This window comes from Onychostruthus taczanowskii, unplaced genomic scaffold (assembly GCF_017590055.1).
Source record: "Onychostruthus taczanowskii isolate IOZ18803 unplaced genomic scaffold, ASM1759005v1 scaffold30, whole genome shotgun sequence".
Lineage (NCBI taxonomy): Eukaryota > Metazoa > Chordata > Aves > Passeriformes > Passeridae > Onychostruthus > Onychostruthus taczanowskii.
This window is the reverse complement of record NW_024500350.1, coordinates 281,481-569,692: the sequence shown is the minus strand read 5'-3', so window position 1 is coordinate 569,692 and position 288,212 is coordinate 281,481. Positions and strand designations below refer to the sequence as shown.

General features: G+C 45.3%; 2 protein-coding genes across 4 annotated transcripts; both read left to right on the top strand.

Annotated features, from left to right (window-relative positions):
- Window positions 1-93,781: 93,781 nt before the first annotated feature.
- On the top strand, window positions 93,782-190,932 carry LOC121338283 (protoheme IX farnesyltransferase, mitochondrial). 3 transcript variants are annotated; one of them, XM_041409119.1, is made up of 8 exons: window positions 93,782-93,910; window positions 95,073-95,197; window positions 96,650-96,974; window positions 104,070-104,194; window positions 157,734-157,804; window positions 173,295-173,527; window positions 186,920-187,395; window positions 190,802-190,932. In XM_041409119.1, the coding sequence occupies exons 1-7, from the start codon at window positions 93,868-93,870 to the stop codon at window positions 187,360-187,362; spliced, it is 1,365 nt and encodes a 454-aa protein (XP_041265053.1). In that variant the 5' UTR covers window positions 93,782-93,867; the 3' UTR covers window positions 187,363-187,395; window positions 190,802-190,932. The 3 variants fall into 3 exon arrangements, with proteins under 3 accessions (XP_041265053.1, XP_041265052.1, XP_041265051.1); XM_041409118.1 differs by lacking the exon at window positions 190,802-190,932 and adding an exon at window positions 188,962-189,203; XM_041409117.1 differs by lacking the exon at window positions 190,802-190,932 and having other exon boundaries at window positions 186,920-189,203.
- A 10,919-nt stretch (window positions 190,933-201,851) lies between these two features.
- On the top strand, window positions 201,852-228,117 carry LOC121338284 (heparan sulfate glucosamine 3-O-sulfotransferase 3B1-like). The gene is made up of 2 exons (XM_041409120.1): window positions 201,852-202,402; window positions 227,112-228,117. The coding sequence occupies exons 1-2, from the start codon at window positions 201,972-201,974 to the stop codon at window positions 227,728-227,730; spliced, it is 1,050 nt and encodes a 349-aa protein (XP_041265054.1). The 5' UTR covers window positions 201,852-201,971; the 3' UTR covers window positions 227,731-228,117.
- The last annotated feature ends 60,095 nt before the right edge of the window (window positions 228,118-288,212 follow it).

The window sequence follows — 288,212 nt, the reverse complement described above, 5'->3', positions numbered from 1 at the left end:
CTCATAAGTTCACACAGAAACACCCAAGTGTGACAGCTGTGACACAGCTTGGCACTGCTGTCATGCCATGGGCAGAAGGACAGGTTATTGCCCAGCCGGATGAATAAACATCCAAGGAAAGGCTCCAGGCACTACAGAAACTGCTGAAACCTTTGGGCAGCCTGGCCTTACTGCCCAAAGTAAGGACAGTATGGACATTCTATCACTTTTCAACACCGAGGATTTGTCCCGCTCAGCAGCAGCTGCAGAATCAGCGTCCCCAAAGCAGAGGGAGCAACACAGCCAGCACCCAGCTGTGGGGCCAGCCCAGCCCCCAGGCAGCACCAAGTCCTGCACATCCCCAGGGAGCCGGTGGGAGGCAGCCCCAAGACAGCCCAATCCTTCGGGAAGGTTCTCTCCAATGTCTCTCTCTCCCCCAGCATGTTATTCCCTGGGCAGAGGATTCAGATTCCTTCCCAAATGCTGCTCATTCACTGTTTGCTAGCAGAGCTCTGCATGTTCCTGCTGCCAGAGCCCAAGGCACTGGAGGGGACAATGAGCAATGTTTTCCCGTTGACAGGCTCAAACCACGTTTCCTGCCTCAGATCTCAAAGGTGCTGAACACAAAGCAAGGACACGGGGGAGCTGCACAGCCCCGTGGAGCACAAACCCCACCGCACTGCCTGCACCGAGCTCCTGAGGCTGGAGAGGAAGGGAAAAACCCCGGGCAAGGATGGAGAGAGGAAGATGAATGGAAAGGAAGAAGGGATGGGGGCAGCGCTAATTTTAACCTCCAGACTTTAACCCATCAAGACCCAGGTGGCTGGGAAGGATAAAAGCACCGTTCCTTGCAGGGCAGATCACCAGGAGGCACTCAGGGAAGTGAACCCAAACTGTGCTTAATGCAATTGAGCTTGAAATGCACAAAACCTCCAGGTAGCTGCTCTCATTCAGACCTGAAGCACTCATGCAAATTTTAATGGATTCGCTTTAAAGGTGCAGTGCTCACAAAGGTAAATAATGGGGTGCCGATGATTGCGAGAGGGGTACCCCGTGCTGATGATGTCAGCATGGGGGTTTGTTCCCTTTAGAGGTATTTTTCCAGTGACCCTCATGGTCCTGAGCTGGGAATTCCCCATTTTTCTTACTTTTTGAGAAGCTTCTCAAACGTCTGTTCAAATGGGTGTTCAGTGGTCTGTGCACTGTGCAAGTGTACACAGACAAAGCAAATATACATTCCATTTTCTAGCAGTACTGCTGCAGTGGTTTTGTTCTACAGATCGGCAATTACAATCTCCCATGCAAAACCACCACAGCTGCTAAAGGCTGAGGGGAAGTCAAGCACACCCAGACTGTAGGAAGAGGACAGAGAACTCTCTCCCCTGGCTAGTGCTGCCTTCTTGGGGTTCAAACCCCCCTGGGGCTAATTTTGGAAAAGCCACAAGGAGAGGGAGGATGCAGGAGCAACTTTAGGCAAGCCACTGCTATCTGCTGTAAAAACAAGCCCAACTCCCACGTGCAAACAGAGCAGGAGCCCTGCTCTGCTGCCAGCCCCTGCTCACGGGGCTGGCACAAGGTGCCCACGTTTCCCCTCCCAGGTTTGGACATTGCCACGGCTGGCAGCCAGCAGGAAGCGCTGCCAGGTGCAGAGAAAGCAAGGAAGGAAATCACAAAAAAAGAAAGTTGAGCAAGCCCTGTGCCAGGCACAGCTGGAGCTCTCTCTGTCACACACCTCTGCCAGGCCAGGAGCTGCTCTCTGGGCATGGACACACAGATGAGCAGGGACTGCGGCCATGGCACAGAGCCCAGGGCAGCCAGGACAGGGTTCAGGACCATTGCCACTGTCACCAGCCCCAGCAGTGGCACAGACACCTGCAGGTGCTCAGGTAGATCTCATTTGCTGCTCCTTGTCTGCCTCTCCAGTTTTATGCTGGGATTATGTTCCTGGAGCATTTCATTTGAAATAAAATGTTTTCTGTTTTCTTTCCTGCCTAGTTCAGTGCAGTGCCTCAGTCACAGCTGACCACTTCCACCTGTGGGAAATGGATTTGTACAGAGTTTTAGAAGTTTAATAGAAAGGTTATCGAATGTGTATCTGTATGTAAATTTTGAGATAAGAAATGTTGATTTAGAAATGTTATAAATAGGATTGATGCTGAGAGAGAGAAATGGAATTAGAAAAAAGTTTTAAAGGGTAGTTTTGTAAATAAGATTAGCTATTTTAGAGAAATAGACTTATGAAAGATGTAGTAAGATTTATGAAGAGTTTTAGATGATTCGTTTTAAGGTATTTATCGTATATTGTTGTAAAAATTTGATAGGTTAAGAAATGTTTATGGTGTTTTGTAATTAGGAAATAGGTGGTTTTTAAGAACTCTCTACAAATCCATTTCCCACACCAGCAGGGCTTTAGCACATCAGGCAGGCATCACCTCAGAGCCCCAGCCCTGAGTTGGAGAGGATGAAAGCTGCAAGCCCAGTCAGGGATCAGAGATTCAGGCTGCACTGGGAAAGCTGCAGGAAGCAGCCAGAGCAGCCAAAGGCCTGCAGGGCCTGGAGAGGCAGGAAAATGGGGATTCAGCTGGTTCTTTTACAGGTTATCTCTGCCATCTCAGCTTACTGGATATCAGGGAGGAGAGCACAGAGGGAGGACAGTGTGGCAGAGTGCAGCATTCCTAAATCAAATTATGTTTAGTGAAGCGTTTTCACATGAGGAAATACAGGTCCAATCAAGTGCTCCAACTCAATCAAGTGTTCCTCCATTATATTCACTCTGTGCTTTTACCCCCAGGCTGCACTGAGCCAGCAATGAGAGTATCCGAGCCTCCATGGACTGTTAGCTCTAAAAACCTTTCTTTTTACATTTTTATGAGTCTTGATGATGGGGAAGAAAGGAACCGTTGGCTAAAAATGTCCTTTTCATTTGGAAAAAAAGTTAAAACAAAACCAAGGAGATGCTCCTCTTTCCAAGAGAGGCACTCACACGCTCAGTGCTGCTGCCTTGCTCTTTGCCAGGTGTTTCTTTGCCTCCTCACTCCATCCCCTCTCCCAGCTGGGCACACAAGGAGCTGCCCTGCTCAGGCTGCAGCTCTCAGCTGCTCCACATGTGCTGCCAAGCACTGTTTTGCCACTCCCTGGCTATTTCTTACAAAAACCTCTATTTGCTCAACACAGAGGCACACAAATCACTCAGATCCTCCTGAGTTACTCCTTTTCTGAGCCAGGGACCCCACCCAGGGCACAAAGCTCATCACCACGCAGAGCAGGGCTGGCAGTGGCAGCAAGGGATGGCTGTGACAGCACCAGCACTTGGCCCCTGCTGCCCCAGTCCCACACAGCCCCCTGAGATGCTCACAGTTTCCCATGGGGGATTTATCATTAAGGACAGTCCCTCTCCTCTGTGCTGGCTCTGAACCTCTCTGCCTGGAAGCCTCAAGCTGCTGGAAATCCCTCCCTGCTCCCTAGGCTCTCTGCTCACTCTTTCACACTCCTGAGCTGAAGAATGAACAGCAGCTGGCAGAGCAGAGTGAGAGGAGAGGCAGGACTGGGCACTCCTCACCCTCCTGGGAGAGCAGAAGGAGTTTCAGATAAATATTAACTGTTCCACAATCCCCTGCTGGTGTTTTCCTTCCTGGACCCCTCCCTCCCATTAATTTTGCCCTCTTGACCCTCCCTGAGAGCCCCAAACAGGGGGGGCACTCCATACCTGAGGTCTGTGGTTATTCCCTGCTGGGGAAGGCAGAGCTCCATGGGCACTGCTGAATTTGCTCCTCAAATCCAGAGCCATTTGGTGAGACCCCAGCTGGCTCAGCTCAGCTCTGGGGTCCTCAACATACGAAAGACAAGGACTTGCTGGAGAGTCCAGAGAAAACCATGAAGAGACCTCGAGGGCTGGAGCCCTCTGCTCTGGAGCCAGGCTGGGAGAGCTGGGGGTGCTCACCTGGAGAGGGAAAGGCTCCAGGGAGAGCTCAGAGCCTAAAGGGGCTCCAGAGGAGCTGGAGAGGGACTGGGGATGGGGGGACAGGACACAGGGAATGGCTCCCGCTGCCAGAGGGCAGGGATGGATGGAATATTGGGAAGGAATTGTTCCGTGGGAGGGGGGCGAGAGGCTGGGCTGGAATTCCCAGAGAAGCTGTGGCTGTGTTTTAAGTAAATGGGAATTCTGGGGATTTTAGGGAGAAATCAGGTTCTTGCTGAGTGGGAAGTGAGTGCTGTGGCAATCATTGTTTTACAAATAGGCAGCTGGGATGGCACAGAAATTAAGCAAGCTGAAGATGGACTAATTAATTAAATAAGTTGATGATGATCTGGAGCTACCAGACCTTCTGGGAATGTCCATTCCAGGGCATCAGAACCCTTGGGGGGATTCCAGGATGCAGCATCCCCCCTGAGGTGCTTCACTGCATTTATTGTGGCCACTTTTATTGAGGCAGAAAACCAGAAACTGAGGCACGTTCCTGTACCACTGATTTCTATTTTACTGCCTGTTTTCCTCACAGCAGAGCTCACAGAGCCAGGTGCTGTGGGAAAAGCACGGAGATCTCCCTCCTCACCCCTTTGGGGGCTCAGTGAGACAGACTGGAGATGGATCAGAGGAGTTCCAAGGGAACGGGAGGAGCAGCCAGGGCTCAGCACATCCCCTGAGTGGCACACAGCCCAGGGCCCTGAGCACCAGCATCCCCCAGCTGTGCACTCAGGCACTCCCTGTGAGTAACACCCGCAGCACGTGGGAGCCCCACAGGGCCCTGCCAGGCAGCTCAGAGTCCACGTGCCAGCGTTACACAAGTCCCTGTGTGTGTCCCTGAAGGAGTCAGGCACCTGAGCTGGGAGCAGCCTCACTGCTTTAACTTCTTGCTGCCCAGAGCTGGGATCACTCCTGCAGAGGTGGAACCCTGGTCTCTGAGAATTTTGGACTTTCTTGCTGACAGGCACTGAACTTTTCCTGTATATTTGACCTGAGGCAGTGGAGAAGACTTCCAAAATGGAATGACAGACCTAAGATTATAGACGTGTCAAGCCAGGGTTTGTCCCCAGGGAGCTGCGTGGGGACACTCTGGCAGGAGAGCTGCACAGCTGGGGTGACCAGTTTGGTGCCTCAGACAAAGGGGAATAGAGAGAGGCTGCCCGAAGAAATTGGTGTGACCTCATCTAAGGACACATCTAGAGCCATGAGGCTGCAACCACAGGCTGCAGTTAACCCCTGTGCTGCTCCAGCACAGCCACAGGCACCTCTGTGCTGCAAACAGGGAATCACAGCAGAATCTGGGCTGGAAAGGAACTCCGTGGGTTCACTGAGCCCAACCATGAACCCAGCAATGCTGTGTTCACCACCAAACCGTGTCCTGAGTGCCACACCCACACCACTTCTGAACATTTCCACAATTCATTGGGCAGCCTGTTCCAGTGCCAGACCACCCTCCCAGTGAGGAAATTTTTCCTGGTACCTAATCTCAACCACCGCTGGTGCAGCTTGAGGACATTGCTGGATCCAGGTGCTGCACTCCCACCTGGACCCCAGGGTGCCAGCAGGAAGCTGCAGACAGATGCAGGACAAGCTGAAGGGCTGCACCAAGGTTCACAGGAGGCTCCCAAGCTCAGTTTGCCACACTGGCACGTGCAGGGCTGTGCTGTGAGTGGCAGTGCTCATGTCTGAGCTGCAGATGTGTGACAGTTGTGACAGCACTCCCCTGAGGACAAACCCCTCACACCTAATGGTTTTTATAGCATTCTGAATTTGCTTATGTAAGAGGCATCATACACGCTCCAGTGGGGAGCCCCTGGCTCCTGACATTCCTTTTGTTTATCTCTCTGCTCTGGTTAACCCCCAGCCTCAGAGAAACCAGTTTCTAGACTTGTCCTCTCTCAGACTCCAGGCACAAAGAGAGGAGATGGTCCTCAGGACAAGGTACTAAGTCAAGGGATGGAAACAGCAAGATCTGTTGTCATATCTACCATGAATTTTGAGCAATCCAAATTAGTGAACCCTGCTGAAATCCTGCTGTCCCTGTTAAAGCAATGATGCCAATTTAAACTATGCCCACAGCTATGTGTGTTCAGCTCCTCCACCCACCTGGCCTCACATCTTTCCATTTCAGTGCCCGTGGGGAAGGATCCCTGACTCACAGGCACTTCTCAAGGCACAGCTTTCAGGTTCTCTGCTGCTCCATTTTCCCTGGCTACAAAATAGGAACATCAATAACTGTTAAAGGGGAAAAGCCAAGTAAAACAAGAATTATCTGTGCCCATCTTGAAAATTCACAAGTAAGGCTATAATATTTTTATTTTTGTTAATCCCAGGTGCCAGAGACCTCTGGGGTGCCCTGCACAGTGTGGCAGTGCAGTGACAGTGGGGTCAGTGGGGTCCTAGGGCTCGTGCCCTGAGCAAAAGCTCACAGGCTCAAACCACAATCTGCACCCTTGAACCACCTCACTTCCCCTGCACCCCCAGCCCCACTGTGGCTTCTGGCCCAGCTACCTGGGCTACCCTCAACATGACGTGTGAACAAGGGGCTTGAGCTGGTGCCAACAATATCTGGGTGGGAGTCCCTCCCCTTTCTACCAGGAGAAACATTTAGACAGCACAAACCAAGCTGTGCCAGCAAAGGTCCCAGTGAGTGCCCCTTTCTAACACAGCCCAGAGAGCTGCCCTTGACTTCCTGCCTCTCCAAATTATGCCCTGCACTTCCAAAAAACACCGGAACAAGCTGTGGCTGATCCTCAGCCAGCTGCTGACAAGGCAGAAGCGGGGCTGTGCTCTCTCTTTTTGGGTGGAAAAGCCCTGCCTGCCCTGGCCCTGGCAGGCTGCCCCTGCTCCACAGCAGCGTCACAGCCACACAAAGGCTGTGAAACAGGAAAGCTGAGGCACCTGCTCCCCTCCCAGCCCTTTGGGACCTCTCTGAACAAAGCACCTGAGGCACAAACAGCGCTGGGCCAGAGCAGTGCTGCTGAAACACAGCTGGAAGGCATCGTCCCCCCTGCCTTCACCTACACGGGGAAAACACGCTGGTTGAGCTAAATCACTAACTCTGCCTTTTCATGGACTCTCTCCTTGTGTTACCCTTGCCAGGGAAGTTCCTTCCTCTTTAGCAAAAACTGAGTTGGAGGCTGGAAACAAATCAAAGTAGAGCACAGCTGGCTGCCCGAGAGGAACACGATCTCTGTTCCTTCCACTCCAACTGCTCTGTTCTGGCTGAGTTGTGAACACACAACTGCTCCACATGGCAAATGTCAGCAAATATTTCTCTGCTTCAAATTCATCAGGTACAGTTGTAGGAAAATGGGAGTAACTTCCCTGACACGCCATACCTAACTGGTGCACTCAACCCCTGGGAGTGGTGGGACAGCATCCAGAGGAACCTGGATGGGCCCATGTGACCCTCAGGACGTTCAGCAGGGCCAAGGGCAGTGTCCTGAACCTGGGTCAGGGCAATCCCAAGCACAGGTGTCCTGGATTGCCAAGCAAATTGTATACTGTTTGCCTTCTGTGTGGCAGCTGTCTCCTGTTCAGTGGGCAGTTTTCTTTATCTCTTCCACACCCACTCCTCTCTCAGCTCTGGAGAGAGCTGGGGGTGACCTGGGCTCCAGGGAGATCTCAGAGCCCCTTCCAGTGCCTGAAGGGGCTCCAGGAGAGCTGGAGAGGGACTTGAATCCCACCCCAGGGGCTTACCTGGGACTGCCCTGCAGCTTTGAACCAAAGCAGCCCCACAGCCCTGGAGCTGAGCACTGCGGGATGCCAGCACCACACAACCACTTCCAGAGTGACAAGAGAATCTGAGTGGCAGAATGAAGCCTCCAAAAGAGATCAGCATCAGTTCTGCAGGTTCCTATCCTCACTGAACACCCCAAGGCAACACGTGGATGCTGTGGAGCTCTCTGGATCCCAGGAGCTGGTGGCTGTGGAAATGCACGTCACCCCTTTCTTTGTTTAGGGTGGCAAAGAGCCCAAAGCAACTGAGACCCCTTTGCAATGCTTCATTTGCAACCACTGCTCAGTCATCCCAGCCCCAATTTATCTTTTACAGGAATAAAAGCTTCTGGGTGCAAGGCCAGATGTGCAGAGGGGAAAATTTGGACCTGAAACAAGGGGAAATTGAGCTGCAGTTATATGGAGTCATAAATATTTACAGCAATGTAAACTGGAGGACTGAACTGTTCATTTGATTTTTTAACTTGAAAAAAAAAATTAAATTTACAAGGTCTCTCACCAGAAAAGTGGAAAAGTATATAATTAGAGTCTAAGGAAAACAAGCTTGAACAAATGTGCTGTGTCTGTCAGTGTGGATTCCCTACACCCCAGTTCCCTTTGGAGCTGCACCAATTCCCCCTTCTGTCCTGTCTGCACATGAGAGCAGGCGGTGCCAGGGCTGAGGCAGCAGCTTTGTTTGTGCATATGGACAAGATAAACACACTCTGCAGCTCCAAACTGCCAGCTCTGTGCTGGTGGCCAAGTTCTGAAGCATCAGCTTGAAAATGCAGCTCAGCCCTCCTGGCCTCTTGCTGTCATGAACCCAGGAGTTTGTGTCACACACCACCAAGACTCCCCACTAAACACCACTCAATGCATTTTTGCTGCCACTGGGCATCAGTTTGGGCTGCTCTGACCATAATTCCATCCTCCCACTGACGATGGTGATGGCGCAAGGCTCCAGATGCCAGCAGCAGGGCAGTGACACAGCGTGCCAGCCCCTGCCACCCTCTCCTGTGCCACAAACAGCTGTCCCTGTGCTGGCCAGCAGTGCCCAGGAGGGCCAGGCAGGCAGTGTCCCAGCTCCCAGGGTGTTCAAGTGCACGTTCAAAGCAGCCATCCCTGACTAATCCCCATCCCACATGTGCTGGTGGCCGCTCCCAGCAAAGCACTGAAGTCACTGCTCCAGGAAGGCACCCCCAGGGTGGCTTTGTGCTGCCACCCACGCCGAGGGAAGAGCTGGAAAGCACTGTTTTGATAAGTCCATCTGGGAGCTGAGGCAGGATGTGAGGGCTGAGAAGATGGATTGAAACAGCAAATCCAGCCTGGAGGGAGCAACTGGGTGGCAGAGAGAGCAAGGGGACAGGAGAGGATGAAAGCTGAACTAAGGGTGCTGGGGAGGTGAGTGGGGTTGGGGGCACAGGGAGCAGAGAAAATGATGCAGCAATGGTGAGGGGAGGTCATCCAGGCTGGAATTAGATGGTATTTAAGGTCCCTTGTCTCATTCACATTCTCTGAAAAATCCCTTCGCCCAGGATTTTTCTCCTGGGAAGCTGAGAAGCCTCAGAGAAAAAGGAAAACAATTTTTATCTCATTTGCTTCCCCTGTGTTGTGCTCATGTGTAAAATGTGCTTATAGATTGTTTGCCCAAAGGTGATTGCCTTGTTGGGTTCTGCTGTGAGTTGTTTTTCCTCTTTGGCCAATCAGGGCCAAGCTGTGTCAGACTCTGGAGAGAGTCACGAGTTTTCATTATTATCTTTTTAGCCTTCTCTAAGTATCCTTTCTGTATTCTTTAGTATAGTATTATTTACTATATATTACTTTATATTATATATATAATTTATAATTTTATAACTTTATATTATATATATATAAAATATATATATTACTTTATATTATAGTATTATAAAGTAATAAATTAGCCTTCTGGGAACATGGAGTCAGATTCATCATTCCTTCCTTCGTTGGGGCTCCCTGGGAATCCAAACCATTCCAGGATTCTCACGGGCACTGCTCAAGGCACAGCTTTCAGGTTCTCTGCTGCTTCATTTTCCCCAGTCACCAAATAGGAACATCAACAACTTTTAAAGGGGAAAACCAAATATGACAAGAATTATCTGTGCCCATCGTGTTGAAATTTACGGGTAGGATTGTAATTACCACAGGATTGTGTGGTGTTGGAGAAGGAAACACGAAGGAAGATTTCAGTGGCAGCAATGCTAATGAAGAATAATGTCTGGGATGTAGAAATCACCTTGATATGGAGACGCACTGCTTCCCACAGGGCTTTGAACCAGGGAGCAGCACAGGCTCATCAGAGGGGCTGATACAGCCAGCAAAAGGGGCTGCCAGAAGGAAAAGCCCAGATCTGGGCTGCCTCAGCTTCCCTTGGAGTATTTTAGATGAGAACAGTGACATTTTTCACTTGCAGGCAACCCCCAGGGACAGCCCCAGCACGTGGCACACACAAACAAACAGAGCACACAGCCTCAGGTACTCCCAAGCACTGGGAATTCTGCTACTGCTTTCCTGAGGCTGGGAAACACCTTCTGCAAGAAAAACAAACCCTCCCACCTGCTTCCTTCTGAATCAGAAGCAGCTTCCAAAACATTAAACTGCAATTAGAGCTGCAAATTTAGCCACAAGCACTTATAATCCATAAATCTGCACATCCAATAAAAAAATAACAGCTAAGGAGTGTCCAAAAGAGCTACTAATGACTAAAGTAGATTTCAACCACAGACCATTCCTGCTTCCTTGTTGTGTTGAGTTGAGTTGGGTTGGAGCTCGGTAATTATTGTCTCTGGACCTGTTATACAGTAAGAAATATTTTATATTCTCTCTCTTTTCATAGTTTGTTGGGGCTTTTAAAAATAAATTTAAAATATATATATATACACTTCACTTTTTTTTTTTTTTTACATGTACTACTTTCTTTCTCCAACATAGAGAGCTCTGCATTTATCAGCAGCAAGCTTTTCCTTTCAAACCATGGTAGAAAATAAGAAAATAAGATTTCTGAGTGTCACCTCCTGCATTCCCTATTTTCCCTATTCCCTATTTTTCCTTTTTTTTTTTTTTTTTTTTTTTTTTTTTTTTTTAGTTGGATGAGGAGGTTTCAAAGGGAGAAATCCACACACTTACTGGGGCTTGTCTGGTCGCTGAGCCTCCGAAGTCTCCCGCTGGAGGTCCGGGTGATTCCTAAGGCAAGAAGAAGGTTGGAATGAGCAGTCCATGTCAGTGTGGGGTGTGGAGTTACCTCCCTGCTATCCCTCTGTGTCTGGCAAGGCACAGCTCTGTCAGGAATCTGCTTTGTACAATCATCTCTCAGATCCAGGGAGATTTACATGTTATTTTAATCAAAAAACACCTCAGGAGAGACCTCCACCTTTCCCTGAAGATGTCAAACATTGTTATTCAAACACAGCAAACCCACAAATGTATTTAGGTTTTCCAGAAACACCAGAGGGAACTCTAGAAATCATCATGTGGGACATCCATGTTCACCTCTCGCTCCAGGATAATTTATCCTAGAGAGAAGTGCAGCATTTCCTGAGGCAGATTTCCTTACTGGGAGAGGAGAGCACAGGAATTTAGGGATTTGCAGATCACCATCAACTTGTTTAATTAATTAATCCATCATCAGCTTGCTTAATTTCTGTGCCATCCCAGCTGCCTATTTGTAAAACAATGATTGCCACAGCACTCACTTCCCACTCAGCAAGAACCTGAATTCCCCTTAAAATCCCCAGAATCCCCATTTAGTTAAAACACAGCCATATGAAACTGTGCATGGATTTGTGCCTCACTTTCTGGTTTTTTACCTCAATAAAACTCAGCAAGAACACAAATTATTCTTAAAATCCCCAGAATTCCCATTTACTTAAAACACAGCCATGGCTTTGTGCCTCACTTTCTGGTTTTTTAACCTCAATAAAAGTGGTAAATGCAATAAATGCAATAAATGCAGTGAAGCACCTCAGGGGGGATGCTGCATCCTGGAATCCCCCCAAGGGTTCTGATGCCCTGGGATGGACATTTCCAGAAGGTCTGGTGGCCCTCCAGCCTCTGGGATCCTGCTGGAGGAGCAGGATGGCTCCAGGGTGGACACCAGCTCCAGGACAGGGTCCATCACCTCGGGCAGCAGAAGCTGGAGCTGCCAAGCCACAGGAGCTCCTCAGCTCATTCCAAACCCTGCCTCAGCTCACAAAAACCTTGGGTCAGGGTTTCTACCTGCAAACAGGTAAGAAACCCCCAGGATTTGAGGGTGGTGATGTCATTCAATTATATTATTTAACTTATCTTCTCACCATCTACCAGATCTGTTGGACAAGAAGCAAAGGGATTAAAGCAGCATGAATTTAAGATGCAGAACTGCTCTAAACTGTGATTTGTAATGGAGTCACAACCTTACCAACATTGTCAGCTAGAAGAGCACATCATACAAGGAAAAAAAATACATTAAAAATAAATAGATAGATATAGAAAAAAGGCAGGAAAACTTTCATACCAGTAAGGCCTGGAATAGAGGGAGGGAAGGGAAAAGAGCTGCCTGGCAGCTGGACATGGAAAAAGCATTTCATGCTCAGAAGCCTGTGCTTGTGTATATAAATTTATATACATATATATATATGCACATGTGTGTTTGCTCTGTCCCTTTCCTTTTCTAACAGAAAAAGCCTCTGTGCCTACAACGTGATGTGGTTGAACCACAGGGCTGCTCCTGGGAAAGGGCAACAGAGGAGAGCCCATGGGCAGCACCACCCAGAGCCATGCCCCTCCTTGGAAAGGGCCTTTCCCTGCCCCCAGAGAGGCAAAAACAGAGCCAGGGCTGTGCCCCCCTCACACCAACACCCATCTGTCTGCTCCAGAGCTTTACCTGCATTGCAGCTGGGCAGACTGGTGCTACACCCATCAGCCAGCCTCACTTTCCATCACTGACAGCAGGACAAGGGCTGAAGCTTCTGGGAACTTGTGCATTATAACAAGCATTTTAATTTTTAAACATGTTTTTGCTATTAAACCCAGTCCCTGAATCTTTTCCTTAATTCTTTTCTCCTCTCTAAATGCCTACTGCTTTTTTGGATGCTAGCAAGAATGAAAAGCCCTATTTCCTCTGCTGAACAGAGGAACATTTTTAAACAGCTCAACAGATTTTTAAACAACTCTTCTTGAGCCAGGCTGCAAGAGCAGTCACATCCCAGCTCTGCTCTGGGCAGAGAGACACCACCTCTGAGTTCCCTGTGTGCACTTATTCCCAGCCCCTGAATCTTTTTCCTAATTCTTTTCTCCTCTCTAAATGCCAACTGCTTTTTTGGATGCTAGCAAGAATGAAGAGCCCTATTTAATTTGCTGAAATAGATTTTTAAGCAGCCCTTCTTGAGCCAGGCTGCAAGAGCAGCCCCATCCCAGCTCTGCTTCGTGCAGAGACACCACCTCTGAGTTCCCTGTGTGCACTAATTCCCAGCCCCTGAATCTTTTTCCTAATTCTTTTCTCCTCTCTAAATGCCAACTGCTTTTTTGGATGCTAGCAAGAATGAAGAGCCCTATTTAATTTGCTGAAATAGATTTTTAAGCAGCCCTTCTTGAGCCAGGCTGCAGGAGCAGCCCCATCCCAGCTCTGCTTTGTGCAGAGACAACACCTCTGAGTTCCCTGTGTGCACGAATTCCCAGTCCCTGAATCTTCTTTTAAATTATTTTTTTCTTCTCTAAAAGCCTACTGCTTCTTTGGATGCTAGCAAAGAATAAAAATCCCTATTTCCACTGCTGAACAGATTTTTAAACAGCTCTTCTTGAGCCAGGCTGCAAGAGCAGCCCCATCCCAGCTCTGCTGAGACAACACCTCTGAGTGCAGTCAAGGTGCAGTGCTGAAACCCAGCTTTTAGAATTGCTCAAAAAGCAGAGAAAACCATCCCTGATGGGTGGCAGGCTGAGGAATGCAGATGTGCAGCCATGCTGAGCTGGTTAAAACAGCGTCCCGTGTTCAAAGCCTTCATTCAGTCTGCGGCGGGGCAGGACGGGAGCTGAACGAGGAGCTCACAAGCTTGGACAGGATCACATCGAGGAAATCAGCTTGATTCCCTTCAGCAGTGGAAAAACACACACAGGACCTGGAGCATCCAGCACAGCCATGTCCTGGCTGAGCCTTTCTGGGGCTTTTATCCTTTCTGTTTGTTTGTGTCTCCCAGGTTTTCTCTGGGGAGCTGGAATTATCATTCTCACCCTTTTCTCAACCAGCTGAGTTGATTTGTTCTGTGTTGGAGGCAGCATTAGGAGGAGGTTTTTCGGTTGTTAACAGTGACAGCTGTTGCTTCACTGTTAACAACATTAATAATTCATAATAATGCTGTTCATCCCCTCTTAGACAAAGGGAAAATAAGGAGCAAACATGAAATTCATCCAGGCAGCTCAATACCTTGACAGAAAATCTACAGAGAGGAGGGAGAGCTGCAGAATCTGAGCCAAGCTTGCTATCTGTGATGCCCCACTGCCCCTCCAGTGGGAGGATCCAGACACAGTCCTGGAAAGCAGATAAACAGCAGGGAAAGCTGGCAGCCTGGCAAAAAAATAAAATAAATAACGAGAAAGCAACAGCTAAAAATATGCTGCTGTGAACACACTGCCAAGAAGCCAGGGAGGGGGCAGGAGCAGAGAGCATCAGCTGCTGAGCCTGTTCTGGGGTTACCTCTATTTATAGCCTGGGAGCAGCAGTTTGAGCCCCACGTTTGTGAAATGAAAATGAACCATTTCCAGTGCAGACACGGAGTCTGTGAGCCCTCCCTCAGCGCCTGCAAACGCCCTCAAGCCAGGCTGGAAAGGCACTGGAGCACACTGGACTGAGAACCACAGTGCAATGTGCTTTATTTAGCTGAAATTGGGAATTCTCCCCCACCAGGAGGAATTCAGAGCGGAAGAGCCCAACAGTTAAAAGTCAGTCAGGCCAAGAGTGGCTCATTCAAACCCATGGATGTGCCTCAGCAGGACAAAGCTCAGCTCAGCCCCACCTTGGCTCGCTCACTGAGCTAGTTTTTTTTCCCCATTTTATAATCAATGACTAATTCCCTCCAGATCCACAGGCTGGAGCCATATGGCCCAGCAGAAAGGCAGCAGCACCCAAAACCTCTGGGCTTCTCTGGGGTCTCCTTCACGACTAACAAAGCCCAAAATTGCCCCTGTGATCATGTCAGTGCCAGGCTCACTTTTAAATTGCTCCCTCCAGACAATATTGGACCAGGTTTTCTACTGTTTCCTGCTCCTTGCAGCTGCTGATGTAACACAACGGATGTAAAGCACCCCAGAATTGAAATGGGAGCACCTTCTGGGTGCTCACCCTGCTGCAGGGGATGGAATCCAGGTTGTCTGGAGAAATGTCCAGTGGGACTTTTCTAGCTGAGTTGGCTGAATCTGCACCTAGAGCTAACCAGGGAATTGCCAGAGATGCTCATTTCCAACAAAGTCAGTGCATACATTCTCCAGAACACACCAGAGTTTTTGGGTGATGCACTCCAAACCTTCTGGGTACATGTGTAGGAATGTGCTTCCTGTTGACAGAGTGACCAAATCATCCTTTGTCTCCTTAAAAAGGCAAAAAGCCCAGAAGTTTCTCTCCTTAATTTGGCAAAAAGACAACTCATAGGACCTTTGGGACTTCACCTCAAACCTAGGGCTACCCAACTGGACAGAGGCCAAAAAGTCCTGCCTAAGCAATTCACAGAAAAAGAAGAGAACAAAAGAAATAATTGCTTTTCTGGGGTGTTTTTAGCAACAGCAAGAACCTCTTGCCCCTGGCTCGGTTCTTCTCTGTAAGAGCTTTGTTATTTTGCCTTTTATTAAAACTTTTCTGTTTCCAACACTACCTCAGAAGCCATCCTGCTGATTTTATGCTATTTGGGGTGTGATGGGTCCTCTGAGAGCTCACAAGACCTGGCTCAAGGAGAAACCCATCATACATGTACCAGTGAAGAGATCCCACGTGAGACTGATTTTCTCCTCACAGTAAGCCATCCGTGCTTACACTGCCATGATGTAAAACTCAAAAGGACAAGTGAGCAGTTCCCATTATCAACAGAAACCATGCAGTGAGGACAAACAATGGAGGATGCAGCTCAGGAACTCGCTCTCTCTACGCAGTCCAGTAAAAACCAAAACCAAACAAACAAAAGAACCCAAGCCAAACAAAGGTGGCGATGGAAAGGGATGGGCCAAACCAGCAGGAGCCATCCCACACTGTGCTGGAGTCAGCAAGGAGGCACCAGCTCATCTGAGCAGCCAGCGTGACCCTTGCTTCTGTTACACGTACTGACTGCAGGGTCTGAGCTCAGATAATTCAGCTTCCTTCTCCACCAGCACAGCACTGCAGGGTGTCCACGCAGCACTGGAGATGTCTCCATCCAAGAAGAGAGCTGCTCTGGATGTATCCACACTTCTGCTCGCTTCCTGAGCTGTACAGCTCCAGGAAAATCACAGAGCCACCTCGGGATGGTTCCAGCTCTGGGGTGGTGGGGGCTCCTCAGCAGAAAAACCCTTCAGAGGGGTCACAGCACCTACACACCAGCAGCAGCTTGTAAAGCACAGGCTGGCAGGGCTGACTCCCCCCAGGGCAGGACCTGCAGCCCCTGCACACACCCAGCCCCACCTTGCCCTGTGCCATCCCTCCAGGCCCTCCTGCTGTCACCCAGGAGCACACAGAGGACAGCAAGGATGTCACTGCCCTGCCCAGGTACCAGTGCAGACTGCTGGGACAGGGTTCTCCACTCTTTGTCCACTGTGCAGGTCCATCTCAACACTTCCAGACCGCTCAGGGTGTGCAATCCCTCTCGCTGTGCCCATGGCAGAGAGTGGGCAGTGAATTACCTTCACTGACAGCTGCATCTCACCCTGCTTCACCCAGACAGGCTCTGAAAGCTCCAGGGATTAAAAGAAGAGTGACTGGAGAAGACCTGGAGCTGTTAACAGGAGGAAATCCCAGCCATGGATTGATCCACACTGCACAATCCCTGCCTCCACGGCTCCTCCAATGCTCCAGCTGCTGCAGGTGAGCTGCAGAGCTCCAATGCTGGCACAGGACATCACCTCTGAGTGATGGAGGTGTCACATGGAGGTGTCACTGGACCTGCTGGGGACACAGGGACTCAGGGGTCTGCAAGGGAGGGATATCTGGGTGCAGATTAGCAAAGGAAGAAGAATGTCTATGGCTCTGAGTCCAGTGAACCACACAATTACAGCTTCTCCTCCATTAACTTGAATCCACTTGCAACATTAACCTCAAAAGGAATACAGTTTAAATAAAAAAAGGGGGAAAAAATTCATGTTCATTTCCAATACTAATCAGAAACATGCACTGAAGAATAAAAGATGCTTTTCCAGATTCTGTGTAACAGAAACTCTTTACAAAGGAGCTGAGCACAGCTAGAAAAATAAAAAAACTTCAACCCTAGTGCATGGTTTCATTCTGGATCAAATATCTCTGGCAGCAAACTGAGCTTTCACCAGGATGGAGAGATGCTGGTGGGGTGGAGGGATGCTGGTGGGGTGGAGGGATGCTGCTGGGATGGATGGATGGATGGATGGAGGGATGGATGGATGGATGGATGGATGGATGGAGGGGTGCTGGAGGGATGCTGTGGCCAAAGGGCACTGACTGCAGAGTCAGGAGTGCTCCACTACCTTCTCCAACACAGCCTAGATGCACCAACAAGCTGTGTCCAGGTCCAAGGTTGAGCACAGTCGGTCTAAAACACCACCAACTTCCCTCCCATGGGAGTTGGAGCCACACAACCCTGCTCATCAGCACATGGAGCCATGAGTTCACATTTAAAAAGAACCCAGCTTGAGTCAAAATCACCCTCAAGGAAACCACCCTCAAATCACCCTCAAGGAAAACACAGGAAAACTGGCATTAGCAAGATGCATCTATTCCTACCACAACACTCTACTTTAGCAGGTGCCAGATGCATTCCAACACTAAAAAAATGTTCCAAAAGCTTGTGCTGATGATAAGAGGCAGCAAGACTTGTGCCTCAGTCTTTGCAGTGTCAGAACGGCTTCCCCAGGACCAGCAGTGCTCTGGCCACAGCAAAGAGCTGTAGGAAGAAGGACCAGTCCTGCACATGGTGATAGAGGGTGACAGGGGACACAGCACTTCAACCTTGGCTCAAATGGAGGCTTTGGTTCAAATTGTTAACTCAAATTAAACTGCAATAATTCTCAGGAAATCAATTTTTGCATCCATAAAGCTCAGAGGCCAGAAAATTGCCTTGGCTGAGCCACAAACCCCACAGCACACACTTCTGTCTGGTCAGCGTGGATTCAAGCTCGTGCTCGAAGTAAGTCTTGGCTTTTTGGAGACGTTCAATCTCAGTGTCAAGACTAAAACATTGGAGTGTTTTCAAGTGCTTTGGCAAGTTGTTCAAGAGCTAAAATGGCCTTCAAACAATACAGAGACTCCCCCTTCTCCCCATGAGTTTATTCTGAGGTGAGTAAGCTCAGTCCTCAGATATTCACTTCATAGAAATAACAAGATCATTTCACCACCCCTCATGATCATCTGTTCTTTACTGACCACAAATTCCTCACAGCTGATACTCATTCAGAGATAGGCTGGACAATCATGAAAGCACTAAAAAAAAATTAGCACAAGCAGTTTTTCATACAAAAAAAAAGTGTGTTAGTCATCATCTGTGATCCCTCTGGTTGGAGTGTTCCAGTAATCTGGGCAGCGGCGAAGGTGCCACGTCACCACAGCAGATGACTTGTGCAGATGAATATTCACACCACCAATATCCACACAAATTGGAAAGGGACTGCAAAAATGGGTCTTTTATATGTGCTGTCAGCTCTGCTGGCTTAGGGGATTCTTTTACTTAGCAGCAGGAGGCAAGGGGAAAGGGTTTGAGTGGGGATAAAAACTGCTCTCCTGAAGCTCCGCTGGTTGGGATGGAGCTGGTAACCACTGTCAAGTCTAAAATCCCTCCAAGTTCACTGTTGATGCTAACCAGATTTCCAGAGAGATCTTGTCCCTCTAAATTTTCTCTGTCTTCACCACGGTCCTTGCTTGCTCACAGTTCTTATGTGCCAAAATCCAAGAGACAGAAGCGGGACCCAAGAACTGGAACTCAATGAACAGGTGCCTCTTGGCATTTTCACTAAATGAGGGAGTTTTGAGCTTGTAAAGTCATGGCAGGAGTAGCTTGGACCTGGTCCCATTTACAGAACCTGCAGTATCCCAGCAGAGGTGGGAAGGAGGGAAGGCATCTGAACCCATCCAAGCTGCAGCTTTGCTAAAGAAGGAAATAACTCTCACTTTAATAATCAAACTCTTACATTAACCAGCTGCCACAACAGCTCCAGCAAGCTAGAAACGTGTTGGTTAATTAACATTAATAACAGAATTGTCCCCAGGAGCCTGAGTGGACAAGGGGTAAAGCTCAGCACTCAGAGCACTATGGAAACAAGAGAAAAACAAATAATCAGTGCTCATCCTTCACCCTCCAAAACCCCCCAACATTCACAGCTTCCAGCCTCAGGAGTGCACCTCACTCCCTCAGGTTCATCTGGCAATGGCCATGGGTTAGCTGGAGAAAACCACGGGCAGATTTGAAGGAGGGGAAAGGAATTTAAAAACTCCAGTGTGGTATTTCCATATGGATCAAATACTCCCAAGCCACCCTGCAGCTCTGCTCCCCACTCCCCCAGGCCTGCAATGCTCTGCCTGTGACCACACAGGAGAAGTCCTGCTGCAAACCTCCCAGCCCAGTGTCTGCCCCTCTGCTCTGCCCCAGCACCTTGTGCAGCTCTAGCACACAAAGCAGCAACGTGGTACGTCAGATCACAAACAAAATAAAATTTAAAAGTCATCCTTACTTAGAGTTTAAATCAATTTCTTGCCATCTTCTTCTAACCTCAATGCAATCACTTTTTTTTTTTTCTCAGTCCCAGTGACCGCTCACAGCTTCCCTGCTTGTTTCACACACACAGAACTCCCAAAATTGTGTTTCAGAGGGTCCCCCTGGCAACGAACACCACTGGATTTATCATGGGAGCCCTGCAAGCCTGGGGCTGCCATCGGGATGGAATACAGACCCCTTCTGTTGGCCGGGCTCTGCAAGGCAAATGTTGATTTTTCCCAGAGAAGGGTGGGGACGTACAAAGGAGACAAGGCCAGAACAAAGAGGCAGCAGCACGGTGGCTGAAGGGCAGCAGACGACAAAGGGCAGGGGTCAAGGGCTCTCCTGAGCCTGGCTGACCCCAGGGTGACCCATGGGGTCCTTGTCAGGACACCTAGAGCAGAGCCAGGCACTTTGGAACACCCAGCCCCAGTGAGAGCTGCAGGAGAAACAGGGCAGCCTTTGGGTCTGAGGGCAGTGTCTGACTCTGCAGATGGGAAAAGGGGAAAGCTCAGCCTGGGATTTTCCTTAGGTGCAAGTCTCAGTCTCACCCCAGGCTTGGACAAAGTGTCCTCTTCCTTCCTGCCCCACGAGAGATGCTCCACTGCAGCCAGGTAACACCTGGGTGAAGGAACCAGCTCCAGGCAGAAGAGCAGCCAAGGGCTCATGTGAAAAACCAGGGCACAGGGAATATTTCTCTGTCTGCTCTGGGGTGCCCTGACTCCCAGGGCAGCACTGACTCTGACCCTCATTCATGGAGAAAGTTTCCTAGACTTCAAGACAGACTGGAACCCACAAAAGTGTGAAATAGATTATAGAGTAGTGTAGGTGTATCACTTGGTGAGAAATTTAGGTTTTGGGATTTTTGGTATGTTGTGGATGGGAGTAAGATGGAGGGCACAGGGTGTTGCCCTGGGTTTCTTCTTCATGCTTCTTCTTCCTCCTTCTTCATGGGTTTGGGTGGCATTTTGTAATTGGGCAGAAAAGTCCTCATTGCAGCTCTGTGGGATCAGTTATTGGGTTAAAAGGGGAAATAATCTAGGTGCCAGTTCTTAATTGGATAGTTTAATCTTAAAAGACAAGAGATAGTTAACAAGAGATAGTTAGCCATTTTTGTGCCTTGCTTATGAAAAGCTGCAGAACTCATGGTTGTGAGGCTGTTTTACTGATAAGAAATAATAAACACCTGAGTCTGAACATGAACTACTGTCTCAAGTACCTCCAGTCCAGACCCAGAGAAACCAACAACTGGGATCTCCACAGGCTCAGGGTCACTAAATCCCTTCCTAGCCAGAAACTCAGATGAATATTCAGGGTCTAGATCCACAAAATGTCTGGCCACTCAATCAAGAACAGGCTACCTTGGAAGAGTACCAAGATGAAGCAGACAATGGCCACTTTTCCCTCCACACAGATAAATACATTCTAAATATGTTTCAGGCTGCAAACACTGCCAGAGCCCTTCCACCTGAGCAGCCCCAGCACAGCAGCAGCCTGAACACACACCCTCAGCACCACACAGCTCACACAGTGATGCCCCTGGGCTGCTCTGATGCTGCACAGAATTGCCTGCAGGTCAGCAAGCCCAAGCTCCCAGCTGTGGTTCAGCAGCTTCCTGCACAACCCTACACAAAAAAACTGAGCTCAGAATGGCAGTTTCTCCTTTGTGACATAATAAATATACATTTATCTTTGACCCCAAGCCCAGTGGCATCTTGATTCTCTGCTCTTATGAGCTGATGCTGCCCTGGGCAGATGCTGAGGTGGAAGGACCAGCTCAGCCACAGGGCAAAGCCAGCTGCAAGCAGAGGAGTCAGAACAGCTCAGCCATCATCAGAACTCCAACATGACTCCCTGCACGTAATTTTCCTCCTCCACATACTCTTCCCTGCCTGTAAAATGAGGTGTCAAACACTTCCCCTGGTCAGAGGAGTTGCAGGGATATATTATTTAATGTTTTTACATTTTAGCTGTACTTTAAAGAATGACTCAGACACTATCTATAGATTCCTGAGATAATGTCCGCTGTCCTTAAACGGGAGAGAAGGGAAATTACAATTTGAGACTACAACGAAGCCCTGGCCTCATACAATTGAGGGTTTTCTCCTATTAAATCTACCTCAGAAGTAGCCAAGGCAACCCAGTTTCATAAACTAATAACATTCTTTGGTGTTTTTCCTTGTATCTTACAATTATATTTAATAGTGGCCGCAGCAGGGAAGTTGGAAGAGAACTTGAGCCAAACTTGGGACATATTTGAGTGCTTAATGCTGCAGATCAGCTTTCACTGGAGTTTGCAGAAGTGCCTTTACAAACTTCAGTATAATTCCATCTGGATCATTACAGGATGACCCTCAAGCCACTCGTGTAACTGGTTTTGGGACCACGGTTGGTCTTTCTGACTTGGAGATGGAAGAGAAAGATCTGTCTGTGAGGGGCCAGTCAACTCCAAGATTAAATTTCTTGTGTGCTCCCCTTCTGCCTTCAGACTCTCTCTACAAACCATTTCAAGGCATTTAATGAAGGGCCAGGTTCTCACAGGTTCCCACGGTCCATGCTGTGCCCCAGAATCCATCAGAGATCCCCAGCACAGAAGCAGTAAGCTCATGTAAAAACAAGATGTGGAATCAATATGTAAGTGCCAATATCCTGTTGGGTTGTCCTTTAAAATCTTTGTAAGGGACAAGGGGCAGGCACTGATCTTTTATCTCTGGTGACCAGTGAGAGGATCCAAGGAAACAGCAAAAATCTGTGCCAGGGGAGGCTTAGGTTGGATATTAGGAAAAGATTTTTCATCCAGAGGGTGGTGGGGCACGAACAGGCTCCCCAGGGCAGTGGACATGGCCTCAACCCAGCCAGAGTTCAAGAAAGTTTGGACAATGCTCTCAGGCACAGGGAGGGATTTTGGGGCTGTCCTGTGCAGGGCCAGGAGCTGGACTTGATGAACTTTGCATGTCCCATCTCAGAATATTTTTTGATTCTGTGAATAAAATAATTGTAGACCCAGCACCTCCCTTTCTGCCAAGCCATGCTGTAGAGCAGAGCAGCAGGAAAATTAGGAATGGGTTCATTTAAATAAAGCCCAGATAGAAAACCCACCTCTTGATGCTACTCCATGATTACACATGCCCCTCTCCAGGTACCAAGAGGTCCCAATGCAACTCCTTCTGCTAATGGGCTTCTCCAGCTGCCAGCAAGGGAAAGCAAAGCACCTGGCACCACCAAACAGTCCAGCCCTGGCAAAAGGCAGAGTGAAATCACTCCTGGCATAGGTGAAAACCATTCCAAGTCATGGAGCAGTGCCTGCAGCCTCTGAGGAAGCCTTTCTGGAGAGAAAGAGGGCTCACACAGGAGGCACAAAGCCTATTCTGTGGGTCTGGTGAAAGGCAGCATTGTCCGTGGAACGTGGCGCGCTCGGTGTAACGGAGCTGGCAGCGGAGCCCTGGGCACCATCCAGAACCCCCCCGAGTCACTCGCCCAACAATCCAGATGTTCAGTCTCCACTATGCAAATCCTTGCCACATAAAAGGCACTTGCTGCTACTCCTGAGTGACCCAAACCCTGGTGCACTGACCCTGGCACTGCCGAGCCCCCGCGCTGTGCCAAGCGGGGATTCCAGCGGGGCAAGATGCCCTGTAAAGGCTGGCCTGGAACAGAGACCAGACAGAGCTAAAGAATAAAGCAGGGATTTATTAAAAGGCCTTAATGGATCCACCTTGGGCAGCATAAGAGCCCAGCCAGGGCTGCACCCAAGATGAACCAAAATGGTCCCAAAATGCACGAGCGCTCACGGGGTCTCTCCCTGGGATCAGCTCTGCTCCATGTGCACATTGTAGTTCATTGCCCAATTCCAGCTTTAGCCCCTCAAGTCCCATCCTGCTTGTTTTTCTCTCTTCATTCCACGTTTTTTGTGCTCTTGGGGCTGAGATTTGGATCATTTGTCCTTGGTTCCCAGCTGGAGCAGGAATTGTTTTGTCTCCCTACTCTGTGCAGAGAGCTCACCATCCCATAATATGAAGCTCAGACCCACAACTAAAGCAGCACAGAATCTGAAAAATATAAAAGCCAAAACCTGAGGCATCAGGTGGAGCTCCTGAACAGGCACCTTGTGCCATAAGGAGTGAGAAACCTGCCCTGGGGCATGCACAGCCTGCTGCCAGCCACACCTGAGAGGTCCTTCCCTGTCTGGAGCCTCAGGTCACTTCTGATTATCAGAGTTCATTACAGGAGCTGACCTCTCACAAACAGCATCTTCTGCAGCCTGAGCACTCCAGCACCTCCTGTCCAGAGGGGATCCATGGCACTGCCACATCCCTCCAGCCCAAACCAACTTTTGTACCCCTGGCAGGAGCATCACCCCGGCAGGGACCTCCCTCCCCTGTCCCGAGCTGCAGGACTGACATGGGGCAGGACTGACAAGACAGGATGCTCTGGGGGGTGTCAAAATTCCAGCCTTATCTCCAGAGGCTGAGATCATGAGCAGAAAATGTTTCTCTGTTGTCTCAGCCAGCTTCCTGTTGGCACCCCTCTTCCTCTCCACTGAAGCACCTCTCTGTGAGCAGTTTCAGAGCCAGAGAAGAGCATTTGCCACGTCTGAGACATCACATTTGTGACAGTGCCTGTCCTTAGCATGCCCCAGCTGCTCCTCAACCAGCTGTGCCCCAAGCAGGTCAGGGGCAGCAGCCCCAGCTGCAGGGGGATGCTGCTGCCACACCAAGCAGCCACCACATGCTTGTGGCTGGCTGAAAGGTGGCAGCCACCTGCTTTAGTGCCTGAAGGAGGGATGGGATCATAACCTGAGATCTCCAGAGGGTTTGGCTCCTCGCCCCTGCAGTACCTGGAAGCCACAGCCACCAGGAGCTGGGCTCTGCAGCACTGAGTCACCTCCAGCCCCAGATGGAGGGGGAAGATGTGGAATCTTTGTTTCTTTTTTGCTGATGTCGGGATTAAATGCACGAGATGGTATTTCTTGTTTGGACTCAGATGTTTATTAGTTCTTATCTATGTTACAGTCTCACAGACCCTGAGTTCTACAGCATTTCACAAGTCATCCTTGGTTGTGCTGCCCAAGGTGGATCCATTGAGGCCTTTTAATAAATCTCCACTTTATTCTTTAGCTCTGTCTGGTCTCTGTTTGGATGTGAGAACACTGTCCAAATGCTCCTTGAGCTCAGAGAGGCTCGGTGCTGTGACCTCCTCCCTGAGGAGCCTGATCAGTGCTCAGCCACCCTCTGGGTGAAAAACTGTTCCTCATATCCAACCCAAACCTGCCCTGACTCAGCTCCAGCCGTTTCCTTGAGTCCTGTCACTTGTCACCAGAGTGAAGAGGGCTGTACCTGCCCCTGTGATGCCCCACATGAGGATGTTAATGACCACATCCTTCCTGAGCAGGGCTGGAGCTCCTGCAGGTGTCACCATCATATTTTCTGGAAGAATCTCCTTGCCCAGGATTTCTCTCCTGGGAAGCTGAGAAGCCTCAGAGAAAAATGAAAACAATAGTTATCTGATTTGCTTCTCCTGTGTTTTGCTGCTGTGAAATGTGTTTGGACATTATTTACCAACAGGTGATTGTTTCACTGGTTGCATGTGAGTTGTTTTTACCTTTTGGCCAATTAACAGCCAGCTGTGTTGAGACTCTGGAGGAGAGAGTCACGAGTTTTTGAGCAGTTTCTTTTAGCCTTCTGTCTGTATCCTGTCTGTATTCTTTAGTATAATATAATATAATATAATATAATATAATATAATATAATATAATATAATATAATAAATATAATATAATATAATATATTACCCTTCTAAGAACATGGAGTCAGATTCTCATTTCCTTCCAACGTCGGAGAACCCAGCAAATACAAGATGTAGGCTGTGTGCACAAGGCAGGGCTCTGCTGTGGATCTCTTGTCCCCTTGCAAGGGGACAAGGTGCCACCTGCCACCTGTGTGTGTTTGCTCAGAGAGAAGCACAAACAAACCCACCCTGGCACCCCCTGCTCCCCCAGGAATTCAAACAAGGGCAGCTCCAGATGGGAAGCAGGAGAGCGTGAGCAGCCCTGGGGAAAGCAGGGCCTGTTTGGGCAGAGGAGGGGGTGAGGAGGGAGGAGAAAAGCTCCTGGATACCTGGGGACATCTCTGCCAGCACAGACCTGGGCAGGCTGGGGGCTCCCACCAGCCAGGGTGGGTGACACTTTCTCCTTTTCAGCCTTTCCTACAGAGCCTCCAGCCTCCTGCAGCAACCCCCTGCCACCTCCCTGGGCTGTCCTGTGTCCTTGTCTTTCCCACCCACTGATCCAGGCTCCTGTGTGCACCTGACCTGTGGGAAGCACTTCTGATCCCTGTGTGCCTCCCAGGAGCAGCCTGTCCATCACCTGGAGGGGCTCTGCACACAGAAATCCTGCCACAGGGCTAGGGACGAGGACACTGCTTATTTTTAGGCAGGACTAAGGTGAGGGTTTGCTCCTGGCTCAGCAGGAGCTGTGTGGCTATTCCCTGTACCAGTCTTCCAGATCCTGCTCCTATGTTACAACCTCTGCCAAGAGCAGCCCCAAAACCATCCACCAAGGAAGAGGTGCAGCCTATAAAAGGGTTTAATGCAAAACCCTGCAATAATCAGCACACTGCCATGGGAGCCTTTTCTGCCTCATCTCCATTCCCATATTTGTATTCAGGGCCCAAAGGAGATGAAAGGCTCAGTGAGATCTGAACATTAATCCATACATGTTATGAAACATCTTTTTACCATTCCCTCTCCATCACAGCTCGAGCACAGGGCTCTTGCTTTTCCCACGATGAGCTCTAAAACCAAAGCCAAACACACAAAACAGCCACAGACAGCCTCCTCCCCTCTCCCCTCCACATGTACTTTAAAAGAGATGTATTTAAAGCACTGCTGCAGGATGATGATTTCCCAGAGAGTGGCTGGTCCATGAAGGACCATGCACAGCAGAGGAAGCTCGGAAACCTCCCCAGATGGATCAAGCTCTCAAGGGCTGAGCTCATCCTTCCCCAGATTAACTCATTGCTCACAACACTAACTGCAGGAATCAGCTGTCAGAGCATTTCACATCACTGCTGAGAGCTTTATCTGACAAAAACCCACCAGGGGAAATAACTCAGAGCCTCTTGCTGCAGCTGCCAAGCAGGAGACCACCCAAGCCACAACATCCCCAACAAGCCACAGCACCAAGAGCCTTCCCCAGCCCTCAGATGTGGGGCTCCACAACTGGGGCATCTCACGTGTCAAACAGCAATTTGGGAAAGTGTTCACAGATGCAGATGGAGCTGACTGGAAATTAATGTCAAAGGGTAATTAGCTGCAGTAATGGAAGTCCTTCAGGTTGGGTGGAGCTGTTCAGTAGATAAGAGCTCTGAGAGTCATAGCTTACCTGCTAACAAAAATAAATCAGTAAATTTAAAAAAACAAGCACTTGAAACCCTGTGGTGTGGTGGTTCTGAGACAGTTTGGGCACAACTCAAACTCACATTTCTCAGCATTAGCACCAATTTTATAAAACATGCTCTAAAGCACGTGAAGGCAGGACACCAGAGGGGGAAAAGCCCTGCATGAGGCAGAGTGGGCTGCAGAACACATGAAAAAGGCCTGGATTTAAGGATTTCACAGTGTTTCTAGCAAATGACCTCAGATAAGGACACTGCAGCACATGTGACTTCTATCACTAGAGCACTGAAAATCAGTGAGCTTGAAAACCTTCCCCAAAGCAAAGAGAACGAGGAGAATTAGGCTTGGACTGGTGACATCAACTGCAATGCTTCAAATTAAATTCCACGCTGGCAAAGAATTATGTTCCATCCTCATTCCTACTGATTAAAATGTACCTAGATTTTGCTTTTGAGTTTGAAAGTTAATTGAAAGTCATCTTGGGAGAGTGACAGAAGTGGAAATGCAGAGATCAAAGGGTGACCTTTGCTCAAAGACCTTTCCAGGGTGCTGGTGGCTGAGTCCCCCATCTCAAGCTGGCCAGGCTGAGGGCTCCCACCAGCCAGGGTGGGTGACACTTGCTCTTTTCAGCCTTTCCAGCAGGCAAACCAGAGCTTCCAGCCTCTTTAGCTCCCTGCAACAACCCCCTGCCACCCCCTGGGCTGTCCTGTGCAAGTCCCTTGTCCTGACTTGTCCTGCTCCAAGATCTGTTCTCCTCAGCACCTCCTCTCCGTACGTGCCCAGGCACTCACAGCTCAGCACTGAGTCACCCCGCAGGGCTGAGGGCATCTCATCCTGCTTCCTTTGTTTACTCTCTCCACCACACAAAGCTGTAGGCAATCCCTATTTCCCGGGATAACATCAGGCTGGAGCAAACGTGCCCCGGGGGCTGCTCTGGGAGTGTTCCCAGATTCCCTGGCAGGGCCACCAGGGACGTGACTCGGGATGAGCTGAGGGAACAAGGCAGTGTCAGGGACCCTCTGTCCCCAGCAGCTGCTCTGGGCTCAGCCCCATGAGGCCAAGCCTGTCCCAAAGGGAGGCAGTTTGTCCCTCCAGGAGCTGGAGCTGAGCTCCACTCTTCCCTCAGTCCCCAGAATAGAAGCACTCCCACTCCAGGAAATTATGGATTTTCTGGAGCATTACTGTGACCTTTTTAATTTCCATTCTGCCTTTAGCTGTCTCCTCCCCTACACTCCTTCTCTAAACAAATCTTGAAGCTGTACAAAGTGTTTCCTGTAAATAATACTCATCTGGCATGGACAAAGGGAAGGAAAAATACCGTTTTGCTGCTAGTTCCAACTTGCAATCATCCCTCCAGTTTAACTTCCATCTGTTTGACCAGGCAGCAAAGAAGGCAGCACAGTGTTTGAGGGAAATGGAGGGGACAGTGACATGCTCTGGCCATCAGATTTGAACCTGAAATGAGAAGCTGAGGTCATGGAAATGGCTGATATTGTGCTTCAGAGTGTGCAGCGCAGTGACCAACACTGAAACTCAGGCAAGAACTTCCCAAGGAGCCCCTTCCTGCCCAGCACAGTCACTGTTCTCACAAATGTCACAGCACTGGACAAAACCTTTCCTTTCCCAGGCTCTGGTGCCATCCCCCATGGATGCCAGCCCTGGGAGAGGCTCACCTGAGCAGTGACACAGCAGGAAGCAGCTTCCCAGGCTGTCCCCTCTGGAACACAGACCTTTAAAGGGTGCCTTGGGCTGTCCTTGTCACCAGCCACTCACTGTGGGAACAGACTGAGTCACCAGTGGCTGAGCTGCCTCTCCCACCACAGCAGTGCTGCCGTGATTCCACGGGGAGCCAGGGCTGCACAAGCACAGCTGCTTTTCCTCAGGATGCCAGGGGAACCCCCTGGTGTGGCTGTGACACCCCAAGGGACAGGTGACCCCTGCAGGTCACCTCTGCCTGCTTTTTGTGAGCTCCCAGGGGTTAAATCCTCACAAATCACTGCAATACAAAGCCCTCCCCTCTTCCACAGACCTTTCCTTGGATTTGGATCACACCTTGTGCAGCAAACCCCAAGACACCCCTGGTCTAAGAGGTGCAGTCAAAGCACCCCACTCGCTGTCAGCTCTGCTTTTTGGGATGTCCCTGCAGCATCTCCCCATTCCCTGGGCCACCCCTTCTCCCTGCTCATCCCAGGTGGTGACAGGAAGAGGATGGGTGTTTGGGGAAGCAGAAATCACCCCACTGGGCCCCACAGGAGCTTTCATTAAGTTCTGCAAAAGTCTGTGTGTTGTGGTTTGTTATTTGTCTTTCTCCCCAGGCTGGATTTCCTTGCTTCTCCAAACTGTTTTCCAACAGATGTTTTTCCTACCTGGAGCAAAGCTTTACCCCTGCCCACAAAGGCCACCAAGCCTGGAAGGAGCAGAACACCCAACCAAACCCATCACAGCCCTGATCTGGCCACCCCAGCAGAGCACAATGCTGCCACAGGAGAGTTTTTCATTAACAAGGTTCCATCAATCATCACAAGCTAGCAGAAACATGTGATGGCACATTGCATTTACATCTCTGGCAATATATTCTGTCAGCACAGGAATAAAATAAAACAATTGTGCCTTTGGATTGGACTTCTCACGGTCCCACCTCGGGTCTTGCAGCAAGGAAAGGCTGAGGAAAGTCTGCCAGGACTGATGCCAAGTGCCATCAACAGCTCTTGATATCTGCTAAGCCACAGAAACCCTCTGTGAGGCCCTGCAGAACAGTCTGTCCAGAGATCAAGGTGCTTTCATCCAGCAGAGGCTACAGCAATCTGTAACACTCAAGAAAATTACAGGCGTCAGTACCACAAGAGAGGACAGGCAGATTAGAAATCACATTCTCTGAAGAATACAACTTTTTAAGAGCAATCAGAAGAATGGTTCATTGTTTTAGGTATTAACTGCACAGTGCAGAACTGAGCAGTGCTGCCTCTTGGTCAGTGTTGGTTTGGGAGCAGCACTGCCCTGTTCTTATAGGAATGTGAGAAATATGGCCTCTTCCTCTGCCACACACCAGGCATGGAGAAACTCAGGGGTGTGGGCTGGGAAGGACATGCCTGCTTTTCTCTGGATCCCCCAGCACCCTGGACAAAGGTGGCTGCTCTCTCTGAGCATCTTTGAATGTTGTTACAGCTCAAGCAACAATCTCTGGTACCAGCCAGTGGGAACATCAAAATTCACTGTCCTGCATGTGTGCAGCAGTGGGGAAGTGGCAGAGCAGGGAACAGCACAATGTGATGGATCAAGGGGTTAAAAACAGCAAATCAATTAAGGGAGTTGGGGGTGAAAACCCACCAGAGAAATGTGTAACTGTTGTGAATATCAGCAGTGAGCTGCTCCTCGCTGGTTCAAAAATGAGACAGATGGACAAGTTGGAGATGTGGTTGTCCAAAAAAGAGCAAGGGTTTGCCATGCAGGAACAGCATTTTGTTTGTTATGGGGCTTAAAGCAAGGATGAGGAGCTGTGGATGTTTGGTATCAGGCAGCTTTCTTGTGGATCTGAGTGATGCAGATCATTCCTGGCAGCTGACCCAGCCAACCTGCAGAGCTTTCAGCATCCTGAAAATCGTGCAAAGCCCTTTGTCAGTGCAGGAGCCTCCTGCTGTTTTGGAATTATTAAAAAACAAGTTCATTTTATAGTCCTGGGGATTTTCCTTCCTGCTGTTTCAGCAGCACCAGGTAACAGCACCACAAAACCACACCAAGAGCACCCTGCACAGCCTCAGGTGTTCCTGGGGAATCAGTCCACCATGGCATTGCCATGGGCTCCAAAACTCTCTCCTCACCCTTCTTCTCCCTTTCACATCCCCCTCAATCTCACTGGCCCAGCAATGTAAGTTTTGGGGAATAAGAGCTAGCTGAGAGTTTGAGCTGAACAACAATGGCTTTTTTTTAGTATTTCAAAACAAATTATTTTGAATTTCTGTTCCAAATGACAATCTAAAATTAAATGAATGTTTTTGTTGGATCCAAGCAGTATTTTTTCCTTGATACTGCAGTTTGGCCAGCGAACTGGAGAAAACAAAAATACAAAAAATCAGGTCTAACAACTCTTTTCATTTTTCCCCAGCTCAGACACAGGCTGTGCCAGCAGTGACAGGAGATGGGGTCAGGTTCAGGAGCAAACAATGGGCTCTGCAGACTCGGGGTCATCCCTGCCCCACCCAGCAGCTTTTATGGCAGGGTGGTTAAAAGCCTTTGAGGGAACCACACCAGATCTCTCTGCAGTATCAGCCTGAAAAAGACCCAATCTCAGTTTTTCCAGCTCGGTTCAGACCAGCTACAGCCAGATATGGACCAAGGGCCCCCAACAGACAGAGCTTGGCCAGTTGTGGGGGTCCCAGTTGTTGGTTTCTCTGGGTCGGGATTGAAGGCACTTGAGACAGTAGTTCATGTTCAGACTCAGGTGTTTATTATTTCATATCAGTAAATCAGTCTCACTACTGTGAGTTTGGCAGCTTTTCATTAGCAAGGCACAAAATGGCCAACAATCTCTTGTTCCAAGGTCTTTTAAGATTAAACTATCCAGTTAAGAATTGACACCTAGATTATTTCCCCTTTTAACTCAATAACTGATCCCAAAGGGCCCACAATGCAGACTTTTCTGCCCAATTACAAAATGCCACCCAAACCCATGAAGAAGGAGGAAGAAGAAGCATGAAGAAGAAACCCAGGGCAACACCCTGTGTCCTCCATCCTGCTTCCATCCACAACATACTAAAAATCCCAAACCCTAAATTTCTCACCAAGTGATACACCTACACTGCTCTCTATAATATATTTCACACTTTTGTGGATTCCAGTCTATCTTCAAGTCTAGGAAAATTTCTCCATGAATGAGGGTCAGAGTCAGTGCTCTGGGTCAGGGCACCCCAGAGCAGACAGAGAAATATTCCCTGTGCCCTGGGTTTCCACAGCCAGTGACAGCCCTTGAGGATTATTTTGGGGGGCACGTTTGTGCAGTGCTGCTTGGATGAACTCCCTCCCTGTGCTGGATGAGGACTCGCTGTGACACATGTCCCTGTGCTGCCACAGCTCTTGGCCAGCCCAGCAGGAGCTCCCGTGCTTCTCTTCCCTCCCTGGATGTCCTGGAGCACAAACCAGAGCCCTTTGGTGGGGAACAAACCCTCCACACACACCTGTCCAGAGGTGCACAGCATCTGCAGGAGCCCCGTGGTGTCACCTCCAGGGACACGGTGGGGCTGGGCAGGAGGGGACCCTGGCACACTGCAAACCAACAATCAGAGGACAGAGCTGGTCCCCCAAAGCTGCCCAGCTGGGATGGGATCACAGAATGGTTTGGGTTGAAATGGACCTTAAAGAGGATCTCATTGCAATCCCTGCCATGGGACACCTTCCCCAAGACCAGGTTGCTCGGAGCCCCATCCAGCCTGGCTGGAGCATTTCCAGGGATGAGGCAGCCACAAATTCTCTAGGCAGCACCAGCAAATCCAATTTATTTATAGTCTATTTCCCATGTTTTATAGGGAATCATTTTACAAGTCACAATATGGGAAAGTCCTCCTTCAGTGGTGGAATCTCAGCCCTGCTGTTCTTCCTGTAATTTTTCCTATAGCTTTAGCTTATATATGAAGAGTTATTTCTCCCTAAGTGCCTAAGCAATAAATTAGGAGTCTGCAGCTCAGGTAAGGGTTGGTGACACATAACCACTATGAATAATTCTGGTGGTACTGTAATTCTGGTGATCCTTATTTTAGTGAGTGCCAGCATCTCACATAAACCTGAAACTGAAACCCTCCTTGGCCAAAACCACTCACACCATCCTTGAAAATACCTAAAAATCATCATGTCATTTATCACAAATCCTGTCTATTGCTTCTTTGGCCTATGCAATTTGGCTTGAGTAATGGAAAGTGAGAATCAAAAAATCCTTAAAAAGTAGTATTCCAGGGCAAGTTTGCCTTCAGCAACTGAAATAACAGACATCCCCAAGGCATACATGTAAGGGCTGGCTTCAGTGGAAGTCATTGCTGTGTAAAATCCCTGTTTCCTGCTCTCCCCTCCTCCTGCTGCTGCTGTCAGGAGCTCCAGGAACAAAAGCAGTGCCAGGATGAGCCACACGTGCCCGTGGCTATGGCACAAAGGTCTCACTGAGCCTCTCTGCTCCCAAGGGGTGAGGCATGCCAAGGTAAACTCTTCATCCCGACCCACCTACCTGGTGTGTGCTCAGAAGTCAGAGCAGATGGGTTGGGATTGCCCTTGAAGTGCTTCAGGGAAGGTAAATCTTGCCTGGGGCAGGGGAGAGCCCAACAGGAGAGCATTGCTGTGCCCATGGAGGAGGATGGAGCTGGAGGCTCAGCCCTGGGAAGTCAAACAAGGTTCAGGGGAACCCAGACCGCAAAAAGAGATCCAAAGTATGCCAGAGAGGGACAAATCAGGCCAGACATAACAAGTACATAGCCTCAAAATGTGTTTAGATGTTCACTTTTTCCCCTGCCATCATTTTCAGGAGTTTCTCAACCAGGCACTGCATTTCCATCCTGCCAGAGGCATCATCTTTTGCAGCTGAGAAGTCACTTTGTCACACCCCCAGCTCCCCTGACAGACCAGAGGCTCTGCAGCACCCTGCACATCCATGTCTTGGAGAAGCAATCTGGATTCCCAGGGAAATTCCCCAAAGCAAGTGACCACGGCTGTGCCCTGAGCTGTGAACACACCAGCCACGGAGGGCTGGCTCCACCTCTCCAAGGTGGCCTCCCCAGTGCCATGAGTGATTCCTTCACCTTCATCCACCTTCTGCCCAATAGATCAGGGAGATTTATTGGGAGCAGCACCCAAAGTGAAGCCTTTGCAACCCAGAGCAGCTCAGCCTGTGCTCTTTGCAAGGTGTGAGGTGTTTGTAAGGAGTGTAAACTCTCCTGTTGCTTCCCAGCAGTGTGTTCTGGGCATGGCACTTCTGTTCTTTTTGTTTAAACAGCTGCACCAGGGAAATCTCACAGCAGTGTTTCCAAAATACAACCACAGCCCCTTGGAAGCAAAGGTAGTGTCCAGATGTCAGCTCAGCTGTACCACCAAGGGTTTGGCTGCCAACCAGAGACACTTCAGGGGCTTTGCAGTGCCCCAGCTCCACCCCAAACAAGCAAAGCAGCTAAGGAGCTTTGGCATCGTCTGCAAGGAGTCACAACACCAGGTCACAGAGCTGGCAGCTTTTCCATGTGGCACACAGTTTGGGGGGATTGGGTTTGGGCTTTGTGTGGCACAGTTTGGGTCACTGGGATGGGGCTGTGGCCCAGCCTCATCCCCAGTGGCTGCAGCTGTGAGGAGCAGGTGAGCAGCACTGGCAGCAATGAGCCATGGAGTGCCCAGGTGTGCTGAGCAACCACCAAAGGGAGCAGAGGGCACCCAGGGCAATGCAGGAACACCAGGGGTGTAAAAGGTTGGGAACAAGAAGGGCAGATGTTTGCAGCCTTCTGAAGTGGTCTGGTGTTACTCTGTTTGGGTGAAAGCCTCCTGAAATTGTAGAGTGACAGTCTGTGCATCGTGGCCAGCTCAGCTGTGACATTTCTCTATGTAGTAGTACAGAAATGTACAGTTGTATCCAGACCTCTCCTTGCTCTGCTCCTCCCTGCTCCAACCACCTCAGGAGGCCACAACAAATAACACACAGTGCACAACCACTACTGCCCAATTTAATCCATTACAACGTGCTAATCATCACACTCAGACTGTCTCAGGTTCCCGGCACACAAGCCCTAATAAACGCTCCCGGCAGCCCATTTAGCAACGCTAATGAGAGAAGAAAAATGTCCAAGAGAGAAACACTGCTAATTAATTTTAACCATAAACAAGCAGCAGCATCACAGAGTGAATTTTCTGAGTGGAGGCAAAGCCCCATCTCCTGTGGTTCATGAGCTCAAGCAGAGTCCTGTGGCAATGATGTGCCTCAAGTGACTGGCAGCTGCCACCAGCACCCTGAGGAGAGGCCAGACCCACGATTTGGGGCATTAGGAGGACACTGGCACAACGACACCATGTCCCCACAGTGGCCAGGGCACAGCCTGGGCAGAACTTGGCTTGCAGAGCACAGCCACAGGCTGGTGCCTGGAGCAGCGCAGAAATCAGCTGCAGAGCAAAGTCCAGCAGCTGGAGGAGCTGCCAGAGGCACCGGAGCTTTATGGGGTGAGCAGGGCACCTCTTAGAGGAGACTTGTCCACTCCGTGGTGCACCAGGCACTTCCTGGGCAGGATCTCACGGGGAATTCAGAGGAATGACACCAGGCATGACTGCACACCCTGTGCTAGCAGGGAGGAAGGAGCAGAGGGCACAATGCCCTCACCCCATAGGGCAAGCCTGGCAAAGCCAGGAGGGGGAGAAGGGAGAACAGAGCCCCCCAGCAGGAGGGGATCCCATCCCTCACAGCCCGTTTGGAAGCGCCCAGGGCAGGCAGTGTCACACACAGTCCTGCTCCCCTGTCACGCTGTCGCTCGGCGCTGGATGTCACCACCCCGCGCTGGCACAGGTGCCTGCCGATAACAAAGTGCGTGTCCCCAGTGCCGGCCTCTGCCTGGAACAAGCCTCCCCGCCGCCTTGGCTTTGCTTTTTAAGCCTTTTCCACTCGTTTATTCACAGTGAAACAGCTGCTCGCCCCTCCGCAGAGCGCTCACAGCTTGGACGGATGGTGCACTTCGCACCTGGGAGGTTTTTAACCTTTTCCATTTCCAACTACAGACACAAAGGGAGAGGCGAGAGCTGAGGGAGGCTCACCTGAATACGAGGATTTCTTCATGCCGTCTCTCCGGGCTGTGACATGGGAGCAGGGCCGGGGGTGCCGCGATCCTTTCGGAGGCAGCGCCGGGGAGGGGACGCGCACGGAGCCACCGCATCCGTGCGCGGCTCCGGCCGAGGGGCAGCTCCCGCTGCTGAGCACACACACCTTTGCCAGCCTCTCACACACCGCTGAGGGCTGTTCCAAGTCTCCTGGCACAGGGGAAGAGCAGGGCTCAGCCTCCCCCGCGGCTGCACCTTAGCCCCGCGGCACGCAAAGCATCCCCGGGGCCCGGCCCTGCCAGCTCCCCGCCCTGCAAATCCCAGCGCATTCAGCCGCCGCAGCAAAGGCAAGCCGTGGAATTTCACGCCCCCAGCCCGGCGCACCCCATGGGTTTGATTCAGCCCTTGCTGCCGGAGCAGCTCGGGTCAGCGCTGCTCTGCCGGCTCTAGTTCAAAGTGCGTTAGTGACCCGTGAAAACGCCTCTTTCCTCTCCAAACCCGCTCGTCCGGGGCTCATTCAATGCTGGGAACCGAGCAAAACTCTTGTGCAGGCTCACACCTCGCTTATGCTGCTGGCAGAGAGCCACGGAGCCCAGAAACAGCCCCCAGGCATCGCCCCAGGTGTGGGGAAAGGGATGTTACTGTTCCTCGTATGCCAGGAGGGAGAACGGGCTCCGCATCACTCCCCTGCGAGACGCAGGTTGGGCAATTAATTACACAAATGCAATCAGCCGGGGGCATTGCAAACACAGACAGGAAGAAAATCATAGCTGCTCTTAATTTGCTCTAAGGGCACGGGGAAGTGAGCACAGGGAACCTGAACTGCTGGAGGAAGGGCCAGGCTGCTCCATGGAAAGATTTCCACAGCCCCCATGGTGGGTCACCCACACACGGAGGTGCAGAGCACAAGTCCTGTTCGTGTGAGGGAATTCCAGCAACTCTAAGGAAGGAATGGATTCCATAGGAAGGGTTCCTGCTTGCTTTCAGACTCTTCCAGAGTAGCGAAAAAAGTTTTCTGTCCCCAGCCCCAACCCTGGCATTGCACGGGGACAGAGAAAGGCAGCAGATGAGCTGGATTGAGAGGATATGGTCCTATCAGGATTTCTTACCATTTCTCAGACATAGATTATCTCCTCTGTAACAGATCTGAGAAAAAGGATTGTCTGAGTCTCTCTCTGGCTTTAGTGCAAAACTGGAAGAGCTGGCTGAAGTCACTGGGGGATTCAGTGCTAAGCAGCCAGACTTTGCACTGGAACAGCTCAGGAGCACTCCACATTCCCAGGATTGTAGCAACAACAGGGCTGCAGGACAGAACTGCATCACTGCTCCAGTGCTGGGGTCTGCAGGGGGGAGATGTCTGCAAAAACTGTCATCAACAAAACTTCCAGCAAAATAAAACCTCTTGAAAACCACCGAAGGTTTGTTGCTTAACCAAGCACACCTTTAAGGCAATAGTAATGATACATTACCCTTTCCACAGGTGCTTTTGAAATTATTAGTCACAAGTCATGGGGGAGAAACAATAGAGCAACGACTTGGCACACCTTGTACACCAAAGTAAGGGCAAAGTCAGGAGCAGAACCCACTCCTGGTCACTGATCCCACTGTTCTGCTCCTGCCTGCCCCCTCTGATGGGCACAGCTGTTTGACACTCAGCACTCACAGGGTTCAAAACCTTACAGGAGTTCAAAAGGCAGCTTTCCCTTCTTGATTATGGGGATATGAGCACGTGTGTCTGCTTTAATGTGCAATTACACGTGCACATGTGTGCAATGGAACACAAACCCTGTGAGGAACCACTGAGGGAGCTGGGGGTGCTCAGCCTGGGGAGAAAGGAGACTCAGGGGTGCCCTCATCCCCCTCACAGCTCCTGAAAGGTGCCTGTGCTCAGCTGGGGCTGGGCGCTGCCTCCAGGAGCTGACAGAACCAGAGCACACAGCCTCCAGCTGTGCCAAGGGAAATACAGGTTGGATATCAGGAAAAAGTTTTTCACAGACAGGGGGATAAAGTTCTGGCATGGCTGCCCGGGGAGGGGGGGCAGTCACCATCCCTGGGAGTGTTTAACAAAGCCTGGATGTGGCACTGGGGGCCAGGGTTTAGTTGAGGTGTTGGGGCTGGGTTGGACTCGATGATCTTGAAGGTCTCTTCCAACCCAGTGATCCTGTGATTTTGTAAATTCATGTCCAGTCCTGTGCTGGTGTGATTACACGTGCAAAGGGTGTCTGTGCCGTCGTCCCAGGGTTGCTGTGATGGGAGCAGCTTGTTCAGAGCCGTGGCTGTTTGATCAGCTCCACTGCACAAACATAAACAGCAAATTGTGGGACAGGCGTCCTACTGCAGGGCCAAGCAAACACATGAGACAGAAAATGGCTGAAGGGATAATTTTCTAAAATACTCCCTGACAAAGAATCCTTTTCTTTGCCTGCCTGGCCTCAGAATTGCCCAGAAAATCAGTGGCTTGGCTCAGAAGGGCAGGTTAATGTTTAACACAATGCAGAGCCCACAGGCTTCAAATAGGTAAGTCATTTAGAGCTTTTTTTTTTTTTTTTTTTTTTTTTTTTTCCCCTTGCTCTTTCGTAAGTCACTGAGGGAATTTACTGTTTCTGAAAGCAGGGATTTGGAGTGCTCAGCCTGGCTGCAGGCACTGTGTGCACACATCCTGGCACCCACACCCCAGCCCTGAACACCCCCCTGCCAAACACATCCCACCCTGGCACTGGGGTGCCAGCACAGCACTGGCAGAGCCACAGAGCTGGCCACCCTTCAGGGAGGCTGTGTCAGCCCTGCTTGTCTCCACCTCGGGGTGCCAGCTCCACACAGAGCAGTGACCTCGGGAGGGATGAGCCTGGCCAGGCTGCTCTGAGCCTGTGACACCTGCAGCACTGGGGCTGCAGATGTTGCACCTCCTGCAGCAGCTGCTGAGCCTGGCCCAGCTGTGGTGCCCTCAGCAGCTGGTTCTTCCTGCAACACGTGTTAGAGTTGTTGTAGAACAGAGGCTGGACAAGGTTAAGAGAATAAAGTGGGTATTTGTTAAAGCCCTTTAATAGTTACATCTCGGGCACTCAAAAGCCTCCCAGAGGCTACACCCAAGACGGACAACAATCACGAATTTTCAGACAATTATAAGTTTGGTCCATTTACATATCAGGGGTTAATTGTCCAATTACAGCTTCAGGTAATGAAGTCCTATTCTCTCAGTTTGAACCCTGCAAAATTCGCTTTTGTTTAGATTTTTTGGGGCCTGAGGCTGTAGGGTGTCCTTAAGTTTCAGGCCCAGAGGAATTGTTTTGTCTCACCAAAATGTGAAGGCAGTAGCTAACACTTTATATGGAGTGTAGAGTTATACACTGACGCAGTACAGGATTTGAAAAATATAAATGCTGAAATCTTAAGGCATCAGCTGCAAGGGGTCTGTGCTGTGTCTCCCCCAGCATCCTCCTCCAGGGAGCCACGTTCCCCAGCATGTGGGGGTCCTGCTTGCAGAAATACAATCTCCCAAACTAAACACAGCAGAGATCAGAGGATGGAGAGACAAGCACTGCCAGCTCCACACCGTGGGCTGAGGCCGGCAGCCAGAGGCCCAGGAAAGGGTCAGAGGGAGAGAGAGAACAGCAGAGGCAGCAGCACCCAGAAATGCACATTGGAGTGAGGAGGAAAGGGTACACATAAGGAAAGGATGAGCCCCATGGAAAAAAAGCTGATTACAAGGACTCACACAAATGTCCTGAGACATTCAGGAATGCTGGGCTGTGTCACTGCTTCTCTGGCTGACTCATTCCATCTCTCTGACCAAGTTTCTCTCACAAAAAAGGAGCAGAATGGAGTTTTCCCAGGGAGAGGTATGATGAAGCTCAGGGTTCCTGGGGTTCCAGGGCATTGGCTGTGGGCAGAAGTGGCTTTCATGGAGAGAACAGAACTCCCTGGATGTCCAAGAAGAAGGAGAGGCAGGAATTTACACTGCAAAGACCTGTCCATGTGCAGCAGAGCGGGCCTGAGCTTGGGGAACAGCAGACCTTGGGGAACAGCACCTCTGATACAGGGGAAGAACCTCAGGTGTCAGGACTATAAATCCCCCCTGTCCCTCTCCAGCTCTGTTTGTTTCACAAATGACCCTCCAAGCTCCTTTCCTGACCAACCACTCTTTTGTGGCTGTGATGCTGGAGAGGAGATGCAGAGGGTTTTCCACCCTGCTCTGCCCCAGCAGCCCAGGGCTGGCAGGCAGCTGCCAAAGTGGGCAGGAGGGAATGGTGACACTGCACCCTGGCCTGGGGATCCTGAAAACCCAGCATGGAGAGTCCCTGGATTCAAGGGAAAGGAAGCAGGAGACCGCCACACAGGAGCTGAAACCTTGTGGGGTTTGGCTAAGACCTGGGCAGGTACCAAGGAGGGCTTTGGGCACTGCTGCCTCACCCCAGAATCCAAAAGCTGGGATTCTCTAAGCCAGCAGGAAGGGCCAGGAGTTCATTCATCCCACTGGATCTGCTCACTGCCACTGGAGGAGCTCTGTGCCAGCAGCCTGGCTGCTGGTGGCCCAGCTCAGCCCTGCTCTGTGCCCTTGGCAGGGCACAATTCCCATTGCTGGTGCCCAGGACAGCGAGGTGCTTGTGAGAAAGGACAAAAGCCTGGCAACCAGCACTGCACACCGGCAGAATCTGCACTTCTCTCTGCCACCTTCTTGAGGAAATTAAACTCTCATGGCACCTCTGATGGCTCTCCCTTTCCCCTGCAGCCCTAGCAGAGCATTCACTCACACAATGCACCTCTTGTGCCAGTTAATCCATACAGTGCACTGCTTACTTACAGTCATTACCCTCATTTAGTTATTAAAGCAAACACATATTTTCATTTTTAACAGCTCTGAGAAAGGGTTATCCAAACTGGGATTAAAACTCTGGGCTGTCTAACTTGTTACTGCCTCAACTTTTCAGCTGCAGGAATGTTGGCTGCTCTGAGCTCAGTGGAGCCTTATAAAAACATACCTGCCCAGATTTTGGAGAGGGAGATAGGAATCAGCTCCATGATCAAAGTCCCTGATAGCATTCCTGGATCATACAGGCTGTTCATGCAGAGCTCTGCAGGACTGATTGGCAGTGACCTGGAACTGCTTTCTGCAGCACTTGGGGATAATTAAGTGGAATTCACATCCAAAAACCCTCCAAGCCTTGACTTCATCTGTAGGCACATATGAATCATGTGGCTGCTGTGATGCAGCAGCCTGAGTCTCAAGCTTGCAATTAGGAAATCAGGGGCAGGTTTATGGAGTGCATTTGGGGTGACTTGTTCCTCATGAGCACCAAACCCACTGAACCATGGAGATGGGGTGGTGGGATATGTGTGAGAGCAGCTCAGGTCTACATGGATGGGGAATAATCTCCTATTGGAAATCACAGCTGAGATCTCAGCTAAATCTGTGTAACTTAACACATGAACAGGCCTATTTCCCTGTCCTCAGTGTCACTGGGGACAGTGTGGCCACCTGTGAGTGCCTGTGTCCCCAAACCCAGGATGGCTAAACGTAAACAGCAATGGCACAAGCCACCACCATTGCTAAAACTTGCCACAGGCCAGCCCTGAATCACATCTTCTTGCCACTGGCCAGGATTTCATGCAGCTCCCTCCCCTTGTTGCTCCACAGCAGGAGAACACAGATGTTCAGCCTGTCAGCATCAACCCACAATGCTCAGATGCAGGAGGCCAGGCAGCTGTGGTGACCTCAAGCCTCATCACTCTCTGCTTTATCCAGAGGTTGATTCATTAGCTTAGGACACAGCCAGGCTCTCTTTGGTCTGAACTGCCTATGGTTGGGAGGTAAATGATTTAGCTGTGTGTTTCCTGTCTTTTTTCCCTGTGATTCTATCTGGCAACAAAACACCAAAAACCCACAGCACCAAAAGTTCATCATGCATGATCTGATGGTCAGGCTGCTCTCATTGGTGTGATGGTTATGGTAAGGAAGCAAATAACTGAATGAAGCAATCAAATCAGCAGATTTTGTTATTTTCTTCTGCCTTAATTATGAGGAAGCAGGAAGAATGTCCAATTACTCAGGGCAGAATTTCATTACCAAAGAAGATAACATCTGCTCAACCACAAGGTACATCAGATGGCCATTTTCATAGACTGGTTAGAGAAGAGAATACTTCAACTTGAAATTAAAGTTGAAGAGGGCATTAAAAGACAACAAAATAAAAATTAAAGGCAACAGTCAATGCCCATTCAATGGAAGGAAAATCCCTGAATGAAAGGGAAGTCTGAATGAAAGGTCATAAGTGTTTTTCATTTTCAATAGCTCCAGTTTCTGAAAACAAAACTTCAAGGTGGCTCACGAGTTGACCCACATGAATACATCCCCCACCCCCTCCAAGAATCATTGTAAAATCCTTGAGCTGCTTTCAGAACTGCCAGCTAAGCACTTCAGAATCTAACTGCAAGTTTGAAAACAAAAGCAGGTCAAAGTCAAACTCTCAAACCCCTCACAGCTTAATCCATTTTTCACAAATAAAGAACCCTGGTTTTTTGCTTTTATGGTCTGAGTTTGAGTTGAAACTACAGGAATTAAGCAATAACCTCAGCTTTGTGTCAGTCATGTCCTTCCAAGGTGGTACAGAAGGGATCTGGATCTTACTTGCCACCAAGTGAGAGGATCCCTAGTTTTCATCCAGCATCACACCTAACCCAGGGCAGGGCCTTCCCCCAGTGCCTGAATCCCCAGGTGCATTTTCACAAGTGCAATTTAGGGAAGTGAACATGCACCCTAGGGAAGGGGGAACGGGGAGCAGAGGCACAGTGCTGGAGCCCAGAGAAACCAGGCTTGCTGGTGCTGCAGGAGGCACAGAAGGTGTGGGGTAGAGGCACCACAAAATATCACTGTTAAAAATGAAGGGATGGGACTATTTTTGAGCTAAGAGCAATTTATTGCTCAGATAAACATCAGTCTCAGAGGCTCTGAGATTTTAGAGGAGCAGGCAGTCAGCCATAGCTCAAAGTGGTCACAATTTCTTTGTTACAAAGCAATACAGAACAGTCTAGTCTAATGAACAGTTGCCACAAGGTGTATTTTGCTTTTCTAACCTGTCACCTTTACTTAATTTTGTTGCACTGGGGATACTTTTCCCCGATGGGCTTCTGTCTCACATGTACACATATGCTTCTATTATAACTTCTAAACTCTCAGCTGCTCTTTACAACCACACCCTTACATTAGAAACCCTTTACTGTTTTATCAATACAGTTTCTCATTTATTTAAGGCATATTCTTACAACTATAGAAACATAAGTTTATGATTTTTTTCTCCTTAATGTCTCTGTGTTGTATTTTTACATCAATCTAAGCTTCCTCCAAGGCTGTAGATCAAATCCTTCAGTGTCTGTGGAAGTTTTTCTGATTCCCTTAACACTCTCCTGAGCTCCCCAGCAGCACCAACCAGTCTGGCTGCAGGCTGAGCACGTGCCAACAATCCAGGCACCACTGCTGGGCTGCTCCTGTGCCTGTGCAGAGCCATCCCTGGGTAGGCAGGGAATGGCACAGTCATGCTGCAAGCTCTGCTTATCCAAATCCATCCCTGAATGCAGCTCCCAGCCCTGTGAGAGTGATTCAGAGCATATTCCTACCTGCATGACCTTACATGTTTGCCTCCTGTCTGCAAGGCAGAGGCACGAGGTGCCCCTTCCCCTGGCAGCTCTTGATGGAAAAGCAACCCCAAATGCAGAGGGGGCTCTGCCTTGTCTCTCACAGGGAAAACTCTGGACTGGAGCCATGGGGCCTGCTAGAACTGGGAAAGGGGAGCAAGGAACTGGAAAATAAAATCAGCAATTAAAGAGCCCACTGAAAATGTGGATAAAGGAAAACCACTGAAGGATCAACCAGAGTCTGCCTATAATCACTAGCAAAGCAATTACAGAATTAGGGATGATTTGTAACAGACTGAAGAGCTGGATACTTGGCACGTGCTATGGAAAAGCTGTAAGGAGGGAATTCTGTGTGCTGGCACCAGGCTCAGAAGCCACAAGTGATGCAGCCTCAGCAGTTCTGTCCTTTACAGAGCAAACTGAGCAGCATTTGGATTTCTTTTCCTATAGCTCTCAGCTTCCAGCTATAACTTGGTCCAGCCATCGATTCCAAGTTTTAAAAATCAAAACAAACAAAATTTAGTTATGCAGAAGGTTGAAAAAATATGAGGCATGATTAATAATAGCCACTGTTTCCTCAGTGCTGTAACACAGAGCAGCTTCCAGCCAGCACTGGCAGCTCTTTTGGGAGGAAATTACTATTGTCCAAATTTACAGGTGGGGAAACTGAGACACAAAAGGGCTGCAGAAAGCAGCTGGTTTAGCCCAGCTTTGGAGTTGTAGTCCTAGACTTTTATTGTACATAAAACTCTGAATATTCCTGGAAACTAGGGCAGGCTGATCTGTGATTCACTGTCACCCAGCATCAGCCTTCACTTGTGTCTCTGCCTTGCTTGCTAAGGACATAATTCCACTGTTATTTTCTCTTTTCTTGCACTGGCACAGCTTCATTTCTCATTGCTCTTTATCTTCCATCTATGTCATTTACTCCAGAATTTCAAAGGATCATTTTGCCATCAACAGCAGCAGCTAAAATACCTGCCCAAGATTTAGGAGAGCAGAGAAACAAAACCCAAACTCATTTCCAATCAACTCACACATGAACAACAAGCCCCAAGCTGACAAGCCTAAGACTTCCAATTTAGTTGGGTACAAATTCCTTTGGAAAGCTCCAGAAAGCTCCTGGGGAATCTCCCACTGACAGTGGAAGGAGCAAATCGAAAAGACAGAGGAGTTGCAACAGGCAGTGGCTTTAAGGGTAAAAATCAGCTTGATTTGCAGCTCTGCTGTGCCAGTAAGGAAGCAGCCAGGGCTGCCTTCACACCCAGCTCAGGGTGATCAATCACCATGAATCATCCCTTGAGAGAGGAGCAGGGAGGTGATTTACACACTGAAACATGCCTGCTGCTGTTCAGCAGGTACCTGCATGACTGGGCTGACATACCCACCTCAGAGGGACTTCAAAGAGCCTGGGGAGGCAGGAGGGAGGGCGCAGGAGCTCATCTCCAATCCACGTTCCTGCCCAGAGCCCCCACAAGGGACAATCCCAGCCTTGCTGCTGGAGAAACACCTTAGAGATTGAATATGTATTTATTTTAAATATCCTCAGCTTTACAAAGTGTGGGGTTTGGGTTTTTCTTTTTCTTTTTTTTTTTTTTTTTTTTTTCTTTTTTTGTTTTTTCTTTTGTGCTGACACTCACATGTTGCAGACAGGCCCTGCAAGGCAGCACCAGAGAGGAAGAGAGAAAATACAGAACACAAAAAAGCAAAGCTGCCTCTCTCCTCACTGAGGGCACAGCACTAAAAACAACTGAGCAAACAGAGCTGGGGTTTGAGTCCAGTTCTGTACAAACTGGCAGGGACTGCAAAATGATGCAGGGAAACCACTGCCCAAGAACAACAGAGGGCCGCGGTGTCAGCCCAGCCCCTCAGCCCTGCCAAGACAAGCCAAGCAGCATCAGAGGCGGCTGCCGGGGTTTTGGGGGGCTTGGAGGAGTCAGCTGGGGCTCAGGCTGGGGCATGAATGGTTTCCCAACAGAAATGATTCAGAGTCTGGAGCGGTTTCAGGAGGAGCTGGCTGGTGCCAGGAGCTTTGTGAATGTAGCAGCAAGGAATGCTTCCTCCCTCCTCATCCCCCTCTGCTCCCGGGACCAGGCAGAGCAGAACCGCTCGGAAAAAGTGGTTTGTGATCCAGAAACCCCAGGGGGATCTGGCCTCCATTTCCACACGGGCTGTGGAGGGAAGCTCCACAGAGTAGCTGCAGAAACAGTCACCTGCTGGGAGGGTCGGGGCTCCAAAAAACCTTCAGCTCACCCGTGGCCGAAGGCAAACAGCTCTGCTCTGAGGAGAGGGGAAACAGGGACTGTAAAAGGGGTATTACAAGCCCTAGTGCAAAAGCCTTCCTGCTGCTGCTGTGTTTAACAACTCGTGTTCCCAAGAGGAGCAGGGGCTGGGAGCAGTCGGAGCCCTGGAGGGCTCCATCCTCTGCCAGCCATCAGCCTGGCACTGCTGCTGCCCTCACCCTGCCCTGTCTGATGGATCCATTGTCACTCAGGTTCCTGCCCTGCCCTCCCCTGGCTCGGGTCTGTCCCACCGCCACAGCCCCTGCTCGGTGTTGCAGTGATTGTCCAAGGGCTTTAACACATTGTAGTGATTGTCCAAGGGATTTAACCCTTTTCACTCTGCAGCCAGCATCACAGGCAGCTCCTTTTCCAGTGAGGTCCTTGTGCTGAACTCAACTACAAACATCATCTTTTTGCCTTTCCTTTTCTTTCCCTCTGACACTGAAACTACAGAGAGTAACTAGAGGTGCCTCCACCTGGCCATGGCTTTTAGCCACCATCTCTGAACAGAGAATTCTGTTCTCTGAACATCAGAATTCTGAGGATAAACTCTGCCTGTAAACACTGTCTTGGAGAGGAGAAAAGCAGTGGAAAGTAACAGTTCAATTACTTCAGTTCAAACACTGCTCCAGTTCAAACACTGCATTTCCTTTTCTACTGCTCCAAGATGCAGCTTCAGGATAGTGTTATGCCAAAAATACCTCACATTTCAGTGTTTGCTCACTGATCTGAGCACTGGTGGATTCAGCTCTCCTACTTCCCCCTTCAGGCAGCTCATAGTAGAAAAAAAATGGATGCATTAGGTAAATAATTCTTCCTGGAGCATTCAGTAGATTCTGATCTCCTCAGGACATCTCCACAGCCATCTGCAGGACCAAACCCTTCAAGTCTTTCTTGTACTGCTTGCTCCTCGTGGCCAAAGGAGTTTTCCCAAGGAGTCAGACCTAAGGTTGTTGATTTTGACACAAAACACAGGCTTTTGTGCAGAAATTTTAGCAGTCACAAGGTGGAGCTGTTCCCGACTGCATTTCCTTTTCTGTAGGTTTTTTTTATCACGAAGAGCTATGGGGAAGGCAGCCAGCAGTGTGGTGCCTGTCTTTGGAGAGGTCGAGCATAAATCAGTCTGATCACTGTCTGAACAGAGCTGTTGCTTCCAAGCCACGCACAAAGAGAAGAACACACAACTACAAACACATTTATCCTTCCATTGAAGCCAAAACCATCTTTATAATAATTATTATTAGCAGCACACAACCAGTGCCTCACAGCCCACCCTTCTGATTCAAGAATTAGAGGATGTTGATGGCCACAGCCCCTCAGCAGCGTGGTTCCAACCTGGAGGAGCAAAATCTGTCTTGCTGCTGAGCCATGCCCATTTCATTGGCACTTCAACTTATCTAACATAAGAGCAGCATTGGCCAATGACAAATTACACTGTTTATAAAATTAACAGTCCTGGGTGAGCATATCTCTTCCAAGAAACCACGAGCACTTACAAAGCTGTCTTTTTACAGCAAGGAAGAAAGCCAATGCAAAAGCTGAGCATGTGGCTGCCAGTTATAATTGAAATCATTTTAATAATTCATGCCTCATTACCTTGCCACATGGCAGTTCAAAGACCATCTCCTAATCCTTTAACCCTTCTCTCCTGTGTCCTTTGGTTTGGTTTCTTAGTTTAATCAGTGAAGAAACAAAATGGGGAATGCTCATCAGCACTTGCCCATGGGGACAAAACCCAATGGGGGCTGGTGAGTCTAAGCTCTTAATCCCCTTCCTCCTGCCCTCCTTGCTTTCCTGATTTGATCTCTCACTGCCAGCTGAATCAGTAAAGAAATTAATAAACTATCTATTAGATATGGCAAGCTGTTGGCTGAAGCTGGAATTGCTTTATGGCATGTCTTGGTGCAGCATGAAGGACAAGGGCAGCTCTTGTTACTCAGCAGCTTTACGTGGCCAGGTGAGAATTCCTGGAAGCAATTGTGTCCTTTATCCTCTGATATCTCCTAGGGTTTTTCCAGCTTTGAGTTGTCCTCTGGGTAGTCAGTCCCACAGCCATGCCCGTTCTCCTTAGCAGAACTGCAATTTGAAGGTCAGGATACCAGAACATTATTTTTTAGTGGCTTTGAAGCTTTCTTGTTGCCCTCTTGGCCATGGAGGGAGAGAACACCTGACATCTATTTACTCTTCCAGTACTACGTGGGCAGATTGCAAACAATAAAGTAGGATCTAAAGTTATTTATGGCTGCAAGTATGGTCCTGTTCTCTCATGAAAAGGAAATAACCTTGTAAAAACACATTCATTTCAAGCACAGTGTGTATTTACACACAGGAAGGGTCCCTCCTTTACCAGTTCAACTCAATGTGCATGAGGGAAACCAAACCACGCACACACAAACATGCACCAACATGTGCAAAATAACAGTGCTAGCAGGAGATTTCAACAGCAGCAGACTATCATTCTGTCATTTCTAATTATTACTCAATATGTTCCAGCAGGCAGGTACACAGAGCTGGAGATAAACCCACCCAGTGAAAGCTGGAGCACAAGGACAGCACGAGCTCTGTGCTGCTGTCACCTCTCCTCCAGCAGCCAGAGCTGAGCCCTGAGCCCCCAGCATGGCCAAACCCATCTCAGCAATTGCCAGCAAGCCCCTCCATGCTCCAGCTCCCACCTGCATCTCCACACAAAATATCAATATTCAATAATACCAACGTTAAAATTCAATAAGATTAATAGTCAATAATATTCAAAATATTAATAGTGACAAAATACAAAATATTCTTTTGTATTAAGATTATTTTTTGATGGTTTTGTTAATTGTTTTTTGAAGGTATTGGAGTAGGTAAGGTATTGTTATAACTATGATGATAATATACATATACATTTATTTTTAATTTTTTATAATGGTGTAAAGCTTAATTTATTGAGTAGCTTATTTAATTATGTTTTATTATTAATTGTGATTTTATTTACACATTTTAATGGTATGTTTTTATGAATGAATTTCAAATTATTACATAGGTTTATGTAATATATTTTATTAAAATCTTCATAGTTACGTTTATGTATCAGTATTATGTTTATGTATTAGTTGTTTTGTTTTGTAGAGTTTTATATTTTTGATGTTGGTTAATAAATTATTATTATTTGGTTAATAAATTATTATTATTATTATTACTACTATTATAATTATTATTTACTAAATTGTTATTTGATATTGGTTAACAAATTATTATTACTGACTAATAAATTATTATTATTTGATATTGGTTCAGAAATTATTTCATGCAAGACAAGTAGCTCGGCAGAGCTGCTGGCAGGGGTGGAGAGAGCCCTCAGGCTGCAGCTGCAGGAAGTTTCTGTGCCCACTGATTTGGGGAACAGCAACAGGGTCACCTTGGGGAGCCTGTCAAACACATACAGAAATCAAGCCTGAGGGGATGGAAACCTGCCCAGCTCCGGTGGCATTAGAAGAGGAGATTTATCTTGTTTTTTTAGTCTGTCACAAAGGTTCTTCTGTTGAACACAGAGCCTTTCCCACTTTCCCTGCTCCACTCACCTGCTCCCTGTATGAAGTGCTTATCAGAGGAGCTGCTGTGCCTGTGGAGGGTCTGGATCAGAGGTGTGGGGAGTCCCCCGTGCCTTTTCCCAGGCTGGATGATGCCTAGCAAGAAAAGGGATCTTTGCAGGGAATTTATTAGGCAGCCTGAGCAGCACTCCAGAAGCTGCATGTTCCCTTTGAAGGCCTAAAATAAAATCTATTGACAGATCACTCTAGCTGCAGGGAGAGGACAAAGGTGATCAAACACAGGTTTCTTTCAGGGATAAGCTCAGAGCCAAAGCTCTCTCCATTTAAGAGGGAAAAGGGCACAATGAGTGTGACTCATGGCAGAGCTTTGTGGGGGATGTGCTGCCCACGGGCAGGATGCTCAGCTGATAAGGCCATTTCAACCATTAGACCCCATCCAACATGTCATGCTGCTCTTAAATGTTGCAGAACCAAGGTGCCCATGTGGGTTTTTGCTCTCAGAATGCCGATAAAATTCTTAATTCCCCTTTCCTATCACTACTTACGTTAACAAGCACTGCCCAGTGACAGAAAAATGTTAAGGTTTTCAAGTGCCATCAAATTGGATTTTCCAGTTTGTAGGAGAGGAAAAGTAAAGGTCACAGTGATCATTACAGCTGTCTCCTTATTCAAAGCAGAGCACTTTAGAGAAGAGTTTGGCCTCACTTCTAATCAGTATTCAGCACTGAAGAGCTTGGGGCTCTTCTGGTCTGGGCAAAGGGCCAGAGAGTGACTGAACAGAAAAAGTAAGCAAAGTCTACTCTAATATCACTGAGCAAACCAGGTGAAATACAAAAAAATAAATCCATTAAAGCACAAAGCTCTAATTCAGTTTTCTGAATTTCAGTTTCTTTCCCTGTAACAAGATTAGGAATTACAGTAAAACAGGCAAGACATTGATTTTGAGTTTGGTATTTAAGGAGGAGAAAAATGGTGCCTTGGAGAAAACGCTGCAAACACGCAGCAGAACTCAAAGGATCAGAACAGAGCTGTGGATCACGGAAGGAATCAGAGTAGAAGTGCAAGAATTTGCCACAGCCGTGTTCTGGACTGCTCTGAAAGATTACCTACTCCCAAATTCATCCTCTCTGAGAGCTGGCTGCTGATCCCTTCTCAATTCCACACTGCACCCTTCAGTCTCCATCCAGCTTTTTACAGCTGAATCTCCTCCAGCTCTTCCCTTCCAAACCCATGTTAAACTCTTTTAAGGGATCCCAAGCATTATCCAGTTGAACACAAAAGAAGAAAGCTGACCATGTCTCTCCTCCCTCCCTGGCCATCCCTTCCAGCCATGCTGCCAACTTCCAGCACATCCTGACCATATATTTAGTCTGCAGTAATTTGCTTTGCATTGTCTTGTGCAGGGTCCAAGCACAGGAATTACATATCCAGTGAGGCATCCAGCACTCTGGGAAACCCTGGAGTTTGGAGACTCAACTCCTTATGCTGCTGCCAGAGGTTGAGAGATCTCGTGGTCCAGAGCATCACAGCGACTCAGAGGAGCTGAATGGCAACTCAGGGAGACAATCCCAGATCCCTGCCTGTGTGTGGAGTAGGGTGAGAGTTGTCAAAAAACAGATTTAGGGAAGGGATCAGTGCTGTGGGTGCTGGGTGAGGCTCCTTGGCAGTCCTACCTGCCAGGGCACAGCCATGGGCACTTCATGGCAGAGAGGCTGAGGCACAAGACCCACCACAGCATCCTTAAAATGGCAAAAAAAAACCCCAAAACGAAAACAACCCTTCAACTGGCAAAAAAACCATTTTCAACTCTGGCTCCTTCACTTTGTTTGTAAGGAAAGATTGGGTAGGGGAACTTGGCTGGATAGAAAACACTTGGAGGCCAATAGCTATGAGACATCTCCTGAGGAACCCAAAGCTTCTACCTTTAAAGAGACAAAGCTCATCTGTAACTGAACATCTGGGCCAAGCAGTGTCACCAATCTAAGCCTGGAGCTAAACCTGTCAGACCAAAGCAGAGCAAGAGCCTGGAGGAAGCTCAAGTGCCCCCCCCCAGAGCACAAGGCTGCACTGAGGCTCCAGGCCAGTCCGGGACCAAACCTGTCAGACCAAAGAGCCTGGAGGAAGCTCAAGTGACCCCCCAGAGCACAAGGCTGCACTGAGGCTCCAGGCCAGTCCAGGAGATGGGAGAGTGTTGGAATCCAAAATGCAGGGAACTAACTACTTATGGTTTGTAATGTGGGCTTTTTTTATCTAATTATACAATACCACCCAAACTCATGAAGAAGAAGGTGAAGACCAGCTTCTGCCTTAAAATTTTTATCTATCCTGTAGGCCAAAGTTTAGAATTAAACACAGGATTTGATCTGAGACCTTGGAAAAGGCTTCCAAACTCAGGTGCTAGAAGTGAGAATGTGGATTTATAGTTTAAAGCAGAGACATGTTAAACTGAGAAGAAGAAAGTTTAGAGTTTTAGAATTTAAGGTATAGGAAAAAAGCAGTTACAAAGGTAAACAAGGAGGTTAGGATGCAGTACTCTAGGTTTGTGTGCCATAACATGATTGGCTAAGAAAGCTTACACTGCAGCATGGGTCTGTAAGATGAAATATTGAAGGATTGGGTCAAAAACATAAATATCCTTGTTGGCACTATTTGATTGGTCAATAAATCCTTAAAAGGTCTTGTAACTAGGGGTCTTGTGACCTTCTGAGCCATGCTGTGAAGATGTGAGTCAAACTCACCCTTCCTGCCTATGTAGAAGACAAAAACAATAAATCACATCATCTAAAATACTCAGAGGTCCTGTCTCAAACTCATTCAAAATCCCTTAAAAATCCCCATAGGAGAGGCTGGCACACCAGGGTGGTGGCATTCACCTCCTGGCCAGGTACCCCACACAGCAGGTCAGATTTAACCAACACCTCCTGGGCTGAGCATAATTCACTTCCTAAAAAGTGGTGATTCAGGGGCTGTTTAGACTGACCCATGTCCTCTTTCCAAGCTGGAGGTACAAATAGGGTGGAAGTGAGATGCAGAGCCTGTTGAGCTTTAACTTTTACTTGTTACGGTTGGGATTAAATGTGTGAGAGGGTATTTTTTGTTTGGACTCAGATGTTTATTAGTTTTTATCTATATTACAGTTTCACAAACGGTGAGTTTTATAGTATTTTACTCTAACCAACTAAAAAATTGAGTTGTATTTCTTTCTTTATAAGGCCTTTTAAGGATAAATTGTTTAATTAAGAAATTACACTTAAATTATTTTTATTTTTAACTCAATAACTAACTACTTGTGGTTTGTAATGTGGACTTTTTTATCTAATTATACAATACCACCCAAACCCATGAAGAAGAAGGTGAAGAAGATGGACCAGCTTCTGCCTTAAAACTTTTATCTTGTTTTATATATATTACTATATTTTAAAACTTTAAACTGTAAGTTTTCTACTATGTGATATCACACACTTCTATTCAAACTCCACACCCACAATCCCAATTCCATCATTCCATTTTGGAAGCTTCTCCAGGGCCTCAGGTCAATGCAGTGTTCTCTCGGTGGTCAGTGCCTGTCAGCACAGAAAGTCTGAAATTCTCAGTGACCAGGCTTCCAACAGAGCCCTCACTGCCCCCAGCTCCAACATTTACCCCCTGAAGCAGCACCCTGCAGGTGAGCCCAGCTTGGGCAGAGCAAGATCAGGATGTCCATCGTGGGCAGAGCTCCTTCTCTCAGCACTGCTCTGTGCACAGTCCTAATCCCTGCCTGGGGTAGAAACTGCTTCTTTTACTCTGTTTTCATCAACCATTCAATGGTGCCACGATCAACAGCAGGACTCCAGGGGTTTGTGCCCCACGGGTGGAAGGTGAGCTGTAATTATTAGGAATTATGAGAACCCACCACAGACGGCATTTGCTTGAATCCCTGAAAACATGGAAGCAAAGGGGCCTTCACGAGCGTGTTGGGGATGTTGGGAAGTGCTGTAAAACAATTGCTGCTGGTCAGATGAAATGGGTTTGTGTCTGCCCAGAGGCAGCATGCCCTGGTGCCCACCCAGCTCCAGTACCAGGCTGTGATGCCAAGCAGGAGCAAGGATAACCTTGGCATGCAAGGGAGAACTAAACATGGTGATTTTCTCTGTAGAGCACGTTCCCCTATGAGCCAGTTCACTCTTCAACACACAGAAATTCCTGAGGAAATATCACCCTCTTGTGTCCAAAGTGAAGTGAGCAAGAAATGCTCCAAAAATGGAAAATAAAGGCTGGAAAATAAAATAAAAGTAAAAGTGGGAAATAAAATCCACATCAGCACAGCTCACAGTGGCCACTGGGCTCCCAGTTCTCCAGTTTAGAGAAGTGATCTCCAGAATGAGGGCAAGGATAGGGGAGCTGTGCTGTGGAAAATGGATTTATAGAGAACTCTTAAAGCTTGATAGAAGGTTTACATAGTGTGTACCTGTATGTAGACTTTGAGATAACAAATATTGATTTAGAAATGCCATGAAATAAGACAGACATTGTTGGGAGATAAATGGAAATAGAAACAAGTTTTGAATGATGGATTTGTAAAAAAGACTAGATAATTTGGAGAAATAGAACTATGAAAAATGTATTGTAATAGTACTCACAAGGGGTAGTTTTAAATTATTTGCTTTAAGGCATTTACAGCATGGTGTGGCAAATCTGATAGGCCAAGAAATGCTTTTGATGTATTGCAACTAAGAACTAGTTTGCTTGTGATTGTGATGGCATGAATTATAACATTTGTATTGTCTCACCCTTGTCACACAGCACCCGTGGGTGCTGAGCGCTCTCTGAGGGTGCTGAGCGATCTGTGAGGGTGCTGTGTGCTCTGTGAGGGTGCTGAGCGGTCTCTGGGTGCTGAGCGCTGTGAGGGTGCTGAGCGCTCTGTGAGGGTGCTGAGCGCGCTGTGGGTGCTGAGCGGGTGCTGAGTGCTCTGTGAGGGCGCTGAGCGCTCTGTGAGGGTGCTCGGGGAGGGCCGAGGCCAAATCCCTGTGGCCGTTCACGGCGTGGCCGCCAGAGGGCGCCCCGGGCCCTGGAGAATTCAGGGGGATGAGAATTCCCGGGATGAGAATTCCCGGGATGAGAATTCCCGGGATGAGAATTCCCGGGGTCGTCGCCAGCCCTCCCCAGCACCGCATCCAACCGCCCTCCGACAGCCGCGCCATCCCTCCTGTCCTGCCACTCCACGCTTTTGTCCAAAGTCCCTCTCCAGCTCTCTTCGTGCCCCTTTAGGCACTGGAAGGGGCTCTCAGCCCTCCCTGGAACCTTCTCCTCTTGGGCTAGAAAGAAAGGGCATGTCCTACAGCTAAAGTAAAACAGTTGCTGCTGGCACTCCGTGCTATGGTGGTCCTCTGGCTAGTTCATTCGTAGAGGTAATGGACCATGTCTAGAGAAGAGGAGGCTCGGGGGACACCTTATCACTCTCCACACGAGGCTGTAGTGACAACAGGGTTGGGCACTGAAATAGATTGCCCCAGGAGGGCATGGAATAATAATCTCTGTGCGTGTTTAACGAGTGTCTGGATCTCTCACTGGGTGATGTGGTTTAGCGGCTTAGGGGTAAGAGTGGCAGTGCTTGGTTGATGGTTGGACTGGATGATCATAAAGTTCTCTTCCAACACTGATGATTCTATGATTCTATCATTCTATTCTACATCAGCTTTCTTTAGCCTTGAACTTTAGAAAACCAAACTAACCAAAACAAGAAAAAGTGAGAAAAATAAGTACTCAGCACCCTGACAGCCGCTCAGCACCCACACAGCACCCGCGGGTGCTGAGCACTCTCTGAGGGTGCTGAGCGGCTGTGAGGGTGCTGAGCGCTCTCTGAGGGTGCTGTGCGGGTGCTGAGCGTACTGTGGGTGCTGAGCGCTCTGTGAGGGTGCTGAGCGGCTGTGAGGGTGCTGAGCAATCTGTGATGGTGCTGAGCGAGTGCTGAGTGCTCTGTGAGGGTGCTGAGCACTCTGTGAGGGTGCTGAGCACTCTGTGGGTGCTGAGCGCTCCGTGAGGGTGCTGAGCGCTCTGTGAGGGTGCTGAGCGGCGGTGAGGGTGCTGAGCGCTCTGTGAGGGTGCCGAACGGGTGCTGAGCGGGTGCTGAGCGGCTCTGAGGGTTTAACACAGGCAACTGTGGCTGGTTTGACAGGGCCAAGTGCCTCCTCCAAACTGACATCAGGAACCTGCCCTGGAGAGTTTTGTTTCCCAGGGAAAAGGGCCGGCGTTCGTGTGCAGGGCCCGCTGGCCCGGAGGGGCCAGCTGCCTGCTGAAATCCCGAACGTCGCAGGATGCCTCCCAGACACAAGGTGCCACCACAGGCAAGTGTGGCTGGTTTGACAGTGCCAAGTGCCTCCTGCCTCTACAGATAGAAGGGATGGTCTGATGTTCTCTTTGGGTGATGAGCAACCTGGTCTCAAATTTGTGATAACATTTTTGCTTTGGCTCTGCCTTCCAGGGTCATCCGTGTTGGGTAGAGGGTTTTCACGCACACTTATAAGAGTCCAGCTTTTGAGTCACACTCGATGCAAACATTTGATTTATTGCTTGGTTCGAAAAATTACCTCTCACTCTGTCTGTTGGGGCTGTGTGCTGATGAGGTTAGTGAGTCGAATCCAGGGTATGGATTTGAAATACTTTGGGGTAAAGAGCAACTTTTGTAATTACACAGAGTAGCTGTGGGGTGATTAAGTTCTTCATATTGGAAACAGTGCCAACCTGTTAGTGTCCAGGGAGCCCTACAGTGGCTGGGAGGTTCGTGATTGATGTAGTGGTGGTTCACTTTTCTAATGATTTTTTGAAAGCTGGTCCATCAGCTGAGGTTATTTGCACCTGTAGATCAGCACAATCAGTTTGGTGGTGATAATGGATTGTTATTCCTATTTGATTGCTATGTTGAACATATCACCCTGATCTCAGGGAGTGCAGGGAAAGGAAAAAAGGGAATGTGAGAATACTCAAAGCATCATTATGGATGTAAACATGCAGATAGCCCATACAGTCCGTGATGTGAACGTGAGTATATGTTGACTAAGGGATGCACGAAATTCCAATTAATGGGATAACTGCAGAGATCAGCCACTCCTAGGGAAGTCTGCCATCTCCCGTTGCACCCTGAACTACCTTCTGTACCCATCATAACCCTGATTTTCTTTCCCCAATGTCCCTTTGACAGGTGCATTTACTGCAGGCAGCTGGAGCACTGCTGGTGTGTACAGCCTGACGTGTTTTTACAGCATGGGCTGTTGGATGCTGTTTTGAACGCTATTGATGCGTTAGGATTTTAGCTTTTTTATTTTTCATATATTTGTAATCCTGCAGCCTGGCAGCTGCAGAGGTGTGAAACGCTGACACACCAGCTGTCAGTACCATTTACATCAGCAAGATTGGTCTCTTAGGACAATAATGGATGTAGGACAAATGATGATGGTGAGCTGAAAGTGCTATTACTCATTATTGAAACTTTGGATTGCTCTCTGGCCAGTGCTAAAACTATAAAGTGGCAGCCAGTGGACAAGCCCTCGGTAACCTCTGCCACTGAACTAAAAGCTTTTGGAGGGGAACAGAAGTGCTATATATCTTGTGGATGGCATTTAACATTTGTCAGAGAAACACTTTGGACTTATTTTAATCTCTTCATTTTGGAAAGTTCATAATAACAAATAATGGGTGCCTTGAACCTGGCCAGTGAATCCTCTGCCTCTCCCAGCTCCAAATGGAAACTTGAAGTGGCCCCTTAATGGAAAGGGCAGCTCTGCTCATCGCTGCCTCTCGTGCACTGTGTGGTCTCCCAGTCGCTGCTAAATGGATACAGTCCTTGCAGTGTTTACACTCGCTGCCTGTTACTGCAATGACACTGGAACCTGCAAATGTTTTAACTTGATTTTTTTTTTTTTTCCAAAAACCTGTCCATTAATCTTCTTCAGTGCTTGGAAGAAAAGTAAATTATTTACCATGCGGATGTTATAGGGGATTGGTTGTGCATTAACATTTCATTTGGGAGTGTTAAATCTGTCTCTCATGCTAAGTTAGGGATTGGGTTTATCAGGTGATTCATCCAGAGATGAATCCTGTCCAAACACACATCTACTAGCACCTCTTCTTCTACCCAGATGCTTCCCTGCAATGAGTGTCCCATGCTCCAAGTGAAACAAATGCTGGGTCAAGGCAAGTAACCTTATAAAGTGTACTTCCAAACTGTAAATTTTGCTACTCACCTAAATGAGAAGTAGTCTCAGCTGGAAAAAGAAAAAGGGATTTTGTGCCATGTCATTAATATGCCTGCTATTTTTAGCTGGGCTTATTCAGGCAGCGCTGATCTCCTTGATGAGAGGCTTTACTGGTAGGTAGATCAGTCACTACTGCACTAGAACAGATTCTCAAAGAGTTGCTAAACCCAATTTAGAATTAGTATACCAGGAAAAAAGTGACCTTTTTAATTGTCCCAGTGGTAGCCAAATGGATGATGTAGGGACAATTTCATGACAGGACAAGAGGACACAGTCACAAGCTGTGCCAGGGGAAGTTCAGATTGCACATTAGTAAGAATTTCTTCCAATGCCACCAAAGTCCTTCTGCAAACAGCAGAACATTATCCTGGGGAAAGCTGTTTGAGGACATAAGCTAACAAATTCCACCTCACATTTCTGAGCACAGTGTGTGTCTGAGCAGTCAGGGAGCTGCAAATGCACAGGCTTTTGGAAGAACTGTCACTGCCATATGCAAAACGTTGGGATATCCAGGCTGACTCTAGCTGTCCTCAGCACGCTTGGGGCAGTGATTTTCCCTCTCACATCCACAATTAACCTTCCTGTGAGTGCCACAACAGAGCAGGTTCCAAAGTGCTCTGAGAGGATCTGCTGAAAAACGCTGGATAAACACACTGTAGAAAGAGCAGAAACTTAAACCTTGACCACCACCACTTCCCTGCTCCATGTTAACTTATATTTGGGGGAAGTGCATGTACAAATAAAAGCCAAACTGTGATATTGAGGTGCCTGCAGTGTGTTCTCCAGAGAAGAAATGTTTGAACAGTGGCTTGGAAAGAAGAGGTTGAGAGCCTGCAGTGGGTTTGACCAGAGAAATGAGTCTGTTACTGGAAATATTGATTGTGTCAGAGGTTCAGTGTTGCCAACCAACCTGCACATATGGTACCAGTTTTATTGATACATGCATAAGACTAAACATGACACCTCTGTCAAATGAATCCCTGGGTACCATTTAACATTTAAAGCAGCTGCTTTAAAAGATTGCCTTCGGGCACAGCCCACCCAGGCAGAACAATATCATCATCTTAAGCACTTTCCAAGTTGCCTACAATTGGGAATTCTTGTCTTGTAGCAATATAATTATACAATATTAGTGGAAGTCAAACAAGAGGGCATTCATCACCTGATTGTGCTCTCTCGCTCCATCAAGCCTTCACTGGTTTTAATGATATCTCCAGGCACAACTGCACCTCTGGACATTTGATCTCCTTGAATGTCTGAGCTACTGGCTTGAGATTTGATTGCTGGTTTGTAAGCAGAATAAACTGTGAATCAAGATTTTGGGTTTCCATTTCTAAGCTTTGTGCATCCCTGTAACTGGAGGATGTGGGAGAGGCAGGGGGAGAGTATCTAGCCACCTCTGTCTTCCAGAAGTGACCTGTTAAATTAATAACCTGTTTAATCTCTATGCATCCACTGCCTATCCCTCCATCTAATCTCTCCACCTCTTTGGGTAAATCATCCTTCTGTTAGAACTGCAGTATTCTTCCTAGGAAAAGGGTGAGTAGTGATGAGTGGTAAACTGAAAGCAGAAAATAGATCACTCATGATATGGCTGTTAGTACATTTGCTATAATAAGTCAGATATTCCTTAGAAGTCCCTTAAACTTTACCTCCTGACATTACAAGCTTGATAGCAATTCAGGCTGTTTATGGTTCCTTTTAAATGAATCTGCTTCTCAACACCAATTTTGAGCTAATGGAAGGCCATTCATATGATGGAAATTCTACTGTCTTAGACCCCGACTCCTCAGCACGGATCTCTCTAGAAGATCAGAGCTTACCCTGCAGGAAATTTATATGCAACCAAGAGCTTTAGGAGCATAAATCCTGTTGACTGATCAGGAGAAACTCAAACCTTTTATTAAACACTTAAATCAGGCTTTGGGAGGTTTGTTGCTTTTGCCTGTTTTTCTGAGGCAGGGAGAGGGACTGTGTTGGGACTTGGGACTGCACTTGAGAAAAGTTAACTTCTAAACCAGCCCAAACTGAGCATTTTTCCCCATCTGATGTTGATTCGCTGCCAGCAGACTCTGCAGTGCCCCAGAAGAGCCACAGCTGCACGAGATGGGCTTCTCTACACCTTCTCTACACCATATATACCTTCACACCACAAGATAATTGGGATGGGAGTTGCTTTTTTGCACAGCCTGTAGGTAAAGAGGATACTTGCCTGCAGTCTCACGGGTAGCCTCCAGAAGCCCTTTAGAAATTCATTCCTCCCAGGGTCTCTACAGGTTCTTTGGACTTCTGCATGGCCACTGCCCTTGTCAAGGTCTGTTCAAAGAGCATTTCACTGCTCTGAAACCCTGTGCCACAGCCCTGCAGCTTGAGTATTCCTCATGCATTTAAAATATCCTTTATGGCTGTTAGGAAAGAAAAAAATTAAAGAGAATGGTACTTACAGGACATCCAAGATACAAAGGGCCTCTTTATCCAAGAGGCATCTCTGCATAGGGGGTAGTATTTTACCTGTTTAAATGGCTTCTTCTAGTGCCCTTAAGTACACTGTTGTGCCGGCTAAGTATGGATTTTTAATGAAGCCCCTTCCCTTCTCCCCTCTTTTGCACATAACTATCATTTTAGAGGTTAAGAAGTCCCCTTAATATCTAGCAAGAGGTTTAATGCTATATGCTCTTTAAAGAGCCCCCTCTACCACTGTGCTGTATTAATAGCTCTGAGATGATAATTTTAGCAGTCTTCTAGGACTGATGTTTTGTGTTAGCATTTCATGACTGTGTCAAAGGAGCAGGGGGGATGGGGTGTCAGGTTTTAACGTGTGGCTTTAATCTTTTTAATTAACACAACTTCATAGAAAAAAAACCCCACAAAATCCAACAGGCGAGACTCAATATGTACGCGTTTTTGCCCGGGGAGGGTGAGTGGCTCCCACTGCTGCAGTGTGGATGTTCCTCATTCACAGCAAATGGAGCATCACTGCAGAGCCCCACGTTAGGCTGTGGTCATGGGGGCCTGCAGATGCCTTGGTGACAGAAGAATATGCAGGAGAGGACGACTTCAGACCTTTTTGTTTGCATAATTTATACATCAAGTAAATATCTGAGTAAGGTTTCTATGGTATCAGGGTCGTATATCATCCTGGCAATGTATGCGTTTACAAAAACGCAAGAAAACTTGCAAAGTACCAAGTTTTGACAAACAAGACTGAAGACAGAGTTCTGCTCTTGGTGTGGATGATGTTTTGTGTCTCAGAGCACCATTGCTAGCTGTGGTTGTGACCCTTGAGAGATGATTCTGCCATCCTGGGTCAGACTGAATCACCTCCTGCAGTGATTGGTGGTAGATGTTTAGGAATAATAGAAGGGAGAGGGCACGTGTGTGGTGCTGCTTCAGAAACAGTCTCCCACAAGCCTTTTCTGCCCAAATCCAAGGCTGTCCTTGTACTTACCCCAGCCATTTCTCTGGCTGCACTAATTAGGGCCATCTCTTCTCTGCCTTTTGTGACATCCTGAGGTCAGTGATGAGTCCTTAAATCACGAGTACATTTCATGAGCAGTACATTCACAAGCAGTACATTTTCAAGCTGACCCAACCAGTCTATAAACTTGGTGCTTAGCTACTGTTGTCCACTTTTCAGTCATCACTATGCAGGTTTTTTGCAGCAATGTGCCCTGGCATCCACCCTGGGGAGGGCAGGTAGCCTTGGACCTGTGCATCCTGTATTGGTTCTTTCCCTACAGAAATGAAGACTTTTATAAAATACATATTAATGCTGAAAAGCACTAGGGATTTGATTATTTGCCTTCCATTTTACTCCTTAACTCCCTTGTGTACAAGGCCTTTGGGGTCTGGAGATGCACACCCTCATTTTGTGCCCTGCAGAAGCATCCCTGCTTTACTGTTCTCCGGCTGGTCTGAAGTCAGACTGGCTCTGGCTGCTCATACTGCAAACACCTCCACTTTATTTTGTGGATTTCTTTGAAGGCTGAATGTGTGCTTTGCTGGGAGAAGCTGGGCTGGGGCTGCAGCCACACGACCCAGCAGCAGTAGCAGCCCCTGTGCCTCACCCCTGTGATCTGGGCTGCCGTTGACAAGAGCCTCCACTTTGAAGGAGCATTCAAAGCCTCTCGGGGCCAGTCGGGAGATGACTTCAGACCTTTCTGGTTTAGCACATGCCATTCCGTGGGCAAAGATCCTTTCATTAAAACTGATAGATGACACTTTTTTGCAATATTTACAATTCAAAGCGTTCTGATCAAAGTGCTGGAAATTAGGATGTTGATATGAGATAAGTACTCCTTTCCTAGCCTTTGCATCAGAAAACAGCATGCAATCTGCTTTCCCTCTGTGTGCCCCATGTCAGTTGCAAGCATTTCTACATAGCTGATGTCTGTAGATATATTTGCTGACTCCTAATGTCAGCAAATCCCACTATGATTAGGCCTTGAGGTGACAAAACAAAGCCTTGAGTGTTACACGCTAGGTAACTCAGTTACCTAAATAAAACCTAAAAATAAACCCCAATAGTCTTTTAATGGAACCGAGCACAGCACAAAATAAATTTTTATAAGTTGTTAGGTCCTTGCAGCAAAAGGGAGAACTACAAAATCTTGTTTGATGGCTTTTTAATGGCTGTTGTTTCAGTTAAAGGTTTTACTGAAGCAGGTTACATGGCAAAAGCAGAATAATAAACAGTGAGAAAATGTGTTCACCCTGTGCAACAGTCATGATTAAATGCTCAGCAGAAACTTGGGGATAGCAGCACCAAGTTGCCTCATCTGGTTTCCATCCCCAGCTTTCCAAGGAGTGCAGCTCTCATCCCTAGTCATGTCCCCCTGGTTCTATCTTGACCTTCTCAGAATCACAGAACAGTGTAGGCTGGAAGGGACCCTAAAAATCATCTTGATCCATCCCCCTGCCATGGGCAGGGGCACCATTCGCTAGACCAAGCCCCATGCAACCTGGCCTTGAACACTACCAGGAACGGGGCAGCCACAACTTCTCTGGGCAATCTGTGCCACTGTCCTAGCACCCTCATTGTAAAAATACTCTTTGTTTTATCTGATCTAAATCAACTGCCTTTGTTTTAAAGCCTTTACTACTTGTTCTGTCATAACTTGTCCTTCACCTTGGCCCACTTCATAACTGTTTCCCTGCAAACAGTCTCCAGAGCTGACCTTCCTCTATGGGATATTGCCCTGTCACAGCACAGTAAAACTGCCTCTCCCTGGATTCGCCGAATGAAATGAGAGGTGCATGACGTGGTCTCAGCACATTGGCCTTCTTGATTCAGGCTTTGCTGTGGACTTTGCCGGTGAAATTCAAGTGAACTCCCTTTTATTTTAAAGCCTTTACCACTTGTTCTGTCATAACTTGTCCTTCACCTTGGCCCACTTCATAACTGTTTCTCTGCAAACAGTCTCCAGAGCTGACCTTCCTCTATGGGATATTGCCCTGTCACAGCACAGTAAAACTGCCTCTCCCTGGATTCGCCGAATGAAATGAGAGGTGCATGACGTGGTCTCAGCACATTGGCCTTCTTGATTCAGGCTTTGCTGTGGACTTTGCCGGTGAAATTCAAGTGTCAGCAACAGCTGAACTAATACCAAACCTGCACAAAGGGATTTCTCAGTCTGTGCAACCCTCAAGCCCCAGTGTTGTGAAACCATGTGCCATGGAAAACATACGTGTTTGGTACATGAGGAGACAGCAGGCAAGCTAGGAACTGTCTCTTGCAGCCCAAACCCACTCCAGCCAAAATGAAGAGTAAGGAAAGGAGTGGGCTCTGAGCACCTCCTGGTGCCCAACAAAGAGTGTTGAGTGGTTGTGTTTTGTGGGTGGAAATCTCCAACAGTTGTCAGGGCTTTCTTCCTGTTTGCTGTGCTTTAGGTGCCAGTATGGTGGGACCAGCTCAGTCTGTTGGGATGGTGCCAGGGAGAGGACCCTTCTGAGAGGGGGGTTTGGAAATTCATGTTCCTCTGAGTGTGAGCTGAAGTAGGCTTTGCATCTGGTTTGGAAGAAGAGAGAGGGTTGTGATGAGTCCAGCTCATCTCCCAGCAGAATAGTTAATGAATAATACTTTTCACTGGGCCTTTGTTTAGAAATGGACTTATCTTTTTATCTTTGAAGCTATCATAACACTGATGCTGGATATAAAGAATGAGAAACATCTGTGAATGCTTCCCTAATATATTTATAAGTGATATGCTGGAAAGCCTACCCACCTCTCTAAACTATCCCAATCTTATAGGCAGCTTTGTCCTGGTGGTTACAGGCCAGCTGACACTGTTGGACATCAGGGGAGGATCTTGGTGCAAAACATATTCTATACAGTCATCAAGAAATTCCTTCAGCTTGATTACAAATGTTGGACCTAAGCTTTTTGACAACACTCTTCTAATAGAAGGCAACTGTCTACCAAAGTCAAGTAACAATTTACTCTGGAAAGTTAATTCCATTGGAAATACTTTCTTCTTTGTCTTTTTCTTTGAAGAAACAGAATATGAGAAGCAAATCCAAGCTCATGTTTTCCATTGATCTCAGATCAGAGATACAAACAGCTAGAATTTTAACGTCACACTTTACAGCAATGTAATCAAACCAAATTTCTGAAACAAATTTCTTCATAACTGACCTTTCCAGATGAATGACATGTTGCTACACTGCTCCATAGACAATTATTTCCAGTGGAAAGACTAACTATTCAGTCACTTTAATTACTCTTCCTCCATTCTGCTCTCACCCAGTGGACTTACACCAAAGTTTAGGAGGCAGCAGCTAAGCTGTTGAAACCCATCACCAAACTGGGGATCAATGATAAGTATGGAGGAGAAAACTTTCTAGGCAGTGCAGAAGAAATACACATACACAAAGAATTCTTTTGAGTCTACCACCTTTTGTGCTGTCACCCTCTTTTATCACCTGGCCACAGCCTCAGGACATAACCATCTGCTGATGGTAGGTGAGTCATTCACGTAGGAATGGATAAGAAGGTGACAAACTGTGTTTGGTGACCTCTTAACGTGAGCATGAGGGAAAAATGGATGAGCTGTGCAAAAGAAATGCCAAGTTTATACAAAGCTGATTTTTATGGATGGTGGTGAGCAGCTGGAAACATATTACTAGGATCCTTACTATGTGTAAACACAAAAATTCAATGTGATGTTACTGTTTATCCATAAAATCGATAAACAGTAACATCACATTGAATTTTTAGCCAAGAAGCTCCATTTACTCTTTAGAAATTACAGACAGAGACAGTCTAGTCAAACAACCATTTGTCGCCTTTGGGCTGGCAGCAGAGGAATCACCAAAGCTTGGGGTGGGCCAGCTGCTTGTCAAATGCAGTAGGAGATTTTCACCCCAGCAACACATCTTTTGCCTGACTGTTGCATGTCTAATGTTGGAAATGCATTTGAGACCAGCAGTTTAGATGCTGCTTGACTTTCCTCTGAGATCCCCATAGATGCTGCCAAAAGTCCAGTGTAAGCAGTGGTTCAGTAGAAAAGTGGATTGAGATCACCAACCCCCATGACAAGTCCCATTTCAGGGGGACAACTGAAGATCACCACTGTAATTCCTTACTGGTCTTTCATCCTGTTCCAGTAGGTAAATGCATGCACATCAAAGCTCCTGCAGTGCCATCATTCCGAGCAGAACATCAAAGACAACAAAAAATCCCTCTGCAAACAGGGCTGAGGTAGAGGAGTGTGCTGGGAAGAGCCTTGCAAGGTGTTGAAGATTAGGGCTGACCAAGGATCACCCCTTCACTGATACCTGTCTGGTGTTTTGTACAGTCTTTGTACAGTCAACCTGTGCTTGATGAAATTCAGAAGCCCAGGAAATTACACCCTGAATTAATCAGGTGTGTTGCCAGGAGAGTAAATAAGTCATAAGATCCACACTTTACGTTACAAGCTGCTTTTTTTTATTTATTATTTTTTTAATCCCTCATTACTGCCCAGGTAAGATGTAATGCCTATATCAATCCAGCCAAAGGCATAGAAACATAAACCCCTTTGACAGTAATTTCAAAAGAAAGAGAAATATATCTGACAATAAATGAGTGTCATAACCAGCCAGGCTGTCTCCCTAGGAGGGAAGTTGAGGGACTTTGAACTGCTGCTTTTGTGTTGCGGTGTTGGTGTTCAGAGGGTCCTGTTTGACATCTCAGCCTCTCATCCCCGAGTGACATGACAAGCAGCTTGTCACCAGCTCTGCCAGACGCCACTGGGAGCAGTCACAGCACACTCCTCCACGTTTGGAAATGCCAATCATGGCCATGTCCTGTGTGGGGACTTGCTTGTCACTCCCCTTCAAAGACACCCATCTCCTCAGGGATGGCTCTGAATACCTCTCATTGTGGAGGATGTGAAGGCAGGAGAAAACCAAGGCAGAAGAATCCTTGCTGTTCCTCAGTGTCTTATAGAAAGCCACCTTTGCATTCTGCTTGGGGCAAGCCAAAAAGTCCTTTGCAGCTCCAGGGGAAAAGGTGTCTACAGTAAGTTGCAGGTCCTCTGTGCATGGTTTCCTCCAAGAAGGCAAAGCAGGTGTCTGCTGAAACTGGTGATGAGCCAGTGGAGAACTGGAGCTATTGGGATTTTTGGAAAGGGAATGTCTTTCTAGGTCCTTAAGAAGGCAGTCTGTTCCCTAAAACCCAGGTTACTCACTGGAGGCTGCTTTTCTGTAAGGAAAAGCAGCCTGAGAGGAAGGAGAAAGGAGAGAAAGGAGAGGTGGGAAAGGAGAGTCTGATGTTCCTGTGAGGTAGATTACTCTGGGTGAACTCCTTTTTCTCTCTGGTGCTGTGACAAGAACTTTGCTTCAAGCAAGCTAGGGTTTTACTCCAAGGGTGGAAATTCTGGGGTGTGATACAGCAAGAGGGGCAGGGATTTGAAGCAGCAGAGGGTCCATACAGCTGTGTGTGATGCACAGCACATGTGGCACAGTGTGTGAGCAAGGAGGGTGTGATGCACAAGGCTTGTCAGACCTCTGAATTCTTTAAAAGAAAATTTTAGCAAACAGATGAGGAAGCTCCACTAGGTCCACTGCAGACAGCACCTCTGGGGAGATCCTCTGTGAAGGGGCAGCTTCAATCCACACCCTGCCAACAGGCCCTTAGTCCCTCTGGTGACTGAAGTGACCACTTCTTTCTCCATGTGTACTTTTGAAGTCCTTCTGGGGGATGAAACATGTGGCTATGCAGAAGGGGTGCACAGTGGGGGGCTGTCTAGGAGTAGTTTGTAGGTGAAATGAATGTTGTCTCTACTTGAAGGTGTTGCTATGGTGAACATCCTTTGGGCTTTGGTGCAGTCATTTTTGCAGGGCTAGCATCTTCAGGTCCCAACTGAGATAGCAGGCCCTGTTGTATTTTCCATCTGAGTGGTATTGTGCCAAGTCAAACCCAGTTGTGAGGAGGTGGGGCAGGGAGGTGGAGGGGGAGGCACAAGGGAAGGATGCACAGGAGGGGCCATGTAACAGTTTCAGAGCATGGCTGCATGCAATGGGCATATCCATGTTTGTGTCCTGTTTCTGGGTCCCTGGCTCTGCTGGACCGTAACAGTGTCGTGACAAGAGGGGTACAAAGGCCTTCATCTTCCAGAGTCCCCAGGAGATTGTGGTGTGAGCAGTAGGATAAAATGGAGAAGGTGAAATGGGACATGTACAACTGTGCAGACAGCAGAGAAATGACCAGAACTGGGGTAGAACCTGGATGTTTTGTGGTCCCATCCCATTCTTGTGCAAATGTGGGGGTTTTTTTCCCTAACAAATGACTTATATTAATTTTCCACAAAGCAGCCTGGGCTGTGTGTGCTGACAACTGGCCCAGGAAAATAAACTCCAAATAAGCAGTCACAGATCCCCTTAACCCTGAGAAAGGATCCCTTGACCTTGCCTGGTAGATAAATGTTTAGTCCAGGAGGAGAGGGGTCCTGTCTCCCTTCTGCCAGGTTTGTTTGGGGTGTTGGTTCTTGGAGCTCTGGATCCTCCTTGCAAATGCACAAGATTGAAGCTCTTGGAGTGTGATGAGGATTTGGCCTAGCTCATGCATGTTCACATGGTGGGAAATAGTCAGGTTTCTCAGTCTTGCTGCTGGTGGACAGAAGCTCTGTGCTGAAGCTGTGTGCTGGGACTGCCAGGGTCAAGGGTGTCTCTGGCCCTACAGACCAGGGCTGAGGTGTGTGTGGGCATAAGCAGAACAAGACAGATGGAAATTGGGGAATGGCACAGCAGTGAGGTGTTTCTAGGCACCTATGACTGCATTCAACAGTCTTGAAATACTGACACTGGTGCTTAGTTGTGACAGAAAAGGGTCAAAAAAGTGGTCATGTGTGTAGGTCCCCTCAATCCCTGTTTGGCTTGGAGCAAAAGAAACTGGAGGCTCAAGGCGGGCTGAAAGTCACTGCTTGGCATTTGCTGCCACCAGTTAATAACACTGTTTCCTGGCAAAAAAAATCCCTCTAGCAGGCAGAGTGCCTGGAGGCCAGGCAGCCTCCATGGCTCCCTTTCAATGGACGTGACCCAGAACAACAGGCATTGCTCCCAAAGTAAATTAGTTCCTCAGGATACCCACTGCACCTGTGTCAGTGCAAAGGGAAGTTGCTCTCAGTGCAGGAGCATGGAAAGAACATGAAGGAAAACACAAGAAACAGCCCAAATTAATGAGACAGAGCAGGGCTGCAAGGTCCCTGCTGTGACACTGAGATGGAAGATGCTATGGAAATGCACAAGTTGGAAATGTCCAGTTAGGGGATTTGACCTAAAATCATTCTAGAAAGTCATTACTGCTGTTTTCTAAAGCAACGTTTCATTAGGAAAGAAATGAAAGACCGTGAAAGTGTATATACATACCTTCAGTCTGTACATTTTTTCAGCTATTTAGTCAAATATCATCTACTATGCAGGGAAACATGCAAAGCTTTCACGCCATGTTGTTATTACTGAAGCAGTAGTTATCAATGGCTGAAATCTTGACTAGGAAAAAAGCTGTAATGTTTTTGGGGTGGATTTGAGCAAGAAATCTCAAATTTATTTTCGGTAAAAATATTGTGATTTTTAAGGCAGGTTTCATATTTTGAGGTAGTTTTGATACTGGAGCACTGGGGATTAGCATAACTGTGTTGCTTTAATAAAACCAGTTTAAATGCCGACATCAGTTGCTGAACATCTCTTCCCTTCCCACCCTTGCATCAAATAAGCTCCCATTTTCCAGCTCAGTGGATATGCTTTGCAAAGACTCGATAAAATTATGGAGATAGGCCTCCTAACTAACCTTAGAGGAGAGCAAAATATAATTTACTGGTATTTAGCAGCAGCTGTTTTGACGGTGCATAATAAAATTATCAGCAAATATGATAGCAATTTATCCCGAGTAGTAACTGTAAGCTGCTATTTTTAAGTTCACAAAAATGTAGTTGCAAAATATCATAACACACCAAATGCAACTATTTTATGATCTCATAAAAATAACACTGAGATGTGTTGTCCCATGGTGCGCGAGCGCTGCTGGCGGAGCCAGGAGGCCGTGCCTGTGGGAGCACTGCCCTCAACTGAAGCTTATTCCAAACTGCCTTCCTGTAATTGCAGGGCAGGTTAAATGCCATGGCTCAGAATCACGTGGCTTCCAGCACCATGGTCGGACAAGGGGGTTGGATTCCCCAGGACCTGTGCAGACCTAAACTGAAACCGGCAGTGGCCCTGGACACGTAGTACAAAGGATCAATCTTGGGAGGTTGCTGCCAAGGAACATTCTTCTCCTCTCTCTTAAGTTAAAAATACACTGAAGGTAGTGTAACCCTTTGGGTATAGGTAGTGGCAGCAGCACCAAGAGTCATGTTTGAAGAGCTGGGGGCCCTCCTTAAAATGAACAAACACTTTGGCTTGAGCCTGCCTAGAATTTCAAAATATCTCTCCTCAGTGCTCCCAGCAGGCAGCATCAGCCCCAGCATCATCAGCAATAGCCACTAGCCTGTACTCGTAATTACCCCAGGCTGCTGTGTCTGCAGGCAGTGGTCTGTCAGCTGAGTACCTCCTCCAGAGGCTGTGTCCAGTACAAATGCCTGTTTTCCTTTCCACACTCAATTTAGTGTTTAATGTAGTCCCAAAGAAAAGGCTCATCCTCGCGCTGCTGGGCTTGTGACTTAATTGTATTTAGACCCAGCTTTGAGCAGGACAGACCTCATTAGAAATATTCCCTGCCAGCTGGAAACCCTTGTCTGAGACAGAACTAAGAGCACTGACATGCAGCTAAGATGGCTGGGAGCTTCAGACATTACCTTGGAGTTTGGGAAAGAAAGACATTAAAACCAGCAGCTCTTTCACTGGATGTACCTGGGAGTGATGCAGTATTATTTTAGGTGCAGTATTATCTTTGCAGCTAAGCCTTGCCAAGAACCTGTTCCCCACAGCCCGTGCTTCAGGATGAAAACTTTGGCCCAGAGAGGAATGAGGCCTTGATGGGTGGAAGGGGCTTTGATTCAGCCATAGCCTGGGGCTCTGACCAGATCCCAAAGCTGCTCATATCTCTGGGCAGACCATGGTGCCTTCCAGCATGGCTCCAGGATGCCCTCATGGGAGAGCAGCTCCTCCAGGAGAGGACATGCTTTTTGCCATAAGGCAAAAAAACCCAAGGGCAAATCCATCAAAAAAGCAGCATTACCTCCAGAGATATTTCATCCAAGTCTGTGTGAATTTCTCCCAGCACAAGATTAAATGGCAGATGAGTTAAATAAATGGGGATCTGGGGATTGCCTGACTTTTAGGGGATGCAAACAAGAAGATGAAGTAGTAAATATGTTTTTCGAGAAAATTTCTGAGCCTTTGTCTTGTTCTTGTCTCAATTCCTGAACAAATCCATGAATCATCTCCTGTTTAAGGAGCCCAACTGACCAGCCCTAAAGTATCAGGATTTATGTCAGCCTTAATTTTCAATTGCCACTTGCAGGGAAATATCACCCCTCCATATTTCATAAATACAGACTGAATTTTGAAATCCTGGAGAAATGAAAACACTCTCAGTTTTTCATAACATCCAGAAAAGGCTCATGAAGGGCAGTAACTTCTCCAGCAGAAGGCAGGATGGCCTCCTTCACAACTGGTTTGTTGTCATTTATCCAGCAAAAGCTGTCCCACAGACAGGGAATAAATTGTGCAATGCGCTCTGTTTCTTGACATCCTGATAATGAAAATCTAACCAGTGTGAAAGTATAGTTTGTTGGATCAGCTGGTTCAACAAACATCTTCCCCCAAGTTTTACCTGAAACCAGGAGCAGGAGTGAGGATGAGAAACTGCTGCATTTCCCACTGGAGCAAGAAAATCTACAGCCAGATCTCTGCATTAAGGCTGTTGCTTGCAAGATTGCCAGCTCATTTCTGCAAAATACCTAAACAGCAGCTGCACATCCCACTGTGGAGCCAACTTCAACACACTCCAGGATGTTCAGGAGTGGTTGGGACCCTGGGGGTTTTGGCCATATCTATCTCTTGGTCCTGCAGGCTCCTCCCATGCCCATGCTCATCGGGGTTTTGATTTAAGTCTCTGTATAATGACACCCAAGCCAGGATGGAAGATACGACACTCTCCTTTTTAATGAGTGATGGACCTCAAATTAATATTCAGCGTATGAAAAGGAAGGACTCTTGAAAGAGTGTCTCATTATTTCTGATGTCAAATGCTTTACAGGGAAACCCAAGATCACAGAAGATTTGGGGACAGTGAGTGTGAAGTTGGGTTTGTGGGTCTTTCATTAGTGGTCTGAGTGGGGAGGTGATTAGCTGAGAGTGCACAGTGATCTATCTGGGCTTTGAAAAATTTGTTGATGAGCTTATGATAGCCAACACTATGTCTATCTCACATGTCACCCTTGATATGTGTAATTTATCCCCTGAAATTTAAATCAAGCAGAGAGGCATTTTAATGTAATTTTGGACTTGGGGTGGCAGCTGTGGAAACAGTTAATTATCACTGATTTTCACTGAAATTCTGAAATGATTCAAAGCTCAGAGCTTCTTCCTTGACAACCGGCCAAAAAGGGTCCTAGCTTGATCCCTTGTATGAACTTCCCTGTTTTCCATTTGCAGCCATGTTTTGCATTTTGCTGACCACAAATGCAGCATCTAATTTCTTTTGCAACCAAAGACAAGATGCATCTGTGCCCTGATCCTGCAGACACTAATCATGTCTTGCCAACTTTGCTCATTAAATATTTCTACTGATTTCAGTGAGACTAATAACACCCAATGCAGTAGATACAATAATGTTGAAATGTTTGGGACCTTAAATTGCATCTCTAAAATACCTTATTTCCCCAGAGATTTTTGAAACTAAAGGATCAACTTTTTGAACGCTGCAAGCTACAATGTAAATAGAGGCAGAAGCCCTCATGTTCACAACAGGGTGTAATTTATGCAGACAAAATCAATTTAAACTAAAATTGATTCAACAATACAAAAAGTGATTGGGTCAGTAGTTTGACAAATAAGAAGGATGAGTTCACTCCATGGGTATTTACAGTGGATAATAAATTAGATTTAGCTGAAATATTTTGACCAAAGGGTAGTTTTTGGGGGTTTTTCTCAATCACAACTGAAGTATTATGCAAAAATATTTTAGTTCAGAGCTTCAGGAGGATGAAACTCAAGTGCAGGTGATGTTTCAAAAAACCGTGTATCTGGACAAGAAAAGGGTTTGTAGTGTCAGCTTATGGATAAAATTCTGGCTGAAGTTCAAAAACTCCTGGAAACTGCAAGTATTTTTATATACACCATAGGGATCATATAACGCCCATAAACAACAGGCATAATTAGGAAAATTTCAAGGCTTTGAAATTGCTTTGCTTCTGGAGGAAAATGAAATTATTGTTGCAGTGCAATAGGGACTGAACCCCTGGGTCAGGATGCTGCTGGCATGACAAACAGGCAAAGAGGGGACCGGGACTGTGGTCTAAACAGGCTTCTGAGAGAGGCTCAGTTTGCCTGTCAGGCAAAACTTCCTGAACCTCCTGATTTCATTTTTTCATCCGAGTGAAAACAACTTGCAAAACCTCAAACTACTTCACAAAATGGAAATGGAGGTTTCTTATCAGTTGCAGCTTTTTTAATTTTTCACATTTTTAAGAAAAGCAGTAGATTGTGAAAAAGTTGACAGATTGAAAATGTTTGTCACATTTCAGTCTACATTCATCCTGGAAAGCGCTTAAATACCTTTTACCCGTGTTTGAGGATTCCTGGGGTGTAAGTGGTAAATTAATGCAAAAATTAATGCAAAATAAAAAGCCAGGATTTCATGAGTAATGTATTTGGGCTGATATGAACTATTCCATGCTTGTTGCAAGTCTGAGAAACAGATCTTTTCATGAAATGGGGCTTGGCTGTGTTCAGTTTAAGGCAGTGTGGTATGTGCTGAGCAGCTGAGCAGTGCTTTGGGACTCTGCTGACCTATGGGGTGATGTGGATCTGGCCCTTCCTCCACAGCTCCATTTAATCTTCTTAAGTCAGAGCAGCATGGTAGGCCTGCAGGGGCACAGCATAAGTGGTTCAAACTGCAAAATGCAACAGAACAGGTTGGGTTTGAGTGAAGGCTCTGCTTTCAGGAGTGGTTTAACTATTGCTCAACATCACCTTTCTGCTCATTGGTCAAGTCATATTCTAAATTTGAAATTTTCTGGTTGAGGCAGATTTAAGCCAAAAACATCTTTCTGACAATATGCACCAGATTTGGCAAAAAATACTTCTGGCCAAATACAATGAAAAAGCAAAAATCTTCCATTTGCAACTAAATACTCCAAATTTTCATTTGGCAAAGATATTTAATACTTGAGTTTGCTTCTATTTATGTTTCTTTTAACAAAATCATTTCAGGTTGGGCAAAATGACCCAAATTGTCTCTTCCAGTATTTCATTTCTGAGCAGCTCAAATGCTATTCTTTGAGAAAGGATTTGTTTAATACACTGAAACAGAAGTCAACTCTGTTGAGCTCTGAGTCAACTCTCAGAGCTCTCTTTTGTGTCACAAGATGGGCTATAATAACCCATCATCCAGCAAAATGTCTGTAATTCACATCAGCACTAACAAAGTCAGGAAGTTCTTGCTGTCTCTGACAAACCTGTGCATTTCTCAGTAATTCTTCCTGCCTGGAAGCTACATTTGAAACAAAAGCTAAAAGTTTAACAAGTTACACTGATCAAAGAATTTTCAAACGAACATTCAATTATATCTGCAACACCTAAATGGAAGAGTTGTTCTTTTACTTATTTATTTTGTGATAAAGAGGGTTATTAGGTCTTGTTATCTCTCTTCACTTTAATGCATTCTGCTGAAACCCTCAGCAAAAAAAGAAAGCTTTGTGAACAGCAAAGTGACAAGTAAAAAAGAAAGATTAAAATTATTTCAAGGATAAAAAAGAGTGTATCTTTTACAGTCAAAATCTCCTGGCTTAAGATTGTAGTAAGAATTCAAATTAAGAGAACAGATCTTAATTATGATGCCACTCCACCTTGCTGCACTGAGTGCTGGGCTGTGATCTTGCTGCAGACAACTAAAATGGCTTCAGAATCCAGAATTTGGGGAAAAAACCCCCAAACAACCCAGACCATACAAAAAGAGCTTACTGCTTCTAGAATCATCATGTGCATCACATGAAAACTGAGAAGGTTGTGCCTGCTGGAACAAAACTGACAAAGGGAAACTGGGAATCATACATGTGGGAAGCTGAGATTTTCATTCCTGGGAAGATGCTGTATCCAGATGCCAGGTTATGGTTTAAAGTTACTGAGCAGTTGTGGTGAGAAGGCTCTCAAGTTTTACAGCCCTTGGTTATAATCCTTTTCCTACCTCCAACCCCCATATCTTTTTTTCTATGGACTTGTCTTATTAATCACGTTTTTTCACTCTTAGAGCCTGATGCAAAGCCCAGGAAAATCAATGGAAAATTTTCTGTTAACTTAGCTGATCTGTGGTTTAGGCTCCAATAAGCTTTTAGTCTTTGACTCAGATGACGCTTGCATGTTTTGCTAGCACAAGGGTGAAAGGAATTCCTTCCCTAAATAAATATATAAATCTTAAGTTTGTTCTTTGTCTCCTTCCTTTGAAGCCTGAAAAGAAAAAAATTCTCTGACTCCAAACCAGAGGGTTCATATGCTGCTTTGCAAAGCCAAGTCTTCTCATACAACAGTTCAGAGCAGTAGTGCAGGCACACAGCACCCACAGCAATTCTACAGCTGTTTTTTACCAGCCTTTGTGATTTCCTTGGACTCCTCCAGGTGCCAGGAATACCTAAGCATGACAACACAGCTGGTGAAGGATCTGGAGCAGAAGTCTCATGAGGAGCAGCTGAAGGATGGCTGGGGGCCTCAGCCTGAAGTAAAAGAGGCTCAGGGGAACCTTCTCACACTCCGCAACTCCCTGACAGGAGGGCGCAGCCAGGTGGGGTGAGGCTCTGCTCCCACAAAACTAGGGGCAGGACAAGAGGAAACAGCCTTGAGTTGTGCTAGGGGAGGTTTAGATTGGACATTAGGGATTTTTTTTTTACTGAAAGAGTGGTCAGATAGTGGCACAGGCTGCCCAGGGCAATGGTGGAATCATCATTCCTAAAAGCGATCAAGAACCATTTAAATGTGGCACTTGGGGACATGGTTCAGTGGTGAACTTGGCAGTGCTGGGTCAAGGGGATTCAGTGATCTTAGATATCTTTTCCAATCTAAATGATTCCATGGCTCTTTCCTGGAGGCTGAAATCCTCCAGGTGCTGGTCCTCTACCATTGCTAGTAATGCAGAGGCATCCAAGATGTTCACAGAACCTCTCCTGCTGTATGTGTAAGAGCAAATGTTCCACAGGGCACAAATACTGACTTGCCACTATTTCTGGTGCTAGGTGAGGACAGCAGGTTCCTTGAGCCAAAACATTCCTCCAAAGCTCTATGACACTTCAGGGAGCAGGAGAGTGCTCCCCATACCACATTGTGTTTGCTTGGTGAGGACACTGCATCCTGTGATGGTTTGGACTGTCATGGTTTGGACTGTCCTCTCAGCTCACCGGAGGCCACGGCAGGTGGAAATATCACCCTTCAGATCACACATAGTGACAGCAACGTGATTGCTGTTGTCAGTGTGAACTTGGGAGGAGACAACATTGAGACATGGGAATAATGACTGCGTAACAGGGAAAAAATGCTGATCACTGCATTGATAGTTGCACCTGATTTAGCTACTGAAAGAAGCCATGAAGACATTAAACCTCTTATCATCCTGACGGAATGAAATTGAAAAGAGCCTCAGTTATTTGGCAGCAAATGGGTTTATTAACTTTTAAAATGGTGTGTGTTTGAATGTGATAGGGAAAGCAGCATTTGTCAGTGTTCCCCACATCAAAAGACAAATTAATGCTTTGAAGAAAAGTAGCTTTTAAAAATCTCCCTCATTAAACAATCTATCAGGAGACTGAGCTGTGGAGCTGGGCACTGGTTCCTGTGCAGGAAAAGGACCTACAGGTGACACAGGTCCACATATGGCTGCCCTCCTGTGTCAGGGTTTTCTAGCTGAACCTTACAAACCACAATGCACGACCCACTTACAGGCTGTGTTTTCCCTTCCAGCTCTATCTTAACTCCTTTCCTGCTACAGCACCCACACGTCTTAGGCAGTAGAGCCTAGCTGAGGTGGCTTCCTCCCACCACACCACCTCCCCATCACAGTCCCACTAGACTTCTCATGTCTCTGCCACCATCTCCCTTTGGCAGCTGGTCAGAAATCACTGTTGGTGACTTTGTAAATATTCTTTGAAATACTTCAGTGAGTCACATGTTGTAAAAGGCTCTCAATTTCCTCTAATAATAATGCTCTACAAGAGTAGCACAATTTTCTGTCATGGAAACCGGTGTTTTGGTTTCAGGTTTTTTTAGCTAGGATGTTCTGTTTTTCCAATTTGCCGCTTCCTGTGAGATGCCTTCTCCTCTCTGGAGCATTCCTCTGAAAGGCAGCCTTTGAGCTGCAGTGGCACAACACCCTCTGGCACACTAAAAATTAAATACATGAGTGGCGTCTCTCCAGATGGGAAAGTAACATCAGATACTGTGTTAAGAGGAATGATGCAGAAACTGAAGATTTTGCTACCTACTTCCTCTTGCCTCCTGGAAATCTCATAGATACTTTCAGACATCTTTCTATGCACTTATTGAGCTCCTCAGCTACCTCAACAGCTGCGCTTTGTCTAAAACAGAGTATGGCAGGTAACACTAAAATCTCCACACCACAAAATGAGCTCATGCAACCATTGCTTTGCTGGCAGGTAAACCAGGCAAACATGTGACATCCTGGCATATGTCCACAGCCTATTGGATTTGCTGCAATTCCTGGCTGTTTCAAGGTATCTACGCCGCTTTTAAATCCCTTCAGGAATCGTGACTCCACCTGTTCCCTGGGCAGCCTGTTCCAATGCCTGACAGCCCTTTTGGTGAAGGTGTTCTTCGTAATGTACAATCTAAACTGCCCCTGGCACAACTTCAGACCCTTTCCTCTTGTCCCATTGCTTGTTACTTGGGGGCAAACAAATGCCCTAGAGCCTTTGGTGGTGTTGGAAACACCCTACTGAGGCAAAGATTGTGTCCCTGCTGGAGACGTGTCCTCTGTTCAGACAGGCACAGAGCAATCTCTTACAGCTCAGGGTGTCCTCATCCCTTGTTTGGTTATATCTGACATTTGTCTCTAATTAGCACTGGGGTTTCAGATGATGAATGAACAGCTTTTTGTCCAAAGGGCCAGCAATGAGAACAGAGATACTACCGGGCTGTTTTTTCAGCGCCAACTCTAAAGCTTGGCAAGGACAAAAATATTCACTGTTCATCAGCTAAACTTCTCTTTAGGTTGAACGACAGGCAGTGGCTTCTCTTCCTATTTTTATACATGTGCAGACAGGATGCACTTGAAAAGGGAAAGGCAGAATTAGATACCAATCCCATGAATTCCAGGCTTCAGCTTCCAGGAATCTTTGCCAAGCACACCCTTTTAGATAAGACCACCCTTTTAGAAGAACTGCTGGGAGAAACAGATTTATCGCTTTTCTTAAAATAAGGTTCCCAACACGTTAAATCAGCTTTCCTTCTTTTGAATGGGGGCTATTACAAAAAAACGAGATCAAAACGGAAGCGTGTCCCCTTCCCCTATTTCTCACTTACTATGATTGGAATGGCATAGGAAAAAAAAACCCCAGTGTTAGTGTCTCCAGCCTGGATAGGCTAGGAAGCCTTGCAGTCCTGGCAGTGTCAGAGGAGATTTGGGCACCGTGCTTTTCCTGGGTCCATCCAGACACACAAACAGTTCTGCAGGAGCTCAACAGTATCTGGTTTCTGAGGTTTGAAATATTCTCCCCCTGCTGCCAAGGAAGAGAAAAAACCAGCCCTTTGAAGCAGCTCTGAAACTCAAGTAGAGCAAGAGGGGAAACACTTACTTTAAAGTAAAATAATGTTTAGGTTACAGACCCTAATTCCCGAGCCTGTCCCAGCAGGGTGTCTCAAGGAAAAGGGCTTTCGGAGCAGGACTGGTTGCAAGTGTGATGCATGCAAAAGGCTGTCAAGGAAATGCTCTCACATATTTCTGTACAAAGATATTTTAAAAGCAAGAGTGAGATGTCCTGGGTGGGAAATACATCCTAACAGATGTGTAAGATCACTAAAGATGATTCTAATATAATCTAAGCTGCAGTTTGGTGTATTAATGCTTTGTTTATCTTTAAGCACAGATGGATATTTTTATTAGCATTACTTTGTTGATGCAGTTTCTAGAAAGGTTAGTCCAGAGGGCAGATGTTTGTGTATGGACAAAGTGTTTATGCTGGGGCAACTGATCAGAAAGGTGCAGCTTTGATATGAAATTTCAATTAGAAAATAAACCTTGTAAGCACAGGGAACTGGGATCTGCTGTTCAGTCCACATGGCCAATTAGAATGAGTCACAAAAGCCCCTCCTCCATAAACCCATGTTTTGGGTTGGGTGTCCTGGTCATCCTGGAGCTCTTCTGGGATTAACTCTGTGTTAATCCCAGAAGAGCTGGGAGAGGAGGGCTGGCAGTGAAATGGGGTGCTGAAGGTGATGGGGAGCCAGGGAAGAAAAGCAGATACTGGCAGAGGGATGGGTGCCCAGGGTCGTGGGTTTTTGGGACCTGTGATGTTACAATCAGCTACGTAAGAGTTGGTTTTCGCTATAATATATTTGCTTTTGCAAGTTATTATAAATTGTAATTGCTTGTAGATTATTATTATTAATTGTAACTGGTTTTAGAGGTATAGAATATAGAATATATTGATATTTAGAATATAATTTCTAATAACTTTTGTGGGTAGTGTAACTAAAGGTATGCATGAAGCAAGGCCATCACAAGATTTAAGTGGGTTTGCAAAAGATGTATTACAAGATGGGACTGCTTTGGTGAAGTGCTTTGGTGAAGTGTTGGGGGGTGTACATTTTGCAAGAGCAGTCATTTCATAAAGTGTGGCTGGTCTTGTGAAGTGTGTAACCAAGATAGCACAAGTGGAGAACAAAATACCATAAAAAGAAAATACCAAGTCTAAGGTGGCAGCAGAGGATCATCAGAAGACCACCCTGGACTGTCCCCCTTGGACACTGGACACTGCAAATGTGGACTTACAAATGCTGTGGCAACCTGAGGCAGAGTTGTGGTAAACCAGCTTAGAAAATTCAGGGAAATAATGCTACTGCAACAGTATAAAGAACTGCTCACTAAAGAAGGGCTGTGCCTCTGGCTGCTGCCACGCACCCAGCACTGTTACTTTATTGATTTGTCCTTTATTATCCCGTATTGAACTCTTAAAATTTTAAAGGAATGGGCTCTGTTTCTCACATGTGATTTTACAGATGAACGCAGCTGATGCATGGCCCTGTGATGTGATGGGACCGGGACTACACAGAAATGAAGGGACTTAGTTGAATGTTCACACTGGAAAGAAACAGTATGCTCTTAAATACAGGGCAAACTTGCTTTTCACACCCACTGGTCTCTTCTGGAAATAGAACTCAAATGTGCTGAAGGCACTTGTATTAGATCCAGACCCAGACGACTCGCTTTGTCAAGCATGGATAGCAGAGTCCAGACTCATCCGAGTCTGAGGTGGATGCTTATTCAATTAGATCCTCAACTAGGGACTGCTGCTAGATTCCTCAGAGATTTCATTGTCCCTGTCTGAACAGATAATACCTGCTCTGACCAGAGCAGTGGGAGACACCCTGAGCTTGGGGATCCTTTCTTCAAGACCTTGAAAATGACCCTAGTGCTGGTGATTGTGCAGGAGCACAATGCTGATTTTGGCTACTCTTAGTGCGGCTTTCTCCTCTGCCCTGGGATCTGGGAAATGCCACTGCACCACCACATCTTCCCCTGTACGCTGGGACAGGAGGCAGTAGCTCAGTTAGAAGGGAAGAAAGAAGTCTAAACTTTGGTTGTGTCATTCCAATGTCTGAAGGGAAAGTCAGCTATTGCCCATTCTCAAGAGATTTTCAATTTTCTTTTAGTTTTATTTTCTTTTGCAAACATCTGTTGGAGTTTGAGGAGACATGGCAGAAGGGGGAGGGGGAAACACCTCAATAATGGATGATTTTGAAGTTTGGAGAAGCTCAGTGGGAGAGAGGAAGTAAGTTGGGGGAATCAATGAGCAAGAGTTAGAATATTTTGCCCGGCAGTCGCTCATCACTTCGAGTCAGGTGATTATTAATTATCTCCATGAATTCACACAAGTTTTTAGTTTTCTGGGTAGGTGGGTCCTGTGCTTAGTCATCTTGGCATTTTTAAAGATGAATGAAGAATTACCCAGAATGAAGGGTCAGGAGCGAGAAAGATAAATAACACCAAGAAGCTGATCGCTGCCCATCTGTTATAAAATGTCATTAGTTTTGACAGCCTGTACATAAGCAATGAATGATTGCTAACTACACTTCCTTTGCATCTGCTTTCACTTATATTGCTTAGCTTGGAAAAAGAGCTGACCAGATGAGCCTTGACGATGAAAGGAGGTGCTGGATGATTCAACTGGATCAGGATGATTCTTAGAACAGGGAAAGCAAGGCTATTATTTATTAGGCAATTTATTAGGCTTACTTTGCCAAATGCATTTTTTCACTGGGCACCACTAGAAACAATAGATATTGGCCTGTGGAGGAATCCCAGAGAATGGTTTTCCTCACAGTCCTGCAGGAGAATGAAGGAGCTGAGACTGTTTGTCATCTCAAAGACAGATCTTTTGCTGCGGTAACACTTCCCCCAGATTGAAAACTTTGGGAAAATAAAGCCAGAGAGAATGTAAACAGGATCCCAGCCATACCCAGGCTAGTATAGTGTGTTTCTATGTTCTTGGTCCATGCAAGAGCAGCTGGCCTGAAGCCCTGGCCTTTATCATGTATGCTTCAGGTGAAAAGTAACAATAGCTACCTGAGACTTTACTGAAGTATCCATCAGCCCCTCCTGTCAGAACTGCTCTTTATTTTGGGGCATGGAGACATATGAGACAAGTGAGGATTCTTCCAGCAGCTGTGTGTAAGAGCTGCTGCTATCCCGTGCATCTTTGAGGTCCTTAGTAATGAAATAAATACAATATCTATAATAATGACATGGAATTAGATTTTTTGATCATATTAATTGCTCAGGCTCTTGCAATACAGGATCACAAATCAGATTTTCTCCTGTGACTGACTCAGCTTCTCCATGCAGATGTGACCTTGATGAGCATAGATACAGAGGGCTTGAGGAGAGCTTGCAAGACAAATGAATGTGCTCTGGCAGATTTATGAGAAGTTACTCCTCAGTGTAGAAAAGTCTATCTACTTTCACCTAACTGTTCCTCCAAAAGTAACTTTTCCCATATACAAAACATGAGCAAACTGCAGAACTAGAGACAATGTCAAGAGGTCTTCAAGGAAAAATTATTCTAGGGTTAGGGTTAGGGTTAGCTTTGAATGGAGGGTGGCTGAGGTGTAGTTATGAAACAAGGGGTCAGAACTGGATATCTCTCTGAGGGACACAGTGAAGGCTTGTGCTAACGTGCTGTGTGTCAGCAGAGAGAGAGTAACGGAGGAAATTGGGCTGGGATTCAGCAAATGGAGCTGCCTGTGCTCCTAATGCATGGTGAGTCCTGCCTGCAGCTGCTGGGTAAAGGTGTTTCTGTCTCAGCACTTGAAAGCAGGTTATCTATGGCCAAGAGCAGCTGAAGGACCCCTATCTGCTCCCCATCCCAGCTAGAGCACTCCCAGGGACACCAAGTGCTTCAGAAAGGGATGCAAGGACACAGAGAGAGTCCAGGTTGTTGATCACACAGATGTAGAAAACTCCCAACGTTTGTAGACTGGAAACAAGACTGAAAAGAGCTACACTGACATCACAAGGCCGGTGGGAGTAGCGGTTTCCCACTGCGTGCGGTTTCTGCTGACTCTTGGTGCAAGCTTACCAGTGCCTGAACACAAACTGGGCTGGCCCCAACCTCACTCTGCCAAGGCAGAGTAACAAAGGCAAGAGCAGGTAGGGAACTTCTTGCACTTCATTTGAGTGCAAAATAGGCCTGGGTCCTACCATAATACACATGGATGCTGCCTGCAATTGTTGCATCCAGGTGTCTGATAGTTGCACCAGAAGGGAAGTTCTTTCCAAACACTTCTGTAATTTATTAACATATACATTACCACACTAAGAAGCAATATCCCTTCTAAATCCTTGTTTTCCCTACTCTTTACTGTATTATCTCAGGCTGATGTTAATTCACCCCACCTTTGATCTGAATCCTGGACAGTTCATTCCCTTGATCTTGTTGAAGACTTCCCCATGCACCAATTCTACCCTGTTGCCTTATCCAGTGTCAGAAACAGCTGATTCTGATTATGACAAAAAGTAGCCCAGCAAAAGTCAAAACAAGGTAGCACATTAGACAGGGTATATTCATTAATTACCTAGTTTTGTCTTTAAGCTGAAATATCCCTAATTAACACTTTCCCACTCATGATGAATATATTTGCCCCAACAGGCTGCAAGTTCATCAAGTAGCAGTAGAGACAGAGTCTTTCCTTATGATCATTGTGCCTTCCCTTAGCAAAAGTTTAATTATCAAAACAGTACGTTGTCCAATGTTGAAAAGCTGAAAGGAAAGAAAGAAAATATATTTACATTTGACCTTGGTCAATACATTTGACCTTGCTTCTGGGAGAGAAACTCCTGGTAGTCATTACAAGTCAGCTGTGGAAGTAGCAACACACTGATTTTAATGGATGTGTCTTAAACAAATTCTTTCCAAAAGCCAACATTCTTCTGTCCTTCAACCCACGCCTAGAGGAACAGGAAGTGGAGGTTGTCAGCCACAGCAAAAGTCCTTTGCTTCCTTGGTTATCTGAGAAGAGAGCAGAAGAATAAGTGGAAAGTAATTTATCAGATCTGCAGGGAAACAAAGTTCATCAGGATTTCCTCACAGTTGCAAAGACAGCAGTGATATATTCAAATTGGTTAAACGACACACTCATTTTTCTCACTTAGGTCGTGGTTCTGGAAAACATCTTGGAAAAGAATTTCAGTATCTGCTGATGTTTAAACCTGAGTGTGAACCCCATGCAGACTACTGAAACTCAAGCATGTGCTTTACATATAAGCATGGATCCACTCAAGTGCTGTCCTCATTAGAGCTGGTGTTTAAGTGGCTCCTTGAGCTAGAGCATCCAGCTTCGAAAAGGCTCTCCTATTCTCTGTGTGCAATGCAGAGAGAGCTAACTAAATACTTGCTTGTTTTCTATAGCACTGACCAGAACCACCCCAAGAGCCAGGGCAGCAGACATAAGCAGGAAAATTTACTCTGATCATCCCTGGAGTCACTTAACTAAAACACACATTTCAGTGGAGCCAAGTGTTCAGTGGAGCCAAGTGCTTTTCAACTCCCATGGTGTCAAAACAATTAGCAGATCACACCACCACTGATTCACTGGTGCTCCAAGAAAAGCATCTGGCCAACATATGGAAATTTAACACAAGCACTGAATAACCTCAGCACCGTCAGCTGCCTGCAGGACAGAACTGTTAGGATGTTTCTTATATCACAGGACAGGTTTTGCAATTCAACTTAACCTTCTGAAAAGACATCACTGCAGAATTCCAATTACAGATTTATATCATAAACCTGCTTTCTATACATTACCCCTGTTAGAATTCAGAGAATAAAAATATCCTGAGGTGGAAGGAACCCAAGAGGATCATAAAATCAAATTTATTTTACAAGTTGGGGATTTTGATTTTGATTAGATATTTGGAAGAAATTCTCCCCTGTGAGGGAGTCCTGGCACAGGCTGCCCAGAGAAGCTGTGGTTGCCCCATTCCTGGAAATGCTCAAGGCCAGGTTGGATGGAACTTGAACCAACCTGGAATAGTGGAAGGTGTCCCTGCCCATGCCAGGAGTTGGAATGAGATGATCTTCTAGGTCTCTTCCAACCCAAAACATTCTGGGATATTTCTAAATTCAAGACCTTCAGTTCATTTGCTATTGGTTACATCCCTATCCCACCCTGACAACTCCAGAAAGTATAATTTGGTACTAAAGCAATTAGTACTCTTGCTGACTGGTGAATGAGATCACGGCTGTCAGATTGGAAAAAAGCTATAACACAATAATGAGCCTGATCCTTTAAAAGGCAAAGGCAAGGAAGCAGTCTCTGTGTGCATAGCAGGCGGCTTTGAGACAGTTGTGCATCTGACATTATCATACAGAAACAGAAAAAAAAATGGGGATATGGAGGATGCTTAATGTCCTTGAGGGTCTTTCGTTAGGGAGGACTACAAACCCTGATGGTAGGATGGTCAGTGTGTTCCCAGTTAAAGTGCTTGTCCCCTTCAGTGGAACTACCATGTGTTCATCAAAGAGGACCAAGGAGTGCTGCTACACAGGGGAGTTACCCCAGAGTTCCCTGCGTTTCCAGCTGAAGTTGTCACACGGGGTAAATGGCAGCACCAAATACGTTCCATGTGTGGTTCTGTGAATGCTATTCCCTCAAAATGAAAAGCAAAAAGTATCTCATCTACTTTGGTGTAGTGTCTCTTCTGATGGTCAAATTACTATTCTAGCATGGGTGGAGCAAACTCCCTGCACACCTTGCATCAGCTGCTGGGTGACTTGCTATATTGTTCCCATTTCCAAAGAGGATGAAAGGCTGCAAGTGACCTCCAGCATCTTCCATCAAGTCACTTATGAAAAACGCCAACCAGAGAGCAGATCTTGTCAGACACATCCTAAAAAACTGAGCTGCAAATGCTTGCCAATCAGGAGTAGGACACAGATGGATTTTCAGGTGATTATAAAAGTCCCATTCAGTCAGAAATGGATTTCATTAATCAAATGTATTTTTTACATAGCTTCAGACCTGGCTGAAAATGTTCCTTATGATTTTTTTTATTGGCATTTATTAACACAGCTATTAGCTATGTTAATGCAACCTCAGTGATATTTTCATTGACTCCTAACAGACAGTTCTTGTGTATACCACATAGCAAATATGACCAGAAGAAATTTGACACAACCAACCTTCCTTTGGAATCAATGTGGGATCCAAAACAAACTTCTGGTCATCTCAGCATCATTGCCCAAGGAACCAGGCATCCTACAAATAAATACTGAATTGCAAACCTGTGGCTAGTTGAGACTAAATCTGCTTCACTGGAAGTGGAAGACAAAGCAGAGTTCAAGACTGCTACTGAATTGGTGGCCACATGCCAGTACTATTCACTTTAGGGCAGTATAAAACCATTCATCTGACAGGCTGACCCTCAAGGCTGGGAAAATAAAGCCATGTAACTACCCTCTAAGTCTGACAACAGTGGTTCTATGCCCTGTTGAAAGGCAGCCATCTCTCTCCATGGCCTATTCACTCATGCAGAGCCCATGCAAGACCTCAGCAACACTTCTAAAATGCTGCTGCTGTTCAGTGCTGTTGGTGGGTTGTATTTCCACACCTCTTTCCTGTGTACCTCCCAGAGCTCCTCACTGACAGTCCGTAAGCTTCCTTGCTCACTTTCCCCATTGACATATACTGCTTCACTCAGATGCTTTTCAGACTGCTTTGGGTTTGGGCTTTTTGCTTCCTCCTCTTCTACACCATGCCCTGCCCACTGCAGCAGCATGTGCCCATTAGCTCACCAGCAGCAAATGAACTAGCTCATAAAACATGCATGGGGGAGAAATTCATTACAAGATTATTCACTACAAGAAATTCATTACAAGCCAAAACATTTCAGATCTGGATTTTTCTTTTTTAAAGCCACACATGCAAGCACTGCAGTGCTATCTTTGCATGTAACTGCTATTTTGATCCCCTTCATTGTCCTTGTGGACATCTGTTGTCTTATCACTAACTGTCCTCCCATGGCTTTGGCATCTCTCCAGAGCATCCTGCATCACGCAGATGCTTCTCTCTCTGGTATTCTCTGCGAGCCTTCAGTGTTCCCTGAGTTTTGTACCAATCACTGGCACCAGTTTGCCCTATTTCAAGACCTTTGTTTGATGCATTCATCATCAGTGCAATAAGGTAATGTACCCTTACAGAGGGTGCATGGTGTGCTGGGAAAAACGCTGATATTGCAGTTGGGACACCTAGCAACATACTGGCACTGGCTCAGGTACCCACAGTCTTGTAGGACCCAGGTGAATCATTTAATCTTTCCCTTCACATAAATTTATTAGCTCTTGAACACTGCATGTGTTCATGAAAAGTCACTGAAGGGAAAGTGAGCTTGGGTTTTGCCAGTGCTCACTGTCAGGCCCTTTGCTGCTTAGGCCTCCTCTCTAAACTCCAAATAAAAAATATTTGCATTATTTTCTTTTGTCTAAATTGTCCATTTAACATTAACATGGATGGACCTTTCAAACCTTGGCACAGTACCTTGCCCAAAGGTGCCATGTAGGGCTACTGAGGCAACTTCAACATGAATAACACTGTTTTCTTCCACATCACCCTCTGTGCAGACACCTTACATGTGTTTGAGGCATGAACTTGGGAGAAGAATTGATGTTTCCACATTACAGATCAGAAAATTTGGGATGCGGGAAGGGATTTCCCCTGTATCAGCCATGAGATGCCTGTGGCCATCAGAAATAGGACAATAATAATTTATAGGACCACAAAATATTTCTGAACTGGATCCAGATTTTGACACTCTCACTGTTCTTTACAATTCCCTTCTGCTTCTATTTCTACCTTTACAGCTGAAGGTTTTGCTGTTAATTTTTTGTGGGCACCAGGTCAGATTTATCCCTAACAGGTGTTTGTTCCTGATCTGTCCTTACAGCTCCTCTGTGCCCTGCCTGTATTCAGGTCTTTGCTCTTTTCCAGAAGTGCAACTGTTACTGTGTTGGATCAGACTGGAATCTGTCTAGCCCTAGCATCCTGTCTGTCACTGAAGGCTTTGGAGTTGCAAGAAACCCCAAAATCAACAATTTTAGGCCATCCACGCTCATCTCCCCAGTCTTGCCAGCAATAAGAATGCATTAAGTAGCTCTGTCCCACTGCACTACTATTTTTGCTCTGCAGTTTGCACTGGCTCTAGTTCAATTTTAAATTCTAATCCTTTCAAAGAGAAGTACAGATGCAGTACTTCTCTTTGAAAAGATTTACTACTAATCTCACTGGTGTCTGTGACAAAGGATGGTTTCTCAGCATCACCTCAAATGTTAAAATATTAATGAGGGAAGAGTCTGTTATCTGGCAAAGGCTGTCTGCTAGCACTGGAGATAGACTTAATGATCTCGTTGCCTTTGCTACTGAAAAATGAGTATCTTACACGGGAGAGATTAGACAGACCTGACACCTTTAATAAAATAGGGCCTCTTTCTACAGATGTATTTAAAGTCATTTTAATCCTTTAATGTTTTATGAAATAGCAAAGCTTTGAGTGAATCTATTTAGAATGGTCTCTAAGCACTCTAGTAGGGTTTTTTTGACCCAGCTCCCATTTGTAATGTGCTCACTCTTTATATCATGTTTATATAGATATAATTCTTTTCTACCCAGATGACTTTTTGAAATGAATGGCCATAAAAGGTGCACCGCTGGTAGTGTGACACACCAAGAGTTTGGAAACAGGCTTCCTGTGGGAATCTTAAATCTCCACTTATGAGCTGAAACAAGCAGCCTGGTTTTCCTGTACTCTTGGCATGAGTGATCCCACTGAGCCCCGTCTGTGCCAGGTGTCACCTTGTACCAGGACACAGCCACTGTGGGCACAGATTGGCCCACAGTGAGAAGAGAGACTGGCCACCTCCAGACAGTGCTTAGTGATCACTCTCAGCCTAAATCAGTACCCAAAATGGTCCATAGGAGAGCCTGGAGGCCTTGCCTGTTTATCTGTACTGGTTTCCCTGGTTAGGGATGAGGATAAAGCTGTTGTTATTGAAAACTCTGAACACTCCCTCTATTTAAAAGGGGCAAGGCAAGGCAAGGTAAGCTCTAGGTTCCTTCTGGCATCTCCCTGCCAACCCTACAGTCAAAACATGCTTTTGGTGGCACTGATTCTGCTGCAGCATAATATGCCAGGAAGGTGGATTCTGCCCATTGGGGAACACTGGTAACCTGTTCTTGAACAGAATATAAACACTTCAGCCACCCACATAGAAAGTTGTGGCTCTGAAATGTCTCAACAAGCAAAGATGGGTCTGGAGCAGAGAAGCTGTCAACTACCTCCCTATCCACAGATCTCCATCATCTCCATGCTGTGGGAGGAGAGCACAGAGAGTGCTGGTGAGAAGGATGCTCATGTAAGCTGTCTGAGCTCACTGCAGGGAAGTCATGGCTTTTTAATTCAAGGTTTTCCTTGTCTCAGCTGGGGTCCTGGTACAGTTTTCAACTGAGGAAGTGGAAAACCCCATGCTGTGGGACAGAGAATAGGAGGGGAAGACATTTCCCTAGCATAGATTAAGGATAGGAGAGGTAAGAGTGAGGTCCTCACCCAGGAGATGGTTTGACCTCTCCCTCGAGGAGGCAGGGGCTGTGTTGTCCCCACAGTGCAGAGTGGTCCAGCATGGCCAGCCCACCAGCATGGACACCCAGGGCTCAGCTCCATGGGCTGGCCTCAGTGAAAAAAACACTGACTGTGTAGCACCACTGTGTATCACCAGGGGCTGTTTGTCCTCAGCCCTGAATCAAACACTCCTCAATCCTCTGCCCACACAATACTGGGCTAGGTGGACATCTGTGAATAAATGATCTTTTAGTTAATGGCTAATTTTCAAAAAAAGCCATCTGTGGCTTCAGCTGTGTTCCCAGAATCCAAACATTTCTTCATAGAAAAGGAATATAATGTGCTTGAAAACCTACGTGAAGGATGGGGAATCTCCCATTTCCCTGCAGCAGGTCGGGAACGCGGGAGATTAAGTTCAGTTCTCACAACTGCCTGGTTACAATTTGAACTCTTTTCTCCCACAGAATAACTCCAAGGAGCAGACCATTTATACGTGTTCAGGCAAGCTCCATCCATCCCATCAGTGGCATCAGTTCCACTTAATGCAAGCTATTTACCTGGACACAGAGACAAGGACTGACCCATGGTCTCATGTTTTGGACTGCCCTGGGAGGAGGTTACACAGCACATGTTCCCCCTGACACACATGAGCTAGGGCTGTTCACATTCCTTGTGCTGGTAAACCAATTCTCCGTTTCCCACACTCCTTTGAAGTCGGATTTGCATTTCACTTGCTTTTGTTACAGTGCCTAAAATGAGCTTTTCTTTTTCCTAGAGGAAGGTGAATGGAGCATTGCACAGCCACACAGTTTTGGAGGATCGGCTGAGAAGAGCAAGCTATAAACTTAGACTTTGATTACCTCCAGCCAAGAGCTTGGTTTTGAGTGCTGGGAGCTGGAGCCTGCGTGTAGTCATACAGGCATGTGGAGCACTGGGCTTCAGTCCTTGCACATAAATTGGTCAACCTTCTGTCTTTTCCCACAAAAGACACATAGAATCACAGAATAGTTTGGGTTGGAAGGGAAAATAAAGATCACCTCATTCCAAACCCTCTGCAATGGACAAGGACACCTTCCACTAATCCTGGTTGCTCCAAGCCCTGTCTAACCTGGCTTGGGACACTTTCAGGGATTGGGCAGCCACAGTCTCTCTGGGCAACCTGGGTAAGGGCCTCACCACCCTCCCAGGGAAGAACTTCTTCCTCATTTAAATTTTTCCTCTTTTAGTTTAAAACTGTTTCCCCTCGCCCTATCACTAAAGCACAAGTGACATCTGATCTGCAAACACAGATGACTTTTTAAAAAGAGCAGCTCCTGCCAGTAACACCACTCTTGTTTCTATAGTTTGTTGCAACATCATAGGATAAAAATATATATATATTTGCAGGTGAGCTTATAGAGAGCTGCTTCATGTAGGCACATCTTCAGTCTTTCATGCCAGTTATGGCACAGTCCATGTGTTGTAAACACCAGGGCAGCAGGTTAGCAGCTCTCCTCATAAAACGAGCTCAAAGCCTTTCCCTGTTGCTATGCTTTTAATTTCCATTAATTTCCACCAGCCATTGAGAGGCTGGTGGAAATTAATGGAAAGGTGACCTGCACATGGAAACTTTTAATTGCACTAGTAATATAGAGTCAAATCATTTCTGTTGAAGGTTTAAGTAGTCTGTGGAATAAGCAGTGAGTTCTGGGAGAGGAAGGCAACATTTGTCTCCAGCCCTGGAATTTGTCCATTCATCAGGACTTGTAGATGATCCAATTGCATATTAACAACATTGGCCATTCTCACTAGAAATTAATTACAAGAAGTTCTTTAAAAGAATATTAATTCATCTTGTTTCTCTCTCCTCTCCTGCCCCTTCCCCTCTGCCATGCATTTTTATCACCCCTAGTGAGAATTTTAGGGGGAATTGTTTTGGAATGGCTATTTTCCAGAGGAGGCAATTTCTTTTTTTCTGTTAGAAATTCTGACCAGTCTTTTTAAAAATGAGTATCTAAAGTCAGGCTCCTAAACTCACAGCCTAATTTTCAAGTTGAGCAACAAAAGGACATCAGTTCTTGATGTACATTGCTATGAACTCTGGAGTTCCCTGTTTTAATCGCTCCAGCTTAGCCTTGACAATGCAATAAACCATTGACAAATGGCTCCAGCCAGATTTCCTGAATTTTCTTCGTGACGCTGACTCTACTGCAGACAGTATATCAGGTTACCACATGGGATTGGTGCTGTTTTACTTTATCTTCCTTATGCAAGTATAAATGGATGCATCAACCCTAAGGAACTAAAGGGTGTATTTGCAGGGAAATCTTTCATATACCTTCTCATCCCTGTGAAAATGACTGTGATGGGCCTCACACTGGTGGCTTTTCCTCACTGCAACCCTACTGACCTCAGCAAAAGTGTCTTCTAATTTACATTATGGAGATCAGACCCAGCCTAAATTCACTGGCATTTTATGCCCCTCTTAGTTGCTCATGCTCATCAAAGGGGACGTGAATCCTCCTTGTACATGAGGACCTCAGAGAACCGGATACTCCCCACATCAGGGGTTTGTATGTTCCTGGAGGTGCCAGCCAGCAAGGAGCACTTTCTGGGCTTTTAAGAGCTAGCTGGTGGGAACTGAGTGGGGAGGGTCCTGGGAGCTCCCTGAAAGGTCCATGCTCCCTTTCTGTACTCCATAGTTCCTGGTTCTTTCTAGAGTATTTTGTTGGGGGCAGCTCCTGTGGAATCAGCGCTGTGCAGAGCCAAACCTTCAGTAATGAAATCCAAAGCCTGTGTAGCCCTTTTGGGCTCAAATACAACTCTGACATTTGGATACTTGTGTCCACTAAAAATCCTAAGATTATTTTCTCTCTAGGAGTAAATTTAGTTGTTCAACCCAAATGGGTATGTGATGTTTTGTGTGCCCTATATCCTCATTATTGTTTCACAAGGAGGTACTGCTCTGTCTTGATGTCCATGGATAGCATTCTCTTTAATTAGAAAAGTAGTGTCGTATCCCCTCTCTCCAGGGGTGCAATTTACTGCCCAAGTGAAAGACAATGAAAATCATTAAACCTTAAATCTCAGCCCAGGCACTGAACACTTGACTACCTCAACCTTTTGCTCTCTGACCCAAACTGCCCTAAAACCAACCAACCATTCCAGCCCTCTATGCAACTGTTGTATGTGTTTGTGGCGTGATGTTTGTTTTATTTTTGCAGGTGTAAATTTGAGGGCAGAAAAAAGGGCAAAAAGTAGAGATGCAAACAGTAACTGCAAAGTGATAAAAGCTCAATGATGAGAACTCGGAGTAAAACCAGATATTAACTGTAAGAATTGTGAAGTCCTAATTTCTCCCTAGCTCCCCAAACAGAAGGAAATAAACGCTTTGAAGTAGGATATTCTCAGTAAATTAGAGTGAGTGTTTTCATTTTATCTTCCTAATAATGATTTAAGATGACTTTTGCATGAATTTAAGCACTATAAAGAAATGAAAGCCTGAGAGGAAGATGGTTCTGAGGAATATTTCCATGGAAAAATATTGAGAATGACTTTCAAAAGCATTTAAGTGACTTATGGCCTACATCTCCTGAACTTAAACTCTTAGGAGAAAACATTTTAAAGATGCCTTGGGGGTGCAATTATGCCTTACAGCTGGAGCAGTCCTAACCACTCCCTTCCCTTTTTGTTCAGACTCTGGTCCAAGGCCCTTTCTCTTTGCCCTGCTTTAGTTTTTCAACCTTTACAGCAGTGCCTGCGCCGGACCAGTTCAAACAGTATAACCAGCAAAGTTAGCAATTTCTCCCTTTCAGTTTAGCAAGTTGAATCAGCTTAGCAAAGGATCCAGCCACCCCCAGAACATGTATGAGGGCAGGATGCAACAGGACAGCTGCAACAGCTCTTCAATATGACCCCCTGAAATGCATATTTTTACCCAAGGAGTATAGAAACAAAACCTTCCATTTCAAAAATGACTTTAAAAACGAAGCACTTTTTTTTTTTTTTTAAATTATTTTTTTTAAACCAAGTATACTTTAAAAACGAAACACTTTTTTTTTTTTTTTTTTTTAACCAAGTAATTGGCTCTTTAAAGCTCAGGTTCTTTTGGGAATGAGACTCCACAGACTTACAGCAGTGATTCATTTTTATTAGCCCTCCCTTGGCTGTTGTACAAGGATTTTGCAATGTCCCAGTGCACTCCTGGTCACCCTCTTGCTGTGCCAGACACTACATCCTGGCCACAAGTTTTCCATGGGGATGAGCCTGGGGATGCAGCAGAGGGAACAGCCCCAGTGTCTGGCAGAGGCCGTGAGGAGGCTCGAGACGGGGCTCTGGGCACTTCATGGGAAAGGTGATGGAGGTCTCCCATCTGGAGCTGGCTCCCACCTGAAAGTTTTCCCCTGTTGCTGTACCCCAAAAATGACACCCCAGTTCTTCACTCAAGCTCACTGGCTGGCTTGCAGGGCGAGAAACTGCTCTGGCACTTGTTCTGCAGGAGCACTCTCACCCACATCTCCCCCCAAGAACTATTTTTGTTGTTCTTTGCAGTAACAACTTTTTATAATAAAAAGTCCTTAATTCAGTTTTGAAACTTTTTGTTTCATTGCTTGTTTCTCCATGGAAAAGGTGTGTTGACCACATAAAGTGTATAATGGTCATTTACATTTTCATCTGTGTTGATGATACATCTCATGTTTTGGACTTGCACAACACATTTTGTTTATACATCTAAATTTCCTTCCTCATTATCTGGAGTATTGTGTCCAGTTCTGTGTGCCTCAGAAGAAAAAAGACAAACTACTGGAGAGGGTCCCGTGGAGGCCACAAAGATGATGAGGGGTCTGGAGCATCTCCTAATGAGGAGAGACTATGGGAGCCGAGCCTGTTTAGTTTGGGGAAGACTGAGCATATGAACAGCCCCAAGGATGCTGAGAGGATGGTGCCAGACTCTACTCAGTGGTGCCCAGCGACAGGACAAAGAGCAATAGCCATGAACCAACACACATGAAATTCCACCTCAGCATGGAGAAGAACTTCTTTCCATGGGGGGTGGCAGAGCCCTGGGACTGCTGCCCAGGGAGGGCGTGGAGTCTCCCCCTCTGGAGACATTCCAGTCCCACCTGGATGTGTTCCTGTGTCACCTGCCCCGGGTGACCCTGCCTGGGCAGGGGTTTGGACCGGGTGATCTCCAGAGGGGATCTCCCTTCCCACCCAAACGATCCTCTGATTCTGTTATGTCGTTTGTTTTGTATTGGTAGACAAAAGCCTTTTGACTCCTTCCAGGCCGTTTTTATATACTGCCCTTAGGAATTTCAAACTTCGGCATTCAAACACTCTCACTACATCACGCCACAGGCCACCCTTGACTGGCGAGCAGGCCAGGCCGGGCTCCAGGACGGCCGGAACACGACTGGCCGGGCCAGCCCCGGCATGGCCGCTCCGCCTCCGCGGCAGCGCCGACCCGGAAAGCGTTCGGAGGTCGCGCCGGGAAGATGGCGGCGCCCAGGCGGTGAGAGGAGAGCGGCGCAGCAGCCGCGGCCATGAGGGCCGCCCGCAGCTGCCGCCCGCCCCGGGCGCTCGCAGGTACCGCGGGGCCGTAGGGCGAGAGGGCCGCTGTGCGGGCAGGGCCAGGGCGGCTCTGTGGAGCGGCCCCCGGAGCCTGCAAGGCCATGCGTGTGCGTGTCCCCGTGTGCTGCACTGTGTCCTCCACGCGTGTTTGACTTTAGTGCTGTCCTATGGCAGCTGCTTCCTCTCAGCGCTTCTTTGGCAAGATAATCTTGTCGATCGTGTATGTAGTAGCTGGACAATACTATATTGTACGATGCTCCATTAGCAAGGCTGCCTGAGCTCAAGCAGTGTTTGGACAGCCCTTTCAAGGTCAGGGTGGGATTGGGATCCTCAATTGGGATTCCAGTTGAGGATTGTTGGGATGTCCTGTGAAGGGCCAGAAATTGAATTTGATGATCTTTGCGGGTCTCTTCCAGCTCGGGATATTCTGTGAAAATGCGTCTTGCTGATGCTCAGGAATTTCGAAGAAATACCCAAAATTATTGGGACTTGCCTACAGTTCAGTTTTGGGCCCCTTGGGATAAGAAAGAAAAGGAGGGGTTGCAATGTGTCCAGGGAAGGGAACGGAGCTCGGGAAGGGTCTGGAGCACCAGAAGCAGCTGAGGGAGCTGGGAGCCTCAGCCTGAAGTAAAGGAGGTTCAGGGGAACTTCCCATTCTCCACAATTCCCTAACAAGAAGGTGCAGCTAGGTGGGGATTGGGCTCTGCTCCCAGGCAGGAAGGGACAGGATAAGAGAAAGCAGCTACAAGTTGGACTAGGGGAGGTTTGTGTTGGATATTAGGCAAAATTATCTCTCTGAATGGGTGGTCAGGCAGTGGCACAAGCTGCCCAGGGCAGTAATAGAGTCACCAATGCTATTGCTCCCTGTAAGGGTTAAAAAACTGTGGATGTAGTACTTGGGGACATGGTTCAGTAGTGGACCTGGCCATGCTGGGTTAATATTGAGACTTGATCTTAAAGGTATTTTCCATCTTTAATGGTTCCATGATTTTGCACTGTCATGTCTTTTACCTGGAGCAACAAACATTTTCCATTACCTGACCCTGGTTCCCATTTGTTGGGTTGTCCTGTGTCACAGCTGACAACAGGCGCTGTAGTCCTAATTAGAAGCAAACAATCTGAAAGAAGAAACTGGAATCTACTGCTACCTTTTTTTTTCTTGTTTTCTGTTAAACAGGATTATTTGTTTGGCATCTGAGGAGCACTGGTGCACGGCAGATACCATGCCGGTTTGTGCACCTTCACCATGTGGCCAGCAACAGGTTGATTACCTTTCAGTACTTTAACTTTCTCAAACGAATGGTAAGTCAAGGAGTGTACCTATCCCATATTTCTCATTCATCCCATGTGATAAGTCAAAATGGAGATTAGTTGATAAGAGTAATATTTTTCTTATCAGCCAAACTCAGGCAATTGTAAACGTCTCCATTTTGCTATAAATCAGAGCTAAAGCACTTGGTATCCTAAAACATCTCAGGCTGGAGGAAACATTTTGTAGCAAGGACAGTGCCTTGTGCTTGCTCTGCTTGACAGGAGGCTTCTGTACCCTTGAAATAGGGCACTCATCTCCTGTTGAGAAACTTGACATAACATTATTTTAAAATCATTATTTATAAAAATGCTAATAAAGTCACATCTTGGCTAGCAGTCATACAAGTGATAGATGGAACTCACTTGTAGAGGTGATGTGTTCTCAGTTAATTGGTTTATTTGAGTCAAAATTCCTGAGCTCATTAAGTTAATGGGTTACATTTACAGTATGCTGTTAGTTTTAGGTATTAAAAGAGCTGTAATTATCATTAAACATTACATCTTCTTCTTTGACCAGTTGTATCATATGTTAGTGGATGGTAGTAATTTTTTTTTAATTGTGCTGCTGATTTGAACTGTATTCACATTGCTCATTCAGAGTTGCAGACCACTCTTCCTCATTGTAATTATTACTGTGTACTTGAAATCAGGATTGGTTTAAAGTTCTCTCTTTCTGTGCTTCTGGTGCTTGAAATATATAGAATATTCGGGGGAAGAAAATATGAGAAGAGATTCTAAATGCTCTTTTTCTTGTTCTGTGTTTATTCTGTGAGCTCTGAAAGAGAGCAAACAACTATATCCTAATTTACTGTTCAATATGTGTTCCTTTGAAATTTTTTGTCTAATTAATTTACAAAAAGTTAGGCATAAATAATAATCATGTGGGAGATGATTTTTTATCATAGGTGGTAGATTGTGTTTTTTGGCATATTTTTAATTTTTTCATTTCTTAAATATGCATAAGTTTAGTACTTATGTTTGGAAACTGAAGCTGTGTGGGTATTTGTATATTTCTCTGTTTAAAGGTGAATTTTGTTTGGTCAAAGGTTGGGCTCAATGACCTTGGAGGTCGTTCCAACCTTTATTATTCTGTGGAATTGATTAGTTGTAAGTCATGTTGTATTACCTGGTGGTTTTGGATATGAACAAAGAGTTTGCTGTTGTAGCTATGGGGGAGGAAGTAAACATTCAAATGCAATTCTCCAGGCTTACATAAACATTGATTCAGTTGTGAGTTGTAAAGCTGCTTTTGTAATATCTAAGCCAACTTCAGAAGTCTTTCTGTGTGTGAAGTAAGTGTCTGAAATTCAGACTAGCTCAGTTGGGTCATGGAAGTAATTCTCCTAGCAAGAACAAAATAGTAATTATATTCTTGGTGTTAATAAAGTGAAATGGACAGAAATATCTTTATGTATTTGCTTTAACATTTCTCATTGTATTTAGTATGTAACACAGTGCAACAAAGACCTCAGTCAACGTGCCAAACCCAAGTCCGACTCAGTTGTGTCTCCTTTTCATGAGCTTCAGCAACTGGATCAGGAAAAAAAGTCTGTAAACAAAATTAGCTCAGTTTCACCTGTTCATCAGTCGTGGTGTGAGATGTCAAGCAGAAAGGAGTTGAGAGAAATAAAGTCAGCTGCAGAAACTGAAGACTCAGTCACACCAGTGGGAGCTGAATCCAAGGAAGACAGACAATGGAAAGAAATGAAGCTACGGCTGCATGATTTGCCAGGAATTTTGGCACGCTTGTCCAAAATCAAGCTTACAGGTATTACTGGTAATTTTTCCTCATTTCTCTGCATTCTGCTTGATAGCAGAATTCTTTGCGATCTTACTGGTATGGCTTAGGTTTGCATGTGATAATTCCCACTTTACTGATGCTAGGTTGGATGAATTTCATCAAGTATGTGCTAGGAAATTTTTTTAATGGAAGCATTTAATAGTTTTCCCATTAATTTTGTTTAAAAACAATGAGAGGAGCTTGCATCTTGTTGTCAGCTAGTTTCTGGGAAATAAGCAAGCGTTAGTAGACAGACTACAGTGAAACCGGGTAAGGAAGTGAATGTACAAATAATATGTTCAGTATTTGAAGTTGTCTTCCTTAAGTTTACCAGTGTTTTGTCCTATTTACATACCTTTCACTGTAGAACTGCTAGTTGTGAAATTAGCACTAGAAGTCCCAACGAAAGATAATTCAAGTGGTTTCCTGTATTAGAAAGGAAAATGTTTGAGTCTGACCAGTTGAATTTTGTAAAATTCTGATTAACTGATTTACTTTTCAGTCAGTGATAGTGTTGTCTTTTCAAACCAGCAATTTGTTAAGCAATTGCCTTGCAGCCTTAACTATGTTTTGTCTTGTTCAAGTAGTAGCACTTAACGACTTTAAGTAACTCTTTTGCCAATAGGAACACTTATAAATTACCCCTTTGCCAATAGGTAGTGCTATGTATACTTTTATTTCTAAGGAGGCTCTAATTATCTGACCAAAGCCTTACATCTTGTCTATGATATAAAGTCCAAGAACAGAAATGTAATTTCCTAAGTCCTTGCCTAGGTGCTCTCCAGTCAGTCAAGTGAATTTCTGATAACAAGACTGTTCCTTGCCCTAAAAATTTGTTATAATGAATGTCATGAATTCAGTTTACTTTTAAAAACTTTTTTGTCTTGCAGTATATAAGTTTTCATTGTTTGTTTTTCTGTGGAAAAATCTTGCTGACCACATAGAGGATATAATGGTAATTTACATTTTCATCTGTGTTCCTGATACATCTCATGTTTTGGATTTTGCACAACTGATCTTGTTTCTTGTTTGCACATCCAAATTTTCTTCCTCTTTGTTTTTAGAAAGACTGAGGGCATTTATTTTGTACTGATCAAGGGACCAGAGAGAGAGAAAATTGACTGTTGTTGAAAGTACTTGAGATGTTCTTTTTTTATGTTTGCTGATGGGTAAGCTCAGTGCTTGTACCATATCTCAGTGTTACTGGTGCTTCTTGAAATGGGAGTTTCAACAACTTCAGCACGATGGGAGAGTGTCATTTTCAAGAGAAAGCAATTTCATGTGATACTTTTTTCTCTGGCCTCAGAGTTGCTGCAAAACTCTTCAACAGTTCCTGGTAGCCTCTTGTAACTGGACAAGCACAATTCTGGATTTAAAATAGGGTATAGAAGGCAGAGGTTAAGGAATTTCATTCCCTTCAGGACTGTTGTTTTCTATGACAGTGTCTTTTCAAGTGCAAGCTTGATTGCTAATTCCTGAAGAGCTGTACAATTTTCAATCCAGCTTGCAAGCCTGTTGGGAAAGGGACTGTGGTTTTAGTTTCTCTCCGTCTTCTCCTGTGCCTGGAGGAGTTCTTGATCCAAGGCAAATGTGGTAAACTTTACCTGTTGAGAAGGTATGGAGAGATACAGAAAAAAACTTACCCTCTTTTCTCATGGTGATCTCTGTGTGTTTGGTGTGCAAATTTTTTGTAAGTGGAAAGTGTAAAAGAGTAAGTTGGATGAAGAGAACTTTGTAGAAGGGGAGTTCTGTTGTTGGTCTTTATTGGTCCTGGCATAAGGCAGGACATAAGCAGGAATAAGACTGTGTGTAATATGTAGAGCAAGGAAAATTTTTACAATTTTGATTACAACTGTAATCATTTATACAAATTATATATTTTGTAAAGACTATAGTATTGTAGTTATTTGATTTTTTTTTTAAAGAAGAATAAATTCTCTGAGGTCAGTTTTTAAGTTGCAAATGTCGTACAACTCAGTTCCTTTCACCCGTGAAGTTGTCATAGATCTCATATCCTGTGTGGTTTTTTTTGGCAGACACTTTATTTATACTTTTTAAAGTATGAAATAACAAAAAAACAAACTCTGCATGATGCCAAAATGGGACTTCCTTATGCTCTGTTATTTTCCTGCTGCTGCTGGAAAGATATTTTTTGTTTGTAGTATGAACTGTACTTCACCTTGGAAAGGAAATGAGTTTTGCTATTTCCATACCCTCCTGCTTCATGTAAACTGCAGCTTTTGTGACTCTGCCATTAGAAGCTCTGCCTTGAAAATAGGAATAGATTTTTGTTTATATTCTTTTGCCATAGAAAACAGTTAGGGAACTTTTCATTAACCTTTCATTATCTTTTTGGGTTAAATTTCCATCCATTCCCATCTCTGTCGTGTTTTATGTTGCCTGCTCTCTGAACAGCTGTATCCTTCCACTCAGGCACTTGGAAAGCTAATGCATCTGTCTGATAGATTTTCAGAATTATAAATGCATTGTTTTATCCTAAAGTTGCTGTGTAACTGAAAATGGGAGAGAGACAAGGGAAGGTATGGGGAATAAGAGGAAATTCTAGCAATTTGTAATGCGCACACACACTTGGAATTTCAGCTTGTCTCGTCTTCTTAAATTTAACTTCAAGTTTAGATTGTAGTAGTGTTTCCTCCAAGGTTTACAGATGAAAACTCAGATGGACTATATGTAAAACCACAGGAAAATCAAAGTTCAGTTTTTAGTTTGGGCAAACCGAGGAAAGCATATGAAAAATGCCGAGTGTTCCCTTAGATATCGCACTAGGGTTTGTGAACATTTCCTTGTTGTTGCTCCTGTAGCATGTTGGTCTTTCTGTGAGGACAAGCAGCTAAATTGGAACAGGCTGTTCCATCCCTGGAAGTGTTCAAGGCCAGGTTTGATGGGGCTTGGAGCAACCTGGGATAGTGGAAGGTGTCCCTGCCCACAGTAGGGGGTTGGAAGTAGATGATCTTCAAAGTCCCTTGCAGCCCAAACTGTTCAGTGATTCTGTGATGTGCAGCACCCTGTGTCTTTGAGAAAAGACTGAACATGGCACTCAGTGCTTTAGTCCACTTGGCAGGATGGTGATCAAAGGCTGGACTGATGATCTTGGAGGTCTTTTCCAACCTACTTGAATCTGATTACATAGCACCTGTCTGAGATGTGGATCAACATGTGTGGACAAATATGCTAATTTCTGAGCATTTTCAGTTTTGAAGACTAAACTAGAAATTTTTTTTTTTCATATATCTTGTTATTTCAAACAAAAACATTTCATGTTTCTTGTTTTTCATATATCTTGTGCATACTAGCAAACAGCTGGAATTTATTGGATGTATTGCTTCTGTATGGATTTGTGTCTGTGGGATAGCGATCCTCTAGCACAGATGTGTGGAACCTGAAACCAGGAGCCTGAGATATTTGGTACAGATTGAAGGTGTGATTGTGAAGGTGTGATCCTGCTTCATCTCTTGTCTGTTGTGTATTGGTGATGCCAAGATGATGAAGATGCAGTTTTGCACAATGACTCTTGAAGCTTACCAAGCTGCAGCAATGACTAAATAAGGGGCCTGTGTTGTGTTTGTAGGCTGAAAGTCTGGTAACAGCTACTGTAGTAAAAAAAATGCATTTGCTTTAGTGGAGTTCTGTATGTTCCCAGCTGATTCTGGAATAATAGCATTTATTCTTTAAATGAAAACTTCAGTATAGCCAGAAACTTTGAAAAATACTTATTGGTTGTTACTGTTATGATTATTGCTACTTTACCTTTATTAACAGTTCTAAATGTATTTCATATATTTGTCAAAGTGATTCTTCTTTTGTGATTATGAAACCAGTAACTATTATCCCTTCAAAGAAACTAAAGCTTTCTGGCAATTGGTTTTCCATGCTACAAGAAAAACAAATTAAAAATACAACATCATTACAGTTCATTTTTGGCAAAGCATTTTAAAATTGTTTGATGGTAAGAAGAGGTTATCTGCTCTGTTTGTCATATTGCAGTTGGATTTTGCATGATTTGGTGCAGACTTATTTCAAATCATTGTCCCAAATTTGAGTTTGCTTCAGGAGCGTGGCCTTTATTAGTGTGCAGGTTGTAATTTGTATCAAAACTTTGATGTGCCTGAACAAACCTGGATTTACAAAGGATGTGTTGGTTAGGTGGGTAGCACTAAATACTGCTGCTACAGTTGGCTTTCCAGAAACTGCAGTGTGAAAACTCAGGAAGGAATATTTCTTCAGCTTTTGGAAAGCAACTTTCCTTTATGGGCTGTAGAGAGTAAAGCAGTGAAATTATTTGTTGAAAAAAAAGTACAAATGCATTTGCTTTTCCCCTTCCTTATGTACTGATATATCACCAGTACAGGAGTAGAAGGGAATTCTAGAGCAGGATTGATTTGCTTTGGCTTTCTGTGCTTTTATTTTGGCTTGGCTACTTTTTAATAGTAGGTAAACAAAATATGGCACAATGATTCACATGCTGTAAACACAAAGGATTTATAAAGGCAGAGCACATTGTGATGAAGTGGAAAAGGAATGTAAAGAACACACTAAACTTTTGGACTGGTTTTTATGCCGGAAACATTATAATTCACTCTTTGTCACCAATCCATTAGCATTTTCTTTTTCATCTACATTGACGTGGGAGACAAATGTCCCCTGTTAATTTTTGTGAAAGCTAAAAATGTTTAAAAGACTGAAAATAAGGCTTAGGCTGAGATCATAAGTTTAAATCTTGGCTTTTTGAAGAGTCTGTGTAATGCCAGCTCCCATCAACAAGTCTTGAAAGGATCAATTCCATCTATTATGCAATAAGGTGAAGTTCATTTGGCCCCTAACGCACTAAACTAACAGGGATTAAAAAACAAACAGAGTCAATGACCTCATTCCCTTGATGTGATCTCAATTAAATACACTTTTCCTCCACGAGGGAAGCTGAAGAGTAAATTATTGCTTCCACAGTTAAAGAAAATAAACTTCCCAATCCAAAGGGAGCATTTTCCTATTTGCTGCTGATGTGTTGTATTGGAATATCTGGGCGATGAGGAAAGCAGGGGACTCCTGGTGTGCAAACTCTGCCCAAACAAGAAAAAGTGCCTGCTCTAATGGGATATGGGAGAGGATGTACTGCAGCCTTTTTAAATGAGATCCTGATAAGTCATGCTCAAATGACTGGCTAAAATTAATCTGGAGAAATCAATTGGGACTTTAATTAGTGCTGTAACTGTACAGTGTTAGAATTTCTTTGGGGTCAGGGTAGTGGTAATGTTACACTGACTGTTTGCCAATCCATTCCACCTTTCTTCTCCAGTAAATGAGTTGGTGTTTTCCCCTAATAAATTGGTGTAAAGTGCTCTCTAAGATAAGTTTTAATTAAATTCTTGTCTAGAAGTGAGCGTGTGATTTATTATGCAAAAAAAAGAATGAATGTAATCACTCTTGGAAAAGCAAATGCCACTGTTCACTGTAATTTTCAGTGCATTTTTTAAACTCTCTTAGTTTTACCAATGCATTTCATGTTTTCTTGTGCATACCTAAGGAGGATTCAAGAGTTTGGAAACTAATACAGTGTTGTAATTATATAATAAATAAGAACTAGTCTTTCAGAATGATCAGTACCTTCATGTTCATTTATCTGGTGAGGCAGCAGAATCTGTGATTCTTTCAGAGCTGCTCAGAAGGGTGAAGTTCTGTCTTAGATCTGTATTGTAGAAGTAGCCTGTGAATCTGTAACAAGGCTAAATAATTAACACTTATTATAATATGCATGCTATTTTAATAATATTTGGCCATCAGTGGATTTTAATACTTAGAGAAAAGTTTTGATGAGCAGCAAGTTTTCTCCACTGTGTTTTCAGGATTAAATCGTAAGGTTCTTAGGCAGGCACATCTCTTGAAATGAACACTTTGCATGTGCATCCTTACTGGCAGGTCTCTGCCATGACATTTAGTTTTTCATCTCAAGTAGTGCTGCTTAATAGATAATCCAGGTATTTTCAGTCAGCAAAGATTATTTATTTGTTATTTAACTTCAGACAAAAAGGAGACTTTGTAGGAATCAGGAAGATAAGAACATTTTGATGCTTTGATTTAAGTTAGCTGAGGTCTGAAGCATGTAACTACATCAGAACATAATTTAAATACCTTCTATTTAATAACTAATAATTTCAGATTGTAAAGTTCAAGGTCATGAGCAAGATGTTCCATAAGTGTGCTGACTTTTATCGTATAAGAAATTTGTCATGTTATACTATTTCTTGCCAAAAGTGAGGCTTTTGAGACCTATTATTTGGCTAATTACAATATTGGGATTAAAACTTGGGTAATTTTTATTTTAAGGATGTGATTTGTGGTAGTGTACTAAAGTTACAATTTTGCATGATGAAATTGAAATGGATTTTTTATGAACCCACTCGAATTTTGAGGCCTTTAAGTGTTGTTGGATCTCTGTGATGATGTGATTGTTCTTATTAAGTGTTGTTGGGTCTCTGTGATGATGTGTTGTTCTTTCGGCCCAAAATGAAGTGAGCCCAAAGTGGGCATGTCAAATAGGAGCAGTGGGAACAGAGATTGTGCAGTGAAATTACTGTAGCTACATGCCCCAAATCTCTTTTTGACTCTACACTGCTTAAATTCCTGCTATAATTTGATATAAAGCATATATCTCAGTGTGGGATTTTTTCTTACTGTTTTTTCTTCTGTGTTAGACTTTGCAGTGATGTGTGAGTTACTGGAACAAATAGTCCTGGGCATGTTGTGTGGGGCAGTTTGGTCCTATAGCAAATCCATAAAATAGGAAATACAGAGACACAAGTTGTATCCTCACATCTTCTGCTAATGTGCTGCTGCTTGTGGGTTTCTTATTTAATCTCTGGCAGTTCTCCTTCTCATTGTTGATTTCTTTACGTACAGTGTTTGTATTAATTGTACCCTGTTCCTGGAGCTAGTGTGAACCATAAAGAGAGCAAAAAGTTAATCTGCACAAGAGTTCTTTCAGGGTTTGAAAGCCATAACTCTAGTGTTATATACAAAGATGGTTTCTTGTAGATGCTTTGAACTGTGCTCTCCCTTGCGTTGCAGCTCTGGTCGTCAGCACTGCGTCCGCTGGCTTTGCCATGGCCCCGGTCCCTTTTGAGATCACCTGCTTCCTGCTTGCCTCCCTTGGAACTGGCCTGGCATCCTGTGCTGCCAACTCCATAAATCAGGTCAGTCCATCTCTTTATCTGTACAGCAAACTGGTGTCCTGGCTTCTGAAATGCTGCCAGGGGTGTGACTGGATGGCCAGGAGTACTGTGCCTTCAGCTGCTGCCTGACCTCTGAGCTGCTAAAACTGACACCACAAAAGTAATATATGCCTGAGAATTCAAGTGGAGTTGCTAGGCACAGTGTGTTTGTATAGAATGGAGTTGATGAGGTTTTAAGCCTCCCAATAATAATGTTTATCTTGGTAATACCCAAGCCTGGGTCCCTGGAAATGACAGGAAGGACTGGGTAATTGGAGTGTAAGAATAGCCAGTGGGACTCCAGCCTTATGGGCTAGATTCTTTGGTTGTGTTATTGTATGACCTTGTTGGATCTGTCTTAAGAGTGGCTCAGATCCACTTAAAACAGCTGTAGTGGGACTTCAACAGAATTTTGTCCAGGCTGGGATCATGGTATCTCCTGCACATCTGCAGAATGAACTGAGAACCTCCATTGTGTGGAGGTTGTCCCATGCTAGAGATGTTCCAGGTGCCTGACCTTGAATTTCCCTGTGTGTGTCAACATGCCTGTGGAGGCTGATGCTGATCTTGGCTCTCCTGCGCTCAGTTGTGAAGCACAGTGGCTCTTAGGCTCTCCCTGCTTCCCAAAGGAAAGCCTAACTAGTGAACAGATAGTAGCACTTGTGGTGCTGAATGGAGTTTCAGAGTGTGGTAGCCATGGTCACTTTCAATTGTCCATGTGGCCTGGAAAAAGGGGCAGCAGCAGTGCCACTATTGACAGCTCTTTGTGGTTTCAGCAACCATTTGTGACTCCTGGGACTCCAGTAGTGGAGGTTTCCTGGGATCCACACCTTGGGGTCAGCTTGTTTGAGTTGGGCTCTTTGATGTTTACACCTTGTAACACCCCAGTTGTAGGCATGCGATGTGTTTTTTGGGATTGCACGCATTTTGCTCCGCCTGAAGTAAGTCCTATTTACTGTTTTTGATGTGTTTTTTGGGATTGCACCCATCTGCACGCATTTTGCTCAGCCTGAAGTAAGTCCTATTTACTGTTTTTACAGGTTTTAGTGTTTCTTTCACTGAGCTTAAAACTGGGGCAGGCACCTAACTCTGTTTTCTCTGCAAAATGGGAAGGATAATGCATGATTTTTAATTGCTTGGAAGTGTTTAGGTCGCCTGCCTAACTTGGAAACACATAGATAGCCTTGAAAAATAATTTTAAATGTCATGCTATTTTATGAAGAATACATTTAGTTATCACGTACATATTTTTCACACAAAGGCTGGGAAGAAAGGCTGTCATAACTAAGGTGAAGTTTTGCTGGGTTTTGATAATATTGTAGATACCCTTTTTTCCTCCCTTTTTTCCTTTACTACCTTTTTAATATTAAAAGTAAATTTATGGGTTATCCTTTGAAATATTTACTGTCATATCTGCCTTCACTTTTGATGTGGATACTACTGGATGAAGAGAATTAATGATAGCTTGTCTAGAGACTGTGCAACTTGTCTTGAGATTTTGCTAGATCTTCTGAGAAGTGACATTGCCACACAAAAAAATTATTTTCTTTGTCTTCAGCTTCCATGTATTGCTCATTGTATTTTGTCCCAAAGGTAGGCACTTTTTAAACTTTTGGAAGCCATTTTTTAAACTCTTGAAGTACTCAGAAGTATAGGAATTCTGTGCTGTAATTTGGAATTGGACACTTGGGATAGTAAAGGGGAGTTAAGAGGAGTGCAGTAACTTTGTGCTGGGTCTTTTAATTCACTCTTTACTCACTGCAAGTTACTCCAGCCTCACGGTGTGTCAAACTGCCTTTCAGCAGTTTCAGCTGAACGTTTTAAATTTTCACACTCACTCATGTTGACCCACTTTCCTGTCTAGAGAGACCTTGCAGGCAGATTACTCCTACTAAAAAAAATAAAGGAGCAGAGTTGGTAAGCAAGCGAAAGGAAAGAGCTGTGCTTGGTGATCTGTTGTTTATCAATGGATCCTTTCAGTCGTTGGGTGTCTTTTTCCTGGTGTTACTGTGTCTGAATTGGCTTGCAATTTAATTTTCCATGAATACTTAAAGCTTGGGTAATCCATCTCGACTGTTGGGAAGGAGCACATTTGACTTGGAACTTCCTTTATTGCTACTTTGCTCTGTCCATTGCTCCCCATACGCATCCACTTCTCTGGCAGCTCATGATTCATGTTTCCCCTGTTGCTCCTCTCTATCCCTTAAGGACCTTTTTATATGATAACCGTCTTTCCGCTTCCCAAATTGCTATGAATCTGTACATCTTTAAGGGCAACTCGTCTTTCCCACTCCTCTTTCCTCTGATAAATCTATGTGCACCATTTACATTCCCCCCGTGTGTCGTGGGAAGGTGAAGTGTGAATTGTGTAAGAGTCTTCCCGGTGATTTAGGACAGGATATGAGGGGCCTGGTCATGTGAAAATGTAATGAAGATTCTGTGAAATTCATGGAAGTATTGATAGAAACTTGTAACTGGTCAGGTTGAGGGGTTTTCCCTTTTTTTTTGTCCTTCTCTCAACTACTTGATTTTAACAATCTGGTGGGAGCTGAGATGGTTTTACCCCCAGTGAATTAAGATGAATTAACTAAGTTGACTTAAGTCCTGGGGTGTGAGCCAGGCCATAGTTGGTCTGAAACAATCTTCTAATTGTCACTTCCTCCTTGTTTTCAGATGGTTGTGTGCCATACTTTAAACTTATTTTTTTCTGCCTGCAAGAGCCATAAAGTTACAAAAATGTGCTTAAGTGGGGATCCTTGCCCCACTTTCACTTTTTTTAACAAGAAAAACAGATCGACAGTGCAGATCGAGAACTTTGTATTTTTTCATTGCTTATAGAAGTACAGTCTGAATATTTATCCAGCTGTGTGTTTAGAAAAAAGTTTCACAATTCACAAATTCTAAATTCTAGCGTTGCTTTCCAAGGCAAATAGAAAGAATGCAATTTGATGGTGATTCTGTGAAACCGGACGATTATTTTTAAGGAGCTTATGACTTATTGTTTTGAGAGTGGAAAAGTTGTATTGGAAAATACAGACAAAAAATAAAGAAGGGAGATGTGGTGCCTGCCTTACAGCAAGGTCATTCTAGAAACATTTGTTTAGAAAATGTTAAGAAAAATATCTTGGAATAGTTTATGACAGACAGAAGAGAAACAGTAGAGAAACAGACTCAGGCTGATGGAAAGTGTTATGAATTCTGGGGATCTGGATAAATATCAGAGGGTCCTTGGGTTTTCCCATGGAGTGTGTTGGGTCTGTGGGCTGTGAGGGAGGAATCTCCTATGGGAAGGTGCCAGAGAACAGATAGTGTTTTATTTCTCTTGTCCTCCACCGGTGTTTCTGCCTCTGCCTCACTCCTTCCTATCACAATACTTCAGAGCTGTACCTCACACCTAATCCAGCATTGCAGTGGCTCCCAGAGCTCCCTGGTTCTCTTCCACATCATCCAACACCATGTTATGTCCTGCGGCCCTTCGGGATTGTACTACAACATGTCACCACTTCTCAGTCCCACCTGCTAAAACGGCTTTCGTCTTTTTTTTCCCTCTCTTTCTAGCAGCTTTCTTTCTTTTTTCCATCATTGAAGTAACTTAAAATTATTTCAGACAGGTGTTCTTTATTGGTATTCTGTCTTTTAAAAATAACTGTTATTTTACAGTGGGTTTTGATTTTAAAAAAAATCACTTAATGCATTTACCAAGGAGTCGATTGAGATACATTGTGTCTGTAACATTACTAAGCTAGCCAAAACCTCCAGAAAATCTCACAAGAAGGAATCAATGTTATAGGTTGCAGTTATGGTAAGGAAATGGAAATATATTCTGGGGTTTCATCTTGTAAACACTTCATGTTAACCTTGAATCAAACAAATAATTGCTTTAGTGTTGTTGCTTATAAGTTACAGATAAATTAAGTAAACCCTTGGTTTTCTGATTAGCGAAGACTAATTTTGTAACTTCTTTTTTGCCGGACTCCAGGCTGTCATAGAAATGGAATGGGAGAAATTTATATTAAGTTAGTTAATAATATTTTGCTTTTTCATAGATCTGTTTTTTGATGATTTTTGAAAGCTCAGTCAAGCTTCAAGGAGTAGAGGCTTACATTTATATTAGAGAGAAAACATGTCATTTTAGAGACTTCTAAGATAGTCACCTCTGATTTATGGAGAAGGAGATAAAACATGAAGAGATGTTTACAACACAAAACAGCATTAAAATGTTAAAGAAATCACATGCACGTTTTATATGTCAAGTACATTCTTCTGTAACTGCAGCATGGTTAAAAAGTGGGAGAGAATTATAAAGATGAAAGCAGGATGTTTAAAGTGGCTTGAATTTAGTAACCAAGAGATAAAATGATATGCTTGGATTTGACTGATGGTACCTTGACAAGGAAGTACAGTGGGCTGAATCTCTTAGCTGAAGTTAGAAAGCTGAAGATGAGGAATACTCTAAATATGTTATCCAGCATGCGAGAACAAATGTAAGTTAACATCCCTGTCCCTTCAGGGTCTGATCTGATGGCTGTGTTCTGCTCTTACAGTCTCATCTTCTCCTGACAGTGGTGATGCCTTGGAAGTGTTGCTGTAAGGAGTGGGAAGGATGGGTTATTGTTAAAATAGTGGAGTGAAATTTGGGATTTGATTTCAGTTACCAGCCCAGGCAACCTCTATGTGATCTTTAGTGTAAGACAAAGTAAGAAGGTAATTTGGATGTTACACAAGGCTGAATAAATTAAAAGTAGAGCAGCCTTTCCTCCAGTTGTCAGTCCACTCACTAGATTATCCTCATTGAAAAAAAAAAAAGTCCTGTCTTCTTTTATCTAGTTTAAATCAATTGTCTTCTTAATTTTGAAACCATCACCTCTTGTCCTGTCACAACAGGCCTTGCTAAAAACGTCTGTCCTCACCTTACACATCTTTAAGTATTGAAAGGCTGCAATGAGCCTTCTCCAGGTGAACAGCCTCACCTTTTGTAGCCTGTCTCCAGAGCAGAGCTACTCCAGCCCTTGGAGCATCTCCATGGCCTCCTCTGGACTCACTCAGCAGCTTCTCCACATCCTTCCTGAGCTGGGACCCCAGAGCTGGAGACAGCTTGGCAGGTGGTGTCTCACCTGAGTAGAGCAGAAGGGCAGAATCCCCTGCTGCCTAATTAAATAACAAAAGAAAAAGAAAAGTTTTAAAAACTCCATTACAGGAAAATACCCACCACCCCAAGGTTAAAGTAATACATAGAAAGTGGTGGCTAGTAATAGATGCCTGGGTTATTGATGAAGTGGAAAATAAAAAATAGCATGAGTCTGGTCCCTCTGTTCCTTTTTTCTTTAATCCCAGTAAAAAAATTCAACACAAAAGAGAACAGCAATAGTTCTATTCCCCAAAATCAGCTGTGTTTTTGGCATTATCTCCATACCACACTTCTCTTACCATAAAAGAAGTATTCTATTGAATGTCCATGGAGTGGGAACTTTTTATTCTGATGCAAATGTTATTAATATGCTCTCCAAGCTGGAGGAGCTGACCTCTGTCAGATCGTGCAACCCACCTTCACTCAGTGCAGGAGGTTTTTTGCTGAGTAAACTCCTCGAAGTTCTTTCTTGCCCACTTTTGAAATCTCTGAAAATTTGGTTTTTTGCTCCTTTCCCTCACAGATAACTGCACTGTCATGTTGGAATGAGAGAACTCATTTTAAACACCATCTGTATTTGCTCCATGCAACGTATGGAAACATTATATAGTTGAATGATAGAAGTGATTTAGAAATAGTCCAAAATTACTTTTCAAGGTTTTTGCTTTAGCATGTTTCCCCTCCTGCCTCTGGAATGATCCCACTTACCCGTTTCCTGGGAATGACACTCCAGCGTCAGTCAGCTCAGTCAGGCCACACTCCCACAGTGCCAGTTGCTCGTTTGGGATTCACACCTGATGCATCTCTGTCTCTCTCTGAAGTGCCTTTGTTTTGACTGAACTGATAGCCTGCAGCAGCCGCCTGGCCTTTCATCTGCCCCCTCTCCCCATTCCCCCCAGTGATCAAACAACTGGCAGGAGGGATTATTAAAACCTGGTGTTGATCTCCACACTTCAGGACTGTCAGTGGCAGAGGCAGCCTGGGATGTAATTTACAGTGGATAATAAATACAAGAAAAGTCCAACACTGGAAGTCTATCTCATGCTCTAAAGTGAGATAGAAAAAAGTGTGTTAAAAAAAAAAAGTGTGTTAATATATGCTGCTTTGATATTTTAACTGCTAGGCAGTCTTCATTAGTGGTCATTGAAGATCATAACTTACAGCTCCAACAGATGATTCATGATTGGACTGGTTGGATCAAGTTATCATGGTGGAATCGTTGATATGGAGTAGGACTAGCTGAGCTTGTGAGGATGTATTTCATGAGCATTAGGAATGATGAGCACAAATGAGAACCAGCCTCTGAAGGACTGATAAATTTTAAATGCAAAGATTATCTTTGCAAAGCATGAATCATTTGACCTACAACTGAAGCTTGATAAAAGGTCTTAGAAAAATACTATAAATTAATGCATATCATTGTTGAAAGAAATTATCTTTGCTCACATGCATATTGTGTGAATATGGTAGGCAAAGAGTCTTAAAGTGGGTGGATTCACATGACCCTTAAGGATTTAGACCCCAATCACCTCTGTGATGTTCAGCAAAGACAATGAAAATTAGTGTAATGACACCTTTGTTACTACTTTCCTGCCCTCTGTGGCTCTCACTATCAGAATAAAGCTTCATATTCTAGGACAGTTCGATTCTTAATCTTGTGTTGCATCTCATATATATTAAAATCCAACAATGACATAAACAATGGATTAAAAAAATTAAATTAATGTTGTGCTCCCTTTTTATGGATCATCCTGCTCCTGATTTGATAAAGACAGTTTCCTGTGGATGCACAAAGTAAGTATGTGCCTTAGTTAACAGGGCAGACTTGCTTTCTCTCCCTGGTTGCATTTCTGATTAGCAGCTGATTTCTTAAGTGAACACCAGCAAGGTGGTAGGGTGGTAAAGGGGAATTTTTGGAGATGTCAGTGTAGGAACTGCAGTCCCCTTTGTCCTGCTGGGACAGAGCAAGGGAAACAGCCTCGTGGTCCTCTGTTTTCTCTCCATCTGAAACCATCCTTTCATCTGCACAGGTGTTGATGATAGACATGGGCTGGGACTGAACAGTCTCCTGTTATTCTGACATACCAGTGGGATGGACTGGAGCTTTCAGGTTAGCTTCTCTGCATCCAGAAGATGCCATTTAGCTTCTCTGCATCCAGAGATCCTCGAGATGATGCATTTGGGTGCAGCAGGATCATTAGCACCACACTCACAGGTTCTGTGGAAATACTGGGTGCAAGCAAGGTAGGGGGTAAGAAAGAAATAATTTATCAAGTGACGAATTGTCAGGGATATTTCAGTGACGTGGGGTTCCCTTTAGATCCAGTGCCAGATTTTCCCCAGAAACCCTGATCACAGGCAGAACAAAGGAATTTCAAGGGGCTGAAATGAGGGAATGTGAAGAGAGGACTAGACAAAAGGGAAAACCTAGTACTTAATGAGATTTATCTGGCCTTTTGATCCATCGGGGTATTGCCTTTCTAAGCTAAGAAGAGTGAAAATAACTATTCTTCTTTGCCAGTATATAAGTACATGTTTTGACATTTCCAAATAGCTCAGAATTCCTTTAGCAGTGCAAGTACTAAATTCTAACCTTATTAGTTAAGTAGTGAAATGTCATCTTCTTTTTGTAATTTAAATGGTGCCATATTCAGCCTTGAATTAGACTCCTGACAGTTTCAGAAACAGCAATACAGGACCTAGTGTGCTGTGCTGTATGAAAAATAGCAACAATGTGGCAAAGTATGACTCAGAAGGGTTAAGAAAAATTATTTCCTGATTCCCTGAAACAGCCTACCGATACCATTTCTTTGGGGAATAGGTCGTTGAAACACAAATCTAGAGCATTCTTGTTGTCCTTTTCCTTTTGAACTATTTTAGGGTTCTCTTAAAATTTCCATAGTTAAAAAATACTACATAAGTACCATGAGTTCAGATTCTGCTTTGTCATCTTAGGAAAGGACTTACGTGCAGTAAAATCCAGCAAAAGTCCTCTTGCTAATTTTCCATGACTGTTGTCTCTCTTAAAGTTTCATTCTGCCTTGACTTTTAACATTGTTCCACACTCTAGTTGTCAACTGCCTGTGAAGAGTTTACCTGCCTAGGAGAGAGCTGCAAGCCTGGGCTGGAGCAAGCACTTGAATGCTGATTTGTATGGACTGCAAGAAGTTTAGTTTTCTTGTGTGGCTTTTAACTTATTTTTTGCAAAGCTGCAGGGCTTTACAGGAAAGTGTAGTGCAATGTTGGCTTTTCAGACCTGATCTGCCAGAGCTTGGGATAGGCAGATGTCCCAATCATCCCCTTCTCTGCTGTAGCTTGCAATAGAGAGAAGTAAAAAGAGGTACCTCTAGGATATGAGAAAAGGGACAGGGAGGGTCTTGTCACACCTTGTCCTAGGAAAGAGGGATTATAACACTGGTATGAATGGAAAGCTGAAGTAAATTTTCTTTAGAAAGTTTTTATTTGTAGTGTTGAACAGCCATTTGCCACTAAGTGGCTTTTTAAGAGGATTCTAAACATAAGCTCTTTAATGAACAAGTGAACCACAGCTCTAGGCAGTAATCCATTTCTTCTGGCTTTTATGAGATCTGTATGGAAACTGAAGGAGGAAGTTGGTTTTCAGTACCAAAATCGTTAGGTACATCATCCAGGTTGAAAAGCTCAGGACATGTTGGAAGTACCATTAAACTAGGACAAGAAATAAAATGGGACACGTGAATGGAGATGTAAGAGTTATAGCAGCTTAGTAATATAAGCTTTGACTTTAAAGCAGACGTGTCTGCAAACCTCGGAGGTTTGGTATTCTTAGGTCACTAAAGGCTAACTCTGCCTGGATCTGTATAGATTATGTAAATTTTTGAAGTAAACCAGACTTCTAGAAGATGAAAATCTGTCCCTATAATTCTGCTTTTAAGACTGCTTATTACAGTTGAGATTTATGTTGGTGCTCCCAACAGAGACATGACAATCTGTTGTAACTTCAGAGAGTGCTATAAAGGTGCTGGCATTTGAGAGCAGGCTGGATAGTTCAGCCTCAAACTCATGTTCTGAAGTTAGATACTTTTAAAAATAATAACCTTTTACAAGCTGCTTAAAGGCTTGGAATGCCTTGTGTTTATTAAAGGGCATTAAGAGCAAAATATTATCTTTGAAGGGCATCCATTATAAAAGTGTTTATCTGAAATGGCCTTAGGCAGCAAGGGAGCAGAATTGGGAATAGAAAATAAAGTTACAATGAATGGAAGTCTCTGCTGTGTTTCTCTTACTGCTTGTGCTGGTTACAGCCTGATTGTCAAAGTTTTTTTACTATGATTCTTGGCCTCTTCCTGGCAGCAGGAGTGTGCAGCAGAGCCAGCCCTGCTTCAGGCAGGCTCCTTCTTCTCAGCTGAGTTTTCCTCAATGAGGAAGGTTCCTGTTGGTGTGAGGATAAGTGGCAGAGTTGTGTCTGGAAGGGACAAATGGAGGATATCACCTGGCAGAGTTCCAGCTGTAACAGGGAGATGTTGAACTGTGATCTGTGTGTTGAGTTCACGTTCTTCATCCGTGATTAAAGTCTTCAGGGCAAGGACCACTCCTGGTGGAAATTATTCGTGCCTCCCCTGTAAAATGATGGTTGACTTCAACTCCCTACTGATCTGGATGTTTCTAAAGTTTCTTTTGAAGTGGGGCCAAGAGGTGATGCAGAGGCTTATGAGCAATGCAAGTTTTGCAGGGAGATTTCAAGCATTTTATTGGAGTTACTGCTAGAGTCAGAGAAAATGGATAACCTGTAAAGCACAAATTTTGTTCAAGTCGTCATGCAGATGTGATTCCATAGCTCTGGTCATATCTGGGATTAACTTGGACTAGAGTTGAAGTAGAGTTGGTTTTGTGCCAGGACTGTGCAAGAATAAATCAGTAGTATTATTGCAATGCCATAACTAGTTTCTGAGTAGCATTAAGTAGGTGACAGTGAGGCAGAGTGTCATGAAGGGCTGCAAAAACACAACTGGCTGGGAGAAGATGTTTAGGAGATGATTATTTAGTGTCTCGTGAAAACAAGAATGAGAAAATTTAGGAAAAGGCAGGTTAGAAATGAGCAAAAGAGTGTGGTTGGTCACTGAACAGGCTTCCCAGGGAATGGTCATGGCCCCAAGGCTGCCTGAGCTCTAGGAGTGTTAGGACAACATCTCAGTGTTTTGGTGATGGTGCTTATGTCTCATTTGATATCTTTGGGATTTGCTTTGCTTATTTTTCAGTTTCAATTTCATTACTGACCACTTGAATTACATTGCAACATAAAAACTGAACACAAGATCTAGAAAAAAAATCCCTAACAACCACAAACTGAAACCTCCCAACAAATCCCACCCCTAACAAACTGCTACTGAAAATTAAAGGTAATGCACAGCAAATAGCTTTTCTATCCAAAAGTCCAGCCACTGCAGTCACTTGACTCTAGAAATCTTCACTACTGCTGCTAACCTTTTTTTAGGTTAGCTTGGAAAACTGTAACCTTTCTTTTTAAGTCTGGATTTTGCTGCAAGTGCTTGGGTGGCTTTGTTTGTGTTAGGTTAGCTTGGAAAACTAACCGTTCTTTTTAAGTCTGGATTTTGCTGCAAGTGCTTGGGTGGCTTTGTTTGTCTCTTCTATTACAGGTTGTGCAACTTTTGTGGGTTTTTTGTGGTTAAAAAGAGAGGTAGAAAAGGCTGATTTTAAGTATTTGTCCCAAAGAGAGAAATAGAATAAAGAGCCAAGTGCTTAACTGCTCTGAAATGAAACATATTTATCACAAATGGCTCTTTATATTGCTGGAGAATGTGAAGAAGTGGTGCTTGGGGATGCTTTTGGAAGATCTGCCCTGCTCAGTGGGATCTAGAGCAGAAGGATGAGTAGAAATTATTGGTTACATCTAAAAGTAGGCTTTCTCTCTGTTTCACATTTAATTCTCTGTTACTGTTGAGAATATAAAATTTTAACCGTGCTTCAGGCAGTCATGGTAAAAGCTTCCCCCTTACTGCTTTGCCACTCTTTCCAGGAAGATCTGTCCATAGGGGCCAAAATTGCAGAGTATTTCCTTAAGCCACTCTCTCCATGGATCAGTCAGTTCTGGTGCTGATTTGGTGATACAGATTCCTTGTGAAATTGTGACTGCCTGCAACACTTTCAAAGAAACCCCTCAGATAAGTTATCCCATGACCTATTCATTGTGTAATTTTGCTGACTTTGAATTTGCAGCTGAAATGCAGAAGACTTTTTTTTTTCTATGTCTCCAGACACTGGGGATATACTGGACACATATCCTTGGATATGTTTTTTTAAAATGCCTGTGAGTTCTGTGTGAGCATTCTTTCTGCAGGCGACAGTCATTGTATTTCAGAAAGTGGCATTAATTGTGATAATGTAGCATAGAGCTCCCCTTTGTGAAATTCAAGTCTTTTTAACATCACCACCTTCAAAGACAATAAAAATTCCAGTCTACATTTATCTATTCCCATGTGAGGAGTTACTGCACTGTATATTGTATCATTCCATATGAAATTCTTCTGCTTAATAGTCTCATTTATACACAGTTGTCTGAGGTCAGTTTTCCATTTTGCAGTTGTCAAACAGCTGTCAAATTAAGAGACCAGATCCCAAAGTTCATTTACATTTTATGCCATTCTTTGGGTGCCTGTTTCATATCTTAATATAACTAATGATTTATCTACATATCTTAGTCTTCTCTCTGCACTTGTTTTTCACAGATGTTCACATCCTCTCTTTCTTCAAGCGCAGCCCTTAAAATAAAACTTGTGTAACATTTCATTTGGTGATGCTTAGTTATACAGCAAAAGGAAGACGTTTCTGTATCTTCAGTGCAGGCAATGAAAATGAAAACAGTTTAAATTCTGCCTCATATTAATGATAATTTGAATTCTGAACTGAGAAATGGAACAATAAAAAGAAAGTTTTGAAATGTGCTGCTAGAATTTACAAACGAAAATATCTCCATTTCATTCATTTATTGTTGGTTTTGGCTGATAATTAGCCCAGCTATTGTTTTCCTCTTTTAACTTTAGATTTCTTGTTCTTCAGTAGGAAACCAAAATAAAAAGGGCTTTGTTCACAAATCATCTTTGTAGTAAAATGTATTCATTTTTCATCATGGGGAATATCAAAGGCTAGCCCATAAGTGAGAACACAGAGACTGAATTGAATACTATTTGTGGTTTTGTGGTATGATGATTCTTACGTTGGTGAGTTCCAAGCATAAATTTTTATGGTAAAGATTTAGGGGTTGTTTTCTTATTTATTTCCAGTGGTGGAATGATCAAAGGAATATCTCTATACATGCCATTGATGTCTTACTACAAAGTACTTAAATAGCCTGAGGTAGCCATCTACTTTATAAAAATTCCTTAAAGACAGGTAGGACCCTTGGGTGTTAAATGTATACTTTTGAGCTCGGTGTGTTGGCAGGGGAGGAAGGCAAGAGAGGTTCTGTTACAAGCCTCAGCAGTTCTCTGTAGCACTGAGATTTAAAGAGCTCTTTTAAAATGTTGCCTTAAATTATGGTCACTGGGGGAAGTTTGTCTGGGATATGCCGGGTTAGAGAATGTTCCTGTTCCATTTCAACATCATTCACTAACGTATTCAAGCAGTGTAACTTGATTAACTCTTTCCAGGTTTGGGGAGAGACATTCTGGTCCACACATATGTATTTGTGGCTGCTTTCCATTCTGGAAACAGACCATTTCAAGGCTGTCCATCCTCCTTTGTGTCAGTCGCCTCAAGATGCTGTGCTTTGCTAAGGAAAGGGGAAACAATATCCACCCTATTTGCTGCATTTCATAGGCATTTCGTAGGCAATTATTAGTCTTTTCAGTTGATGGGATCCGCATTGGGATTGTAATAAAACACAAGTCAATGTGAAATTGGATGCAGACTAGGAGAGAAGATAAAACCAAGTGAAAATTAATGACAGATGTAAAAGTTATTGGTAATAATGTAGTCATCTTCTTACAGTCTTTTTCCAAACTATATTTTTATTTCAGCAGATGTCACTTGAAATCTTCAGAGTAAATCATCCTTTGATTTCAATTATGATCTTCAATACTGAAAGTAGCTTAATTGTGGTGTGTTCCAACTTATTTATAAACAGGTTTCTACATTTGAGGGCAGCTGTTGAGTTGTTCTGAATGGCAGGATGCAGAATGCTCCAGTGACTGTCCATAAGTCTCTCTTAATGGCTTCAGGTACCACTAGTGTTAACTCCAGAGTCCACAGTGCATCTCTGAAGCTGGGGATCTGTCATTGTCACAGCTGGGACATGGGGAATGGTAGGGCTGATTTGCCTAATGTTCCCTAAGAAAAATTTAGCTCAACTTTTTGGTACTCGTTCAGCACTGAGCATAAACAGCACTTCTACAGGTAATTGCAAAAAGCCTTCCCCACTTGTTTTAAATCATAAGCAAGCTTTGTTTTCTTAGTTTCTCACATAAGAAAGACCATCCCAGGGATAGTCAAACCAAAGGCTGTCTGGTGCAAAGATTCTCTATTCAGCAGGATTCATGGATGACCCTCTGTCTCAGACCCATTGGGTCTTCTCAGTAATCTCTTCCTGGCCCTGTTGCCTCTTGGCAGTACTGGAAGGAGGATGCTGGACATGGGGGTTCCTAGGATCTGAGACTTTCTTCTTGTCCTCCATGAAGCATAACTGGGCAGTTTCCACCCACTCCCTGGCTGCTTGCAGGGATAGTGGGACTTCTTGGGGATTGAGAGCCAGGAAAAGTCTGGCAGGTGCCTCCAGCTCTTCCCCACTTCTGCACTGTTGAGGTTCCTTCTCCTTTTCATTGTCCCTTGAGCTTACCCTGCAACACTTGTTTGGAGTGGAGATGGAAAAGGGTATTTTTCTTTAGAAGGTGAAATTCCATAACAAAATTGTATGGTAGTAGATACTTACGATGTGTACAGACATGAGGGGATAGTCTCCAGAAGACTTTCCAGCAGGTCTTTTGTCAGAGACAGCGATTGCGTCCGTATCTCTGCAAACTTCCGTCCATGGATTTGTCCAGTTCCCCTTTTTAGCACTGAGAGAGGCAATGGCCACTCACCTCCCAGCTGGTTCTCCCTGCCTTTTATGATTTTGTGGACATGTCTTGTATTCTTCCTCTATTGTCCTTTTCCAGGCTGAAGAAAGTTGTTCCCTCTTGGTTCTCCTATATGGAGCTGTTCTGTATCTGTGCTTGTCTTTGTCTTTGCTTGGTTTGTGAGCTTCTCTTTGGGAAAGGTGGACCCAAACTGCATTCCCAGAGGGTGGAGGCTCAGATACAGGATGGTGCAGGAGGGAAAAATAGCATATTCATTGGTGACCTTGCTGACAGAACAAAAAAATGTAAACATCAAAAAAGCTTAAACATGTTAGATAGACTGGCTCTATGTGTTATGGTTAGTTACTGAAATTAAAGGTATTTGAAAGGCAGGAACATTTTTCTCTCATGATTCATTTAGCTTGGCCCTGAAAATCCATGCTACAAACTGGATGCTGATAAATTATTTTTGCACAGATCATAAAATTAATGTATATAAAGTAAATGTATATAAAAAGGTGTAAATTAGAGTGTTCAAATGTTATTTTTATGGCATATTATGTTGAATTATTTTAATGTAAATGGTTTATTTCAAGGAAACTGTGAAATTGATAAATAAATCTACTCTGTTCCAGTGCTAAACATGTGAAATGTAATCTTCTTGAGTCTTACATCCCCAGGCCTACATCCTTGTGTTTGGAACAGGATGTAGGTGCTACTAATGCGTGCAACAGGTGCATGTAATTTAGCTGTGGAACTAGTCAAAATACCTTTAATCAGTTAATGTTAAGTCAAACCATATGTGTCCAGGCTGTTTTTCTCTGCTCTCCCATCAGTGCTTTTGTGGCTCAGCGTTCTGCATCATCCAGCAGTGGGATGGAGGAAGGAACTGGTTGATGAAATTTTAATCTTTGCGCTCCAAAGTGACAGCTGTAGGTACTGAAGTGCACAGTGATCTGTTTCAACTTTTCTGCTTTTATGTAGGCACTGGTTTGGGAAACTGCAGGGTTGTGAGTGATGCCCTGAGGAGCACAAAGACCAGCATGTTCCTGGGGTTGGGGAACTGTTAAAGATACTTCAGCATCAGTCTGTGTGAGAAACGCAGCTGAGACTTTAATGTGGAGAGATCTGGATGTTCGTATGGTCAATTGCTTTCAACATGAAGCTTCTGGAATATTTTAAAACAGATGCAGTGAAAACAAAGCATAAATATACTAGAAGGTGGGACCACTCACCAAACAGGCTTTTCCTGCAGCGGAACTGCATAGCAGCCAGAAAAGAGCTTCGCTGCTTATCCAAGGCATGGATATGTTTTTATGCATGTGAAAGGCAAGTTGCTTTCTCAGTGTGGAATATTAGTTTTGCCAAAGACCATTTCAACTGGGACAGAATGAGATTTGCTGGTGGACTGGGGTAGTGTGAGCATCCGACAGCACTGAGAAGTAAGTGGGTCCAGTTTGTCTTTTTTTGCAATAGGTGGGTTTCTGCTTGAAATTATTTGCAAGGATTTAATTTTTCAGGCAGTGTATTTGGTGTGTGTATTCCCTGTTAGCTGGTGCTACTGGAAGAGAGGTGTTCAGTGGAGTGATCTTTCTGGGTGGTCCTTCCAAAGCTGTAATCAACGTAGGCACGGCAGGTTTTGTCAGCATGGGGCTAGCACCACAGATTTGTCATGTAAGATAGCACCAGCCAGAGCATGTGGCCAAGGAGCTGTTCAAGGATCCTGTGTATAATTAATAAAACTAACTTTTGAAGTGGCCTTTTTCTTTAATTTTATTAAAACAATTGGGAACATCAAGTTTTCCCTTTGAAGTTTAATTTCATCAGCTGTGCTAGTGGCCTTTATTTCTGTGGATCACGGATACAAAAAAATCAGATGATAAATTTACTCCTGAGATGTTTGTAGAATTTGTTTTCTGGAAAGCTAACCTTAATTAACATTTAACTTCATCTTTAGAGTCTCTTCAGTGACTAGGTGCAAGCAAATGCACACAAATAAAATGTTCCTTTTACAGGTATTTAAAGTAGCCGTGGTAGTAAGTACAGAATTAAACACAAAAATACTGTCAAAAACTTTTAAAGGCCATTTTTATACTTTTTTTTATTCTTTTACTTACAGTAAGTAGTTTCAAGTAATTATTTTAATAACTTACTCTTTTTTTTCTGTTAATACAGTCTGAAAAGCAAATGTTGGTTACTGTTATTAGGCTATTTTTCAGAAAACTAACTTGGGAATCTAGAGAAAATATATTAGATGGCATACTTAGGCAGGGTCAGAGAGACAAAAAATCATATAATCATTTTGATTAAACAATTACAGGAAAATAGCTTTTGTTGCTGGTTATAGTAAAGAAAAAACAAGCCAACCCAGCCGAAAACAAGGCAGAGCTGTGCTACAGGGAGCGTGTGCAAGAATATTGGCATTTCTTTTATGCCCCTTGTGAAAAGATTTCATCTTTATTCTTTGCCCTCTGAGAAGACTTCAGCTCTAATGTTCTGGGTAGCAGAAGACATCTGCTCTACTTTCAGCTTTTAAAGCATGCTCAACACTTAAGTTGGGTAGACAGCAGCACTAATCTCGTTAAGCAGCGTCTCCGAAGGCCAGGCCAATGCAGAATTAATGCATTGTTTTAGGGTGCAGGTCTGGGGCGAGGGCAGAGTGTGCAGCCCTCTGCCAGTGCCAGCCCAGCCTGGATGCCTGGATCTCCCTAAATCTTGTTGGTTACACCTTGAGCAGGAGCCAAGCCGTCAAGGAGCCCCCATTCAAGCGTTTGCCACACCGGGCTCTGGGGTAGTAAATGCTAATTTGGTGTCAATTAGAAAAATGGCAGTGATGGGGGCGTGGGGGGGTGCTGCAGTTAATCAGAGGTGCTTCTGTTGATTCCTGGCTAGGTGGCTTTATTCCCACTCCCTGTGTTTTGTGCATCTCTCACGCTTTGTTTTTTCAGTTTTAAGCAACATCAGTGCATTTTGCTATTTTATCTCTGTTGTAGACATTACTCCAAGTTTACTTTAAGCAGTATGTCCTTTAGTCTCCTAATGCAATAAATGGTTGTACGCCCTCTGTTTAACCATTAAATGGCAGTATAACCCTTGTATCTGAGGGTTGTTTATGGTTGTTTTTTGAAATCAATGACAGCATTGAGTAAAAATGCGTGGCAGACTGTGCTACATGAAGGTGTGGGTACTTTGCTGATAAATTTACTCCAAAGTGAATTCTGGTTTAAACTTTTATCCCCACCTTAACTTTCAAAAGGTGTAAAATGTATGTTGCAGATACGTGGTTGCAGTCTGGTGGTTTTGATTTTCTTTTTTTTTTTATTTTTTTTAAACATTCCTGTGACAACATTGTTTCTCCAAGTTAGCCAAGTGTTAACCTCAAAAATGTTAGTTTTATGGGCAGTGTTGCCCTCATAAAACAGAAATGAATGGTTAACACTTTAAAGAAAGTCTGCAGAGGAGAAGGAGTTTGAAATAACATTCAGCTCTGGGTTTCTTGACTAATTTAAACTACTGTTATATTTTTGGTTAAAGGTTAATGTTCCTTTAATTGGCCTTTTAATCGGACATCTGTGTTTGGATGGGGGGGAATCGCATTGAACAACGTGCCCTTACCATTCCCATTTCTCCCTAGAAATCTCGAGGGATTCTCTAGCCTTTCTGAAGAGTGCTAACAGAACTAATTGCCTTCATGCCTGGAACAGCTTTCTGCCAACAAATAGGATAATGTTTTAGAAACTAGTTAAATTCCAGCATTGACTTTTAAATTCTTTGAATAGCATATGTCTGAGCTTTCAGATGCTCTTTGGAATTATTTGGAGAAGGGGAATATAAAAGAAACTGCTTTTAGTTAGCAAAATAAGATTTTAGTAAAAAAAGTAATCTATGTATTTGCTTGTATCATATGAAAGGTCTGAGAAATTTTTTTTTTTGATGTTTGAAGTTTATTTGTGCCTTGTGTAGCGCTCTATTCTCTTGCTCGGAGTAGTGTGTTAGTTCATTGTATTTGCATTTGCTTTAGTCAAAGTCTGTTTGGATAGAAATCAGTGGAAGATTTATGCTGCATTTAACAGGCATAGGATTGATCCTACAGAGCTAAATAGGAATATTTTTATGTGCTGCTTGAAAACAGGAGGGCAGTGAACCTCAAGAGGAGACATCTCACAGTGAAAGCATATTCAATGCATCCACCCACTGGCATCACTGCATACACAGGAATGGCTTTGATTTTATAATTGGAGTAATCAGAAGTGCTAGGAGACAGTCAACTTAATTTTTATTTTTTTTTTTTGGATCTCTGAATACTAATGTGCTTGGTGTGTAGCCAATTTCAGTTTCCTGTTGAGAAGTATGTACTGTATTTTCCATTTGATTGTGTAGGCCTTTCTTACATTAATAGAGGACAGAGAACAGTTGGAAAAGAAATGAAACATGTTAGCAGGGAGTCTCAGTAATTTTGTAATGCCTGAAATAACTTCTAACTGACTTAATGCTGTTTATCTGTTACAGAATAATAATCTCTCTGTAGTTTAATTAAAATGTCAATTAAATAATTGCCTGTCCAAAAAGATGGAAAACTTGTGAAAACTCTGTGGTTTGCTAGAAATAGAACTTTTAGTTATAAAAAAATACTTTGGGGCGCCTGTATTTTTATGCCTGGTAAACACCAAGAGCTTTTTGGTTTTGAAAACCTGAATGGTTCTGCTTTGTCTCACAGATTTATGTTTTGCATTATGCCTATGCTATGCATTTGTTATCAGAATAATGATTTGTTTATTCTAGTGAATATGGGGGCCTGCAAAATAAAAAGTTATCTTCAGTGTAATAAATAATAATAGGGAGAAAGATGCAAATCAAAGACCTGGTCTAAGGCCCTTCAAATTTTCCTCCCTACTAACGTGGAGAAATACAGCTGTATGTGAGTGTTTTTGCCCACACTGAAAAATCTGCTTTGTGCCATGTGGGGCTGTGATTTCATCCTGCATATTTTTTCTGTCCATGGCACCATGTGCCCTACAGTGGCTGGAAGTCCTGCTCCGAGTTAGTTTATTACCAATCCACTACTGTGTAGTGTCTGATTTTTCGCCAGTGCCAGAACAGCCTCCAGGAAGCCACATCAAAGTTGAGTTTCCCTTCCCACGAGTGTTCTTAATGTATTCCTAAGTCACATTTCTAATAGTGGTCTAAAGCTCCGGCACTGTGTGTGGTTTTGGAATTACAGCAGCAAACCACAAAGACAAAAAGCTCCCAGCCCAGATCCTACCGTTCCTGGATGGAAAGCTGACTGGCTTCCCTCCTTTTCTACAGTGGAGAACTTTAAAAACAGTCTGTCAGAATAACTTAGGATCACAATCTAGGTTGTGGAGTGTGGTGGAGGAAGAAGTGATTTCCTGAATAGTTTGGAAATCTTGGTTAAATAACTGCTGTAAGTCGCAGGGGTGTGTTGTCCGCTGTTACCTGTGCTGTAAGTGTTCCCAGGTTTGTGAGGGTGCCCACACACCTCTTGCTGTCAGGAGCTGGGGGGTGCTTGTTGTGCTTGCACCAGCTGGATCCGGGCTAGAGCTTATTTCAAATGGAGAAAACTGCCCTTGATCCAAAATACAGGGATTTTGGAGAGAAGTCAGGGCTTCTAGGAGTGTTTTCCCTATTTGTGTTAAAATACCCAAACATTCTGTACACACTGTCAGAAACGCTCTGTTGAGTATTTAATGTCTGGGGTTTCTCAATACATTTTAAAACTTAAAGTATATTTCAGAATTATTTTTTTGAAATTGCTGCTTCAGGGAAAGTGTGCATCTACTGCTTAAACTTCATCCTGTGCTGCTGGAAAGCCTCTGCTGGAAAAGGCAGCATGACTTTATTATTTCAGCAGTAAGAAGCAGAAGTTGTTACCTGATCAGGAGAATTTGGCATGTAGGACACTACACATTTAGAAAACTCTTAAGAAGGTTTTTTTCAAGTCTTAGATTTATTTTTATTAATAAATTCATTTTAGTAGTGGTTTTTTTCATGTATATAGTGGCTTGTTGAGACTGTGACAGAGCAGTACTTAGCAGATGAAATTTGCTTTCTCTTGGCCATGGTATCTCATGCTGGCACTGATGTGATCCCCACGGAGCCCTCGCTGAGGGGAAAGCTGCAGTATCCAATCCTTGGAATTTGTCCTCTCCCATCCCAGATGTCTCTTGCTGAGCTTGCAGCAGGGCAGACACCAGTGTCAGGATGCTCTAGCAGTGTGAGACGTTGAATCCATCCATTCTTGTGTATTTTTCTTTGGCAGTCCCTTTGCCTTTTGTGGTGACACTGACAACTGTGCAGACCAGCCTTTTTCATGTGCACTTTGATACCATCACTCATTTAAATCTCTGAGTGAGCACTGGAGGATGAAAATCATGATCTGGCTGGGTTAGAATACCAAAGCTGTTGCCCTACAGGGTGATGATGCCTGTGTCCTACACCTCCAGTGTTGTGGCAGGGCTGGGGGCCTGGGCACAGGGAATGAGTGCCGGGGAACGTGAGCGAGACACGCTGCTGTGGGCAATTATCCTGCTGTTGGGTGGTGTCAGCTTTTAATTCAAGTTAACAGGGTTCTTGCATGACAGTTGCAAAGTTATATTTAGACCACACTGGTGTATATTGCTTACAGGACTTCATTTTTCTGTTTTAATTTATAGAAGTTCTCATCTTCACATATGGTAACGTTTTCTCATTTTCCAGTAATGCAGCAGTTTTGACTATTACATTATATAGGATATTATGGATTATGTACTTTTAGTTGGTACTTTTCATAAAAGCCAGGATTTCTGCACTAACTGACGATTTTGAACGATTAATTTGTGTGTGTTTTTGAGGCTGCTGGGAGGGACAGATTACAGCAAACCCTTAAATCATAGGTAGCTCCATACAGAATGAAGTGCACAGCTTCAAATTAACCATGTTAATTATCAGCTTCAGAAGAGAAAGCTCTTTTGTCTGTGCTCTGACTTCTTTTAAAAAGTCTGTTTTCTTATGTGAAAGATAGTATTTTAATGGATAAAAGATGCACGAAAGTATTTGCCATTCAGGCTTCTGTGGTTTTGCTTCACTGGCTGCTCACTGAAAAGGACTGAATTTTAGATGAGAGCTGTGTACTCACCCAGATTTCTTTACAACAGCCATGGTGTAGGATTAAAAACAGACCACCTTGTTTATACCAACTCAGTTTATTAAATCCTTATGAGTTTTAATTTACAAATATTTAGGAATTCAGTCATTTAATCACAGAGGACGAAAGGAGAAATTCTGAAAATAGTTTAAAGGAGATTTTAAGGAAGCAGGATATGACTGTGTAAATACTTGGGTACGTGTCACTGGAGGTCCATACGTGTGGGATACAGAAAGAGGCTTCCCTTTGGCTTCAGGTGAACACACATTCACCTGCCTACTGAAGGACCAGAATGCTGTTCATCCTCTTTCTTTCATATCAACTTTTATAAGGGATTGTCTGGACTGGGAAACTGAATCCCAGCTGGATAATATTCTAGGTTTTAGGGCTGCACAGGCAGAGTCACTTGTGATTGACCATTGGAAGGACAGTGGTGGCAGGAGTTGAGGTCCTTCAGCATGTCTTTCCTGGACCCTGTCCCAGTTTTTCATGTGTTGTGCCAACATGAACTTTACCCACCTGTTTTACGAAGGGAGAATATTAAATAACTTGGGTTCACTGCAAACTTTTCAAAACAACCTTGAAATTTCATGGGTGTGGTTCAACACTGAGGTCCAGGATGTCCAGTGACAATTTTGAAACAAATCCTTTAGAAAACTTTTCCATTTTAAGTAACTTCTACTGAATTTTTGCTTTCCCTTAAATCTGTTTCACATCCTGGCTTGATGTCTCTGGGTTGTGGACAATGAAACCTCTGTCTCTGCTTTGTGTAATTTCTAGTGAGAAAATGAATCTACTTAAGGAAAAACTCTGCAGAGAGAATGTGTAGGGATTGGTGAAGTTAATGTTTATTTAGTTTGCACTTTAATAATTGCTTTAAGAATGAATTCGCTTTAGATTTTAAAGAACTTAATAAACTAAGCTCACGCCTTCTTAGGAAGGAGGCAGTTATCTAGATTGTGTTGCTCATCACAGAGTGGGTTTTTTCCCTTGGTGATTTTTTTTTTCCTGATTTGGGAAGAATTATTTGTTAAGCATGAAATTGCATTTAAAATGAGAAATGTTTCTTAGAATTAGCTTAAAAATGTGTGAATATGTTAGTGTTTTTTTAAAGGATGGCATTATAGCATTTTTAATTAGTGTAAAAGATGCATCCTATACCTCAGAATGCTCTATGGAGACTTCAGGTTCTGACATCTGTGAAATATACAGAAATGACATTTAATCAACCTCAGCTCTATTCTGTATGAATGTCTATCTGGAAAATGGGTTTTGTTCTTCTGCAGCCATAGGCTGGGATGTGGTGTTGTTTATGCATTCTCCTGCTAAAAGTTTGTAAGAAGTAAGATTTGAACATGAGGGGTCTTGCTTGGAGCAGTCCTATGGTGAACAGGTCTTGTATTTCCCCTTGATTAAGTAGTGTCATGATCAGTTAAGCAGAACAAGTTCTGAATTTTCAGAGTGCTGACCTAGCATTGGATGTCTAACGTCCACACCTCCACCAGACAGGAGCGTTTTTCATACTCAGTCTGTAGTCCATTGAAAATTGGGGATGGAAATCCTGCTGGGCTTCAGGGAGCTTGGAGAGCATCTCCTTTGTCATGCCCCATCGTGTGTGTGCAGGCAAGGGTGAGCTGAAGGTTTCTGAGAGGGAGTGGTGTTGAAAAAGTGTTTCTTGGCTGTCCAGCAATGGAGATGAAAAGCCAGTTCCTCTCCCAGGCATGGTTTCTGAGCACAGTGGGGCTCTGCAGGAAGCCTGGGTTTGCTTTCTGTGTGCCACAGATGCATTCACCCTGGAAAAGGAATGCAGCTGCACCCAGGACAGCATCAGGTTTGTGGAACCTCTTGATGCTGTACCTAGGGATGGGTTTAAAAAACTCAACAAGCTTAAAGCTATGAAAACCAGCTCTGAATATAACCACCTGCAGCTTAAGCATGGAAAAGTATGTTCTCAGTGGCAATTTGGTGGCTGAAGTAATTCTGCATTGCTGGGGTGTAAAATGTGCAGTGCTGAGGGACCTGCGCTGCTCTGCAGAGGAAAGAAGAGTGGCTTTTTTATCGTTCAGGAGGAAAAGATGTGTCTAAAATCCAGATAATCATGTTCACAGCTACTAGCATTTCATAATTTAAAAGTTTAACCCTATAGCTGTGACCTGGGTAAAAGAGATGAGTTTGAGTCACAGATCTGCTGTGGCAGCCCTGGTTTGTCAGCCCAGATGTGTTTGTCACACCTGGAGTAACACATGACTGTGCCTGAGCTTCTCTGCAGTTTTAGGTATGATTATTTTAATCACAGCTAATATGCTATTGTGCCTCAATTACTCTCCTTGGAAGCTTTTGTTACTGCTCTGGAGTAGTAAGGAATTTTTATCTCCGTTCCTGAAGTAATGCATTTATGACATTAAATGGAGTCATTTGAGTAATTCAGCCGTTCAACAATATTTTTTAATCACTGAAATCTCAATTTTTGCAATCAATCCTCTTATCCTTGCTTTCTGTTGGATTGATGTAGCTGTTACTTTGGGTACTGGGAGTGGAGGAGTTATCTTTTGGGTAGACAAGTGATTGATTTTAGGCATTAGACATTCACCACAAAGCTATAAATATTTACCTCTTCCTACTTCTACTTCGAAGTGACCTAGACGCTTTCCCAAACAGGTTAGTTCCCTCAAAAAGCTACTAAAAACATCTTTATGCTGTCTGTGTCATAATATTTTTCAAGCAGGGTGGCTGGGCAGTTGGCTGTGTGGAGTAACTTTTCCTCTTCACCATATGTGCATAACTCTCATTATACTTGTAGGAGAACTACATGTGCATTGAGGAGAAAAATAGGTCCCGAGTGTCAGCGTTGTCAAGAATTTTTTCTTCCACTACATTGCTTTGCTTTCTTTCTACCTACAGGAACTTCGCAGCTTTTGCACCTTGTTACCCGCTGCCAGTCAAATGTCACATTTTCTAATTCCTTATTCTGAGCTGCCATGGTGCTGTGAAGGTTTTGGGAAGATTTCTCAGCCATCTGTATGTTGCTCTGAAAATCCTGCAGCACAACACAGAATTTCAGCTGTAATAGGAGAGAGAGAAGTCAGGAACACAGCAAATACAACGTTGTAATTTGGTCTTTCCTACTCTGATATGACGCACCTTTCTGATGCCTGCCTGACACCAAATGTGAACAGCAGAGCTTTGCTCCCTTCTCCTCTTTGTTTAAAAATGTGACACATAAAAATCTAAAGTATAAATAAAAATCATCTCTCCTACAGTGTTTTAAGAGCTATTTTAAACATTCATATAAATAAAAACCAGTCTGGTGTTTATTCAGCATCTTTGCCCTCATAAGAACATTGGGGTCTTTTCAGAGAATCATGCATTTGTGAAGGCAAGTAGAGATAAGTTTCAAAAAAATATTTAGCTTAGTGAGGATCAAGATTCAGTAGGAAAAATGAAGCTTGACAGAAGAGGAGAAATATGTTTCTGTGATGGGAGGTTCAGTAAGAGCATTTTGTAATGCACCAAGTTCTAAATATTTTTTTTCAATGGATGTGGATTAGTTTTTTTAAAGAAATGTGAGTTGTGGAAATCAGAGCTTTCCTTCTGTTGTCAGTTTGCTCCATTCTGCTTAAAAATTTTGTTAATATGTCTGACACAACTTTCATATTTTTATCTCTTGCTTTCTTTGTTTCCTCTTGCTTTCCTTTGAGAAAAGTAAAATAGGATTGGTTAAGAAAATACATGATATTGATAACTGTTCGCATTGCTCGGGGGAGTTCAATAACTTTGGTGGTTGTGCAGTTTGCTCTGGTGACCTTGGTAGACAAGTGCAGTGATTACTTTTAAAATCTCTTTATCTGGTTTTGCTGATTTGACTTTGGATTTTTGGGACTTAGGTGATGGAGGTGAACGGTCTGTCTTTCTGTCTTTCTTTCTGTCTTTTTCACCAGTAGCTATGATTGCCTGTGGAAACATGAAACCACCATATTTTCAGTTAAATCCACTATGTGGCTTGTAAAATAATTCCTCTCATTTGGAAATTGAGAAAAAAAATCAGTTCTTAGTGGTGTTATCCAGGGCTTGGACCCAGTTAGGGATGGGGCATAAGTTGTTGTTTTTAAATGCCTACTGAGTTTTGAGCTCTGCATTAGTGTGACTTAATCCTGCCTTTTGTCTGGTTTAACACTAAGCTTTTATACTGACCGCTGTGAAGTTCTAAAATGTGGCTGTGATTTTATTGTAGGGAGAAGTGAAGGTCCTGCTTTTGATGGCAAGATTTTCTAGACCTGCCTATATGTGTTGTGCTGGCAGTGCTGCCCATTTTTAGCAACAAACACCTAAATGAGCAGTGTAAATTTAACTTCTGGATTTCTGCAAGGAATCAATGGCAGCGTAGCTTTGTGTTGTACAAACAAGCTTCCTGGAGAAGCTGAGGTTCCTTGGGTAGTAAACAGGGTAAGGACACCATTCTGGATGGTGAGATAGCTGCAGGCAATCGAGCTAACAGAAAAATCAATACAATTTCTGGCCCTTAATCATGGTTTGCAAAGATGAGAGGTGCCGGCCTGTGTAATAGTGATAATTGCTGCAGTGAGAGCCTGCATTAATGTTTTGCAAGTAAGCTGTATTGAGAGGGGAGTAAATCTAACAGGGAGTTTTATGGAAATGCAGCAATTATACATACAAAACGTAGGGATTTTTTTTTTTAATGTATGATAGAGTTGTAAGACTATCTTTTCACTGCTGAGGACTTGTCAGGCAGGTCGTGGCAGAGGGTAACCCTGCCTGCAGAGGACAGCTCTGTTTGCTCATCCCTGAGTGCTTGCGGGAGAGAGCTCCACAAAGGTAATATCTTTGAGCCACTGTTAAATCCCACCAGGTTTTGGTGGTTTTATTTAAAAGTTAAATATGTGTGTTAGTCACACTTGCTCTTGTATGTGAGATTTCCTTTAGGCTTTACTACCCATCGTTTTTTCTGATGTTTTGTGAACACGTAGGAAAACACAAATACATCTTTCAATGTTTGATTTCCAGAAGTTTGCTTAAGAAACTAGATAATGAATAAAATTACTTAAGCTGCCTTCCCAGTCTGGCTAATATGAGATTATTTCTATTGCTTTTCACTTATACAAAACTTGAAAATTATAGGTTCTGTATCTCAGAGCAAAAAAATTGATAGTGTAACTTCAGCAGAACCTTTCCTGTCATCTGTTTTTCTACTTCTCTCTTTTCTATCAAGGCATGGCTTAAGAAATTCCAGCAAGAAGGCGTGGAGGTGAGGGGGCATAAAAATGTTTGCTACGTCAGTGGTATCGGTAAAATTTATAATCTTGAAAAATCAATGAAATTCAACCAAGAAATATTAGCAGATTACAAGCTAAATGATTTTACTGAGGGGAAGATTGCTACTACTGTCTCTTCTAGGCAGTGGTTGAAAACTGTGAGCAAAATTTTATTTTAAGGCTTGGGTTTTTAGAGTGTACAAAGCTCTTGAAATCAGGAGTTTTTGTTGCCTGCAATCGAATCATCTGTCATGCAGCTTTAGATGAGTTAACTCAATAGCCAAAATCCTGTGTTGTGGTGTAATTTAATTAGAATTCTAAATAATTTGGTCAAAATTATAATTCATTATCAGCTCATTAGTGTATGTGCTTGTATGAAAAACGTCTTTAACTAAAGTTTTTTCCAATAAACCAAACCCTTTCAGTTTATCAAGAGCTCTGGGAATTCCATTAGCTAACAGGAGAATCTTGTTCTGCATCTTCTCTTTCAGCAACTTGCAGCATTTCTCAAAAATATGTGAAAATGTACTGTTCCTGTAACATCTGCCACCTAATGTTTCACGTGTTCTGCTGTGTTATAAAGAATTTATTTTATCTGTATATTTTTATTTCACTGTAATGCTTGTATGCAGGGGTTTATACTGTGAAGGTGCTGGGTGGTGCAGTAGTTGAGGGGGTTTGGGTTTCTAGGATTTGTAATAGTACTGTAGGGCATAAATCCCAATCCAAGTGGAGTCCAGAGTGATCTTTTAATTTATTTTTGAACTGATATTGTAAGTGCCTCCTGTTAGCTTTGAATTATTTTAGAAAAGATCATATATTATTGAAAACTCTTTGTTCTACATAATTTCATTGTCAGTCTGTAACTGTTTCCAGTTGACTACAAGAAAGAATTGTTTAATGTGTAAGCTGCTGTCGTTCTCCCATGTTATTCCTTGCAGTTTTTATTTTGAGGAGTGCCATGTTGAACATAATTCCTTTTTAGCTTGAAACCAAGGATTAAAACTATTGCAATTGAAATAGCTGAACCTACAATTGAAAAATTTCATTCATCCTTTTCCCTCTTCTCATAAAACTATTTAAGAAACCACAAAGACTTGGCCAAGAACTTTAAAATGATAAAATTCATTGCAAGATCAGTGAATTTATACAAATCTACATGTTGATTTTTAATACTCCTAAATCAGATCCATCTCTTTGTACTAACAAAGCGAAATCTCCATCCTCGCCAAACCTTGGCTGTAAATCACTTTCCATCTGTGTGGCCAGCACTTGATTGCACATGCCATCACCAGGAAGATTTCAGCACTGTTCTTCATTATTTAGTGATTGAAATACTTTTTTTTACCTGCTCCCAAGGGCCAGAAGATTTATAATCCTTTGGGGACATCTGGAGCTACAATATTTCCTTTCACAGTTGCTCCTACTCCGATTGCAAATGGTACTTGAAGGATAACTCATAGTATTTCTTCCTCCTACACTTTCCTTTTCCTGAAGCCATCAGATTTGTTTGTTTGCTCTTATGTGCTCTTGCAAGGCACTCTACAGCTCTGGTTTCTTGACTGACCAGATTTCACATACTTCCAGTTTGAGGGAAATGCCAGCAGGGATTGGGTTTGGAGATAGTGCTCCCTCTTTATCCTAAAATCTTTGTTTCCTGTGCCGCCTTCTGTTGCAATGGATGTGTAGGAAATAGCTGTCCAAAGTATCCTTGAAAAATGTCATGGAGTAAAACAAAAATCACTAGCAAATTGTCCTTCTATATGAGATCTTTTAGTATCTTGGATGTGATACTGGAAATTTTATGAGTCTTTCTTCACTGCAGTTGAAAATTGGGAATCTGACCAGGAGCACAATAATAATTGTATTTTATGTTTGTCTTTAATGAAATGCCTAAACAGCTTTGCATTAAGTAATCTTCAGCATTTGAATCAAATAACAGTGCTTTTCACTCAATACAGTACCTGCGAATAATATACTGAAAATATTTTTAGCAGCTTCTGGATACAGTCATCAAATATTTTAGCAATTGTCTGAGGATTCCTGTTCCTTAACATCATGTGCTCTTTGCATTTTTCTAAAGTCTTTCAAAATGAGAACGAGGAAAAAAAAATGGAGAAATTATGAAGAAAAGTATTATGTTTAAAATTATGAAGAAAAATATAAAGTATTATGTTCAACTTGGTATTACCTCTGGGAGTGAAGCATCTCCTCTTGGAAAACTTAATGAGATCAATGAAATTATGCAGAGTTGAACATCTTAGGCGAAGCACTTTAGGAAAATAAGTGCCAAAGAAATCTTTGTTTTGGCTGAACAACCAAGGAGATGTCCTTTAAAATATCTTTAATCATCATCTCAATGGTTGAACACCAAAATATGTTATCCATAAGCTGAGATTGTTTTGAATGCACAGGAGTGCATTCATTTAAGAGTGTGTGGTACTTGATTTCAGGATATGGGAAATCATGTGTCTGTAATAAGGAAAAAAATTCAACGTTGTGTTTTGTATATTATAAACATATCATGTTTTCTTGAAGGAATGAGCTTTCACAAAAAGGCATTGTGAATTCAATCACTTTTCCCTTCTGCATCACCAATAAACATTATTGTTAGAATCCTGAATCTTGTATATTTGTCTGGTGCTGTTTTACTTTTCTTTTTAGATCACTTTTCAACTTGAGTGGTAGTGCACATAAATTTCATTTATTTTTAGTATTTTATCACTCTCAGATATGTTCTGTTCTCCTTCCTTTCCACATTGTGACACTGACCCAACCTAAACCTCGCTTTTGCAGGTTTTTTTATTTGATTTGGATTTGGAAAATCGGAGTTCTAAATATTATTTTGGGTAACTGGATGACATAAAAAGCCTAACTTATTAAGCACTTCCCTTCCTTAAATTGTTACACTAATATATAGGATTTAATGTGTTTTTTCCTGTGTATTTTTTTCCCCTGCTTATAAATGTAAGCATTAGTATGTGGTACAGACTCCATTTCCTCATAACTTTTATGGATTTAATTACATATGGGCTTAATTTCGTTTAAAAACCCCTGGTTTCCTCACTTATGGAGACAGAAGATAATACATTTTTCACAGTTTCTGCTCCTTGTCCAAACTATCGTGGTACACAAGGAGACTTCCTAAAATCCCACTGAACCTTTAACCTGGTGCTTTTGACTGTCTTCATCATAGCAGAGGGTAGGGGCAGAAACGTGGCAGCGTGTAACCAGAGCACGAGGTGCACGTGGCTGAGAGTAGCTTCTCCAGTTCCAGCAGAATTGTTTGAATCAAATATTTGGAATCTTGAATGTGAAAACTGGTCCCCAAATTTTTCAGATCGTGATTTGCTTTATTTGGGAATGGCAGGGAAAGGGCTGCTGTAACTTGGGTGAGGCTGTTGGATTGGGGCATGCAAATGCCAGTACTCCCCTTGAAAAGATGAATTCCATTTTGGTTGTTTGATTTTGGTTTTTATTTAAGTTCTGTTCCAATCCATTGTGAGAATCTGAAAAGCTGTATATTGTTCTGTTGGTGTTGCTCAGATCCTGAACTATGAAAATTCATGGATTCTTGAAGTTGTTTTGGATATTAGATTTCAGGCAGTAAGCTGCTGGCTGCCGCTGATAATTCTGTTGGTTGTTTTGAGTTTGTATTTTAACTCTTATACATGGTATCAAATAAAAAGTGGCTGTGCCTTATTTTGAGGCACTAAAAAGCTCAGCAGGTGACCCCAAGATCTGATCCATGCCAGTGGCATCAGGACTGGTGCATCCCTTCCTTGGGCAGGTCCCACTGCAAATGGAACAACTTTTCCCTGCCCTCCCTCTTCTTTTCCCATTGTTCTGGAAGATGGCAACATACAACCGACTCTTCCAAAACACACAACCTGTTCTGATATCACGCCACAGAATTTCACAGGGATTTTTTTCTTCTTTTCCTCCTTTTTTTGAGAAGCAGGCATCAAGTAGTACACAGGCCAGCTAAAAAACTGGGAAAATACTCAGCATCCTATTCATTATGCATGGCGAGTGTCCTTCATGCTGCGGGACATATCAGCAATTTCAGAGCTTTCAGCAGCTCCTCCTGTGGTCCCAGTCCTGCCCGTCTGTCACGCAGGCTGCCGAGGTTGCCCCATCTCTCTATCATTTGATATGGGCTGAGAATGACAGGCAGGGGAGCGAGGGCAGCCGCAGGCGGGCGGCGGGGCTCTGAGTACAGCTGCCAAAAGCTGTCAGGATCTCGCCAGCTCATCCCCTAAATGAAGATCTTCCATTATGGTCTTTCTCTGTGGCTAGAGACTTTACCAAACCCACTACGTGCTTTTCCAGAAGCCCTGAACAGAAGTTGCTGTTTGTAGGGATGAAAAGGATGGCAGAGATTTTCCCTTTTGTGCCTTCAGCATTCAAGGGCATCTTAGCCGTGTCACACCCACACGCCCTGACCTGGAAAGCTTCCCCAGTGCTATTGGACAGCCCCACCCTTTCTCTTTTCCCTCATCTCCCCTGATCTCCCCAAACTCCCTTTTCTCAAAGTACAAATTGAAGTGAGCTATAACATTCCCCCATATCCTGCTCCCATTTTGGCTTACCCTGTTTTGCCTGATAGGGCAAAGCCCTCCTCCTCCTTTTTAATAACAAGCAGAATGCTGTCAACTACAAACCTTTCCATGTTGCCAAGAGCCATGGGATTAGTTTATAAACCACTCTGTCGAAAAATAAATATTAAAAAAAGCGGTTTGTGTTGATATAGCATTAGAAATATATATTACTATTTATGTCATAATCCAAGGCAGTAGTAGTTGGCTCCCAGTGTGCAGTTTCCTTTTAAACTTATGATATAGGCACAGGACTTTTGAGTTGAAAAGAAAAGCCTAAGGAAAGGCCCCCAGAATACCCACCCTACATGGTGTGCAGGGAGTGTTAGTGGGGCACCCCCTAGCAGCCTAGCAGGGTGAACCCAGACCTCACATACCCATAGAAAGAAATATCTTGTCCCAAAACATTTATTCATTAAGCTGTGTTTATCCTGCCTCCCCTACTCACCCTGCAGACTAAGCTACTACACAAGTAGTCCTATTTTTAATAGGAACATTCATAAATAAATTAGCCCCAGGGGAGGCCAGGAAGAGGTTACATCTGCAGTTATAGATGGAACAGCTCCACAAGGCCAGGATGATATTATTTACTGCTTGATTCTGTATTTCTGCTTACTGCTTTGAAATGCACAAAAGTCACAACAACTTCGGCACTGAGGGTGGCTTGTTTTGCAGCTGGAAATCCCGATTTAAAATAGCGTCAGTACAAGTCCTGCATTTTGCTGGAAAATGGGTACTTGGTTGAGCCTTTTTCTTCCCTGGGTGCCCCAAGGAGGTAATGCATGTGCTGATGATAAACCCAACAGGTGCCAGGGTTGGTGGGTTCTGGAGCCAGTTGGCTTTGTGCCGGCAGCGCACAGTGGCTATATTGTGTCTCTAGGTTTTTGTGTGCTTCCGTGTCCTTGTGAGGGATGGTATAACCCAGTTGAAATACATACTTAAACTCCTGAGGGATTAAGTGTGTTTCCTTTGCTTTACAGTTCAGAATTTTACAGTTTCTTTGTTTGGGGGTTCTCAGATTGCTTAATGATTTTTTTCCTTCCAGTTTTGCCCAGATGTGTATAATAGCAGTATTTGAACCTTACTAGGTTTGCCAATTTTATTACTCAACATATGGTATATCCTTTTATTTTTGTCTAGTATATCATTCTTCTGCTGAGAAATCCCTTGGTACAGGCTTTTTCCTTACTATTCTTCAATGGTTCTGTTTGTGACTTGTCTGTACTCCAAAATTCAGCTTTTTGCTAGTTATTCAAGGAGACAAAATGTCAGATGTTTTGCTTCTGTCTGAAAAGTGTTGTTTAAGCTGTCACTTGCTAGAAGTACCACAGTCAATTATTGTTAAAAGAGCCCTTTTTCCCACCTCCCTGGGAAGCTTTCTGACACAGGAGAAGCACCAGGAGAAGACCTGAGATGATGTGGGTGCTGCAGTGCTGCATCAACCCGGGAGCACGGGTTGCATCCCAAGCCCACGAGTGGCTCCTCTTTGGGTCTGCTATTGGCTGTGCTGGAGAGCCCAAACTTCCTAGTGAGGAGGAGGAGCCCACATGGATCTGCTCAGCAAAGGCTGCTGGTGTTTGATGCACTGTCAGCCCCAGCCTGGATTCTTGCAGAGGTTTGGGAAATCAGTGTTTATTTCCACTTCTAAAGCATTCCCAAACCCAGACTCTTACCTGTTCTTCTCTTGGCCGTATGGGGAGGTTGGAAATGCGACTGACATGGGCAAGTTGGTTTCCCATGGTACAAAGATACATTCATTGCTCCAAGCGTTATATCTGTACTTATGAGCACATTATAGTCCATCCAAATCCCTGCATCTGTGGCTCATCCTTACATATTTATTCTGTATTTATAGTCACCAGCATTTGCAGAGAATGTGAGCAGGGATTGTTTTCCTAGTAGGCTTGGGAGCAGATTCTTTTGCAGTTTACATCTCTATAACTCAATTAAATGGCATTAGGATATTCTTACATCAGCTGAGTTCTCCGCCTGGAGTCAAAGTATAATTCTTAATAATGAGTTTTTAAAAAAAATTTATTAGTGTTTTCTTCTGAGCAGTTCCTTACGCTTTTCTTCCTTTGTAGCAAAGTCTGTGTGTAAGAGGCTTCAGACTATTTATTTTGAGAGTCAGAGACTCAGAATAATTTGTAGTCTGCTGAAACTATCCGCAATATCCTATTTGCATAACTCTTGTATAAGCTTCCCAATTCAGTTGTAAAGGCACAGATCACTTGAATTCTGTAATTTGTTTCCTGTGCAATAGGAATAACATGTGGCTTTCTCTTAACAATTTATTAATGTTTGTATCTGAGTTTGAAAATTATAAATTGCTGTCTGGTGCTAATTGCTAATTGCCAGTAATAACAATAATAATAATAATAGCAACTGCTCAGGTAATCTTCCATACAATGAGAAATAAAACTTATTTCCTTAAATCATGCCTTATAATCACAGTGGAATGGTATACGCCTTTTGAGAAAAGGAATAAAATTCTGCAACTACCAAATACATCAGTCATGTATTAGACAGGAAGACCCAGTTAGAAAAATTCTTTTCTTTTCAATTTCTTTAAAGAACAGGCAGAATAAGTTGTGTTTTGTCATTAAATGATGTATTTTTCAAAGCACTAATAATATCTGGCCTTCCCTTGTCTAGAACTCAGCTGTTGACGTCCCAATAAATCCAGTTATTTGGAAGCTGACGCCCAAACCACTGAGCTGTCAGCATAATTAATTCCTAACCTTTCACCATGATTAGGTTGGCTGAGTTTTTGGTTGCTGTACTGGGGTTATCCCATTGGTGATATCTGCTGGGATGTCTGCTGGCTCTTTCTGCAGTTATTCTCACAGCAGACACTCAGGGTTAGGTTTTTTGCCAGACTTTTCTTTCCTACAGGCATTTAAATTAATAACTGTGAATGAGAGTGAGTACTGGAAATGAGGTGAGCCATAGAAACAAGTGATGGGGAGCTGAACAGCTCCTTTTTTTAGCCATATTTCAGGGCAATGTGTTGTTGAGACAGACAACTGGAGTCCAGAGTGTATTTTAAAATCAACTAGGGTTTTCACAAAGGCACCAAGCTGGGGCAGTGTGAGTGTGAAATATGGAGTTTGTAGGAGTGATAAGTAAGAAGGATCAGGATCAGCCGTTTCCTTCACTAAAACCTTGCATTGAAATTTCTTCCTAAGCTTCTTTCCCAACGTTCCTGCCATCCTGAGAAGTTTTGTTTTGCCATTAGAAAGACACCCAGCATGTATTGCAGTTGTACCAGGCGCTGTGCTGCTGGAGCTGGGCAGAGCTGCTGGCACCTCATGCTGCTCCCACCAGGAATTCCTCGGCATCTCCAGTGTGTCTGGGCTGAGGGTGGGATTGAACCCACTGTTACAACTGAAGAGCATGGCATGAATAGCACACAGGATACATTTTTGCTCTGATAATAAGATTTAAAAATCCTTTAATATGTGTTTTGTTTTAATGTGTTACTTGGAAGTCCTCCTGCCCAGCTCTGTGAGTGGGGGAGGTTTTTCTAGCTCAGATTCTTGGGAAGGCTCATCTTCAGGTGCTGGTACAAGTGGCAGCAAAACCTTAGGTAATCCCACAGCTCCTTGCTCTCTATTGCCACTCAACTTGTGCTTTAAATTACTTAATAAAAACAAAAAACAAACAAAAAAAAAACCCTCAAAATTAGCTCTTAAAACTTTATCTATTCAGAAGTGCTTCTATTTAGTATAATTATACATCTCATACTATTATATTTGTAATTAGCAGTATTAGAGGCTGCATTTGGTGAGGAGACCTATTTTGGGTTTCAGTTGTCTGAATTTGGGGGGTTTGTGTATTTGTGCCTAAATTACAGCCTATATGAGTGATGGTAGTGCTACACTCTCCTAGGAGACATTAAATTCCCATCTGGATGTTGGTTGGTAGGACGTGATTTGTCTCTGATAAACTGTTCAAGGCCAGGCTGGGTGGAGCTCTGGGCAACCTGGGCTAGTGGAAGGTGTCCCTGCCCATGGCGGGGGTTGGCATGGGATGATTTTTAAGTTTCCTTCTAACCCAAACCATTCTGGGATTATACAATTACTAATAATGCTTAGATCTCCTGTGCCCTGTGGCAAGTCCAGAAGGGTTGCTTTCCTCTCCTCAATATACGTTTGGATGAGGGTTTTTTCTAGTGCTGAGGGTTTATTTAACTTTTTACATATTTCATTGTGATGACTGACTTACTGTTAACTTGTATAATTTGTAAAAACTTCTGAAGAATATCCAAGAAGATCATCCTTTCTTCACAACTTCATTTTTATGGTGGGACAGCATGCTGGGAGCCTGGAGTAATCCTGACCAACACTGTCCCTATCTCTTCTGATTTTACAGCAGATATTGTGAAGTGTTCAGTGGATTTCTATTTCCCCAAATCCAGCTTGCCTTCTGATTTTCAGTAAATCTCACAGCCACTGCAGTCCCCCAACAGTTGCTCAGTAATGGACATTTATGGGAACATTCTCAAAAAAAGCAGAAAACTTGCAAGGTCCTGGAAGTGCCTTTGGATTTTGCCATAATTCAGTGAGCCATTAGCAGCTTTCTTTTTATTTACTGTTACCACCCTATATACAAATACTTGTGTGGCTGTGCATTAAAATACATGTCTTTCCAAACAACGACCAACCAGGAAAATAATTGAGAGCTATATAGTTTAATGAAACTTTTGAGCTTGGGAGGCATGAGGATTTTTTCCAGCCACAGGCAGAATCAGTTTAATGCACTGGGGTAATTTAGATTAAGAGGTGATGCTTGGCCTCAATGAGTTCTGCATTTAAATAGGTAAGTGTGGGAATGAAAAAATAAGAAACATGAAATTACTTCTACAGGATCACTCTGTGGGTATTAACACGTGACCTCAGTTAAAAGCCAGGTTTTTGCTTTTTGGTTCAGTGTTTTATCTACTCTCAGATCAAGCCTGAAGGTTTCTCAGGCAGAAGGAACAGAAAAGGAAGAAAAATCTCTTAGGGCATGACTGTGCAGTAGTGCAAAAAAGGAAATGCAATCTTGACTCAAGCAAGGCATTTCTATGGAGGCTGGGAACCATTAATGCCATTAGCAGATAGCCATTTGTAAAACTGCACTATTCTGGTCTCCCATATACAAGAAAAATTAACTCAGATGGGGACAGTTGCTGAAAAGTACTTGCTGGGATGTGGGAGGGAACAAGGAGACAGACTTAGGAGAGGTGGCTGAAAGAGCTCAGGTTGTGTGGCCTGGCAGGACAAAAGCTGCTGTGGATCTGATTGCTCTATAAATATATCCAGGGGTAAGTACCAGGAGGAAAAGGACCTTGCTGTGGATGGAGAGTAGTGTTGGCAAAAGAATTAGTGGGTTGAAATTAGCTGTGTGTAAATTTAAGCTGGAAATGGGATGTAGGTTTCCAGTTATCATAAACTTCTCTAGCGATTTATGAACCAGTGATCCCTTCTGTATCTCGTAGTTCCCTGTGTTCCAGAGACAGCACAGCCCCAGCCCCTTCTTTAGCACTTTGTTCACCCTCTCTTTGTTCAGCCTCCACAAGGTTGAGTAACCTGCTCAAGCTTTACACCCAGCTGTTTAAAACAAAAAATTCCAATAAAAGTGTAGCTTATCGTCTTGAATTTAAAGCATGAAAGTTGTTTAATAGGTCCATTATTTGCCTGTTTATTCCTCTAATGAGGACTCACTCATTTGGAAATCTAGTTTCTGGTGATTTTTTTCCCTGTGAGTGGTCCTGGACAAATGTGACATATTTGCATCATGCAGAGCAATAGCTCTTCCAAACAGCTAAAATGTCATGTTTGTTCAGTCCAAAGGGCTGATGCACCTGCCAGGACCAAGAGAACTAACCAGATAAAAATTGGGAGCTTGGGGAAGCTTCCCTTGGGCCCCTTTGTTATGCTTGAGGTTTTGGGGTTTGCACATCTTCCGGATCATCCCAGCTGCTGTGTGTGAGGAGCCCTGCTCCCTGGCACAGCTCGGAGCTGCCGTCTCGTCCATCCCCAGGGAAGCCCTGGTGCCTCCTCTGCAGGCGCCAAGGCTGCTGCTTGCAGAGACCCAAGTGATTGATGGTGCCACCTAATTTTAAATTGCAACTGAAGCCTTATTAGTCTGTGATTGCTAATCAGAATGAAAGTTGGTTTTTGTTGGGTTTTATTACTCATTCCACTTTGTCCATATTAGTTACAGACATAATGTGATTTCTGCTTTGCTTTGCTGATGCATGGCATTCCCAAGGGATCCCCTTCACTGAATTCTAGATTTCTCTTTACAGCTTGACAAGTTGCTGTTACAGCTATAGAATGCTTTTTAATACTTTATAGCTCTCAATGCAAAGAAACTTTATGTTGTTTTCATAGGTGAGGGTGACATAAATGTTTAAGTGCCTCCTGTTACTTGATATTTAAATATGAAAGCATCCGCTGGAAAAATAGTATGAGCTTGGTGTAATCAGCACTGGGGTAGCCCTGCTAATCTTTTCATTTGGTCTAGACATCAAGGATGCTTTGTACCAGTCTGGCTGTAGCCTGATAATCCAAGACCTTCTGGACTAAATGTTTTGGTACTCTTTATGAAGGGAAAAACTCCTCCATACAATCCCTTAGGTTTGCGTGCTCCTCAGGGTGATAAATGCCTGTTTGATTAGTTCATGGAAAAGTTATTTGGATGAACCTGACCATGGAGGCAGCTTGGGTCTGTGTTAGTGCCTTGATGTCTGGGAGGGCAGCAGCCCCTGGGAGTCAAGACAAGGGTGCTGCTTCTGCTTCTCATGGCTCTTTGAACTCAGATAATTCTGTCTAAACAGCATTTCCATGTTACTTAGAAAATACTTTTGTAATTAGTTACATTCCTAAAGAGATCCACAGTTCCTGGCAATTGTTTGGAAGTGACAAATTGGTTTCCTTGCTCTTTTCTTCTCTTTCTGTTGTTAAGTAGCAACAATTCTTCTTGTTACCTATTTCAAACCAACTTAAAGATTCTAAATAAACACCAGAATAATTGCCAACGGTCTGTTTACCAAAACCTATCCACATACTTACTTCTCATGTATCACAGTCCAGTTTTAATTTGTAATATGGTTTATGTCAGACCTCTTCATCTTTAGTTAAGGACTGGGTGGGAGGGCAGCAGCTGGAACCCCCTTCACCTGTAAGATGCATTGAGAAAGTCATTCAGGGTCAAAACAAAGAAATTCTGTCTCAACAGTGGCCAAAACTGAATGCCTGAGGAGGAGTATCAGAACATAAATGAGGTCTTGTGTTTTTGGTGAGTATTTTAGTTCGTTGCATGGAAAAATTTAGATTTTATCAAGCCTGGAAGAATTCCAGTACTGTCAAAAGAAAACTCGCTGTCTGAATAAAACCACTGTCTGGTCTGGCACAGTGCTGGGAAGAGCTGGTGTGGCTCCTCCTTGGGGAAGTGGTGCTGATGTGAGTGCTGGGGTGGGTGAAACATGATGTGCCTGAGCTCGCCTTTGCTGGGGCTGGAGCAGCTCCCGGTGTGCCCGTGCCAGTTGCGCTGACCTGCCCCTGCCAGTTTGTACTGAGATAAAACCCAAGTCCCCTGCAATCTGATGCTACCCTAGAAATAGGTGAGTGTGACGTTCAGGAAGTACAAGCTGGGAATGCAGTGGAATTACTTTTTGTCCTCTGGATAGGAAGGCTAAGCCTGGTTGTGGCGTTTCTGCAAATCTGTCAGCATGGACTATGTTCAGTGTGGAAATCCAGGCGAGGAATTTGGAACCTCACGGGGGTGAGGCGAGCTGCATTGCCAATTTTGCTGATTCATACCTGGCTTGATTTTGTGCTGCTGTCCTGTAGTACCATGGCTTGGTGATGGTGGAAATACCAGTGTTCTGTGTTCAGAGAGTTTCAGGGAAGGTGCAGATATACATCTGCACTCCTGGTCCCACTTGCCTTTTTTCCTCTCCCAAAAGGATATCTTCTCTAAAATGCAGATCATAATCTACTTATTTGTGGGGAGGAAAGACAAGAGGATACAGCAAAATTAAATAATGGTGGTTTTTTTTGTCTTTGCCTTATTTTGAACAGTCAAGCAGGAGAAACAGCCCTTCTAACATATATTTATATAGAGGTGGTGAGGCCCTGGCACATGTTTCCCAGAGAGGCTGTGGACTTCCCAGCCCTGGAAGAGTCCAAGGCCGGGTTGGTTGAGGCTTGGAGCAGCCTTGTCTAGAGATAGATGTCCCTGGTCATGGTAGTGTGTTGGAACAAGGTGGGCTTTAAGGTTCTTTCCAAACCATGCTATGAATCTACAATTCTGTATCTGTAAATATGGTTTGTTTTGCAGTCTATAACTTCTTGGAGGAACATTATCTTTCTTTAATCAAAGGCTATATTTGCTAAGAACTGATTGGTGCCAGGCAATGGGATGGTTGACTAAGGTGAGATTTGACTGAAGTACTGTGGAATGAGAGGAGAAACACCTCAAGCAAGGGCACGAGGCTTGACTAGGTCTTTCTGTGGCATCTCAGTATCTGCAGGTCATCCTGCCTCTTCCTCTCCTCTTTCTCTCCTCTCCTCTCCTTTCCTTTTCTTCTCTCTTATCAGATTTCAGTGCCAGATTATCTCCCTGCCAGCTTTTAGAAACTCAGTTTAGTTGTCAGCAGCTTGTCTGCTAATAGGCACAACTGTTCTCCGTCAGGGCTGTCTGAGCAAAGCATCTAGAAATGTGCAAATTCAGAAGAAATATCGCTGGTGAAACCCAACAGAGAAAACCTGTGCAGGTTTGGAGAGGAAGCTGCCAAGCTCTAAATATTTATATACTAAATGCATATGCTAGTGTGTAAATGAAGTGCTTGTAAAGCCTATGAGCAATCTTCCAAACCTGCCTTGGGTATGGTTTAGTTTAGAAAATATATTTTAAACCTTCATTTGTATGAGCATATGTTTAGACAGACACTGCCAAGGAGTATGACAGTGGCGGGTGCCCAGTGTTCCCCTAGGACAAGACACATGGTGCAAAGTTCCTTTTTCCTCATGGCAATTCTTATTTTTCTAGTTGCTGGTCCTGGGACCAGCAATTGTGATTTCTGATTGTTTTTCAAAACTGGAATTTTTTACATAGTGAAACTGAGTTTACCTCAACTTTTTAGAAAAGTGCCTAAGGATACAGCTAATAAAAAAATTGCATACTAAATACACAATTCTGTCAGTTATTTTCATTATTTGTTCAGTGTTTAAATGACTTGTAAAATGCACTTAGATGTCTTTCTAATTTTAATACTTCAATTAAATAAGTAGTGGGCTTAGCATTACCTTCTGCAGCAGTTTTGGTAATATAAATATCTGTGCCCAGATATTTATAATTTTCAATTATTATTGTAATTTTTTCCCCCAGTATAACATACAGATATAGTAACCATGTGCTTTGATCATTTTATTTCATGCTTCCTCGATAAATCTTAGTTCATAAGGAGCATTACTGAATGTTTCAATTCATTTCACCACTTCATATTTAGTGATTATCATGTAAAAGCATCTTGGGACTTGTCTACACAGGAATTACAACGTAATTAAATGGGGGGGATGCATTTAAGGACTTGCCTACATAGGGAAATTCACTTAAACTTTAATATGATGCGAATTTTTAAGCATATTGGTTTTTTTCTTGGGATGTATATTATGGGTATTCTTCTTTTGGAGTAAGAATTTCTTGTTACAACCTTGTTTTTGAATTGCAAAGTTAGTGTTTCTCACACACTTTCCTCACTGAAGAACTTGAAATCTGGTGAAAAGTAGATGTTTCACTGTGTACTTGTGGTTGTAGAAGTATGGCAATATTTATTTGAGTTTCAGTTTGTAATGTTGGGGTTTTTTTTTAATTTTGAGTTTCCATTAGAGCAAACAATTTGATTTTGCAGTTCTTTTTTCAGAGGACCTAATAGCTTTTTATGTTTTGATTTTTGTAAATTTTCCTTTTTCATAGGTGCATATATGTGTTGGGTAGCACCACATATGGATCTGATCTTGGGGATAAGCAAATTAAATTCTTTGTTTTATCTTTGTTTTCTTCTTCTTACACAGAATGTCAGGATGGTTTGGGTTGGAATGCACCATAAAGCTCATCCAGTTTTACCACTTGCCCTGGTAGGGGGCATCTCCCACTATCCCAGGTTGCTCCAAGCCCTGTCCAACCTGGCCTTGGACACTTTCAGGGATGGGGCAGCTGCACCTTCTGTGGGCAGCCTGTGCCAGGGCCTCCTCACCTCACAGGGAAGGATTATTTCCTAATATCCCAGGTGAGCCTGTCTTCTGGCAGTGGGAAGCCATTTCTCCTTGTCCTGTCACTCCATGTCCTTGGATGAAGTCCCTGTCTTTCTTTATGCATGTATCCTTACTTGCCTAAATAAGATTTTGATCCAGGATGAGATACTATAATGCACTTCCATTGCCACAAAAAGATTTTTCATGATTCTGGGTTTAGTTTCATGGAAAGTGAACACAATGTCCAAAACTCCCATGGTGCAGTCTGGCTTTAATGCCTTGCACTGAGTGCCTCAGTCAAGTGTCCTGCTGAATCCAGATTTTTTTCCTTTTTTTCCTTGTGATTGAGCAAAGCACTAGTCCCAACCATTCAGCTTTAGCAAGACCTGTGTAGTCAAAGCTTGCACATCCCTGTGGTGGCACCAACAGGAAGGAGTTGGAAATGCTCCCCCCAGAAGCTCTCGGATGGATGGATACTGGTACCCGGGGGAAATCAGGCCACTGAGGTGCAAGATTGGTTGGTTTTTTTCCCCCCAGTAGGTACTCAGAAAACTTCATATTGGGCTAACACTTAGCAAACAAAGGTGACATTTGAGGCACCTGGAAGACAAACCTGACAAGAGTGGCATTTCCGTGTCAATATTGAAAACTGCTGGGAGTTCACTGCTCTGGTAATATCCATGGCATGAGCTGCAGGAGCTTGAGCCCTTTGGCTGGGCAGGGAGTTCCTGCTTTAATAACCCTTTTCTTGTGTGCAGTTTTGGACACTTGCTTTGATGTGGAAAAGTGCTGTTGTAACAGCACTTGTTAGCAAGAAGCTGCAGGACTGAAGGGAACAAAAGCTACCCCGGTTCATGTGGAAAGCACTAATTTACTCCAACATATTGATGCTCATGCAATGCTTATAACAAGTCTTGCTTATATGTCATTATGTTTCTTATTATGCTTATATTTTAAGAATGGCCTTCTAAGATAGAGAGAGTTATCCTATTTTGTCCATATCTTTGACTGCTTTTTGGCAAAAATCTTCCTGTTGCCAGGAGTCAGATTAAAATTAATGATGTTTAAACTTGTAAGGCTTTTGAAAGGATCACTGGCACAAAATAAATAAATTTATGCAAGTGAATAGGTCATTATACCTTAAAAAGAGGGGAAGTAATTTGATTTGGTGTCTTAATTGGTTTCCAAGCTAAAATTAATAGTGTGTGGAATCCCTCTTAGTAACATGACTCAGAAGTATTTATTTTTCAACTCCTCTTTTCAGATTGATGGCTGTGTTATCTTAGCATTTGAGAGATGCAGGCAGTACTGGAATGACAAACATTTCTCGACAGCTTTAGAAAGATGGATGGTGTGATGACCCTGCAGCAGCTTTGGGTGTTTGTGCTTTCCAGTGGGTCATTGTGAAACTCTTGCTTCACTTTCATTCTTAATGAGGGGGAAAGGAAAGGTGAGACCTAATTATGGGTTTGAGATGTCTTTTGTAATCTGACTTCTCAGTGTACAGGTTTGTCATCCAGCCCTCAACAAAAGAGCATAGTGATGGTCATCCCCAGTTCATGGTCCCAGTTGGTGCATTTTGCTTTTAGAAAAGAAGATGGTTACTGGATTTTACTGCAAAGCTGGTGCTAAGTGGTTAGCTGCACCTTGAATATTTGTCATTGTATTGTTATGGCATTGTTACTTTATTTGGCAGTTCTACACATTCTGCATAAGATCATGTTTTAACAAAGAAAAATCCCTTACCCAAACTAACCTATTATAGGCAAAATCCTTAGGCTTGACCAGAATCTTTATATCTCTTCCATGTCTTATGATCTGCAGAGTTGCGATAGCCTTAGATGGAGAGAGAATGCCTTGAAAATACAACATATGTGGTCTGCCACATCAAATATCTGTGCTATTAATAAGAAAAAAAATACATTATTAATATATTTATAGCTTTCTGGTAAGTTCTATCCAGATGGAAGAGAGTGATTTCTTTTAATTTGCTTTATTGCCAAGATTTAAAACTAAATGAGACCATTGTCATACAAATGAAATTACAGCATTGCACTCATCAGTGTGCCTGTGATAATCTCCCCTAACAATTAAAACTCTTCAGTGTATTAGAACCTGGGCTCCTTTTGGCTCTGGGAGCACACAGTGGAGGGAAGCAATGAGGCTGTTCTGCAGGTGCAGGGTAAGTCCTGAAATGTCCCTCAGGGTTCCTTTGCTTTCTTTTTAGAACAGAGAGCCAATCAGATGTAGAGCAACAGGAGAATGTTGGGTTTAAATTTTGTTGTAAACTCTATCCTTTAGACTTGATAGATTCCTTAAGTGTGCTGTATATAAAAATATGACTTGAAGTTCTCCTTGATATCATCTCCTAATATTTAGAAGTAGTAATTACTAAAGGAATTATATTATTAGTAGGTTTGAGTTGTGGGTAAGTGGAGCAGGTCAGCTCTGTGACATTAGGACAGTGTTGGCATGCTGCATTGCTCAGGCACATCAGTAAAGTGCCTATGCCACTTCACACCCTGGTTCACATTTTAACTTTTTTGCTGCTTCTGTTGCAGCATTCCTTCATTTCATCCATTGTGGGTTTTGGGGCTTTGAGGTTTTTAATATTTTGGCCAGAAGGAGCTGTAGATTTTAATTTTGCTAAATATGGCCAGGCCAAAGCAAATTCTCTTTCACAGATGCCAGGAACTTCAAGTATAAAAATTAACTTATTTCTGAAACTAAAAATATTTTGCACAAGCAGTTTATATGTTTACACCTACTGAAATAACCTCTGCCTCCCCAAAAGCAGAGGTTATTGCTGCTGTGTGTGCAATGCTTCTTTTGTCTGTCTTGTAGGAAGAAAAGCCTCACTAATAGGATATGTCAGCCATGAGCAGTAAAAACCAACACATCTCTGTGTGATATAAGAGAGCAGTTTATGGATTAATATTCAGGTTCCTGACAGGAAGCACATTGTGATGGATTAGTATTCTTATCATTCGAGTGACAATTTTTAAAAAGCTGATTAAAATGACCTGGATCTGGGACACATGGGTTGGAGCCAGGAGATGTGTGGAAGTGATTTAAATCTTCCTACTTCCCTGCTCTAATCTCCTGGGCAAGAGCAGAGCACAGCATGGCTGCTTGATTTTATATCTCTGTAATAGTCACAGGGGACTGAAAGCAGCTGATCCTGATGATCTGGAGCGCTCTTGAGTGATCTGCTCCTTCTACATCTGCCCTGCCTAAATCCAGTAGCTCAGGATCCTGCTGTAGCTACTAGCAGAAATAAAGTCTTCGCAGCTCCTGCCTCTGTTCTCACTCCTCTGGAGGAGATTTGTATCTCCTGGTTGACTCAGGGTCTCCTGCTTGACTTAAGGACTGCATTGAGCAGCAGAACTACTTCCCCAAGAGTTCCTCAGTAACAACTTTATTCCACCACAGGAATTTGTCTAAGTCATCTTCAGTATCAGATTTTATCTGCAGTGTTGCTCAGAGCAGCTGCACTATGTCCAGAGGACCTGGCCCTGGTGTATTTTAGGACATATAGTAACTTAAACCAGATATTGACCTTGTGCAATTCCTATCTTCAGCAAAGAGATAGCTATTTGAAGTTTTGTTTGTTTTTTAAATTATACGTTGCACTCGTGGCGTGCGGGAATTGTGACAAATATGATTTAATGCAAAGGAATCTCTTGAAGAAAATGTCTTTGCAAAGTGATTCAGGGCATATTTTGGTAAGGCATAAAGGTGGTATTTTTCTTTGACCCTAATAATGGTTCCTAAAGTACATAGTAATAAAATAGTTCTTGAAGAAAGCATGTTACAGATGTCACATGCTTCTGACATCTATTTAGTGATGATAATTCATCATTAAAAGCTTGCAGGGGTAGGGAACAGACGTGGGGTGATCAGAGCTCAGTTGTGGAAGTGTTCATGGGGAGGTGAAGTTTGCCTTTTTATTCCAGGGCAGCACAACACAGGTAAATGTTGCTTCACTGCCTTGTCTCCATGACCCTGGAAAGAAAGAACACTTTAATCCCTCAGTGGGAGGCACACCGTTGTGGTGCTGCTCCTCTCCTGGGGTACATGATGCACCAGCACAGCGGTGGGAGCTGCGTCACACCTTTAGCCTTTCCCTCCTCTTTTTGTGTCCAGGGTGACCTCACCCAGAGACATGGATCAAAAAATTGAAAAATCCAGAGGGAAATCAGCTGATTTTTGGCCAGATCAGGTCGTTCTATGGGTGCAGTCGCTTGGGCGAGCACAAGGGTAGGGCATGTGTTATTTATCTAGCTGAAACCCATTTTTTAGCAGTTTTCATTTTGAGTTGAAAAGGGAGAGCCCAACAGCAACAAAATCCGAAATGATGGGAAAATATTCAGTGCAGTGTGTCCTGCCCTTGGAAATTGTCTCCTTTGATCAAGAAGGCAATTGATGGGCAAGTGTCCTCCTGGAAGAGGTTCTCAAGAAAGGCTTGGAGAAAGGAGCTTTGTTTGTCGATGCATTAATTGTGTGCTAAGTAAAAAGGACTTGGTGGTGGTAAATGTATAATATTATTAGGCTTTAGCAGCTGGCCAGAAAGCAGTATTCCTTCCCATGGAGGTTATTTCTCCGATGTGGATCACATGAGGTGAAGCCTGTCTGTGGTATCCAGCTTTCATTTCCCCTGAAGCCATGGCTGACCTCCGTGAGGCCTTGGGAATACACTAGTTGAGTGGCTCACGAAGTCAGCAGTTTTCAAGGTGGAGCGGCTTACAAGGGCCTGCTTTTATTTTTATTATTTCCTTTTTGTTACGCTGTCTTCCTAGCAAAATGGGATTTTAATGAGAAGAGCCAGGCTCATCGGTGGTCATCTGACCTGCTTCTCATTTACTAAACCAGAAGATTCATATATTTTCTCCCATTACAAGCATTGGACATCAGGTGCATTGAAAAAATTAGGTTAAATGAGGTAGTTTTTCATGCATTGGTACTAGAAAACTTGGTTCAAAGATGAAGACAATTTTTTTTTGTGGAGTAAAGTAGATAAAGAATTTTAGTGTATTTTCTCCCATTTCAAGCATTGGGCATCAGGTGCATTGAAAAAATGAGGTAGTTTTTCATGCATTGGTACTAGAAAACTTGGTTCAAAGATGAAGACAATTTTTTTTTGTGGAGTAAAGTAGATAAAGAATTTTAGTACAAATGCCATGTTATTTTACGTAATTATTGTTAATTTCTAGCTCCTTGCGGCAGGCTTGGACACAGCAGGCCCAGGATCTTTCCTTCCATCCTCGCTGCTCTTCCTCAAGTGAGTGCTGCAAGCACATCCACAGCTGCAGAGCCTGTGGTTTATCCAGCTGTGCTTCCCTACTTACCAGCAGTGTATTTCAGGATGAGTCCTTCATCCTCCCCTCATCACTGTGACAAGCCCCGCAGATGCCGCAGCATTGGGAACACGTTGCTGTGACACTCCACTTTATCACAGCCGTGGGCTTTTCAAGCTCTTGTAATGCAACTTACGGTATCAGCAAAGGATGTTTGGCCAAAGTGCTGAGGAAGAGGCCCAAGCTGCAAGAGCTCAGTGACCACTTGTTTTGTTGGTCAGAGCCACTAAAAGGATTTGGATGAGCTGAAAACAAGCATGGAGCACTGTGCCAGGCATGCCAGCAGTTCCAGCCACTGTTGCTAGTTAAGGATACTGACATACTAAATGCCATGTAGAGCCTGAAATGCCCAATTCTGGGGATAGTGTCTCTGGGAATCCTTGGAAAGCCACACTTGTGAGTGGTAAAGAGAATAATAGCATCACCTCTTAAAAACAGAGCTGGCGTGACAGGTTGTTAGTCCAGTGGGTCAGATGGGTGCATGCCAGTGAGTCTGCCTTTTCCATCCTGAACAGTCTCTAAAGTCACAAGTATCAACATTTTCTTAGCAATTTCCTCCTGTTGTATTCACTGTACAGAGCAACAGGCTTTTAAATGTTGTCTAATAATAGGAATGTGTCTTTTGGGGGGGGGGGGGGAACCAAAACAAAAAAACCCAACTGTGTCAGATCCTTTATGTGGCAGACCTTTCCAGTTTTGTGGGACATGACAGTCTGGGGTTTAGATGCCCTCCTCTGTAAGTAACACTGTTCAGGCTTGCATTGATCTCATTTTTAATTAGAATCCTCTTTGAGATGGAAAATATCAGAGCAGATCTGTAGTAAGACTGGGAACTTCACTGCCAGAGGGTTTTCAGATACGGCCTTAAAAAAAATAATAAAAAAAAAAAAACAAAAAAAACCACCCCAAAAACAAAAACCTATTTCTAATCCTTAAAATATTTGCCTTGCTTTATTTTCATATCTTGAAGACAAACAGGTGCTGTGTGCCCTTTATGATTCTCAAATATACAATCTCCAAGCCAGCAGTCTCCAAAGCCTTCCCTTGTTTGTACAATTAGGGTGGGATTTTCGGAATCACTCAGTGTTGGTCTGTCTCTGCTCTCATTGAAGTCAAACTGCCATTGACTTCAGTGAGAATCGTGTTCGATCAGCACATGAGTGCTTTTGAAAATCCTTCTCTGCCCTTTTTTTTTTTTAGTGACATCTGTGTGCAATTGAGTAAAAAGACTTTTGTAATATGCTTTAATTATTCTTTGTCGTTTTCATATAAAAGTGATTGAAAAGAAACCAGAAGGAAACCTATAATAATCTTGACTTTGATCTTATTTACCATGAATTATATGTTATGTTTTTCTTCTTCATTTATGTAATTATATATTACTTTATGACAATGTAAGATAAATCACCGAAAACATGAGGAATAGAAATAATTAGGTAATAAGGAGAGGAAGAACAGTCTCAGAGGAAAGTACTTGATGCTTCGTGATCTGGTGGGTTTCCAGTGCTGCTTGAAGCTACTTTATTTTGGTTGCGTGAGAAAAGCAGGAGACTCCACGTGAAAGGCTAGTGCTGAAACCTGATTAATTTGGAGGCTGCGAGGAATGACTTTCTGGATGTCACCTTCCCAGGAAACTGCAGGTTATTGCCCAAGTATCCACAGCCTGCTCTGCCACTGTGCTTTCCACACGGTTTTGGTCCACCTGCTCCTCCTTGGTTCATGCATCTTTTTGGTTTCAGTGATGTTTCTGGTTAACTGTTTGCTCTTGGGCAATATCAGAGAAAACCAAAGAGAATCAGAGCTTTCTGTAGCTAAGGGGAATTGGGAGAACTGCAGAAACAGTTAATTCAACAAGATCAATTTTGCAAGACTTGCCCTGTACAGCCCAGCCTCACCTCTGGCTGTAGATATTCATTGAAGTGCTCTAGTGGGGCATCCAGCTGTAGTGGTTTTTATTTGTATCGTATTAATGTTTGCATGGGTCCACAGCAAGAGTTTTTAGCTGAGGAGGAGCTTTGGCCATCATCTATAGCTCATCTCCACCTCCCCAAACAGTACAAAGCAGGGGGGATTTTGGAGACCAGAAGGAGGAGGTGATGGCTTCACTCATTAGTGCTGAAAATTTACCTGAACTGCCCTTCTGGGAGGCTTTGCAGAGAATTATGTAGATCCAGAGGGCAATTCTGTTGGCAGAAAACACATGGAAGCCTCCTTGGATTCAGGGGTGGTTTTGCAATGGGAGGATCTCAGAGTTACCTTGAATTAGATTGTCTTCTAATGGCAGGGTTCCATTCCATCTTTGGACTGCTGGGATTATTGGTTCTGCTGTAAATACATGTTTAGCATCGGAGTAAAATGTTATGTCAGTACAGGCACACTGGTTGCCTGTTTCAGCTGCTGCTGTTTCCACCACATGTCACCGATTAGAGCTGGGCCAACAGCCAGGCTGGTCCTTGATGCACTCAAAATCCAGAGTAGTCTATGAAAGATGTTTATTAGCTGAAGTGTGGCAGATCTGTTTGATAAACTCTACAGCATATTGTTCCTCTTAGTGCACTCTGTTGGTGTTTTCATGTGAACAGGAGTAAAGGTGTTGGACTGTTGTGATTCAACAGATGTCATCTCTCCTACAGTACCATGGATGACAAATGCAGCATGTGCTCAGGGCTCCACTGGCCTAATCAACTGAAAATTGTCAGGCCACTGTCCTGGGAAACTAAATTGGTGGTCTTGGTGTTCAACGCCCAGAGGGTGTTGAGGCAAGGAACAGCCCTGGAGGCTCCCCAGGGAATGGTCACAGCCCAAGGCTGCCATAGCTCAAGGAGTGTTAGGACAACGATCTCAGGTACAGAGAAGGGTTCTTGGGATGTATGTGCAGAGGCAGCAGTTGGGCTTGATAATCGTTGTGGGTCCCTTCCCACTCAGGAGAGTCTGTGATTCTGTGAACTGATGGAAGGAGCAGAAGTTGCCTGCAGAGGCACTAGACGCACTGTCCTCTTTCTCTGTCAGTAGTCCTGAAAGTGCCAGCATCATGTAATCTGCAGCTGCAGGGTGTTGTTACAGAAATCTTGGCATGGTCTTAATAAAATTATTAGTCTGTGAGCCCTCCAGAAGGTCTGAGTGCTCAGCCACCCTCTGCAGGCACTGCTGGTTCCAAGAGGTAGCTTGAAATTAAGCAATTTTTAACATTTAGTGTATAAACAAAGTGGAAACTGGTGTGAAGAAGCTGACGGACAGAAAGGCCATGGGTGTAAACAGCTCTGAGCAGTAATGTGACAGCTATGCTAGGAATTATGATGCTTAAGATATAATTACTCTATATTAATGAGTTGAGATCTGCACAAAAACCATTATGAGCCTGCCAGAGAAATAAGCCACAAAGTACTGGCTAGCCTGATTTTTTTTAAATTTTTTTTTTGCCATCATCATGTTTTGAATGTTCATGCCTGCTGATTAAAATTTAGGTTAGGTTCTTGCGAGCTGTTGGAAAGTTTTGTCACTCAGGGCTTTTTAGATGCTGTAGATTTAACCCTCAGTCTGCCCTTTTGGTGGCCAGTTTCCCAGATAATGAGGGCAGATAATATTCGGCCATGTCCAGCTGAACTGATGCATTTGGACTTCCTGGGGAAAAGGCCTCTTGAGTGCTTCTAAAGTGTTTATTTATCTAGACTTCATCTTACTGAATTTACTGTTTGCTGAAACAGGCAGGACTCTGTTGGTCTGGCATGAGATAATGTTTGACTTTACTCTTTCATTCTTATGGAATGATATTTGAGATGTGTGGTTTTTTTTCATTTTTTCTAAAATATAAGGGGAAAATAATTTCAAATGGAAAGATAATTTTACTGAACATCTGGGAGCAAAATGGGGAAAGTTTGATAAATGACATCTTGCTGACATGGAATAGCAACTAGCTCAGTGAAGGAATCTAGAGCATTGCAAGTAAAAGGATTTTTTTAAGTTTAGTTCAGTTGGAAGTACAGCTCCATGCTGTATACATCTGCTTGGCAGTAACATATTATTCAAATTGTCAGATTTAAAAAAGCAAAAAAAAATCAGTCTGAAGTCATGTAGTAGTCTTAATTTCACAGGAGCAGCCGTGTCTGTGCAATAGACACAGACATTTTCTGACTACTTAAGTCAGCAGAGGAGATTCCTATTCAAAATTTATATTCTGTTCATAGGTTGATTGCTATATTAAATATATGGAAATATTTGATACACTAACCACGGCATTATCAGCTTATATTGGTAACCCAACTACATAAGTTTAAATTCTTTCAGGTGTTGACTATTCAACTGTTCTTCATTTTAGCCATTTTGTGTCTGAGGCACATTGTGTTTAAAACTTGCACATTATTTTTATTTTTTCCATTGCACACAGATTCCTTTATATATAAGCTTAAATAGTCAAATAAGCAAAAATCTATTTACCTGCACAATTTTAAACTGTAGGTAACTCAAGGCAGTCAGACCTTTGCGAGTAGAAATAAAACCTGTGACTTACAAAAAAAAGTAATTGTAGCCCAATATCTTCTGGAGAACAGACTTTAGCCCTATAGAGTTTTTTTCCCATGTATTGCTCTACCAGTCTGATGTTAAATGGGTTTTTTTCCCTCCATTTACCATAATTACCTCTGAAATATAACAATGAAACAAACCATGAGCAAAACACTGAGCTGTCAGAAGCAGTCACTGGTTTCAGGTCCAAATGGGGTGCTTTACTTGCTCTGAAGAAACTTGTGTTTGTATTCTATAGAGGTTCTTCGTGAGTTATCCAACACTTCCAGATTAGTGTTGAAGTTGAGAACATCTGACCTTTCCCTCCAGCATGAGGTGGTGGGCATGGACCTCTCAGTGCTTTCCTTCCAAACCAGTGTCTTCCCCAGCTCTGGTGGTTATTGGGATTGACCCTGACCATCCTCATCGGCCATAGCAAATAGTGCATGAGAAATTCTCTGTCAGCTGCCTAAAAATCACTGTAGGAGCTGCCCAGAGCTGTGCCATGGAGTTCAGGCAAAGCAGAAGGTTTGTGAACTGCCTGCCTGCCTCCCCTCCCTTGCTGCCTCCCTCCCTCCCTCGTAACTCTTGACTGAGCAGCCTGAGTGTGTTTCAGGAATATCTGTAATAAAATTGGAATGCAGAGATTTCCAGTTGTTTTAGAGTCATTATGTCAAGGTAATAGATGGGAAAGGTAGTTCCTGGAAACTCCATGTGCCTGAAAATGGAGCATCTTTCCCTTGATGTGCATCTGGAGGGTTCTGACAGGTTCCTGCTGCTCCCATGGTCTCTGTCCACTGGCATTCTCATGGGAGTGCTCAGTAAGTTGCAGGACCAGTAACATGGACTGTCAAAATGAAAATGTTTGTTAATTGAGTATTTTGTAACATAAAATGTTAAATCAACTTGCTGGAATATATTTTATCATGTATTCCTTTATCATATGATCACCTAAAATCTGTCTGCAGTTTGATTTTGAATTATGATTTATTATGGTACTTTTCCTGCATATCCACTATATTTGGGATCCTACCTCAAAACTTCAGATGTAAGACCAGTAAAAAATATTCTTTCTGTAAATACGTTCTACTCTTTCTGTAAGTAAATCTCTGCTTATTACTTGTATTATTGTTTTGCACACATAAACTGAATGGCTTTAGATTTGTCTGGATGGCAAAGTGCATTCAGTTTTTCCAGTAATATTCTTATAAAATAGATCCTGCAGAAGCCTGAAGGAATTCTGAGCAGGCAGATAGTGCTGCCTGAATTTTCCCATAGGTCATGTTTAAAGTCAAATTGGGTTGTGACATTAAATAATACTGTATGGTGTGTTCATTCCCTCCTGCTCCAACTCGAGGCTCAGAGCAGTTCCAGTAGCGTTTTACAAGAGATGATTGATTTTGTGGTGGTTTATATGTTCTGGCAAGGTAGGTGATCTTTGAAAAACCCTAGTATTTGTCTTTTAAAGACCAGAAGGTCTTCAAAGAATGTTTGCAAGGACGATTTGTATTAATATAGAATTGCAATCAGGAAGCTGGGGGGGCTCAGCCTGGAGAAAATGAATCTCAGGGGGGACCTTCTGGCTCTGCACAACTCCCTTACAGAAGGGTGCAGCCAGGTGGGGGTTTGGCTCTGCTCTCAGGGAACAGGGACAGGGTGAGAGGAAGCGGCCTCAGCTGGTGCCGCGGGAGGTTTCGTTTGGGCATTAGGGAAAATGTCTTCCTGGAAAGGCTTGTCCAGGAAAGGTGGTGGAGTCACCATACCTGGAAGTGTTCGGGAAACCTGTGGATGTGACACTTGAGAATGTGGTTTAGTGGTGAACAGCGTGGTAGTGCTGGTTGGACTGGATGATCCTAAAGATCTTTTCCAACCATAATGATTCCATGATTTCCATGTGTGTATGCAAATATAATTGTGTATGTCTAAAAGATGTGTCAGACCTGTTGAGAAAAGAACTTGGAATCAAAGTGTACTTCAAATAATGAGCTTTTGGGGTCTTGTGCAAACTATTTTTGTCCTCTGGGTGATTTTCTTTCTAAGGAGATGCCAAAAGCATCAATGCAGACTATGAGAGCTCCATAAAACCCATTTACCATTTTCGTTGTGTCCTTGAACCTTCAAAAGAAGAGACTGAAGCACCTGCAGATGCAGACAGGACATTCCATGCGTGGCATGTTTTCCGGTATCCTTTCATTCTGATTCTTCCTTTCTTTTTTTTTAATTACAGTTCTTTGAGGTTCCGTTTGACTCAAATATGAACAGGACTAAAAACAGACCACTGGTGCGAGGACAGATCAGGTAAGGCAATGCACACCTGCTCTGGCTGAGGAGGAGCAAACCTTTTATCTGTTTCCAAGTTTCTCTCCCTCTTCAGATGACGAAAAGCAGCACTTTGAGACAGAACACTTAAGAGAAATGCACCTCTCTGTTCCTTGCTATTTCTTCATGTTTATAACTTCCGTGTGAGCAGTTTGGGCACTCGCAGCTGTGAAATACTGAATTTCTCAATACAGTAGAATTTCCCTTCATGTTACATATTTCTTCATGTGTGATGACCCTGTGTATGGTGTGGCAACATGCAGTTCTGGTCCACTGAACTTTTGTTTTGTAATAATAAATATTAGCATTTTCCCATCTTAAGAACAAACACAAAAATGTGTGTTGCTTCTACATGTTTAGCTGGTTGAAAACTCATTGTAGCATCTTAGGAAATTAATTAAAAAATTATTATCATAAAGTTTATCGTCATCTACAAGTAAATTCCTCCCCCCACCAAAAAAAAAGTCTTTCATTAGCGTAGGAATTTTCTTTTTAAAAAAAGTCCTCTATTCCCTCTGTTTTCTGGATAATGTTTCAGTTCAATTTCTCAAAGGCTGTTTGGCAACTAAAAAAGCAAAGTGAAAAAGAACATCAATAAAAATCCTCTAACTTATTTGCAAACTGAAACTGAAGGCCCAGTTCATAAATGATTCAACAAACAATTTTAGTATTGCATTTCCATGATTTGTGCCAAAGAGTATTTATAACAAAATTACGTTTTCCCTTAGGCTTCTGTGAACAGTTGGTCCTATTTATTTCTGTGTTTTATCCATCACCTTCGGAGGACTGAAAAAAAACATGATAGATCAAATTACAAGAAAATTGAGACAAAATACTCAAGTGAACCTTGGGGGTAAATTTACTCTTGTGGTGAATAGTTAGAGTGCTTCAATAAACTTGTTCTGATTTGTTCTCAAAGGTGGTGCTAATTGCAGATTCCAGAGTTAATTTTACTTTAAAAAAATTTTAAGGACCACTGCAGCGAGGGCATCTTTTGGATATACAGTAAGTCAGGCTTAATTGTGTGGTTCAGGGGAGCTGCACTTCTTCCTCCCTTGCATGTGGTCCTTGGGCCCTGGGAGAAGGAACACTTATTAGGAAGAAAAATGACGGGGGATTTTCTTTTTATTATTATTGTTTTATTTTTATCATAGTCTGCTAACATGGCTTGCAGTGCTTCTGGAGTAAAAAATATAACTAGGAAACTTTCTGTCAACTTCTGATTCAGAGAGAGCAATTTATTTTATGTTTCCAGTGTCCTTAAGTGAGCTTCACTGTCATCTGAATGCAGCACAAATTGGCAAAACTGTATTTAATGGATTTTCTTACTTCCCCCCCTTTCATATTTGCTTTCACCACAAAATGGTAATATTGGGGACACTGGGCAGTCACTCATCAATCTATCTACCTGCCTGTCAACAGCTAATTTAAAGTTCTTTAGTGTCACTTCCCTTGAATAATGCTGCTCTTGCTCCCTGCAGACCATGGATTACGCAGACCTTGATTGGGGTTATTTCTTCTGTAGTGTGCCAGAGGAAAATAAACCAGTGCAAGTGATCTAACCTTGTTGTAGTTTGCCACATATTTCTTGGTGTTCCTTGAGCTCTTTCCTTCCTGGCTGATAAAATAAAACCTGTAAATGGTTGTGCTAAAACCAGTCAAAAACCAGACAAGAGAGGGACGGACATAAAGTACATAAGAGACTGGTGTCTTGGCTCTGGGAAACAATTCAGAGAGTTTGGGGAGTTCTTGCCCAAAAATTGTCTGATATTTGAGTGGTGACATTTTCTTCTCTTTAGATGCTTCATTTAATGAAACATTTGCTGCTTTTTAAATTCTGCTGTGCTACAACATCTGTGCTATCCAGTGCTAACAAGGCATCATTTTCTAATCCATCTTCATTTGCACTCTTTGTAAATATATTCTTTTTTTTCCTTGCTTTCCTTGCTTTTTATTTATTTGGCATAGTCATTGTTACAGAACTGGACAATATGGGTAGTAGTTTTTGCCCTGAGCTTGAGATCCTTTTTAAAGAGAGAAGGCTGTTAACTCTCCTTCATGCTGGCTCTGCACCTCCTTAGAAACGCTTCCAGAAAGGCTTTGAGGTGACTCCTGCCCACTGAAAACTGCACTGAGGCCAGTGAGGGTTTTTCTAGAGGTTGTGTCATCACAAAGAGAATTCTTACATGCTTTGAATGTACTAGAATCAAACTGGTAACACCAGTGAGGTTCTTGAGTCATGCAGTCCCTGAATGAGCTGGTGTCTCCATTTTAAGTAAGACAGAGGTTGCTCATGAGGAAATGTTTTTGTAGAGAAACTGTTCCCATGTGTTCTGCTTTGTGGCCTCTGCTTGCAGCTTCAGCTCCCAGTTTGTTCAGGGTTAAGACTAGCTGTCCATTCTGAATGATCTTGCTTCCAACATAATTTCTGCCCTTCCTTTCTCCCTGAAGCCTTCACTTTGAGAAAGCATGAGTCCGTCTCAGGGTTAATTTTGCTGCGTACACATTTATGTGGTTCCCAAGCCCCCAGGTCACCCTTTTCTGTGAGTTGCTGAGCACTTGCAGTTTCCTTTGGCATTGATGAGGAACATCAGTAGCTTTCAGAGAAAGGCTCTGCAGCCTGGGCTGCGCTCTGAGGCGTGGATGTCTGGCTGGAGACAGTATTGTTCTCTTACTGGTGACGTTCAAGAGGTGTCTCAGTTGGGCAGCTTTGGCCTGTCCATCATTCCCTGTGAGCCAGGAGCCAGTTCTGCAAAGATCTCTGGAAGGATAGGGTTTGGAAAAGTAATTTTCCTCCATCCTTTCTGAAGTCTCTGTATTGCATCAGCTTGATGGCTGAGAATTACTGAGGGGCTCAGTGTGCCCCTACTTGATGTTTTATATGTTTGGGTTGGACAATCCATAAAGGCAATGGCACAGATGGGTTCTGCAGAGCTGGAGCTGCTGAATGTAGGGACAAGAGCACATTTACCTTATTTGCCAGCCCCCAAACCCACCTCTGGTTCCCCCTGGGAATCTTCTGACACTGTTGGGAAATCTGTGACAGACAACACCAGACAGTTCATTGACTGCTTGCTTTACAATGTTCTATTTAATTTGTAAAGCTCTGAAAAAAATGTTCCCTGTGAGCCATGAGATGTAACCATCCTTATTCTCTGTTCAGAGAGTAATCAGAGACATCCTGTTGCAAAGACAAGAGTAGACCCAAACACAGCGTGCCACTGAATGCCATCCATCATCCTGCCTGCTCACATCTTCCTCCCTCCTCTGACCCCTCAAGTCTTGTTTGGAAATGCAAACAGCTTGAAATGTTCTTTATACTTGGACCACAGTGTTAAACTCATTGAGCGTATTTGTGTTCTGCATTATAATAACGGCTGATACTGTTCCCTTCTATGAATTTATTTTGTGTCATTGATGAGGAAAAATTTCATGTGCTCACACAATCTTAGGTTCGTCTGAAGTGGCAGCAGCTTTTCCTGATTTCCTGTTGGGTGTGATTTATTCCCTTGCTTTTTAAGGTAATGGATTTAATTTTCCTGCAGATTAATTTTAACAAATCTCTGATATGAGCTGCAGTAGCTGAGTGAGATCAACCTCAAGGGTGACAAGTGTTCTGCTCTGTTAGGTTGTGTAAAGTGACAGGTTTGATCACCCTTTACCTGCACACACTCCTTCTAAATATTGGCAGTTACACGAACTCAAGAGTCCTGCTGGATCCACTGTGCTAATCACTCATAAAAGACTTACTAGTTGTACAAGGATAGTTTCTCATCTTAAAAAAAAAAAAAAAAGACCTTGAGCAGTATGCTCTAAATAACCAGTTCATGGCCATTCATGTAGACATTGTTCAATTCTGCTCCTGTGCTACTTTGCAACTTACAGCTGTTTTCTGTACCCAGTCCTTTGGCTTTGGACTCAGCAGTGGCTGCCTGGAACTGGGCCTGGGGCTTCTCCTGTGCTTAGCTGGACCATGAAGCATTGTACAGGTAGTTTTAGAGGTGATCCAGGCTGAAAGAAGCCTCAGGAGAGATAAAGACCCATCTCCTGCTTGCAGCAGTCTCGGCTCTGAGGTCAGACCTTAAGTTCCTCCAGGTCATGTCTCAAAACCTTTCAATATAATGGCTTCAAATTGCAAAAGAGTAGATTTAGATTAGATCTCAGGAAGAAATTCTTCCCTGTGAGGGTGGTGAGGCCCAGGTCCAGGCTGCCTAGAGAAGCTATGGCTGCCCCAGCCGTGTCTGAGGCCAGGTTGGACAGGGCTTGGAGCACCCTGGGGTGGTGGGAGGTGTCCCTGCCCATGGCAGAGGGGTGGAAAGAGATGAGCTTTATGGTCCCTTCCAATCCAAACTATTCTGGGATTCTGTGATAAAACTGACATGCTGTGGAATTTATTGCTATTCTCCTTATGCAGATTATTTGTACTCAAGCTATTTTTCTCTATGCATGTAAGAGGTTTAAGTCTATTAAAATGGCAGAAGGTGGCACAACCCAGCTAATGCCTTGAATGCTTCAACAGAAACAAATCTTTGTGTTGTTTGATGAATATTTTTTCCAAGAATCCCATTAACCTTTTCCCTTTGCAATGCCCAAAAGCTGTGTTCTGTCTGTGAGCTTTCCACTTCTGTTCACAGTTGATGTTTACTGCAGTTAATGGAGATAATAACACTTGTACTTATTGATATTTCTGAGTGGAGTGTTGACTTGGCTCAATTTCATCTAGAAGCCAAACTCTTGAAGAATCAGACCAAAAAGTGCTCCTGCACTAGTACTGTTCCTCACCAATGGCTTATATTTGTGATTTGTAGTCACAATTGCAGATATGGAAGTTGGTGAACTAATAGAAAACTGCAACATGTGGAATTTTACTTATTCAGAAGCACATTGTGACTCTAGACTATTTCTGTGTAACACTGAGTTTTTCCACTCTGCTGCCTATAGCAGACCTACTATTACAAGTGTAACAAAACCAGTTCACACTGAAAAAAATGTGTGCATTTTAAAACAAAATTTCTCCTGTAATCACTGTGGATAACTCAGGGTAATTAGCTTGTTTCATTGCTTGACATTAATGTAAATCTGGAATGTTCCTACTGATGTTAGTGGAGCTGCATGCATGTAAAGTGGAGGAAAATCCATGTCCTAGGTTTACACTGAGACCTGCATTAAGTGTTTTGCTGGCTCTGTTAATCCAGAGATTTAAAACCTCCCCAGGGGTCTTGGTACAACTTTGGGTCCCCTTTAGAGCTCAACCCCTGCTTAGCTGGTGGCTCTGCTCCCTTGGGTGGTCATTTCAGACAGGTTTCATTCTACTTAAGTTAAAACAAATAAAACAAAAACTCCATAAATCTACAGTTCTTCAAGAATAATAATTTTTAAGAGATCAGATGCTTATTCCCTGCAGGGGAACATTCTGATGCTTTGTTTAGAAAATACCTCATTTTAAAGGAACTGCCCTGAGATCTTTTTGAATGATAAAAATGTTTCTTTTTTCAGTGGGAGGCTTTCCTCTTGTTTAAACAGGGCACAATTCAAAGCAGACACCATCACAGCAGCCTTTTCAAGAATTTTCTATCCTGCTTGTATTCAGGCTTTATTATTTAAAAACAAGTAAATGCATTCCTTCCCCACCACCACCCTCCTGCTTTCATTTTTTTTTCCATCCTGTGTTTTCCAGGAGCTGTCATTGACTGTGTTTGGTAAACAAGAAATTAAAAAGGCATCTTTATATTTTTGACATGTACAACTGCTTGTAAAAATGTACTTCTTGCCTTTTGAACAGCGGGGTATTTTAAAATTTTTTTTCTGGCATGGCCATGTCACAGAGAGGTGTGGGGGGAGAAACCTTGGGGCTAAAACATAGTTTAATGAGAATAAAACCCACATCAAAGGATAGTCTAATGCAATGATATAATGCTTACTGTGTGTCTTTCCCAAAAGGGATATGGATGACAGTACTTATATTTCAATTATCTATTCACTGCCTGCATGGGATGTTGATTAAATGGTTGAGGTATTAGAGCCCTTTTGTAGAATGCACAAAAAATGGTGATACTGCACATTCTCCTCAGATCAAAATGTGTGTTAGGAGGAAATTATATGGCTCTAACTGCATATGTATTTTGTTTCTTAGGGCAGTAAAGAGGGTTGTTTTATTAACTCCACGTTTAAATTTGTTTCAGTTGAAATGAAGCAATTGCTGGTTCTCCAGCTCACTCCTGCCCAGGCCTCATTCTGCCACAGCTCAACCCAGACATTCCTTTGCAGGCAGCTCTGTTTGGTAAATATAAATCCTGCTGAAACACTTGACCCCTCATGCCTTGCTGCTTTTCAGCTCAGTCGATGGGTCTTTACCCCCAAATTATTTATCTGAATCTTTAATTGCACGTGGGACAGTTGATATATCGGAGTACATTGTGCCTTGCCCCACATTAGGAAACATCCCACATGCTCATGTCTAAAGCTGGAGTCACGGTGCATTTGGCTAAATAGCTGCTCCATCTGCTTGTGGAGAGCACTGCAGAGAAGTGATACGGGCTCCTAATGGAGTTGTCTTATCCTGTCATGTCAGCTCCTCGCCGGGGGGCTAGAGCCCAGGAACGAGCCATTGTGCACTAATCCTGCCATCTCTGTGTCCTGTATGAATGGGCCTCTTGGACATTGATTGCAGCCATTGCCACTTTTCTTCTTTAATTGACTAGCAATGAGTCATTTTCTCCAAAGGTGATGTTAAAGTGAGTTTTTACAAACACACTATATTTAAGCTTGAAGCCCAATATCCTTTACCCATCTTGGGGGCAGTGTTCTCCTGATGGTTTTTCTTCCAATATCTGTCAAACATATCAGGTTCATGTTTGTAAATTCTGGCTTAATGCAGTCAAAACCCCAACACTTTGTTCCTTGTATTAGTATTGAACCTTGTCTGGTTTAACCACAACAGCATCATCATTCACCGTGTGCCAAGTGGTGTAGGAAATGTCACTGCTCAACCAGTCCATTATGGAGCTGCCTCTGATTAGCAGCTGCTATGCCCTGAGATCTGTGTGCAGTGAGTCATGTTGGAAGTGCATTTCCCTCTGTGAAGGACAGAGTTTATCATGTCTCCTACAAGTTATAACTTACATGTTATCAGCTTCGCAAGTCAGATATAAAAGAGGTTTTCCTTGCACTTTAATTAGCTGTGTGAACACAGATGCTTGCTCTCTGGTCTCTGTGACTAGAAAAGCTGCATTCCTGAGGTTGAGATACGTGGAGAACCACTTTGATACGTTTTATTTAGTTATTTTTTTGCTAGGTATGTAAAATCACAAGGAATATAAAATTGCAAATCATGCTGGAAAGGAGCCACAGGGACTCCTATTGCTGCCTGTGTGACAATAATTATATTCTATTCATGCACTTTGATGGTATATGAAGGATTTTTTGTTTTGTTTTTTCCACTAAAAAACGCTATAACTCCAGATGGTAACTGTAGATAATCTATCAAGATACTAATACAGGAATCCCAAAATACAGCCATCCTCGTTGTCTTCACCTCTGAGATGAGACGTGGCAGCTAAGATTTCTCTATAGAGTGTCCCCATGCTGTGGGTGTCAAAGGCCTGTTTGCAACGGTGCAGGGGAATCTGCAGATGGGCGGAAAGGATCTGGCTGAACTTGAAATTCATCAGGCTCAATCTGCTTCATTGCACTGGCTGGTGTCTAGAGACTGATCCTCTTCCCATGGCAGACCTTTGCTTCTTGTCCTGCTCTGTTTTAGGGAATAACTTAATTCCTTCATTTTCATTGCTCCTGGAAATGTATTTAGAAGCAGTTCCTGTGCTGAGATGGCTGGACTCTCTTCTCTCTTCTGTTTTTTGAAGAGTAGGTTGATAAATATCCTAGAACATCAGTTTTCTGTGTCTGAATGGGATTGAGATCTGGCCTGAGACTTCTTTATCACTGCTTTCCAAATCTTGGCTGAGGGCTCAGCAGAAGCACGTGTTATATTTAATCATTCTAAATCAAAAAAATATTTCTGGAGAAACCCAATTATCCATCCTGTTAGTCAGGTGGTGTCTGGCTCTTAAAGAGAGAACTGAGATTTTGAAGTAGAATAAATGGATCACTTAACTGCCACACTCTAAGGTTAGATCAAAGAGGATTTAGTTTAAATATTATGGGGGACATTTTTCAGATTTACTGTAGGTTTGTCTTGTAAGCACTTAAAAAAATATTTACATTTTCATGACTGAGGGGAAGCTGTGAATATTATTAGTCACCCTTTCACTCCTACCTAACAAAGCCATATACCACAAGCGTGTTGACGCTCCACAGGGTTCCTCAGGGTTGTTGTGATTAACATTCTGGTGTGGATATCAAGTGTAATAAAAGCATAAACATTTTGTAAGTATAGGTCCTTTTCATTTGTAATTCTTTACTTCCAAGTGAAGTGATGAGGCCCAATTAGTGTGTCTGCTTAATAACAAAGGGCAGCATAAAAGTTCTACTTTTGTCTGAGCTATAAGTCTCCCTATGGTGCACAGAGCTATCTCATCCCAGACCTGGGCTCAGATCTCAGGGCAGGCTCATGACAGCATGAAAAAACAGATCCTGGTATTATTTGCAGGGAGTTAAACTGGTTAAACTGGGAGCAGGAGATGTATAGGAGAAAGCTTGATGCTGAGGGTGGGACTCTTGATCTTCTTTAGCTGAGTTAAAATTCTTGCACTTTAGCAAAACCTTCAGCAAAATCAATCAAGCCAATTTTGATTTACTCAAGCATAAAAAAGAGGGATGTGTCCCTTTCAGGATGAAATGATTCTTTTAAATCAGCCGTGTTTGTTTATGATAGTTTTAAAGCACCTCCATCTGGCAGGGGAGACAGAACATCTGCAGCTTGGGTTCTTGAGGAGTGAGGGGAACAAATTGCCCCCACTTTGTGTAAATTACAGTGTTGATCATGCTTTTGTACAATAATACACACCTGTGGCAGAGTAGCCTGGGCCACATGCTTGGTCTCTTTCTTCTTCGGGAGAGAAATGAATTGATGCAGATGGGCAGTATGTTATCCTAGTCTGTGTTTATTTACACTAAATACACTTCTGAGCAAGTATATTTGATGGCAAGGCCAGAGCAGGTGACACTTGAGTGGCAAAACTCAAAAAGGCAACTCCATGGTGAGACTTAGCCAGGGACACATGTTTATCTATCCCTGAACTCCGTTCATGCCAAGTTCTCACTGTATGTCATTCCTTGGGAGATTTAGACTTCACTCACTGAATCCTTCCCTGTTTCCCTGTGGATGGTCCAGCTGTCATTCAAAATCACATCCAGGTTGGGTGCTGATGGGCCTGGCTGGGCCCTATGGACAAAGGAAAGGTATTAGGGGTGATTCCTTTCAGAGAGATATGAATTTTAAAGAGGTTTTCTTGAGGATTGTGTCTGTAAACTCTTTTTCTGCTGACATAATTGTTGTGGTGTTTAAGCGTGCTTAAAAGCTACCTGTTAACCCATGTCCTTAGACTTTTGGGGAGCACCTGCCACTCTCATACTTCCTCTTAACACTGAATTCTTCCTCAGCTCAGATTTTATCTTAGAAGTTAGGTTTAGAACTTTTCCATTAGTTTCCTCTCTTTTTTTTTTTTTCACATTTGGGGAAAAGTACTGTCCAGTCTGAGATTAGCAGCATCTTTATCATAGTCATTACCAGAAATCAGATTACAAAAAAGACACAAAAACACAGGTGGGCAGAATTGCAAAAAGTGTTTTCTGGCAGTCTTAAAAATCGTGGTACACCCAGTTAAAGGGGACTTGATATAAATTTGATATAAAATTCAATACTCCTAGTACTTCTAGACCACAGCAACATGTTTTTGGGGATGAAATACCAGACACTGACAGAGTGTAGATATTACTGCTTAACCTGTGAAGACAAAATTAAATAGTTAACTAAGAAAAAAAAAAAAGTTGACAAAGCTCCCCATATCTTTGTCTGTCTTCAGTGTTAAATGATAGACAAGCTGTATTCTGATATTTGCAGTTGATGGAGAAAAACTGAATTCCTGATTAAAAGTGCAGTTTGCTCTCATGCTTTATTTTTAAAATGCAGTATCCTTCATCCCTTGTCATGACTCATAAACTTTCTTGCATGACTGAAAGAGAATAAATGAATAACTATTAAGATGTTCCTCAGCATTTTCTCCCTTAAAATAGTACTATTTTAGCTCATTGATATATATTGTTCTGTTTAATATAACTCTGGTACTTTGCAAGTTTAAGCTTCAGTCAGCAGGTTCTTGGGCTTTTCATAATATTCAGCCACAATGTGCCTGTAAAAGAGAATATCCAAAGTGAGAGCAGGAATTGCTTGTGTTAAGTAAAGCTTCTGACTGATGCTGAATGAGAACTACATGAACAAAATAGAGGTCTGGCAGTGTGTCCATTCTGCCAGTGTTAGAGCTATTTTTTTCGTTTTAATTGGAAAGAAATCATTCCTTGAGACTAATCCAATCTATAATTGAAAGTTCTAGTTGAATGTAAAAATATTTCGCTTTGAGTCCTTAAAAACCATAGCCTCAAAACTGTACTAATTAGGGGTCATGATGTATTACAGAATCCCAGAATGGTTTGTGTTGGGAGGGACCTTAAAGACCATGTAATTCTAATCCCTCTGCCATGGACAGGGATGCCACCCACTAGATCAGATCATCTTGTAACCACTTTGATTCAGAATCTTATATCTGAATGTGGATTTTTTTTTCTATCAGGTACGTCCTCAGTCTGTCTGTAGAGCTCTTTGAGAGTTTAATCCAATTTTTTTTTTGTAAAAAAAAATTTGGAATCATTTTAGTAAAGCTATCAGCAATGAAGCTACTGATCCATGCAAGTTAGTAGTGTTGTTACTATGATGGAACTTTTACATCTGACAGTGGTCATGGATGTGATTTTTATTACTAAATATATAAACACACAGCCTGAAAGCATTTGTGTGGAAAGTTAAAATTTAATTTCAGAGTTGGTAGATTGCCATCATTGAGCATTCTGCCATGATTACTGATTTCTTTTGGATGCTCTGGGCCTTACCTTGAATGTAGAAACTGTGAGGCAATTTTTTAACTTTCCATCAAAAATAATTTCAGGGATGCTGCCGTTGCTGTTTGTGGCAAAATGTCCTCTTCCAGCCTTCTGGCTCCTTTCTTGCAGTCAGTTGAGTTCTTGGCACTCATGCTGGCAGACGACCCCATTGCCAGTTCCAGGCATCTGTCCATCAGGGGAGGCAGGGCTGGAAATGACACAAATGCAGTCCAGATGTGAAGGAGATGGGCCTGCATCTCCGTTACCTCGGCTGTGGGAGCAGGAAGGCTTCTGATGGCCTTTGTAACACCCTCGGCTCTTTTTTGTCTTCTCCACATGGGATGGGGTTGCCTGCTGTAACTCCTCTTGTTGATGGTCTTTCCCAATTTTTCTGGTGGATCTCTAAAAGCTGCTGAGCAGAGTTCAGCAGTTCTTGGGTGCTGATCTTAAAGAAAAGAAATATAAGTTTGAAAAAATACTTTTGACTGATGCTCCTCCCACTGAGGGAGATTCACTAGTCAAGCTGAAAGGTGGATGTCTTTTAGCAGTTTTATTTAGGTAGATTTTAGCATATTTGTTGTCAGTAGAAGAGATAAGAGGGACAAGGCACAATTACTAGGTTTTGGTTTGCCTTTAGGAGGTGCCCTATGTGGTGACATACTGGGTATTTTAGAATTGAAATTTGAAGAGAACTCATTTGGCACTTGCAGTATTTTTCCAAAGCCTGATTTTGATCAGTCAAATAACTGAAACCAACTCCTCCCAAGAATCCATCATAAAACCTAGCTTCTTACTCAAGATGTTTGCTTTCTGAGCTAGCTCCTTGGCCAGTTTTCCAATGGAAGATTGCCTTTTTTCCCATGGGAGTGATTCCATCAGCAAACATGAACGCCCAAGTGAAATGAGGCATATGTACCAGCATCTGTCACCAGCCTGCACTTACTGCATGGGATGGTTTAAGGATGAAGAAAACCATCAGAGACTCCTCAGCCACTTTGGAGCACCGTGTGAGAATTCCATGGCATTGGGTTCCCTGAGGCTGACGTGGGCAGCGTGGTGGCATGAGGCTGTAGTGGGAGGAACTGTATGAACATGAGGTGGTGTTGTAAATTCAGTGACAACTCAGTGTCAGCCTTTCTTCTGCTCCAGGATGAGCTGCTGATCTTCTGTGGTCCCTTGATGAGATGTGGGGCAGCCTGGCAGTAGACAGTGCATCAGATCAGCAAACATCACCCCATGCACCTGAGTACTGACAAACAACATGAGCATGGACATGCACACCGGTCCCTAGAAGACATAAATGAGTAGAAATCAGAATACCCTTTAAACTGCTGGGATTTAAACCTAGCCTCAGTCTTGTCTTAAAATCTGCAGTGTCACTGAAGCAGAAAGAGCATCACCAGTGACTGAAATCTCTCTACGTTTTCCTCAAATATTTTCTTTTTTGCAGTGAAGAGTTGCTTATACTTCTCCTAAACCTTATAAACGTGACAAGTTTCTATGAGAGTGAGTTGAATTCTCTTCTACCTCATTTTCCACCATGAAACAAAAGTCCTGATTTTTCATTGCAGTGTCTATGTGATGCCAAATAGTATTTTAAGAGGCAGAAATAGCAAAGCTGAGTCATCAGGTCACAGTATGACTTTCTAATCTCAGTTGGAGTTTTAGGATCAGGTCTTTGTAAGTCAGACAATTACTCTTCTTTGTTGAGGAAATACTGGAGGGAAATAGAAAATGTGATGCTCTCATGATGTCTGAAAGTAAAGTAGTTCAGCTGCTTAAGAGGAACCACCCCATTGACTTTATGCCCTCTACTGAGAGCATTAGGACAATTACAGACTCTGATCAAACTGCCTCAAATTGCCCAGAGAAGTTGTGGCTGCCCCACCCCTGCAAGTGTTCAAGGCCAGGCTTGGATGGGTCTTTGAGCAACCTGGTTTAGTTGCCTTTCAGAGAGGGGTTTAATGTCCCTCTCAACACAAACCATTCTGTGATTCTGTGGTTACATACTGTGCCTCCAGGAACTTCCCTTAAAGAAGCAGAAAGGAAGAAACTGAAAAACAAAAATGTGTTCTGTGATCCACCAGGACTACAGCAAATCTTTTGAAGGTCTCAGCCACCTAACTTCACCCCTCCCTTTTGATAAAGCCTTATTTTTTAAAGGTATTTTTCTGATCCATTGGGTGGAAATGAAGGCAGCAGACATCTGGGATCACGGCTGGCACCAAGGGCTGTTGGTGCTGCAGGGGAACAATGAGGCAAAACAGGGCTCATGCATGCAGGAGGGCTTTACACTCCCACCCTCTGCCTTCCTGTCTGAGAAGAGGCATGAAGGGCTGGTGCCTGCTCATGGAGGGTAGTGTTCATTTAAATTGGAGACACGTAGATAAGTCTTCACTCCTTATTAGTGAGAAAAGTGCTCATTGCATTCGATCAAACTGTGCCCTCATTTATGTCTGTGAGCCCTACAGGGTAGATGTGGGCAGCCCAGCCTTGTAGGATCACACTGGTCTTTTGTTGCCTCGAGAGTGAGTATTGTGTGAATCTGGTGTTTACTGTCTGACTGTATTTTATTCAAGAATCAGTCAAGACAGATTTGTTTAACCAAGCTCAGTCAGACTTTCACTACAGAGGGGCAACATCTACAAAAATACTCTGGCATTTGTGATCAGCATTGGGACTATTGGCAGTCCAGACTGTGTTTTGCACAGGAGCAAAGGAACTCCTGCACAGGAGCATCACCAGCTACAGAACCAGAGGGCACAGGAACAGCCTTGAATTTTATACATCTTCTTGTCAGTGAAAGGCACTGACATACCCTCCCTCGACTTCTGCTGTATTGGTAACACCACAGCTGGTAATGCTGAGTAGAAATGTGCTCTGTGCACACTGCACTACCTAAAAACTGTTGATGGTTTAGAAAAGCTGGATAAAACTATGTAGTCAATTTAAATTGAAGGCAGATCTTTAGCATAAGATTTGCTCATTTTAGTTCTTCCAGGTATTTAGGATCTCTGTGCTGTATGGGTCTAACTAATATCTTAAATATAAAAATATGACTGGTAGGAATTTTTGCTGATAAAATTCCCATAAAATTCATCCCCACCAGCAAATTTTTCTTATGAGAATCGGAGCGGTGCTTGCAACACCTATTTCAGGGTTAAGGATTTGACCAGAGGGCAGAGTGGATCATACAACACAAAGGCTGCATGGTTTTCAATTAGACAAAAGGTGTAAAGCTGAACTCCATGCAGAGACCTTTCTTGCAAGAACACATATTTTCTGGTTTTACATAGGTGGCTGTGAGTGTGTATTTAGCCACAGGGGTTATTAAATACAACTAATGTAATGGCATTTCCCTCCTTTCCAGAGGTTGCCCACACCACATTATTTCTTAGGGGCTTTTATTTCTCTCTTCCAATTATTCCAAATACCTCAGACAAGCTCACCAGCAACAAACATGTTGATCTGCTTCAAGGAACCACAGCTAAACCTTCCCTAGGGTTGTGGCATCATGCTGCCTGTCAAGTGTGGTTCTGGTAGCCACACAAAAAAATCCTTGTTCATCCTATTTGAATGTTTGTTGTGGAATTTATTAGCAAAAGTTTACATAGATCTAGCTACTTTCTGACAGATTTTAATATGAGTTTCCAGCCTTCCCTGAGCTCTCAGCTGATGCACAGTAGCAATGCCCAGAGTTAATTTGCTCCACTGTTGTTTGCTGCTTTTGACCAAACATAAAATATCTTCAGTTAATTTCAGTCATACTTACAAGATAGCCAGTTTTGATTCTGCTGCCAGCATTGTTTTGTTGTGCTCCCTCTGCTTAGTACAGTGCATCTGCACTGAGGGGGTGAGGAATGTTCAGACTTTTTTTGGTAAAATCAAAGAATACTTTATACCTATTAATGTAATTTCAAAATGATTGAATGTACTCCTTTTCTCATAAATACTTATTAATTTTGTGTCTAACCCTGCTGCGTTTTGAAGGATCCGTTGCATAACTGCAATCAGTTAAAAATCTGACAAACTGCAACCATTTTAATTTACTATAAACTCTGAGTGCTTTTTCCAGTGGTCTAAATTCACTAAAACGAAGGAGGAAGATCTGCTGAAAGCAGCAGTTCTCCATAAAGGAGAACAGTTCTCCATTACTTGCAGAGCTTGAGCTTATTTGGTGAACACAGCAATCACAAGATTAAGAATCCCCTCCATTGCAGAGCTGTAGCAAGATTGTCTTCACATTTTGGAAAGGCTTTTATTAGGATGGGGGCTCAAAGAGGAAAATTTAGGATGGCTGAGTAAAACAATAACAAAAATTCAATCTTAATTTTGTGGGAGAGACCAAAGGGAGGGGACAACAGCCATTCTCTGAGGCCATCTCCTACTCAGCACGTGCCATGTCTCCCCACAGCCCCCTGCTTGCTGTCTGTTTTGCTGCCTCCTGTGGAATCCCGGGAATTGCCCTGCTCACGTTGGGAGTGAACCCTCTCACCGGGGCCCTGGGAGCCTTCAACATCTTCCTCTACACGTGCTGTTACACGCCCCTGAAGAGAATGAGCATTGCCAACACGTGGGTGGGAGCTGTTGTCGGGGCCATTCCCCCCGTCATGGGCTGGACTGCAGCTACTGGGAGTCTGGATGCTGGTGAGTATAAAACCCTTCCATCAGGGCGAGTGGTTGTCAGGGTAACTCAAGAACCTAGTCAAAAGGCAGAACTTTGTTCTTTATGCTTCTTGACCTGACCAGGTTGGCACAGCTGGCAGCAGCCCAGTGCAGTTGAAGGTGTTCCTGCCCATGGCAGAAGGTGGAAAGAGATCATCTTTAAGGTCCTTTCCAACCTAGACCATTCTGTAATCCTGTGGTAAGGCTTCAAAAACAGCTAATTTTGGCACATTCTCCTTACACGGGTGTTTCAGGGTAAGACTGAGCTGATAAAGCAGCATGGCCTATTTAATTTGTGTTCTGACCATCTTAAAAAAATCCAGAAGGAAAATGGCATATTTGGTGTTCACATGGGAGAAAATGCTACATCATTTCAGGATTCAAACTGTGTTTGGGATTAAAACCATATCCAATAAGATCCAACTTGCAAGGGACTTGCAGTTGGAAAATTCCTAGATGTGTTTTACTGTCTTTCCACAAGCCAGAAAATATCCTGAGAAGATTAATTTATTGGTGTATTTCTTAATTACCCATTGCTAAACTAAGTTACAAATGCTCCTTCCCCCCTCCTTCAAAAGCAAACAAATATTTCTATTTTAGTAGCTGTGAACCATTTTTACATCCCTTGTAAAACACTGATCTCTTCAGCAGCTCAACTCTGACACAATCAGGCCTTGTTTTTCATGCCAGCTAGAAACTTCAGAATCAAAGTGGCTCCACAAACTTACAGTATGAAGCAACTAATGAAGTGCAATTAGTAGGTGTGTTAAGAGTTGGTTTAGTGCACACTCATCCCACAGGGGGGCATATTTAAGGCTTGAATAATACTCCCAACAACAAAGCTTTTAACCAGAAGTTATCAGAATTTGTGCAAAATCTGTTCTTTATGCACTTCCTAATAAAAGTCAGTCTGAGTTGGCTTTTGTGTTCACATGTTCCCACACAGATCTAAACCAGCGCAAGGATGGAAGGTGATGTGGGTTTGTTTTTTTTTCATTGTGTGCTGCTTCTATACAAACATTTGCTTCTCTGAAAGTTACTTAGACCTAGAATTTTTATGTAAGAGTATGTGTAGTGTCTTATGTTAAGGAGTGCATAACAGACATAGTTTGCAGCTCTGTAATTCAGAAGAGAAGAGGGAACGTGACAGAAAAGACATTGAGGGGCTGGAGCTTGTCCAGGGAAGGGAATAGAGCTGGGGAACAGGCTGGAGCAGCTGAGGGGGCTGGGAAAGGGGCTCAGCCTGGAGAAAAGGAGGCTCAGGAGGGACCTTCTGGCTCTGCACAATTCCATGCCAGGAGGGGGTAGCCATCTGGGGGTCAAGCTCTACTCCCAGGGAACAGGGACAGGATGACAGGAAATAATTTCATATTATTCTGGCTGCAGATACTTAGACCTTGACATTGGGGATTTCTGTGTTGGTTTTGCCACTTTATTGCAGAGTTGGTGTCTGAAGATGACTCTCATATGCCTGTGCTTCACCTGCACAGTTCAGCTGGAGGAGCTGGAGTGCAGAGCTGCATGTCTCCAAAAGCCCTTGCTGTAGAGGCCAGTGAAAGCCCAGCATGTTAAACTGGCACTGATTGTCATTAATTTGTCAACTTGCTCTTTGAGACCTATTTCACAAAGAGCAAAGCTGTCCTTGTACAGCAGCAGAAAGGGCAGCAGGGAGCCCCACTGGTGGCCAAGTAAGCTCTTTCTCTCTAACTTGCAGCTAAAATGTGGTTAGGTGTCCCTGTGCCAGCTCTGCTGTGGAGGGAATGATCCCTGGCAATGATGCCACCAGTGGAAGGTGATAACTTTAAACCACCCAAGCAGACTTTGTCAGAACATGATAATCTGGTGCATAACTAGTGTGTTATGTAGAGCTAAAGCTTAAAATCACCTCTCAGTCTGTGTCAGAGAGGCCAGGTGACTTATTTAGTAGAGAAAGAAATGTTATTGAGCTGATACTGGTGTTTGTAATGAAGCACACCTGGGGAGAGTCCTGAAAACAGGGACTGGAATGTAATATTTTAGTGCATTTAGTGCATTTCAGTATCAAATGAGAACAAAAAAAACCCCAACACAAACCCTACAAACACTTTTACAGAGAAGAGAAATAACTAGAAGAAAATGGTTGATTCTCGTTGTAGACTGTGATTTTCAGTGTTAAACATTCTGCTTTTGCAATAAGAGAGTTCACCCCTGACAGCATGGTATCCATGCTGAATACAGGCATGCTTCCATACAAATGTGCAGGCTGTGTCCCTTCCCTAACCAGCCTGGTTGCAGTTGTTGAACTCATTAATAATGTGTAATTAGTGTGGAGACTTAACCTAGTTTTAGGTAGAGGTGTGAAAATGCCTTTGTACTTAATTTAAAAAAATCATTCTATGCGATAACAAAGAGGAATGTGAAAGAAGAGAGGCAGGAAACTAATGAGAAGAAAAGTTCTCACTGCTAAAGTAGTGGGGTTTTGAGTTTACATTTTCCTGTGGATTTTCTCTCCTTGTAATCTTCCCACAGCAGCCACATTGCTGTACATGTTGCTGGTCGTAGGGAAAACAATATTTAAGTGGAGCCCTTTCATTACCATTGTGGGGGGAGCTAAGTGTTAAACTGTTGTGTGTAACAGGACAGCCATGTCTGCTCCCTTCAGGAGTTCCATGACATGGATGCTGTGAAATATCTTGTCCTTTGGGAGAATTGGAGATGGTTCCTTAGAGAGATGAAGATGGTCCTCGTTTCCAATTCCAGAGCTAATAACAAAGTATCTCAGAGTGGAACAGCCTTGTTTTAATTTGACCTCGTTTTGTTTATGAGTTTTAAAGATGAATACCTTAGCAGTTTCTTGCACCAGAAAAAAATACTGTGTATTTACAGATAGAAATCTGGGATCCTCATATTTCCAGTGATGCAAACACTTGCTGTAATTTATAGAATAACCAAAGAATCATAGAATGACTTGGGTTCATACGGAACGAACCCCTTCCACTAGACCAAGCTGCTCCAAGGCTCATCCAACCTGGCCTTGGACTTCCAATGATGGGGTAGCCACAGCTGCTCTGGGCAGCCTGTGCCAGAGCCTCACTGCCCTCTGAGCAATTTCTTACACTATACATCTTTGCAGATCTCCTGGTACTCCTGGAATGTTTGGTTCCATTTATGCCCCAATAGATAACTTCAACTATATGGTCCTAAGCCTGATTGAACCTCCCACCCCCATCCCTGTATTTTGTGCCAAAGTAATTTAGGGAAAACCTCCCATTTCAAAAGCAAAAGATAAGATTATCTCTGAGAAGATGTGGAATTCTTTGTTGTGGGTTTGGGGGGTTGTGTTTTTTTAATGGCAGCTGTTTGAAACTGATGAAAGATGGGGAATGTTAACATTTCCTCACTGGGGGAGTGAGTGCAGGTGAGACGGTCAGAAGTGCATGATAAATGTGATTTATCACATGGATATCACTGCCACATATCTGGGGTATTTGTGCAGAACTTAACTGCCAGCCTGTGATCTGCAGTAACACGTTTGCTTCCTTGAAAGCAGATTTCACTGCTCCTTCCTGGGACTATTTGTTTCTGAAGAGATTTGTTTTTCTAGTAAATCAAGATACCTTGAAATTATTTTGCAAGGGAAGGACTTGCAGGAAAATAATGACATTCACTTAAAACTTAAGTGATAGCAGAGAGACAGGAAGATCAGTCAAACTTGGCAGTGTCCCCTGTTCTGTGCCAGATCCCCCTCCTGCATGGGATCCACAAGCAGAAGAGTTCCTGGCTGTGCTGCAATGCTGCTGAGCTTGTACACAGAAAGAAGGAAACAGAGCTGTTTATTTTGGTGTGTAAGAGTGCATACATGCTTTAAATTATCCTCACGCGGCTGTTCTTTCTCCCTTAACTAATGTCCATTAAACATTATTTTTAGTTAACAGAACACTGAATCTGGAGTAGATTCAAATGCCACAGCCCATTTCTGCCTTGCACATTTTTGTATCCCAGCAGTCACATCATAGAAGGGTTTGGATTGGAAGGGACCTTATAGATTATCTCATTCCAACTCCCTGCCTTGGGTAGGGGTACCTTCAATTAGACCAGGTTGCTCCAAGCCCCGTCCAACCTGGCCTTGGACACCTTCAGGGATGGGGCAGCAACAGCTTCTCTGGGCAACCTTTGAAAGGGCCTCACAGCTAGGAATTTCTTCCTAATATCAAATCTAGATTTCCCCTCTCTCAGTTTGAATCCATGCCTCCTTGTCCTGTCACTACATTTCCTGATGCAGAGTTGTTCTCAGGCTTCCTTGTAGCCCATTCAGATCCTGGAAGCCGCTCTGATGTCTCCATACAACCTTCTCTTCTCCAGGGTGAACAGCCCCAATTCTCTCAGCCTGTCCCCATAAGGAAGATGCTTCAGTCTCCTTACCAACTTTGTGGACTCCTTTGGTCCTGCTCCAATGTCCTTGTTACACTGGGGGCCCCGGAACTTTTGTACTGGTTCCATGAGCGTGCTCTGCTCAGGCGCTGAGGGCTGGATCGGTGTCATGGAGAGCAGCACTTTGGTGCCACGGAGTTCATACAAACCACCCAGTGAGATGCAAGTGACAAGCAGGGCTCCTCAACCTAATGTGCTTATCAGCTAAAGGGATTTATTCTGAGTATGTGGTGGCAGAGCAGATAAGAGCCCTGACAGTGCGACAGACATTGCAGAGCTGCAGTGGCCCAGGAGCCATAGGTATTACTGCACCAAAGAATGTTTATCTAAAGAGACTGTTTAGTTTATCAGATGCTCCACTCCTGGTCTCGTTCCCCTGAAAGACATCTTGTACTGATTTTCATTCATTTTCAGAAATTTAAATAATTCCTCGGGGTATGGAATTTATAGACTCAGTATCAATTGTAATCATGTGGAGGCTGATTTTTAAATTGCCTTTACTTTGTAATTCAAATTGTGTTGTGTGGTAGACATTAATTATGTCAGCCAGCATCTATTTACAAAAGGGGATTTAAAAACGGGCAGTCCTTATCAGCTAGTGACATTTGGCAGATGGATGGTTTCAGTAACAAAAAAAGGAGAATAGGAAAGGGGGGGGCCTGTGCCCAACCTGCCAAAGGCTGGAGTCTCATACTTTTCCTGGTGTAGCACTTGTCTGCCAGTAGGAAGGAGAGCAAAACAACAGCTTAATTGCGTGCAAAATTAGCTTGAAGATCTTTGTGTCCCTTCCAGTTAAGCACTTGGAGCTTTCAAAGCCCCTTGATGTGGGAGCAGGTCTGGGAGCCAGCCGCCAGAGCAGGGCAGCTCCAGCATCCCACTGCCGGAGGAGAGGAGGCTCCGGCTATAAACTCCCTCTGGTAAACTCAGATTTTCAGGGTTTCACTTCCCAGATGAAAGAGCAGAATTTGTGGTCTGTTCCAGAGGAAACAGAGATATTCATGTCACTGACATATGAGACTTGGAGCTGGGGGCCCAGGAGTATGCTTTGTGGGGGTAAAAACTGTTAAAATGAGGCAGAGGGACAATACTAGTGAGCAGCTGGTCTGAATTTAGGACAAAAGCCAGTGGGCTATTTTTTTCTTCCTTTCCATCTTCATAAGAGACAAAAGAAATGGCAGCTCCACTGCAGGGGCACCTGGAAACCAACCCCACAAGTTCACAGGCAGTATGCCCTTTGCCTGGTTCTCTACCCCGTGTGTGGCTGGTGGGGTAGCCCTGAGCCCCTGGGTGTGAAACACAACACCCACAGAGAACTCAGGATGGGGGGATCTGCAGGAGGGACTCCCACCCTTGGGCTAGTGACAGCCCTGCCAGAACCTGAAAGAGGTGGCTGATGAAGGGCCCCTACATGGCTCTGCAGATTTGCAGTCCTCTGCTGAGTCTGGTCCTTTGGTAAATGCTTCCTAAACATATTTGCAGAAGACTGTATTTTCATCTTACCCAACAGGCTCTTCTTTTATGGCATCTATTGCTGGGGTTAGCTAAGGCGAGTTATATATGGTGTTGTTTTCTCAGCCTTGCCTGTGTAATGAAAGGTGTTTCCCTGTGGGGCTTTTGGCTGCAATAACCTGTTGTGTGTCACACAAGAAGTGCACATGCCTGTGTGTATCCATACACACCGAGCTTTTTTCTGTGTGACGAGCATACCTGAGGACATGTGGTTTCCTTCTGTTAAAAGGCAGAAGCCAGTCTCTCAAGGTGAAAAATCCCACAGCCAACTTCATTTCCTATTCCTGGTGGATGCTGAGGATCCTTTTGTTTTGCAGACAAGCCAAACACACAGCCAACACCCCCTTCCCTTTCAGTACTGCTGCAGAGGAGTCTATTGCAGCCCCAAGATGCTCCTGCTCCACAGGCCTTTTGTGCCATCCTTCAAAAGAAACAGCTATTGAAACCCCTGACCATGAAGCTTTTGAGTTTTCCAGTGTTTTCCTCGTCGCCCTTGGTTTCCAGGATGGTGTAACCTTGGAGGGGCACAATGCAGGCTGGGCCATGCATCCCACAGTGACAGCCAGGACCATTATCCCAGCCCAGGGACCTTGTGTGCAGCTTTAGAAGTGATACTTTCTCTTTTTCCTCTCAAGGCTGCTTCGCCGCTCTCATGCCATCCAGCATGTAGCATTTACTTTTAAAAAGTACATTAAAAGCAGTAGCATTTACTTTTGTTTTCCAGTGGAAGCAAAAGTGCTGATTATTATCTTGCTGTGGTGCTGATGTGGGTAAAGTAGAGAGGAATGGCATCAGTTTGGTTAAGGTTAGTGTCTAGGTAATTCCAAAATGTCTTTATGTTTGAGAAGGCTGCATAATTGCCAATTAGGATGTAATTTTGAAAAGCTAATCCTGTTCCTAATTCTAAAGACAGTGGGAAGAATTAAGTAGCTGGTAACATTTCTCTTCAGAAGGGATGATATCAGGACAGTATCTTGAACACTTCTAACTGGAGGTCAGTTGATTTAACAATCATTTTCCATCGCCAAAACAAGCTGAAGCACAGGCACCTTCTAGCTCTCCTTCACAAACAGAAAATGCAACCAAGAGCTGAACAAACCAGTCCTTTTGGATCAGGACATCACAGTGTCTTCTGGCCATGACTCTCCAAACCACTGTGAATCTTTGCACCAATACTCCCAAATAATCCTTTAAGATTGTGTTGAAAGTGAGCAACTAGGCTTAAAATTTTTAAATCTTTCTTTACCCCCTGAATTGCTCACAGTTACAAATCTCCAGGAAAGACTACTTGTGGATGAGCACAAAAGACAGAAAATAAAGGGTTTGGATGTGTGTTCTGTACATTTCTTGTGAATGTAACAAACTGTGAAACTTATATAGGACTGTGGTGAAGAGTTTGGGACTGGTTATGTTAAAATGGAAAGGTGGAAAAGGCCGCCTGAGACAGCACGCGTGCTCACAAGCAGGTGGATACAGCTGGACCAAGTCAAATCCCTGAGCTCTAATCTACCTTGTCTGGGTTAAAGAGGAGTAATTTGTTCAACATCTTTTAAGGGAAGAGAGCCGGTTGTGTGCTATCAAGTAAAACGGTGTGTGGTTGTTTCCTGACTATGATCCATTAAGAGGCTGAGCTTCCACTGCCAAAGCCTTCCCCTCCCTACAGCAGCCAAACCCATACCCGGTTCTTAGAGACAAAAGGGCAGTGCTTTCCTCTCTTAAGTCACAGCTACCAATGTCTGGAAATAATTTGAAAATTCCTTCACATTATTCAAGGCAGAAGAATTACTAAAATTGTGCTTTAAGCAAAACAGCATTCTTAGGTTGCCAAGGCAGTAAACACCAGCTTTGGGAAATGCAGTTAAGATTTCAACATCTGTTTTGGAGCTGATATTTAACTATTCCATGTTTATTTTAATGCCTGGTTGGCCACTTCCCTGTTATACATATGCAGCACCAGAGCAAAGACAGGACGAGCGAGTCTGTACTTGAACTGATGCTACAGGTAGCTCCTGTTCCTTATTTCTTTGTTTTATTGATTAAGTGAATACGTGTTTGTCCTGTCTGCATCCTGAACATGATCTGAGAGGTTTGCAGAACCCTGTGCAGTGGGAAAGCACTGTGTGTTCTTTACAGTACAATGAGAAGGGCAAGAAGAGAGCACATGTTGTTCCTCTGCAGTGTGTTTTCAGGAACATGGTGTTGTTACAGCAGTCTCTGTAGATAATCTGGGACATTTGTCCTGACTTGTGTGGACAGGCCCATGTTCACCTGCCTGCCCAGGCTGGCCAGACTCTAGCTGATCCTGCTCCTGAGCCTGGAGCTTCCACCAACACACACTGTGCTCCAGCTTGTGCCCTCCTGTAGTTCAAGGACTTTTCTTTTCTGGAAAAACCCGTCTTCAGAAATTTTTTGAGAGTTTCAGCTGGACCATCGCAAAGTGTTGTGCCTCATTTAAGCTGAAATAATTCATCTGTGGGTGAAACCATCACTGTGGCTCCATGTGCCAACTGAACAGGTATAAAGCCCTTTGATGATGAAAGGTATTGCCAGCATGAAAGAGGCATATTTCAAATCATTACTTAAGAGAGTGGCATCCTCAACATGAGACAGGCAGAATTCAAACATTATTTCTGCCCCTTAGTGGTTAAGAAGGTAGGTTTGCAGTCCTCAGGTTGCTCTGTTTGCTCAGAAGGTTATGTTGGCACTGATAACTCAGCAGCTCTATGTATTTATTCTTTCTTGAATAGATGTTGTATGGACTTGAACACTATCTTTTATGGGATATGAGAAGTTTGGGCAACTGGCATTTGCATCTGGAGCTTTTAATCACTGTGTCACTGATGTTGGTGTGAGCCCAGAGTGGGCAGGACAAGGAGCCTGAATGCACTGCTCTCCTCTCCATGATGTTAACCAGCAGTCAGAGCCCATAGCCTGCAAGCACTTACACCCTAAAAACCATTTTCCAGCCTCCTCCTCTTGGGAGCTCTTCCTGCCCAAGGACTTAGTCTGGCTTCTGCACTGGCATTGCTCTCTCATCTGAGATTTGGACCACCCAGCAAATGAGATCATCATAAATTGCTCTAGAAGGAGCAAATCATGAAGTTTGAATCATTATTTATGAAGAGCCACATGGCCTTCTTGACACTTTAAAGAGCAGAACTTCAGAAGGGTGTGCTTCTTGCTCTTGAAATTTTGAAAATTAGACTGTCATCTGCTGCAGTTTGCAAACCCAAACTCATTAGTTGCTGTTGGAAGTCTCATCTCACAATTATTTCCAAATCTTACCCAAATTTATTGAACTGTAAAACATCCAAGAAGTTGCTGAATGACTGAAATTTAGTGTGCTGTTTGTTTTAGGAAAAGTGCAATTTATAAAGCTTCAGTATTTCACTAGATGAAAATATATTTACTGAAAGAAAGAACCATTTTCTACCTTCTTCAATGCCAGCTGACATTTTTGCTTTATCTTACATATTAAAATAAAATACAAATCTCACCTTGTTCTTGTTTATTATAAAGGAGTTCTATTACTATTTAAATAAATCATGAAGCATTTAAGAAAAGAAATAATAGCTTAATCTTAAAATTCTTGAGGAATAATAAAACCTGTTATTTATCTTGAGCTCTGTGTGTACTTTAGGACCTACCTGGTTCTCTGTGATTCTGGAACTTTTGAGATGATTTAAGACAGTGAAAAGAGATGAAAGAACAGGAACTCAGGAATACGATATTTCATTCCTATTTTGCATACAAGAGTGAAAGAGTTCTGGAGACCTGGGCCTTGTTTTTTCTTTAGGTGACCTCAGTTTTTTCCAAAATCAAACAGGACTGATCTGACAACTTATTGGGATTTCTAAGTGTCTTCTGCATCTGTCCTAGGTTCTTACACTTGAAGGGAAGAATTGGTCATGAATGGGCTCAATTGCAGCAATTAAAAATTTGGCCAAAAGACTAGGGAGTTTGGGATACCCACAAGCCAGCCAGGTATTTGTGGTCCTGCAATTGATGAACTGTTGCAGAAAAGCAGAGAGATCTGAGTTCCTGTCAGTCTGCCTGCTCTCAGATTTCCACAAGCTGTGGAGGAACCAAGAGACCCCAAGGTGCTGGGTGTCCCTGGGTGTCCCTGGGTGTCCCTGGGTGCTGGCTGTCTCCTGCTGCCCATCAATGACTCTGCTCCAACAAGCAGCTTTGCTTTTGTGAACTCTGTGCCAGCTCCACGTGTTCCAGTTGGGAACAACCTTGCCTGATGTTCATTTAGTTGTAAACTCTGTAGAGAAAAGGGAGATTTGCAGTGATTAAGCTGAGTTCCCAAACTGTTGGGAATGGGACAGAGGCCATAGAGTAGACTCAGCTCTGTTTTGAACCAGATTAGTCTCCAGAGTTTGTCTCACTGTAATATTGCTTAAAAACACTGCTGACTTAATTATGACATAGTTAACATTCATCTAGTAATTAATGAGTATTACAGTGTCTGCTCTGGTCTTGACAGGATTCCTACTGTGTGCTCATTTGATGCTGAGTTGCACTGTACCATGTGCTGTGCCTTGCAAGTCATCAGTCATACGTGACACTTAAAAATCTCTCACAACCTGACAATCTCTGCCTAGGTCAAGGAAATTACAGGATGTCCCAGCACATGGGAACCAAACAAAAAGATTGGGTCAGTTAAAGTCCTCATAATGAGCTATTAAATTGTTTCACTGTTCAGCTTCTCTGTAAAATATCAATTATCTCAGTGGTTGTAATGTAATCAAAGTAATTAAATTCCAAAGGTTTGCATGTAAAAACCAGAGCTTTGTAAATGGGAATCCAGCCTCAAGTATTTTAGTTGGTCTGTTTGTGTTTAAAAGTTTCTCCAGATGACTTTTTTTCATGGTGTCGTAGTTAGGGAACTGTTAAAGGGCTGTGTGTGTTTGAGGTTTCGGGTGTGTTTTAAGTTTGGCTGCGCACAACATTTGAACAACTGAATAAGCAAAACCTGCGTTAGAGCTGAAACACAGGGACACAGACAGGGCTGGAGCCGTGGGAAGCAGGGACAGCCTCTGCTCCGTGTCCTAGGCCCTGGCTTCATCTGCATAGGAGTCGTTAGCTGATGGGTAATTGTAGCTTACCTTTACCTGAGTTCTGAACAATGACAAGCTAGTGTCCCTGAAGCACTTCAGATGTAATGCTCGAAAGATACTGCTCTCTTAGGTGTAGCACATTCAGGATCTTGCCTCCATTAATGTGTTTTACAAGAACAGGAAAAAGCTACAGAGTGACTTATGACAAGAACATTTTCCCTGTTGTGTCTCCTGATGTAGGGAGAACTGCTTCTTCAGTAAGTTTAATTTTGGTTTATTTCAGCAGAGCTGCTCCCTTGGGTTTCAGCAGAACTGAATCAAATAATGTTCTGTTAGGGCTAAAATGACTTTTCTGGCTATGATATTCTGAAATTATTGGTAATTTTGGGGTACATCGTTTTCAGCTGTCTTAAAAGGTTCCAATTGAGAAAAGGTGCTAACATCCACATAAAAAAAAAAAAAAAAAAATCTACTCTAAAAGGATTGCTTAGCTGGATTTGAAGCATTTTGAGCCATAGACCAGGAAATGGAGAAACCTAATTGTGGCCTTTCAGTACCAGACAGGACCTAAAAGAAACATGGAGAGAGACTATTTACATGGGTCTGGAGTCACAAGGGGAAATGGCTTCACACTGACAGAGAGTAGGTTTAGATTAGATGTGAGGAAGAAATTCTTCCCTGTGAGGATGGGGAGGCCCTGGCACAGGGTGCCCAGAGAAGCTGTGGCTGGAAATATCCAAGGCCAGGATGGAAAGGGCTTGAAGCAACCTGGTCTAGTGGGAGGTGTCCCTGCTCATGGCAGGGAATGGAATGAGATGGTCTTTAAGGTCCCTTCCAAACCATCCTGTGATTCCCATGAAGTCACCTGGAATTTGTGGCAGACAAAGTTGTTCTGAAAGCTGCACACCCAAGGTGTGTGTGTCTATCTCTGTTCTTCATGTAATCAATTTCCAGAGGTAAATACTCACTTCAAGGAGTATTTGTTACTCGTTCAAGAAAGCAGTGAGATAGGTCTTTTACACCACTTCTGCATTTATAAGCTGCTGGAAACCTTCATGAAGTCTAATGGAGAATTCCTTCACTGGTGATAAGATAGGGGGAAAAAAGGGCAATTTTGCAAACCGATATTATTACTATTTGCATGACAGCACTAGTGCGAGTTGTGCTGTTACAGACAAGAACTAGGCGTGCACAGCTCCAGGGAATAGATGGAGAGGAGATCTGAACCACGAAGCTGTTCAGAGGACACAGTGACTTGGGCTTTGTCCAAGTTGCTGGGGAAGAATTTGCTGCTTCTCTCAGGTCATTAAGATAATGCTGGATGCATGGCTCCATTTGGAGAAGAAGTTTCCATAGAGAATGAGCTTCTGGAGGCAGGCAGATACAAAGAAAGCATTCTAATGCGAGAGCAGAGGCTTTGGGAGCTGGGTAAACAAAAGGGAAACCTGGGAATGGCCCTAACATTGCAACAGCCTTGGGATTTTTTGTGTCTTCAGATAAAATTAGTGAAGGGAGTTTGGTCTGAGGGCCTCCTGGAGGCTCACTAAAATCAGCCCATGAGCTGCTTCTGCTTCAATAAGCCCCATACTGTGTCCCAGGAAGAGCTGTGGAAATGTGGTGTTTCCATAGCTCCTTTTTAAATGTGAAAGTAGTTAATTGGTGTGAATAGAGTTAATTATCAAACTGCTTAGAAGTTTCTGCAATTGGTTTGAAGGAGTAAGTTCTCCATCTCCTGATAGTTCATTAACAGCTTCTGCCAGTTCTGCCCCTTGCCCAGGTCCATGATGGAGCTTGTCCTGTGCCAGGAGCAGTTCCCTCCCTCATGCAGTGGGCAGACAGAGGGCTTGGCCTTGCTCCAGCCTGCCAGGGTGTGGTGTTCCCCAGGTCTCAGGAGCAGCAGTTTGTCCTCTGTCACTGAGCTAGGCTCCCTGTGTCTGGTTGATGCAACCATTTCTCTGCCCACTAGCTTTTTTCTTCTCTGGACACACCAATTCAAGAACCTGAGAGTAGAATCTAGAGGCTCCCAGGAATGCAGTCTCTTGCCCAGTTTCTTTTCATTCCCACCAGTCTTCCCTCAGCTAGAGACAGTTGGTGCAGGAACCAATTCGCAGTAGTTCTTTAGAAGGAAGTGACTTGCTGAAATGCTTTTCAAATTAAGTGCTCCAAAACCAGACAAACCACCACGCTCCAACCCTGTGTGAATGCCATGAGAGCCAGAGGTTCCTTATGTCATGGGGCTGCCCCGTCCCTGTACAGAGCAGTGCCACCAGTGTGCAGTGTCACTGGTGTCACAGGTGAGTAGGACTGCCCTCCTGCAAACAGGCTGTGGCACCTGAGGTCTGTGTGTGGCACTTCCTGCAGGGACTGTCTAACACTCTCTCTCCCATTGCAGGTGCATTGCTGTTAGGAGGGATCCTCTATTCCTGGCAGTTCCCTCACTTCAATGCCCTCAGCTGGGGTCTGCGGGAAGATTACTCCCGAGGAGGATACTGCATGATGTCTGTCACTCACCCAGGGCTGTGCAGGAGGGTGGCTCTGCGGCACTGCTTGGCCTTAATCGGACTCTCAGCGGTGGCTCCTGTCCTCAACATCACCACGTGGACTTTCCCCGTCATTTCGCTCCCTATCAACCTCTACATCTCCTACCTCGGCTTTCGGTTCTACAGGGATGCTGACCGCAGCAGCTCCAGGAAGCTCTTCTTCTGCAGTTTGTGGCACTTGCCAATGCTGCTGCTCGTCATGTTCACCTGCAAGAAATCGCTCGTGGAGAAGGAAGACAAAGGTGGTCTACCTGGGGGAACTCATGAGATGGCTATGGAAATTAGATTGCCTTAAATGTCAATACCTGTCGTCCTCGTGACATATCAGGTAGTATATTTTAGTCATTGCAAGGGAGAATCCTGTGGGAATCTGTTTGAAGAAGAATCATTTGTGCCTAGCGACCACTTCATGTGATAATTTTGTATTTTCTTTTGAAGGGGAATAGTCAGGAGAGCTTAAAGCATTCAGGGTCTTAGGCCCCTTAACTCATCACAGGTTACGATTTAGCCTATGCCAGAAGCACATCACTTTGGGATGGCTTTCCTAAGTCCCTGTGAGTCATGGTCTGTGTCCTCATGGGTAGTTGAGGTAGTTAAGTTAGGAAGTCACATGTGCACACGTGCTGCCATCAGCACTGGCAGCCTTGGTAAAGGCATCAGGAGGTGACCAATGAATGATTTCTCACCCTTCTCTCCAAGCACCCTTTCCTTTAATTTAAGCTTTGAAGCACATGAGAGGGTGAACTCTTCTTCTCTGAATCGGTGCCATCCATGCACTGGTATTACACCAAAGCCCTCAGTTTTGGGGGCTTTTTTCAATCAGCTGCTCTTCCCAAGGTCACCCCAGTAGATTTTTAGCTCTCATACACCTGGCACAGTGCTAAAGGAGTGAAGAAAATTATCTTTCAGCACAACACACACAAGCATTTAAACAGCTCTCCTGTAGCATATCCCTTGGACACACTGAGCCATTCTACTGTATTTCCATCACAGGGAACTTCTGACTCTCGTGTGGTTTTATGTCATTAGTGTTTGAGCCCTGTGTGTTAGATCTTCAGCTGGTAAAAACAACCATCACTGTTTATGGCAGAGAGGCTGTGACTTGTGGAGGAGGTGAGAAGTATATCCCAGAGCTGGGTGGTTGTAAGGCTTTTCCATGTTATTGTGTCTTATGCCAGCCCATGAATCTCAGCATCCTTAGACAAGCTCTGGACTGGCACCAGGAGCTTGAGCTGTGTTTGTTGTCACAGTGTGGGTGGTGGCTCAGAAGGGCTTCGCTTTGGGGGTGATTAATAGGTAAAGAAACACATTTTACAGAAAAAGGGCTGGGGATTTTAATCTAACAGAATGTTCACTTGCTGATGCAGCCAGTGTCTCTCCAAAGCAATTATTGTGGATGGTCTCCCAAGAAGAGTGCATTATCCCTGTTAAATGATACGCTGAAGAACATTTCTGGTCACGGTTTAACATGCTTTTGATCCTGCTGCTCAGCTTAGGCGCACTCTCATCTTGCCTGGAGCTGTCTGTGACCTCCTGGTGTGCTCCCAAACACAGCAACACTGGGGGCAGACAGAGACAGTGATAGTTTATTGTGGTAGTGCCTGTTAGGACTTGATGTGTTTTCATGCCAAGATTTCTTTCCCATGTGGAGAGGGACTGGGCAGCAGGATGAGCATTGATCCAAAGATACGGCAATACCTGAAAAGGAAGATACTGTATTGAGCTTGTTCTCAAATAAAGCCCCTCAGGAAATGTCACAAATAGTTTCACCACAGGTGTGTCACACTGACATAAAACCTTCGCTGGCTGCTCTCTTGATCGGAGCCTGGCTCTTGGTCTCAGTTATGATGGTGTAAATCAGGAGTGACACAGTTTAACTTCTGTTTTCTGGCAGAGCTGCTTGCAGGAGCAGGGCTACCTGTTTCCCTGTCTCTTAAACAATTGCCTGCAAGATTTGGTGACTTGAGTGATTGCAGCTGACAAGATGGAGCTCCCTCACTGTCTGACAGACCCCGCTGTGCTCAAGTTACTGTGGGGGACACGTTGTGCAACTGTATGGAAACTGTGCAACTCCTGAATTTGTTTTAAAAATGCATCCAGTCTTCTCTGCAATAAAGTGCATACTGTCCAGAAAGAGATAAGTGCTCCAAATCTGTTTTAAACTATTCAGTTCTTGTTGAAACTCTGGTCGGGTTCAGTTAATTGCAAAGATATTTGGTAGTTTTGGGGAACTTCTCACAGCAGCAGTGTTCTTGACCACTGCAAGAGTAAGGACAGCTTGTGAAATACTGATTTAATGTGCAAGCAGCACACTGAAAATAAATCACATGTGAGTGGAAGGGGTTTGTGCGAAACCAAAGAATTTGGTCAACCTTCAGGTGGGAGACGAACTTGAAAAGAGCAGATGGCTCACAAAAAAAACACATTTTCCTCCCAGAGGCAGAAAGTGGTGTTGAGGCAGGAGGGTTGTGGGTTTCTCCTAAGTCATTATAGAGCCTGCAATTCCCGGGTGCTGCTGAGGAATTCCATTCTGATTAAAGGTCTCAAGGACATGCCTGTGGTTGTGTTCTGAAGAGAGTCATCTTCATTTCTTGGGCCAAAATGTGTAACATTCACAGGGTTTAGGGCTGGACAGGAGCTTTTTGTAATAATCACTGAATGTCTGTAAAATGCAGGTCACTGGGTTGCACCAACATCTCCACACCCAGTGGGTCTGGCCCTGAGGGAAAGCGTGGTGTTAGAATCAGTGTATCTGGGATTCAAATGTAAGATAATATCTTGTTTAAATTTCTTATTTAAAAAGAAACACTTTCTTTACCTAGAAAATGTTCTCAGCTCTGCTGCACACTGGCCATGTGTCAGGTGTCCATATGCTGCCATTGTAGTGCCTTTAGGAAATCTTGCTGTTGCATGTGCTTTGCAAACAAGACACCTTGCCAAAGTGAAGACTTAGCAGGAGATGGATATTGCAGTAGGTGCACTCAGGTCTCTTTTGATATTGCTGGTGCCACTATGGAAAACGAAAAATCCTGAATTGTCTGCCATCACCCAAGGATGTTTGTGGTCCCTGTGATCCCCCAGGGAGGACTAATGTCAGCCATTCCCCCTCCAGCAGTGCTGATATTGCTGCCCAAATTCTGCAGGGATGGAAGCTGGTGAGGTACGTGAGGTGCCTTGCTGGGATGTCTTTGCACAGGAGATAAACCTGGGCTTTCTGCATTTCTGTACTGGGCTGTGCAAACATCAGGCTTTGAGGACTCCTTAAACCTGGAACAGCAGTTCCTGCATGGAAAATGCAAGGTTGTTTTTCCCTTATCCCATTTGGATAACTTGAATATGGTTGTTTGTCACTCTTTATCCTGGTTACTCAGGAACTCCCTGTGAACTGGTCCTGCACAATCGCAGAATAGTTTGGGTTGAAAGGAGCTTTAAAGACCATCTTGTTCCAACCCTCAGGCATGGAATACCTGTTCTTTATGTGGTAATGAAAAAAATAGCAGTGGTGTGCTGTATCCCTCCTAGCCCTTGGTGTGCTGGTAGCTGAGAGGGTCCCATCGTGGTGTTGCTGTCACAGGAGGCAACTCTGCACCACCAGAAGCCTGTACTGAAGCTCATGGAGGAATCTGAAGCAGTGACTCGAGGATGAAGCTGGGTTTTGTCAATTTGGACATTTTTGTATGGTTTTGTAGATAAAACAGTAGCCCTGAGGCTCAGGAGATCTTCATTTTTTCCAGATCTCTGTAGAAGAAATGCAGTCCAGCTGTAAAATAGGGATGGAGATACTTCTTGTTGGAGGAGGGAACAGCTCATGTCTCTGTCAGCCCACGCCCATTGTTCTGAATAGCCCTGCAAGGTGAGTGCTGGGTGAGGCTTTGAGGAGTTGCAGGGAGACTGGGTCCCCTCCTCTCTCCTTTGCCCTGATGTTCAGCAGATCACAGGGCACAGCACTGGCCTGGCAGGGTGGTGTGGGGAGCTGAGCTATGTGACTGGAAGTTGTGCTGTGCTCTCAGGTTCACAAGGAGCCCCAGGCCTTGGTGAGCTGTGTGTGGTACCCCAGCAGAGCAGACATCCTGGTACCCCTGCCAGGGAGGATCCCAGCACAGCAGGCATCCCAGCACGGTAGGCAGTTGCTGGAACAAAATGCTCTGCTCTTTGTTCCAGCATGAGTGAAGAAACCCAATCCCTGTGCTCACAGCACTTTTCCTTCTCATTTCCCCCACTGGGCTTTTTTTTCTCACTTCCTGTATCAATCTTCGATATAATCTGCCCCAGCAGAGTCACACATTCGCACTCTCCTGGCTCCAGCAGCATTTCCCACTCAGCCAGGCCATGGCATTTCAAGGCTTACACAAAACACATGTCCTTTTCAGTTCTGACAGTCCCAGGAGAGTAGGAATGGAAACAGTGATACTGTTAGAAATCATTATCATTACAGATAGAAAGCATGTTGTCCTGGTTACTCTCCAGAGGTGATTAGATATTCCCTCTTCCTTGGAAATGCAGGGTGTCTACAGAACACTTTGCTATTAAAACAGAGATACCAGCACTGTTTCCTGCAAGCAGCTTTGCTGGAGGTGGTAATTCTATATGGTCCATTGCAGGCTGTCCCCAATGGCATTTTGAGTCATGGAATTTCTTAACCAGGCAAAGAGCCAGTCCCGGTGAGGGCCCGTGGGATGCAGGATGCCACTTGTGCTGTCCGTGGGACCTTGAGTCAATTATTTGCCTCTTAGTGCTGCAATTCTTTCTTCCCACCATGGCAAGGTCAGTGCTGCAGGGCAGGGCTTGTCCCCCAGGAGTACGTGTCCAGTACTTGGCCTCGCCCAGGACAGGTCAGAGTCTGCTTCTAATGTTCATCATCTCCCAGACAGCATGGGGTTAGTTTGGAGTCAAAGGCCTCAAGTGTGTTGGGAGTTCAGAAGTGTCATCAGTGATGACCCTCCTGAGATCCCTCAGACTGTACCCTTCTGGATGATTCCGTCGATGTTTTTTAGTCCCCTCTGAAATAAAAGTACTATAGGCTTCTAGGGCTCCAACAGGAGGTCTAGTGAGCTTCAGAGCTGCCTTCCAAACCCTTCTGTTCACAGAATCCCAGAATAGCTGAGGGTGGAAGGGACCTCTGGAGATCATCTCATCCAGTGCCCTGCCAAGGCAGGGTCACCCAGAGCAGGTGACACAGAAGCGTGTCCAGGTGGGATTGGAATGTCTCCAGCTAAGGAGACTCCACACCTTCCCGGTGAGTTCCAGTGCCCTGCCACCCTCAGTGGAAGTAAGTTCCTTCTCATGTTGAAGTGGAACTTCTTGTGTTTTAGTTTATGGCCACTGCTCCTTGTGCTGTCACTGGGCTCTACTGAAGAGTCTGACACCATCGTCCGTCACCTCTGCTTTTCTGCTTCCAGACTTTACCTGTTTGCGCTGAAGATTTTCCAGCCTGGGTCAGCACCTTGGGCTACTTTCCAGTATTTAAAAAAAGTACAGTTCATCTGTTTCACAGAACAGAGTTGGCAAAACAAGCTGTTTTCCCACAATGTGGACATGTTTTCCTACCGTTCCTAACCAGTTCTGGCACCCCCAGGTCTTGGAGCGAGAACTGACAATTTGGCAGCAGCTCAGGTTGGTGCATTTAACCCGTGCTGGGGAGGTGCTGAGTGTTTTTCATGGTGCCTGAAAGGCTGTGGCTCCCAAATGCTTGTTTGAGCATTGCTGACCCTTCCTAAGAGATGCTTTGTGTGTGGTGGGCATGGACTGTACTGGGGAGCTGGCGAGGGGCTGCTGCCATGGTGCGTGTGCTTTGGGAGAGCACAGAGACTCAGAAAAAGGTGTTAGAAAGGAGAGTGCCTGACCCTCTCCACTAGTGCTGAAACAGCTCTAAATTCATGCTTGTATTCTCATTTTTGTAGGACACCTGACTCAGTCTTGCCCACTGAGTGAGTGGGGTACCCAAAGAGGTTCCCATGTGTCTCCAAAGTTTGGGCAGCCCCCAGGACTGGGGCTATTTGGCAGCTGAGGTTTTTCCCCTGGTTTTGCTGTCCCAGATGCATCCCATGGTCCTTTCTGCCCCCTGCTCCTCTTTTTAACACGTTCTATTGTAATTACAGATTCCTTTCCATAATTTTTTCCCATGGAATATGTGCTGTAACACACATTTCCTATGCCCCTCCAAACTGTGGTTGTAGCCAGACTCTTGTTCTTCAAGGGAAACACAGACTTTGGGAAATTTCCATGGAATGTGTGCTGTAACACACATTGCCTGTGCCCCTCCAAACTGTGGCTGTAGCCAGACTCTGTTCTTCAAGGGAAACACAGACTTTGGGAAATTGCCTTGGGTGATTGGAAACAGCAGGGATCTGACCTCCCACACTGACCAAACTGTCCCTAACTGGGATGGTGGGGGACATCTCACCTATCTTCCTCACCCATACAGCAAGCAGGGAGAAGAGGGAAAGAGTCATACCTGTGGGTAGGGTGCACAGAGACCAGACCTGCTGCCAGGGCATCTCCCAGCATGGCAGGACAGGTTCCAGAGCTGAACTTCTTCAGGTGCAGGACTGGACACACGGCACTCAAAGCTCATCTGCAAAGAAGTGTCTGGCCCAGAGACCCATCTTTTAGGAGAAAGATCAAGATTTTTGCTGCTGAGAAAGGCTGGGAGATGTTTGGAATTTCTTTTGGGTTTTTTGGGGTTTTTTTTTTTATCATGGAGAGGAGACACTGTATCAAATTAAAATTGAAACAGAGATGCAAAAAAAGTAATTAAGGCATTTCTGCAGTGCTTCCAGGGAAGCTGCTGGATGGCATCCAGACTGGGAAAGGAACAGCCTGAGTTTATCAGCTGAATTCCAAGGATGCATATTCCTGCTGCAAAGCTGCCAAGGCCATCCCTGCACTGAATCACACCCAGCAGCACTGAAGGGAAATTCAGGCATGCCAGGGGTACGCAGGATGGCTGGGACCACATAGTCACCCAGCAACAGAGAGGAATATTATTTAGGTCTCCTCTCCCTCATCTGATTGCTCTGGCCCGGTTGTGGCATTGCACTTGGCTTTCAACGGGGGCAAGGAGCTGTGTGTATGTTGGGAGTGAGGCTGATTAACCCTCCTCACTTCAAAAATGAGGATGGGGAAGAGTGTAGTGGAAGCATCTGTAGGCAGATGTTCCCCTGCCACCTCTTCCCTATGCTGCTCAGAGCTCTGCACAGGGTGCAGGTCGGCCCGCACCCTGTGGGACCCCGTGGACCTTGGCCAGGCCGGGCAGTGCCTCCAGGGCTGCCAATTGACAAACGCTTCTGTTTTAGGGTGGCAGGGAGTCTGTGCTCTGCCCGGCAGGTGTCACCCGGCTCTGCATCCCGCGCTCCTGCCGGGAGCAGCATCCTTCCTGCAGGGAAGGATTGCTGCGGGGGGCGTTTGGGAGGTGCCCGTGGCTGAGGTGGGGAGCGATCCGTCAGGCTGGAAGAAGTGCAGCCGAACGAGTTACCTGCAGACCTGAGCCTTGGTGGCGTCTGTCTCTGGAGGCGTGACAATGCCAGAGCCGCCGTGGCACCGCGGAGCTCAGGGCGCCTGTGTGCCTTTGTCACGGCGGGGGCTGCAGGAGGACCGCGCTGCACGGACGGACAGAGGGACAGAGGGACAGAGGGACGGGGATTGCTCCGCGCTGCTGCCGAGGTGTGCTCGGCCGCGGTGGCGGGCACTCCCTCTGTTGACTTCTCCCGAAGTTGCATCCCTTCATCCAGCGGTGTCCCTGGCTCTGGTAATAAATAGCACCTTCCGTAATGTCTGTAGCCCTCACTAAACCACAGACCAGACTGATTATTGCTGCTTTTGTAGCCTTTGCAGAGCTGTTTTTATTTGTAATTGCACCCCGCTGGTCTGTTCATAATGATTTTCCCGGCTGCATCCCATGCGGTCCACTGCTGCAAAGCCACATTTTCATAGTAGCTGTTGTTGGTTTTAATCACTTGTTATTCAGATGATATATTAATAGCAGTATCTCTGTGAAGCTGCAGAGTGTTTTCTTTTCCAAAACATTTACAATAAAAGCTAAGTGTTAGCCCTAATAACACATGTGTTTCCTTTGGCTGCCTCCTCCAGCGATGAATCCAATTAACTGTGTGCTCAGTGGAGAGCCTGTCTCACCCCGTCCTGTCCCACCTCCTCCCCAGAGCCTCTCCTAAACCTCTGATTCAAAGGTGTTTGGGACCCCAGTGGGAATAAGGGTGCTTGAAAGGCACTGTGTGGTTGGAAGGACGTGAACTTGTAACTGCCCATGTGCAGACTGTAGGAGGCTGTAATAATCCCAGCTGTACTTTGCAGTTGTTCATTTGTGTCTTGTGTTCTCCTAAACCCCAAATAACCCATCACACCTTATTTCCCAGTGAGGAAGGGCGATGTGGCTGGGTGGTTTGATGCTCTTGGGATGAGAAAGCACTAGTGAAAACAGAAATAAAACCAGAGCTGTTGCCTCCTGAGTACCCTGAGTCTGTGGGCGGGGAGGAGTGGGGTGATGCTCTTTATTTTAGCCATTTATGGGGAAAACCATTCCCTCATCAAAACCTGTCTTTGCTGGAAGTGGTTTAAATGGAACACTTAACTCACTGGGGCTGGTGCCTTTAATTTCATTCAGAAGGTGACTGTGAATGGATTCCTCACCCACTTCAAAAGGCCATGGCAGTGTGTCCACTGTGATGCAGGTCATTCATGGACACTACAGGAGATGTGAAAACATCTGCTAGGTCCATGCTTGCTCCTTTCAGTACAGTTACTCCCCTTGCTAATAATTGTCTGTGTTCTGTCATCTAGAAAGGGACCTTGTGTTCCTCCCAGGTATTCTAATGCTAATTTGTTTAGCTAAAAAGAAGAGGCTAAACAGATGTGAACCATTTGGTTAGGCTGTAGTTCATTTGTTAGGAAGTGCAAAGGATTCTTGGCAGGATATTAAATATTACCTTGGCTGATCACAAACACTTCATATTTCAAGAGAGGAAGGGAGGTAGGGACTGCACTCCATAAATCAGCCTTTTCAAAGAGACAGAAAAAGGCAAACATTTGATAAATCTGTGTCATTATACTTAGAGATCAAAGGGGGTTTTACATATGTATTTATGCAACTGGCAACCCAGGAGACAATAATAACAAACATAGATCTCTGACAGCTTTACAAAAATAAAAATTAGCTGGTTCTAATCTGTAATTATCTGGGAACTGTGTGAGGTAGGAGGTTGCTCGCACTAGAGCTTTGCTGAGACAGTGAGCAAATGTTAAGTCATTCATAAATACATTAGGAAGTTCTGTGGACAAGAGGTTGCCAGAGCCACTGAGTGGTAGCAGGGCATGGCCACTGCATCTGCAGCCCTGGTTTTGTCCACAGAGCCCAAATTAGGCAGGCAGGGGCTACCAGAGCCAGAGGTCACCAGGGAAGGCAGCATTTCCCTGTGTGCCTTGATGAAAATCATTCCTTTATGACGAAAATACAGAATTATGAAAATATATAATGATGGAAATATGTAATGATGAAAATCATTCCTTGATGATTTTCCAGCAAGTTCTCTATAAGAAATCTACTTGAAGAATCCCTGAAAGCAGGAAAATTTCCATCCGTGGGTGTGGGGATGCTTGGCAGCAGCATGGAGTTACAGCTCCATGTCTGGTACCATCCTCAGCCTCACATGGCCTGGATGAGCCCTCCCTCTATTCCCAGTGGCTGGTCCACCCTGTACAGCTCAATAAGCACAGCACTGGAGCCAGAGGCTCGGGTAAGTCAGGGAAGAAGCCTGAGAAGACCACAGAAGGGGTTTGCAAGCAGCAGAAATAAGAGAAAGACTAATGGGGGCTGCAGTGGGTATTGCTTTAATCCAGGGCAGAATTTAATCCAGGGCAGAGGAACTGCTTCTCCAAAGCAGCAAGGGCCATCTCATCACCCAAAAGAAGGAGAAATCCAGTTGCATTAAAATAATTTCATAGACAAAGCAATGCAGCCACAGAAATGAGAGAAGGAGAAGTAGCATGATGTCATCCCTCCTTTCCTTCTGGCCAGTTACAGGGCTGATTTCCTATTCTCTTGTGCTGGTTTAAAATGACTTCAGCAACTTGGTTTCTGCTCGTTCCCATGGGAAACTTCCACAGTCTATAGATTTCACTGGTAGGAAACTCTTCTTGACAGTCAGACTGTATTTTCCTTTACTCAATTCCATCACATCACTCCTACTTACACCTCCTTGGAGCACCCTAAACGCTCTTCTCCATTGAAGTCAGTGCAGTTATGTGAGCAGTAAATTTGGCTTATGGCACTTGGAGAAATAGATATTAAAACCCCAGGGACGAATTAGGGAGCAAGGGGAGGGAGGGCAGTGGGGGAAAGGAAATGGTTTCAGGTTAAGAGAAACAAGATCTCCTCTTACATCTGCACAGCAGTGCTGCCCATGGCCCTGGTGGGAGCATGCCCAGGACAAGGCAGCGGGACACTGTGAGAGGCAACGATGTCCCTGGGGTCTCCTTAGGATGTTCCCGGGGTGTCCCTGGTCAGTGGTGGGGTTACAAAGCCACAGCTGAGGGCTCTAAGGCATTATGTGGCACTTGGACTTGGGTGCAGAGAGATTGCATAAAGCCCTGGGCACTTGCCTTGCTGTTTGGAGTCCCAGTGATGGTACCCACCGTCACCCCATGGCCTGTCTGCCCCAGCTGGGATGGCCACTGCCTGCTGGTCCAGCAACCCTGAACCAAGAACACTCACTGCAAGCTGCGCCTCTGTGGGTTAAAGCACATGTATTTTTCAGGACAAAATCCCAAATGTCCTCATGCCTTTCCCCAGCTCTTACCTCACTATGGTGCTGCTAGGACAAGTCTGGCAGATGAGTGCAGTGGTGGAGAGAAGGCTGTTGACAGACACACAAGATTTATCCGTCAGTGATCCCCAGCTCCTGTGTGCTCTGCAGCAGCACAGGGTGCACTGCACAGGACATGTGTGGAAGAGGCACAGCGGGGAGACAGCAATAAGGATTTCCTAGGGTGGGGAAAAAGTAGAATAAAGAAGTGCAGGACTTCTCTTCCTGGGACCCTGCAAGCGGGAGATTGCTGAGATGGTTCTGTCACTGGGAAACATCCCAGAGTGTGGCAATAAGGACAAAATCCCATTATAGACACATATGGATGGACGAGGAATGTAGAAGTCTCACACCAAAGCCCTGCACATCAGTGTTCTGGGTTCTGTATGTTCCCAAAAAAGGGGTGGTGTTGACTGGTCACCTCCTCTCTGGCCAGGTCACTGTACAGCAGAGCACTCAAGGGTTACACGCTGTAGAACAACTCATTTTCCCAAGAGCATACACTTGAGCATCATGAAATGGTGAGTTACTTTTCTCAAAACAGAACTTTAACCATGTCAGGAAAACTGCATCTGTCTGGATTGGGACCAAGAGCACAGTGACTTGATTTTGGGTACCTGCTCCTATTTATCACCCCATCAGGGCTTGTTCTTGCAGATCTCTGAAGAGCTGTGTGTGAAGCCTTCATCTTTCAGAAGAAGGAGCATTCCAGAGCATTTCAGAAATAGCCTCTTCAGTGTCAGAAAAATAACATTTGCTAAAAGGACATACAGATTTTCTGACTGGGAAGAGATAAAGCAACAAGGTGAAACAGCATCCAGACAGGACAGGAGAAGCACTGGAAACTGCTGCCTTGTGTGAGAGTCCAAGGAAATGCTGGAAAGCACATGGCTGCATCTGTAGGACGCATCACCTGGGGAGAGTCACCCAGGGTGGATGTTGGTGAGGTGAGCCAACACACCTCACCCTTCCTCTCTCCTCACTGTGGATTTGGTCACAGAAGCACAGAACAGTTTGGGTTGGAAGGGACATTAAAGATCATTGCATTCCAGCCCCCTGCCATGGGCAGGGACAGCTTCCACTAGACCAGGTTCTCCAAGCCCCATCCAACCTTGAACACTGCCAGGACTGGGACATCCATGGCTTCTCTGGGCAGCCAGCATCTTTTCTTGAAGGCCTGCTGGCTTCTCTGCTTTCTGCAGATCTGGGCAGCCTCCAGGCCCATCTCAGCAGTGCTCCACTAAGTGCTACTGTGACCCCTTGTCAGGAGCTGCACCTTCCCACTGCCATCTGTCTCATCAGTGATCACCAAGAAACAGGATATGGAGACTGTACTGATGCAGCTCAATTAGTTATTGATTAACCAGCCAGCAAGACAACCACTGCTCTGATTCTAGGGCATGGAGCAAAGCCAGCTGTGCATTTCTGGTTGTGCTGGGCATTTCTGCTTGTTTCCAACTCTGTTTCTTCAAAATTTGTCTTGCCCTATGCCCCCATCCTTGGCCACAGCACACATGCTTCTGCCACAACTGCTGCCTGGGGCACATTAAGGCAAATTCCAGGAGCCAAGAGCAAGTGTTGAGCCCAGCTGGAGCCCTGCTTTTGAGATGGCAGCAGGAATGGGGGTGGCCTGTGTTCTGCCAAGCAGCAGTGTGGGCTCCTGCTGCAGCCAGTGGGTCAGCCTGGAGGATGGAACCACAGCTGGTTCCCAAGCCACTGGTCAAAACCTCTCTCACCCCGACTCTGTGTTCCAGGGAGAGCCCAGCCCTCCTCCTGACATACCTCTGCATGGATGATGTTCTGGTCACTTACCCATTTGCCTTTCCTAAGGGGAAAACTCCTGACATCCAACTGTTGAAGATACAATTCCAGTAAAACCTATCTTGGGGCTATTTTTCTTAAAAAACCAATACAACTTTTACAAGCCACAGCTGACAAATATTAAAGGCTTAAACCAAACTTTGTGTGACACTTATCCTGGCTGGTGCTAGTGGCTGTAAAGAAGAAGAATGATTCCATCTGAAGGGTTTTCCTGTTAGCTCGTGGGTGTAGGAACATGCAGTGGAGCAACCCACGTGTGGAAGCAGCAGGTTTTCTGTTTGGAACTGTACAAAACACCAAGTGCAGAGGTGAGTAAACCTGGGTGCAGGAGAGGCATGCATGGAACGATTGCTGCCCACAGCTGTGATTCATGCATTGCCAGGAACTGTCCTCTTTAATTCTCTTCACAATTACCCATCTGGGCCAGCTGGCAGAGCTTTGCCAGCACACAGAGGGAAACTGGAAAGCAATTCCTCCTTCCTCCTGCCACAGCTTGGCACCTCCATCTCTGCTTGGTTTGGGATCACCCTTCACACGCACAGCCCAGCAGGGCCACCTATTTTATCTCATAGCAGAGAAACATTGGAATTCTTTGCTGTTGACTCTGTAGCTGAAGTACAAAATTTCTCCTTATGTCATCCCAAAATCTGCTTTGCAAATACTTGGTGCTGGGAGGAATGGGGATGAGTGACACTGGTACTGATGGACATTGGGTGGCCCAAGCTCTGTGTTAACCCACTGAGCAGCTTTTAGAGAACTCATACACCTCTCAGGCTATTTCCCCTCTTCAGTCTGCTTGGTTTAAGTAGTTTGTAAACTACAGTTTGTAGTTTCAGCTTATTTTACAAGATTCTCACACCACAGCCAGTGTGATGGAAACAGTTCACTTTTATGTACCAGTTTAGGGATTGATACACAGTTGATACATGAATAAGTCAGGATAATGCTGTTGCTTCTGACACACAAAATTAAGGCTCTTCACGGTGAAAAGATTCTCCTCTAGTTTGGGGGAAAATTAAAAAAAAAAAAAAGCTTTCAGCAAAACCTCACTCTCAAAGCAAAAGTGCTCTGAAAGCAGCAAATTCTGTAAAAACATGTATGCATCTTTTAATAAAAACATGATAGAAAAGCTGCCCAAATGTATTGGAGCTGTAAGTTACGTGATTGCTGGGAGAATACTGGCTAAAGCACTTCCATGGAATGTGAAAATCTCCATCCCTGGAGAATGCTGGAGCAATGGTCCTGGAAAGGAGGGTCCCACAGCTAATGGTACTGCAGGAAGGATCTCCTCAGACAGATTATCTTAGTTTGCCTTGCAGGACTGTTGTGTTGGGTTTGGTTTCTGTGTGTTACTCCCATAATGTGGACCGTGGCAAATCTCACCAGGAATTTTTATGGGCAGGGATTTCAGAAAATACAGCACAACAGAAGGTGCAGCAGATTGAAAAGCCAACTCATCAACAAAACAGGCAAATCATAGTATCACAGAATAGCTTGGGTTGGAAGGGACCATTGAAGGTGATACAATCCAGCCCCCTGCCACAGGCAGAGACACTTCCACTAGACCAGGTTACTCCAAGCTCCATCCACCCTGGCCTTGAATGTTTGCAAGGATGGGCCATCCACAGCTTTTCTGGGCAACCTCAGACAGTCTGTCTTTTTTATTTATTTATTTTTTTTAAAATTCTGCCTAATATCTAATCTAACCCTGCCTTCTGTCAGTTTAAAACCATTATCCCTTGACTGTGCTAAAAGCTTTGTCCCCACCTATTTTACAATCCCCACTTAGATACTGAAAGACCACAATAAAGTCTCCCTGGAAGCCTTGCTATCCACGTTTTTGGGGATAAGGAGGATCAAAAAATGACCGAGATGCTCCCAGTGGCTGCCCCCAGGCTGGCCATTCCCGGCGGCGGGGGACACCGCACGGGAAATCCCGGCTGGAAGCGAGCGTCCAGCACTGCGACCCCGCCCCGGGGGTGCGGCCCCTCCTGCCGGCAGCCAATCAACGCGCCCTCCGCTCCCCTAGCCCCGCCCCATCTCATTATGCGGGAACTCGCGGCCGTGATTGGCTGCGGGCGCCGCCCGCGCCCGCCCCGCCCCGCCGCTCTTCTGCCGGCGCTGCCGCGGCGGGAGCGGAGCGGAGCGGAGCGGGCCGGGCAGCGATGGGGCCGTGCTGAGGCTCCAGGGTGCCCATGAGGCGCCGGGCAGAGCCGAGCCGAGCCGGGCGGGCTCCAGCCATGCATCCCGGTGCGCCCGCGGGCACATGGGGCAGCGCTTGAACCGCTGCCTCGATGTCCCCGTCGCGTTGCCGCCGCTGAGGCGGAGGCTGCTGCTGCTCTTCATCATGCTCTTCCTCTGGCTCTATATGTTCTACTCGTGCGCCGGCTCCTGCGCCGGGCTGACGACCCGCGGGTCCCCCGCGCCGCCCCGCGCCGCCCCGCCGCTGCCGGGAGAGCCGGGCGAGGAGAGCAGCCTGGAGGAGCAGCGGGCAGCGCCCGACGCCGGCAGCCCCATCTCCAGCTTCTTCAACGGCTCCGGTACCAAGCGGCTGCCGCAGGCCATCATCATCGGCGTGAAGAAGGGCGGGACGCGGGCGCTGCTGGAGTTCCTGCGGGTGCACCCCGACGTGCGCGCCGTCGGCGCCGAGCCGCACTTCTTCGACCGCAACTACGAGCGGGGACTCGCCTGGTACAGGTACGGGCCGGGCCGGGGCTGAGCGGGCTCCCAGCCCCGGTGCGGGGATGCGGCCGCCCCGGGCTCCGGAGCAGGCTGGGGAGCGCCCGGGCGAAGAGTAAATGTTCCGCTAAATGCTTTCCCCCGAAAGAACAACCCCTAAAAACATAATAAACCCAGAGCGCAACTTGCGGTCCCCGTTAGCCCAGGCGGCGGCGGAGCGTCTGTAGGTTTTCCGCGAGCCAAACCGTATTTAATTTTTTTTTTTACAAAGGTTACATATTAATTTAATATTTTTAAACACTCTTCTTCCGCTGTACTTCCAGGTCTTTTGCTGGAGGGTACTTCTGCAGCTCAGGGTGTTGCTGGGGGATGGCTGGTGCCTGTCCCGGCTCTGCCCGGGCGGGCGGTGCGCTCAGCGGCCGCGTGTTCGCGAGGTTTTTGACCCGTTGGGATTTGGGGTTTTTTGGTACCCGTTGGAGTGGCACTTGACCCGTTTTCTCTTTTTTTTCCTTTTTTTAGCGTGGGGGAGGCGAGGTGGGGAGAATTTACCCGTCTGGGGATTTTTTACACGTTTGGAGGGGGTTTGTCCCGTTCCGGGAGCGCTGCCTGGGACTGGCAGGCGGCAGCTCCATGTTCCAAATAAAACTTCCTCACTCGGTGCCTGCGTTCAGTCTCCGTTAACTTTCTCCTTCCCCGTGACCATCTCTGGAGCTGATCGATTGCCCGAGGTCGCGGTCGCCAGCCCGGCGCTGCGCTGCGGGAGCGGTGCGGGCTGCAGCGGGGAACGGGCGCGTCGGGAACGGGATTAACCCTTTGCACTGGGAGAAAATTATAAATTTCTGGCTTGCATCCTCTAAGGATGGATGTAATTGTCGGTGATTTTGCGAGGAGCAGCCCGGTCCGGGATGCCTGGGTGAGGCTGGGCTCGGCGGAGCGGGCGGCGGTGGGTGCGGAGGAGAAGCGCGATCGGACACCGAGCGAGGGGCGACCCCCGTTTCGGTGCCTTTCTCGCCCTTTTTCCATTGAAGTTCCTTTATCAGGAGCGTTTTGAATATGTCTTTCTACGGAGTGTTTACAGGAATGCTAAAGAAGCCGAGATGGAAACTTTGAAGCTAGATGGGAGCTGTGAAATTACGAATTGTAACCTCTTTGTAGTCTTGAAACTCCCACCCGACAAGTCCGATTAGGTTTATGACTTTTTTTTTTTTTTTTTTAATGTTGCCATCCCCCAGCAGTTAGTGAAATGAGTGCAGGATAAGATCTGATGAGGAGGAAGTAATTTTTGAAAGCTGTTTCGTTTTAGGACATTCTGTCATCTCGGTGGAGGCTGCAGCGTGTTGTCCCACAGCAGCCCAAATGAAACATTTGTAAATTCAGTTGAGTTAAAAAATGTCACATTTTGAAGGAGAACTTGCATATAACAGAGCAGAAAACCTGTCAGGATTTATCAGCAAAATGGTGTTGTATGTGTTGAGCTCTGTTTTTAATTAGACACCTAAATTAGACCATAAAATGGTTGATTAATCTTTTACAAGTAGGAGGTGGAAGGGGAGAAGAAGAGAATAATGCTTATGATTGAGTTCATCTGTTATCCCAGATGTAGTGGGTGAAAGCCAATATTTAAACGATATACATTATTTTTAAATTTGGAGAGCAGGTATTGTGTTTAACTTCCTAAAGCTTCACCTTATCAGCTGCTGGATTTTAAGCAGCATGGGCCCTATCCCTGCAAATACACTCTGTTTTTTCATTAGTATCTTTGCAAAAGGGCTGTTTCAGCTGTGATCTGACAAATCTTGAGGTCTGAATGGTGATGCTCTCAAGCAGCAAGAGATGCTGGAAGTCTTGAAATCAGTCATGTGTGATTCACCCCGAAGATGGGAGTGCATCTGGCTGTCTGTGGAACTGGGACCTGGGTCAGTTGGGGGGGAACTAAATAATGCAAAATACTTGGGAGAGGATGAAAACCAGCAGACAAGTTGTTATATACTGTCTATATATATATATATATATATATATATATATATATATTCCATTGTTATATACTGTCTCTATATATATATATGTATAAGTATATTATAAATATAAAAATATATTATTTCTAACTTAATTAGAATTAGATGCAGAAGTTTGTTCCTATAAGTTTAGTCGTTAGAACTCGAAGTTCTTGCTGACTTCAGTGAATCTTGGCTTCCCAGCACTCCTCAAGAACATGTTTATTTCTCCCAGACCTAATGAGGTTTTTATTTATTATCTTAGTATCAATAAGGAGATGTGTTTATATTTTCTCGTTAGTGTTTCAGTGCAGTTGGATTAAAAATGCGTGGTGTAAAAGGTGCGTGGTGTCAGCATTGTGCAGTGAGCTGGGCGAGCCTCATCTTTATTTTTCAGATGCTTTTGCTCAAATCTACTGAACTTTGGGACTGGGGGAGTTACTGTGTCCTCAGCACCCGGAGTGCAGTGCAAATCCAACTGCCTGGCTTTGAAAAGATAACGATAGAATTTTTGACCCATCTTTCATTTGAAGTGTATTTTACCTAATTGGCTAAATCTGTTTATATTTGTTAGTTTTTGTTTAAGTTGTCCCTACCATCCAAAATCTTATTTTTCAGATTTTCAAGATGGAGGGGCATGCGATTTACTTGTTTAGCTTGATGAATTCTTATTTCTGCCTGAAGTTTTCATCTACTGAAAATAACTTTAGAAGGAGGCAACATAAATTTGTTCCTTGCTTCACTTTCTGTCAAGTGAAATGAAATCTGTTGGTTTGTTCCCGTAGTGTGGAATGCAGGGAACCATTGAGTGGTGCTGAGTATCGTTCCTGAAAAGCTGGGGGAAAACAGGACAAATTAAATGCTTTTTTTCTGATAGTGAGATAACTAAAATTTGGTGGAAATAACTTCTGTATGCACATTGCAGGGTTTTCTCCCCCCTCCCCCCCTCCCCTGTAATGAATACAGCATGTTAACTGCTTCTAGTGAAAATATGTATTATGACAGAGGAGGAATGGGATCCAGCCACTATTGCAAACTAATTTTATGAAGTGCCTTGAATTTTTGGATAGTAGAGAAGTTCCCTCTTTGTGGCAGTAGGGAGTTCAGCTCCACAGCCTGTGTGCATGTGTCTGGCTGAGCAGCCTCAGGGATGTCCTTGCTCTCTTTGGGGTTTGCTGTAGAGCTTGGTGGGGAGGAACAAAGTGTTTCTTCCAAGGCTAGAAAATCAGTTGTTGAATTTCTTTTATGATTTTTTTCATTTGATTCAACAACGATGCATTTTGAAATGTCATACGGACTTGAAAGCCTGTTGTCCTATGGTTATTGTGAGAAAAAATTATTGTCATTAGTGTTACATGTTTTGGGTTTTTTCTTTTTTTTGTTATTATTTTCAGCCCAGTGGGCTGTAATGCCCAGTCCCTCCTGCCTTGGGCTGGGTGTTGTCAGCCCTAGTCAACATCACTGATTTATATTTCAAGTCTGTAGCTCTCTGCTAGGAACCCGTGTGCCGTGGCTGTGCCGGCTGTAACTGCGCCAGCAGGACTAGGCAGAGCTCCTCTGCCTCTAGCAGTGCACCAGGGAGATCTCTTGTCCTTTTTTCATCTTTTCTCTTATGGAAAATTCTTAAAATGCTGGTGCTTTGTCTTCCCACTACTCCTAGGTTGCCTTAATTCATTGTCCTTGCTGAGATGGGGTGATTTGGATCAGCAGGATCAGGCCCTGTGGTCTGGTGGTGTGTGATAAACTGTTTCAAATATGCATTTCTTAGACTCCGAAATTGCTTGGACTTTAGGGTGCAAAGTGCTGCTTGAAAGCAATTCCTGAATTGGGAGAAACTTCCTTATTTTTTATATTTTTGCCCATGAGCCTCCTTTCTTTGCCCCAGGGAATGTGTGGGGGTACAAGCTGGTGCTTGCAATCGGTCAGGCTGTGAGCAAGGGAAGAATAAGGTTAAAAATTTGAGGTGAAAGCCCTGATGAACCAAATCTTGAGCAAGGCAGGATTTTGCCCCTGTGTTTGGACATCGTCTATAATCTCTGCTTTAATGAAGATTTAATACCTGCTGCTTAATTGCCTTCCCAGTGATAGATGGACCCAGCAGCACAGACAGAACTGTGGTTGGTTTCCACTGAGTGTCACATGGTTTATTGGCCCCAGGAAGTTTGGGAACTGTCCTGATACTTCCAACTGGACTTTGGGTGCAAATGACTGCATCTGAGCAAAGACTGGTTCCTCCAGTCTGCATTCCTGTGAGTTGTGCTGGGTCAGAACAAGCATCTCCTAAAGGACACTTGTGTTCTCCGGGAAGGTTTTGCCAAACAATTTTGGTGTTGAGATTTTATTTTCTTGATGCGAGAAAAAATTTAAAACTCAACTATTGACCTTGCATTGTGTTGTACTTAAGCAAGTGGGGACTTTTAATGGTCCCCTCGGAATGTGCATGGAGTTCAGTACCCCCTTGGCCACTGCAGCAGCTCCCTACGGCTGTGTCCTGAGCTGCTGTGTAATGTTGGGAGGAAAACGGCCCCCAAAAAGAAGGGCTGGGCTGCTATAATCAGTCAGCAAGGCCCTTGTGTTTGCATGGGATCATTCCTTTAGATCTGAGGAGGGTTGAGTTGTTCAAACAGATGGCAAAGATTATTCGTGTTGCTGGGGTTTCAGCGCGCTGCTCTGTTTCCAGCGTGTTGCCCGATATGACGCACGTGACAAGTTCTTCCCAGCACGACGCTGGGGGGGATGACATTGTCTGTTGTGATCGGGTTTCATGGCCTCACCTGTTGAGCTGCTGAACTTTTCAAAGTTGACCAAGCGTTGGGGGTGCCGGATGCGGGTGGTGGATCTGCCTGGCTAATCGTGTTAGCGCAGGGCGCCGCGGCCTGCCGGGAGCATTGTGCTCCTTGGCATGAAAATGATGGGAATGAAAACCCACGGGCTCAGCTCTGAGTTTGGGATTTATTACTTTTTTCTTTTCAAGTGGGCCGTGGCAGGTGTCTGTAACACACACCGAGCGTTGGATATCTCAAGGCACTTCCAGGCAAGGCTTTGTTTTTAAAAGCATCCAGCAAGCCCTGGGTGCAGTGGCCGTAGAAACTCTACCCGAACTACTGTTCTTTGGAGCTGTGTTTCCAATCTGCCTGATGATAAGAATGTCCTGTATTTGGGCCTCTCTTGCTGAGCTGCTCTGTTCACTTGAGCCTGGTTTGGAGCTATTTAGCCATCCAAACTAGGAAGAAGTCTAATTTAGTGATCATTGAGCACAGGATTCATGTCTCCTGGTGGTATGACCATGGGTGACCAATGGGTTTAGGTGATAATGAATGGGCCAGGGCCATGTGGGATGGGTAACATGAGGGTTCAAAGAACAACAAATAGTGGGGCCCGTTGTCTCAGTGGTGTAATTAGTGGGTCAGGGGCTATCAGCTACTACCTGTTGTCACCATGTGGTGTGTGAGGACAGGCTGGAGAGGCTTCTTCCTTGGTTTGTGGGAAATGACTAAGTGCTGTGCTGGGTCCTGACTTGCTGCTGATGACTGTACTGGGGCTTGCCCTAACCATTACAATTCCAAGTCTTTCAGCAGCTTGCTGTGTGTTTAATTAGCTTTCCAGAAACACCATGTACTTTTTAAAGGTGCTCAGCCCAGCATCAGCCAGAAGGCAACGGAGTAAATGGACCTTATCTTAGCTTTCTTAATGGAAACAAGGGGTCCTGTGATGAAACATATTGATCATCAGCAGGCTCAGAGGAAAGGTGGGGTGAATTCAGAACAGGCATTTGTGGTGGTGTAACTTTGCCTTCAGGGAGTTGCTCCCAGTGTGCAGGTGGTGGGAAGGGGTGCAGAGACAAGTGGGGAAGGGCATCACATTGTGCCATGGGTCAGATGAGGAGAAGAAATGGAGGTCAGGAGCACAGTCCCTCTGTCTCCACCCAGGGAGAGCAGGGTCTGCTTGGCTGGGATGTACAGTGCACCTCAGTCCATTCATAACCGTGATCCAATGGGGACAATCTCTCCTGGTGCCATGCTGACTTTGAGTGTTGAGTGGTGCTTTTCCTCTTAGGAATAGCTGTGAAGGAGGAGGAAATTAACGCAGTGATGATGATTTAGCATGTAATGCCCTTGCACTGGGAAGGTCCAGAGGTGAGGAGGGACTTTTGGGAGCTGGCTTGCTTGGCTGCCTGACCTTTCTTCCTGGCCCTGTGGCCTCAGGAATTATTCAGATAAGACCAGAAACTTGGGTGTTTGGGACTTAGATGATGGTGGGAATGTTAGAGAAATGTAGGTGTACAGGTGCTGCTGGTAGATCTCACATTGATTTCTGGTAAATGAATAATTCAATTTTTAAAATCTTTCTGTTAAGATATGTGAGCATGGCAGTGCCCTGCCACATGGTGGCTAGGGAAACTTTATTTAGAGAAAAATAATTCCAGGTTCTGCTAAATGCTTTACATCTGTGTTAACCTCCTTGGAAACGCCCTGGAACTATCCTGCTTCTACAGCAGTTTTGTTTTCTTCTCTCTGTACAGAAAAGGGAGGGAGGAAGAACATCTCTACAGAGGGATGGTGTGACCTAGCCCTGGCATCAAGGGAGTCATGGCTGTGTTTGGCAGCAGGTCTGACCCAGAGTTTAATTTGCAGCCTGTCTGGGACATGGAGCAGCGTGGCTGACCCTGCCCTCGATGTGGCTTGTAAGGTGTCACACATGGAACCTGGCTTTGCTCTCCCTGTGCTGGTGGGTGCCATCCTCCCTGGTCCCGGTCTTCTTGTGAGTGTTGTGCTCATAAAATTCCGTAGGTCAGAGCTGTAATTTGGCCAGTCTTCTCTGCTGGTACTGCTGAGGATTTCTATGAATACACCAAAGTGGCTGCTTTGTAATAAAAGTGAGCAGTTGTAACCTTTCCCTGGAACTGACACAGACTTTGAATTCCTGTCAGTGCAGCAGGCAGCTCTTCCAGAAGAGAGAGAGAATTATTGTGTGCAGGCTTTCATTTTATATGCCAATGTACAATATTACAGGTGGATGTGTGCATTTGGTAGATCCTTCCTAAAAGTGAACAGAAGGCCAAATCCTGCATTGCCACAAACATGGTCCAACAGTACTGTGTATGACTGTATTCTGCTACACTAATTCCCTTTAAAAATGCACTTTTTCATGTAGGAAGTTGGCTCTGATGAGGAGACGAGTCCTCAGCAGCCTATGGTGACAGAGACTGAACCAGCTCCCCAAACATGACTGTGTCTAATGCAGTCCAGAACTCTGCCTAGGGATGGGCTCCAAGAGCAGACCCTCAGTGTGTATCCATGTGACTGTGCAGAAAATGTCCTCACAGAAATAAAAATCCATTATAATTATTAACTTCAATAAAGCATCTTGACAAGCTTTATATTAAAGCCCCAAGCTTTCAGCCTGTTCTGATTGTCAAATGCAAACTTGCATTAAAGCTTGAAAATCTTGAAACTTGAAAACATAAAACTTCAAGTGTGGGTGAATGGCACAAGGAGGCACAGGAAATTTTTGGAAAAGTGCTCATTTAGTGAAAAGGCAATTGTGCTGGGGTCACGCTCCAGTAGTATTTTTGATTTGGAACGGGATCCAGGGGCTGCAGCAGCTGAGCAGGCTCAGAGCATGGATCCTCTTGTCACTAGGGGGAGGATGAAACCCCAGCGTCTTCCTAACAAAGTGCTTTGCTTCTTCACTGAGCTATCATTTTTTTCTTTTAAAACTGGCAAGGCCTGCAGCTTTGGCATGCCTTCAGTTTGTTTTTCTAAAGATGTGTTAGACTTGGAAGGAAATCAGGAGGTGTTGGAGTAAACAGGAGGTGTGTCCCAGCCCTTCGGTCCCGGAGTGGCTGTGCACGGTCCTCAGCTGTTTGTACACAGGGCCAGGAATGCTGTTGCTAAACGTGAATTGCAGAGGGACCCTGTGACTGTGCTGTGCCCTGTGTCTGTGTGTGGGAACAAACGTGCTGTCTGCCACTGAGGTGCTGTGCCTCTGCTCTGAACCCCTGCCCACACCTCTGGTGCCACATTTAGTCAGTTGTGCCAGGTCAGAGCCAGTGTCCCGAGTGCTGGGGTTCCGTCTTCTGCAGGTGGGTTGGAAAGGAGCAAGCTCATGAAGGTCTTACCTGCGACCAGTGGGGCAGAGGTAGATGTCTGGGTGGCTCTGAGCATTCCTGGGCTCCCGTTCTGACTTTACTATGGCTGGACCAACCAAAGTGAGCTGCAAAAAGCCAGGCAGCCCGGGCATTGCCCCCTTTTGTGGACGTGCTCTTCCCTTTCCCAGTGCAGTGCACTGACTTGCTGCAACTTAACACAAAGCTTGTAACACCTTTTTTTCCTCCCCTTTTAATTTCCCTCTCAAGCTGGTCTGGTAACTAATGAGCCTTGGGCTGTCTGCATGGCATCTGGAAAAGCAGAGGGAATAGCTAATCCAGGGTGTTGAGCAGGGAAGGAAGCCTTGAGAGGAGATATCAGCCCTGCCAAAGCAGAAGTGGAATAGCCGGTTAGGGCTTCACCCTGGGTTTGCTGCAAGCCCAGAGGGGCTGGGAGCTGCTGTCTGCTCTGGGAATTCCAGGCTGGCGCTGCCCGGACAGCCGGACGCGCGGCGGAGCCACCGGGCACACACCGGAGCCTTGGCCAGCTGCCCTGCCGCTGCTGCCTCCCCCTAGAGATGACTCCAAGGTCAAACTGCTCAATGCAGTGTAATAATTAATTGGGCTATATATAAACAGAAAGCTCATGTGGTCCTAAAGTAGCTTAAGAGCCCGTGGGTTTCTTCCTCTCCGCCTTCCTCCCCACAGTCTTCCTCTGCCGGGGCTCCTCTGCGGGTGAGCCCTGCAGTTGTCGCAGGCTTGGCTGCTCCAGCCGGGCTCACCAGTTGGGTTAAGCAGCTGCACAGCTGGGTCAGAGCCCAGAAATGATGGGAGCAGAGCAATGCCTGCTCTGCCTCACCCAGTTCCCCCATCAAACCCACTCCTGGTGCCGGCGGACAGGGCACATGCCAAGTCTGCCTTCCCAGAGTGAATTGCTTTACTCAGTGGTGATGCCTGATGAGGAACAGCCCTGAGCTGGGAATGGCTGCTGGCATTTGCCTTCAGTAACAGGCATTCCAAAGCTCCTGTTGCTTTGAGACTCAGTATAGCAAGAGCTAAGCTGGAGAGCTTGTTCCCCATCATGGGGAACATGGAGAAACCGCAGTGTGGGGTTCAAAACCTCCCCGAAGGCAGGTTTGTGTGACATTTGCAGAATGGAGGGGAAGAATAAGCTGGGCTAGGTTTCCTGGAAGAGCTACGAAAACTTAAGTTTGTAATGAGGCTTGAAGCTAAACCCAAGCAATTGCTTGCCTTGTGACTCCTGGGGATCTGAGGATTGTATGATATCAAAATTGATAATGCTCTTTTATTCATTTTCTCATGTATTGATCTAAAACTGGTTGAAGCTCACTCCAAATGTAAAAATTTAGGGATAACATTTATTTAAGCGCTGTGTTATTTTCAATGTAGCTGCAGAAACATCTTAGGGAAAATTAAAAATCAGACTTCTTAATCAAGCATTAGTGACTATGTGCTGTCAAGGCAGTTGGAGAAGGGCAGAGCAGCTTCCAGCTCTTCCAGACCAGCCCAGGTTTTACAGCAGGGGCTTATAGATGCCCTGAACCCATCAGCAAAGTCTGACCCTTGGTTTTGCACAGGGAAATCCTTGAAAACCAAGGAGACCCTACATCTGGCTCCAGGAGTCGGGGAATGAGCCTCGTCACTGCCCATGTTTGCTCTGGACCCTCTTCTGCTGCTTCCCAGGACATTTCCTCATGCGTGTTAGTCGGCTGAGAGCCACCACCAGGGGTGGGGACTGGTGGAGGAGCTGCCTGGGGTGATGGGCTCCATGTGAGAGGTTGTGTCTTGGTAGTGCAGGCTGTCCATCTCCAGCTCCCTGGCTCTGCAAGGCAGAGCTGGCTTCTCTCACTTTTCAAGCACCAGGCTGCACTACATCCCGGGGATGGAGGCAGAGAGAAAGGACTTTGTGAGGCTCACAATGGAGTCCCAGAGGGTTCAGCTGGGTCGAGGAGGTTGTGCTGTCTCTTTGAGAACCCAAGGGTGTAGAGATCAAAGGTGTGGGTGAGTCAATTACAATTCACATTTGGTTCATCCATATGTTTGGGTATTTGAAAAGCTTCAATAGTCACCCATTTTATATCTCTTATGCCCATTGATTTGTTAATCTGACACTTGGTTTCATCTGAATAATAATAGCTGTCATTCAGAGTCTTCAGTGTTCAGGGAAAAGTCATTTCACTTGGGTTGTGCTCTAAGGCCTTGGCAGACTGGCCCACGGTGCTCTTTATGCACAAGGGCTTGAAGGATTTGTGGATAATTCAGCCCCATGGCTGGCTCTGGAAGGAAATTGGCTCTGAATGAAGGCAGGGTGGGATGCTGGAGGTTGTTGGAGGGCTTTGGCACGTGTAGTTTTACTCATAAGTCACCATAGCCATGGACCTGCCACCACAGTGCATGGGGTGTGAGGAGATGGCAGGGTTACACACAGAGACAACCCAAGCCATCAGAAATGGCAAGCAGGCCCTCTTAAATAGTGCCTGAGTGCTCTGGACTAGATCAAATCATTGGTATGGCCATGTGAAGTCTCTAATCATGCGAATACCTTTTTAATGAGAAGCAGTGCTTTGCATCTGTTGTACTTGCAGCAGAGCATCTCCACCAGCTGAGCCTGCTCTTTAAAGAGCTCTTGGCTGGGTGTCACTGTTTATGACCACGCCAAGATCCCAGGTAATGACTGGGCAGAAAGGCAGTCTGCAGACAGACCTGCTCCTTCATGTTTCCCTAATTGGCACCTGTCTCCCTCCTTCACTGGGAACTTCTCTCCTTCCCAAGGCTGGTTTGGTTCCTTCTGCCTTACCCCAAGTCCTGCAGTGTCACTGGGGATGCAGGGATGTGGTGACACCACAAACCTGCAGCCTGTTTGCCTCAATGGGCATGCTGGGTTTTAGTCCTGGAAATTAATTGTGTTTTCTCTCTTTGATGCTTGATGTGAGGTGTCAAAGGGAGGGAAGAATCAGCAGGTTCATCCTGGCCTGACTAGAGATGTTGGTGGAAAAAAAATCTCATTCTGGACAGATATCTCACTTCCCTGGTCTGTTTGCCACCGAGAGGTCTTAATTTCCAGCACTACTCCTTTATGAGAGCAAATCTCAAATCCATTAACAAATGAGTTGAGGTGACAATCCCATTTGTGCTAAAATGCATTTAGGGATCAGTACTGAGAGGATCACCCGTGTATTAATTTGCCAGGCCTTTTGTTCCAGTGGGTGGCAAAATTAGCTCATCCCAATGAGGGTCACACTGACCTGGCCAGTGCCCAGATTACTGATGGTTATGGTTGATGCCACTCCTCCCTTCTGAGAAGGAAGCAGGAGACTTTCAGGAGTTAATTAGGTGTCTCAGCTGGGAATAAAGTCTAAACCAATTTTAAATTCTTGACCCACTCAATGAGATACTGAGGGTAATGAGCAGCTGGTGAGTACAGAACATGCTTGGTTGGTTGAGCACCCTCCCGGTTTTCCTCTGATGGATTTGCTCTTCCCTGCTGTTACTGGCCACAGGGAAGGTCCTCTGATGGTCAGAGGGGCATCCCCTTCCCTTTGTTTGTCACAGCTGAGCAGAAGCCTCAGTGCTGCACGGTTTCAAGGCTGGTTTGGGTGTTGCTGAGGAGGCAGGTGGAGTCATGCAGCTGAGGTCTGACAGCACCTTGTTGGCATTACTTGGCCTGTGGAATATGTGTACATGATCAGAAAGGGCAAAAAAACCCCCCCATAACTAGCTTTCTTCATAATGGAAATGGAAAGCTGACTATTTTCTGTGCTGTTGTTTTGAAGGTCTGTGCTGCTCTGGTGATGCTGGGTGCCTGTTGGATCCCTTTAGGTGCAGAAAGTGAATTCCTGGAGATCCTACATGGCTTTCTTGAAAAACTGTAGATGTAAATGTGTCTCAGGATTTGTTTCAAGCCCGGTCTGGCCCTGGTCACCCTGTGAGATCCCTTCCCACATGCTGTGGAAGAGTGGTGGTCTCTGGTTCAGATGTGACATGGAAGATGTTCCAGGGCATGTCAGTGCACAGAGGAAAGTGCTGCTGGGTGAATGAAGTGTCCCTGCTCTGCCCTCCCTGCTTTGTTATGTCCATGGTGAGGAAGAGGAGCAGGAGCAGAGCTGCCGCCAGTCCCTTTTTGGAGCTCTAACTCGGCACAGTGGTTCAAGCCTGACTTTGTCATGTCTTACTGTAAGGGTAGACAAATTCCTGGGGATACTCCCCCAGCATGAGTTGTGATCCAAAGGGTGAGAGCTGGGGTATCACTCAGGTCTCCAAAGTCTATCAGGAGCCTTTTTTCTCTAATCATGGCTGTAAAGACCCAGAGCAGGAAGACTGGACTTAATTAGGAGAAATGTGTGTCAAGGTGGCAAACAAAGTCCTCCCTGTGCAAATGCTGGGCCGCTCGTGCAGGTGTTTTACAAAGGGCAACATTATCAGTGTAACTCATTACCTGCCCGTGCAGGCACACAGATTAGGGCATTTGTTTCTGTGCTGGGGAAAACACAAAAGACCTCTCAGCAGGGCTGTGATTTATGAGCATTGCATTAGGGGAACATGGTTGTACCGTGTCTTGCTGGAGTGGCCGTTGCCTCGTATTTCCTTTTGGGGCTGGCTCTTTGCTGTGTGGCTTGAGGGTTTGTTCCCACTTTCTAGCAGAGTTGGAGCAGGTGAAGTGTGGTGGCTTGGCAGTGTCCCAGAGGAGAGGCAAAGCCTGGCAAGTTCAACTCCTTGCAGTGCTCTCCTGGGTAGAAATTTGTCCGGTGTTTCTGAGTGGCAGCAGGGGCGGACCAGGGCTGGCTGCTCACATTCAGCTGCTTTTTGGTGGTGGGAGAGAGGCTGGCCACTACAGGGTTACTTAACCATAAAGTTGATTTATGAGTGTGTGCCACAGAAATCTATATCCACAAAGCTGGCATGGACCCACACCCTAGAATGGCCCAGACCAGGGGCTGTTTGGCTGTTGCTGTTGAACCAGCTCCTTTTCTGGGAACCTGGGAAAGTTCCCTGTAGCAGCACAGCTGCAGAAACAGTGTGGCAGTGTGTTGCTGCCATGCCGATGAGTGGGGGGTACGAGATGTGACCATCTCCCCTGCACTGATTACCCCAGATGTGCTCTTTTGATGTGTACCCTGCTCGCTGGGCTCACCACCTCCAGCATTCAGCAGAAGGAGTCACTGGAGCAGGCCTGGAAGAGGCGGTGCTGGAGGGATGAGGCTGCTGGGATAACCTCCTGGGGGCTGCTGCCTGGGTTAGGAATACCTCCTGCTGTCCTAGCCAGGGGCAGAGCCCCAGGCTGCTCTGCTGTCACAGGTGGGATGAGCCAGGAGGATATTCTGTTCCACGTGCGGTGGCGGGTAGTCCGACCCTTGGATGTGTTCTGGTGCCACTTGGTTTGGGCATCTGATTCCTGAAACACCTGGTGCTCCTGGGACAGCAACAGGACACCAACAGGCTGCACTCTTTCTGCAGTGCCAACTCTGTGTGTCTCAGTACCCACTTCTGCCTCCCCCAAATCCCAGATCCTCCCATCTCTGCGGCTTCACCTGCTTAGATTGCTCCCTTAGCTGCAAGGAAGTATTTTCCCAAGACCTAGGAGGAAGAGAGATGTCTTGAAGACCTGTAAGGAGCAGTGCCCCGGGTGGTTTAACATCTTTGAGAGGATCAGTGCTGTTGCTACAATTAAGAGAGCAAATTGGTGGGTGTGGGAGCTGTTTGGGGCTGTGGACTGGATGGCTGAACAGTACCCCAGCTGAGCTGGTGCTCCTGCCACATGGGGAGCTTGTGCCTGAGCCTTGGTAGCAGGGAAGGGGTGAGAGGGAAGAAGCTGTGGCGTGAGCAGTGGGCATTGGTGCCTCTTGGACGTGTCTGAGTGGCTGCTGAGGGGCAGAAAAGCTGACAGCGAGGTGTAGGCTTTGCCTGGGACTTGTGGGAGCAGCCCAGTTGTTCTCCTGATGGAGCTGAAGTCAAATCCCTGAGATCAGAGTCTCTGGGTTCATGGGGACTGTCTTAGTCCCACATCCTCTGCTGCAGGAGACCTTCCTGTCATCTGGGTACCATGGATGTGTTTTGGATCTCCCACCATTATGATTTCTTCATCTGCTTTTAAACCAGTTCCAAGACAGGCTTTCTTTGCACAGCCCTACTCTGAGCTAGCAAAAGCCTTGCAAGAGCTGTGGGGTTTTCGTCTTATTTATTTGTCTCCACAATTAAGCCAGTAACTCCAGACCCTGACTCTCTTACTTAGCTGGCTTTTTTCTGGACAAGGACATTCTGTGCTTGCAGTGCTTGCCCAGTCCAGATGCTGGTTTCAGCTTCTCATGAGGGCAGGACTGGTGCTACTCAAGTAAAGCTGAGTTCAAGAATTCACATCTCTGGTGCAAGGATGTGTTGAACTAGCACTCTTAAAGAGCAGAACTTTGTCTTGCAATGAGTCTGTGAGTGGATCTATCAAATCTTTACACAGTAGGCGGTTAGTACACATAATGTTAACTCTAGGCTATAAATTCTTGAGGGAGGAGAAGTTGCTGGTCTTTCTGGTTGCAAAAGAATAAGAGGCAAAGGCAGTCCAGAGAATTTATTTTTTACCAGGAATGAGCTGTAAGCACTGAAATCTCTCTGAATGCCTGAAATTCTTCCTCTTTTCTTTCCTCCCTTTCAGGCCGTTGTCAATTTATTGAGAAAAATATTTCTGCAGCTTTGCAATAAACTCTGGCACACTGTGACAGTAACCTTGGCTTGTTCCGAGCCTGCAGAGGTGCAGCTCTGGAGCAGCTGCTGATCTCCCAGAGCGGGCAGAGATGAGCTGCCTGCTTCTGCTGAAGCTCTGGGACTCCACTGGTGGCCTCCAGGTGCCACAGGAGAGGGAAGAGGATTACACTGGTGCAACTGAGGCACTCCTGCAGGGATAAATTCCAGTTAAACACTCCAGCGGGGTGTGTGAAGAGGTGTCACGGAGCAGGAATAAAACACACAGTTTGGTGTAGACAGTAGGTGCTGCGATCTGCTGATAAAGGGGCTTGAGTCCCAGTTTGTCAGCTAGCTCAGTCATATTTCCTGCTGAGTTCAGGGGATTTTTCCCCCTTAAATCATGAGTTTCACAGAACTTCCCTCTCCCTGCTCTGCTTTTAAACAAAACCAGTCTTTTTGTCCTTTTCGGGGGAAATGGAGGCAGATTAGAGTTATCCCACATGACTTGACCGGTGGGCAGCACAGCCCGGTGCTGCTGGGCAGTATTCTGAAGAAGTCACCCATGAACAGCAATTAGCTTTTCACGGCCCGGAGCAGCGCCGGGCGCTCTTTGTGCCCGGGGGACCCCCGGCCCCGAAAGGGGAGCGGCGGGCACCGAAAGGAGCAAGATGCTCATTTCAGCCCCACCCCCTTTCTGCGCTCAAAAGCTCTTATTTTCAGAGCAAAGCAGTATTGAAGCATCGGGACAATGGAGCCCAAATCCTGCTGGGGGAAGGGAGATGCTGGCAATTGCATCTTTTGTTGCTTTTTCTTCTTTATTTGCCTCTGGCCTCCCCCATCCCACCCCTCCAAGAAATCCACATAGATGCTCACTAGATGATAATGAAATCACTTTCTTGGGACCTTGCTAATAGGATTATAATTATTACTGGAGATGAACTGGAGTGAATAGAATATTTACCATTTCATCTTAAATTATTGTAAATCCCTCCAAAGCAGCCCTTTGATATGTAAAGTGCTGCTCCTCTCCCCCCTGGTGAAGATAATTATTTAGTGGAAGTTCAGAGCTTTTAAGTATGGTGGGGAGTAGAAAGAGGCTTCCGTGTTTACATAAAGAGAAGAGGAGGGCCTGTGTAATGAACTGGGGACGTTGATGAATATCTTGCCTGGCTCCAGCAAAGGAGGAGGGAAAGTTCTTGCTTAGCAGCTATAACATCTCACGCTGGGGAAGAGGTAAAAAAATTATTGGAAATTTAGCTCTTCCTAATCCAAAGAAAGCTCCACATCCCTGCAGCCTGTGTTCAGTTGGTGCATGACCCACCCAGTGGCAGAGGAGAGGAGAGGAGAGGAGAGGAGAGGACCACAGGACAGGACTGCACCCTGTGGCACGCTCATGACAGTGACAAGGAGGGTGCTTTTCTCTCAAGTTCCCAGGGTGGTCTGGGCTGCTTGAACCCTTCCTCCCAGAGGCTGCCCTGCATGGAGCATGAGCTCAGGTAGGAAAGGAGATTGCTCCAATCAGCCACCTCCAAGACCACCTTTATGCCTTTGCATCCTTTGCCAAGGAACAGGCATGTCCCAGGAGCGATGGTGACACCACCCATCAGCTGCCCAGGAGTCTTTGTGGAACCTGGGCTTCTCTGTTGTGCTTCCTGGTGAAAGCATAAGCCTGTTCTGTGCAGACAGGACTCCCACCAAGTGTTTCTGCTGATCTAAGTTATTCCTCCTCTGTAGGCTGCAGCTCTGTGGTACACCATATATGGCACTTTGATACAGAAAGCAGCAGCCCTGCAAGGGATAACATGTCATATCTTGGTTATGAGACTGCTTCTAATTAACCCATTTAATCTCACGCAGTAGGGGAGGCTTGTGGGTGAGAGATGTGTTTTGTCTGGCACAGGGTGGGAGGCTGCCTTTGCAGCAGAGGCTGGTGGAGCTCGTTACACCCATTGCTGTTCCCAGAGGCACAAACCCCCCGTGGATCAGGCCCTGCTTTGTCCAGGTTGGTGCTGGGATGCTGCTGCAAACCATCTGTTCAGCTCTGGGTTAGCTCCCTGTGTCCCAGCACAGAGTGGGTCAAGCTTCTGTGGTGGCTCCTAGGTCTGATTTGAAGGCAGTGACTTTTGAAGAGGTGAATAAAGTCTTTCATTAAAAAAAAAACCAAAAAACCTAAACCCCAAAAATGTCCTAAACCCTGATATTTGCTCTGGTGTGCTCCCCCTCCTTGGGGCACTTCTTGCTTTGATCTGCCAGGGCCATTTGGTGCGTCCTGGCTGTGCCACGTGGAGTGGGGACGAAAGGGCCATCTGCCCCTGCCCTGCATCTGCCCACTCCCCAAACCTTTTTTATCAGCATCAAAGGAGCTTAGACCAGACTCCACAGCCAGACCAGAGCCTGTTCCTGTGGGGTACACGGTGCTGCCACCCATGGCCACCAGCTCTTTGGTCCCGTTGAAGTCCCAGAGCACCTTCCTCACGGGTACTCTTCACACACAATTACCGTCCTCTCCCTCCTTTCATCCCCAAAATTCCCCAATAAGTGAAGGGCACCTAGCAGATTTGGGGACAGGGAGCAAGGAGGGTGAGAAAAACATTAATTTCAGGCCGAGATATTTTTTCCTCCTTTCCCTCCTCCTTCACCTACTCCTTCCTCACCCCCAAAGTTCATTAATTCCCATCATCTGGTTTGTGTAATCATTGTGGCGAGTGTTTGACGGAGCTGGATAGGGTTACATCCATTTCAAAAAGGCCGAGGCTGGTTCCCAGCCGTTCCCTTTTATTGTTGTATAATTTGCCAACCCAAACAACAGACTCCTACTTGAGACAAAAGCACACATGTTGCTCTTACCACTGGTCATAAAAAAAGGAGAGACTGCCTGCTACTGTACAGGTCGGTGGTGCAACAGCAGCTGAAGCCAAGGAAAATTTTTGGTAAGATGATGTATCAAATAATAAAGCAACAAGAACTCATACCCCCAAAGAGGAATTTGCTATTGCTTCTCTCTCTATTTCTTCCTCTTCCTCTATCTCCCTCATTGCCCTTTCCCATTGCTGTCACCAGAAAGCAGAGTCAAAGACAAGAAGGTAATTTTGAAGCCAGTTGACCTGTGTGCCAGTGGCAGGGTTTGTGATGCAATTAAAACACAATCTTCCCCAGAGCTGGTCAGGTTCTTGCTTTTAAGGAGTATTGCTGGGATTCAACAGTTTTGTGATCAGCCATGAGGGGAAAGGGACGTGGTAGGGTGGGGAGGGGACCAGTGTGGTGGCCTCAGGAGCTGAGCTGGTGATGCTTTGGGCTTTTGATTGATGAGCATCTGAGCTCTTGCTCGTGGTCAGGTGCCAGTATGGGGCTACAGCTGTGTGGTTTTAATCCAGCCCTGTACATTTTTCCTGCTTTCTGACAGCAACATGCTGCCTTGGAAGCTGGGAGCAACTGGGTATCACCTTGGCAGAGGGGATGAGCTGTAAGGCAAAGCTACCACAATGGAGGTACCACTCCATCCTTCCCTACAGCTCTTTTTCACGACATTAGAATAGCTCACTCGGCCTAAATTTATTTATTGATGTGGGGAGGAGAGAAAAGGCAGAGAAGCAGCAGGAATTAGAGTGAGAATTGGCTGCTGCAGTAAAGCACCACCCCATCCTTCCCTACAGCTCTTTTTCAAGACATTAGAATAGCTCACTCGCCTAAATTTATTTATTGATGTGGGGAGGAGAGAAAAGGCAGAGAAGCAGCAGGAATTAGAGTGAGAATTGGCTGCTGCAGTAAAGACCTCCTTAAAAATGTTTGGCTTAAGATGACAGAAGGACAGATAGACTGTGGTGTGAAATGAGCCCTTTGGCTTTGGTGGGATCCTGACCAGAGCAAAGCTGAACAGGACCATGCTGGGATGGGAAGAGGGTACCAAACTGCCCCTGGGATGGGGACAAGGCAGAGGAACATTCAGCATACTGGAAAGCATCAACTTCTGAGGGGATGCAGCTTTAATCTCCCTCATCTTCTGCACTTGGTTCCTCAGAGCTGTTCCAAGCCTGAACAGACCACTGCTGGGCCTGTTTGCTTTCCAACCTGTAAATTAAAAATGCAGCAAAAATCTTAAATTCATCATGTGCATTAAGTTGTACCATGTTCTGGGTTGTTCTGTTACTGGCTGTACCTTAGCTTGGTGATATCTTGGGTTTTCAAACCCTCTGTCATTACTCTGGAAGATAAAAATCTGGTTTCCCCTAGAATGGGAGAAGAACTTTGTTGTTTACATTTTGTATTTCTATTCACCTTCTCACCATAACTTTTCAATCTAATTTATGCATTTTCTTTGGAGGATTTGGGGGGCACTTTCCCCAGGAAAAAAAAAAATCAGATTGTCAAAATTGGGTTTTGTGAAAAGGAATCACTTTTTGGCTTCTTGAAACATGAGTGAGGAATGGGGCAGAAACTGGTCAGAGATAGGTCAGATGCTCTGTGTGTGCAGTGCTGGGCTGCAAAGCAAATGGTTATGGGTTACAGACATGAATTTGGCATGAATGTGGCTGATGTCCAAAATAATTTGACTTGCTCTTCCTCCCATTTCCCATGTTTTCCTTGCTTCTAGGGAACAGCTGTGGGGGAAAAGCCTAGAAATTCTGTGCTAAAGTGGTTCTTGCTGCATTCCCTGGCAGAGCCGCTGTGGAGGCTGCTGTGAGTGCACTCCACCTCCTCCAGGAGAGTTTGATCACCTTTGCCGAGGGAAAGTGAGGAAGCAGGGAGGACTGGGGAGGTGTGGTGGTGTGGAGCAGAGAGGTGTGAGGCTGGAAGGTGCCACGGCTGCAGCTGCATCACAGCACAACCCGGTCTGAACCTCACCTGTGGAACCCATCACTTGAATTTGTTGGAGCAGGGGGAGCATCTCCCAGAGTGGTGCTGGCTGGCTCCAGGTGCTGGGCAGGAACCTACCCAGCATGAAGCCTTCCTCAGAAAGCAAAGCCCATCTGCTCAGCTCTGGGGCTTCTGTTGGGCAGCAGGACACCTGAGCGGGCTGGGCTGTGGCTCGGTCACCCCCGGGTGCCGGGGGCAGACGTTGTGGCTGCTCCCCCAGCCTGGCCCTGCCAGGGCTCCAGGCTCTGCAGAGCAGGAGGGCTCATCCCAGCAGGTGCTGGCCGTGGCAGGAGGTGCAGGGGGGGACCAACAGATGTCCCCAGGGATAAAACCGGGCACCACGGCTGTGCTCTGCCCTGCACTGCTCTGTTCTACCTGTGGCAAATAATGCAGCAACAGGTTGTGGGGGTCCCCTCACCCCCCTGGCCTCTTCCTCCTTGAGAAGTAGCAGCAGATTAGCTTGGAGCCCCTCTGTGCAGACAAAAGCTGCCACAAAGGGCATTAGGCTTCAGGATTGGATTACCATGTGGCCACCTGTCATCCCCACTTTGTAAATTTATCTCACTCTGGGTCTGATTTTCACATTGGAGAAGTTTGCACTTAAAAAAACCCCACAAAATCCCCTGCCCAGTGCCTTTGCAAGCAACAGCCTGGCTGAGTTCATCTTAGTATTCCTTCTCATTCCAGGCTTCAGAGCTGCATGGGGCTGGAGATTAGGGCTGTTTGAATGAAGAGAGCCTTTATTACATTAGTTTAAGTGGTTAATAGGTAAAGTAGGCCAATCCATCTTTAGACTAAGCCTATCACTTCGCCTACGAAGGGTGCAGGCTTCACCGAGGAAATGTTCATTAAAGGAAAAGCTTTTCCTCTGTCCCTCTTGACATGTTAATAGCTCAGGGTTAGGGGCTTGCTCTTTGCCTGTGCAAAATTCATAGCTGTGCAAAATTCATAGCTGTGCTCACACAGCAACCTCCTCCCCTTGCTGGGACCCTGCTGCTGGCAGCTCTGCCCTAGTCAGCAGTGCAGAGCCCCTCCTGTGCTTTCTGGCTGGGCTGGGTGGGCAGTAAAGGATGCTGGGAGTCTGCTGGTGCTCCTCATCCTCATTTCCTTCTTCCATGCTCAATAAGCAGGTGCCTCGTCCCTTCCCAAGCAGGGAAGTGGGGCTGGAGTTCAAATGACAGGTAGAGGTAGTGCCTTGGTGCTGGGACTCTCTGCTGTGGGATGTTCTCAAGGCCAGAAGTATTTGTGGGTTTGAAGGATTAAACAGTTCACAGTTGCTATGAAATAGGATGATTTGGATGCAGATGCTGTCTCCAGAGGTCTTTGAACTCCAGGTTGCCAGAAGGCAGCAGGATAACAAGGCAGGAGGGATGGCTTGCCAAGGTTTTCATACTGTATTTTCTACTACAGTTTCTGCTATGGCCCTCAGTGGTGCCTCTATCCAGCCCTGGGGCTCAGCTGAGCTCTCTGTTTCCCACAGCCTGGTTCCCTCTGCCATCCCCCTTTGCTCTCCTGTATGGACAGCAGTGGTGGCTGCACCTCTGCCTTTCTCACCCTGTCTCAGGCAGTGCTGGCAGGGGCTGCCCGTGTCTCCGTGGTGCCTGAGAATCCTCCATGGAAACAGAGGCTCCACAAGCTGCCTGGGGAGATCTGGATCCTCCTGAGCTGATTCTGCTGGACCCCACTCCTTTCTCCTGAGGGGCTGCATCCCGCCTGGGCATGGTGGCTTCTCTCCATCACAGCTCCTCTTTTCCCTCCCAAAGCAGCAGCTGTAGTTTAGCTTGGCCCTGGCTCTCTTGGAGCCACAAGAGCAGATATGTTCAGGTCTGGATCTGGTCCTCCTTCCACCAAAACATATGTCCAGTGTGTTGTGCTGGAGCTGCAGTGCTCTGCTGGGCCAAGTTGCCCTTCTCCAGCTGTGGCTTGAATGGGAATAAATTCCTCTGGGTGATTCTTCCTCTGCTATGAGTTCAGACCAGCCAAAGTAGCAGTTCCTTCTGTCCCTGAGGCTCTGCTGTCTCTGGCTGCCAGCATGATGGATGGTGCCTCTGTGGGAGATTATGGAAACCATGGGAAAGCTCCTCACAACTGACATGCCCATGCAGTAAAACTTTGCTTTCCTGGATGTGCTGTTGTCAGAGGTTCAAACCACCTCTATGGGCCACAATACTTGGCTTCACTTGCAGCTGTCTTTCTTTCATGAAGCCACTTTACAAACAAAGCAGAGTCTGAGACAATCTTGAGGGTCTCAGTTTTGGGCTATGCCTGGCACCTATGTGGTACAATGGAGGGAGAGCAGGAGCAAGGGCCCCAGAGCTGGTTTTGGTGGATCCAGGCCTTGTACATGAGGTGAAGGTTCTGTTTCTACCTCTGCTCACCTCAGCCTGTGTTGGCCAACCTGAAGGCAGGAGGTGTGTCAATGTGGCTTGTTCTGCTTTTCTTGCTGTGATGGGTCACCAGCAAAATGTTCTTAAATTGCCAAGAATTCAGGCCCTCTCCAAAAATAACAATCTGGGAGGTTTAGGCTTGCCCAGAACTGACTACTTTCAGCCACAACTGCAGTGTGGGTCCAGGAGATGAGCTGCTCTGCAAAGGGGCTGATGCCAGGCCAGTGGATGCCTCTTAGGCAAAGAGTTACTCCCTGCTTTCTTCCACTTATGGTGAGCTCCTCTGTATTTGCTGAAATGCTAATTAAGAACCTGTGTTTCCCAACTGAATCAACTGACTTGGCACTCCATCCCCAGCAATTTCCTCCTGTTTCACAGCCCAGCCCTGCCCAATGCCTTTCTTGTGCAAGGAGGGGAAAAATAAACCTTGCATCATTCCCATGAGACTGATAAATACTGGCTGTAGTAGTCCTGGAGGAGAAATCAGTCCCAAAATGCAGGGCCCTATACAATCAGCAATCCAATGAACCTGACCTAAAGCTGAAGGGCTTCAGTGGAACACAGGCAACCTGAGAATGTTTCGGGAAGCTTTCTCCTCTCTAGGCAGCTCCCAGGCCATTAAGGACTTCATGGGTGGAAAACATCCTCTTAAATCAAGCTGAAAAGCAGTTGGTGGCCAGTGCAGGATGTAGAACTTGGGTTTAATGTGGCCATAAAAGGAGACACCACTTAATGAGCAAATGTTGAAATCTACATCAGCCCACGACAAATTTAAGAGTTGCTCTGAGCGTTATTGACTGGCCCTGTTCTGTGACAGCATTATGGGGTTGCAAAGTTGGCCAGAAAAGCAGAGGATTAGTCAGAGTTTTATTCTGGTTGCTGGTTTTGGCACACACACACTAGCTCCTGCCTTCCAGAAGCTCTCACATTCCAGGTATCTGGTAGACCAGCGTGATTTTTATCTGCATGTGAAACTCCACTTGTGTGGACTTGAAATCCCAGCCTTCAGGGTTGCCACCACCTCTGGCCATGCCTGGAGGTTCCACAAGCTGATATCCTTTTCCTGCACAGTCCAGCTTGCCCATTGCCCCTTCTGAGTGCCATGCAGATCTGGCACAGGGACTGTCTCCCACCTTGGCACTGTGGAGAAGGAGCTCTATGGGCAGCCTTGAGGCACAGCTCACAGGGAGGATGGAAGTGCAGCCACTGGGTGCCCCTTGCCAGGAAACACATTGCACAAAGGTGATGCCAGAGGCTGGTGAAGTAAAACACCAGGTACAGTGTGAGCTCACCAATAGTTGCATAAACAGCTACTGACCAAATTTCGTAGACATGGGATGATTTTCGATGCAAACAGACCTCTCATTCCTGGATCCCCTGTTATTTGCTCTCAGAACAGATTGGTCAGTTTTCTTCCCTTGAGTTCTTAATCAGGGCAACCATTGGCTTTAGCACAAATTATCAGGGGCTGTTTTAACTGCAAGAGCCCTAGTGATCTTTGCTGTGGAAGCATAAAAGCAGCTAGGGAGGAGATGGCTGTTGGGAACAGCCTCTGTGTGGTGTCCTGTGGCTGAGGAAAGCACAGCTTCAGGCTTGCAGATCACACCCTGGCTGCTTATTTCTCTGTGCTGGCTGGATGCTTTGAAAACTTAATCAAGTTTTATAACTTTAATTTCATGCTTGACTCCCCTTTTCCCTTTTCTTTTCAACTGTCTCGCAACCCGGAGCAAATGAGTCTGTTTGGGCTACAAAGGGAAAGAACTGGCAAACAGTCTAAAATATTTTAGCTTGACTAGTGAATAATAGGGAAAAATTACTCTTCCTGGTTCATGCCACTTCCATCAATTCTGTAAGCTCCCTACTCTTTCCCCATGTGGTTCACTAGAAATAGCCAGGGAATAAGGTGGAACTGCTGGAAGTTTTAAAAGTACTTTGTGAGGGTATGTCCTGCCCATGTGCTGAGGTTGTGTTCTCCAGATGTATCCCACATCCTGGCCTGCTGTAACCTGTGGGGAAGTGCTGGGCTGTCCTCCTTGTCTCCTGGACTGGGATGTGCTGAAGATGCCATGGGCAGCTCTTGATGCCCTTTCTGGTTCATGTGAGGAAACAAGTGATAAGGAATAGTAAAGCAGGGGGTGAAACTGGATGCAAGAGGACACCTGTGAGTGAAGTCCTGCTGTTGGCATGCCAGGGAAAAATTGCACCCTCTTGCCTGAATTGGGAAGTTTTGCATTTGGAATGCTGAGGGAAGGTGAGGTGGACATACTCTAGAGATCTCCTGCTTTTCTGCTGTACCATCCTGTCATTCCCATGGGGAAATGAGCTCTGGACTGGGGCTCAGGTCTCAGTGGTGTCGTCATGAGCCAGAACAGCCACCTGGTGCAGCTCAGGACCCATCCTGACCAGTCCAAAGCTGGTGTGGTACATTCAGCCGTGGTCCAAACGCAGAGTGTAGCTCAGCTAATCCACTCATGAATAACTGGGGGATTACTCAACTGGATTTCTAATACAGTGGCCTTTAATAACAATCTCCCCCTAATCCCTGAATCAATGGGAAATGGATTTGTCTGTATGGTCCAAATGGCCTGTGAAGGCATTTTAGGGAGAAGAATTCTTGTGTGTCCATGTGTGAACATACGTGTGGAAGCATATGGATATTTTTGTTCCTCTTCCTTGCCCTTTTGACCCATATCTGTGTGTTTTGCTGGCAGGGACCTGATGCCCAGGACCCTGGAGGGGCAGATCACCATGGAGAAGACCCCCAGCTACTTCGTCACCAAGGAGGCCCCGGCCCGCATCTCCTCCATGTCCAAGGGCACCAAGCTGATCGTGGTGGTGCGCGACCCCGTGACCAGAGCCATCTCGGACTACACCCAGACGCTCTCCAAGAAGCCTGACATCCCCACCTTTGAGAGCCTGACCTTCAAAAACAGGACTACGGGCCTGATCGACACCTCGTGGAGCGCCATCCAGATCGGCATCTACGCCAAGCACCTGGAGAACTGGCTGCTGCACTTCCCCATCGGGCAGATCCTCTTTGTCAGCGGGGAGAGGCTGATCAGCGACCCCGCGGGGGAGCTGGGCCGCGTCCAGGACTTTCTGGGCCTCAAGAGGATCATCACGGACAAACACTTCTACTTCAACAAAACCAAGGGCTTCCCGTGCCTGAAGAAGGCCGAGGGCAGCAGCAAACCCCACTGCCTGGGCAAGACAAAAGGCAGGACCCACCCTGACATCGACCAGGAGGTGGTGCAGAGGCTGAGGGACTTCTACCGGCCCTTCAACATGAAGTTCTACCAGATGACAGGGCAGGACTTCGGCTGGGACTGAGCCTGGCATGGCAAAGTCCCCTGTTATTACTTGCCCAGCACGGTTTGCTTATATAAAGAGATATATATGTATGTAAAATGTACAGAAATCTATTTTATAATAATTTATTTTTAATTCCTAAGCAATTAATTCACTAAGCTGCCTAACCGCACTGGCTAGAACGGTAGCCTGTAACCTGTTTAACATTCCACAGTGTTTTATTCTAATGTCTCTCCTTTCCTTGGGTTTTTGCCCTTCTTCTTTCTCTTTGGTTTGGTTTGTAACAGACAGTGCTTCCACTTTTCCTAAAGAAAATTTGTATTTAAAAATCAAAAGAAGGGAGGGAGGGAAAGCACAAGTTTATTTTTGTTACGGGTATCTGGCCTTTATAAACACTTGCTTTCCCTATTCCAGTGTCCCAGTCTCTGCTCCGCTGTTGTGCTCCCTCATCCCACAGTTTTCTGGTTAGTCCCATGGCCCTGGGGGGTGTTTCTCTGGGGTGGCTGGGAGGAAGGCTGGGCATCCCTGCACCCCACATACCTCTGCTGAGCAGCAGCATGTTTTCCCAGTGCTGTGAGCCTGGGAACCCCAAGCCAAGGGCTCCTGCTCAGGGTTGCCAGGAGGGCAATGTGCTCTTCTTCCAGGAGAGAACCTGCAGAGCTTGTTGCATGGGCAGAGCTCTCCTCAGTACAGTTTTCCTTCCTGCTTTTTGTCCAGGAGGTTCTTGCCCACAGTCCCTCTATGCATTTAAAATCTTTACTGCAAGACAAACGTAAAATGCTGTATCTGTGTGTGACGTGTGGTGCTGGTCAGAGTGCAGAAAGTGTTGCTCCAGAGCACCCATGGCACTGCTGGGAGGTGGCAGTGCCTGCAGCACATGGAGCACACTTCACTCACCAAAGACACCAGCAGAGCCTCTGGGAAAAGCTCAGGTGTCTGCCTGGCATCATGCCCAGCATGGAGAATGTCCCAGGACATGGCACAGGCACTGGTACCTCCAGCCCCACGGCCACCACAGCACCTCCCAGTACATGAGACTGGGGAACATCACCCTGAGCCGCTTAATTCCCATCAGTTTTTGGTCCAGCACCCTATCTGTGGTCTCTCCCAAGGAGCATAATTTGCTTAGAGCCAGGGAGAAATGCTGCTTTACCAACAAGGGTGAATGTGTAGGAAGGCTGGGGGGAATCTGGGCACGCTTGGTTGGGGTATTCCTGGCAGTCCCTGGGTGCCCTGGCTGAGCACAGGGGTAGCAGCCAGGCAGGACAGGAGGCTCCAAACATGTAACCATTAACCTGAATGAAATCCTTCTCCTCAGGTGTAAGCACGTGCTGTGGGACTCCAGGACAGGTTAGGTGGGCTGTCCTGAGAGCTCTGCCAGTGTTTTGTGGGCTCAGGAGGTCCTGATGAGCACTGTGTGTGTCTGCTGCCTTGTCATTGCTGCCAGAGGTTCTGCCAGCTTGACTGGAACACCTTCAGAGCAAGGTGGCAGCAGGAGTGATTTTCTCCTTGAATGTTTACCAGAAAGAGAGCTCTGATGTCTTTGGGCAGCAGAACTGCCCACACCTCATCTGCAGCCCTGAAATGATGCACTGCACTGAGCATCTCCTGGAGCTGCTGTGGGAGCACTTCCAGAGGCAGTGTGAGTGAAACTGGAAACAACAAAAGCACCAGTGGGCAGAACATCTAATTTCATCTGCATTGCCTATAGCAATCCATGCCCTGCACCTCTCCATAGTTACCCATAGCTCCCTCTTGGAGCTGCCCATTGCAGCTGTGCCCAGCTGTGGCAGGGCCCATTCAGCGGTGTTTTCCACATGTTTGTTTTACTTTTACAGCCTCCTTACTCTTGTCTGCCCCTTCCATCTCTCTGCTGTGGCTGTTGGGTGATGAAAATGTTCCTCAGAGCCTGGGCTGCTCTGTCTGGGTCTCGAACTAGTCCTGCTCCAGCAGACAGAGCAAAGAGCAGACTTGGCTCTGGGGCTGCTACAGGTGCCAGGGAGCTGCCCTTCAGAGCTCTGCTTAAACCTGAGGGCTTTTGGCCTGCTCAGCAGTGTCACACCTCCAAAGGGATTTAGGGACTTGAACCACCACGTGTGGGTTCACACTTGGGGTGCAGTGCATGTGGGTGGCCTCAAGGAAAGGGAGATTTTAAGCATAAAAGCTCATCAGGCTGAGCTGCCTACAAAGCTGGTGTGAGCAGGATCCAAATCCTTCCTTGGGGTTTGCCCCCAAACACATTTTCCCACAAACAGGGAAGTTCTCCTTCTTGCTCTGAGCCATTTTTAGTGAAGAAACGACACTTTGGGCCAATGCAGTCTGACTTCAGAGGGTTCAGGTGGGATGTGGGACCTGCTGGGCTCTGCAGGCTGACAGACCCTGCAAAATCCAGCTGCAGGCCTGAGCAGCTGGGTGGATCTATGCACTTTTGAGGGGTTTGGCTTCAACTCCAGCCAGGTCCCAGGCTCTGTTTCCTGCTGCCAGGACAGGTGATGAGTGCAGGAGTGTGTCTGCTTTATCCCAGACCCTGCCACTCTTGGGTGACTGAGGGGAAGGAGCTGCAGGCACTAAGAAAATACTTCCTGGTGGAAAACCAAGTGATTTTTGCTTCTCAAAACCTCCGTCTTCCTTCTAGCAGCTTATGCAATGCATGGAAAGAAGCTTGACCTCTCCACTTGGCCCTTGGGCGAGCTCCCAGCCGTGGCTGTGCCACCTCCCAGTGTTTCCCTGGTGGAGCCTCCAGGAGCTCTGGTGGCATGGGCTCCTTCCAGGTGCTTCCCTGCAGAGTCTGTGCTGGCTCCTCAGTGCCCCGAGGGTTTTACATCCCCCACGTCTTCCTCAGCTGCACAGCAGAGTGTGGGCTTCATTTGTACAATCTTGTAGGAGAGTGGAAATACAGAGAGTGAGGAATAACTCTTCTAACTGTAAACAAATTGTCTCAGTATCCTTCATAATGAAGTCTCCACTAGACTTTTAATGTAAAAAAGCCTTACTTAACAAATATGACAATGAAGGTAAATTCTCTGTGGTGTTCATCTGGTTGCTAACATTGGACTCAGTGCATTTCTTTTTAAATACCCCTCTTATTTTTCTTTTAAATTAAGCTTGGAGGTGTGATTAGAAGTTTGGTTGGTTGATTTTTTTTTCCACATTGTAACATTAATTTATGGCTGAGTTTAATTCAGTCCTGTATTCAGAAGTGCAGTATAGCTATTAGCTATTAGTGATGTGTTGTCTGTTACAAGGTTCTATAGTGTAGTAGCTAATTTTTAAAAAAAAAAAAAAAAAAAAAAAAGAAAGGAAAACAAACAAAAAAAGCCACAAAAAAGAAAATCTAAAAAAAAGTATATGGAGTATTTTGTGGTATGTACAACACAAATTAATTTTACACAGAGAAAGATGTTTCTAGGAAAATGAAATTCTGATAATTCATACTATTTGTATGAAGAAATAAAAACTCTATTTTCCGAAACAAGAGGCACGGCTGTGTTATTGGGGAGGGCTGGAGGTGCTGTCCATGCAGGAGTGTCCGTGGAGCTCTCTGGAGCCAGAGGCTGTCCCAGGGCACACGGAGGTGCCAGATGCTCAGGTGTGCTCTGGGGCTGCTGGGCACAGCTCAGGGATGCTCTGGGGCTGCCCTGCCCTGCTGGGCACAGCTCAGGGATGCTCTGGAGCTGCTGGACACAGCTCAGGTGTGCTCTGGGGCTGTCCTGCCCTGCTGAGCACAGCTCAGGGATGCTCTGGGGCTGCTGGACACAGCTTAGGGATGCTCTGGGGCTGTCCTGCCCTGCTGGGCACAGCTCAGGGATGCTCTGGGGCTGCTGGGCACAGCTCAGGGATGCTCTGGGGCTGTCCTGCCCCGCTGGGCACAGCTCAGGGATGCTCTGAGGCTACTGGGCACGGCTCAGGGATGCTCTGGGGCTGCTGGGCACAGCTCAGGGATGCTCTGGGGCTGTCCTGCCCCGCTGGGCACAGCTCAGGGATGCTCTGAGGCTACTGGGCACGGCTCAGGGATGCTCTGGGGCTGCTGGGCACAGCTCAGGGATGCTCTGGGGCTGTCCTGCCCTGCTGGACACAGCTCAGGTGTGCTCTGGGGCTGTCCTGCCCTGCTGAGCACAGCTCAGGGATGCTCTGGGGCTGTCCTGCCCTGCTGGGCACGGCTGCACCCAGCCTGGGGAATGATCTGAGGGACTGCCCTTGGCCCTGCTGCATACACTGGGTGGGCTCAGGGATGCTCCAGGACCAACTCAGCCCTTCACTGCTGCAGTGGAGAACCTCTCTAGTGCCAAGTCACTTTTCCAAAGCTTTTCTCTTACTGAAGTGATGCTGATCCAGCCTCTGGGGCCAGTGATTGCTGCTGCTCCCTACACACTCAGCATTTTTCGGCATAAAACTTAATTACCATGAAATTCAGAAGAGTCCCAGGCCAGTGCTCTACAATGCAGCACCTGAAGAATTAGATTTATATAATGTACCTTTTGCCACTAAAAATGAATTTAAATAATTTCATTTTTCTTTGCAAGTCCTGCATCTGGTGCAGAATAATTGATGATTCTCTTTCAGATTGTCCATTTTTCAGAGACCTTCTAGAGAAGGAGAACAGAGCACAAGATTTAATTTTGCCATTTAGGAAGAATTTAACCTGGAAACCTCCAGCTGGTCAGGGCTGTAATTAGGTGTTCCCAAACTCTAGCAATGCTTAAACTCTATAGGTGTCTCATTTTTAAAATATGCAGATTTTGCTTTAACATTCCCGTGTAACTTTCAGGCAGCACAGCTGGATGACCTCAGCTTGATGGAGTTGAGCTGTTCCTTACCTCATTGTCACCTCCCCTTGACTTGGTTCCAAACCAGGTGTGAATGCCCCAGCAGATGTCAGTCCTGGAGGCAGCCTGGATCTGAGTTCACCCTGATTTTACAGCAGCCCATGGACCCCTGTCCCTCATTTCTGTATTCTATGTGAGTTCTGGGTTGGAAAGCATGAGAGTGCTTTTCCTCCACAGGTGGGTTGGTGCTGCAGAGGAAAGGGAAGGGGATTCCTGGAGCCCTTGTGGGGTTCAGCATCTGCCCTGTCCTCTATATCCCTGAAATCTATTCCCAGTTGTACCTGGGCTCGTGGATATTGTGGATTCATTCCCCAGTTTGGTTTGGGGACCATTCCCAGGTGCTGCTTTGGCAAGAGCATCCAGAAGAGAAGAATAAGGATGTCTGTGGTTCATGGGGGTCAGGTACAGAGAAGGGTTTGCCCTTCGGAAGATGGGCTGAAGGGTCTTCTTGTAAATCTGGAACCTCAGCTGAAGGAGGAAGCTCCTGAAGGCAAATGGATTGAAGAAGGTGATGAATAGTCTCTCCTACTGGTGTAACGCTGCTGCTAAGCACGGTGGTAGCCAAGCTGGAGTTACTTTTTCTCTTGGTTGATACAAGAAAGGTGAGAAACAATTTCTTTAACATAGAAATCAAACAGGTCTCCAGATTGTGCAAGTGAACGTGGCATTTCTAGGGGAGATGGCAGCATCCCAGACAAGCATCACCTTGCAGAGATGGGAATACACAGAGCAGGGGGGAATCCACCTGAAAGGGCACAGGAATGTCTCTGTCTGGCCAGGAACATCTCTGTGTGGCACTCAGAGAGTGCTGAGACCTCCCTGAGGAAGGTGAGGGAAGGGTGAAATGACAAAGGATAGTCTGGAGAGCATGTAGGCACCAGGGAAGGGTCTGGGCAGGATCTGTGCGGGTAAATCTTGGAGTTGAGCCCATGCTAACAAAAACAATGAAAAAGTTGGTAGATTTCATAAGTAGAACGACATTTACTGAGCTTTGGGCCAAAATTATTCATTGAAATGCACCTTGAAGAATAAGGTTTTCACTGGGGCCTGCCTTCAGGAAGATATCTTTATTGTATATGTGTATTTTCCTTGTGCCCAGTGTTCAAATGTCTGGGAGTTTGTGCTGCTGGCAGTCCCAGATCCCCAACCACCAGGGCATTGCAGTTTTTGTTATTTTTTAATCCCCTTCAAAAATGTTACCTAGCCACTAAATGTGTCTGTAAATTGCTTTATTTGAAGCTAAACTATTATCCTCCAATTTCTCTCTGTGGTTAAGAATCATGGTGTTAAAACTTTTCCTAATGCATATATTTAGAAAGGTAATAATAGTGACTAATTGGTTATAAATCATTCAAACATTTCTGTGCAAGGCAATTGTTCAGTGCCTTGTTAAATGGGATTTTTTATTAGAGAAAGCAATTTCTGTGTCAAATGTTAGTGCTGGTATCTTCAGTTGGGGTAATGCCTTATGGCCATTGCAAGTCCTCAGACCTTCCTGTAAATCAGGATCCCCACCCCTTTATTTACAGATTAAAATGAATTTCTATATGACACCTGATTGTTGCAGGGTCCTACAGCCTAATTCCCTGTGAGAGCAGGCAGTCCCAGGCACTCAGCAGGCTGGCTGCTCTCACTGTGCCTGAGCTCTTCTCACCAAGCTCTTTACTCTCTTTTCCTCCTGCTGCTTTCCTTTATTTTCCAGCAGACCATGATTCAGTCCTGCAGAATCTTGACTTCTGCCTCTGCAGTTTACTCTTTCCCCTGAGAAGGGTCTTACAAATAGGATTGCAAGACTCAGCCACTCTCACTGGAGCAATTTGCTTAAGAACTGGAGAGGATTGTCCTCCAGGAATATTATTTGCAACTATTTATAGTCAGCTCTAAATGTGAGGCTTAATTCATGCTCATTAAGTCCTCTGAGACGCTTGATGAGCAGCTCTGCAGCAGTGCTAAGGGTTCCTGGCTGTTTGAGCTGCTCAAAGCAGTGAAAACATCTCCATTCTCCTTGCCTTGATCTTTTCCCATCCCACCAGGCACTGGTAGGGAGAATATCTGTACCAGCTACCCTCAGGAAGAATTGGATATTGGTCTTTTGCCAGAAATTACAGGCCATGTGCTGGTAGCCACGAAATTCCTGCACAAAGGGATGAAGTTTTAAAATAATATGCTCCAAAAATGGCTTGGCAGAGAAGATGCAACTGGCTGCTTTGACACTGAGGTTATTTAGCTGGGAATTGATGTGTCAAAACCTTAAAAGCTTCACCAAAGAAAATTTAAGAAAGCGCCATGATTCCAGCTAATTAAGTAATGTCAGACAAATATAATTTATTTCTCACCATCACTCATGTCTACAACAGAATTATCTCATTTTTGATTTCTAATGACTTACTCTCTGTCATTAATCTGGCCATGAATTATTTTTATATAACTTTTTGGCATTGAAACAAAGAATTTTTTTTCTTTTTAATAAAGAGAGAATCCCCAGATAATTCTGCATCACCCTTGAAAGGGGGCAGGGAGTGCAGCTTAGGTTTCATGGCACAACTCCAACCTCCCTTCCCAGAAACTCTGGTAGGGTAAAACCCAGGTCTTACCCAGGACTTCAGCTTATCCTTGCTCCCTGTGAAATTCCTTCTAGTACCACACTGGTACCACAGGCTCTGGTTTGGGCTTTTAGTCTATCAGAAAAGAGGCCTTTTCCTGCACTTCTCAGAGAATTTTTTTTCAAGTGCTTTTCACTGAGCATTACTGGCTTTTCAGTTTCTCCCAGGATCCCTGGCTCTTCTCATAGATACAGGCTGTTGCTGAGGTTTAAAATTTGGCTCCTTCACTTGGATCTTGCAGAGTTCTGTCCCAGGCTTGTGTGTCCTGGTTATTGGAAGTGTTCATATTTCTGCTTTACTGCTTTGGTTCATCTCTTTGTTTTTACTAATGGGTTCTTTTTTCAAGTTCAGCTTGTTCCCACGTCCCTGGAGCAAGCCCCAAGGATGCTCCCAAGCAGGACTTTTTTCATCCCACCTCTGATCCCAGATACCTCCAAGGGCAAGGAGAAGAACCTTCGTTTTCTGCTGCTCATGGGTGAGCAGGGTGAATCTGTGGAGGTCTGTGCTCTGCTGGGGTTTCTGCTGCAGTGCAGCTCTTGAGCATAACCTAAAGACATCAGCAAATCCCCTTCGTGTGAAAGGGCCAGTCCCAGCCACAGAGGTGATTTGGAAAGGCAAGAAAGTGCTGGAGGCTTCACATACATTGGCCTGACCTCCAGAAAAATCCCATTGCTTCCAAGCACTTCGGGAGCAGAGCCTGCTGCCCTCAGCCACCAAGAGCTCTGCACGTCCCACGGGAGGAGCTGGCACTCCCAGCCAGCCCGGGCTGTGCAAGGTAACCTGGTCAGCAGGTGACCCAGCAGACAGCAGGAGCTGCTCCAGCACCTGGGGAAAGCAGCAGGGAGCAGAGCCAGAAGTGCCAGGCAGGCAGAGCTCAGCTGGCAGAGACCTGCTGCCTTCCAAGGGCTGGATGGGAGGGAGCTGCAGGCAGGGAGCAGATGGCTGGAGGGGAGAGTGGAGCAGGGGCAAGGGAGCACTGCACAGGGACAAATACTGCTCCTCTGGGTCCTCTGCCTGGGCTGGGGCTGCTAGAGGTACCTTACAGGTAAGGGCATTTCTGGAACTCAGGGGGTCATGCCCACCTCGAGAACAGATGTGTCATTTAAGTTGAACAGGGATGACTGGCCACAGGTCATGGAACCCACACCTGGAGTGAAACTGGGATGAGACACCTACAGTTCAGCATTTCCCTGGTGCTTCTCCAACATCTGTCAGGGGCTAGTGGTCACAGCAGGCTCTGTGCCCCCTCAGCCTCCCGAGCAGTGGGATGCAGTGGGGTGGACAGCAGAAAAGGCCCTGACTTTGTGCCAGCCCTGCTCAGCAGTAGGGGAAACATCCCTGGCTTATCAATGCTGTTTCCAGCACAAATGCAAATCACAGCCCTGTAACAGCTACTATAAAGAAAGTTAACTCTATCCCAGCCCAAGCAAGCACATTTTTTCACCTGCACCCTCCTGGATGGCCAGGCTCCAGTGCTGAATTTCTAAAGCTGAGCTCAAGGAGGAACAAGGGGAAAGTGAGCAGGTAAATCAAATTCATGTGGTTGCAGCCCACAAGGCTGGAGGACTCTGGTTGCTCCATGATCTGTCTCTGCTGAGGACTGGGAGAGGCTCTGGCAAACCTGTTCTCAGTCCAGGATCCCACACCTCAGTGGGCAAAGGACAGACCATAATTGCATCCTGCTGTAGGAGATGCAGAGCTGCTCTACTCTATGCCCCCTCTCCTCTCCTCCTAAGCCAAAACAAAACAAAAATCAAAAAGCCAAACAAGGAAAATGCCTCTAAAATCCAAAGGAGTTTTTTACTCATTTCTCCTTCCCAGATTTTCATTATTTCCTATGGAAAATTCACTTCATCCACAAAAACCTACTTTTCAGAAACTCCCATGCAGCTAAAAACTAAGAAAACATATTTTTGGAAAATAGAGTGGCACTAACACTTGGGCTAATTCTGGCCCAGCAGAAGGCAGGCAGATGGGACAGTGGGGACCCGGGGGTGAGGACCTCGACAGCTGGATGTGTCCATGCAGCAGGAGGCAGGAAAAAGCCCAACATCCCAGCTGGTACCTGAGCAGACCTGCAGGGGAGTTCTGTCAGGCACACAGGGAGATGTGCTGAAGCCACTGGGCTGTACTGCTATCCAAACCCACCTGAAGTGCTGCTCAGGTATGGGTAAAACAGGACCCACTGCAGAACTGAGCCCTTGGCTTTCTTTGATCAGGAGAACGATGGAAAGATGTATCAAATTCCAATGTGGAGAGCCAAATCCTCAGTTTGGTATAAATCAGCCCCATTTCCCATGCTGCAGCTGAAGCTGCCTGAGTAATTTCAGCGGTTCCTGTGGGGTTTATGGCATCTGGTGGGACCTGCATTTATGGAGCTTCTAAGCTCAAAACACAGCAGCAAAAAATACCTTATCCTGAATTGTTAATTCTGAAGCAGCACTTGGATACCACAGATGGATCCATGTATATCTTTTTTTGCTGTTCACCACTTTCACTGTCCTGTTTTAGAGTTTAAATAACTATGTAACTTGAGAAAAAAAACCAGTAAATTCAGGAACAGCTTATAGTTTAGAAAAGATTGACTAATTCTCTCCTGTTTTAAAGTTTAAATAATTATGTAACTTGAGAAAAAACAGTAAATTCAGGAACAGCTTATAGTTTAGAAAAGGTTGACTAATTCTTGTCAAGGGCAAGCTGGCATAGCTGTGTTGACTTCAAGGGAGCAGAATTGATTGATGTTAACAATGTGCCTGGCCCTGTTCCTCCAGATGTTCTGGTGAATGCCTGCAGATAATGAATCCTGTCTGGAAATCTGCTGAAATTTATGAATATTTGTGGGATAAAGATGTTGTTACATGGATTACTGTGACCTGCTCCAGGCATGGCTCAGTGCAGGGCGAGAAGCAGCCCTGCTTGCTGAGGCACAAATGCTGCCAGAGACCCCAGCTCAGCTGCAGAGGACAAAGCTGTTGCAAGCACTGCTGAAAGTGGATTTATCAAGTGAGCAATCGCAGCTCGCTTTCTGCGCGTGTGTGTGTGTGACATAAACATCTATTATCTTCATTTGTAAAATTTCTCCTTGGCTTACCTCAGGGCAGATACTTCTGAGAGCTCAATTACAGGCAGTTATAGCTGCTTGACAACACTTCTGGCACAGCCAGGGCTGTGTCCCTGTCAGAGAGCAGATCTCTGTTTATTAACGTGCTGACATCCAGCAGTGCCTGAAGTCACCTGGGAAGCTGCTGAGCTCCTCACAGGGATGGGAAGAGATGAAGCCTGGAGGTCCTTGTGGCTGTTGCAGGAATTTCCAAGAGGCCTTTGGTCAATCTGAATCCCACTGGGATGGAAGGACAGGTCCCTTTGGAGTGGTCAGTCCTTGTCTCCAGAGGCACTGCCATTCAGACAGGAGAAATTTCACCCCTGCACCACGAGTGCAAAGGGCAGGGAGCCTCTGGCAGCGCTTGCAGTCAAAGGTGGACTCCTGGCTCTCAGCCCGCAGCTCTTTAAAGCTTTTAAGCAGATACAAATCCCATCTGAGGATTGGACCCCTGCTCTCTGGAGGGATTAGACAGCAGAAACTGCCCTGCTGTCAGAGCCACCAACTGAAACCGTCCCTGTGGAGCTTGAGGGGGTGATCCCTGCTGTCCTTCCCCCGTGTCTCCCCACCTGGAGGGAGTCTAAGGGGAGGAAGGATCTCTGGAGGTTTACAGCACCCAAAGGATGCCTTTTGAAACAGCTTCAGCAGCCCCCTGCTCTGCTACCTGGCACAATGAGGGTTGGAAGGGGCTAGGAGTCTCCTGAGAGTGACCCGGGACCTTTTAAAGGCTTATTTTTAAAAATGCTTTCATTCTCTTTCCAAAAGCTGGTGGAAGGGGTCTGTATGGTCAAATGACAGCTCCAGTGATCAGTCAGGTCTTCCCAATGACCAACATCCTGCAGCAGTGAAGGGTCACAAGCAACCACAACCTATTATTGTTACACGATGAAATTGTAATTATGGGAGGGAAACATGGCATAACACTTCCTCATCAGACACCCCAGAACTCCACACTTTGCTGGCAACTCTCAGACAAGTTCACTGAAGTATTTGATGAAGATGCTTCCTTCTCCTCTTCCCTCCTGTCCTGATTCAACACAAGCAGGAGCTCAGGAGAGGAGCAATGTGGGAGGAGTTCATTGCACCAAAACCCTTCAGAGCTGATCCCTTGTGTCCTTACTGCTCCTGTGTACCTGGAGAACATCCACGAGAGAGCCAGGAGTAAATGTCTGTAGCTGTGGAGTCTCAAATCCATCCGTAGGCTCCCTCAGCAGCCAGCAGAAAACTGGGAATACTCCCAAACTACTGAGGTGAGCTGTCTGTGGGAGCAGAGCCCCAAATGTTGGCCCTGATACATTCAGGCCAGAGTTAATTATCTCAAAAAGGATAATTCTGTTGTGTGTAAGTGATATACTGTTTCACTTGCATTTACATGTTGTCTGAGATGATTTGTCAACAATCATCTGTAATTTGATCTTGATTTAGGCTAATTAGGATATGTCTTGTCGACCCAAAGTGTGTATTTAAACCCCCATTGAACATAATAGGGCACAAGAGCATGCTGAGGAAATATTAAATATTTTTACAAAAAGAATGAGCTGAAATACTCAGCCTTTTTGCTGCTTCAACCATTCTTTCCACTGGCAAGAAGAAAAAACCCCCATTATTCTAATATCACGGGCTGTCTCCAATTATTTTGCCAAGCTGGGAAATTTGTGAAAATTCCACTCTGGAAATGTGAAAGCAAAACACACCAGTACATTAAAGTGTTTTAAAGGCACTGTTGAAAAAGTGGTGACATAGTGGCTTTGTTCCAATTTTCGATCTGTTTTTTGTTTTCCTTGTGTCCCTACAGAAAATTCAAGACTGAGTCAATTTTGTAAAAGTCACTTGGATTCCATGAGGACTGAATTTGCAGCCTTGCTAATGTAATTAACATCTATTAAGTGAGCACGTGCCCCAAGCAGCTTAATAGGAAAATCTAATAATGTTTCCTATTGGAACGTTCCCTGTTAAATTGTCAAAGTGCTTTAGTGTATGTTTTCTGTAGGCAACACTGTATAATGGAAATGTTACACAAATTAGTATTAGGCCCTTGGTGAAATGGGATCTTTTATTTAATTTGATTTTACAGCCAGGATGCAGAGTGATTGCTGCTTTGGCCTCACCAGCATGTGGCCAGGCAGAACCAGGTTTTGCTGGGATCACCTTTGGAATGACTCCTGCACAGCCCTTGCTGGGCTGGGGGTTGTTTTTAACCCGATCTCTAAATGGCATTAGTAATATCCTTGTGGAGCAATGGCATGGCAGGATGGGCTCCATAAAAACAGCAATCCAGCACTGGCTGACCAGTGTTGTGGTTTATTTTTTTAAGGTGGGTAATAGCAGAAAATGGAAAGTCTGTGCCTTTGTTTTTGTTTGTAGCAGAGCTGCAGTGTTTGCAGGAATCCCCCTTGCTCCCCAGGCGCCCCGTTTGCTGCAGCCCGCTGGGTTTGCTCAGAGCTCAGTGGTGTTCGTGGAGCAGGGACAGTCAGAGCCTCATGCCAGGTTCTGTCCCTGACTCTCCCTGTGCTGGGATGGCACACAGATCAGCTGGCTCTGCCACTGGGAAGGGACAGAGGGCTGGGAGAGCACGGCCACGCTCTGCTCGTGGGTGCCAGCCGCGGTGCCCGCGGACGGGCAAGGTCTCTGCCTGCCCCTTCTGCTCCTGGGAAACGTGAGGAGGGCAGTGCCCCGGCCCCTGGAGCCTGGGGAAATGCTGAAGCCCCAGAGGAGCTGCTCCTCTTCTCAGTAACTGCACAGGAACCTTGGTCAGCCAGCAGTGAATGCCCACACTAAACTCTCCCCTCCAAAATCAGAGTGGCAGATGAGGGAGGTGCTGGGCTGGCTCAGTCTGGGGTGGTGCAGATCTGAGCGTTGAGTCTCAGCAAAACATTAACTGAAAATTAACCGAGATTTGTTCCTTTTAGCTGTTTCTGTTCTGGACAGGGGAAGGAATGAACATCGCCCCGGATTTTAGGGGGACAAAGAGGGAAATTTGTTGAGGAAACTCTCTGAGATGGGCAGTGTATCTGCAGTTAATATGTAAGGGGAAAGGTTTGCCTCTCTCTTCAGGCTTCTGCTTTAACTCACCCCAGGAGGAAACCACCAGGCCAGGGGTTCTTTAATTTTTCATCAGCAAAAGCTGTTTCCTTCCCTAGAAGGGAGATTTTCTTCTCCAGAGCAAACTGATTAATTCTGTCCTATGCACCATCTTGTACTTGGGTCTTGTAGCACAGCTCCTGCAGCCCCTTCTGCAGCATCAGGCACTTCTCAGATATGTCTGAAGTCAGGATCTCCCCCAGGAGCAGCTCCAGGTGTAAACCAGGCTGACTCTGCTTCAGGAATAGCAAATTATGGAAGACTTTGCTGAGCAGCCCCCTTGAGCTCTGCCTCCCTTGGAGCAGCCATGTGCACATCAGCAGCTAGCCCTGGGCTGCCCAGCCAGCGTCCAAGGGTCCCTGGGCCTGAAATAGCCAGCTTTGGTTTGGATTTAATGGCAATTTTCCTCAGAGCACCGCCCAGCAATTCACAGGTAAATTTGAGCAGCCTGGTCTATGGAAGGTGTCCCTGCCCATGGCAGAGCTGGAATGAGATGGTCACTGAGGTCCCTTCCAACCCAAACCATGCTGGGATGCTGTGCCTGGGTGCCCTGGGTCCCTCTGTCTCCCAGAAAAGCACCACGATCATGGCAGAATCTTCCCTGGGTACAAATCCTCTCCCAAGCCATGAACCAAGGACTCAGGAGCAGCCCCAGGTTTCTGGTTCAGTGAACTGTGAGCTGCTGTCCCGATCCAAAAGAAAACAAGAAAACTGGGCTTTCCAAAAACATTGACAGACATAATTCTGACAGACAGAGTTTTCCTGCTGTCTTTCAATGGCATTTAAGCAAAGCTAGGGCTGAACTGATAGTGCAGGCTTACAAGGGCTGAGGAACAGGGAAGGGGGATAGAGAGGGGAAATTATTTGGGCATTTCTCAGTGGATTTTAACAACAACAAACCCATTCTGTCTGCTTGTAAAACAATGAACTTAAAATCCTTGTGTCCTCTAAGTGAAAAGCCCCTAGGCAGGGACAACTTTGACTAAAATCATTGAACAGGGAAACCTACACTTCTTGTGTGTTCCCATTACCAGCTGCAAGAGCCTGTGAGTGTCTTTATAGATTTCTGCTGTTGCAAAGGAAAAAAAGAGCTCTTGGTTTCTCATACTGATGAGTCTGTAAAACCTTTGCTTGGCTTTTTTGGCTTAGGTTTCTTTTTTGTTTGAGGGAGGGTTTAATGTTCTTGGGTATTTCTTTTATTTCCTCATGAACATTAAAGCAGTTCTCAGAAGCTGGCTGGGTTCGCCTTCACTTTGAATTAGAGAAACTGAGGCAAAAATGGGGCTGTACTTTGCCCAAAATCATAAAATGGATAAGTGACAACATTTGGGGTAGAACCCTAATTTTTCCTGGTTTCAGCTGGCTGTGCAGAGACTCAAGAGGGCTTCCCTGGAAGCAGGTCTGAACTATTTCCCTCACCGTGAGCCAAACTCTCTCCTAGCAGCAGGGCCATACACCCCATTTTGTACCATTTAGCTGCTGATTTCTATCGTCACTGGAACAGATCTGGCACTAATGGTACTTGATAAAATCCTTCCATTTTCTTGGTTTGGTAACTCACATCAGGAGTTTCATGCCTGCATGGAGCATCAGCACGAGCTGTGTGGAAATGATTGATGAGATGTTTGGTCCATGGCAGGAGAAGGGGCAAAAGCTGCCTTTCTCTTGAAGTATTTGGCTTTTATTTGCTACCTGTAAATGCAAACAGTTGTATTGGGACTTCCCTGGCCAGGAACCATTTGGCTTAGGTACAGAATAGAGAGAGACCTTTCTTTGTGCCTGTGGTGCTGCTGTCTTGGGTCCCCACCATGTTATGATTTTCGTAGTTGAATATTGCTGCTCACCTAAATTTTATTAATTTCTATCATATGGTACACTGTATTCCCTGAGAGAAAGTTCTGAGTGCTGGGTGAAACAGGGATGTGGGTCCAAGGAGAGGGCTGTGGCAGTGTGTGTGTGTGTGTGTGTGTGTGTGTGTGTGTCCTCACTGGGGCCATCTGGGCCAACTCGTCCTGGCCTCACATCTCCTGACAGCTTGAGATGGCTGCAGAAACAGGAGCTCTGTGAGACCTTGGAGTCTATTCCCTGCATTTGAGAGAAAAACATTGCTGTTCAGAAGGAAAAGTAACAGAAGCTGCTGTCTGGGTTGGTGGGACAGGATGCCCCAGCGCAGCCTGGCCATGGCAGGTGCTGTGGCCGTGGGTCGGGCTCTCCAAGGAGGTGCTGGTGCTGTTTGTCCTTGCAGAGCTGGCTGCTGAGCTGCCTGATGCACATTTTGGGAGCTTCCACGGTTGAAGTCTTCCTGTGGTCTGGGGCAGTGAAACTGGATGTAGTGGAGTGAAAAGGGGAGATGAAAGGTGGAAAAGGAGAGACAAAGTGGAATATTGTGCTAGGTTTTGTCTGCAACCAAACCCCAGCCTGTGTGTGCTGTTTGACTTTGTCAGATGCTCTTGTTACAAAGAACATTTTCTGCAGGGACAGTGCCTGGATGATGCTGATATGAGCAGGAGTCTGGGATTTGTGATGGACTATCTGGTTTGAATCAAATAAAGAATCACTCTAAATCCCTGCCCAAAGCACAAATGAAGCCTGCAGCATGTTAACAAGATGAGAAAGTCTGGCCAACTCAGCTAATGTATTCCAGGCTCCTCTTGGCTTCCAGGTGTTCGTCCTGGATCACAAGCCAAAACATCCTGGGAGAGGCTCTTGCTGTCATATTTCCAGCCCATCTGATAAGAGTCTTGCCTTCAAGCCGGCATGCTGCTGCAGGATTCCCACTCTGCCCTAGCCAGGGATGTCAGCTCAGGGCTTCAAGGCCAGATCCAAACTGTAAATAGAAAAATAGAGGATTTGTCCTCCAAATGCCTCACCAGCTGTATGCCTTTGCCCTCAGAGCTCCCCTTTGGGACATGTGCTTTTTCCACAGATGGACAACTCATTTTCTTGTCCAGTGTCCTGTGAAAGCCTCATGGCACTTTTTCTGTTTTGAAGGGTGTGCAAGGGACTGGGCAATGATGGTTGATCTAAAGGAGGTCCAAGCTCACTTCTGTCCTCGGACAAATCTACCTGAGAGCCACATGCTGCCTTGTTGACAGAACCAGGCTAGGACATCTTGGCTGTGCCCAGGCTGCCAGGTGGGCTGAAGGCAGCAGGGAGAGCCCCGTGCTGGCGTGGGAGTGGGTTTGGGGCTGGTGGTGGTCATGCTCTTCACAGACATTCACAATTCACAGCTCTAGACTTGGACTTCCTTGCTCTTCCTTGGCTCTCTGGGCTCTGACTTGCTGTGCAAAGAGCAGTGTAGGCTTTGACAGGACTCAGTAGCCCATGCTGCAAGGACAAAGCCTCTGAGCTGTGCCCCACCAGCCCCCTCTGAGGAACCGGCTGAGTGAAGGGGGAGCAGGGGAAGAAGAAAGAAAGAAAGAAAGAAAGAAAGAAAGAAAGAAAGAAAGAAAGAAAGAAAGAAAGAAAGAAAGAAAGAAAGAAAGAAAGAAAGAAAGAAAGAAAGAAAGAAAGAAAGAAAGAAAGAAAGAAAGAAAGAAAGAAAGAAAGAAAGAAAGAAAGAAAGAGGAAAGACTCATCCCTGATGATTTTCCCAAGCACTTGATGGGGGTTGGACAAGGCTAAAACTCAACCCAAGGACTTTGCCACAAACTCCTGGCTTTTCCATAGTCATATAGAAGATGCTTCAGACTGACTTTTCAGTGTTTCTCTGAATTATCTGCATGTTCTCCTACCAAACATTACAAGTACTTGCAATTTTTTTTCCCCCAAAGAGCTGAATCTAGTCACTTTTTTCCTCTAGGCTTCAGAGGAAAAGGAAAGGTACTTAACTTATGTTTTATTCATTGCAGTCACTATGTCTTGTTAATTTACTTACATTATTTACAGAATTTTAAAGTATTTTGTGTGTCAGGCAGCATCCCAGGTCCTATAAAATGCTAATTTGCAAACTGTATCAGAGGCAAACATCTTTCCTGGGCCTCTAGGTAGACAAAGGGTCATCCCCATTCCTAATTTATTTTTTATGATTCTATATTTAAATGCAATAAAGCCTGCTTGAATGGCAGATCTCAGGCAACCCACTTCTCTGTGTGGTTAAATTTTATGGTGATCCATTGTGGTTGTGCTACTGGTACAATAAATTTAATTTTTGATCTAGTGCCCTTAATTACTAAGGATCACTGAACCTGGTTTAAGTACAGGAATAACTATCTTGGATCTTTGCTCTCAAGGAGAATGAACATAAGGTTCCGAAAGTTCAAGTAACTTTTCTGAAAAGAAACTAAGTTTTATTTCCACAGTTGCTTCTTTGCACTTCCTGATTCCAATGAGAGAGGAAATGGGGGAAAACTCAAACCCCAGAAGGGTCTTAATGTTTTAGGTTTTATTTCATGTCTCTGAGCTCTCAGCAAATTGGTCCAGTTCCCAGCCTTGGGGTGTTGGAATCTTCTGGAGTGCTGGGGCAGTTGACACCATAAAACTGGGCAAGAGATGAAGATTTAGGGACATTTCAAGGTAGCCTAAATCACTGTGATGCCTGAACTGTGCTTCCTGCTGCTCAGCTGCCTCTCAAGGCTTCAGTCCTGAGGCAGTTTTAGGTTTAACTGGTGAAGTTCTCATGAGGCTGGCTGCTGCTCCAACACAGATTTTTGGAGGGAGCAGCTGTGATGTTTCCAACAGTTATGATATCTCTTTTGGAAAAATGACAGATACTTTTTTTGGAAATGACTGATAAACCTTGAAGCTTTTCTACTGCTGGAAGCCAGGGAGGTCTTGTGTGGCTGTTACATTCTTCCAGGGCTCCCTATGAAAATAAACACCTGAAGAAGCACTGCCCAGCAGACCCTGTGGTCCTGGCCACCGTCTCCAAGGGAGCACAAAATCCCTTTGTAACTGCAGTTTGCTGCTCCATGTGTTCATGATGGACACTGGTGGGACAAGCTGCTCCACTCTGCTGGACTCCAAGGGGAGCAGGGTGAAATGCAAGGCTGTGCAGGACTGGGGAATCTGCTAACCACAGCCAGCACAGGTTTTGGGCTGTGTCCTTGATGTTAGACTTTGTTTTGGGGGAAGGTATTTTCTAAGTCAGCAGCCTGTACACATGGCACTATGCTGCTCAAAATGTCCTTGTGCGTGTGCTGCAGCCAGAAGGAATACACTTAACATACAAAAGCTGTCATTCTACTGAGGGGAAATAAAAAAACCAAATCACTATTTACAAGCTTGTTTGAAAGATTTCCTCCCCCCTTCATCTTAACCAAGAAATTGGCATGTTAATAAATGCAAGCCCCAAGAATCTGAATGCTGCTCAGACGGTGTGGACGGGTTTCTCTGCAGCAGTCTGGATGATGCTCAGCCAGCCCAGCAGCACACCCTGCTCCAGAGCTGGTTCTGCCACCTCCAGCCAAGTCAGGGACACAGCCCTGCCTTAGGATGTGTTAGATTTATCTGCAAAGCAGAGCTGATAGTATATTAATTTGATAGGAATTAGGAATATTATAATTTTGCAACTCATTCTTTAGGTTGTCCTTACAAATGGGGAAAGGCATCAAAAGTTGCCCACTGAAAATTACTGGCAGCTAAATTTAAATATGTTCTTCTTCCATTGACAATCTTGTCACCATCTTGCTGCCTTGTTCCTGTGGGCCCATGGATCTAGATCACCTTCTTTCTGCCATGAGTAAGACCACCTATTCCTCCAAGCATTCTCTTCAAGTTGACTCCAATATGCATTGATAAATATTCTTTCTTTGCCCAGATCTTGGTTTGTCTCACTATGAGGTAAGAAATTCCTTCCTGATAGTTTCATTAGTGCCCATGATGTGTCATTTACCAACATTGGCTAATCTAAATAAATCCATTTGTTCCAAAAAAACCCCCAAACCTCTTTCTTCTGTGATGTCAAAGCCAGGCCTTGGTGACATCATTATTCATCACAGGAATTGCTGTGAAGCCCCAGGAAATTACTGGCTAAAGCAGTCAGGAGCCAGTTACTGAGTGGAGGAAGAAAAAAATTCTCTTCAGATAAGAGCATGGGAAAAGAAAGAATGGAAATTTAGGACAGGTTAAAGGATCTTTTGATGTGCAGAATGTATTATTCCCTTCTGTGTGGCACAGATGAATTCTTTTTTTGCAAGGTAAAGAACCTCCAAGGAAATACATTCTAAATAGGCTGATGTCTCCAGATACAATAGGAAGAGAATGCTGCAATTCTAAATCTGTGTACCTGGAGATAAAGGAAAAGGGGCCACTCTTTCTCTGAGGTCTACACTGGAATCTTCCTGATCCCAGAAACCTCCTCCATGCACATGGCAGCTGAGATATTCCAAGCTGGATCTTCCACTGATAATTTCCAGTGCATTTGCTGTGGTGTATTATACATCCAGGCTGTAATTTCCTTTAGTGAAATTGTCATTTTTAGTCCTAAATAGCTGATGACCACTGGGCTAAAGACAGCTCTCCAGAAGTGACCTTGAGGATCACACACCATTACCGGCTCCTTGTTTAAACTGCAGAGAAATGCTGGGGCTGCATAATAAGATGTTGATTTTCAGGCTGAGCAAGCAAACTGAGGTGGAGATGATGCTGGGAAGAACTGCTGCTTTGACATCTCTGCCTGCACTGTTCAAAATGCTTTTCTTGATTCTCTGTTCATTCACTATCTTCCCTCAGCAAACTTCCTGGAGATAAGTTTCTGCTCTTCTTGGACAAATATTTTTCAGAATAAACAGGGAGGCAGAGGGAAAGTGTTTGTTTTATACCTTGGTGAAGTGATAAAAAAATCTCTGTGTTCTGCAGCCCTTGAACCATTGTTCCTTTGTGCTTTTGGCAGAAATGTTTGGGCTGTATTGATTTCTTGTGAAATGAAATGTTAACAAATGTAGCAACAATGGAAGTTGTTTCCTTCTCTTTCTTGTGAATTTTCTGAGCCTGGAGGATTTTTTGACCTTTATTACCTAAGCTCCTGGTTGGAAATTGAATGAGGTTCATGGGAAAACAGAGTAACAATTAGTGGTGCCTTCAGCTGGCTTCTCTGTCCCTGCACTGTGTGTCACACAAACCCTCATGAGGCATCAAAAATAACAACAGTTAAATATCTATGAAACATTGGACACGAGGCAGCATACAGATAATGATGCTAACTATTTTTAATTATTATTTCAAAATTTATTAATGAATATTCTCTTGGAGGGGGAAGCTCCTTGTCAAGTTAATCTCATTCCTGGCTTAGCCCTGGGTTTTCTGCGGTGCTATGAGCCCATGCAAGCCTTACAGTGCCCTGCAAGCTGAGACAGCTGCTGACAACAGCCTGGGAGCAAAGCTGGTCCCACACCGTGCTCCAGAGGTGCCAGCAGCTGTGGGGGAGAAAACCTGAACATTACTGTACTATTTTCCATCACTTAACAGAAAAAAAAATAAAAAAGGCTACCAAGTGAAATTAATGGGGATCAGCTCCTCCTGGAATCCCACAGAACTGTTGGTTTTAAGCTGCAGATTTTATCTAAATCTCATCGAGGTCCTTTGTGTTGTAGCACCCAGCTCCTGAGCTGCCTCCTGCGCTGCTGGATGAATCAATCCCAGCACATTCCCCTGCCCGTGTGTGACCTCCCTGCAGCGCAGGGCTCTTTGCAGGGTGATCCAGGTGCACCGCTCCAACTGCGAGCTCCCAGCACTCTCTCCCTCCCGTACTTTATAGCTCTCACTCTTCTGGCAGGGAACAAAAGGATCTGACCTTCCTGAGGGCAAGCAGGGAAGTTACTAAATAACAGAGCTCTCCTTTCCCCAAAAGGCTGTAAATTGTGCTGAAATAGTGGTTTCGCGATATGCCAGATGAGAAGCTGCTGTCGGCCACTGAACGATTTTTAATTGAACATGAAGCAGAGGAAATGCTTTACCCTGGAAAACTCCCACCTCTCTCCCCTGCGGAGCACACGTGTGCTGCCTGCCCTTGTCCCAGCCCGATGGAAGCCCTGGCAGCATCCCGTGGGGCAGGGAAGGCTCTGGTCTGGCCCCAGAAAGGACACAGAGGTGCCATCCAGCCTTCAAAGCGCTGCTGCTGCCTCCTTGGAGGGCTCAGGGACAGCTCGTGGCCGTGGGACTTGCTGAAGATTTGGACACGTGCTGGGGTTGGGCAGGGCAGAGCTGGAAAGCCCACAGCTCTTTGTGGGTTTGGGTTGCTGGCTTCGTTTTGGGGACAGCCTGGAGGGGCATGGAGCACCTGGGCTAGCGGGAGGTGTCCCCAGCCATGGCAGGGAGATGGAACAAGGTGCTCCTGCAGGCCCCTTCAAACTCAGACTTCTCTGGGATGCTGTGGAAGGTCCACTGTGCCAGAGGGATGAGAAAACAAAACAAAACAAAACAAAACAACAACAATAACAACAACAACAACAACAACAATAGAGGAAATGGCTCCCCTCTGTTGAGAAAACTTTCATGAATGGTGGCAAAACAAGGTCCCAAACCCAGAAGGTGAATGAACTGGATTTGTGCCACCTGTCCTCCAGCTGCAACTTGTATTTCTGAAGAAGACAAGACAACAAGAGCCACAAGACGCTTCTTTTTTACCTGTGCAACTTTTATTGAACACCCTAAAAACATTCCCTTCTTTAGAATTTAATCCTTCAAAAATGGCTCTTACACACTTTTTCTCCTCCTCTTGGTTATTTTCTTTCATACTTTGACATTATTGTTTGAGGGACATTACTGAGCGCCAAAGTGTGGAAGAAATGGTTCCGAGCCAAAAAGTTCTGCTGGAAAAAAAAATTTAAAAGTATTTCCATAGCTCCTCTTTATGCAGCCAACTTGGTTTTCAGTGGCTCCAGTTTTATAGGAGAGATTTCTGAAGTTCTACCCTGAGGTCACCAACGTGTGGGAAAGTACTTGTGATTTCTCCCTCCCCAGCCAATAAGTATCAGTGCTACTTTTCACACTATTGCAGAATGACCCTAATTAGGCTTATTAAAGTTAGTTCTGTACTAATGTTGTGGCCACGATCCTGCAAACACCTCTGCATATGTACAGACATTATTGATGTTGAGTTCCTGCTAAAGGCAGTGAGGCTGGGTCTGTGCTGAAAACTGGATGTCAGGGATGGTGAGAACAAAAGCTGTGGCCGAATATTCACTGCATTTTGCTGTATGAGAAGACCTTGTGATCACTGATGAAATGTTTAAGATAGGTTGTCTACAGATGGAAGCAAGAGTTTTACATAAAATAAGATCTGAGCCAATCATTCCCTCAAATTAAAGCAGAGTCCTGAGGGTCGTGGTTTTTTTCTGTCAAGGAAAAGATGAGTTTAGCATTTTTATAGCGTGTTATTGTGACTGAGCACTATACTGGCCTCTTCACTCCTCCCTAGCAAGTGTTGCTGCTGCTGCAGCAGCTGCAGTTTCCTCATGAGCTTCCTCCTCTCCAGGCAGTTTCCCAGCACAGGCAGGAGCAGCACTGCTCCCAGGGAGCCCCAAGCCCTGGGAAGGCTGGCTCGTGCCTCATGCAGCTTCAGCACCCAGAAATGCTGCTCCTGCCCGTCCTGGTGCCCCCAGGTGAGCAGAGCCTTGCAGCCGTGCCTGGCACATCCAGCTGACCTGCTGGTCTTGCACCCTGCAGGGCTGGACCTCTGTCTTGGCTTGGGATCAGACGTATGCAGGGGTGACAGTGGCCTGTCTCTCACTCATGCTGAGAAACACAGAGCACTTTTTTCTCATTTTGAGCATTCTCCTTATCAGGTCTCTGCTGCTGGGTTGTGATTTCCAGGAAAGGCCTCCTGCTGTCTGCCTTTGTTTTTTGGCCAGTTGGTGCCTCGGGAAGGAGATGTGCATGGTGGATGGGAGCGTGCCCAGATTTGATTCCTTGTAGCAGGTCCCATTGAGAAGTTCTCAAGCTTCACCACTGCCATGACTCACTGTGTGTTTTCTCCTCTGGGCTATGGCTCATTAAGTAATGATGTAAACTTACTGCCCCTTAGATAGAGGCTACGTGAGAACTTCCCATTGAGATTCTTAAGAATTCTTGGTTTTGGTGATTCTGAGCCATTCAGAAGCCTAGTGTTGAATGTGTTAGAATAGATGGAAAGAGTTCAATCGATTTTGGGGGGAAGTTTGCTTTAGGCCATTCACAAAGAAGAAAGGACACCACCTAAAGATGTTCCCTCAAAGTATTTCCTCCTTCCCACTAATTTCCCAAGAGCTGAGGAAGTGGGCAGTCAATTATGCAGAAGAGCCACCACAGGTCAAGGGAAGCCCTCAGCCCATGCCCAGACCCAGTGGGCAGCTGCACATGAACAGTGGCTGCTCTCACAAATCCACTGCTCCCCTTTGCTGTGGAGATCCCTAGTTAGACAGGAGCGCTGGAATCTTTCCAACACATCTCCCCTGCTGGCTGCCCTCCCATTTGGTCATGCTAAACGAGTAGGTAAATAGGCCTTTCATGAAATCTAACACCCGCCCTACCTAATCCCCCCTGCCTTCAAACTGTGGGGCTAATCAGTTGTTTTGACATAACTGGGATCCAAATTCTATGAGGAATATTGCCAAGAAAAGTTCAAATCCAAGACCAAGATTAATGAGAACTTCAAAGAAATTTGCCACCAAATGTTACTAATTTAGTACACCCTCTGTTTGAAACCAATGACCTAATTGGAAACTATATTCTTTAAAAGCCTTTATGTTCCAGCTCTTTAGTATTCGAGAGGTGACTTCTGAGATCAGAGTGGGTTTATGTCATTTGGTGGGACAGGACTGTTGATTTCCACTCCCACCTCCCTAAAACTGGGATAAAATATCCTGCATTAGGTGATTGTGCTCTTAATGCACAATAAATAACAGGTTTGTAATCAGACAAACAATTTCCTCCTGTTCTCCAATAACTGAGTATAATGTTACAAATCCCTTAAAGCTGGTTAGAGAAATGAAAGGTCTGACTGACTTCGCTGCTTCACATCTTGCCAAAAAAATCAGCACATCAAAAATGTGCTGTACTTAGTGTAATAATGCACGTTTCACAGAGCTGTTGGTACCACCTCTGCCTTCCCAGAATTTCACCAAGGTCTGAATGACTGTGTGCTCTGCACTTGGCTATGGAATTGGGAAAAAAACCTGAGGAGAGCATCAGATCACTGATGCCTTTAGCAAAGATCAGTGAACCTGCTGTGGAGACCAGGCATGCTGTCCTTAGCTCAGGCACTTGTCTGGTGTTCTTCCCAGGTCTCCACAGGGTCCTGCTGTCACCTGTGATGAGGTTGTTTGTCCTGCATGTGACTGTGCTGATCCTCACCCCTGGAGCCAGGACAGAGGCAAACTCATACTGGAGACCCTGCAGGGTTTTCCCAGCAGATGAACTTGAATAGAATGAGATCAAGGTGGGACTTGTCTCTCCTGCTGCTGCAGGTGGAAGTTTTGTGCATTCTAAATTGTTGCTTTCTGTATATTAGGAGGAAAATGTCTCCACCTCAGGCCTCTACTTTAGCGTGAACTGCTCCATCCTCTGGTGCTGGCTGCTTCTCTGCTCTGATTGCAGGGAGAGTGGTGACAGCTCAGGGTGGGATCTTCATGTCCTGAGCATCAGTGAATCACAGAATCCCAGATGGTTTGGCTTGAAAGGGACGCAATCCTCTCTGACTTTGCTCCCAGCAGAGCTCCTCCATCCCTCTGTGGACAGGAAGCAGCTATGAAGCAAAGTCTTCTCAAAAAAATCCTCATTGGTTTTCTGGGCAGAATAACATCTCTGGAAAGATCTGTAGAGAAGGTTTTGGTCCATACCCCTGAATAACCTGCAAGTGAATTATTTGGGAGGTACTGCAGCTCATTTCAGGCTCTAGAGGACCTGGGATACTTAATTTGCCAACACTGCCATCTCCCACGAAGTCTGTACACAGTGCTGAGGTGACAAACACACTGTAGAAGAAGTAATGTCATATTTTGACATAAAGCCAGGCTTGAGCTTCTTACCTGCCACTGCACAGTGGGGTGAGACGCTTCTCTGGAGCCCAGGGACACAGCATTCATACCTGACACACTCTGAGCATTTTCTAGTAATTTGGACATAAAAGTTAGTCTTTAATGGAGGTTACATGATCTCTCAGGCTGAGAGCTGGTGTTTTCCATTCCTAAATCACAGTGGAATTCCCCCTTTCTGCATAAATTAAAATGCGGAGAGTAGTTATCAGTTTAAAAATGAATAAAGGAATAGCAAAAAAGAAAAGGCTGGAGCACTTTGGATACATTCAACCTTTAAGAAAGATTCCTTGTTTTCACATCAGTGATATTTTGCCAGCAACAGCTTAGTGAACATCAAGGAAGGTTTTTCTTGGGTTATTTTCAGAAAGCAGTTTTAAAAAAATTAAAAAGCCTAAAGGGAATGTGGTGCTGTGCTGGCTGAGGAGCCGGCTCCTGCAGGGTGTGTGTTACCTGGGGCAGGCTGGACACTCAGCCTGGTTGTCACAGGTGAGGTGTGAGCACATCCAGCTCAGCTGCACCATCCACCCCCAGAGATGTCTCTGTGCACGCCCCGTGCTGCCAAACTCACCCATTAGACATTTACTGGTTTCTGCCAAGGAGGATTTATTGGTTTCTGGCCAGTGAGGACCCTCCCCACGGCAGTGCCAGTGCTGTGTTAGCAATCCTGCATCTGCTGGGGAGAGCTGGATGCTGGAGTGATTTCCTCTCCAGCCTTACAGGCCTTGGGGGGTTCGTGCCACCTTAGGAGTCTGGGCAGAGTTTGAAAGGCTTAAGTGCGGGAGAGACCAAATTTCCCAGAAAAGGGAAATTTGTGTTTTATAAACCCCGCAGTACCCATTTTGCTCACATCCATTTTATTATTATAATTACTTAGATCACTTTTTAGATTAAGAAAAACAATAATGAAAGAGTAACTAAATAAAAAAGCTCAGAAAAAAAGAAGGAAAACACTGTGGTTTCTGTTCAGAAATTTTAACCCTTCAGCAAGAAGGAAGGCTGGATTTTAGAGGTGAGGGGAAAGGCTGGCTTGTAGCTGCATATATTCCACTATTTCAACCTGCTCTTTTCTTTATTCCTGCCCTTAAAGAAAGGTGAATCTCCCATGCTTTTTCTGTGCTTAAATGAGATGTGACTCTCCAGATGTCTGCAAAAAATTGGGCATTATAAATACATATAATAAATATTAGATATGTGCACATACATGATAAATACACACATGTAATGCAGTTCAAGTGATTTAGAGGGCAGGTCCAAGCTCTAGAAGATCCTTTGTACCTTTATCTCTGTGTGATGGGCTCTAGAAAAAGCTTACCCATGGGTTCTCTCCTGGTTGCTCCATCATGGGTGAATTGCTGGTGCACATACCTGCAGCTGGGGAGCTGCAATAAACCAGCTCTGTGAGCAGGAATGGGGAGCTGCAATAAACCAGCTCTGTGAGCAGGAATGGGGAGCTGCAATAAACCAGCTCTGTGAGCAGGAATGGGGAGCTGCAGGAAACCAGCTCTGTGAGCAGGAATGGGGAGCTGCAGGAAATCAGCTCTGTGAGCAGGAATGGGGAGCTGCAGGAAATCAGCTCTGTGGGTTGATGGAGCATTGATGGACCATGCCAAGCCATGGAGCAGCTGTGCCCACCCCTGGCTCATGTTGTCTGAATTCTTGCAGGGCTCACTGACCAATGTTCTATGTGTGGGGCAGCACCAAATGTCTGTGACCCCCTTCCAGAGCTCCCTGTTGGATTCTGAGTCTGAATGAGGCTTTACAGCCTCAAACAAGCGATTTTATGTGAACCAGATAAATAATTAAGATAATAATCCATCTGTTGGTGTTTCAGGCCCCGTTTCAGATTCCAGCAGAGGGATTATAATTCTGTAAGTGCTTTGGAGTGTGATGATTTCCAAAATAAGTGAAACCTCAAACCAGGGGCTGATGATTGCTGGAGACCCGGTGTCCTCACCAACACCTCTCATCCCTTTTCCAGTTTCTCTGGTGGAAGTTGCTCTTCCTTCTTGTGTAATACCTAAAACCCCACAATGTTCAGGAATCTTGCTCCTTCCAAGGCTCCCCCTGCCCTGGGCTGTGTCTGACTCTTTGAGATGCCCAGAGGTCAGAACACCACAGGCATTGCCTGACTTGCCTGAGTCAGATTTGCTGAATTTTATCGATTTTTTATGGGTGTTTAACCCAAAAAAAGGACACAGCATCCTTTTCTGGATCACGAGCCCTGGGAAGCACATGCTGTGAACCTTTACACACACTACAAAGTGCAGGGCAGGCTGCAAGGAAAGCAAGCACACGTATTGGTTTCTCTGCAGTGGCAATCAGGAAGGGAATTAAAATTATGACATGTTGCCATGGTAATGAAGTCCCAGGATTTGGCTAGGAGGAAAAGTGAGGTTGTAGTTAGTTGCTCATGAATTCCTCAGTAGGCTTTTCAATACTCTGTTTCCTTTAAATGAAATTGGAGAAAGACTTGCAGTTCATAGTGGGGATAAAATTTTTATGAAGCTAAATCTAGGCAGTGTTTTAGTGTCAGTCAGCATTAACCCACAGCATGAACACATAAATAATTGAAATTTCAAATACCCCTGGATTACAGCACCAGCAGCACTTGAGGGCCAATGTTCCTTGGGTATCCCAGAACCTCTCCAGCCTCCTCTGCAGCATCCTGGGATGAAAGCACCATTCCTGCCTCCTGCCCTGGCCCTGCTCTTGGAGTCTTCCAGCACAGCCTCCTGTGCTTGCTCACTCTGCCTGGGAATCAGCGGCATTCAGATGCTCAGGGATGCAAAAGGGGGCAAGGGTGCTCAGTTAAAACAGCTTTTCTTTTTACTGCTATGTTTGAATGGCTTCTAGAGCTGGTTGGAAACAGAAAATCACTATGAGGTGATCTATGGTGAGAATCTCCTGCGTAAATTTTTTATCTTCTGTAAACCTCCAAATTTGGCTTGTTTTATTTAAATTTAAAAATCAGAGATGCCCCCATGAACCTGCTTTACTTTTTCCCCATTATTTTTAAATTATATTTCTCAATAACAGCTTAAATACAATTTCCATTTTCAGTACAAACTTGAATATCAGAATAAATTTGAACAGTACAAACAGAATCAGTTGTGACAGGCAAATTTACAAGGTGCTGATCCTGGACAGAGATTTTTGAAAACTCTTTCATTTGAAAGGTTTGTCGTTTGGTAAGTCAAAGCTGACAATCATAAATCTCTATGTTCAGCATGTTCAGTAGCATGTTCAAGAAAGGTGTGTTAATAAATCTGAGGTTGGGATTGCCTCCAATTTCCTGCCAGCAACCGTGCTGCAGAAACTAAATAAAATAAACAGGGAGAAGTTAAATCTGAGCAGGACTATAGCATTATTTAAGAGCAATTTTTACTTAGACAAAAAGTCTTCCAAAACTTTTAATGGCCTTTTGTGATAAAAGCTCCCATTTAAGTAAGTTTCTCTCAAACGTTTTTTCAAAACAGTAAAATTACACTGTTAAAAACCCCAGAGGTAACAACGTGCCATTTCAGCCAAAACAGCTAAAGCTTCCAGCTTAAAAACAAACTGTATTTTACAGGGAGAATGAAAACTTCCAAAGGAAATATGAACTGCTTCTTCAGGAAAAGTGGGAAATGGGAAGACCCCCCACTTACTGAATGTGTTCTTCCAGCAAAAGCACTCTGAAACAAATTCTCATTTCCCACGGGAAATGTGCACATCTCCCATCAGCTGGAAAACATTGTGTTTTGGCATTAAAAGTCGTTGCTAAAAGATCTCAACCAGAAACAGGAGGTGGATTGGACCAAGGGAAAGCTCCATGGGATCTGTGTTGCTTCCCACTTGCTGGAGTGTCCAGAAGGGTCTGACTGGGGCTGGAGGTCTGCATGCTTAATGAGGAAAGCTGGTTCACAAACACAGGTCTCTCCTGGCAGGCCTGCAAGTGTCAAATCTCATTACCTTGATCTCAGGGGTGTTCATTTTAATCAGTGCCCGGATGGTCAGATTGGGTCTGTTTGTTCTCTTTTGTGAAATCTCTGCAATTCAGCATTAGTGCAGGTCTAATTTTACAGTGTTATTGCTACAGAAGGTAACACAAGCCCCAGAATACTGGCAAGAAATAAACTTTCGAGGTCCACACCAGTGGTCAGTTTTCTGAACTAGTTAATTTACTAACTGGTAAATGAAATCAAACAAAACTTTGACTCCAGCTCAAACAGAGCTATCACCCATTTCCACGAAGTCCTCCCCAATGCTTTTTAATTATACCTCTGTTCTTCACAGTTCTCTGGCAAGAGAACCTCGCAGAAGGGGAAGGACCACAGCTCCTTGTGGGACCATCAGTGCTGATCAGACCTGGGAAGCAACAAACACTTCAAAATGCCACATCTCCTGCCAGAGGGCTGTAATGACCTTGAACCCAGAGTCTTGCTTTTGGCTGTGCTCGTTGGAGCTCCCTTTGCTTGTCTCTTGGCAGCCACATTTCCACAGAATCATAGAAAGGCCTGGCTTGGAAAGGACCTTACAGCACATCTCATTCCACGCCTGCCGTGGCAGGGACACCTCCATTACCCCACGATGTCCAAGCCCAGTCCAACCTGGCCTTGAACACTTCCAGGACTGGGACAGCCACAGCTCCTCTGGGGAGCCTGTGCCAAGCCCTTACATCCCTCCTGTGTGATGTGGGGACAAGCCCCTGTACCACTGCTCCTATCCCCTGCCAGGGTCTTTGTCTTGGCTACCCCTGATCCATGTCTGGCTGCACATGGAGGTGTGTGGGCTCTTCCTGCAGTCACATCTCCATCTTCCCAGAGGCACTACCACCGAGGGAATAAGAGGAAAACCTTTTTGCAGTGGGCCCTGGGTGTTCTGGTGAATGGCTGAGTTGGTGCAGGCACTACTGGTGAAGGTGGGACACAGTGGACATCAGGATGGGTGGTGCTAGGTTCCTGGGGCTAGTGGTGATGGTTGCCAGCAGTAACTCCAAACTCCCTCTCTTGTGGAGGGTCTGCATTGAAATAGAGCAGATATGGCCAATGCTTCTAGAAAATGTTCTTCATGCTGTGCTTACATCTCTTTATTTCTTCTCCAAGTCTGTCCTTATTTTAAGAGGAGGTACCAAGGTGAATCCAGGCATAACATCCTGGACATCCTGTTTCTTCAGAGCCCACTGTGTGTTTGACTTGGCTAATGTTTCTTTCTCAAGATCGATGAATGCCCATCCTGTTTGCCTTTCTCTGAAGAGAAAACAGATAAAATAACCTCCCTCCCAGTCCTCCTGGGATTGGATTCCAGCTCTGGACAGCCCAGCTGTGACAAAGGACAGGTGTGGGTCTGCAGGCAGGACAGGGCACTGGGGCATCCCTGCGAGTGCTGGTCTTGCAAGATGAGCTATCTTCCTGACCATTCCAATCAGGAAGGGCCTCTGCTCCCTGTCCTGATCAGCAGGCTCTGTGTGGATGTGGAGAAAAATTAGAGGAGGGGTTGAATGACATTACTGTTTGGGAGAAGTGTGGAGGGGAGAGTAATAGATGCGAGGAAGGAGGGGAAAAAGACAAGAAAGCATTCCAAGAGCTGCATTAGGGTGGACAAATTGACAGCGTGCAGTGTGAGGCAGGCAGCATTTTTCATTTTGGTGCTGTGCTTGTTTCCCTAAACCCTCTGATTTCTCAGACATGGTTGTGTGCAGTCCTCTGCTTGTTGGGAAGTGTCTGGGAAGCAGAGGATGCCCGTGGCTCTGCAGTGGCTCTGCAGTATCCCTGGAATGCTGAGCACAAACCCACTGGGGCTAACTGGCAGAGTTACACCCATGGAGCAACTGTGGTCCAGCTGGTACAGCCTGATGCAGACGTGGCTCTACCCCTTCACTCATCCAGGCTGAGACAAACCCAGCACTGCTCGTTGTAGCCAGGGAAAAATCCAGAGCCGAGCTGGGCCCAGCTCTTCCCGCAGCTGTGTGGATCAGGACGCTCTCTTGCACTCTAATGCCAAAAGGAATCTCCACTTCCAGCACAGCAGAGTCTTGCAACAAGGCTGAGCACAAACCCTGTACTGAAAGACTTTGCTGGAACAGATGTAACTTGTTTTTTCCTGCACTGCTGCTCAGTTTATGTGTCACCACAGATGTCCCTGCTGTGGTCTAACACCAACAACGCTGTGAAGACAAAGCCTTCAAAAAAACCCCAAAAATGCAAATTCCCTCGACCAGTTATGTTTGGAGAAAGGCAGAGAAAGCAGAGAGAAACTGCAGAACTTAACCTAGGTTAACTAAACAGACTCTTAAACTCTGTTTCAACATAAGGCTTCTAGCATTACCTGCTTGGCATGTCACAGACAGGGATGAGAGCCACCACCCTGTGCACAGCTAATCACAGAGCCAGCTGCCCCCAGATGTACAGGGACATAAAGCTTGTGAGAAAGGAGCTCTTTCTCTGACATCATGACACACAGAGAAAAATGAATAAAGGATGGGAAATCTCACATGACAAGGCAGACACCAGTCACTGAATGGAGCTGAAGTGCAAATCCTTCTACAGAATGTCTTGTGCCATAAAGTCTGGTGGAGTTTTTTTCCTCTTTTGTTTTTTCTTCTCTGACTTTGTATAGCAGTGCAAAGGGCAGCCATGAACTTAGTCAGTCACTTTCAATTCTGCCCAGAATAGGTCCCACTGTCTTTTTAATGTATCAGTCTTTATTGGGAATGTGGAATTAAACCAGGCATATCCTTGTGCTATCATTAGCACACTGAGGGCAGATCAATTTAAACTCTTGCATCATCTCCTGCCCTACATTTTTCTTGCTCTTATTTCTTGGAGAGTGACGTCTTGACCAGCACTTCCCATTTTTTTCTGTTAATATGGACACTGAGGAGCAGCTCTGGGGCTGCCTTTCTCCACTTGTGTGCTCTTAGTAGTGGAGTCCAGAGTTGCCAGTGTCGGTCTCTGATTTGGGACTCAGCTTTGGTGAAACTCTGCTGTTTCTGCCACATCCCTTTCAGAAGTTCCTGTTGGAAACCAAGCCTCTCTGGATGTCTGCACTCATTCCATACAGCCTCCTTTTCTGGGCGTCTCTGCAGGGACATAAATGAAACACTGGAGGAAATACAGGCGTTTTTTGGGCAGCTTCATGGTTAAAGACACTTGACAGAGACTTGAGAGTGTTTTTTTTTCTCCAGCTCTGTGTCACTGACCTCCAGCAAACCATTTTATCTCCCCGTTTCCTATCTGTGACGATGATAGAAATGTTCCCTTTCTTTCTCCCTTTGTCTGTCTTATCTATTTATATTTTAAGGTCTTTGGGGCAAGGACTGTCTCTTGACTGTACAAAGGCTGACAGACAAAGGCATTGACCTTGCTTGGGATCTCTAAGTGTTAATGTGATAACAGTACCAGAACAATGGATGAATGCTAAATAGCAGCGAAGCTATTTTGGAAAAGAAAGCAAAGTATTTTCCCTTCCTTCTAATAGCTTTTGAGATGCAATAATTAAGGCATCAAATAGAAAGTACATAGGGCTACATGAAAAACTGCACGTTCTACAAAACACTCTGAATGAAACATTTTTTGTCAAAACTGATGTTATCTTCTTCAGTTTTCTAGGGGGTTTGTTTGTTTTGTTTTGGTTTGGTTTTTTTTGTTTTGTTTAAAGCAAAATCCACCCTCTGAGAAGGGGAGCACTTGTAGCTTGTTAAAGCTTTTGGGTCACTTTGGTTATTGCAGACTCTGGGACAGCAGCTTTGTCTCTGGAGAAAGTTTTGGGAGCATGTGGTCCGCAACCCCCTGGCCGAGCAGGTGCAGGTGTGTGTGGTGGCTGTTTCCTGGCACTGGAGAAATGCCTCACACCATTTTCAACCTTTTAAACACGTTTTGGAGATTACCCATCGAGGAGGTTTTTCTTCTGTTCCAAAGCTGAGAAAAAATTTCCAAATCTTGCTAGAAAATGGAGTTCTTCCCCTCGAGAAGGCAAATGTCCTCTCATCTCCACAGGTAACCTGTTTTTTAATGCAACCAGGAGAAATGTGTTAATACGCTGCTCAATAGCAGTCTAAAATTTCTGCAATCCTCTCCTGCATCCTAATCTAAACACATTTAATCTCTTTCTTAAACAGAGATCCAAACAAACATTAAAATGTTGGTGTTAAAAGTAAACTCAGCAGGAAACCCAGTTTCTCTCTCCAGCTGTAGATGTGGTTTTGACCTCCTAAAATGTGACTTTTCATGTTAGTTTAATACTAAATTCCCATCAGATTTAGCCCAATCTGAAGACACAACAGGAGAATGGCAGAGGAGGGGAAGCCAAGCAGCACTTAACGTCATCTTTACTTGTGTTTCCTGCTGAAAGATCAGATCAGGTAGTGAATTATTAATGCTGCAGTCTGGCACAATCCTGGGCATGCAGCCTGCCAAAATGTAAAAAGTCCATTGCAAGGCAGGATATTGGATCCCATCGGTGCAAACAGGCATGCTTCCATGTTTGAAAGTTCACAGTGGGAGAATTCAAATCAGCCTCTGAGCTTGGCTGCAGATTAAACTCCTCTATTTTTAATTAGATGCCACGCAAAGGACCTCAAGTCAGGAAAAAAGTAACACTAAACCCATGGAAATATCTCTAATAATTGTCCTACAGACTCAATCATTGTCGGTGGGGTAAAACATTAACATCCTTTTATCGTGCCTGAGCATTTGCTTGGTTTGGGTGTTTTTTCTGCAGTCCAACAACTTTAAAGCCTAATGAGTTAAGAATTGCCCAGGATGATAATGGGGCTGCTCAGAGACTTTAATAATTGGCATGGCTCAGGAAGGGGAGAAACAAAACTGGAGGAGGCTCCCTGGGGAAGGGGGTGAGGCCACAAAGGGTTGAGTGGGCAACGTGGAGAAAAGGGCTATTACTTTCACACTGCTTGGTGCTTAAAGGAAGACAAACCCTGGCCACAGCTGACTAATTTTGGCTAATTGGAACCTGCCTAGAGGCCTTGCTCCTGTTCGGTCAGGGCAGCATCCATCCCTGGGCTCTCCTCAGAATGTGGCCCATCCACAGCCTGTGACAGCAGTCACGAGATGGCAAATGGGTGGAAAGTTCTTCCTTGAGGAAGATCATGTTCACCCATTTGTCTTTGCTTTCCCACAGCTGGCATGGACAAACCTCATGGGCTGTCCTGGCTTTTACAGGGCCAGGTAGTGACAGGACGAGGGGGATGGATTCACACCAACTGAGAGTAGGCTTAGATTGGATATCAGGAAAAGTTCTTCCCTCTGAGGGTGGGCAGGCCCTGGCACAGTGTGCCCAGAGCAGCTGGGGCTGCCCCTGCATCCCTGGCAGTGCCCGAGGCCAGGCTGGATGGGGCTTGGGGCAGCCTGGGACAGTGGGAGGAGAACAAGATGCTGCTTCAGGTCCCTTCCAAAGCCACTCAGTGATTCCTTCTGCTTCAGGGCAGCAGGTCACTGTGGAGCCTTCCTTCTCTGATGACTAATGAGTCGCCACTCACCCACTGCTCCTCTCCTGCTGAAATCCTCATTAAAAGCTTTCAGCTGGTGCTGGTGGGTTTTGGTCTTTGACGGGGTTGCTCCAGTCCAGGGCTTCATCTTGGGAGTGGAGCTGAGTGACTCAAATTGCCTCTTTGCATGTTTGCTCCCGAACTGTGAATAAAAGAGCCTTTCTTATGTAACAGCACTTCCATAAATGTGGAATCCTCCCTCAAAAGGGTGGGGGCTGGTATGGGGTCAGCTCTGGGGACAGCTGGGTGCTGGGGGTGTGCCTGCTCGCTCCTGCAGGGTGAGAATTGGCCTGGTTTAGGGCAGTGATTTCCTCTCAAATAGACTAATCCTAAAATATCTCAGGGAAAAATATAATTTTGATGACATCTATGCTCAATCACCTTTTCACTGCCAAAAAATTATCACGCTGTGCACCTGTTTGGTAGAATTCATGATTCTGGTAAACATACCGAATTTCTTGGACACATTAAAGCCTGTTATGTATTATAATTAATAATAGCATTTTCACTGAGGTGCAGGACAGAGGAGGAAGGATTGTTCAGGTATTTCCAATATAAATCTCATGGTGACCTGAGAATTATGGTTAAAAAAGAGTTTCACTCTGTCTTTTTCAAATGCTACTGAAGTATTAGTCTAGGGGGGTTTTTGCATTGTTAGTAGGGGTTTTGTACTTGTTTTGGTTTTTTAAAGGAAATGCCAGGTGGACCTGTGAATCTTTCTAACAAACTTTAAATCAAATCCACTTCTGTTCTTCCTTTTTTGTATAACTCAAGACAAGGGGGAGGCTGTCAAATAGTCTGGGGTGTCAAAAAGTAGATTTTTTAAAAGTCTCTATGTAAATGTTTCCAGCAGCCACTTGCTGGTATTCAGTCCTTCAAGGATTGGGCAGTGACACTAAATCAGAGCTTTTCTCCAAAGTAACCGTGAATATGAAGTCAACCTAGAAGAATTTGGATGAGGGATGTAGAACCATTTCAGATATTATTGGTCCCTGCTGTTTCCCGTTTCAACCCTCGGTTTCTGCTCAGTGCTGTTGCCCTTTGACATTTGCTGCAACCAGCAAGCAGAGGAAATGACACTATGGTATTTATTAACCTGCAGAGTGGATGCTGAGCAGAGGAGGCTTCCCTGAGAGCAGGATGGAGCTGCTCTGTGAGACTCAGTCCTTTAGAGCTCACCTGGATGAAAAATACACCAAAACAGCCTCACTATGGAAATAACATTGGGCTGCAGCAGAGTGGTGTTTGCAGCACACTGCAGCAGCTGTCCCCTTGAGCTCCTCGCTCTCACTGAGACGTGCCAGCACAGTCCTTGTGGTCCCCTTGGCAGCACACGTGGCCAAATTGTGCCCTGAGCACTCATCTTTAAAAACTAGTTCCACAGTGAGGTAAAATGAATCCTGTGAAGACCATGGTGTACCTGGAGAAGGTGCTGTAGAAAAACGGGGATGGAAAACTTGCTTCCTGTGGCTGTGAGTTCAGTCTGGAGATGAGAAGGCTGAAATGCAGTGTGGGAGAGGTTTGCAAGGTGATGAAGGAGACAAATCAGTACGTTCAAAGGGGAATTTTTAGAAGTCATGCAGGAGTGGTCAGGCTGGTGTGTTTCCTCTAAGCAGCATCTCCTGCTGCCACTGTCAGACCAATGACTGCCCAGGGCAAGGGAGTCTGAGCCAGTGGAGCATTTTTATGTGACATAAAGCAGCTTTAGGAATCGTGGAGGAGTGAAATAAATCTGTGTTTAGGGCCTATGCTAAAGGCAAAGACTTTGCTAGCTTAGCTCAGCCCAAACTCCTTTGCTACAGAGCAGCTCAGAGATGGCAAGTAGATCTCTTTTCCATATGGAAAGCTGGAGGGAAAGGGCAGAAGTCAGGCTGGTGTCAAGTGTTTTATACATTTGGAAACAGTCAGGTTTTATATTGAACCCCAACTTTAATTGGCTGGGTTTTAATCACGTTGAACACTTGGAAAGAAATGCCTTTTTATTAGATTGGCTTTTGTAATTTCTCAGCCCTACTTGAAGCAAGGAAACCTGCAGCATTGCTTTAGCCTTTCAAATCCACCAGCTCTCCTTACACAGCCAGAAAATCTGTGCTGTGTATTCACTGATTCAGGAGCTGAAGTAGCTAAAAGAGGAAAAGAGTGAAGCAGAACCTTAAGGTTTGTCATTTATCTGAGGAGATGCACATTTCTCTGCTCTCCAGAAGTAGCAGTATTTTAAAAGACTCTAAGCATGAAATGATTAATCAAACAGAAAGAAAAGGGTGTTTCAGAGAATTTTGGCAAGGCATACTTGAGAAACTATTTTCCATCCATTGAAATGTAAATACTCAGAAGCACAGTCCCTTTAAAAGCCCAGCTTTTTTTTCCTGGGGATCCTTGTTATGTGGTTATTACCCTTTTTGCTGTGATCATGAGCTGGGTAGGGAGTGTGTCTGTCTAAGTATGGCAGCAAGAGAATTAAATTAATGTCACACCACCAGAGACACTATGGCTCAATTTAAAAGTGATTTGGCTCCTTATCACGAAGGTTTGCATGTTATGTCTCTTTTTGCAGACCCAGCCTTCTGACACCGAAGTGGCAAAATCCATTTCAGATGTGACAGCTGTAAAGAGCCTGGAGTCAAAATGATTTCACTTTTAGACACATCTAAAGAAGGAGAAAGCCTCATTCTGTGCTGGGGTGCCTTCCCACCCCATCCTCGAGCCCCTCTGTGCAGAGGGCTGCGGGAAGGCTGGCCCAGGGCTCAGCCTGGCTTTGGCAGCTCCAGGGGAGCCAGCAGCTCTGCAGGGCATGGCTGGGCTGGAGGTGGGAAAGCAGAAAGAGGGGGACCAACAGCAGCATTTTGGGCCAGAAGGGCTTGTGGAGTGAGTGCCACCCCTCGTGCAGGCTTTGTGCAAATCAGCTCAGAGTGAGATCCTGGGTGCCCAGAAGCCTGGGGCCAAATGTGCAGTGGGCCATGCAGCTCCAGGGAAAATGGAGCAGGGATGGTTGTGTCTCTCCTGCTTCACCACCACCTGTGCCCCGAATCTGGGGTTTGCTTTTAGTGGGGCTTGCTAAAGCTCACTTGGGTGGATGGGAACTGTTTTGGGCATGGAAAGAGGGAAATCATTGCAATTAGTTTGAATTTTTTTTTTCTTTTTCATTTGACCATCTGATTCTGAGTAACCCAAATATTCTGTTGGGTTTAAGTTTTCCATTCTTTCAAATTCTTTCTATAAATAAAGATTGTTCTCGCTTCAAAAACAAGGGCACCATTTCAAAAGAAAGCTGAAGTATTTTGCTTTAGAAACACCAATAATTTTATTTTATGGATTTTTTTTTCCCCAAAGCAAGATCTATTTCAAATATAAACAATTTGAGTTTGCAGAAAAGTGTGCTTTTTGATGGATAATACATTCATTGGGAATTCTTGCCCAGCTCCAGATGGCAAATAACACCTCTGGGAGGTAGCTGGGATGATATACCTTGAAATCACCCTCAGCTGGCAAGGGGAGCAGGGGGCATTCGGGGCTGGGGCTCCCCAGGCCCTGGTAGCCAGCACTGAGGGCTGGCATATGGACAGGGGAGCAGAGGGGCCAGGTGTGGGCACAGTAATTTACTGCCTTGCCCGGGGAGATGGGCCCAACAGGGGCTGTGCTCTACAGCAGGGGCCAAATTAAAATCTTTTGTCATGAGGACTCTGAATTTGCTGCCAGGCAGCAGCAGATCCCCATTTTTGCCTCTGCCTCTGAGCTGCCTTTCCCCCCCACCACTGACTTTTGGAGCCTTTCTACATGTGGGTAGGCTTTAGTCCCAAACAAGCTTTTATTTCTCTGGGTAAAAGGCCAAAATTAATAGTGTTTGGTAATAATTTACAGTGGCCCAGGGAGGTCTATCATGCCAAAGGCAACATTCACCCAGTAAGCAGCCTCAAGTGAGACCCTGGTCCCTCTGCTGGGAATGGCTGTGGTCCTGTAGCTTTGTGGCGTCGTGTGTTCACCCTCCTGCTCCATGAATGGAGCTAGGAATCAGCAAAGGAGCTCATTCTGGGATTAGCAGCTAAAATTTCGGGTGCTCCTCCCTGTGCTATTTAGGAAGCTTTGATTTGTAAGTTTCTCAATGACTGTTCTTAGCACAAACACAAATTTTGTGTTTTATTGCCAGTTGAAATGGTAGTTGGCTCCTTTATTCTTTCTCTTTTTTTCTTTTTTTTTCCCTTTTCCTTTTTCTTTCTTCTTAGAAAAAAATGCAATGATGTAAACTCTCCTTGGTTAGAAATCTTCCTGTGAGCAAAACCCTGAGGTGGACTGTAGGGTTTTGATCAAGAATAAATTGCATATAAAAAGGCTGGCAATCCAAAGATCTGGGTGATAATCCTAATTCTCTTGTAGGATTTCTGTGAGACTTTAGGTAAAGCACTTAAGGACTATCTCCCTCTCTTTCAACAGCTAAGAAACCGTGATGGATGATGCCCAGCCCATCCACACAAGGGTTCTGAGGCTCCACTGTAAAATATTCACAAAGCTTCTGGAAATCCTTGTGTGTGGACTCTCAAGGGCTGCTCCTGCACCAGTGAACCTGGGCCAGAGCTGTCTCTGGGCGAGGGCTTCTCTGGCAGCACGGGGCTGTGAAATTGCAATTTGAGGGCTTGTTTCAGTGGACTTCAGTGTTTATCTTTGTCTGGAGGGCGCTTCTGCCTCTTGTCCTGCCCAGCACAGCAGCGCTTCTCTCTGTAGGGAAATGCTTGGAGAGGTGGCACGGCCATTCTGTGCCTGGTCCTGTCGTGCCAGCACGGAGCTCGTGTCCATAGTCTCACTTTCACATCGATGCTGGGTCCTTGCAAGCAGAGCTGGGATGCAATAACAGCACAACATGCTCCTTTAACCTGCTCGGCACCGGCGTGTGCAGTAATACCCCAGACAGGCACCCTGAATGCTTCCATAATTTATTCATTCAGCAATTTCTTTTGATGTAGTTAATGTTGTATTTCCCTGGCCAGGGCTGGCGCATGAAGCGTGAGAAATCCTTATGGACAGATTGCTTTGCTTTTCAGAAAACAAACTCGTGTTATCTGCCGGGTGGCCTAAATGAGCCAGTTCCTCTGGGACGTGCTGCCAGGCCAGGGATGCACGGGTGGCTACCAGAGTGCTGAGGCACACCTTTAACCAGGGAAGGGCAAAAGAGACCAGCATCCAGGGAATTCTGACCCATTTTATCCTCTCTGGTCAGCACCTGACCTGTTTCTTCTCTCCTCCAGAATTTTAAATTTATGCAAATACCAATAAATGGGGAAAAAGCATTGTCCATGTCCCCAGTGCACAATTTACACCAGCTTCTATCCATGAAAACCTTCCCTTTCTCCCATTTCTTTTCCTCACTAAGAGACTTACTTGTACAAAACTTCACCTTTATCCTTGTTTTATCCTTATCTTTCAGTCGTGTTTTGTGCTGCCTTGGTCCTCCTGCAGCAGTGAGTGGTTTTCTCCAGTTGCATCTGAGGAAGCAGATTTCCATGGTTTAGGCCTAGTCTTCAAAATGCCAAGACAGAGGAATCAAAGAAGATGAATGTTTGTCAATGGTTTTCTCTTGAAGTGAGATTTTTATTTTTTACTTTTCACAGCCTGTCCATCCTAGTCCACTGAAGGAACTAGAGGTGTTTTTAAACAGAGGGGTCCCTGAAGCTGTATTTTACCCCCAGAGCGAGAGCTCCAAGGCTAAGTGTTAATCTCAGTCTGATTTCATGTGCAAAACAGCTGCTTGTATCTCTTGCCCTGCATCTGTCTCAGATGGGGCTGGTTTCAACCACTATGGTTAGCGCAGCCAGAAAGTTAATTTAGTGCATATTGGGAAATTCCTCAAACACCATGAGACTTAACACCATTTTTTCCATCAAACCCTTGAAGTTTGTGTTGATATTTAGAGGTGTGAGACTGCAGGGCTGGGGAGTGGAATGTTTCACTAATTTATTGGAGGGAGTTGATCTGGGGTGTTATCTCCACAGACCAAGCTGTTATTGTTTCACTTACAGGCTGAGAGCAATATAACTCAAAGTCACAAAGTGTTCCCTGTAATGCAAGCCCTGTAACACTCTCCTGTGGCTGACACCTGAGGTAAAGAATGTGTCTGCCAGCCTCCTTGAATAACTTGCCAGTGTATTCTAATTGGGTTTACACGAGGCCCGAGTTTATTTATAGATGTGCTTTCGAGCACATTATCCAGTGGCGAGGGTGCAGCTTTGGGAATGGTGAGATGGGAGCTCTTGGGCTGACTTTGCCCCTGCCTCTGCTGTGATTTTGGGTGGCTGTTTGATGGCAGATGTGCCTGTGGGTCCTCCCTGAGTCTCACAGCCTGAGCAGCTTAGCATGACCCAGCAGAGTCCCCAGTGCAGGCAATGGGAAATGCCAGCAACATAATCAGAGTTACAGAAACGTCAGTGTTCCTTCAAGGGAAGGGTCTGGGAGCTCTGCCTATGGGAGAAGCACTCTCTTCAGCTCAGAAGAGGAAACAAGGGTCAAAAAGCACAGGGCTGCTGCTTTGGAGTTCCCAGGGCTCTGTGCAGGGGAGGTTTCCAGGAGCTTGGCAGAAGGGAGAGAGGACCCATCTGGCTCTGTGTGAAAACAAGGGTTGTTTGGAGAGCCTGATAACAGCTCAGTTCAGCACAAGAGCAGCAGCTGAGTCGTTTTGGTCCCCTGACCAGCTCTTTCAGGGAGACAGAATTCAAGCTCAGGTCACTTCTGCCAGTGCCAGGGCTCCCCATGCCAGTCAGTTCTCAGGCACAGTCTGGGTCTGTGTGAGGAAGAGCTGCAGAGAGCGAGCAGCAGTCAGTTGAGGGGGAGAGGGCACCAGCACTTGTTGCACATCGGTGTCCCTGCTGCAGCGAATCCATAAAACCATGGTTATTACAGAGAGGAAGAACAATGGGCAGGAGGTGGCCTGGAGGAGGCAGCAGATGGGAAAGCAGCAGAAAAAGGAGCAGCACTGCCCAGAGAGGGGCTGCAGGACAGGGCCAGCTCTGCTGCTGCAGCACTTCAGGGTCCTCTGCAGCGGGTTCACAGAGACTGGGAAATGTTCCTGTGATAAATCACCACATCAGGTCCCTAACCAGGGGTGAGCCCGGGGGGTGGCAGAGGGCAGGGATGGGCTGGGAGGTTATGGACACCTTCTCACCCTGCTGCTGGCCCAGTCAGCAGCTGCACAGGACCTCAAAATCACCCACACCACCAAACCCATGCAGCCACCATGGGCTGGGAGAAGCTCTGACCTCAGGGCTGTTAGCTGGGATATCTCGTGCCAGCAGCATGACTGCATGTATACATGGGTTGTTATTTTCTTCTTCCCTCTCCATCTTCCTCTCTTCAGGGTGGTTCTGCTTTTGTCTGGAGAAAACCCCAAACCAACCCTGACTTGTTTTCCCATTGTCCAGGCAGCACAGAGCAGGTTTAGCACACCCAAAGATGGGTGGGTTTGGGTATTTCAGGGGCACTTTTACTCCTGCCCTGTACAGCACAATCTCAGCCCCCTTTGTCTTGGGACCCAAAAGCTGTTTTGGAGCTCAGTCCTACCAAAACTCTGCTCTGAGGATAGCTGATAGGCTGAGAGCAAGGCAAGCAAGCTGTGGAGACACAACAAGGAGCCTTGAGATCCTGACTTGCATATAAACCAGATTTAAAAAAAAGAAAAAAAGAAAAAAAAAAAAAAAAAGGAGAGAAGAAAAAAGCTCAATCCCACTCACGGCTTTTTATGGGGATGGAGGAGGTTATTCAGTAACCTGCATGTTCACAAAGGCACTTTTGTTCCTAATAAGGCCTGAAATGTTACGACCTAATGTGTAACTTCCCCATTTAGTGATGTAGCAGCACCGAGGTTACTCCGTAGGGACATGGAGCGGCTGCTCCTTAAGGACACGGCAGAGCAGCAGCCCGGCACCTGCCTGGGAGGAGGGATGTGCCACCTGGGCACGCAAACAGCTCCTCCAGCCACGGCATCCTCCTCCTTGGCTCAAGCCCTGCTCTGAGCCCGGGCTGGGGCTGAGCTCAGCAGCCAAGGAGCTGCGATGTGAAGCCCCAGAGAGCCCCCGGCCACACCCGGCAGGTGAGAAGTGGGAGCTGGCCTCTCCCTGCAGCCAGAGGTGGCGGCTTGCTCAGCTTGCTCAGCAAAGTGCAAGCTCCTTACGCCTCTAAGGTGCTTTAGATTTTTCAGCAGTTGGCTTTTAGGAAAGGTGAGGCATGCCCATTGGAGACAGGCTCCCTCCACTACAGGAGAAAAGAGTCTGGGATAACTAGAGTGGTCCATTGGAGAAGTGAGTGCAGAACTAATGCTTTATCTCCTTCCCCAGCCCAAGCCTGAGCCCTCCTTATTACCTGGAGTTGTGACTGTCACTGAAACAGAGATATTGTTTGCTTTTCTAATCCCAGCAGGGGATTAGTTTGAAGCACAGGGACCAGGAGCCTTCATAATATGAGACCTAGGCAGGGAAACTGCAGCTGATGCTGTTATTCAACTCAGTAACTGGGTCTTTGAGGAATTATTCTGCATTATTTGCTTCTCTTGTATCGCATGGCAGGAAGCGCCACAGGATAATTACTCACATTAGAAATGCTTCCTTTGGTCTGTTCTGAGCATTTCATGTTTCATCTTCCCGGGTGCCCTGTGTCAGAGAGGGGCTGCAGGGCTCTTTTGGGGTGTTACCATGGAGGGGCCTTCTGGAAAGAGCTGGGAGAGACCTAAAATGCTGGTGATAACAGGGCAAGAGTAAGGGGAGGAGGAACAAGAGGATGCTGTCTGGTCTGTTGCCAGATTCTGCACTTGCTTGTATTTTACAGATAAAGTCTAATAATAGACACAGCTTTTCACACCTTCATAGGGAAAAATACTTTGTTAAAGAAGGTGAACTGGGAAATTAAATGGGGCAGGAGGGCACAAAGCTGCAGAAAAATTAATTTTGGGGGCTTTGTTTTCTGTCTTTTCCTGGGCATACTTTCAGTGCCTTTTATCAGGATGCCTCATCCCTGGAAGTGTCCAAGGCCAGGCTGGGTGTGTGTTGGAGTAGCCTGGTCTAGTGGAAGGTGTCCTTGCCCACAGCAGGAGGTGGAACAGGATGAGCTTTAAATCCTTTCCTCTAACTCCTCTGTGATTCTATGATCATTTTATTTTATTTTATTTTATTTTATTTTATTTTATTTTCTCAAATCCAAGTTTAGAGGAAAAGCAAATTCTCTCAGGTCATTTGTACTGCCCAAGGGCCTGTCAAGGACCTCTGGGGCACCCTCTGCAATGTGTGGTCCTGTCCATTCTGTGCCCCTGGGTGTCTGGAGATGTGTCATCAACTCCACAAAGCCTGCTCATCCCTAAGGCAAATTCCAGAATAGCAGCAAGCATCAACTTACCCCCAAGTGCAACCACAGCCAGTGGCACGGGGTGAGCATCCCCTTCCTGGCAGCAGCAGTGCTTTCCAGTCCCACATCCATGGATTTACTTCATACAGACACTCCTGACCTTGTTTACTTTTTCTCTTATCTCCCTGGCCTTCCTGCAAATATTATTACATTTGTTGGAATAGACCAATTAAGTGGGCAGAGCCCTTAATGAAAACTTTGACTTTTCTTTAACCTTCCTGAGGAATTGCTCATTAGTGGGAAATGTTGCTGCTGGTTTGTACACGTGGGCAGAGAATTCTCCAAACCCTTCTGCAGGTGGGATGGTGCCAGCTCCCAGCAGTGGGAATCCCAGTTGTCCCATTCTTACGGATGCTGATAGCTCAGAAATGGCAAAAATAGACCTTTGGTGCCCTGCCAATGATGTGCACCTGCGAGATCTTTTGAAAGAAACAGCTGAAATAAGTGCTTTGCAGAATGATGGCATCTCTGGTTTCAGGTCTTTAGCCATAAAGGGATCCCACTGATGCACAGGGAGGGGGAAAGCTGTTCTGCTTCTCCCCGTTCTTCCTCCCTTGCACCTCAGTGGGAAAATGGGTCATTTTGTCCTGTGCCAGAAGTAAAATGATAAGAAAAGCTTCTTTTTCTTTTTTTTTTCTGCCCTAATTTTAGACTCTTGAGTGCTTTGAAATGTTGGACTCCTAACAGAGAGCACAAGTTTCCTTTGCTCACTGTGTCTCCAGCTGCTCTGATTTCTCATGCAAGCAAAGGACTCCTGCTCTCTACCCCCTCCCCAAACAAAGAGTTAGACCCCATGTATGCATATTTCACCAGAGACCAAGCACCTGTGTGGAAATCCTGAAATACTTCTGACAGAGAACTGTTCAGAGTAGGAAATTTTTTTAAATGAAGCTTCTTTTTTTAAAAAAAAATCATTAATCCTTGATAAAATATTTCAAATCTTCCAACTTGTTTTGATATCACTTGGAATCAACTACTTTAGCAAAGCTATTAGAGACAGATCTTGGAATAATTAGAATCAATGCAAATGAAACACAATTTCTCAAGGCTGATATTTTTCCCATCCTTTCTCTCCTTATGCTCCACACAGCAATTGTTCCAGTGGGAAACAGGTGGAAAGGAAATTGAGGTTTCACTGCATTCATTTCTAACTATTGCTTTTTATCTCTAATGGGAGTAGAATGCTTAATCTTTGAATTACAAAGTCAAAACATATTTGCTAGCTAGATCAAATTAAAATAATCCCTCCCCTTATAGCATAGTAATTGCTCTGTTTTATTTACATGCCATGGACAGATTAACATTTAATCCCTCTTGTTGTATTCCTATCCCAAATGACCATGCCCTGGCTAGGAGAGGATGAAGTGGAGCAGGTGTGTTACAGTTCTGGGATGGGTGCTGTTCTCCTGTACCTGCCAAGGTGACTGAGTGACACCAGGCCAGGTTACCTGTGAGGAGGTATCAGAATCACAGAATGCTTTGGACTGGGAGGGACCCCAAAGTTCATCTCCTTCCACCCCTGCCATGGCAGGGACACCTTCCCCTGTCCCAGGGACACCTCCCACTGTCCCAGGTGCTCCAGCCCCAGTGTCCAGCCTGGTCTTGGGCACTGCCAGGCATCCAGGGGCAGCCCCAGCTGCTCTGGGCACCTGTGCCAGGGCCTGCCCACCCTCACAGGGAAAAATGTCTTCCCTATATCCCATCCAATCCTTCTCTCTGTCAGTGTGAACCCTTTCCCTCTTGTCCTGGCTCTCCAGGCCCTTATTAACATCCATCCTCTCCATCTTTCCTGCTGGTTCCCTTGGTGCTGGAAGGCCACAAGGAGCTCAGCCCAAAGCCTTCTCTTCTCCAGGCTGAACAATCCCAATCCTCTCAGCCTTTGCTCCCAGCAGAGCTGCTCCATCCCTCTGCTCATCCTGGTGCCTTCTCTGGCCTCCCTCCAGCTCCTCCCTATGCTGGAGCCCCTGGCTGGAGGCAACTTTGCTGGTGGGCTGTTCTGAGATCAAGATACTCTCTTGTCCTGAGGGATGGAACCAAAACCAGGAGGTGGTAACCTCTGAGCCTCTTTTATTCGTGTTTGGGATCTTGGTTCAAATTTTATGGTAATAAACCAAAGCCAAATCTAGATGTGGTCTTGAGCTGTGGGCCTTGGTTAGACCAGAGTTAGAGACAAGTGTCTGGATGGGCAACCTGGTCACCTCAGAAGGTGTCCTTGCTTTGGAATGGGATGAGCTCTAAGGTCCCTTTCAACATGAGCCATCCTCTGAGGGCACAGGGCTTAAATGTGGCTCTAGTGAAGGGTGGAGGTTTGAGAGGTTTTCCTGTAAGGCAGACACAGTCCTGGCCTGACCATGTGCCCTTCCCATAGCCCAGTGGCCAAGGCAGGACACAGCTGTGGAAATCAAAACATTTTTCCTTGCAAGATGAGGTCTCTGTGGAGAGATAGTAGATCTCATTTCACCTTTATTTTCTGTCTGTAGACATGAAAAGCCCCTTTTCCCATTCTGCTTCCTGGAATTTTTTGGGTTTTTGTTTCTACATCCCCTGGAACTTTGAGGCTACATTTGGGAAGTCTCTTAGGTGTTTCTCTGAAATTATTTCTTTTCTGTTTCCTGATCTAGCCCAAGAGGGAGCATTTGGTCAGTGCACCCAAGCAGTGTCCACCCTTTGTTACTTCTGCCCTCCAAGGCCCCTCAGTAACCACTGCCAGAGAAAGTTGGCCCCCAAGGCTTGAATTACAGTGAAGCCATGGATAGAAAATACACCATGAAATTTTATGGCTCCTGCAAAGGGGCTGCCATCTGCTTTTTCTTCCCCCCGGCCTTTCTTTTTTTATAGCCATTCCACAGTCTATTAAACCATTACTGTCTGCTCCCCCACTTCCCGCCAAGATCTGTGTCCATTTCAAAATACAACACTTTCAAAGTAGCCCTTGGGAATTCCCCAGGTCATTCACACTGAACAGACCTTTACTGATGCTTTATTTAAATTGGAATCTATCTGTTCACATGCAGAGGTATATATTGCTCTGAGCCCCTTGCCCCTCCACCTCCTCTTTCTTCACACAAACCAGAAAAAAATCTTGCTGCGATGAGCCTGAGCAAGAATTGTTGTATCTTTACTGGTTTTGTTTTACTGGTCCTGCATAGAGGGATACTCTGAATTTCCAGCCTGAATGATGCTTGTTAGGCTCCTCCTATGACGGGAGACAAAGGCCACAGGTATGGGGCTGCTTTGCAAAATTATCCGTAGTCCTACAAGTTGCAGGGCTGTGAGTACTTTCTGCCTGAAGACATATCTCTCTCCCAACATCAAGCATGATCCCAAGTGCTCTGTCTCCTCTTGCTGTCCTGTGCTGCTCCTATTCCATCTCTTTCCTCACTGTTGTTTTATGAAGAGGGAACTGGATTCCACTTGTTTCTGAAAATCACTTTTGCACGTGGTGAGCTTTGCTATTTCTTGTGATGGGAGGGTTTTCCTTTCCTATAAACAGTTGGGTAGGTTTCATATCTCCTTCCCCTGAGTTTCTCATTCTGGAAGGTGGAACAAAACCTCTTCAGCTGTGACAGGTGGGCCCAGGAGGGAACACAGCCCCTGCCGGGCGCCGGCGTCACTCTGCAGGGAGCTCGTGAGGTTGGACACTTGTGCAAGGCGTTCCTGCCAGTTCCCTCCTTAGGCTGATTCAGCTCTAAACCAAACCAGATTTCCACAGCAAATGTGTCTTTGCAACTTATGCATCTATAGGAAGGGGACTGCAGGTGCCAGGGGTGTGATTTGCCTTTGAGTACAAAATTGCTCCCTTGTGGTCCCTGTGTAAAAATCACGTTTTTCTGCAGGTGGTTTTCCACCCCATCCTCGTCTCCTTTGCTGCCTGGTTCTGCAGTGCAGAAGCAGCCACAGGGACCTGAGCAGCCTGGAAGGCCCAGGGCAGAGCTGCTGCTGAGGCTGCAGCCCAGCAATGCTGCTGGCTGCTCTGCAGAGCAGATGGCTCAGATGCTCTCAGTGATTTATGCTCCGTAGTCATTTTGAGATGCTGCGCCATGGTTTAGGGCCACCTGCAGCATCCTGGGGAGGAGCAGAATCTCCGTGTTTTGCCAGCCAAATGGGGAGTTTTCTCTAATCTCCAAGCTGTGCAAACAGGGCTCTGGACAAGCAGCCTGGTGCAAACTCTGCTTCCCCTGTGGCTCCTGCCTTCCACGATGATCGTGCTGCACAGGCACAGCTGTCTGTCTGCAGCACAGATCCCGTGCCTGGCCCCGGGGAGCTGGGGACCACTAGAGGGAGATGGGAATGACTCCCAATATCTGTAATTCTCGTGTTCTCTCTAACGATTAACAATTAACCTTTGCAGCTGCATGGTGGAACAAGGCTCCAGCCGCTCTCCAGGACCCTCTGTACCTGGAACAGGAGCTCAGTCAGGTCTGCTGGGTCCTTGTTCTGGGAAACGTCTTTGGTTTTTTTCTTAATATAAATCGCACAGCCTCACTCTGTGCCTGAATTCTGAACCCAGAACTTGGTTGGATGCTTCCATTTATTATTCCATGAATATAACATGAGTTATTCATGTTCTCTGAGAAGTTACATGTGGGACTAATTTGCTCTTCTTCAGTTTTTTAACCTGGAATTAAAATATTTGGGGGCATCTACAGCTGCAGGCAGAGTACAAGGGTGCCTGAATTTCCCCATCCCCGACTTAACTCAGAATATAGGGTTTGTCTTTAAGGTAAAGGCTAGTCTGTGCTGCCAAAGGTTCACCAGCAATTTGGAAAAATGAAACTAGAATCTTAAATACTTTCCGCCCCAAAATGTGGATCTTTCTTGATAATACATGGAAGCACACAAAAACTTTGGTTTAAAGTAAGTTCATATGACTAAAATGAAGAAAATAATTGTTTTCAGTGTGTTTCTCTCAAACATGGATTTTCATTTCTTCCCTCTTTTTCATCTTTATTACTGTGATTAAAAAAATTTAAATAGACAGGAAAAAAGCTAAAAGCAGCAGTGTGTGAGTGTGTGAGAAAGAAAGATTGTTGAAAACTGAGACACAGTTTCTTGGTTTGAAACAATGTGAGAATTTTCATTACTTGCCTTTGGAAAAAAAAACCCAACCAAACCCTGAGCAAACTGAAACCTCATGTGCAAACTGTCAGATTCTTTCAGAAGCTATTTTTCACTTGAAAGCACTTGCTCATAGAAAGCATCTTGCCCAGCCTTATTATGGACACAAAGGCTGCACCTAATTGGTTTATATGTTGACAGGCATCTTATTACGGGGAATAACAGCGCGTGTGTTTCCCCCCTCGCTGCACCCTGTCATCCCCAGCCGTGGGATCTGCTGCTGCAGGAGGAGGCAGCACTTTGGTGGCTCCATTTCTCCCTTTTCCATTGCAGATCAGCTCTTTGCCAGGGTAAGCTGGGTGCCGGCAGTCACGCGTGTGTGCCGCGCTGGTGCTCGGTGTCTGCGCCTTCGGGCTCCGCTGTGCTCCTGCTGGGACATCAGGAGTGCTGCTGGACTCTGGAATGGTTCAGTGGGCGAGGTTTGGGGCTGAACTGACCCACGCTGGTGTCTGTCTCGTGAATCCACCCCGGAGCTGTGGAGCTGGGCTGAGCACAGCCCAGAGGCACCATGCTCTGCCTGGATGCTCCTGGTTTCCCCTCTTTTCACGTGGTCAGAGTTCACAGTTTGCATACTACAATAGTACAACACGACCCTAAATACAGACATCATGTAATTGTCTTGATTTGCTCTTTTCAGCTTTTCCACCTGGGATAAAAAGCGATGGGTGCATCTCTAGCCACAAGCAGAGCACAAGGCTGTCTTCATTTCCCCATCCCTGACTGAAGCCAAAATTCAGAGCTAATCTTTCAGGTAAAGGCTAGTCTGCGCTGCCAGCGGTAAACCAGCAATTTGAAATCTGAAATTAGGATGATAAATACTTCCCAATGACATTGTTGTGGCTGAGGTTTTACCTGGGGATCTCAGGAGACACCAGAGGAAGGTTTCCTGCTTGCTGAGCACTGGCATGTAGCTCACACACTAATTACACATTTTGTGGGATTTTCAGAAGTGCCTGTACGAGGAAGGTGGCTGAGACCTCAAGAGCTCTGGTGTTTTCAAAAGCATCTTTGCCTCTCCAAATTCTTGTTCTCTGCTGGGGAGTGGCAACCCCCACTTGGTCGCAACCTGATGGCCCAAAGCAACCTCCAGCTCAGAGTAAATTAAAAGCTGTAGTGTAAGCCATGCAACAGGTCAAACTCATCTCAAAGTGGTGCAAAGAGAAGTTCGGAGACTCTACATTAGCTATAGAGCTAAATAATAAATAAAAATCACAGGTTACAGTGTTCATTACCTCTCAGGCATCATGGTGGGAATCCTGGGGGTCACGTGCCAGGAGTGATCCTTTTGGGGCCTCCCAACTCAGGATATTCTGGGATTCCAGGAATTGGGTGTTTTTAATTCAGATCTACTGCCTGATGTGAGACAAAGTCTTTGCTTGGCTGGAGAGGTCAGTGCCTGGCACGGATGGTGAGTGAGGGTGAGTTAGTGAGCAGCTGAGCCTGTGCTGCCCACGGGGGTGGCCACCAAACCCCCCAGAGCCAGTGGGAGGGCTGCCAAACACGGACAAGTTTCTGCACCTCAGTGCACACTGACACTGCCCCGGGAGCCAAAACCCTTCCAGGGTACTTGTGAGCCTTCAAGCACTTTGGCCGTCTGCAACAGAGACTCTTTTTGTGCAAAAATCATGATTTGTTGTAAAATAGGTATATTTGCTGGCATATGCTCGACTGCACAATGAAGATGTGTTGTGCTACCTCTGTCCCTTATCCTCTGAGCCCCTGAGCATGTCCACTGCCAGCCAGAGCATCCCTGAGCAGAGTGAACCTGGGCTGGCAGGCACATTTAATAAACCATGGGTTTTCACACCGGGCTCACAGGCTCTTTCAGCCTTTCCACAGTGCTGGAGAACGGGTGGTGCTGTGAATACCATGTGCTGTTCTGCTGTTCCCAAGGCTGTGGCATCTTTTAAAATCAGCCAAATGTGGACTTGATATAACAGCAGCGAAGCCCGCCAAGGATTTACTGCTGAATGGGTTTCAGCATGCTTTCCACGAAACTAGAACTTTGATTAAAAACCAAATTCCCATCAGGAAAGACGTGCCAGTGTCTTCCACTCAGGGCTCGCTGAAATGTTTTATTTCTCAAATGGAATGGAAAAATTTCAGTTCAAGAGTAATTCATGTTTACTGCCTGCAAGCCACCTCCTGACCTGAAATATGTCCCTGAGGACATGCCTGGGCTTTGCTGCTGTGAGAGCAGCTGGCCCACAGCCTGGGCAGGATGCCTGGTTCCAAGAGGACACGAGCAGGAGGCGTCATTATCTGGGTGCAGTTTGGGGCAGAACTGACCAAAACAGGCAGTGAAACAGAAATTCTGATTTTTGAGCAGACTTGAGTATTGGTAAAGCCACAAACACATTTAAGAATAGTCATCATTTCAGCCTCCCAGGCAGAGAAACTGGGGTTTAAATGGAATTATTTGCTCACAGAGGTAGGGGGGATGGGCTTGAGTTTATAGTGAGAGATCCTCACCTTAAGGACTCATGTCTGTGCCAGGATTTCTCATCTAATGCCAGCCTCAGGACTGAAACCAGAGGATGTTTTTCCTTCAGGCTGCTAAGGGAAATGCTGCCCTGGAAAATTTTTAATTTTATGTGTTGAAATTCAGCTATTTCCTGTGCTATACATTTGTGTGACACATACATGACATAATTGAAACTTCTGGAAACTCTTAGAAAATTAACCCCCTGTCTCGACATCATATAAACTGGAAAGCTGTTTGGAAAGTTGAAATAGTGTGTGGGATGTGAAATTAATGCATGTGCATAGAAAATCCTCGTTGGTGAAGGTGAAGGGTTTGGTTTTCCTCAGCCTGGCTATTTCTTGTGGTGGCCAAGCACTGCTTTAGGCCAAGGCTCTGTACACAGAGCTGAGATCTTGCACAGAATTCAGTGATAAAACACTGCTGCAAACAACAATTCTTCTTTGCTCACTCCACTGATAAAATATTCCTGCCTGAGTACATGCCTAACCATGCTCTCCAATTAGCCTGCTAATTAGACCCTCAGTATCTGTTTAGCTTATTAATGGAGCTGAAAGACTTTTTAAAGCAACATTAGATATAGCTGAAGAGATTGCTTCGGGGGGTGGGGGGTACTGCAAGTGTGGGTCACGTTTTTTCTGCTTTGCTGTGCTGAGGCTGGGGATGTTTGCTCAAACAGTGTGGGGTGAAAGGGCTCCCCAAGTCCATGGTACTGGTGCTGCTGGGACAGGTTTGTGATGGGAGGAGTAGTTTTTAAAGGGATCAGTCCTGGGTTGAAAATAGGTGCATGTGGGAGAAGGAACTTTCCATTATGTTTTTAGAGTGCCGTTTTAAAATAGAATATTTTAAGTAACTCCAAAAAAATGAAATATTCCTTCTCGGCTTAAGCTTGTCCAAAAGGAAATGGTTCATTCTGATTTGCCCAATGAAATGTTCATTTGGGGGAAAATAAAAAAAAAAAAATTTAAAAAGTGTTTCTCATTACATAGTTTAACTTTGTAATAATGTAATTTTCTATCAGAAAAAACCAATTCCAGTAGAAAATTCCCTGCTGACTCCTGGTGCAACCTGTCCTGGCTGCTGGAGAGGAACTGGGGCTGACTTTTACAGTCTTCAAGGCTGACCCTTTCCCTTTGATCAGTGCTGATTCACTTCCTAGCAGTGGGTGCTCTGCTGCCTGGAACACTCCATTCTCATTGCTGCTCTTTGTTTGGGAAAGTTGCTATAAGCTTTTAGCATCCCAGTGGGCATGGAGAAAGGATCTTTATACAAGTTCCCACTCGGCCTGAAACAAACCCAGCTCCTCTTTTACACGGGCTCACCCCAAAGGAAAAACCAGCTTTCTGTGGCCTGCTGCCCCAGGGTACCTTTGTTTGGGCTGCACAGAGTGTTTTCATCAGCTCTGGGCACACTGGGCCACCTCGGCTGGGGCAGCAGGAGGCACAGCCTGTGCTGAGCAAGGACAAGCTGCCTGTTCATCCCCAGCACAAAAAGGACCTGCCAGCCTCAGTGACCCTCAAAGCCAGGCAGGGCTGGGACATGGCTCCACCCTGGGACAGCTGCCTCAGGGGTGGCATTCCTGGGGCTGCCCTGGCTTCACAGAAAAATAGAATCACTGAATGATTTGGGTTGGAAGGGACTTTAAAGTCCATTTAACTCCACCAGGGACTCCTTCCCCTGTCCCAGGCTGCTCCAGCCCCAGTGTCCAGCCTGGCCTTGGGCACTGCCAGGCATCCAGGGGCAGCCCCAGCCACTCTGGTCACCTGTGCCAGGGTCTGCTCACCCTGCCAGGGAAGAATTTCTTCCTCACATCTAATTTAAACCTACTCTCTGTCAGTTTGGAACCATTCCCCCTTGTCCTGAACTTCATCTTCCTTGTAATCCCTTCAGACCCTGGAAGGTGCTGTGAGGTCTCCAGGTGGGTTTGGGTGCTGGACACCACACTCACAAGCAGTAGAAGAAAGGTGTTGAACACCAACAGAAATTGCAGGAAAGCTTGACATCTGCCCCTCCCTTGTCTTGTTCTTGTCTCCATGCGCTCGAGCTCGAGATGGAAGAGAGCACCTCTGCCTCAGCCCCCGTGGGTGCAGACACCCAGCCTCATCATCAGGTCCACTGGCTATTTAGACATAAATATTCTAATGTTTTAAATAAATGTACATGTTTAGACCCGGACTCTAAACAGAGATATTTGAGATCTGCAGGGTGCATGGGATGGGGATAGTGGGGAAGGGACTTGGGCACAGCTCTAGGCCACCCGTGGCAAACAATCTGTGCCTTCTCAAATGGAGGCTTCCAAACTGTGTGGATGTCATCTGAAGTTTAGCAGCAGAGGAAAATACAAAGTAGACTGGAAAGTTTCAATCCAACCTCATTGGTTTATTACAGAAAAAAAAAAAAAAACAACCCAAATCTTATCAGCAGGCCGCACATTTTCTTCCCAAACTTACTTTTTTTTATCTACAGTGAAGAGGTTTTGTTAAAACAGAAAGAATCCAATTTTTAGTTTGAGGCAATGAGGAACTGGGATTTTTTTTTTTTTTTTTTTGTTTGCTTAAAATTGGAATATTCTAGGGCTCTGCTGCAAAGCAAGACCCAAATAACACCAAATCTTGACAAAGTTTGGAGAGCTCCAATATCCCTGAGGGAGCATGAAATATTTCAGTGTTCAGATCTGAAGACAATTCCTGCCTTTCCTCCTCAGCCTTTACTTTATTAGGTCAGTCTTTTTTGTGCTTATAATGAAGAAAAATTGAGCAGGTTTTGAGGTAGGGAGGGGCTGAAGATATTAACAGAAATACGGGTTTGGTGTGGCACAATGTGCTGCAGTCTACTGGCATATTGTGAGCTGTCTTAAGACCTAATATGAAATAAATTGGTTTTGGGGCTTGTGGAGAACTCACAGGAGGTCTGGCTGTTTAGGAGATCGATGGGACTGTCCCAAGGGCAGCTTTCATCACGAAGGGGAGGCTGTTACCGCAAACACTGGGCTTCTTGTCAATCCAGAGTGCACATCTCTTGCAGCAAAATTAAGAGTACAAATTGTCCTGGTCATGCATTGAAGGACACTGACCTGGGAGGTGGCGTTTACAGTACCCAGAATCTCTCAAGGTCTCCCTGATAGGGAGCTGGGGCTCGTTTTGTTTGTGACCAACAGGCTTCCTCCTCTCTGACCCTTGATCTGGGTCCAGCAGCATCACCCTGCAGTCTTCTCTTTGGCTTCATTTCAGAAATTCATCCCTCTGACCCTGTTTTAACAGACACAATTTTTCCTCTGTTGTTCTGGCTTGGGCAAGAACTGCACAACTCCGCTCTGAATCAGCATGATGGCCAAAACACTGATTTAGAACCACATGTTTCCAAAACACCCTCTTTGTTTATCTCACTACTGTTTGCCTGTGTTGCCCTCCTGTGCACAACTGGAAGGGTTCCTGCCAAAATACCTCGAGCAACTTGCTTTACAAAATGTTGCTTTTCAGAAGCCTTTCTTAAGTGATTTGCTGCCTACCCCTGCCAAACCTTGGGAAACATTTAGGCTTTTACTCTAAGTAGCATGAATAACATCTTGTAATAATAATCATTAATAAATAGCATCTTTGCTATAAATAACATTATTTTAAATTGAATTCAGTTTTGGTTAAAGGTTATTAGTAGCAAGTTGAAAGAGATCAAGTTGAGTATGAAAAAATCCCTGCAGCTGTGTTTGGCAGTGTCTAATCAAACCTGCACTTTGTCCCAGCTCTGCCAGGGCAGCCTGTGCATGGACTTCAACATGCAAAGAAAATCCCATGGGCATCACTGCAAGCTCCTAGTTTTTAAACTTGAAAAATAGTTCCAATTTGCAGAAAACCTGCCAACGCTCCAACAATTTCTTCACTTGCAGGTGTGAAAGGTGTTGCTTTTGTCAGCCTTTGGGAGAATCCAGGCAGTGAATTGCAGTTTCAGTTGATCTCATAGAATCACAGAATCCCAGAGTGATTTAGGTTGGAAGGAACCCTAAACATCATCTCCTTCCATCCCCCAGCCAAGGCAGGGAAACCTCCCACTGTCCCAGGTGCTCCAGCCACAGTGTCCAGCCTGGCCTTGGGCACTGCCAGGGATCCAGGGGCAGCCCCAGCTGCTCTGGGCACCTGTGCCAGGCCTGCCCACCCTCTGAGTGAATCTAAATCTCTTCTCTTTTCATTTAAAATCATCCTCCCTTGTCCCATCACCATCTTCCTATGTAAAAAGTCACTTTTTTGAGTGGCCCATGGCCGTGGTGTGATGTGCCACCTTCACAGGATCTGTGTCTCCAGTGCCACACGTGGAGCAGGAGGAAGCAGGGCTGCTGTGGCTGGTTCCCTGGGCTGAGGCATGCCCAGGTCTTTGTGCTCTCTGCTGCTGGTGCACAGGAGCCTCAGAAGGAGGCACGGGGCTGTGCTGGGGAGAGCTGCCCTCTGTGAGCCGTGAGCACATCGGTCAGCCCTGCAGATGCCACATGAACCGGCCGTGACTTATCTAGGATCTCCTGGCATCACTGGGCAGGGCACCTGCTCCAAGCTGCCATTCCCATGATGGATAGAGGGTTTGCAGCTCTTGGTGAGCATGATCAGATGGAGACCTGGTGGAAAAGTGCAGGGCTGCTGTGGTGAGGGCTGCTTGTTTACTGTGAGGCTGAATTCAGCCCTCAGCTGCTTGTTCCTCCTGTTGAGCAGGATTGCAAAGCTCTCCCCAAACACTGTAACTAGGTCAGCCTGAGGAGAGGGCTTTGTTCAGCCCTCCAGATGTCTATCTGTCTATTTTTTCCCCCTTGCTGTTTTTATTTTTTCCAAAGCAGAATTCTTTATTTAAGCTCTCCCCTGAAACCCAGTGAAAACAAAAACCTGGAAGTTTTATAAACTTGTCTTTTGCCTAAACACCTTCCAGCCACACAGTATAAATAGATCCCCTCAGTGGTTAAGCAGAGGTGCCTCTTTTCAGCATTGCCTTGAGCACAGACACTCACCAGGTGCTGTGGGTCCAGGCCATGAGCAGCCTGCAGCCATTTGAGGGGACTGGCATAGGAAGCAATTTCTTGCCAATCATCTTAGATGCAAATGCTCCCCTTTGGATGGTTCTTGGGCTCTGAATCTCGGGGTGGTCCTCCCATTCCAGCTCTTGTGCCTTCCCTGGAGCTATGCCCAGCTGTGCCTGGTGTGTGAGAAGGAAATAATTGGAGTGTAGGGACAGAACCTCACTTCAAAACCTGACTTTGAACACGTCTCTAAATGTAACTTCTCTGCCTATTCCCAAAGTCCAAGAGCCTCTGGCTGCATGTTCTATCAGTGAGAAAATCCTAATTCCCAGAGCAGGGGCTGGCATGGGTGGAGGTCAGGGATGGGAACTGGGTGGTGGTGGAGGATGAGCAAGGCTGTTATGAAGCATATTCTCAGAATGTAATCGGGGCAGTGAGAGGGAGAATGAATCAATGTCACCTTGAGTAAGCATGGAGATCAGCCTGGCCACATTCCTGAGATAGCTGGGTGAGATCTGACACTGGTATTCATGGGAGACTTAAAACAGAGTCCAGAACTAAGGGTGTAACCTAACCTTGGGAGCAGTGGGAACATGAAGAAGATCAAGGTAATCTCAGGAGGTTGCAAAAGAGAAGGTCAGATGTGGTTCAGCAAGGGCAGAGGGGCTCAGGTTCAATTCCTCTGCAATATCTGTGGCTGTGACAGGAACTGCCATGCCCAGCCCTGGCAGCACAGCCTGTCCTGCAGAGCAGTGTCCTGTTTTCCTCAGAGATCATCACCTGGAAGATGGGCATGAGACAAGTAGGGCCTGCAGTAACTCTGGGAAAAGGGAAGTCTCTTTGTGCTCTTTTCAGAGTGCCAAACACTTCATTTGCAGCTAAACCTTCATGAAGCTGTTTTAGAGAGCATTTTCTGCTTTAGTAAAAGGGGACAGGGAGCAAAGGTTGGTACCTTCCACTGCCTCTTGGGAATTGTGTATTAGACAGCTTTGAATTGGAGCTCTCGTGGCTCTAAAAGGACTCACCTCATCTCTAACAGGTGTCCAGGAAAGCACCAGCTGAATGGCCATGGGGACTGACTGCTCTGCAGCTTCTCAAAAGTTCAATCTTTGTGCCAGGATGTGGCTGGAGGCAGCTCCCTGGGCAGGGTCCTGGGAGCTTCCCTGGGGCTCACAAGACCACTGGTCCTGCTTAAGGCAGGAAGACTTGGGCAAGAGCCTCCTTATGGGTCCCTCACACCGCCTCCCATCAGGGCAATCAGTTAAAGCTCCTGGTTGAGCTCCAGTTTACCTTTAGTCCTGCTAATACAGCACAATCCTCGCAGCCCTGCTGAAGGCTTCCAGGCTCCTTTGCTGCTTGTGGGGGCTGGGGGGAATCCCTCCCATTTCTAATTGTCACATTCGAGTCCTGTGCAGGCAGATTCATTCCATATGGCAGAGGGATCTGAGCTGCTCAGCTTGGCACAACCAGGCTCTTGATGGGAAAATGATACATTTAATTGCATGGACGTCACAGGACTGGGGCTGTTTGCTTAATCCTGGAGCTGGAAATAAATACAGAAAATACTGAATATGCAGTTGGCTGGGGATGATTGAGAGCATTCCAGCTTTCCTCGTAGCGAGGATTTGGAGGGCATCATGTGAAGGAGATTCCCATTTTCAAGCTGCACAGGACATATCTGAGCTGTTTGTAAGTTTGCTGGGTTTGGCTTGTGGACATTTCAGCCAGCTGTAAATGTGGCCCCATGTTATGAAATGAGTCGAGTGAGAGTCTCTTCTGATTTTCAGGGAAGCACTTTTTGATGTGTTGAATTGGACTGTAAAACCCAAGTGAGGGAGAGCTGCCCTGGACCCAGAGCTGATCCCTTCTGCTCATGGTCAACACGATGTCTTAACTTTTCCCTGAAAATCCAATGTGTAGATCAGCTCCTCTGCCTGCTGGGAAAAGCTCTCCCACATAAGAGCCAAAATCTCCCTGTTTAACAAGTTTCTCCTCCTATATATCTGCATTTCCTCCTCTCCCTTTTATTATTTGCTGGTGGTGAAAATTCTTGGGGGCAGAGAGTGGCAGGGAAGTCTCACCATGGAGCATCCCAGTGTACAGGTGGAAACCAAAGTCCACATGGTAGGACAGGAATTTCTGTACCTTGAAGCAGCACTTTGTGAGACCACAGAGAGGAGTTTAGGCATGGGAACAGAGGTGCCAAACCTGGTGTTTTCCCTCTGACTACCAGTACCCAGCACTGCTGCTCATTTGCTGAGGGTTTCCCAGGCAGATGTGAGCTGTGGGGCTCCTGTCCAGCCCCTCTGGAGGCTGATGGGCACTTGTGGTGAGGCCAGAATTCCCCAGAAGTGTTGGATCTACCACATGACACAGCATTTGTGTCTTGCTAGTCATCAGCCTGGCTGGCAACACAGCACATCTGCTCTGATCAGGACACCTGCAAAAGCAGAAACACAGGAGTATCCCTCTGCCCACCTACAAAAATCTCAGGAGGAATATCCAGGAAAACCTGAAAAAAATAAAAATAATCTTCCTGAAGCTGCTGCTTCTGCCAGGCAAAGATATAGAGTGCCTGGAGAACACAGAACGTGGTTATCTGTAACCCACAGTAATTCTGCCTTAGTTTCTCATAGCCATTGGTTTGAGCTCTGGAGTGTGAGGTTTAACTTCACTTCCAAACTGTTTATTCCACTGAATTCTCCTGATAACCATATCAACATCCTACTTGGGCTGCCTTAGTCTTGACACAATTAGCAAGCCCAGCTCTTGCCAGCAGTGATAAAGGAAATGGCTTGTTCTGACCTCAGGCTGGTTACTCCCCGGTCACTCCAAAGCATCCTCTCCATCAGGAGTGGATCAGGATCTCCTGAAGGGATGGGAAGGGAGGCTGAACACACTTCTCAGTCTGTGCTGTTATCTCCACGAGTTGCACTCTTCCTTCTTCATTTTCAGCTGCAGATCTTGTAGCTCAGGAGGTCCTCTGCTGTGCTCTGCTGTGCCCCCATGAAATTTGGGCTGAATTTGGCCCAGGGAGCAAGGCAGTTGCTGCTGGGAGGGGTTCATCTCCTCAATTTGTGAGGGGTCAGGGCTGCTGACAATAATATTGGTGACCCACCTTTGCTTCTGCTCCCAAGCACTTCCTACTCATTCACCTGGATTCATTCTGCTCCAGATCCTTGGGCTGTTTCCTGGGAATAGTGAATGACATGGCTCTCATTCGTTCCCTTTCTCAAGTCCTTCCATTTGGTACCAGCTCTATTTAATATTTCATTTTGCATTTTCATAGCTAGGCACTTATAGACATAAATTATTTAATGGCCACATTTCTTGTATTAAATGTATAGATCAAGGCAGGTGCTGGTGTTTTCTAAAGAAGGTGTTTACTAATCGGGATATGCTGCTCTTCCAACTTTCAAATAAAAATCTCAAAAGGTGCCTTTTTTGTTCAGCATTTTCAAAGCCTCACTTTCTTGTTCAGTGCCGG

Bases quoted from the DNA above. Each gene is read 5' to 3' on its own strand.
- LOC121338283 (XM_041409119.1), top strand. From the start codon at position 93,868: ATGAGGGCCGCCCGCAGCTGCCGCCCGCCCCGGGCGCTCGCAG. The intron at 96,975-104,069 runs GTATTACTGGTA...CTTGCGTTGCAG, and splicing joins GTCCAAAATCAAGCTTACAG to CTCTGGTCGTCAGCACTGCG. The intron at 173,528-186,919 runs GTGAGTATAAAA...CTCCCATTGCAG, and splicing joins TACTGGGAGTCTGGATGCTG to GTGCATTGCTGTTAGGAGGG.
- LOC121338284 (XM_041409120.1), top strand. From the start codon at position 201,972: ATGGGGCAGCGCTTGAACCGCTGCCTCGATGTCCCCGTCGCGTTGCCG. The intron at 202,403-227,111 runs GTACGGGCCGGG...TTTTGCTGGCAG, and splicing joins CGGGGACTCGCCTGGTACAG to GGACCTGATGCCCAGGACCC.